The 283,056-nt window shown below is 41.6% G+C and overlaps 18 protein-coding genes, 6 long non-coding RNA genes and 2 other non-coding genes across 29 annotated transcripts in view; 13 read left to right on the top strand and 13 right to left on the bottom strand.

Annotated features, from left to right (window-relative positions):
* The window catches only part of LOC143412442 (uncharacterized), a 9,958-nt gene extending 3,226 nt beyond the window's left edge, over nucleotides 1-6,732 (bottom strand). Inside the window, exons 1-5 of the mRNA XM_076888031.1 lie at nucleotides 6,682-6,732; nucleotides 6,506-6,541; nucleotides 6,076-6,420; nucleotides 5,002-5,271; nucleotides 1,707-2,027 (exon numbers count right to left, since the gene is read on the bottom strand). Coding sequence (XP_076744146.1) covers nucleotides 1,707-2,027; nucleotides 5,002-5,271; nucleotides 6,076-6,420; nucleotides 6,506-6,541; nucleotides 6,682-6,724 — 1,015 coding nt within the window. The 5' untranslated portion in view covers nucleotides 6,725-6,732. The remainder of the gene's footprint in view (nucleotides 1-1,706; nucleotides 2,028-5,001; nucleotides 5,272-6,075; nucleotides 6,421-6,505; nucleotides 6,542-6,681) is intronic.
* An 18,651-nt stretch (nucleotides 6,733-25,383) lies between these two features.
* Nucleotides 25,384-30,132, top strand: LOC106676708 (leucine-rich repeat-containing protein 31). Its single transcript, XM_076888757.1, has 8 exons — nucleotides 25,384-25,561; nucleotides 25,811-25,960; nucleotides 27,116-27,259; nucleotides 28,019-28,201; nucleotides 28,311-28,478; nucleotides 28,557-28,721; nucleotides 28,854-29,021; nucleotides 29,295-30,132. Exons 1-8 carry the CDS (start codon nucleotides 25,384-25,386, stop codon nucleotides 29,681-29,683), a joined length of 1,545 nt encoding a protein of 514 aa, XP_076744872.1. The 3' UTR covers nucleotides 29,684-30,132.
* Nucleotides 30,133-36,939: 6,807 nt separating this feature from the next.
* LOC143420484 (uncharacterized) lies at nucleotides 36,940-40,511 on the bottom strand. The gene is made up of 3 exons (XR_013100313.1): nucleotides 40,458-40,511; nucleotides 37,454-37,613; nucleotides 36,940-37,234 (listed from the first exon to the last, which is right to left on the bottom strand). It is a non-coding gene; the product is annotated as an uncharacterized LOC143420484 (long non-coding RNA).
* Nucleotides 40,512-51,043: 10,532 nt separating this feature from the next.
* LOC143420267 (uncharacterized) lies at nucleotides 51,044-52,844 on the top strand. Its single transcript, XM_076888030.1, has 2 exons — nucleotides 51,044-51,496; nucleotides 52,380-52,844. The coding sequence occupies exons 1-2, from the start codon at nucleotides 51,237-51,239 to the stop codon at nucleotides 52,648-52,650; spliced, it is 531 nt and encodes a 176-aa protein (XP_076744145.1). The 5' UTR covers nucleotides 51,044-51,236; the 3' UTR covers nucleotides 52,651-52,844.
* A 13,768-nt stretch (nucleotides 52,845-66,612) lies between these two features.
* LOC143420483 (uncharacterized) lies at nucleotides 66,613-67,357 on the top strand. The gene is made up of 2 exons (XR_013100312.1): nucleotides 66,613-66,859; nucleotides 66,956-67,357. It is a non-coding gene; the product is annotated as an uncharacterized LOC143420483 (long non-coding RNA).
* Nucleotides 67,358-75,443: 8,086 nt separating this feature from the next.
* LOC143420266 (uncharacterized) lies at nucleotides 75,444-89,533 on the top strand. 2 transcript variants are annotated; one of them, XR_013100081.1, is made up of 3 exons: nucleotides 75,444-75,764; nucleotides 83,296-83,436; nucleotides 89,398-89,533. It is a non-coding gene; the product is annotated as an uncharacterized LOC143420266 (long non-coding RNA). The 2 variants fall into 2 exon arrangements; XR_013100080.1 differs by lacking the exons at nucleotides 83,296-83,436; nucleotides 89,398-89,533 and adding an exon at nucleotides 82,378-82,744.
* Nucleotides 84,839-92,379, bottom strand: LOC143420265 (uncharacterized). Its single transcript, XM_076888029.1, has 11 exons — nucleotides 92,117-92,379; nucleotides 91,743-91,895; nucleotides 90,678-90,754; nucleotides 90,139-90,469; nucleotides 89,676-89,915; nucleotides 89,395-89,518; nucleotides 89,173-89,278; nucleotides 88,835-89,073; nucleotides 88,584-88,739; nucleotides 86,631-88,486; nucleotides 84,839-86,537 (listed from the first exon to the last, which is right to left on the bottom strand). The coding sequence occupies exons 1-10, from the start codon at nucleotides 92,181-92,183 to the stop codon at nucleotides 88,318-88,320; spliced, it is 1,662 nt and encodes a 553-aa protein (XP_076744144.1). The 5' UTR covers nucleotides 92,184-92,379; the 3' UTR covers nucleotides 84,839-86,537; nucleotides 86,631-88,317.
* A 34-nt stretch (nucleotides 92,380-92,413) lies between these two features.
* LOC106674823 (leucine-rich repeat-containing protein 31-like) lies at nucleotides 92,414-96,941 on the top strand. The gene is made up of 5 exons (XM_076888028.1): nucleotides 92,414-93,123; nucleotides 93,509-93,611; nucleotides 93,937-94,101; nucleotides 94,252-94,407; nucleotides 94,681-96,941. The coding sequence occupies exons 2-5, from the start codon at nucleotides 93,557-93,559 to the stop codon at nucleotides 95,136-95,138; spliced, it is 834 nt and encodes a 277-aa protein (XP_076744143.1). The 5' UTR covers nucleotides 92,414-93,123; nucleotides 93,509-93,556; the 3' UTR covers nucleotides 95,139-96,941.
* Nucleotides 96,942-100,805: 3,864 nt separating this feature from the next.
* LOC112433491 (kinesin-like protein KIF1B) lies at nucleotides 100,806-104,258 on the top strand. Its single transcript, XM_076888756.1, has 11 exons — nucleotides 100,806-100,947; nucleotides 101,477-101,695; nucleotides 102,204-102,300; nucleotides 102,421-102,652; nucleotides 102,751-102,884; nucleotides 102,985-103,046; nucleotides 103,141-103,208; nucleotides 103,465-103,623; nucleotides 103,739-103,810; nucleotides 103,911-104,032; nucleotides 104,126-104,258. Exons 4-11 carry the CDS (start codon nucleotides 102,629-102,631, stop codon nucleotides 104,256-104,258), a joined length of 774 nt encoding a protein of 257 aa, XP_076744871.1. The 5' UTR covers nucleotides 100,806-100,947; nucleotides 101,477-101,695; nucleotides 102,204-102,300; nucleotides 102,421-102,628.
* Nucleotides 104,259-107,335: 3,077 nt separating this feature from the next.
* On the bottom strand, nucleotides 107,336-112,004 carry LOC143420481 (uncharacterized). Its single transcript, XM_076888689.1, has 4 exons — nucleotides 111,887-112,004; nucleotides 110,378-110,481; nucleotides 108,809-109,405; nucleotides 107,336-108,126 (listed from the first exon to the last, which is right to left on the bottom strand). The coding sequence occupies exons 1-4, from the start codon at nucleotides 111,933-111,935 to the stop codon at nucleotides 107,449-107,451; spliced, it is 1,428 nt and encodes a 475-aa protein (XP_076744804.1). The 5' UTR covers nucleotides 111,936-112,004; the 3' UTR covers nucleotides 107,336-107,448.
* Nucleotides 112,005-119,935: 7,931 nt separating this feature from the next.
* Nucleotides 119,936-123,702, bottom strand: LOC143420264 (transcription factor 7-like 1-B). The gene is made up of 4 exons (XM_076888027.1): nucleotides 123,565-123,702; nucleotides 120,996-121,092; nucleotides 120,670-120,826; nucleotides 119,936-120,534 (listed from the first exon to the last, which is right to left on the bottom strand). The coding sequence occupies exons 1-4, from the start codon at nucleotides 123,587-123,589 to the stop codon at nucleotides 120,400-120,402; spliced, it is 414 nt and encodes a 137-aa protein (XP_076744142.1). The 5' UTR covers nucleotides 123,590-123,702; the 3' UTR covers nucleotides 119,936-120,399.
* LOC112433910 (serine/threonine-protein kinase pim-1-like) lies at nucleotides 121,946-125,869 on the top strand. Its single transcript, XM_024801841.2, has 9 exons — nucleotides 121,946-122,174; nucleotides 122,578-122,820; nucleotides 122,955-123,107; nucleotides 123,229-123,323; nucleotides 123,461-123,508; nucleotides 123,612-123,830; nucleotides 124,847-125,027; nucleotides 125,114-125,284; nucleotides 125,374-125,869. The coding sequence occupies exons 1-9, from the start codon at nucleotides 122,114-122,116 to the stop codon at nucleotides 125,463-125,465; spliced, it is 1,263 nt and encodes a 420-aa protein (XP_024657609.1). The 5' UTR covers nucleotides 121,946-122,113; the 3' UTR covers nucleotides 125,466-125,869.
* Nucleotides 125,870-131,099: 5,230 nt separating this feature from the next.
* LOC112435304 (TIMELESS-interacting protein-like) lies at nucleotides 131,100-140,465 on the top strand. Its single transcript, XM_076888023.1, has 8 exons — nucleotides 131,100-131,340; nucleotides 132,506-132,653; nucleotides 133,112-133,202; nucleotides 134,400-134,475; nucleotides 134,784-134,906; nucleotides 134,993-135,056; nucleotides 135,839-136,051; nucleotides 139,871-140,465. Exons 2-8 carry the CDS (start codon nucleotides 132,518-132,520, stop codon nucleotides 140,113-140,115), a joined length of 948 nt encoding a protein of 315 aa, XP_076744138.1. The 5' UTR covers nucleotides 131,100-131,340; nucleotides 132,506-132,517; the 3' UTR covers nucleotides 140,116-140,465.
* A 140-nt stretch (nucleotides 140,466-140,605) lies between these two features.
* LOC143420559 (DIS3-like exonuclease 1) lies at nucleotides 140,606-167,709 on the bottom strand. Its single transcript, XM_076888755.1, has 17 exons — nucleotides 167,687-167,709; nucleotides 166,597-166,735; nucleotides 164,925-165,050; nucleotides 163,325-163,492; nucleotides 161,571-161,649; nucleotides 161,288-161,461; nucleotides 158,353-158,522; nucleotides 157,658-157,819; nucleotides 151,415-151,662; nucleotides 149,303-149,395; nucleotides 148,932-149,220; nucleotides 146,264-146,499; nucleotides 144,928-145,082; nucleotides 144,574-144,752; nucleotides 144,338-144,483; nucleotides 143,504-143,674; nucleotides 140,606-141,938 (listed from the first exon to the last, which is right to left on the bottom strand). Exons 1-17 carry the CDS (start codon nucleotides 167,707-167,709, stop codon nucleotides 141,620-141,622), a joined length of 2,877 nt encoding a protein of 958 aa, XP_076744870.1. The 3' UTR covers nucleotides 140,606-141,619.
* Nucleotides 167,710-168,082: 373 nt separating this feature from the next.
* On the top strand, nucleotides 168,083-170,809 carry LOC143420262 (serine/threonine-protein kinase pim-2-like). Of its 2 annotated transcripts, XM_076888025.1 has the most exons (6): nucleotides 168,083-168,264; nucleotides 168,402-168,449; nucleotides 168,553-168,771; nucleotides 169,787-169,967; nucleotides 170,054-170,224; nucleotides 170,314-170,809. In XM_076888025.1, the coding sequence occupies exons 3-6, from the start codon at nucleotides 168,592-168,594 to the stop codon at nucleotides 170,403-170,405; spliced, it is 624 nt and encodes a 207-aa protein (XP_076744140.1). In that variant the 5' UTR covers nucleotides 168,083-168,264; nucleotides 168,402-168,449; nucleotides 168,553-168,591; the 3' UTR covers nucleotides 170,406-170,809. The 2 variants fall into 2 exon arrangements, with proteins under 2 accessions (XP_076744140.1, XP_076744139.1); XM_076888024.1 differs by having other exon boundaries at nucleotides 168,402-168,771.
* A 5,171-nt stretch (nucleotides 170,810-175,980) lies between these two features.
* LOC143420263 (TIMELESS-interacting protein-like) lies at nucleotides 175,981-185,262 on the top strand. The gene is made up of 8 exons (XM_076888026.1): nucleotides 175,981-176,077; nucleotides 177,449-177,596; nucleotides 178,055-178,145; nucleotides 179,341-179,416; nucleotides 179,725-179,847; nucleotides 179,934-179,997; nucleotides 180,780-180,992; nucleotides 184,814-185,262. Exons 2-8 carry the CDS (start codon nucleotides 177,461-177,463, stop codon nucleotides 185,056-185,058), a joined length of 948 nt encoding a protein of 315 aa, XP_076744141.1. The 5' UTR covers nucleotides 175,981-176,077; nucleotides 177,449-177,460; the 3' UTR covers nucleotides 185,059-185,262.
* Nucleotides 185,263-185,546: 284 nt separating this feature from the next.
* Nucleotides 185,547-197,589, bottom strand: LOC143420261 (DIS3-like exonuclease 1). The gene is made up of 9 exons (XM_076888022.1): nucleotides 196,376-197,589; nucleotides 194,264-194,356; nucleotides 193,893-194,181; nucleotides 191,225-191,460; nucleotides 189,887-190,041; nucleotides 189,533-189,711; nucleotides 189,297-189,442; nucleotides 188,462-188,633; nucleotides 185,547-186,879 (listed from the first exon to the last, which is right to left on the bottom strand). Exons 1-9 carry the CDS (start codon nucleotides 196,612-196,614, stop codon nucleotides 186,562-186,564), a joined length of 1,827 nt encoding a protein of 608 aa, XP_076744137.1. The 5' UTR covers nucleotides 196,615-197,589; the 3' UTR covers nucleotides 185,547-186,561.
* Nucleotides 197,590-201,231: 3,642 nt separating this feature from the next.
* LOC112429906 (uncharacterized) lies at nucleotides 201,232-206,293 on the bottom strand. Of its 2 annotated transcripts, none has more exons than XM_076888020.1 (12): nucleotides 206,113-206,293; nucleotides 205,607-205,904; nucleotides 205,233-205,385; nucleotides 204,168-204,244; nucleotides 203,629-203,959; nucleotides 203,166-203,405; nucleotides 202,885-203,008; nucleotides 202,663-202,768; nucleotides 202,325-202,563; nucleotides 202,074-202,229; nucleotides 201,814-201,976; nucleotides 201,232-201,724 (listed from the first exon to the last, which is right to left on the bottom strand). In XM_076888020.1, the coding sequence occupies exons 1-11, from the start codon at nucleotides 206,185-206,187 to the stop codon at nucleotides 201,838-201,840; spliced, it is 1,938 nt and encodes a 645-aa protein (XP_076744135.1). In that variant the 5' UTR covers nucleotides 206,188-206,293; the 3' UTR covers nucleotides 201,232-201,724; nucleotides 201,814-201,837. The 2 variants fall into 2 exon arrangements, with proteins under 2 accessions (XP_076744135.1, XP_076744136.1); XM_076888021.1 differs by having other exon boundaries at nucleotides 203,641-203,959.
* A 204-nt stretch (nucleotides 206,294-206,497) lies between these two features.
* On the top strand, nucleotides 206,498-207,812 carry LOC112432481 (uncharacterized). Its single transcript, XR_013100078.1, has 4 exons — nucleotides 206,498-206,613; nucleotides 206,999-207,101; nucleotides 207,427-207,591; nucleotides 207,734-207,812. It is a non-coding gene; the product is annotated as an uncharacterized LOC112432481 (long non-coding RNA).
* A 9-nt stretch (nucleotides 207,813-207,821) lies between these two features.
* On the top strand, nucleotides 207,822-210,424 carry LOC143420260 (uncharacterized). The gene is made up of 2 exons (XR_013100079.1): nucleotides 207,822-207,889; nucleotides 208,163-210,424. It is a non-coding gene; the product is annotated as an uncharacterized LOC143420260 (long non-coding RNA).
* A 10,520-nt stretch (nucleotides 210,425-220,944) lies between these two features.
* LOC143420259 (uncharacterized) lies at nucleotides 220,945-226,443 on the bottom strand. The gene is made up of 4 exons (XM_076888019.1): nucleotides 225,658-226,443; nucleotides 224,139-224,242; nucleotides 222,564-223,160; nucleotides 220,945-222,212 (listed from the first exon to the last, which is right to left on the bottom strand). The coding sequence occupies exons 2-4, from the start codon at nucleotides 224,154-224,156 to the stop codon at nucleotides 221,535-221,537; spliced, it is 1,293 nt and encodes a 430-aa protein (XP_076744134.1). The 5' UTR covers nucleotides 224,157-224,242; nucleotides 225,658-226,443; the 3' UTR covers nucleotides 220,945-221,534.
* Nucleotides 226,444-232,888: 6,445 nt separating this feature from the next.
* Nucleotides 232,889-232,970, bottom strand: trnas-aga (transfer RNA serine (anticodon AGA)). The gene has a single exon. It is a non-coding gene; the product is annotated as a tRNA-Ser (tRNA).
* A 575-nt stretch (nucleotides 232,971-233,545) lies between these two features.
* Nucleotides 233,546-233,617, bottom strand: trnag-ucc (transfer RNA glycine (anticodon UCC)). Its single transcript has one exon. It is a non-coding gene; the product is annotated as a tRNA-Gly (tRNA).
* Nucleotides 233,618-243,328: 9,711 nt separating this feature from the next.
* Nucleotides 243,329-254,598, top strand: LOC112433817 (TIMELESS-interacting protein-like). Its single transcript, XM_076888016.1, has 9 exons — nucleotides 243,329-243,471; nucleotides 244,861-244,964; nucleotides 247,856-248,003; nucleotides 248,462-248,552; nucleotides 249,744-249,819; nucleotides 250,128-250,250; nucleotides 250,337-250,400; nucleotides 251,183-251,395; nucleotides 254,150-254,598. The coding sequence occupies exons 1-9, from the start codon at nucleotides 243,423-243,425 to the stop codon at nucleotides 254,392-254,394; spliced, it is 1,113 nt and encodes a 370-aa protein (XP_076744131.1). The 5' UTR covers nucleotides 243,329-243,422; the 3' UTR covers nucleotides 254,395-254,598.
* Nucleotides 254,599-254,882: 284 nt separating this feature from the next.
* Nucleotides 254,883-266,356, bottom strand: LOC143412441 (DIS3-like exonuclease 1). Its single transcript, XM_076888015.1, has 9 exons — nucleotides 265,712-266,356; nucleotides 263,600-263,692; nucleotides 263,229-263,517; nucleotides 260,561-260,796; nucleotides 259,223-259,377; nucleotides 258,869-259,047; nucleotides 258,633-258,778; nucleotides 257,798-257,969; nucleotides 254,883-256,215 (listed from the first exon to the last, which is right to left on the bottom strand). Exons 1-9 carry the CDS (start codon nucleotides 265,948-265,950, stop codon nucleotides 255,898-255,900), a joined length of 1,827 nt encoding a protein of 608 aa, XP_076744130.1. The 5' UTR covers nucleotides 265,951-266,356; the 3' UTR covers nucleotides 254,883-255,897.
* Nucleotides 266,357-276,889: 10,533 nt separating this feature from the next.
* Nucleotides 276,890-277,832, bottom strand: LOC143420257 (uncharacterized). The gene is made up of 3 exons (XR_013100077.1): nucleotides 277,648-277,832; nucleotides 277,451-277,562; nucleotides 276,890-277,370 (listed from the first exon to the last, which is right to left on the bottom strand). It is a non-coding gene; the product is annotated as an uncharacterized LOC143420257 (long non-coding RNA).
* Between the last annotated feature and the right edge of the window lie 5,224 nt (nucleotides 277,833-283,056).

Genomic DNA, 283,056 nt, shown 5'->3' with positions numbered 1-283,056 from the left:
CTGTTCAGTAAGTCCTCTAACAGACGCAGGACAGACGCAACAACATTGTCATCCCCTATGTAGCCGGTGTATCAGAAAAACTCAGGAGAGTTTTCTCCAAGCATGACATTCCGGTGCATTTCAGACCCAGCAACACACTCAGACAAAAACTGGCTCACTCGAAAGACAAAACTCCAAAACACAAACTTAACAATGTGGTGTATGCGGTACAGTGCAGTGAGGAATGCCCAGACCTCTACATTGGAGAGACCAAACAGCCACTTCACAAACGAATGGCACAACATAGAAGAGCCACCTCCACAGGACAAGACTCAGCAGTCCATCTGCATCTTAAGGATAAAGGACACTCTTTCGAGGATGCCAACGTTCACATTTTGGACAGAGAGGACAGATGGTTTGAAAGAGGAGTGAAAGAAGCCATCTATGTCCACTGTGAGCGACCATCTTTGAACAGAGGCGGGGGTTTACGACACCAACTCTCTGCCATCTATAATCCAGTTTTGAGATCCCTCCCCAGACGCCTTAACGCCCACTCACATCCTGGGCCATCCGACCTCAGGAATTCGCATGATAAGGTGGGGCCAGGTTTCACAATGAGCTCACCCGAAACTCTGGCTGATTGGGACCCACGCCCAGTTTCCCACCTTGGCTCAGGCGATTAGAGGATCATCAGGGGGTCCTTTTGTCCCTCTGTGGGGGGTTTCTCCCACTAGGTTTATATCTGGGACTCTCCACCATTTGACCTTAGAACTGAAGAAGCTTCTCGGATGAGAGGTGAAACGTCTTCAAGCAACTTAAAGAAATACTAGACTATCTCTTTACCCTCTCATTTCCCCTAAAGTTGTTATAGTTCACTTAAACTAACTAAATAATAAAACCTGATGTGAAAAATGAAAATTTCATTTCAAAAGACTACCTGACAGAAGCCTTTATAAGAGCTGTACCATCTAATTGCAATGTAATGCAGGCAAACAAAACTTTTCTTTTTACTTATTGTTATTGTTTCTTCAAAAAGCTCTATAGTTGACAGTTATTGTGTAGATTAATAATTACTTTTTTGAATTGTATACTACAGGTTTTTGACTGAGCTTCTTGGAAAGTAAAAGAGAGCTGCCTTGAGCTCTGAAAATGTGAACAGGCTAGTTTGTCTAAGTAACTGGCTGAAAGAGATGGACAGTAAATGAGCATGGCGGTACTGTGAGTCCAGAGGATTTGTTATTTTTGCACTAAAATGTTCGATGATCACACTATTTTAGCCTAATGTACAAAATAATTTTGGCTAAGGTTCCTCTGAGTTTAAAGGTGAAGCTGGTCAAATAACCAATACCATTTTGAAAATGTACTTGAAGCACTTTATTTTTAGGTCTGCCCAATTTTGTCCAGAGACTTTTTTTTTTCTGTGATTTAAATTGAAATGCAGTTTAAAGACTTTTTTCGGGAATTAAAAGAGCTCGAGTTTACAATGTTCATGCCCATGTCTAATATTTAATTCTGTCTCCCACTATTAAAAATAAAAAAACTAAGCTTTTGAAATAAATCAAAAATAACTGAAATTAAAAGACCCGATTTTTTTTTTTTTTTGGTATTGTTTGTTTGGTAAACTTTCAAACAGAGAAAATCCATAAGGGAAAAATAGGGAATAGAGTGGCCAGTGTGCACAACATGTTGTTCTAATTTTTAATACATAAATTCAATAGTATACTTACATTTAATGATGACAGTAATGGGTGCTGTTGCAGTAGAACTCAATGTCCGTGTGGACACTGTGACATACACACAGCTGTAGTTGCCTTGGTGTTCATACTCAGCTACAGGGAAACTAAAGGAGGCTGCGTTGTTGACTGCTGGCTTGCTGTCTGGGATGTTGGAGTCAGAGAAGATGAGGATGAAACGTCCACTGGAAAAACTGGAGTTAATGGAGCAGGTGAAGACAAAACTGTAACCCCTGGTGATCTCTGCACCTTCAGGACCCCAGACCAGACCTGCACCAGGAGAGGTCAGGGAGATGCTGGGTGTCTGCAGTCTCACTGGGGAATAAAAGGTACCAGGATTAAGAAGGAAGCAGAATCAAACACAACACTTAGTTTCTTGTTTACACATTTAGCAGTTATGGACCAGCATTAACATTTTTTGTTATGCTTCTTATGATTTAATGAATGAATATTCACTCTTTTAGGTCTTTGCAAACTCTAAATTTGATTCTTTCATTGCTAAACGCTCCACAGTCTCCAATAACTAACCTCTAATACTGTCCGATTGCTCCTTGCTACAGTGGGCTTTGAGAGCATTTTTGATAATGGCCAAAAATAAAGAAAGCAGTAAAAATATCAGATAAATAAAGTGACTAAAAACTATAAAGTAAACATTTTTGTCTTTAATACATTGTTTTTATATACAACAATTAACTAAGTTTAAAGCTACGATTGAAAAACTCTTTCAGTAACTTTGTTACAGTTTTTTTTTTAAAAAAATCAAAGGACCAATGATAAAAATGAAAATGCAGTAATCTCTTATTTTACGTCACTGTTATTCGTATCGGCTTTGTTCCAAGAGTTACTCCATACTTGTGTTATTTTTAACCAGCAACAGAGAGTCTGACCAAATCACTTAATGGGGAACTGAATTCACGACATGAGCCTCTTTTCTTATACTGACACTGCTACAATCCCTCGTTATCAAAATCCACGTTAGGAATATTAAAGGTAGCAGAGTTTGTGTTGGAGGTTTAATCCGATTACTTTTTTTAAGTAACGGGTAAAGTAAGGGATTACTATTGCAAAAACGGTAATTAGATTACCGTTACTTTCCCGTAGGAACGCTGCATTACTGCGTTACTAAAACCATGGTCGTGTCCAAATTCATGGGCTGCATCCTCCTGAGGACCCGGCCTTCGCGGTCTACGTGGGCCGGGTCCTCAGGAGGTCGGGTAGGCCGGAAGTAAACAGCCGTGGAATTGGACGGTCTAGCCTCGGTGTCTCGGTGGAGTTTAATAAACTCGGCCGTCTGCTCCTTGTTATCTAAAATATAACAGGACACTGGAGTAAATTCTCGACCATCTCACACTTCTGTTTAATCAGTTTTCTGTTTGATGTTTATTCAGCTGTGCGAAAACCAAGGAGGAACCCACCCGAGGGATTAATGAAGTTTTATTTTATCTAATTTAATCTAATAACTTTAATCTCAGCCAAACAGATTTACTCACGAACAAACAAAACACTGAAAAAAGCCAAACAAGAACATTTTTAGGTTGTCTAAGTGACTTATATATTACGTTTAACCTGAGTAGTGAAAGTCTGCGGTGATCTGAAAATGATGTGCTGGGAGTTGTGCCGTTCTCGGCCGCATCACTAACCCTCGAGTTCCCGGCTAGCTATCGAGCTGGTGGGTAAGAGACGTCTCCGAAAATGTTGAAGCACTTTTGCAAATATGCGATATCTTGATAAACCAAGCAGATATTTGAAGTTTACACAGCTACATTCTCGCCTGAAAATATGTTAAAAGTTTATTTTAGAATAGAATTAGAATAGAATTAAACTTTATTGTCATTGCACATGCACAGGTACAAGGCAACGAAATGCAGTTTGCATCCATCCAGAAGTGCTTTAGTGATATAGATATATTACAATATATATTAGCAATAATATAGATATGTAAGTATATTACAGAAATGGGTCTATTATGGTATGTTATAATGTACACGGTATGAAGTATGTTGTGAATATTCTTTTTGTGACCCAGAAAGATTAATAAGAGTAATTTTAAAACTTAGTAGCGGCCGCCATTGTTGGAAACTGGAATTGGCTGGGCCGCGCTATGAATTCTGGGATGTGGTGGGCCACGAAGGACACACCCGACCCATCCTTCAAATTCGGGGAAAAGGAGGACGCATTTGTCGGCTGCATTTGGATTTGGACAGCCTTCGGCGCATCGCTGTGACATAATCGGTCTACAAATGCGCCCTCAGGAGGATGCAGCCCATGAATTTGGACACTGTCGCTACCTGATCCGTACTGGAAACCCGATCGGTACCCCGCATGCGCAAATCTTACGTCACTTCCTCTCTTTGCCAACATTGCAACATTCAATATATTTGAATGATACGGTTAGCTTTCAGTTAGCTCCTAGCATTTCTCAACAGCTCTGCCTCCTTTTCGACTGCCCGGGACATTTAAACAATGGATAATCCGTATACAAAGAAATTCATGCTTTTCTCCTCAACAGAGAGCGTTCCCCGATTGAACAACAGCACCGTAAAATAAGAAGAATGGCAGGTGAAAATAGAGCAAAAGGACCGCTAGGTCTTTGATGTTATTTATTTTCTGCTGTGTTTTACTTGCATCTATTTGAAAGAGTGAGTGTAAACACAGAAAAAATATTTTATGTGCTGGAATGTGTAGAAAATAGGTTTAAATATTAAACAAATTTCTTCCAGTCAGTGAATGTTGCATATAATTACATTTTTGCTTGATGCATAAAGTTAAAAGATTAAAACTAATAAAACAAGTTTTAAAAAGAGACTTTTCCATTTGATTACATTTTGTATGATGGATTATGCAGAAAAAGTAGAATTGGGCTGAAAGATCTATCGCTTTATCACCTCTTCAGGTTGTAAATCGTGTTTTTAAAAAGTAACTAAGTAATTAATTACTTTTGAAAATAAGTAATCAGTAAAGTAACGGGATTACTTTTTGGGGGAAGTAATCAGTAATTAATTACTGATTACTTTTATTCAAGTAACTTGACCAATACTGCTCGTGAATGAACCCTGAATTTGACTCAGAGTGAACGATCCACCTAAAACCTGAGTTGAGACTGAACATGTGATTTCAACAGTCTGACCCCAGGTCACCTCACCAACAGGGCAAATGGAGATACGAGGTTTTGGAAACCTCACTGAAAAAATATCAACATATCAAAGCATTATCTCACCAGGTTACTGATTCTATTATTGAAAGAAGAGAATGAAACAAACAACTTGGCAAAGTGGATTTTTTTTCTTACCAGTGAGTCTGACAGGGGAAGAGCTGAACCTTCGACTTATTTTCATGTACTGACACTGGTACAGTCCATCATGATCAAAGTTCACATTTTGAAGATTGAATGTAACAGAGCTTGTAGAGGATGGTTTAGTCTGACTGAATGAGCCTGAAGTCTTCTGGAGGATAAAAGTTCCACCTGAGAACTTATCTGAGACTGAGCAATTGATTCTGACGTCCTGACCCCAGGTGACCTCATTACTGTACAAGGAGATGGTGGGCTCAGGGGGGGTTTCTAAAAAAAAAAAAAGATGTAGTATTAGATAAAACAGGACACAGTCGAGTTCAGATCAGATAATATTAGTGGCTACGATATTGGCTAATGGCTTAGCTGATACCGTTTTGTGTCTGCAAATGACAAATCTCTGCAGCTAAATACCAGACTACTGTTTTTTTTTTCATGCTGTATCTGATTTAGTGTCTGCTGGCAGTTATGTGCAGTACTGTCACTGCTGGTTATGGTTACACTATCTCCAGCCTCTCGTATACACACAGAAAAATGAGGCAGGTGTGCTCTCTCCTGAATACCACAATAATATGTACTGCCTCCTTCTCTTCTCCAATACACTGCGACCTCTTGGTTTCTCTCCCTGGACATCTTCGACATATGATCAATGACCATTAAGTCAAATTATAAAGAAAAAACATCAGATAAACACTCACTGAAACTGATCATGAGCTATAACAGTGTAGAGCAGGCTGGTAATGGTTTAAACTTCTCTGATTAGTTACTGGCACTAATTTTACAGACTTTAACTGCTCTTTTCATTCTCTCATCTCATATTTCCTTTTTCTCACAATATCTTGAGGGGGTTAGACAGAAACTTTTTTGACCTTGCTTCTATCTTATGAATGTTTCAGGTTATTGCTGCTAAAGGAGGTTTTTAAATTAGAGTGCACACATTGTAATGATGCTTTTTAAAAAAGTAAGATAAGCAAAATATGATGGAATGAGAACAAACTAGAATCTAAGTTTTAACTAATACATGAAAAAACCCAGTTGTGACACCACCGCAGACTTTGGAAACAGTTTTCTTACCTGAACAGACCACACCAGCGTCTTCACTATGGCTACAGTCGTGTGTCCTAAGTCCTCTGTGACGACAATCATTTAGAGAAGTTTCACTTCCTGAACAGTCCACATCATCAAGCATGATAGTCCCTGTACCTTGACCAAAGTAAGCAGACCCAAGAGCCTCCAGTGCTATCCCACAGTTCAGCTCTCTACAGACCACCTCAGCATCTTTTAAGTCCCAGCCATCATCACACACTGTTCCCCAGGAGGTGTAACGGTAAGAGTAAGAGTAGGAGTTATAGTAAGACTTATAGATTTCAACCCTTCCAGAGCACCGAGTGGACCCATTTCCAGCTAATCTGAGCCGACCTATGAGGAAAAAGAAAATATGAACTATATTGCAAAAATGGCTTTAAATTGAAAATGTAAGTATGACAGGTTAGAACAGACTGACCTGCAGAAGGTGAAGGTGAGACCACGAGATAAACAACTATGGGAAAATTAAACCATGGAATGTTATCAAGACATAAAGTTATTCAGTCTAAAAATAATTTAAGAAAAGTTGTAAAGTTATCCAGACTGTCTCTGTGATAAAGAAAAGTATTAAACATTATGGAAAATCTGTTTTACCGAAGATCAAGAAGTGCAGCGCTCTCTTCTCTCTGCCCTCCATGACTGAGAAGAAAGGCTGCTGCTTCGTGTCATTTATGAGAACAGATGACAGAAAACTGAACTAAAACCTGTGGTTTACAAAAACACTTTGCACTGGTTATCCTTCTGAAACACTTCTCCTTTTGATTTCTTTTTTTTTTCTTACATGAAGTAACAGAGCACTAATACTGAACAACTCTGAAATTTAGAGCACCAAAAGAAACTGCAGCACTCAAACAACACATTTAATAATAATAATAATGGATTGCATTTATATAGCGCTTTTCGGGGCCCTCAAAGCACTGTACAATTCCACTACATTTACCAGGTCTGGGCTTAAAAATAAATATAAAAATGTCCTTTTATATGGATCTGAGTGCTTAATTGTAAGTAACGGTCTAACATCCAAGAAAGCAGGCAGATAATGGATTACAGATCTTCCTTATAGAACCAACGCATAAGCTTATTTTGACGAGTCTCTTTTTCAGGCACCGTACAAAAAGCAAAATGAACAAAACAAAACAAGAAGGAAACAAGAATAGATTTAAAAAACAAGTAAAATACATAGTAGGTGCTAAACATACACATGACACAAACACATGAACAAATCAGACAGACTCAAATGCCAGCGGGAAATACGTTTTGAGTCTAGTTTTAAATGACTCAGTGGAGGGAGCACATTTGACTATGAGGGCAATGCTCTTCCACAGGTCAGGGACAACCACAAGAATGCAGGTCTCTTTGACTTTAAATACAGAGCAGAGAACAGTCAGAAGCATCTGCTCAGCTGATCAGAGGGACCTGGAAGCTGAACAGGGCTGCAAGTGGCCAAAGATGTAGAAAGCAGCCAAACCATGACGGGTTTTGTAGACAAACAGGAGAAACTTGAAAGTGATTGTAAAACTAACTGGCAACCACTGGAGAGAAGTTAAAACAGCTGTAATATGATCTCTTTTTGGGGTGTCTGTGAGGAGCAATATTTTGAACAAACTGGAGACGGGACAGGAAGGTCAAGTGAGAGGAAATGAGAGATGTAAAAATCACAGTTTTAATGTTGGAAAAAAAGAAAAAGGAAAATACAAAAACTAAGCAGGGCAGAAACAGACAAACAGACAGACACCACTTCCACAAAGGGGGAGAAAAGAACAGAGGGAGACGCAGACAATATATATGCAATAGGGAATTGGCACAGAGCGGATACACCTGGGAAACACAGTTAGGGAACATAACCTGGCTGACCAGACAAAGGAAGCAAAACTGAACATCTCACACACGACTATAGAGCTCTAATCATCTGCAGCAGTAACACTGATCCATAGAACACTGACGGGGAACATTTCTTTTTACACTTTTAAGTGTAGTGAAGTGTTTTCAAAATATTTTACTACTATTTCAGCTTGTCTTGTCAAAAACTAAAAGTCATAATCACTGCTTGCCTTGTCTAGCAATTATTCTGCATCAATAAATTGACACTAGTGAAAAAAAAAGCATCTTGAGATTTGGACCCTTTTTTTAATCATTAGGTAGGTAAAAACCCAAAATTTTATCTGCAAATGTCATCCTACCCACTTATAAGTAAAGCAAACAACATTTTCTAATTCTTAAAGAAATCAAAGATAGTTTTGATTTTCCACAGACATTTGACAGACAGGAGGTGGTTTGGTGGCAGGAAAGGAGAAGCTAGTGTGTTGCAAGTTCCACAGTGCAATTATGTGATTTTGCATGCGTGGATATGGGAACTGCAAAGTAAGTAAATTAGGTGGAAATGAACATTTTTTTTCTTGATATGACCTATGTGAACTATCACAAAAAGATAGCTGATAGCTATCTTTAAATGTATTCTGATGGGTTTAGATTTTGTTATTGTCATTTGTATTTAGAAATATTTAACCATATATGCTTAGAGGTGTATAATCATTTGTAGATTGAAAGAATGTCTCATCCTAGGAGGTCTGTAACAACTCTGTGTAGCATGAAGGGGGAGTGCGTAGATCACACCTCCTAGGAGAGGTCGTATCTTCTCTTGCTGATATATGGTTTAGCAAACACACGTATATCTGTTTAAGTATAAGAGCCTTTTGTTCAGATGGACCTGCTCCTGGCACCAGCGTTTGGGGAGTCTTCACAGGGTCACACCTTGACCTCACACACACACACACACACACACACACACACACACACACACACACACACACACACACACACACACACACACACAGTATTCTTTGTTCACATGTATACCTATGTAAGATGTTATATGTTAATGACCCTATGCATATTCATGTAACCACAATAAAAGGAGTGCTATGGGGAACCTGGCTGAGAGTCTGACAGAGGTCAAGTGGTGGAACGACACTTGGCCCCAGCCAGGTCTCCCTCATGCATGAGTAAACCAGAGAGCTTTGGTGCCTTGTGTCTTGCTTTTTGCTGCGTAGCAGATTGTCCTTAATGTTACAGCGAATAGGTTTATGCTACAAACCTATCATATTCCAGTCAGAAAATCCCATAAGTCCTCATCGTAAAATGCTGCTTAAGTGCTGCACCTGGTCAACCAGCCTGTTTTATGAGCACAGTCGGAGCTGCTATCCTCTCCTGCTAAACAGGTTAAAATAGATGTAAGAGCGACAGGACTTAGTGTCGCGGAACTGAAGAAGCTCGTCGTAGGCTATATCGTCGAGGACATGTTGCCGATTTCCACTGTAGACTCTGAGTCATTCTGGTGCATCGTAACTAAAAGTGGTGTCAAGCTGCCCCAGAGAAAGTCATTTGTAGGATACCTTGAGAGAGAATATAACAAAATGAACTCTATCTTGAAGGCTACACTCAAAGAGGTAGAGTTTGTTTCCACCACCGCTGACATCTGGACAGTAAATAATAAATGTTTTATGGGGGTAACAGTTCAGCCCTGTCATTTGGAGTCTGAATCTGAAAATGAAGAAGGTGATGACGAGGAACTGACCTTTACTGATGTCATAGAAGCTCTTTCAACCGCATCTGGTGATGCACAGTTTAGCCTCCCTCCACACTGCAGATGTGCATCACACACAATTAACTTGATTTCAGATTTCGATGTTGATAAACGTCTAAATTCCTGTGCAGACACCAAGGCTGTATATAGGAGTAGCATTGCAAAATGTTCTCCTCTTTGGACTAGAACAAGTCGATCAACATTAGCCTCTGAACAGGTGGAGGAAGTCAGCCGCAGCAAACTAATGGTACCAACATCCACAAGTTGGAATTCCCTGTATGAGGCCATTTCCAGAATCATCACAATTTCCTTGAATGAACTTAATGCCCTGTGTGTAAAACTGTTTTTCTGCCTTGTTTTTCTGTTGTGGTATTTAGCCTAACAAACGGCTCGCATTTTGTTAACCTTCAGTTTTTTCCTCCTGGCTGATCAGTCATGACAAAATGCAGATGTATTGACTAAACTAAAACAGTACATAAATATAGCAAACGGTAAATAAATTGGCCATTATTATTGCTACTCCCCCTGGTGAAAACATATGTACAGTTTGACTTTTTGTTCGCTTAAAAAATGAAAAGTGTCACGGACCCGGTTCCGGGGACTCGGGGTCCGTGAGCAGTGTGGACTATAACCTCTACTTTACTATAGTTAAGGTGTGTTACCTTAGTTTAGTTCCTTGAGTGTTTTAAAGTTTAGATGTCTTATTTTTCTTATATTCAGTTTGGCTCTGTGAATTTTTTCCTCGATTTTATTCTTTAAAATGCTGAGTCTACATTTTTTGCTAGTTTCCCTTACTGATGATTTGTGGAGTGCTTAGTTCCCTCTGCGTTCCCTCTCATTTCCTCCATCTGTCTCATCTTGCTGTTTGTCCTTGTCTTCCACTGTTTCCTTGTATCTATGTGCACACTTATGAGTCAGGCAGCTAATCAGTGGCTCCTGTGCGCTTGTCTTTGGAGGTTTTCTGGTTTTGATTACAGCCACTGCTCACTGGAGAAACTATAGTAATGCAACTCATGCATTTCAAAAACTATAGTATTGGAATGACTTGATTCACGGCATTATGCTTATTTCAATTTTACACAGCCTCCTAAATTGGAAATAAGGTTGCCTTACTTTCCTCTGATTAAAAAGATCACTTGTTTTATTTTAATTTTGATAAATTTCAGTGTTTTAAAAGTTTAAATGGATTTAGTCATGCACAGAAACACAACAAACTCTTTGTCACTAAATCATAATTAGTAAGCCTGACTATGACTCTTTTTAGCTGACAGTTTGCTGCCTATTACAGCCTGGTTTTAACAGATAGCAATCTTGTATTTAGCTCGCCCAGTTACAGTCAAAGCACCACAAACATGTTCAGCAGTTATATTACATAAAAAAACCCTGTGAATACTGTGTGTTTGAGATAATTTTAGAGGTTTGTTCTCCTTCCAGGCTTCTTGAGACTTGGAGACATGTTTTATTCATTTGATGGGTAAAAACTCTCAAAGCTCTAATATTTTATTTGTAAATGTAAATGTCATCTTACACACTCATGACTTAAACAACACCATGTTTAATTCTTAAAGGGTTAGATAACGTGTTGTCTCTGTCTCTGGGCAAAGAAGTTAAGACAAACAGTTTTGATTTCCCAGACAAAGTTAATAAAGAGAAGATGGTTTGGCTCCAGGAAAGTGGAAGCTAGTGGTTAAAAGTTACACAGTGAAACTACTTGGCTGTGTATTTGTAAATATGAGTGTGTGTATATACTGACGTTTGTGGCTAGTGATGTTGAGCAACATAACTGACTTAATTTCTGTTCTTTCTGTGTCCATCCTTTACATTACTGCAATCTTGTGACTGCAGAGGCTAGCAGCTTTTCCTGGTAGTTTGGGCATTCACATGATGGATAAACTGCTGGTCTTTCACAGTAAAGTCATGCTGCCCTTGCTCTGCTTTCACAGATCTGAGATCAGTTACGATCTGCGATGTGTGTGGAACTACAACTAGCATTAGTAAATAAACAAACTTCAGTGATTTATCATTATAACACAGTAGTTTTCTCTGGCTAACTAGCTTGGCCAACATGTGTGATGTACAGAAGAAACAAAGTTGTTAGCAAGTCCATAGCAAGGGCTATACTAAAACTTATGTAAAAGATGTTTTATGGTGTTTTTATCACAACATGCTAACGTCAGCATGCTTTTATTACTTTATGCTGACATTAGCCTGCTTTATAAAGCCAACATCTGACATGTGACCTATGACTGAAGTGCTATATATTAAAATGATGTCTTTTATCATTTTTACCCACAGGATTGGAGGAGGATTGGCTGAAATCTGTGACTTCTATAAGCTGTAGAAACTTGAGATTTTAAGATCATGAGGTGTGTTTTTGCAAAACCTATTGGCATCATTGTGATGTTGAACGGCATCATATTGAAAAAATAAATACTGTGTTGCACAGCTCTCTCAGTGCCCCTTATATATTACCGTATTTTCACGACCATAAGACGCACTGTACTAAAAGGCGCAGTCTCAGTTATGTGTGCCATTACAGTATTTAACACACACATAAGGCGCACTGGATCATAGGGCGTATACAAGTACCGTATGCGTATTTAAAAATAAAGCGGAAGCAAACCTGAGTTCGGTACTCACATTTTTATTACCAGTAATCGTCATCATCAACAACACACAAGCATACAAGTGTGCGTATTTAAAAATAAAGCAGGAGCAAAACAAAGTTTGGTACTCACATTTTTATCATCAATCAAACCCATCGAAGTCCTCATCCTCTGTCTGAATTGAACAGCTGCGCTAAATCTCCATCAAACATGCCAGGTTCACTTTCTTCACTGTCAGAGTCACTTTCCGTGCCGTGCGGCTCCTCGGAAATGATGCCGGCTTTTGCGAAAGCTCGAACAACAGTGCCAGCAGACATGTTAGCCCAAGCATCTACAATCCATTGGCAAATTGTGGCGTAACTCGCCCGGCGCTGCCTTCCACTCTTGGTGGAACTGTGGTCTCCATCGGTCATCCATCGTTCCCAGGCCGCTCGCAGCCTTACTTTGAACGGGCGGTTCACACCGATGTCCAGCGGTTGGAGTTCCTTTGTCAGGCCTCCCGGAATGACAGCAAGCTCACAGTTCATTTGTTTCACTAGTTTTTTCACATCGGCTGTGAGATGGGCACGCATAGAGTCACAGATTAAGAGCGATGGTGATGCGTGGAAAAAAACCACCTGGTCTCCTTACATACACCTCCCTCAGCCACTCTTTCATCATTTCCTCATCCATCCAGCCCTTTTCATTTGCCTTAATGATGATTCCTGCTGGAAACTTCTCTTTAGGCAAAGTCTTTCTCTTAAAAATCACCATAGGCGGCAGTTTCTGTCCATTAGCATGGCAGTCAAGCACAACAGTAAAAGAAGACTTTTCATACCCCGTTGTGCGTATCGCTACCGTGCTGGTCCCCTTCTTCTCCACAGTGTGACTCACCGGGATGTCAAAAGTGAGCGGGACCTCGTCCATGTTTGTGATGTGGCTGGGCTGGATGTGTTTGTCGCCGATGTGTTTGCTGCAGTAGGAGCGGAAGATGGCCAGCTTTTCCTTATAATCCGCTGGAAGTTGCTGCGCTACCGTAGTCCTGGTCCGGATGGAAAAATGGCACCGTTTCATAAAACGAAAGCACCAAGACGGACCTCCTTGGAAATGTTCAATGTTCATCTCTTCAGCTAGTGAAACTGCTTTTAGCCGAATGGTGACCGTCGAAACGCTTCTCCCGCTCGCTCTTTGCTCGATGATCCACCGCTCGAGTCTTTCCTCCAACTCGGGCCACCTCGCCTTATGTCCGCGGAAACTCAGCTGCGTTTTCTTGACCTGCCGGAGCTTGTTTTCTAGCTTCCTCCATTTGCGAACCATCGATTCGTTAATCTTAAATTCTCTCGCGGCTGCTCGATTTCCATGTTCCTCCGCATAGCTGATGGCCTTCAGTTTAAACTGTGCTTCATAAGCGTGTCTCTTTGCCATTTTCAGGGTTGTTAAAACAACGATGTTCCACATAATGCACATACCTGTCCTTTTAGACAGGTATGTGCGATTGTCCGGTATATACGATCAACGCCCACACTTCACCCTTTAGCGTTCTCATGGTGTTCTCTACTACGTCCTCCTTACAACACACAGGGCGCACTGCACTATAGGGCGCACCGTACTTTTTGAAGAAAATCTAAGACTTTTAAGTGCGCCTTATGGTCGTGAAAGTACGGTACTTGACATGGTTTCTTGAAATTTTTTTTCATTGTCAGCTTTAACCTTTGGCACTAACAATAAAGGTCACCTTGAACCTGACCTGAACCTGACACATAAATTAAATCATCTCAAGCTGTTATTAGTATTTACAATAACATAAAATTGGAACATGATATCTTTAAATCTGTGGAAGCTCAGGAATGATTGAAAAATTCCTCCACAAGGGGAAAGTGCCAATGGGTAAGTTGTGCCACCCCTTGTTTCTAGGGAACCATAGAAGAAATTGGTCTGTCACCCCACATTCTTGAAGAGTCAACGATTTTCAGTCTTTCTTGGCTCTTGATGGAGGCGGTCGCATTTTCTCCTTCTCCCTCTCCCTTATCTTTCCTGCTTGGCTTCTCATGTCTTTTGTATAGTCTCGCCTCTCTCTAACCCTCAGAGAGTCTCCCAGACTTGTTCTCTAAAAATTTAAAGAAGAATTATGGATTTGACCAACTGGTCCCTTAACGAAATTGACAACTTCTTCACGATGAGAAGCCGATGATAGACCCATCGTCTATCATGTCGGCCAGCCTTATGGGATTTTGAACAGCTTTAGCCGCTTCTTGTTCTTCAATAAGCCAGGTCTGAACCAGCTCCAATCAGCCAGAACTCTGTTATCGTGGTTCCGAATTGGTAAATGTCATGCAATGTCCTCCATCGAGAGTGTCGCCAGACACACGACGCAACCCACCATCGAGTATCCAGCAGCAAACATCTCAGCAGGACAATCGGGCTCTCCCAAGCCCAGGTTTCTCGTCAAGAAGAAGTTGTAAATTCTGTACTCAGACTGTGTTTATTTAACGCAATATGGATCTAAGATCTTGGAGAAGCTCATGGCTCTGAAATGGAAATTGAGAGTCCTGGTGACCAGTGACGGACATTAGACCAACTGTAAAATTGGATGCAGTTTGTTCGCACTAACCAAAACACCCCCCCCCCCCCCCCCCCCCCCCCGTATTGAGTATTATTCTGGGGGGAGCTCTTTTCTCTCCTCGTCTTTCCTCATGTTGTGCATTTTCCGTTGTTATACCTCTCTGACCTGTCTTCCCCATGTGATGTTTGCGTAATGTATGTATGGTCGGAAGGGTAAGATGGCGCTGGCATAAGGCAGGCAGCCTTAACCCAATTTCCTTCGGGGCCAACCTTCGGGATCAATGAAGTTTATAGAATTGATCTGAATTTTATTCATCCTGCAAAGAGGAGAGCCTCATTGCATGAGAATTAAGCATATTTACGTTCAAAAACATTTCACAAATGTTTGCTTTGGTGTCTAAACTATGAGTCTATACACCTAGCATGATGTTAGCTCAAAACTGCTGGATGATGCCTTTTTTGGTGGGGTTGGGGTAAATCGTGCCAAGGGACCTGGGTTGTTGTGCCACTGGCTTATAAATGAAACATTTTATTGTAATTTTCCATTGTACTTTTCTGTCATGGTTCTGGGTCATTTGACCCAGGGTTTTGTGTTTATTATTATTGTGATCTTGTGTTCCAGTTTATTTTGATTAAATGTTTGGGTTTAGACTTTTTAGTTCTTAGGGTTTTGGTTCTGTGCTCCCTCTGCTTAGTGTCTGCCCGTGCGTTCCCTCTTTTCTCTGTCTGTACCGTGTCTGAGTTCAGTCTGTGGGTTTCCTGTTTTACTTTGAAGGTCTGTGTCTTATGTCAGTGTTTTCAGTTTTGTGCTGTGTCTCCCAGCCTTTTGTTGTGGGCAGTCTGAGGTACACCTGTGCACTACTCATGATGTCAGATCAGCATCCTGATGTGGCACACCTGTGAGGTGGGATGGATTATCTCAATATAGCAGATGTGCCCACTACCACACATTTGGACTGATTTGTGACCACTGTTTGGGAGGGATGGTTATATTGTGTATCTGGAATGAATTTTAGGTCTCTACGTCCATCCCATGGGGAATGGGAGCAGTAACAAAGGTGTTGCGTTTATATTTTTGTTGAGTGTATATAAATATGCTCAAGAGTCTATTGTATGTTTGTCATGCAATTAAAAATTCAAAAATATAATTTTTAAATCAGTAACTTTGCAAATTTAGCGCGGACCCTGACCCCTCCCTCCGGCTCCCACGGCCCCGCTGTCACCGTAAGACTCATACTCTTCCCCCACGTATGCTGCTATTTCCCCGCGCCCCAATAATTCTTGTCCTTTTTCTGTTGCAGCCTCCCACAGTCCCGTTTTCGGCGTTCCTGCGCGACTCATCTCCCGGTCCCTTGGTTTCTCGAGTTTCACGCGTGTTTTCCTTCTACCCTCCCGGGACACCTTCAGTTAAAATAAAGTTTATTTTCTCGTACTCCTGTGTGTGTTGGCTCTGCTTCTGGGTCCAGCTTGTGCGCTGAACTTCGGTTCATGACACTAATAGTTTTAAATAGAGCACCACAAACAACAGGTATTCCTTTAGAAATAAACTTTTCTTGTGTTACTTCTAAAAACTACAGATTCTTAACTCTGCAACAGTTAGACAGAGTTGGTTACAGTTAGGCCCCCAACAGTCAGCAAAACAAGTCATAAAACAATAAAAGAGGCTGCCTTATCAAGAGCATCCCAGCACTGTAGTTCCATTACAAACAGTTTCCTTTATTTTATCTTATCATGTCAGAGGCCAACTGAAACCAAGTCCACCTATATAAAAACACCCCATCAGACACACAGTAGTTTCCTCAGCACTTCACAACTGCCACAAGGTATAGCGTTTTAACTTTTTATTTTTTCGGATCCCAGACACAGTGGTGTGAGGTAGTTAGCACACAGTTTGGACGTGTAGAAAACATCGTTTGTTTGGAACACATCAGCAGAGAGGTAGAGTTCATAGCTGTTCATAAGAGTTTAATTTAATCAAACCTCATTTTACGGATCTAAGTGGCTCCTCATCACTAGCCAATTCACCATTTTATTTAAATATCTGAATTTTTGGAATGAGGATCCAAGCGGGACACAGAGGCTGCTTTAACGCACCAGAATGCAAATATAAATAAAAGCCTGACTATCCTGAGAGCCTAGCTGCAGCGAGACCTTTCTTTCACACGGATTCCTGGATGTGCGTTGGATCCGACTTTGCTACCCGCACAGAGCGTTTCTGACAGTCGGGCGCTGCTTATACAATAGAGAAAAGCAACAATACACCGTGTTTCTCTGCTCCAAGGTAAGGACGTCTGTTATACCCAGCGCATAAATGTCTCTGTGTTAACGCTGATTATTCAAACCCTGTTGAAAATGTGACACATTTGTTATCCAAAAACATTTCCTCTAAATTTGCAAAGTTACTGATTTAAAAATTATATTTTTGAATTTTTAATTGCATGACAAACATACAATAGACTCTTGAGCATATTTATATAGCTAAATACACAATGGTATAACCGTGCTAAATAAAAGAGGCCCAAGTACCAAAGCACTCTAATGCAAGCCTCTAAACTGCATGTTGATAAGTACGTGAAGCGTACCTCTACAGCTGAAAACAGATTGTATCCATACTTTGAGGATCTGCTGAATTGTTTTTAATGGCACTTTTTTTTTTTTTTTGATGAACTGCAGATGATGATGAATTCCTCTTTATTGTAGAAACAGTCCCTAAGCTGTTGTTGCTCATACTTACTGAGTTCCCTAGCTACTTCCTTACTATGTCAGTAAACTTTTTGAAAAGGAAGCTGCTGTAGATTTAAAGAAACACCTTAATTGAAGCAAAGGCAAAAAAATTGGAATGAATTTTATGTGACTGTAAAGCCAACAATAAGTGAAAATCCAAAAACGCCTCCAATCCTAATGATCTCCCCCTCTCTCTCTCTGTGTGTGTGTGTGTGTCCTCACAGAAGGAAGGTCACGACAGGAGCTTTTTTCAATCAGTTTTTACAAGAAGTGTAGCTCATACAATGGTATAAATGTATTATTTGCGATACTTTATAAATATGAACCTCTAAAGATTTTGAGTTCGTGCACATTGTGAATCAAGAATCTAAATATTTGTATCACATTGATTTCTATAAAAGCATTTTGTTTATGGGGATAATGTGACAAATCTTTTGTGACCCTATTAACGATCAATGGTAATTAAAGAGGAACCCTGGCTCTGGACATTTTCATGACAAGTGACAGCGCAGACATCTACTAACGAGAGAACATGTTATATCAAATCAAATCAAATCAAATCACTTTTTATTGTCACATCACATGTGCAGGCACACTGGCACAGCACATGCGAGTGAAATTCTTGTGTGCGAGCCCCACAAGCAACAGAGATGTGCAAACACAACAACACAAACGAGCAAAATACAAGAATGTCATCATAAACACGGTGATAAGACGCATCGTTAAAGCGTCACTTCAGTAATGTTGACTCATGTTTTTTAATAGATGACTTAAAACACTAAACTCTAATTTCTGTGGTTTATTTTAAGTTTACAGAATATAACATGTGGTAAGACGACGAGTTTTACTTCTCATGTTATGTGTATCTATTTATCATGTATGCTACTTTGCTCTGTGGACTGTAAAATGTTTCATTGTGTTCATGAAATAAACCAGACTTTCACCGTCTGCATCTTTTACTGTTTTTCTGCTTTTGTTCACTCCAAGTTTGACAAAACCTACAGATATCCAGAGTTAACTCGCTAACAATGTGGAGCAGTCTCAGTGTATTTAGCTGCTTTTTCCCTAAACACAACCAACCGAGAGAAACGCCTGTGGTCCTCACTTTGGTCATTTTGAACGCTGAAGGAGATTTGTTCAATAGACACCTTATACTAGTGTTTCCTGCACTTAATCCATCACTACTATGTTCTATTTAAATCCAGATTCCTTTTATAGTTTGCAGTGAAATTTGTTAAACCGTTGCTTAATGGGACAGAAGTACAAGTCGCTCTTTACTAACACATTTGTAGATGAGTTTATTGCTGAACAACACAGCTAGCGGTCTCACACACTCTTTAGGTTATTCAAGTTTTCTGTGTAATGGTTTAAACCTTACCCTTTTCTCCCCAGTATCACAACAGTATGACTCCCAAAGTACGGCTCAGTAAACAACCTATGACTCTAAAGCCAGAACAGAAAGATACAGTTGGAAGATGAATGATTGCGTTTTTATGATGTGTAGTAAAACTACCCCCTCTTCTTCTTCTCTGTGTTGTTCTTGTGTGTGTGTGTGTGTGTGTGTGTGTGTGTGTGTGTGTGTGTGTGTGTGTGTGTGTGTGTGTGTGTGTGTGTGTGTGTGTGTGCCTTAGAAGTCAAATAATACATTAGCCATACTTAAAAAAACATCTGAATTTCATTTAGAACTGAGATTCTAAGTTGTAAGGAGGAATCTTATGCACAGCCAGAAACATGTTTCCCCACTTTCACAATGCTGAGGTGCCAAATCCACAACCCCCAACAAATGGTTTATTACACGCAGGTGTGAAGGGCAAGCTTTACTTACACAGCCTCACACACACTAGATTTTTACGGCTTATATTTCTAACATTTTGTGATGTAAAAGTGAACCATGTTTTTTTTTTTTATTATTTTCTGTTTGATGGAAGGACTTAAGACACGAGTTATTTAAACAATTCTAAATGACCGTGTGATGGCCATAGTACTTTATGTGGGCCAAATGTGTTAAGGATAATGTTTATCAATGTAAAATTGCAAAGAACCTTTGAATAGATTATAACATTTTGTAAACAGATACCTCAGAAGCTGTACTGGTAGATCTATGTATGTAAGGTAAAACTTTCCGCAGTACTTCCACTTAAGTAACTAAACACATAAAGTCACCCTTACCAATAATCCAGTGCTCCTTGAAAAAAAGTAGCACAAACAGACAACTGACTGAGCAATGATAAGTAGAGCTACCCGAGGCCGATACTCAAGCAGAAGAAAATTAAAAGTTGTTGTTTTTGTGGCTCGAAAAATTAAAGAAAGTATGTTTAATAATTCAACAAGACCCGCACCTTCAACACATGTACATTCAAATTTTGGAACAGGCTCAACATTGCTGCTGTTCAATAGTTTTTATCCGTTTGAAAAAGTCATTTTACGGCTTTAATGTTTCCAGCTGATAAGGAGAATGTGTGCGTTTCAAATGTGCGTCCGAAGGCTTTAAACATCTGCTTTGTCTGTAACGACAGTATCAAACTACAGAGCATTGTTTTTACTAAAATTCAACATTTTCAGATGAAAATTTGGCTACTTTTTTTTTTTTTACTGTAACACGCACCTCAATGCCATTTTTAGGATATTCTTGGTGATCACATTTTTTCATATTTATGCTTTTGGCACTGAGGGTATCTAATACGCACGTTGTCACTGTGTTTGTACTACCAGCTGTGAGGGCTCTGCTTTTGCTTTGAGCAGTCTGTTTTTATTTTGTCTCGTGAGTGTGTGTGTGTTTTTCAAACGAGATCCTCGTCAGTTTGATTTTGTTACCACAAACTTTGTGTGAAGTTCACAACAGAGGTAAAGAGATTTAAACACCCCAGTTTAAGGAGGCAGGCAGGGGTTGAACCAGCTGCACAGGGCTGGTGAAGCAGAGAGTGTCCGGGGAGATGTGCAACAGAAGCAGAGGGAACATTTTACAAGATGATAAATGGCAGATTTAGATGATTAAGGATTTGTTGACAAGATTAAAAGACACGTCCGTCAGAGTTCAACAACATTACAGTTTGATTAAATAAAAAAGTTTTTAGACTACACAAGGTTCATTTTCTCCTCTGATAGTAATCATATTAAACATGTCAAGAAAGAAAGAGTATAAAGAAAATAGTAAATGTGTGTCTAATTAAACTCTTCCTGTGAACCTTACATCATCCTTTAATATGTTTGGTGTTACAAACTTGAAGAAGCACAGAAAAGATCATCAGACATTAATCTAATCAGTTTTCAGCCTTCATTCATATTGAAAAGTTGAAATCTTCACTGCTAGACCCAAGTGCAGCGTTTAACACCGTCGGCCAGAACATTTTATTACAGCTATTATTAAATGGAGAGTCCTCTTCACACACTGAGGTTAATTATGAAGCTCCACAGGCTTCTGTGCAAAGACCAGTTCTGTTTACATTATACGTGCTTTAGAAGACATAGCATACCACAGGTCAGCTCAGCAACATTTCGACTTTGGCTTGTTTTTTCTGGTTAACGTTAATTACGTAATTTAGAATTAAAGTTTAGTGTTCTTAGCATTTAGGATGGCCGTGGCGAGTAACTCGAGTGCTGTAAACATTTCATGAAACCTCATCAAAAGTTATCTGAGTTGGAAGGGTGGCTGTTAATAAGCCATTCTTAAGGAAGGAGAACAGAGAAAAATAAGGCTGAGGTGTGCCAAATTACACAAGAAATTGACTGGAAAAAGAAATCAGCTGTAATATGTCTTATGGAGTAATGAATCCAAATTTGAAATATGCATGGAAGAGGTCCGAAGAGAGATACAACAGTGAATGTCTATAGCCGTCTTTAACACAGCGTGGATACTCTACCGTGCTTTGAGGTTGGATTTCAGCCAGTGTTGTTGGAGCTCTTATCCAAATTAATCAAATTATGAATGTAGAAAAGTTCCACCAGATTTTGATCGACCATGTATTACCACGTAGTGTCTGATTGGCAGCAACTTCATTTTTCAGTACGACAATGATCGCAAACATACTGCCAATGTAGTCAAAGTATGCCTGGATGAAACAACGCATCAGTCATGGATTGATCTCTCCAGGGTTCGAACCTCAAGATAATCGAAGCAGTGTGGGATCATCTTGACAGAAAACAAAACAAAAGGCAGCCAGCATCCAAAGAAGAGTCTCGGATGTCTTTCAAGAAGCCTGCAGAACTAAGAAATTACAAGAAAGCTTACCTATTAGAGTTTAAGCTGTGTTGAAGAATGAAAGGCAGCTTTAACTGAACAAAAGGGGAAAAAAATCCCACATTGACAGCTAGCTCAAGAGACAAAAAGCATTAGAACTCAAGTCATTACCTTACTTAAGGATAAATAAGTTAATTAATTACATTAATGCATAAGCAGAAAATAACCTACAGTAACTGCTTTGCGACATGGAAGTGCAAAAGACAACTGAAAGGGAGGATAGTTTCTATATATGTGGTTTCTATTAAGGGACAGAGGAACGATAAGAAACGATAAGAAATCAAGGACAAGGAGTGTGGTGTAGATAAGTGAGGAAATCCGATCATTACTACAAATTTAGTTGAAATTTAAATATTTTAACTATGGTGTGTGAGGTGGGCCCCTGGGTGCCTCCTGTGAGGGCTGTCTGTTTTCCACATTCTGCAACGGTAAAATACGACTTAGAGGCGGATATTTGTTTTACTTTATGGGCAACAGTTGTCTGCCCTTGTTCTTGCTGTTGACAAAACTCGCCTCATGGTCGACTCTGAGAAAAAAACTCTTTCCCACAGAGGGGGGGTGCTTTAATAATCTTATTCGAATATGAGCTTTTTTCCACTAAGGCTTATTTTATGGGGAGATGTACGAAATTATTTACTGGGTTACAAGCAATGATAATATCAGCTGTTGACTCCTCATTTTCATTTTCTGTCTATTGAGAAAACCCATTGTAAAAGTAATGAAGAAAAAAACTCTCTACTTTGGTCTGACAAGGAGCAGGCTGCGCAAAACCTACCTCATATAGATGTTTTAATAATAATAATATTTTTTTGGGGGGGCGCGTTATAAGCATTGAGAAAAAACTGATATCTGCTGTCTCACTCCTCCTTGACCCGCGGTGTGTGAACCAAGATCGCCTGTCACGGCAATTATGGTTTGTTTTTCAGTCCCTTGTAAAAGGGACTCTCAAAAGGAAAAGTAGTATTCACTAAGGGGTATTTATTCATTTTTACACATACGGGGTAGGCAGCCTGTAGGTTACAAGCGGATAGAAAGTTCTTCTTTTCATCACAAGCTATGGTGTAGCCTAAAAATGCAATTTGTTGCTAGGCTGATCATCTTAAAGGTTTTTTTTTTTCACTGAGTCTGTATTATAGGAAAATAAAATACTATTGAAAGAAACGGTTCTCTACAGGCAATAGGAAGTCACTCTTTTTTCCCATTACAAGCGCCGGTGCAGCTTGTGAAAGTAAAATTACATCCGCTATTGTAAAAAAAATAAAATTAAATAAATAAATACAGAGAAAATTGTCATAATATCGAAACAGAATTCAAACTATGAGTTTGCGGAAAACTAACCGCCGCTCTGTCTCTCTATACAGCACAAAATCAACTGCTGCATCACCGCTGTGCTTCAGGAACCCTCTCTGATCTCCCCCCAGCAACCATACCCCTCCCCTCATGCTTAGGGAACATGATGCATCAGGTCTGAAAATGACCAGACACTTCCGGAGTATTTCCGGTAGGGTCATAAGGTCCGGATCGAGGCCTTCCATAGTAAATATGCTGTATTTGAATATGTCATATTCAAAGCCTTCTTTAGGGGGGAGCAGATTTCTTCGCCGTCCAAGTACACAGGGGCGCTGCTGGGCTGCAGAATGAAAGGATCCATCTTGTGTCTGTGCCTTAGAAATTGTGACGGACTCCTCCTCTCTGCTTTTATTCTCCTCCCATGCCGCAGACCCTCCCTCCCTCTAAAAACTTTTTTCTTTTTTTTCCCAACAACAGGTGCCGCGCTTCCGGGGGTTTGCCCCTCCCTTCTCCGGATGCAATTCGTCACGCTTAGGGGATCAAATTACACACTTCCGGGGGGGAGGGGGGAGGTCAAAAGGTCATGATTAGGGCCATCAATCAAATCGGATCAAATTTTGTCATAAACCGTATGGGAGTATCTCTCTTGTGACGTCCAACAGTTGGGAATTGTAGCCTCAAAGGAGAGAGCCATGAGAGGAATGGACTGCAGGACAGAAGCCTTCAAACGGGACTGAAGTAATAATGAGAACTTGGAGAAAGAGTCTGCATACTGGAAGCGCATCATTTGTTCAGTAAAGTGTAGCACAGCTGTTTGCTTTGGAGCCAGTCTGATGCCCAGAATTACAGTTTTCCTGTTTGGGGTGAAGACTCTCCAAATATGGACTGCTGTTTTTTAAAATTCCCAGTCTGTAAACACTCGCTGACAAATAACAAGAAATGAAAATTGAGAAAATAATGTGTATATTTAATTTAAAAAAGAAAGAAATAATAGATCAAAGAGGGAAAAATAAATACAGTCGTACTGGTTACTGTGGTCGTTTTAAACTGTGTGGTCGTCCTCAACCTGCACACACACACACACACACACACACACACACACACACACACACACACATGAAGCCTACAACATGTGATGTACATCCTGTCCAGGTGAAATGAATTTATAAAATATACCATTCAATGCACAAACATATTACACATTTTAAGCAGCAGCCAAAGAATATTTCTGTGCATTTATTTTAAATATCTGTTGCATGTTTTAAAAACTTATTTATTTACTTACTGATTTATTTATTTAGAACTTATTTATAATAATAATAATGCATTTTATTTGAGGGCGCCTTTCAGAAACCCAAGGTCACCTTACAAAAACCAAAAATTTATAAAAGGAACAGTAGTCATAAAATACATAAAATAAGTTAAAATTACAAAACAGAGCTTGACAACAGATAAAATCAGCATTAAAGCGAATAAGCCAGTTTAAACAGATGTGTTTTGAGCTGTGACTTAAATACGGAGAGGGAGTCAACAGGAGGAAGGAGGAGGAAGAGAGCTCCAGAGCCGAGGAGCAGAGCGACTGAAAGCTCTGTTCCCCAGAGTACTAAGGTGTGAGGATGGAGCAGTAAGATGAATAGCAGATGATGATCTGAGAAGGTGATATGGAGCAGGTCACACAAATATGAAGGAGCAGATTTATGGATACACCTGTATGTAAGAAGTAAGATTTTAACATTTATTCTGGCCTCTATGGGCAACCAGTGAAGCTGCTGAAGAACTGGGGTAATATGAGCTCTTAACGGAGTGCGAGTTGTGACCCGAGCTGCAGAATTTTTGTATTTGCTTTGCATCTTTCTCTCACAATATTTTCCCAGCTTATTTTAATGCATTGCTGCTTATTGATGTGTATTCACTGATTCACACTGACAGTGCTGAGGCAGCACAGCTGAAAATAAAATAATAAAGTAAAATTAATTCAAAAGCAAAAATAGGAGAATCAATATCAAGGTACATAACTACAGAATTAAATACTACAAATATCTATTTATGGCGTATTTGAGCATTAATTCAATGACTACATTTTTTTAGAATATTTATGGCATTAAAATTCATTTGTTTATATTTGATTTACTTTTGTTTGTCCAATATATGCCAACTTGAAGTGTCAGCTTTCAGACACACTGCAGTGTAGTACTGTAATAGTGCCATACAGCAATAGTAATGTATTAAATATAAAACTTTCTGAGTTTTATTTAAATAAACACGTTTCTGTCCACGTCCAGTTTTTCCTCGAACGGTTGCCTCGGCTCTTGCTCATGTCCCACCCTGCGGAGGCAGAGCCAGCGTGGGATGGAGCGTTGCCGCGACAATCGAGTTCAGTGGGTTACATCGCCAAAGCGGACGAGTACTACACCGTCAAGTCTCGCAGCGAGCTGATGTTTGAGAAACAATCGGAGAGACACGGCTTCACCACTCGAGTCACCCATGCAGCATGTACGCACCGTCACCTGAGTGTGTTTATAAGATGCTGCGTTATTGTGACAGGAAATCAGAATCAGATGTAGTGATGTGGCCTTCGTCACCAGGCTTTAGCACATCAGTATTACACGTAGTTTTGCATCTTTGTGTTGGAGTCTGATGCTGCTGGGGCCAGCTGTTTGGTCGTATACGTGATCAGTGGACTCTGCAGTAAAACCTGCAGAGAGGATGTTTAAATCGAGGCGTGTGTTTGTGTGTGTGTAGTGGTGAAATCCCAGGATGATGGAGGTGTGACGGATCAGCTGTACTCTGAAATGAAGCCAGCTGTGGACGGAGCGAACTACATCATCAAACACATGCGCAACAAGAATGAATACGAGGTGAGCGCGAACAACCAGAACGTGCCGATGCTCTGCTTGATTCAAGATGCTTTGAATTGTGTAAAAAATGTTAGCACGTTTTCATTCAAGTTTGCATTTTGTTTCAGTATTTCCCACATGCACATGTTTCAAATCAACAAACAAATTCTAATATTTGTCAAAGTTAATCCAAGAAAATACAAAACACAGTTTTCAAATGATGGTTTCATTGATAAAGAGAAAAAGCTACCCAAACCGACCTGGCCCTGTGTGAAAGTCATCGCCCCTTAAGCCTCAAAACTGGTTGTGCCAACCTTGGGGGGGAAGGTTCATGCATCAATAATAAATAAAAACAAATGTTACACATCACTGGGGAGGAATTTTGGCCCCACTCCTTTTCGCAGAATTGTGTGAATTCTGTCACATTGGAGGGTTTTTCAGCATAAACAGCATCTCCATTGGACTTTAGTCTGGACTCCAAAGCCAGTCCAAAACTTTCATTCTGTTTTTTGAGAAATTCTCAGGTGGGCTCATCATCCAGCTGTATAACCCAAGTGATCTTGAGCTTCAGTGTATGAACTGATGGTCGGACATTCTCCTTCAGGATTTTCTGGTACAGATCAGAATTCATGGTTCATTTACATCAAGTCGTCCAGGACCTGAAGCAGCAACGCAGCCCCAACCCATCACACTACCTCCATGTTTGATTGAAAAGTTGTATTCGTTTTAAACCTGATGTAACTGGACTTAAACCTGTTACATCTGGTCAGTCTGGGGATCATCCAGATGTTTTGTTGGTCAGCAGTCACTTTCTTATTGTTGAATCGTGAACTCTGACCTTAAGTGATGCCTGCAGTTCTTTTGTGACATCCTAGATGAGTCCTTGATGTGCTCTTGGAGTAATTTCAGTAGTCTGGCCACTGCTGGGAAGATTCATGTCTCTTCCAACTCTTCCACTGTGGTTCACTGGAGTCCCCAAACCAGCAGTTTTTAACACTGCTGTGTTGACTTCATTATTCTTAGATCTGGGGCCAGACTGTAACAACATCTGATGAGAGGACTAGAAGCTTTATTTTATTTTTTTTTTAAAAAGGTGCGTAAAATCAGAGGTTCAGAAACAAAATACAGAGCTCAAGAAAATAGAGGTTACTGTGGAAAATCTGTTTACAGTGACATGCTAAGCCCTGTGGGTGTGTATCGTGTGTTTCAGGCTTTGCAGCGTCAGCAGAGAGTGAGCGGGACGTCGGCTGGGGTCGAGTGTGTGTTTTCCTGAAGAGACTCGGGAAGAAAGCCGACAGCAAGAGCCTCAGTTTGGCTCACTGTGATCTGACGGCTACAGAGCTGCTGGAGCTTGGTACAAAAACGCACATACCTGTCACACAAGACAGACATGGTATCTGTCAGATAACTGCATTAAAAATACTCCCAAAGGCACAAACACAACGGAGCCCAGCAGACAGTTAGTTGATGCAGCTTCATTTCAAGAGGCGGAGCATCTAAAATTAAGTCTGAATAAAGTAATGTGACTTCGTTGTAAGACGTCAGCTGGCAGAAAGGCAGACAGATGTTTTTCTTGCCGTTTCTTCTCAGCAACGTTGCTGCAGTTCCTCCCCCAGGTGGAAGAGATGGAAATCTCCTGGAATGAGTTGATGGGTGGATTGGTTCATCCACTGCGCATAAGCCCTCAGTTTTACAGCTTTGATCATTCATTTTGATTTACTGGCTCACAGAGAAATTTCAAACTAACTCACAGAAAAAAATTCTGTCTTGAGAGGATAGCTTTAGCTAATTTATCTGAACTCTGTTTACTTTATGAGGCAACGATGACCATATAAGGAATATCCTCTCTCTGTGAGATGATAAAGGCTCAAGGGTAAAAAGACTGAATCTGAGTGTCTAAAGCGGGCTGAAGATTAGTTTGCCTACACCGACCTCATTATTAGTTAGATGTATAGTATAGTTATATTATAGAAGAGAACATAAGGAGCAGCAGTTTGGATCCATTTTAACAGGGCTGTCAGTTGGTGTTTTATTATGTTCTTATCTGTTTTTTTGCTGTCTCTTCGTTGATACATGTGTATGGAAGAGGTTTTTCTGTTCATAAATCTCTCAGGGGGAATGGTGGCTACACTGCCCAGACTCTGTGTGCTGGACGTCTCTTGTAATGCTCAGCTCACACAGGAAGTGGACACTGGTGGCTTCAGGGAATTGGTCAGCTCTCTCTCTCACGCCACCTCCCTCACCACGCTTCGACTGCAGGCCTGCGGTCTAACGCCTGACAGCCTTGATGCTCTCGGTACAAAGATCTCTGGATTTTTCCTTTTTATTGCTACTTTTGTTTTATGTCCTATAAGAGTCTCGGAGGGGTAAATTAAAAAACACCCACACCTCTGGTTGTCCTGCAGGTGGTTCACTCCGTTGCCTCCCCTCTGTGGGAGAGCTGCACCTGTCCTGTAACAAACTTCTAGCTGGTGGACTGAGCCGCCTCACCTTTCACCTGGCTCACGTCACACACCTGGAGAGACTCGACCTCCACCTGTGTTGCCTCACGCGAGATGATCTAGAGGCTCTGAGTCAGTTGCTACCAATCTCACACGCCGGACACTAATCGCATGCTCGCTGCAGCAGTCATGTGACTCGTTGTTTTTCAGTCCAGGTGCTGCCCTCTCTCACTGCACTGACCGAGCTTGATGTGTCATCCAATAAGGAAGTGGGAGGTGTGGTCCACCTGCTGGTCTCCGCCCTCCCTGTGACACAAATGAGGCGGCTGCCATTCAACAGCTGCTACATGAGCAACAAGTCCTTCACTGCTCTGGGTAACACACACACACACACACACACACACACACACACACACACACACTTGTTTATTTATAGAAGTTTTCCTTCAAGTCATTCTCCCCGAATACCTCTTCCACCCTCTAGCCTGAAATGGTGAAAACTTTGTGTTTATGCATCAGCCCTGGCGGTGTCCTATCTGCGCACGGTGGATATTTCCTGGTGTAAAGTGGTTGGCGGTCACTTGGCGCTCCTGCTGGATGCTCTGCAGCCATCAGTCGTCAGCGAGCTCCGTCTTTGCAGCTGCGAGCTCACCACTGATGACATGCAACATCTGGGTAACTAACACACAATGACATTATACTTTTTCTTTTTTGGTCTGTAGTGGATCATTAGGCTGCATAAATGTATATTAAGACAAGTAAAGCCTGAAGGAAATTGATATTTCTTTCATTTATTTCATGCTGCCAGCATCTGTAGCTGTCGTATAAAACAAAACAATGAAACTATTCGGTGTTATTTTTGTCTCCATCAGAAACATTGTGAACAAAACAGTAAAGTGAACAGGCATAAAGTGATCAGTTATCAATGGGTCCTCTTCCTCTGTGCAGCTGCCGTGTGCAGACGGGGCTGTCTCTCCTCACTCCGTGCACTGGATCTGTCCTACAACAGCTTGGTGGGAGACAACGGTTGGTGCAGTCTGTTTGCAGCAGGAGGTCTGGGCTCTCTGGAAGACGTGGATGTCAGTTTGCGACCTTCAACCTCTGCTCCGTGCTCAGCCTGGCTGCCCGCTCTGCTCCGAGCTCTGCCTCAAATGCCGGCGCTGGCTCGACTGGCCATGCAGAGGTGGACAGCTGACTGTCAGGAGAGAGAGCAGCTGAGGTACTGTCTGAAAAAGAGGAGCGTCCTGCTGGAAAGGGATCCAGATTTACAAGACACATCATCAGCATGTAAAGGGAACAGTCAGGAGAGCCTAGAAGAGAGTCAGCCTGAGGAGTAGGGAGCAGAAAGCCTGAGTTATCTGATCTCAAATTACAAATCATCACAGAGAGATTTCAAAAGAGCACTAGGGAAGAAAAGCGCAATCAGGTCTTCAGTTTATGAAGGACAGTGGAATTAATTTGCTTTTTAATCTCATGAACTTTATCATTCTGCACTTGGACTTGTCGGGACCTGAGGTTGTTGTTGCGTGTGGGGTTGCAGCTGAAAAGCAACCGAGTATTGTACGAACGAGCAACCGGATAAAGAACTGTTAGAAAGAGCGAACTATGTGGTCGTGTAGGGGATTCGCTTGTCACAGTCTGAGACTTTCCACACTCGCCACAGCTGAGTGGTCTAACTCCAGCATGGATGAGCTGATGTGTTTTTAAGTGACTAATTTGATTAAAAGACTTCCCACACTGATCACAGCTAAAGGGTCTGTCCCCACTGTAACTTTGTTGTCGTCTTTTTGGCTGCTTCATGGTGGTAATTTTCTTTCCACAGGGATAAACTGTGTGGTTTCTCTGTTTACGGGGGCTGAGTGACTTCTGTTGGTGTCATCAGAGCACCGAGGTATCAGCTGGGTTACACCCCTTTGCTCCTGTAGTGACAAAAGCCGTGAGTTACGGAACAAGAGGAACCTAAGATTAATTTATTATAACATGGGAACATGCATGCAATATAGTATAAAGACTAAAAACCAAGCTTATACAATTTTAAAAAGCTTGAAAGTCAGTATTTGGTATGACTGCTTTTAATATGCTTCTGCTTAAAAGACTAGCACTACCACTTAAAATACATTCTGTGTTAGGAAAAGGTTTTGGTTTTAACATTACAATGTAAGATTTGATATACATGCATCTGTAGTTACATGCACCTCTAGTTACATGCACCTCTAGTTACATGTTACTCTAGTTACATGCATCTGTAGTTACATGCACGTCTAGTGGAAGGAACAGTTTAAATACACTTTCAAAGATGCTTTTTTTAAAATCCTTTTTAAAGAACGGATTTTATTCATGGCTCATTGAAATGTTTTTCTGCTTCTTTGTCAGACTCATCTCTGACTGCCAATCACCTGTGACACCAAACACACCTTTATTTTTCCATTATTACTGATAATAACCAATATAAATAAGTGATTCGTGTTGATTCAATGTTTTTTTGTCTGATATGTCATTTAACTGCACCGTACATTGGTCAAGTATGTTTAATAATAAACATACAACATACAATAAACAAAGAGGGATCAAATTTAAACCTCACTGACTAGGAAGCACACAGTGTTTGTCATTTTATATGAACTTTACTCTGAAATAATTTTAGCATTTTTTTCAAGTCCCCAGTGTTTCCTGATCCTTGGAGCACTCCTGGTTATCTGCTATGGTGGAGGTGGCCAATGTCTGGAGACAAATCGTTGTTCTGGGGAGCTGCTTTCCTCCAGTTACTTTACATCAGAATAGAAAGCATGAGAACGACCCTGATGAAAAACAGAAACAGCATCCAGGAAGTGAAATAAAGATTAAGCTGGGGGCGACCGTGGCTCAGGGGGTTGGAAATCGCATCTGCTAACCGGAAGGTCGCCAGTTCGATCCCTGGGCTCTCTGTCCTGGTCGTTGTGTCCTTGGGCAAGACACTTTACCCTACTTGCCTACTGGTGTTGGCCAGAGGGGCCGGATGGCGCGATATGGCAGCCTCGCCTCTGTCAGTCTGCCCCAGGGCAGCTGTGGCTACAACTGTAGCTGCCTCCACCAGTGTGTGAGAGTGAATGAATAGTGGTATTGTAAAGCGCTTTGGGTGCCTTGAAAAGCGCTATATAAATCCAATCCATTATTATTATTATTATTATTAAGCAGCCAAATTCTAGCTCTGGGGCCTGTTCTTCGTACCTCGCTAAGTACGTTAGCTGGATTAGATTGTTGGCGATTTCGGGAGCAGGTTTACTTTATGTAAACAGGATTAGATCGCGGCCACGCAGGTATGTCCGCTTCATGTATACGAAAGCAACAGCGATATTCCACCACTGTTTCAGCATAAATAAATAACACCAATGTAACTAAAGATAATGCAGCACTTGATCCATTTATTGATTTCACACAGATACATACAGGTCATTTCCTAAAAAAGGGAAATGTACCATTAATCATTCTATTACATGTATGTGATTATTACAGATGTAATTCATATTTCAGAGTAGTAATTGTAAATTACTTCGTGTAATCAAGATGGGAGACCACGGCTATAAAAGCGAAGGTGGATTTGGGAAGTCTGTCGCAGCCATGTCCTGTCCGTTTACGCGAGCAGCCCATTGCGGAAGGTGCAAGATTGATAAGGAGAGTCCTCAGAATCCAGCGTATATTGTGGGATAGACAGGATCCTTTAGCTCAGCGCGACAGTGTGCTCATAGAGAGATATCGATTTTCCCGTGAGGGTATTATTCACCTAACCAACTTGTTGACGAGGGGGTGCAGGACCACCACCTGTCTTTTTGTGCTCTGCCCTTTTCTTGGTTGCTGTTATGAACAAACAAACAGATTATTTCAGGGTCTCTTTCCAAGAGACGAAAAGCAATATACGTGATAAATATTACCATTCTGTAGAATATTCTTATATTTCACTTTTACTTGTTCCCATGTTCTAGTGGGTCCTGTTGTGGCTCTAATGTGAAAGGGGATATAATATAACATAATATAATATAATGTAATATAATATTGGATAATATAGTGTAATATAATAAATTTACCCTACCGCCTACTGGTGTTGGCCAGAGGGGCCGATGGCGCGATATGGCAGCCTGGCTTCTGTCAGTCTGCCCCAGGGCAGCTGTGGCTACAACCGTAGCTGCCTCCACCAGTGTGTGAATGTGAGAGTGACTGAATAGTGGCATTGTAAAGCGCTTTGGGTGCCTTGAAAAGCGCTATATAAATCCAATCCATTATTATTGTTATTATTAAATTACTTACGAGTTTAATTTGTCAGCAACTTTCTGCCAGCCCTCTCTCCTTGCTTTTGCAGCCTTTGCAGTGTTCCCTTGCGTTCTGATTAAACTCTGAAACTCCTGAAATCCCTCACTCAAGAGTTCTTGCTCTGCTGCCGAAAAATACCGAGCGCGCTCCTTCGACATTTTCGCTGACCAATCAGAGGGTTGCCGATCAATGTTTCTACTATCGATGCATAGCCCCTTTTACGACACCCAGTGATCTCACATTACTTCATCCAGCTGTACTGATCGTCAACAGCAGGTGTGTTCGGGGAACCGGATTAGCGAGCTCACGGTTAGCGCGATGGTTTGGTCTTGGATGTGTCATTTGATCTTGGATGTAGTAAGTGACATACGAAGAATGGGCCCCTGGTTTGATGCTTACATTTGGGGGACTCTCGACCACAAACTAAGAGAAACTCTGTCAAGATGCAGAAACACATCAAGTTTTGCAAACAAGCATACTATTTTTATAGTTAACTAAACTTATAGTTTATTAGAGTTGAGTTCCTACTCACAGACAACTGAAACATATTCACATTTGGAAAGCTGATTGTATAAATTTTCATTTGATTAATCTGAAATTGTTCTTCTGTGTCTGAAAACACCCACTCCCACTTACTCAACCAGTGTTGTCGTCTGCTGCTGTGGCAGAAGACAACACTGCAACTGTAACTAAACTGATTACAGCATTATTTTTAAAACCTTCAGTGAATTCAACGTTCTTCAACATTTTGTGTATGCTACTGTTGTACATACAGCCGATGTTTTACCTGATGGGTACAATGTTGCTGTTGAGGGGTTGCTGTGGATAGTGCTGGAGGGCAGGGCTGTGTTGATCTGAGACTTGCATTTCCACAACACTCTGTCCATAGTCACATACTGTGTATGCTACTGTTGTTTATAGTGTATTATCTTATTTATTTTGTAGTTGTTTATATTTTATTTCTATTTTTGGATTTTCTTCTGCTATCTCTACCTGAGCTGAGGTAACGCACAAATTTTCCTGCCGTCGATCAGTAAAGTCTAATCTCCTCATTGACTGCATTTCTGATGGAGATGAGACGTCATGCAGGACAGAGGTGAGAGGCGTGACATCACGGTGCCGTGACAACAACCTGGTGCTTAACATCAGCAAAACCAAGGAGCTCATCGTGGGTTACAGGAGAGCAGCAGTAGCAGAGGTGGACAGAGTCAGCTGCTTCAGATTCCTAGGCATCAACATCAGCGAGGGTGTCTGTTAAGTCTAATTGTTGAATGTTGCCATTGTGTTTCTTAAATTTGTATAGTCTTAGTTTAAGCAGTAGGATCAAAGCTATCCCTTTGATCCTGATCACCTCTCCAGCCACTCTGTGCTGGGGGAGGTTTTATTGTAGATACATCCTATCTGAAAGATCTGTTTCTTTTGATGTAAGCTTCCTGGGTTTATGACCCTTTGGTCAGCAGGTCTCACACACACACACACACACACACACACACACACACACACACACACACACACACACTCTTACAGAAGTTCACACATATACATTTACATACAGTGCCTTGTCTTTGTAACCAAAGGGGGTTGCAAGGGGAGGTGTTTTGTAAACTATTGTTTGAAGTTTGTCAATAAAAGGCAGCGAGAGGAGGCCATCATCGGGGTCATTGTCGTGCTGGACACAGACGAGGCCTCCCTTGCGCAAGTAATGGATCGATCGACTGTCTTGTTTTCTTCATGATGAATAAGTCTCTAGAATTAGCGGGGTTTGTGGAAACACAGACCCAACAGTGTCGTGCCATATTAAACCATTATACACCTCAATAGTAAAATAAAAAATGTGTGTAAATTGCATGAATTAATATTTATTAACGTCTCTTTGTGACGTTATACTATGATAATGACTGCCACAAACAGCGTCCTCCTGTAACCATGGTTACGGGAGTTTGTTGCAAGAAGTGTTGTGAATCTCGCTGAGACAGGGAACCACTGAGAGCCTCAGATGAACCAATCAGTCAGATCGCTGTCTCCACTTCTCCTCCTTCTTCGTCCCCTTTGTTTTTTAAGTACCTCATATTGTTAGGATTCTTTAGCTAGTTAGCCATCACATTAGCTAGTTAGCATCACATTAGCTAGTTAGCCATCACATTAGCTAGTTAGCATCACATTAGCAAACTGCTTCGGAGCACAGCTGTCGGAGTCGCGGGTTTTGTTGAATCAGGCGTTGGACCTGCTGGAGGAATGCTCTGCGATGATGGTGGAAAACAGCCGCCATTCAACCCATTTGAGAGCTTCAAAGAACTGGCTGCAGGTACGATTGAAAGTTTGACAACACCGACTTCCAACGCCGGCGCTGAAGCTAAAACACTGTTGATGCGTCTGTGATTTATTAGTGATCGCTCACTTGTGTGCACGTGCATGTAGGTGAACGCTCGCGGCATGACGTCACACAGCTCAGTTCCTTTCTGCTTTGATGTCACAGTACGTGCCTTTGATCTTGCAGCACGTGACCTCCACTCGAGTCCATAAATAAGGGTGAAACAGCGGGACCCTGAAACCTTTCTGAAAACGGATTTCCAAAGTAATTGTAGCAAAACTAAGTCGTTGACAAGGACAGAGTTCTTAAATATACCCCCTCTCTCTGTATCACTAAACAATTTTCAAAGCTATCTTTAACTAAGACAGAGCAAAGAGACGCATATTGAAAAACAATGACCAATCAAGCAGGTAGGAGTGATCCGGGAATCCTAATAGATGAGGAAGAAAACAGAAATGTACACAGAATTTGGTTCGAAATCTGTATGGAAAAACTGGTTAAGTGAGTGGTAAGAAAATCAGGCGAAATCATCAGTGGGGAAAAAATTGAAACCATCTACAAGAAACTTACCAATAGAATCTGGGCTAAAGTCAAGGATAAATGTGAGGAAATTCCCTTAAAAAACATCCAAAAATGCCACAAGATGATTTTCAAAGCCTTCTGCAAAGAGTTTGAAGATGCAGAATCAGTTCTGCAAGCCTTGGACTTAAATCAGCCAATTGTAGACCAAATGATCGCTCAAGTTTTCATAGAGGAAGCAGCCAAACTATCCAAGACACCATGTTGCATAAGTCGATTTTTCTCATTTGTAGGTTGACTTTTTTTGCTCCTTTCTGTGCTGCATGCAGAGTTCCAACACAGATGACTGCGACGTGGGAGAACAAACCATTGTGTTTCAGAGCCTGATAGTGCCTGAAAACAAGCCTGAAAACGAGAAAAGAAATAGCAGTCATGCGACTTTGTGTTCTTGCTGTAACTTTAAGAACTGTAACTGCTCTGTCAACATTAATATAAAGTTGAGGATCCCAAAACTATTCACTTTAACGTAATGCAGAGAAAGACAAATAGACTTATGTATAGACATATTTCCACTGATGACAATTTAGTCATCAGCTGCTGCTTTAAAGGCAGTACCCAGCCAACATTTATATGTGGGGCCCATATGATTTGGAAATGGGCTGAAAAATGGGCCCCATATAGGATTGTCCGCGGGTTCCGTAATGGCCCCATATTAAATGCACATATAGGTGTTATGTTAGGAAAATCTGGGAACTAAAACGCCCCAACTGGGAAAAGTACAGAGAAACCCACCCGGGCCCCATCTTTCAAGTTTTTGTGGGTACCATGTGGGTACCACATAGGCTACAAAGTGGGTTTTAAGTGGGATTGTCCGCGGGTTCCATAATGGCCCCATTTTATAAGCCCATCTCGGTGTTATATTGGTAAAATCTGGGAACTAAATGGATCCCAACTGGGCAAAGTACACAGAAACCAACCTAGGCCCCATCTTTCAAGTTTCTTGTGGGTACCATGTGGTTACCATATAGGCTACAAAGTGGGTTTTAAGTGGGATTGTCCACGGGTTCCATAATGGCCCCGTTTTATAAGCCCATTTTGGTGTTATATTGGTAAAATCTGGGAACTAAATGGACCCCAACTGGGCAAAGTACATTGAAACCCACCTAGGCCCCATTTTTCAAGTTCTTAGTGGGTACAACATGAGGAAAACATGAGCTAAAAAGTTGGAATGGCATTAGCAGGAGGTTCTGTATTTGCATCTTACTTCTAGTTTGAATTGACTAAGTTCTGGCACTGAGTGGGCCCCATGTAGTAAAACAGTCACAAAATCAGTTTTTCAGACGGCTAATACGGGTTCTGTGACACAAAGACACCAAATATATTCAAGCTGACCGCAAACAAAATCTAGTTTGTAAATAAAACCACTTCAAAAATCACGAAGGTACACAAAACAACATTTTTCACATTTATTTTGTCCAACAACACTGTATTCCAAAGTGCGTAAACGTTTAAAAACTAGAAATGTCAAACTACAGAAAAATTCCTTAGATATTTGGAACTGTAGCAACATGGGGAAAAAGTCAGATGGAAAACTCAAAAGCTTATCTTGAATCAGCAGGGTTTCTTTTTTTGGTTTTTTACAGAGCCGTAAGTCTATTTTGTACCCTTGCAGCCCCCGGTCCTCCTCTGTCTTTAGCTCCAGTGAACCACTTGGACAGAGCCTTCTCTGCTTCTTGCAAGTTGACTTTTGATGTTAAATAATTCTTCAGTGCCTCTGCAAATGAAGAAGAAGAAAAATGGGCAAGCCAAAGTAAAGTTAATCTTAGCTTACTTCATTTGGTGATGACTTGCAAAGAACAATGTTTATTTCACTTTATTGCCTCAAAAAATATATACAAATTGCATGATAACCAATCTCAGTTACACTTTCAAACACTTTATTAAAAAAGTTTAGTTTTCTAAAGTTCAAATGTCTCAAGTGAAACTAACTTACCATACACAACATTAAAAAGACGCAAATCTCTGAACTTTTTTTCCCCATGTCGGCCAAGCATGTTGTACTCCACAGCCAGCTCAGGTGATATGAGGAATTTCATCATCCTTCTTGTGGCATCGTCTACACTTGTTTCCCCTGTATCTGCTACCATGGGAACCTGAGGGGAACATACAAAAAGGACAGATTAGATACTGGCATCTGGTTAGGATGCCTCCCTGGTGAGGTGTTTTGGGCACGTCCCACCAGGAAGAGACCCAGAACACCCAGGACATGCTGGAGGGACTATGTTTTTTGGCTGGCCTGGGAATGCCTTGGGATTCCCCCGGAAGAGCTGGGCCAAGTGCCTGGAAAGAGCGAAGTCTGGGCCTCTCTACTTAGTACCGGATTGGGTCGAGGGGCAGCAGCCTAAGCTTAAGATAATGGACCGGAATGGAGGATAAATGGACGCTTTACATATTACTTAATGTTTACTGTGTGGCGATAAAAAAAAAAAAAAATGGTAGTAAACACAAGCTAAACTAAAAAAATTAATTGCGGTTCCTTAACCCTTTATCCCCAATAATTTTACCCAGTATAACTGGTAGGTCTGGTAGGTTTTTTCCTCTACTGTATACTATATGAATGTAATCAAGGATTAATAACAGAAAAAAAAAAGAAATTGAAATTTTGCCATTTTTACTAAAGGCAATCAAAATGTACATGAATAAAATTTTTAAATTAGTCAATTCAAATTAATAACTCTAAAACACTGAACAAAATCAAGTATTTGACCCTGTGGTTTATTTTCGGACATCTCTTTTCTTCTAAAAGTCCAGGCGTGTTGGGCCCCTGGCAGAGCTCAGGTTTGGAAAAACCTGTCGCTGGCGACTTTTTGGGGGCTAAAGGGTTAAAATAAATAGGAATTGGCCAAAATTTGTATAAACTATGAAATAGCAGAACAAAAGTAAAAAAAAATCTTTATCTGTTATCAGAATCAAATATTTGATTAGAATAAAAAATTTAACTTTCTGGAAGATTTCTCGTTACATCTGTCATAAAAGTAATAACATCTCAGAACAGAAACATGATAGCAACAGAAAAATATGATAGCAGTGTGATGTGATGGTCCCTGGCCAGATTTTTACACATATTATAAGCCCTGTGACACAAAAACCACTGAACTCTGACACGCACAGACTGTTTTCCTTCGTGCTAATGAAGAAAAATGCTGGTTGGTCTGGTATATAAAAGGGAATTTATTCTTCCAGGACCTGAAGCTCCGTAATGCAGCCCTCCAACAGCCAAACCTATCTCTGATTGTCTTGATGCATGCTCAATCATCCAGGTAAGTAAATCTCCAAAAGTTGATTCTGTTCATCTGCAGCATTTTCTCCCACTGAAAATGCTACGTCCAGATGAACAGAATCAGCTTCTGGAGATGTTCTCTGATTGGATTGTTTAATTGGTGATTGACATGAAATTGACCAATCAGCTGAAAGGAAGAAAAATAGGGTCAAAATTTGGATGTGTAAGTATAAATCCACACACAGCCTGGAAAGCCGAGTGCAGAGTTGTTTGCAGCACCAATTCAGCCAGAGTGTAGCCAGATGGATTTTCCATCCATCCACACTGTAAAGTCTATAGACCAGCAAGTGATAAATTAACAGTGTTGTTGATATTTTCTAAAACAGTTGTATGCAATAGGAATTGCTGTTTATAGTCCTCCTGTATATCTGCATGTTGCCTCCCAATTAAAACCTGTGATAATGGAGATTCAAATTCATGTCATACCTATACCAACAGTTATCAAGTATCCGGATCGACCTTTACTGATATGCTTAAAGGAAAATTGTTATTTCCATGTATTTTCCTGTTCTGCCTTCAATTTTGAGGACTTCCCCCCACATTTCTAGTTGTGACAGTGCACCTACAACAAAAAAAATCTGTTGAAAGAGCAATTTTGTAAAATAGTCTATTTTTGTATGCACAGTTTACAAATCTGTCCTGTACAGCATGGACTGATTGCATGCTAAAAAGTTGTTGCTTAAAAATAAAACAATAAATTTTTAATTAATAACATCAGCAGAAAACCTTGTTATTAATTAGATGTACAATTTCTATAGAATACGAAACAACTCAGTTCATTTTTGATCAGCATATTACACAACTAGTGATGGGATTTTCGTCTCTTTTTAGAAAGCCGGCTCTTTCGGCTCCCAACCGGCTCTTCAGCTTGTTTTGTTGCTTTAATTAATTTATTATTAACAACAATATAAAATTATGCACAAAAGGAATTACTAATGTAAAAAAAGAAACGTGGTTTTATTTATATATGTTTGTATATAAATATATATGGTGGCCCCTAGAGACAAAGCATGTACAAACTCCAAAACCCATTTCTAGCATTAACTGAACTTCCAAAACAGAGCTATCTAGATCACTTAATTTACACAATTGAAATCATATGTGTATTGTTTGTGTATTTATACACAAGCACTCATATATATTCATAAAAAATTCCAAAAATTGTTCATTTACCTGTTATTACCACACACCAAATCCGGTCGTTGGTACTTCCTGGCTTGTGTAGTCACTAGGTAACAAAAGCTCAGCACTGTGCCTAGCATCCTGGAGCACTTCTGTTGTGTTTTGTACGTGCTTTGGAGTTTGTACGTGCTATGGAGTTTTTACGTGTTTTGGGGTTTCTACGTGCTTTGTCTCTAGCGGGCACCATAAATATACTTTTATTTATTCACTCCACATAAAATGTAATAAATAAATCATATAATACAAAAAACAACTATTTACATTTCAACTTTTAACTATTTAAATTTTCAGATTTTTCCTTTTAAACAAATTTAAAGTGAAACAACACAAAACACTGCAAACCACAACACAAATATAAAGTAAAATATGAAAACAAAAAGAAGATGCATATTCTCTGTCATATGGGCCTGCATGAATAAACTTTCTGAATCCTTTATCATCCGCAATTGAAAATAGTTGTGGATGATTACTATACCTTTCTAATGTGACATTGTTGTCCCTGGCTCTCTTTCTCTCTCTCTCCCTCCTGATCTGTTCCTGTGCTACTACGAGTGTAACTACCGCCCCTCTCCCTCTTCCCAGTGCAAAGCACAAGGCTCGCCTGCGGAGTGAAGCGGAAAAAAGTGCGAGAGAGAGAGAGAGAGAGGGTGAGAAAAAAACAACCCACGTTTGTGTCATTCACTTCAAAATTGTCGGCGCTAAGAGCCATTTCGTTTTGACCAACACATCACTAACAACCATGATGAAAAACGCTCATCTGCTTCCATCACCATCAGCTGATTAACATTGAGCTGCTGCAGTCAACACCATCAAACTAATTTAGTGTTTAATGTTACGTTATTGACTGCTTTTATTTTTAGATCTTTACCAGTGCTTAAAGACTGTAGATGTTCACACCTGGTGTTAGAAAACTGAGTTCACAGCAGTATTATTTTTTACAGTTTTTGAATTTACACACTATAACGTTCACGGCAGTTTTTTTTTCTGTGCTTCTGCAACTGTTTCTTAGGTTTTCCTATAAGGTTTTTGTAATTAAAAAAATTTATATTATTTTTTTGGCTTTAGTGGATTCCTGCTCAGCTAACTCGGCCATTATGCACTACCCAGTAAACAAAATGGCTGAACGGTATCTTAAATGTCTGAACATGAGCTAGTCATACCATGTTACGAAATATTCATGTGCAGTGTAGCAAGCTCACCTTATAGGGGTGTAAAACATGAGGCGTATGAGGTGATTGTTTAAATTACAGGAGTAGATGCCTGCAGCTGAAACGGTTTTCTGATCTGAACGTGAACCTACTGGTCACGTTTACGGTAATGTTACCAGATATGCATTGTACTATAGGAAAACGGTGGTGGATCAGTGTGCAAAAAGCCCCCAAAAGAAACACACAGCGTCTTTAGCTCAAACACTGTCTGATCTCTTAGATACTGTGCTGTTCCATTAATTAATTAAGAGAGTGCAGCTGTTCAGATCAGATGGTGAAGTAGGAAAATGCAGAACATGTTACTATAGCTGAATGCTGTGTAAAATACTAATAAATGTAACTCCCATTTATGGCTTTTACTACTGTGGGGCTAAATAAAAAAATTACAGACATAATGAAATCTGCTACAATTACAAAGCTTAAGTTTAAAACAATTATTATATATGAAGCATTTTTTTGCTCTTTTTTATATTCTTTTTTACTAGTAATGGACTCAATTTTATTATCAACTTCAAAGACCTATTAAACTTTTAAACCATTAAATCCAGGAAATTACGGTAGATGCCCGTAAATGTACGAGACCCTCTTTATGGCTAGTATCCCCAAATATTTAATAATCCTTTCTAAAAGTACACAAATTTTGTTCTTTTCAATTAAATAGTGCATGTTTAATGCATTCTTGAGCAGGTAAAAATTCCACTAAATTAGTTTTTGCATATTTTTAAGTATAATCAAATTTTTATAGTTTGCGAGTACCAGCTTGACTTGCTGATCTTTATCTCAGGAGGCAGTGGGTTTTTACCCTCTCCCCCTTTGGTCCTGTGCGTTATCGTTTAAAACTCGCTATCTGCATCTTTTGGCTCCAGCACGTCTTTATTGTTAGAGTTGTTGCTTGCTGTGTTCTTCTGCGGGGTGCTGATGATTCATTGTTCTGCTTCTTCTGATGGTAAACGCCTCTGGAAAGCCTGAATATGTGAGCGCGTCTGATTCATACAGAGTTCTGCTCTGCCCCCCCCCCCCCCCCGGGCTCATATATGCAGCCAGTGTGGATGTGTGTTATGTATCACTCACATGTTAGGTTCATTAGACTGACACAAGGGTGATGCACGGATGTTGGTGTTTTTAGGGCCAAGTGTGAAAGTGGAAGAAAGACAAATTCTTTTGAAATGTTAAAAGAACGTTGGAAATTTGATCAGAATACGGTGAAAATGAGAGAAACAGATATTTTTCTCAGATCATTGTGTTAAATTGTCAAAATCCCCATGTTCTTTAAGACTATCAGCTCTACTCTAAACAACCCTGAAAGCCTCTGCTGACACATGTCATCAGTTCCTTTCTTTCTTTGTAAACAAGGTCGAGTCTGTCAGGTCAGCAATAGTACTTCCTACAGATGACCCATCAGTGTTTATTCCATGACTGTAAACATGTTTCCATTCGTCACTTCAGTCTTTACTCTGAAATACAGGAAATGACATCATGGCTCAAAATCTTTGTCGTTCAAACAATTCTTTATTTAACAATATTTTAACTTTATTTAACAAAATACATTCAATAAAAACTTGAACAACAGAAAACTGATTTTTAATCCAACCACTGAAAAAAAAGGTAACCACTGAACACAAACAGAAGAACAATTTATAAAGATTAAAATGGAACTACAGGAAGTTTGATTCACAGCCTCATTAGATCTTTAAGGAGAGCCGACCTGAACTCTGTGGAGCCTGATCTCCAGGGTTTAATATTTTAATTTATATTTAATTGTGTTGTGGTTTGCAGTGTTTTGTGTTGTTTCACTTTAAATTTGTAAAAGGAAAAAGCTGAAAATTTAAATAGTTAAAAGTTGAAATGTGAATAGTTGATTTTTGTATTATATGATTTATTTATTACATTTTATGTGGAGTGAATAAATAAAAGTATATTTACAGTGGCCCCTAGAGACAAAGCACATACAAACTTCAAATCACGTACTAACTCTGAAGCATGTACAAACTCCAAAACACGTAAAAACACGTACAAACTCCAAAACACGTAAAAACACGTACAAACTCCAAAACACGTACAAACTCCAAAACATGTAAAAACATGTACAAACTCCAAAACACGTAAAAACTCCAAAACACGTAAAAACTCAGAAGAACATAAAAACTCAAAAAGGATCATCCGGTCGCTGTTACCCACCCAACATTTTGGGAGCGGATACAAGAGCAACTGCGTCCAGAGAGAATCCGTAAGAAATCCCCAAAGATCTGTATGAAAGATTTCTCAATGTGAAGATATTTTCTATTTTATAATTATTTTTTTGTTTTTCTTTTGCTCTGCACTTCACAGGTTGTCTCAAGACAGTCAAACTTCCCAATTCAAAGGTAAGATTAATGAGACAGAAAAAAGCAAAGAAGATGCATTACTGGATTCTGATTGGCTTGCAGCACAATCGAAGTGAGAAAGGTTATAGCTGGTGTAAAGGTACTGCAGATAAAAGCAGTGTGGATGAATAGAGGTTCTTTAGATACTCGGCTGTTTTCACATAATGTCATAGTTCTGGACCCGTGTCCAATCAGTTAATCACTCTCCCCAGTGTAAATACTCCCCTGGTTCCTCTATTCAGGTTCCAGTTTTCAACCTCGCAAGCAATTTCTAGTCTTTCCAGGCTTTTTTAGTCTCAAGGATTGTTTTCTGTCATAGACTGGGCATTTCTCACATTTCTCTCGCTTACTCACAGACCGACCTCGACCAGAAATATTAAACTTACACATACCTGCTGTTTCCACGTGCCAATTTAAAAACATTCGACACATTATTCATCAGTCAGACGATGGCCTTTTCACCCTGATTTTATTAGTGCAAAGATTTTACGGTTTATTTTTTAAGTCTGTCTGTATTCTGGTCTTAGATATGAAGAAGGCCAAAGGCCACTTTTGGTTGCTTTAAGGCAGGGTTGTCAAACATAAGGCCTGGGGCCCAGAAATGCTTTGGCAAAGACTAATCTGGCCCATTCGATAGCTTTGGAATATGTGGACGGGATAGATTTGGGATTTTTAACTATGTTTTAATAAGTTTTACAGCTTTTTCTCCTGATTAAGACTTTTTCTGCTGCCATTCACAAAAGTAATTAAGTGACAGATAAATAATTAAATGACAGAAAAGTTCCTGTCTTGGGTCCAGATTGAAAAAGACAACAACTATTTCCTCTTTTTTATTTACTACAACATTTCTTCAACATGTAGAAAAACTGAAACTTCTTTTTCTTATATTAAGACATCTCATTAATTTTAAATGTGTAGTTTTACTTCTTTACAGTGACAGAAAGGAGCGTTTCACTAGTCTGGCCCATTCAAGATTAAATTGAGCTGCATGTGGCCCATGAAATAAAAAGAGTTTTACACCCCTGCTTTAGGGAATTATAAAATTTTCCATTTTTGGTGGGAAATTTTAAGTGACTCAGCTGGTCTAATAACATAATAGATGTATAAAATATGAAAATAACAGTCATTATAACAGTCATTTCATTGTTCTGTTCATAATAATCAGTGAAATAGATTTTTTTAAAATCTAGAACGTTAATGCGATGAATAAAAACTCGAGTGTGGTCTCTACTGATACGGCTGCTTGGCGATCCACACATGAGATTATGTCTTTAAACATGCTGATTAGCCATAAGTATCAAACCACTCACAGGGCAGGTGAATAACATTGATTACCTGATTACAGTGTAATAGGAACCCAACCTGTCAGCCTCAGCTACCCCCTCTCATTTCTGCAGTGTATCATAGTTATTAGGAGTTCAATAAATCCCAGCTCTGTTTACATATTTCCAAACCTTTTTAGAAGCATAACTACAGCAAAGTGGTGCATTGCTGTGTAACTGTTTGGTCAAAACTGTATGTTAGTCAATTACAAACATGAAACTTTAATATTTATAAGCTTGTTTTTGTATTATTATCCCACTGGGCTCGAGTCTCTGTGTTGCAGACATGTCCTGATCTCTTTCAGAGCTTGTCATCGCACTAAGAACTTTATAAACCTGCATCTTAACAGGGGAACTGATTGATTATCCTTCATACAGCTCGTTTGCTGTTTAACCATCTGCAGGATCCTCTCACAGGTATGATTCAGACTGAACTCTGATACTAATGGTGTGTTTTTTTTCTGTATCTCTCCCTCTCTTCCTTCTATGTCACCCCAGGAGCTTGTATCTATGAAGGAGCGCTGCATGCGGTAGGTACACCAACTCCTTTTGTACTCTCCTACCTCTTGCCTAGCACCGCTTTAAATCTCCGTCCCTACTGTTCACAGAATCTGTTGTGTTTATATGGCTTAATGGGTCTTAGCTCGTGCATTATTCACTGGAGACTTGAGCAGGTTGGTGTGACTGACGTTTGAAGCTCTTACCTGTGTGTGTGTATTCGAGGATAGGCGGTACGAGGTATTATCGGTAGGAGTTGCTGCGCATCCTCTGTTGTTTGAGAAGTAGCTAAGAAGATGTGTCTCATCAATAATGCATAGAAGATCCTGGCTTTGTGTTTGATAATGGTGATGAAAGAGCGCGATGCAGGGTCACTAGCAAAGATGAGCTGCTGTCTCCTGCTGTGCTGCCAATTGAAGGTTAGGCTGTTCTAAAAAAAAAGTTTAAAAGAAGTTTATGATGAGCTTTGCTCTTGTGGTTCTGCTGGGTATTGGCTAACATCCAGCGCTTCGCTCTGAGGTGTGCTTCTGCTTTATATTCTTTAAACCCGGCTGCTGGTTACTCATATCTTTGCTTGAGAGTTATTTTAATGTTTAAAGTTGTCGTGTTTGGCTAGAGGCATCGGCAGATGAGGAGTGGTTTTGTTCCTCTGTGCAGGCAGCCGGGGGTTGCCCACAGATGTAATTTATATGATTATAAACTCAGACCAGCCTATTAACTTTTCCCCTTACACCACACGGGTGCACTCTTCTGATTTCAGTCTGTCTGCTTTATTCTGGGACCAGGTATTGATGAGTTCTTCACACTGAGACGCAGTGGGAAAAGTGGGTGATGTTGGGTGATGACTTTTGCAAGAGAGAACCATGGCGGTAAATCTAATAGACTCCAAAGAGCCAATCAACAGCTAAATTCTGAAACATATGGGCCAATCATGTTGCTTTACTAGCATTTACTAGCTTATAGTTTGTTTTTTTTAAACGCAGAAACTAGTCAAGGTGGACCCAGGGCAGAGAAAGTCCGAACTCAGGATTACTACAGACTTCTGAATAGGAGGAGCCAGTGTTGTGCAAGCTGACCCTTTTCAAAAAGCTCAAAAATCTGCTTGTGTAGATTAAAAAGAACAATGTGGTGCCTGCAGTTTCTGATTATTGCCGGGGTCTTAAAAGCTTTCCCGTTTATGGAAGAACTTCAGAAACATAAGTTTCTGTTCAAAGTATCCAACTGTTGAAATTAGGTAAATTTATTCGTGTATAAAGTTTTGGGCTACTTTTATCTTTGGTAACAAGATTGAACGTTTGACCTTCTCGTTGCTTTTCTCCTTCACCTTCCTCCTATTAGCCATTGTTTTTGTGTAGGTTTATTCTTTTACTCTAATTTATTGGACTCCGTGTGGGAGTTTTCCAATATTTTGCAATAAACAAGCTCCCTGCATACAAAACAGTTGGAGATGAGTTCAGGGTATTCGTGTTGTGCTAGGGGGGGAGATGACCGTCTCACATTGATTTTCTCTGAGTCTGGAGGAGAGTTTTTGTGGCCTCAGTTGTAGGCTGCAAAGACCAGCATCGCTCTGACTCTTCTAACTCTGCCTGCCAATTGTTTACATATTTGACATAACTTCTGCTGTTGTGCCTCTAGGCACCTGCTGCGCAGCTCAAAATGCCTCGCCAGGGGCAGCTTATCCAATAGCTGCTCTGTCAGTCTGCATCTGCTTGATAACACAAGAAATTACAGCTTTCTGTCCGTCTGCCTTCCTGAGTGAGATTTCTGTGCTTTGACAGGCAGTGGACAGACTGCAGAGCTGTTTACTGTGTTTTCATGGCAAAAGAAGCTTGTCTCACCTTGTCCTGAACATCATCTGAATGTGGAGCTGACTTTTACTATTTTGAAAAGGCCATGCATCGCTGAGATAGCATGCTTTAACCAAGTTAATGAATTTATATGTATTACACTATTAAAATGACCCAGTAAGCATGCAGAATATACTGTAGAGGATTTCGTTTCCATGTTAAATCCTACATACTAGAGAAAAATCTAGAAAATAAGGTTAAAAATAAATAAAACTACAGTACTATTCGTTTTGCCCCCCCTTAAAAACAATCCTTAAACTTGTGCTATTGTTGTCAACGCATTGATTATTTTAAGTTTGAGTCCAACATGTAGCTTTTCTTACCACTCCAAACATTGTCCTGTTTACTCAGTCCTCATGCTGAGTGTTTAGAGCCACATATTCGTGCTCCCAAGTAACATTCGGAGATAAAATATCAGAATTTCAGGAGCTGGGCCACGCCTCCAAACTTGACCCTTCCAGTTCTTATCTATGTATCACCCCCGATTTCTACAAGCTGTTCTCGTTCTCATGCCCCACCCTCCCTTACATACAACAATCTTGTTTGTAAGGCATCTTAAACTGCACTGAATGTCACATGGTTGCTGATACGTCTCCAGGCCTGTGTAAGTGGGACCTACTGTGGGGAATAGAGTCCACCTACTAACTGCCCCCAAAATGAGAAACTTCAGTTTACAAAACAGACAAAAAGACAAACCAATTTACTCCTTTTTGAATAGATTTTTTTTATTCTTTTTTTTAATTTTTTTTAATTTTTTTAAAGAATCACAATCTTTTATTTCAGCTATAGAGAAATTCAATATAAGGATATGTTGTGTCGCTCACTGCTGTTACAATACAAATCAGTGGAATATATATGATAAACGAATGTGCAATGGTTACTCGTCGTGGTGTCGTCTGTTTCCTCCACAGAGCCTACAGATTTAACCATGTGATGATTAAAACCAGTGTGAACCACAATCAGGAAAACAATTTTGTGCTCATTGTCACTCATTTTTTGTTCCTGAACCCTGGAGCTGTCTTGACCTTTCTGCACGTTCACAGACAATTCTTGCTTTTACTCCTTTTTGCTCTCTATGTACTTGGACAAAACTTCCTCGAACTTGGATCACTGCTTCTCGCACATCTTGAGCTCCTTTTCAAAAGCACCAACTCTCTGCGGTAATTGAGAGGTTTGTTTCTTCTTTTCTTTTAGAGTGATTTCAAGTTCTTTCTGCACAGTAACGGCAGTCTGAGAGTATATCTCCCAGACGGCAGTCCTTTGAGCTCATCTACCCTCTGCAGGAGCTTGTCTCGGCGCTGCTCAGAGAGAGCTTCATGTTTAAACTTTGCTCCACTGTACTGATTTTCCATAGCCTTTAATTTAGCTGTGAGATTTGCGTTCTCCATCTTTAGTGTCTCCATGTCATAGAGAAGATGCTCTGCAGATTTAGAAGTGCTCTCCACTTTCATTTCTAACTTTTTATATTCTTTAGAAAACCGAGATTTGTCTTCCTTAACAGGTTCCTCAAGTTCTCTGCGAGCCGCTTTCTCTTCATCGAGATCGTTTTGCATAAGCTCCCTCTCATTTTTGAGAAACTCAACTTCGTCTCGCAGGGTCTGGTTTTCAGAAGACAGGTCCTGATTTTCGGAGGTCAGTCGATTCAGTTTTTGTGTTTTAGCGTGCTCCTGGGAGACAATGGAGTCGTAGCTCCTCTGGAGTGCAGAGTTCTTCTCTTGTTCTTTCTGCACAGTATCTCTCTCAGACTGCCGTCCTTTGAGCTCATCTACCACCTGCAGGAGCTTGTCTCGGCGCTGCTCAGAGAGAGCTTCATGTTTAAACTTTGCTCCACTGTACTGATTTTCCATAGCCTTTAATTTAGCTGTGAGATTTGCGTTCTCCATCTTTAGTGTCTCCATGTCATAGAGAAGATGCTGTGCAGATTTAGAAGTTCTTCTCCTGCAACGTGGAGGCAGTGGAGGCAGCGCTGTCACTTTCATTTCTAACTTTTTATATTCTTTAGAAAACCGAGATTTGTCTTCCTTAACAGGTTCCTCAAGTTCTCTGCGAGCCGCTTTCTCTTCATCGAGATCGTTTTGCATAAGCTCCCTCTCATTTTTGAGAAACTCAACTTCGTCTCGCAGGGTCTGGTTTTCAGAAGACAGGTCCTGATTTCCAGAGTTCTTCTCTTGTTCTTTCTGGACATCTGATGCCCACTTGTTAACGTTTTCCTGCAGCCTTAAAATCATGGTGTCCTTGGCCTCGATATCATCCTGGAGCTTTTGGACTTTGAGGCGCAGAAACTGTATTTCATTGTTTTTTTCTAGGTTTTGTTTCTGCTGCTCAGTGAGACGATCCTCTAGTGCCTTAATATCAGCGGCCTCTGCATTTTCATTTCCATGTTTAAGTGAGGAGATCATCAGATCTTTGTGGAGTTTCTTGATCGTCTTCTTGTCCTCATCACTGTTAGCCATCATTTGACTAATTCTGGTTTTAAGGTCCTCAGTGCTGCTCCGGTATTCTTTCTGTGACTTCTTTAGATCAGCCACTTTTGTCTTCATGCGTTTCAGTTCTTCACGCTCTTTTTTCACAGCTTTTTCAAGACGATCATTTTCCTCTTGCAGCTTTTTAAAGGCTTCATCCTGTTGAGATTTAGCCTCTTTTTCTATTTCTAACTCCTTTTGGAGAGCAAGCTTGTCTTCTTCCAGTTGTTTGAGACAAGTCTGAGTCTTCTTAGACTTTTCAGGACCATCGTACTGTGGAAAGCGAAAACAATTATCGTGTTGTTGAATATGTCAAACAATTTGTACAGAATAGAAATATGTAGCTTTGTTCATAGTTAAATATTTATATTTTTCTAGCATGTTTGTTCAGTTTAAAATAAATTTGCCAAAGCAGGCGGTGGCTGGATGTGAGTAAAAAATTCAAACATTCTCATCAGGGTGTTTTCATTTTCTTAAGACAAGAGAATTGCCTTTAAATAATAAAGCAAAACAACTATTTTCTTAGCATGTGTCTTCAGTTGGTCATTAATGTGTGTGTGTGTGTACGTTGGGTATTCATATCTTGTGGGGACATCTTATTGACGTAATGCTTTCCCTACCCCCTAAGCCTAACCATGAAACACACAAGGATATGTGCGCACATGCAGACACACACACACACAAACAAACCTCTCCAAAATCATATTCATATCCCATTTCAGAGTTGTCCACTGAAACAGGGTCTTCCTGAAAACCAGCAGCTCCCTCAGATTCCTCTTTGAATTCCTCTTCGAAGTGGTCGTGAGCACAACCAAACTTAACAGCAGCAGTGACGCTCAACTGATCCTCATACGGCTTTAATGCAGTTTTTTATATTAGTGGTTGTCTACCTCAGATTGCTCAATCAGTAACATTTTACTGTAGAGAGATCTGAACATTTTCAGATCAAAAAACACAAGACATCCCTTTGCTTTGCTTTCAAACAGCAGCTTTGAAATTAAACCCTCAGAGTGACACGAGGCTGTTATCCGTCGTGCAGAATCGATAGAAACTGAATGAAAGTGTGAAAGCTTATATTCTCTTTCATCGAGCAAAAGGTAAAAAAAAACTGTCAAATGACTGAATCTCTTTATAACTGTAAAGCAGTTTGTTATAAGGGCTTTCATTTTAATTTACTTATACTAACAAAAGCCAAACTGCAATGTAATCAAAACCTCTTAATGTAATTTTACTTTAATCGTTATGCTGAATGGTGATGGTACAATGCAAGTATTACTATCAGATAAATGTAGTATAGTAGCAAGTGGAACATTTCTTATTACGGTGTGTTCACACCGAACGCGAATAAAACGCCCCAAACGCCCCTAATTTGACGCGTGTACATTCGCGTCTCAACGCGTGTCCAAGAAAAATCCATCGCGCCTCAAAATATGATATTTTGACGCGCGTGAACCGGAAATGTGGGAGGAATGTGGGAGGGAGTTGTGCCAGACCGGTATCTTTGCAAGATGGCAGCTATCGAGCTAGCGCTTGAAGAGAGAGTCTCCCTTCTCTATGTACTGTGGAGAGCAGAGCAGCAGCGTAAAAGACGTCCTCGCCGTACCTGGGTCCATCAGGTCCTCCAGAGGCATGAGCAGTTTGGTGAGTTTCACCACTTGCTCCAGGAGCTGCGCCTGGATGACGGCCGATTCCAGCGCTATCACCGTCGGCCAGTTTGAGGACCTGCTTTCCCTCGTCGGTCCCAGCATCGCCCGCCTAGACACCAACTACAGACGCTCAATCCCACCTGCAGAGCGCCTGTCCGTCTGCCTGAGGTTAGTAAAACTATTTAATACAGTAGTCCTTTATTGATATCTGTGCTAATATGCTAATCCATCCAGTTATACACTGCTAACATGGATGTGCTATGCTAACAGTGAATGCTGTCGGTGTTTACTGAAAGCAAACTGTGGTACAGAGACGACTCTTTATAATATTTCTAGTGATACTCAGAAGGTCTCATCAAGTCCCGATTTAATTCGATTTATGCTGTTATCAGTGTTTGAATGATAGCATGGCTGTGGTGTCACATCAATGTATGCGCACAGTGTTTGCTGATATCAAACTGTAGCATTAGGACCACTGAGTTAACCTTTGTAGTGATACTCCTTTTTATTTAGACCTGGTTTAATTCTGGTATAGTTGAATATTTGTATATAATCCCTGCAGCTGTCAGACTCTATAGCAGGGGTCACAGCCTTTATTAAAACAGAGTTAGATAAAACTGTGAACAGTTTGGTTCATCTCTAGTTACATGGTTCTATCTTGATAAGCTGTCTTATCACAGATTAATTTTTCAAAAATATTAATGATTTAAGCAAGGAAAGGGCTACATGTCAACATACAACTCTTTATTTCTATTAATGTCTTACTTCATTCCTACCTGATTGACATGTTTAGGAATTGTGAGTGATTGGCCCATGTAGTTGTGAAAGTTGCTACCAATCAAATTATGATATGTTAAAGTTAAAACAAAACACAACTGTTTTAGATATTATCTAATATACATTTTGTAATTATCCTTATAATTACAAAAGGTTTTATGTAAGATTCATGTTTTGTGATTTAAATCTGACATCACAAAAGTATTTTGGAATTTGAATAATGTATTTTGTAACTGCAGTACACATAATACTGATTTTGAACAATTTTGTCCAGGTTCCTTGTCACCGGGGACTCCTTCAGGACCATCGCGTTCAGTTTCAGAGTCGGTGTGTCCACGGTGAGCCAGATCACCCCCCAGGCAGCGACGTCCATCTGGGACTGTCTAGTGGACAACTTCATGGCTGTGCCTTCACCTGGAGACTGGCGCTCCATCACAGAGGGATTCCAGGAGCGCTGGAACTTTCCTCTGTGCTGTGCAGCTCTGAATGGGAAGCACATCCAGACAAAGGCACCCCATATATCATATAGGAGACACACACATTGATATACACTAAATATTCATTTCATTTCTTTTTTGTGGTGCCCAAATTGATGCACCTGCTTGATTTTGTTTAAACAATTATTGCACACTTTCTGTAAATCCAGTAAACTTCTTTTCACTTCTCAAATATCACTGTGTGTGTCTCCTGTATGATATTTAACTGACATTTTTTATTGTAACAACCAATGATTTATACAGGAAAATAATGTCTATTAACAAGGTTGCCCAAACTTCTGCATCCCACTGTATCAGTATATTTTGTCATTAGTATAATATGAAATAAATTCTACATGTGTCAAGTTGTGTGCCAACATTTGCTGTGTAGTAGAACTGAGACATTAGTCATTATAAAAATTTATTTGAAATAATATTAAAATTCTCAAACAGAAAAACATTAAACATAAATATATAAAATATAAGAATTTACAGAGAGACAGGAATAAAAAGGACCAGCTGCTCTCCAGAGCAGGAACAAGGCTGAGGAGGAAATGCTCCATTGGAGACTGGTGTGGCCTCTTCAGGGACTCCAGGATGGCCAGCTCCACCGCCGATGGACCGTCCTGGGACCCGTCCCTCATCTGCCTCGGAGCCGTCCTCCTCTGTGGGCCTGTAAAACAGCACAAAACACAAAGAAATGAGAAGGCTGCTACTAGATTTTAATTTCAACATTGAAAAAAAAACAAAAACAGGATATAATCAGATTGGTTGTAGATATTTAGTAAAGGTGATCATAAGGGAATCCCACCGACTAAAAAGGTATCAGTGCTTGCTGTACATATCTGTGGGTGCAGCAGCAGGAGCTCAGGGACTGGGGATGCTCTGCTGCAGAATCAGTTGGTTCTATCAATACAGTATTAAATGTTAACAGGTTGGATATAATAATCGTAGAGTAGACAGTGGTCCCTCATTTATTGCAGGGGTTCTCAGAATAACTAGCCCCTGGTCACAGTTCTCACAATTGATTCTCAAAGTGCAAACCTTTGTAGATTGCAAAACGTAAAAGTATTATTATGCCGCGGTTTGTCTTCATCTGCCCGCCACTTTCGTGCGCCTTTTCCCCTCACGGTGCAGGTGTGTATTTCCGAATGAGGGTCATAGTTATGGGTGTTTTTGTGCTGTTTTTTCTATTGGACGCGATGGTTATCAAAACCAAACGTGATAAATTTGGCAAGCGCAGGAGATTTGTCAATCAGGCTGCAGAATGCAATGCTGTACTGTGCAATAAAAAATCAGCGAAAAAGCAAAGCAGTGACGGATGAACAGCGGGACCACTGTGTGCTGTTTATTATTAAACAATAAAATATATTCCTAAATGATAACATGCATAAAAGCAGAACGGTATTTGTACGTCAGTGGGAAAATAGCGGTGGCTTGCTAGCTTTTGTGCGGCTTCCCCGGGTCAGTGAAAACTTTCAAAAGAGAAATGAATGAACTTACCAGGTTGCCCGATCTTTTCACATATCTTCCTCCAAGCTCGGTCCTTTTTATTCCTGTCTCGGTACTGAAAGCAGCTGGTGTTGTACAGCTCCGAGTTGTTTGCTACCGCATTGATTAGCCTTCCCCTCCATTGAAGTATGAAAGGCTTTGGCTGGATCTGCCCCTTTGACCTAGGTAACAGCCACGTCACCAGGCTCCTGATTGGTTGTCGCGGCGCGATTTGACGCTGGAGTTCAGATTTTTCCAACTCGAGCGGTAGACGCGAAACGCGCGTATGCACAAAATGCAACACAAAAACTCACGCGCGTGGTTTTATTCGCGAGTCAAACGCGCCAGACGCGCTACACTGACGCGCGTTTCACGCGTTTTGGCGTTTTCGCGACGCAAATCTGCTTCCGAATTTTCGCGGGACCCGCAATCGCGCGTTATCGCGCCTTTCCATTGACTTTACATGTAAACCTGACGCTCTATTCGCGTCGGTGTGAACACACCGTTAGTGATTTATACGTCTACAAAACAGGTTCAGTTTGTAACTGAGAGAGCGGCTCAGTGGTGCTGAATTATATTTCCAATAGAAACACAATTTCATATGTTGTAGTAACAACACACTGCCACAAGATGTCAGCCTAGGCCTACTTTAACATGCTGTTCCAGTCAAAAAGAAAAAGTGACAGAGCCTTGAAAGAGTGACAGAGACACTTTTTATGAACTCATCTGTAATGTGTCACCTTTTCTGTAGGATGAAGAAGTGCTTCCCTTCTTTTAAAGTAAATACAGGCTTACAAAGATCCTCTAAACATGTTTCTGAAATAATCCTAAACACAATCACTAAATCAAAAATGCAAGAAACTATTTATTTAATCACTCTTCTTAACTTAATTCCTTAACTTAGTAAAAAAAAAAAAAAAATAGACAAGAACTTTTCTGCTGTCTCACCTCTGTCAGTTTTCATGCTGTTGCAAGAACAGGTGGAGGTGCAGGTGGAACTCTGACTTCAGTGTGGTTTGTATGTGCAGGCAGGAGTCTGACATCTCAGGACAGCAGAGGGTTGTCGAGCACGGTGACTCCTGCTGCGACGCCCCCGTCTGACTGTCCTGAGCTCTTGGTCCTCAGCAGACGGCCCACACACTCATTCATCACCATGTCTTTACCCTGCCTGTAAGAAAACCAAGACAAGGCTAACATTAGAAACAGCCACCAACCAATCCCTTTTACTCCACCACCCAAAAACCAGTGAGAAACACTAGCTAGTATTAACTTGGAATCAAAGTGCACTGTTGGGGGAAAACTCTGCAAAAGACCCAGGAGAAATAAAGACACAATGAGACAGAATTACTTTTGATGCTTTAACGTGCACACGGGTAAGCTGTTAAAAACAACTCACACCGTGAACAGAGGCTTGGCACCTTTTATAGGAAAGACAGTGAGAACAGGATAAGAAAATAATAAACAGATAAAATAAACAACTCCATATGTGGCGCTAGTCTCGTCAGCAGAGAGCTGGGAGAAAGCTGTGAGAGATAAAACAATCTAAAACAATATGTCCCAAAACAATATGTCTTCGCTGGGAAAGTCTAAAAGGATAATTCTAAACGAATCTAACCATAGACAAAGGGCAGAGAAAAGGCATCTTTGTACATTTAAAAGAAGGTAAAGAAACATAGAATCATTTTCCACTAACATTCCCTCCTGTTTTAACTTATTTTAAATGTATACAACAATTGTCTGTGAAGGTTATTTATTAAGTATCTTTAGCAATTTTTTAATGTTCAAAATGTCAACATAGCAGAAATGTAAATCATGTGGTCTAAAGAATAAAACAATAAAAGAATAAAATAATTAAGGAAGACACAGTAAAAGAAAATACAAAGGTGATAACGAAGGAAAATAATAAAACTAAAACTACAAAAAAATAAAAGAAAATAAAAGAATAAGAAAACCTTATGTTGTACCTGTATAAACTACTAATGTGTTAATCAGTGCATGATCACTTGACAAGTCATTTTTAATCACCACGTCATTTATTAGCAGCTATTACAAGTTCCTCTAACAGAATTGCAACGGGATGCTGTTCTTCTTGAGGCACGGCAACATAAGCAGTCATTGTAGTTGTTATCATCTTTGAAATCATTACTCTTAGACATGGCAACACACACAACACTAATATGAGCAGTGCTACCATGATGAAACCTAGAAAGACAAACGGCTTCGCTGCAGCAGCCAACCAAGAGCCGCCAAATAGCCAGTCCAGCCAGCCTTGTGGTGTGGCTGCTCCAGATGTGTGGTCAGTGACATATTTCTGCAGAACGGTCAAATTCTGCAAAGCTTCATAAATGTCTCCTCCAGCTTCGTATCCTTCAGGGATAAACGTGCAACATGTCTCCCCGATCAGCTTGCAAACTCCTCCTTGTGATGCTGTCAGCAGATCTAGAGTCAGTCTGTTCTGCAGCACCCAGGCCGTTCCCAGGGTCTTAGTCAAGTTGATGTGTCGTAACAGAGCATATCGGTTGGTCTCCACATGGTCCCGCACCTCAGCTACTCCAATGCCGGGGATCAAGCTCTGCAAGAACTTCACTCCTCCTCCCCAGATGCGAAACTCTCCCGGCACTCCAGTGTCCACTGTGATTCCAAAAGAATTGGGTGAGGCGATGTCCACCTCACGTCTCTGTCGGCTGCTGGGGTGGTGTTCAATACTTTGCATGAAGAAGACGTGATCTGATAATTGCACCAGGGCGCACAGACCCCCCCCAACCTTCAGGGAGTGACAGATAAGCCTTATTGCCACATAGGAAGTACCAGTCAGCCAAAACTCTGGTTCCTCTACTGCTGGGTGCCGTCCGTGCACATCCTGTCTGGTACTGAGTCTTTGTTTGTAGTGGCATTCGGTAGCTGTAGTCGGAGCGACAGTTGAGGCTCATCAGCGTCGCGTTACTGGCACAGGTTTCGTTGATTGAACAGGCCATACACTTCCTCTCGTTCCTCGGTGGGCAGAAAGTGTATATGTATTTACATAGGTGAGTAGGCAGCTCCCCCACTGCCCGCGATCCATTGTTCATCACACATACTGGCAGTTGTGATGCGTTCAGTTTGTTCAGTAGAATTACATCAGGCAGTGGGTCTGAGACTTGGGGCCAGGTCAGTAGGTAGGTCTGTCCGGAACAGTGCACATTCGTGAGTGACGATGACCTCCAGGTTGCTTTTGCTGGGATGCTGTAGTTGGCCTTGGACCAAAGAGTACTGTAGCCTGGATGTGTTGCCAGGCCCAACAGGCACCGACTGCGATCTTCAGGTATGCTGTACGGCCACAGACCAGACGTCTGTGAGGATAGGGGCATATGGGTACATGCATAGCAGTCAGTTTTATTATTCAAGTGAGCTGTAGTGTTCATAAACTGCCACCAGAAGTTAGTGGCGTAGCCATGGGGAAACTTGGTGTACTTTCCTTTGTCATACAGTGTCTGCCTTTTCTTCATATAGCGTGACTTGTTGTCCCTCACGGAAGCAAAGGTGAGGAGCCCGGCCAGGGTCAGGGCCGCTGCAGGTATTAGGAGCCACCACCTCATGACAACAGGACACACCCTCCTGTCGTGAGTAGACCCCCCGGCCAGAAAGGCTGTTCCCTCCACCGGGCGAGATCACAACAATTGGGCGAGCCTGTGTCGACTGAGTTTAGATGGCTTCACTTACTCGCCTGCAGTGACTCTGATGGATCCAAGATGGTCGTTCCGCTATTTTGCAAGCGGTGGGCGTGGTGAGGAGAACCTGCTGTGGTCCCTCCCACCTGGGTGCGCTCCAGTTTTTCCTTTGGAGCACCTTGATCAGAACCCAGTCACCGGGCTGTAATCTGCAAGACACTGGAGAAACATCATCAGGTTGTTGATTATGTACAATGATCTCCTTGTTTTCTAACAGCTTAGACATCCATTCTGCTAATGTGTTTTCTCTGATTGATTTGTCTATTGGTTGACTGGTGATGGGTAGTGGGAACGGCCTACCATGAATGATTTCAAATGGAGTTAGTTTATGGGAGCCTTGTGTTAAGCGCATCCACATTTTCACTAAACCCAAACATTCAGGCCACGGCCTTCCTGTTTCTGCCATGCATTTCCTGAGCCTTTGTTTTATAGTGCCGTTAGTTCTCTCTACAAGGCCTGCGCTCTGAGGGTGATACGCACAATGGTGTTTTATGCTGAAACCGAGTGCTTCAGAGACCTTAGTGATGACATTATTTACAAAATGAGTGCCGTTGTCTGATCGTATCAAAGCTGGGATGCCATATGTGGGTATGAAGTGATTGCACAGGCACTTTGCTACTGAAATTGTATCTGCCTTTTTCACTGGGTAAATTTCTGGCCACTTTGAGAACACGTCTATAACCACTAGGGCATATTTCGACCCTTGACATTCGCTTAGCTCAATAAAATCCATATGAATTGTGTGAAAAGGGTGAGGTGGAGTGGGAAAACGGCCTCTTTTTGGTCGCAGATTTCCCTGAGCATTATATTTTTGACACGTCATGCACGTTCTGACAAATTGTTTTGCTGAAGTTTCAAAATTTACAGTGTAGAAATGAGAGTTGACAATACAGGTCATTCCCCCCGATGACAAATGCGTACAGCCATGAGTCACTAATGCCGCCATCTTGTGGAGAGATTTTGGCAACACTGGCTTGCCATAACACATCATTAAGTCGTTTGTCAGAACTGCACCGTGTTTTAGCCATTTTGCCTGCTCGGCTGTGCTTGCTGCTTTTTGTTCATTTTTCAACACATCCAGTGGAATCTGATGTGTGTTTACTGCCATCAATGTAATGTTTGTCGTTTGTGCCGCCTGTTTTGCTGCTCTGTCAGCAAGTTATTGCCTGTAGTAATGAAAGAGCCATCAGTTTTGTGTCCTGCACATTTACACAATGCGATTTGTTGTGGTAAATGTATTACAGTCAGTAGGCGTTGTAGCAGGCTGGCATGCTGAACCGGTTTTCCGGTTGGTCTAATCATTCCTCTGTTTTGCCAAATTTTTTGCAAAATGATGCACAGCAGAGAAAACATACTGGCTGTCTGTATGTATATTTATTAGTTTGTCTTTGTGTATTTCACTTTCGCGTATCACAGCTATCAGCTCAGCGCTCTGTGCAGAATATGAAGAAGAAAGTAGTTTTGCTTCTATTATTTTACTATCTGTGGTTACTGCGTAACCTACACAATTTCGGCCTGTGCTGTAAGGTCAAATGCTGTTCTCCTAGCTTCCACACTTCCACACAGCTTCTATTTTGATATTATAGCTCCGGGTGGCTCAGTGTGCTTCACTATGAGCTGACGGTTAAAAGGACATTTGTCAAATTCATGTGGTTTTATAATTATTAAACTTCTCACACGCTCAAAGACATAAATGTCAGCCAACAAGGCATCGCTCATCAAGCTTAGCTCCATAGAAATGTATGTTATTGACACTTAATAACAGCAGGGTGAAGACAGTGGCAACACAGAGGATGGCCAACAGCTTCTGTGTCAGTGAGACATTTCAGCTGGTGTGGCCGTGCTTCTTTCCAGCACTCAGCAGCTTTCTGCTGCCAAAAGGACCGTGACACTGCCCTACTTCTTTGAGCCTCCGGAGAACGACATCAATCCAAAACAGCAGACAGCCTTTTCAAATACTTTTCTCTAAAGAATGCAAATATCAAGTATTCTTGCTCCCCTTTCTTTCTGATAATGTCACTTTTACAAATCCTGTCCCATCAGCTCTCATGGCTGGTTTGGCTTTGAGGGTCGGGGAGGACAAAAAGCTATTAAGGACCTTTTGATCTGCAGTCCAGTTCTCCTCTAAAGTATTAAGGATGAAGCAACAGTGCTCCTCTTTGCTATTCTGAAATGTGTGTTAAACACAGTGTAGAAGGTAAGTAGAAGCTTACACAGCACCATCAGCCATCATGCTAAATTTGCATCTTCAAAAGTCAATGCAGCCAGACTCACACCTGATTATAAATGTTCAGGAGACACTGTTGAATGTTTAGTGTTAACTTAAATCACTCATCATTTACAGTATTACAGAGTTCGGGGTTATGGGTTAGCACTATCATGTTACCCGTAACTGGATTAACTATGGTAGTAACTTAACTAGCAGTGTTGGTCAAGTTACTTACTTCCCCCAAAAGTAATCCCCTTACTTTACTGATTACTTATTTTCAAAAGTAATTAATTACTTAGTTACTTTTTAAAAACATGATTTATGACCTGAATAGGTAATAACGCAATAGATCTTTCAGCCCAATTCTACTTTTTCTGCATCATCCATCATACAAAATGTAATCAAATAGAAAAGTCTGTTTTTAAAACTTGTTTTATTAGTTTGAATCTTTTTACTTTATGCATCAAGCAAAAATTAAATTATATGCAACATTCTGACTAGAAGAAATTTGTGGAGGAATCCGCAAGTCTCTCTGTGAATTTCCAATCCCGTAGTAGCGTACTCGGTGCTTGCTCTGAAGTTAAGGGTTTTTTCGCTGTAAAAAGAAAGTTTCTAAAAGTTTTTGTCACTTTTTACGGAATCAAACTCAAAGTAAGCTCAGTACTTCCACGCTTTAAACGCTGCACGGTCATACTCTCTCTGCACTCCTCCATAGATTATCCATTCTTGATCTGCACACAGCTGTTATTGTCATGAGGCACTCTGGCAAAAAAATTACGGTTTTAGTAACGCAGTAACGCAGCGTGCTTATGGGAAAGTAACAGTAATCTAATTACCTTTTTGCAATAGTAATCCCTTACATTACTCGTTACTTGAAAAAGTAATCGTGTTACTGCCCATCTCTGGCTGTGAAACACTAATAAAAAATGATTAACTCAAGTTTTTGCTGCTAAAGTTGGTTCCATCAGCTGCTGAATCACAGGATGTACTTGGTTATAGTCATTTGTGCATTTTGGGTTGCTTTAAATAAATAATGATGTGTTGTAATCATCCAGATCTAGAAGCTTAAACTGCTTTTTCACGTGTCTGTAAATGAATTTCTTTCTTATCATTGGTGTGGGCTGACACTTGACACTCTGTGGCTCCTGATTTGTCTGTTGTCAAGGTCTCACCTCAGTGTGATTCCTCACGTTTTGTCATGATTAAAGGATGAATGGGAACACAGCTTCAGTCACTGTGTTCACTTCCTGATATGTCAGAACTGTGCTCACATCACTCACTTTTTTAACACAATGACACACTGCTGTAAACAGTGTGTCACGTTACTTGAAAAAAGTAATCGGATTACAGTAACGCGTGGGCAGTTAATGTCTCTGTTAACTAGTCATGATAGAAGCCAATATTTCTGTCCAAACATGGTCGGAATATGTTTCACTACAAGCTAACATTTACAGCATGACTTTAAGCTAGCACCATAAAGACGGTAAAAGACACTGTAATATGTAGAAATGCATGTGAAAAGTGTTATATTAGCAGTGGTTGTGCTACTCCACACAGCCACTTTAACATTACTGACACTGTGTTTCTTACCTGTAAACAGCGGGTCTTGTGTGATAAAAGCTTGTGCAGAAAGTAGCAGGTGTAGACTGGTCCATAGCACTGTATGAAGTGATAAGATGTGAAAGGACATATATAGGGTACCTTAAAGGGCGGCTTAAAAGTGTTTCCCTGAGCTTTTACTTGCAGCTTGATATCTAAATAAATGTAAATAAATATGAATGAAAAAAAAAAGCGGGAAAAAGGAGGAGCCCGGAGCTTCGTCTTTCGCTCGGCCTACCCCGCTATCCGGTTGTTCAGTCTGACGTCACTAGCCGTGTCTGGGTCTAAACTCCGCTGCAGGTCCATATATCCAACGATCACTATGGCATTACTGAGAGTTGGAAAAACAGTCTAAAGTCTTTCATCTTTAATAAAATGATCAGCGTTCTGCTCTACCAGGTGTAACAATTGAGTTTAACATCCAGGCATCCATGAAAATGGAATTTATGACATTTAACGGAGTTAGAAGTTAGCAGGAAGTTAGCTCGCTAGCTTCTATCTAAATACAATATAGCATGTCCTGACTGCGGGGTTTTGGAAACAAATTAAAACGTACATCTCTGTTATCACTTCCAACATAAATGAAGACAGAAAACGAAACAGCAGTGACGTTTGTAGGGTTACTGAAGTTTGGCTAGCTGGTATATAATGATGTGCTACGTGACCGCTAGCGACACAGCTATGCTAGCATAATATGAACAAGCTAACTTTTTTTCCACTCGATAAAAGTTAACGTGAGTGTTTTCGGTGGTCAGGAACAAATGTAATCGCATGGCAGGATGCTGTAAAAGGACCAAACTTCAGCCAGGAGAACAACTGAGATAATCCATCCACAATACGAGGTTAGTCATTCATATACTGCTGCATGGGCTGGGCTGTAGTTACATCCTAACGTTTTAAAAACTGAGCTTAAATAAATGATTAGTGGTAATAAAAGCCGAGGGAGGTCAGCAGTGATCACTGACTGTTTTAGGAGCTTTTTGAGATCAAATATAAGAAAATACATAACATTAAACATGTTAACAACACAAAATCCATATTAAACGCAGACTACTTTAGACCCGGAAGTAGGATTCGTCGCGTCATCACTGAACAACCGGATAGCAGACGGACCGTCAGAGACTCGAACTTGGCCGTTAAACTCTGGGGTCTGAATGCTGGCCTCTTAAGGCTGCGCACCACACAGCCGGCCAGTTGGAAATAGAAAAAAAGGACATTTATCTTCTGTTGTTCAACAATTTTTTTTTTCGTTTTTTTAAATCTATTTAGCTTGTTGTGCAGCATTGTTCCACACAAATGACACATGGAAACCTAGCTATTTTTTTATTGGCTTTCACAAAATGGGACTGCCAATGTTGGAGGTGTTACTGCAAAGTCTTCCTGCTAGCCGGAAACCTGCTGGCGGCGCCACTATGTTCTCAGCACACTCTTCAGCGTCAGCTTTGTTGCCTGTTTTCGGCACACCTACCTAGTCCCACTCATCCACTTTATCTGCTCATGGCAGATTTACCCACACTGAGCACTCCTTGGATTAAGGTAAATTGAAGCAGGTCATTATAAAAAAGACACACAGCTTATCATCTTATCCTTGTGCAACACCTAAAAGCACTCTGTTCATTTGTTTGCTAGATTAGCCGCTAGCATACACACACTGTGTTAGAGGCTTGTTGCTACCTAGTTAGCGATGCTACACACCTGTTACTGTGTATTTTTCAATGATTCAGCACTCCTTGGATTTTTAGACAGTAATGAGATCATGTGCACACTCCACAGAGGTCCAGAGTCCAAATGTGACCTCTAGCACCAAACGCTTGCTGCAGTTCTTGGTGTCAGAGGTGACACATAAGGTATCGGGTTTCTGTGTGATTACTTTTTCATATAGGACCAAGTATGTTTGGATAACGTTTTGCCCTTGAAAACTGCCGTTGAATATTAGACATTGTTGTCTAATGTTATAAATGTATTGATGTGAAAGGTGTAAGTGTGACAAATATGGAATAAGATAGGAAATCAGAAAGGAGGCAAATACTTGTTCACAGGGCTATAGTCTGTAAATGATCTTTTGGCTATAGTAGATCTTTTACTTGTTCATTTTTTAATTGTTTGTTTAAAATAGTTTTCTCTAGGTTAAGGCGTACGGTCCAGGCCTTCAGAGCAGTGGTCTGGCTGTTGGAAAACCCACTGAGTTCACAGTTGATGCCAAGCAAGGAGGAAAAGCTCCTCTGAAAATTATAGCCCATGAATATCTGGCTTTGTATATGATCACAAATATGTTAAATATATTGCATGTACCGTATTTTTCGGATTATGGGTCACACTTAAAATCCTTTTTCTCAATAATCGACAGTGCGCCTACTTAAATCTGATAGAACTAATCCCTTTTCTTCTGCACAGGATGTTGAAGGTAATTCTGTGGATGTCCAGGTTAAGGATAATGGCAACAGCACCTGCACCTACACCACACGCAAGCCTGTGAAGCACACTGTGATGGTCTCCTGGGGAGACGTTAACATCCCTGAGTAGGGATGGGTATCGTTTAGGTTTTATCCGATACCGGTGCCAAACCGGTACTTTTGAAACGGTGCCGGTGCTTAAACGGTACTCAAACCAGTGCTTAAAGAATGAAGAACACAAACTTTGTCCAAAAACCTCTCGTGTTCAGCATTGGTCTTACGCCTTTATTTATACCTTCATGGTACATGGTGAAACACACAGATAAAGCAGGAACTTAACTGCACGCCCTTCACTCGTGGGTGGAGAACATGCAGTTCCAGGAACTTAATCTAACAATAACAGCTGGTTTTCACAACTTATTGTGGTTAATGCTTTGTACGCTATCTATAAATTCAAATTCAAATTTTATTTGTCACATACACAGTCATACACAGTACGATATGTAGTGAAATGCTTGGATAACTGCTCGTGACCTAAAGAAAACAAAAAAGGAAAAGGCTATGAATAAGATAGGAAATAAATATGAAAAATTAAAAGGGTCAATTTAACTAGGAAGGAATAAAATATAAATTAAGGTTAAAAATGAAATAACTGTACAACACACTGGGAAAGAATAAGATAAAATATATAAATTAAATTGAAAAATGGCAAACCTTCTGTTGCTATGTGCTGATAACTAGAATATGCTTAAAGAAACTGACAGAAAAACAACTGCTTTATATGTGCTGGGAGTCAGGGAGTGTGCTCTCATGATAATTAAGTTTTGCACGTTCCTCTGACTGCTACAAGCATAAGGGAAATTTAAACATAATACACTCATATTTATTTCGCTGAAGGCATATATTCATAAAAGATAAAAATACTGTAACACAGATCGTTGAGCAGATCGTGTGTTGATCTGAGTCCTGTGATTTCCAGTAGTGATTTATTCCCATAACAAAATCAAATTGTCCTCTGCTGCTGTGTTGTTGCACAATGAAAATGATGGAGGTTTCAGAAACAGTCCGAACCTGGTTACTGTCTCAGATATGACGCTAGTCTTATCCTGCCTGCTTCTGTGTGTATATATGTAATATGCATATCCACATAATTATGGATTATTACAATTATGATATTTAATAAACACACACTGTGTTTTAAAGAACATACATTAAGAAACTGATTGTGTTAAATTTTTATTTCAAATAAATTTCATTATATTTATAGTCATCATTTTATTATAGATTAAGTGCAAGAGTTGTTAAGTGTGGATAAATAAATAATAGTTTATTGCAACAGCAAATTGCGCCTTGGAGTCCTGAGGCACTGTGCAGGGCAACTAGGAAGTGTGTTCTGGACTCACTGTTAGTATCCACTGATTTAGTCACTGATCAACCTTCAGTCACGTAGGAGGACAGAGCTTCATGTTTATGGGATTAATGTGCAGTTTCATTGAATCCGTATTTATCTGTAAACAGGGTTCACACGGGTGCTTGAAATATGTGATCTTCGGTGCAGTTTTCCTGTTTTGTGGGGAAGAAAGGCTTTTTAAGCCAACCTAAGATGATTCGTTTTCATTTTCACATGGTCTTAGTGAGGTGATGCAAAGTGAAACATGCTTTCTGTGGGTTCTTTTGGCCATGTGCTGGGAAAGCTTGAACATGGACCTTCAAAGTGCTTAAAAAGTGCTTGGATTAGAGCCAGAAAAAAGCGTATGAACCCTTGATTTGGAGGTGTTGGAGTCTGAAACCATGTGATGACTGTAAGCTCTGTGATTTATTACCTGATGGACCAGCAACACCTTCACTGTGTTTAAATGAGAATGAATCCAGCTTTACTTTAATATAGACGGCAGTGTGCAAAAGTCTTGTGCCCTCGTTTCTTTACATTTTGCAGGAGAATTGGAAACGGGTGCAGCAATTTTTGTAGATCGGACTGCGTAGTTGTGAACTGAGTTTTGTAACTTTGTAAACCGAAAGATCAGAAAATTTCTAGTCATTCACATTTATTTAATGGGCTAAATTAAGTTTTGTCTTCAGGTCCTGGGATAATGGAAGGCGGGAGGGATTTGCTCAGATTAAACGGTTCTTCTTTCTAAACAAAAAGCGTGCAGATTCTGGTTTCGTTGTGTAGAATAAAATAAAAAAAAATGTTTTGACCTGGTTTAAAAACGTAAACAAATGGAGAAATGTGCTTATGGACGTAGATCCATCGATTATTCACTTTATTCAGTAATATGTGGCCTCATTAGTAAAGAACTGACCTGCCTTATGTACTGTAAAGCACATGTACATATATTTCAGGATCACTGTAACCTCAGTGGCTTGAAATAAACTTTATTTTGGAGTTACATATTTTGATTTTGGGCAGTTTTCTTTACGAAACAACTGTTTCTGGTCATTCACATTTATTTAATATGCTAAATTAAGTTTTGGGCATGTGTGGCACCATGATATAGATGAATACATGAAAATTGCAGCCCCCCCCCCCCCCCCCCCCCCCATTTTATTTTTATGCTTCATGCTTCCTTTTGGGAAAAACTACTGTTAGTGTTTATTTTGCTGCAATATAAGTTCCGCCAGCAGAGGGCGGTCGAGTCTACGGTAGTGCAAAGTCTACGCTGACTGTAGACGGTTACGTCGTTTTCATTGGCCCGGAGTCTACGGTGAGCGTAGACACTGTAGACTCGGGCCAATGGGAGCGCCGAATCCCACTGTAGACGACCAATCGTCTGCTCGGCGGAAGTTGCGTCACCAAAACAACAACATACGGCGGTGCAGCGAAGAAGCCGGCAAGTCCGCTATTCTTTATGGAAACTAGCATTTCTTTTATGTTTACAGTAAGTTATCGACTCTAAGACGCTCCTGGATTTAGCTGGAAGTACACGACGCCACGCTGAATACATAATTTAACCTTTTTTAACTCCATTTTATAGTCTTGGTATGGCGACACCGACGATTCGGGTAGTTAATCCAGATGCCCCTGCACATCGTCAGCAGGCGCTACTTATGGCAACCAAAGAGGCACGTTACTCTCGGGTGAGAAGTACGGTCTTCCCCAAACCTCCACAGGAGCTGCTCAGCCAAGTCACTGTCTTGACTCACGCAGAGAAGCTTCTTCAAGCCGAGGGTATCCACGCGCCTTTAAGTCAACAGTGCCTGGGAAAGCTGGTGGTGCCATTTGATCTTTACAATTGATCTTTTAAAAAACATTACAGTCAGAATCAAGTTCACTGATTGATTGTAGTGCTGTCTTTGTGTTTTACTGATTGCTTGCAGTGTTGTCCTTGTGTTTCACCATTTCATTTATTTTAATAAAGTGTTTTGTATTACAGTAACAGTGAGTTGTGGAATAACTTAATGAATGAATGACTTGGACTTACTGACCTTCTTTGAATCAGCATCACTATAGTCCAAAAGGCACTGACAAAACATACAAGCATAAATAAATAAAATCTATAGAAAGACAAACATGTTGTATATTTTTTTATTAAGTTACACACAAATAGCATACTCTGCCAACAGGTTTAAAAGACACAAATATGAAGAAACATAACAGACCTGAACCAAAGAAGCAATGTGTACAAGCAGGTGGCAAAGTCAAGTTCATAAAGTATTTGTACAACACATGTCTCTGCAAGAGCTTCAGTGTTTACTGGAATTGATTCTGAAACACTAACAGAGCTATTATCTATCTGTTATGTCAGTCAAATTTCCCATGATGCTCTTGGTTGAGATCTGGTGACTGTGAAAGCCATGGTATATGATCACACCATTTTCATAATCAACTATTCACTGACACTTCTTCAAATACTTTGTCACAGGACAAACATAATCTGTCATAGCAAAAGTGCACCCTAACATGGCAGCAAAGTGCAATGTCTCCCCATCTGGGGGTCAAGAGTTCAGGGTATGCCTTTAATTTCTTGCCTGTCTGTAAATGACAGTACAATGGCATGAATAATTCTTCACATTTTACCAGTATAAAAGTAAAACAATTACATGGTCTCATGGGGGCAACATAAAAGACTCCTCTTATGGATAGTCATTGCACATCATAATAACACAGAAGAAAAGAGAGCTATTTGTTTTCAATTGCTGTTGATTTCAGGGGACTTTCCAAACTGTTTTGGTTCAAAAGAGCCAAAGGATAATCATCATCACTATTGGCATAACAACTAGATGCTTTAATTGTATGTGCACTGATAATGCTTACTGTCCTGTCATTGTAAACCAGTCAAAATACATAAATAACACATTGTGAACATGGTGAAGACCACAGACAGCAGTACAGGTGTCAGGTGGGATAAAGGAGATGGAAACATCACCTGATGAAGAAAAAACAGACAACAGACTGAATGAATGAAAGAACGCTTCTTCATTGCACATTTTCCACCAATCACAAGCCTCTCCTTTCACTCTAGACTTTTGACCAATCACCAATCAGGATGAATTGCACTACTGTACTGTGCATCCCCATTCGCGGTGTCTCGCTAGAAGAGTAGTGCAGAGCTGGCGCACCAGGTAGTTCCTGATACCTCCTGTTTCTCTGTTTTTACAGGTATGCTGGGTTCCAAATAATACATATGCGATAGACAACAGTAGCAATCGATCATAAACGTAAAAGCGAGAGAGCCAATTCACGAGCTTGAGGGTTGATAACGGTGAATTGCCACCAGGTGTTGCAAAATTCACCTTTGTTAGAGGGAAGTCACCTTTGTTAAATAGCAAAGTATTTAAAAATGAATTTCATTATGTATGATCTGAGCATGCGCAGAATGATCCACAGCGCTCTTTGATCCTTTTTAAAAAAATTATTATTAAACTTTATTGAGAAACAGTATACAGAACGTGTATACAACCAGAGCAAAATTAACATATGCCAGGGGGTGTAATACAAAGAATTCATTCAAATATTTTGTAATTACTACAAATGGTAATAGTTTTCATAGCATTTTGTTAAGTAATCCACAAACCAATTTTATGTAACATAAAACATCATTATAGTAATATTTAAAATTAGGTTTTTGGTTACTGTATTTGTGAAAATAAAATTTAGCTAAGATAAAAAGTTTATTATAAAGTAAACATCTTTTTTTTGTAGCAAAATCCAAAACATTGAGACCACCGTGTTCATAGTCATTCATCACTACACTCTTTCTGATGTAATGTCCCGTTTTTCCAGAGGAAGTTGAAGAGCATTCGGTCAATATCCTTACAAGTTTTGCCGTGCAGAGAAATCGCTGCATAAGTCAGTCGAGACAGACCTTCTGCTTTTGAGAGCAATACCCTTCCTCTTAAACTTAAATCTCTCTGCAACCATTGATTTAAATTGGTTTGAGATTTTTTAATAATTGGGGGAAAATTTAGTGAAATTCTGTCTTTTGGATCTTTGCAGAACTATTAGCATTGGAATACAGAGTTTTGATAGCTTTGCAGAAGATATCACCAAAACCAAATTTCTGAAGTGTAAGAAATATAAATTCATGCTCAATTGAGTCAAAGGCTTTAGAGAAGTCCAGGAGAAGGATAAATGAGTCATCAGATATTAATGCCGAGTAGTCCAGAATATCCAAGACGAGTCTAATATTATTGGAGATGTGTCTGTTTGTCATAAATCCATAAATCTTGAACGAACAAAAGCTTCTTCAGCTTTCTGGCAGTAGAGCTCATCCAGTTCAGATTGAAAGGACCTAAGATGTAATCTATCCTCCTCCGAGACCTCGTCTGGTGGGAGTTGATATATCGCGGAAGATTATATTCTGCTGCTGCTGCCCTTGACTTAGCTATTTTTGCCCCATACTGTCTTTACATTTTACTCGTTTCAAATTAAAAAAATTCCCAGTTTATGCCATAGGAATTGTCAATATTAGCCTTGTGTATAAAATGTTTTAACAGTCGTGTGATTTCTGAATTGTATGGCTCAAAAGCGAACTACTTAAGTTCCAATATGAGGATCTATTAACCTATCCCCACAAGCTGCATGTCTTTGGACGGTGGGAGGAAGCCGGAGTACCCGGAGGGAACCCACGCAAACACGGGGAGAACATGCAAACTCCACACAGAAAGACCCCGGCCTGATGGTGGAATTGAACACAGGACCTTCTTGCTGTGCGGCAACAGTGCTAACCACCGTGCCCCACTCTGAGAACTGCAATAAGAAAAAAAAAAATTCTTATTGCAGTTCTCAGAGTTACGAGATAATCTGAGAGAGCTACAGGAAGTCAATAAATCACTTTTTTTTCTAGATATATAATTACCTGAAAGAGTTGCTGAGACATGAACTCGTTTCCTGCTTAGTGGCTTCGCACACTGTTTCAGCTTAAGCCTGATAAGTTTTGTGAGGCTTTAAAACTCAAAATCATTTCTGTGAAAATTTTTTCAGTTTTTCCAAAACTCCAAAATGTGGGAAGCTGAATATGATAGAAGCTAATGTCCTACGGTTATGTGGAAAAGAAAGCTGTCACAGGACTGTGAAAAACTAAATACACTTCATTATTCAGTAGCCTGTAGAGCTACTTCTGCAGCAATAACTTGAACTAATCACCTTCTGTATTGCTTCATCACTGTCACATTGTTGTGGAGGGATTTTGGCTCATTCGTCTTTACAGCATTGCCTTGGTTCATTAACATTTGTGGACATTCGTGCATAGCTCTCAAGGTCACGCCACAGCATTTCAATCAGTTTGAGGTCTGGACTTTGATTGAGCCATTGTTGTACATTTTGGGGCTTATTTTGCTGTTGCATGACCCAGTTTCACTCAAGCCGTGGGACAGATTGGCCTTACATTTTATTCAAGAGTACTTTGGTGTACAGGTTAATGGTTGAGCTAATAACGGCAAGGTACCCATGTCATGTGGTTGGAAAATAAACCCAAATCATCACCCCTCCTCCAAATGCATGTTGGTATGAGGTTTTTGTTGTGATATACTGTGTTTGCTTTTTTCCAAATGTGGTGCTGTGCATTATAGCCAAACATCTCTTTAGTAATCTTTGGTCTCGTCTAGGGCTGGGCAAAACGATTATTTTCCTAATCGATGAATCTAGCGATTAATTCTTCGATGCATCGATTAATCTAACGATTCGTTTTTCAATCCGATTCGATTTCGATTCGATTAACGATTTTTTCCCCCCATTATTTGACTTGTATAGCAATTTCACATTTACTAATTTATGTATATAAATGAAAAACACAAATTTATTCATTTGAAGACCTTTTAATAAAAAAAATTGCAATCAATACAATAGAGATAGCATTTAACAAGAAATGAAATGTGCAAACATATATAAAATTAAGGAAAAGTTAACAAAACATTTCAAATAAATAGCAACAATGGTGTCTTTAAACAAACAAAATGTAACATTCACTTTGCTTTCTGCCAAAAAGTGCTCTTCATTCACAAAACAAAATCCACAATAACATTGTACTACAATCTTCTGTTTTTAACAAAAAATTTAATGTTTTGCAAAACAAATATAACAAAGGAAATCATAGCAAAAAATTAATAATATACAAACAGCAGCAATGGCGTCTTTGAACAAATAATGAAATGACAAGTTACCCCTAAGTAGGACTCTGTGACCAGACTTGTCCAAGCATCAGTGGTAAGGGAGATTTTGGATGTGGCCTTTTTTAGTTCTTTCCTTAGTTTCTCCACTGAAGTTTCATACTTTCTCTCCATCATGCTTGTAAAATGACGCTTAGACGGCAGAGTGTAACCTGGTTGGAAAGTGGTCAGCATTTCTTTGAATCCCTCACCCACAGCAAGTGGTCTCTTGTCTTTTAAAATCATAGATAAGTCGCTCTCAGTAAGTACAGCCACCTCCTGCGGGGTGCATGGCGTACTTCTTCTCTGAAAGTAGTCCTCCAGACTTTTCTGTTTATTCCTGAAATCATAAATCACACACAGCACACAGATGAATTCGAATAATTACAAAATAATTATATGGAAAGCATAATATCAAAATAATTTGATAAGGATCTGGTTGAGATAGATAGATATACACACACACATACTGTTATGCCATGTGCTTTCATAGCATAACAGTAAGAGGTTAATAATAATCCCCAATGTTGAACATATGATATGCAGTAATCATGATGGCTGGAAAAGATAACGTTTAAATAGCCATAGCTGATGGCACCTTTACTGGTGCACTGCTTTCTAGTCATTAGATGGCATAACTTTGACCTATAAGATCAAGCTGGAGAAGCATTATGTATTAAAACAGCATTCAAATAGGATTAAACACATTAAATTTGACAAATCAAGAGTTCATTGTCATTTTGCTTTTGCAAGCACTTTAACAATGTTGTAATAGTGTCCACGACGGCTACGTTTAGCAGGTGGTGCATTATCCTTGTTAACATTTCTCCTGCGGCCAATTCGCTGTCTCACATTTTTTGTCTTTCGCCGATTCTGATAATCAGCCTGCGTGCATTCCGACTCATTTTGCCAGCATGGGCCACAAACAAAACAACAACAACAACTAAACAGCAGCTGCTATATGTTACTGCTAAGCAGCTTAAATGAGTTTTGCATTTACGGAGGTTGGGTGTTTATCTCTGTGTCTATGAGTGAGTGTACGTCTACGTGGGGGGGGTCTGGATGAATTAACGGGTAAAAACTAGCGTTAGTAAAAAAGTTGAAAACTTACAGTGGTTTGTCCTTTGCAGAAGCTGCTCCTGGATGCAGTCGTTTGAGGTGCTGGTGCATAGCCGTCGTGCTTTTATGATAGGCCATTTCCACCTCACAAAGCCGGCAAACGACTGAATCACTTCCTTTTCTGTTAAAATATCCCATACTGTAGAACTGCGTGTTCGGGTGGAGTGATTTAAGTTGACTGCAACTACCTCATTCATGATACCGCTACTCGCTGCCGCCATGTCTTTTTTTGAAAGTGACGACGCATCGACGCAGATTTTTTTACGTCGACGTATTTTTTGCATCCACGTAATCGATTACGTCGACGCGTTGTCCCAGCCCTAGTCTCGTCTCTGCAAAGCATATTGTTCCAGAGGTCTTGTGGTTTGTTTAGATGCAGCTGTGAAAGCCTGAGCCATGCTGCAGACTTTGTTTTAGAGAGAAGAACTTTAACATGGTAATTGAGGCCTGTAGAGTCTGGGATGTAGCTTTTAGGGTTTTTCGCAGTTTCATTGAGCGTTGCACAATCTGACCTTGAGGTGAATTAGCTTGGACTGCCACTCTTGGCAAGACGGTTGAATGGTCTTAACAGATCCCTGAATGCTCCAGAAAAAAAAGAAACAAGGCTTAGTACGCATCACTGAAACAAAGATCTGATCGACAAGCTGGTACTCTACACATGCAGTTACCAGCATAAGGTATCAGTGTACAGGAAATGATGGAATGGGCACTGCATTGTGCTTAAGGTCAACTATCTGGCATCATTCAAATAAAACTGGGAGCAATGAGACCCAACAGAGTGTCAATCACAGAAGGCAAGCACAAGCTAGACTGAACAGCATCTGTCAAGATTGACTTGTGGGTCTGCTTTAGCAACAATCTCTCATATATTATTCCATTAACTAAGACGGTAGTCAATTAATGTTTCTTAGCACAATGCGTTAAAACGGATAGCTAGCTGGCTCTGACCAGAGACAAGAAATTCATCCCAATAACAAAAAGAGGAAGAGGTTGTGGTTTTGTTAGGCCTGTGCCAGTTTCATGACTTAAAGCAACAGCTTCCTCAAAGCATACTGTCAATGGGAGGTTACCAGGCAACCAGCTATCCACTTCACTTACATACCTACCAATTAAGGATGTTAAGAAACGCTGAAGAAGATGGCTATTAATGATTTAGCAGAACTGAAGAAACCTATAACTAGCAGTTACAATAATCAGTCCATCATTTCTCACTCCAGTTTCTCAAATGTGAAAACAAGTTGTCTTGTTCTTTATATTTTTTGATTGAAAATGGCTTTGTCAGGCAAAATGACCAGACATCGTGCAAATGTAAATGAGTTGCATTTACATTTGCACCATGTAGATGCAACTCAGTGACAAGTAGTGAGCAAGTAGGTGATTTGAAACAGTAATCCATGCTTTTATTTAATCTCGTTTGGATTACTGTAATGCTCTGTATTTTGGAGTTAGTCAGTGTCTTCTCTCTCGTCTGCAGCTGGTCCAAAATGTTGCTGCACGACTTTTAACCAGAACTCATAAAAGAGAGCACATAACTCCCATCCTCGCCTAACTCCATTGGCTGCGTGTATAATTTACAGAGTGGGTCATTTATATGGATACACCGTAATAACATGGGAATGGTTGGTGATATTAAAGTCCTGTTTGTGGCACATTAGTATATGTGAGGGGGCAAACTCCTCAAGATGGGTGGTGACCATGGTGGCCATTTAGAAGTCGGCCATCTTGGATACAACTTTTGTTTTTTCAATAGGAAGAGGGCCATGTGACACATCAAACTTATTGGTAATGTCAAAGAAAAACAATGGTGTGCTTGGTTTCAACGTAAATGTATTCTTTCATGAGTTATCTATAAGTGTCTCATTGTTCACAGCCATTGACAGGTCGAAGAGGTCAACACGTGAGGAGCGGTTCGAAATTGTGTTGATATCTGGTGAACGCAGTAATCGGGTCATTGCAGCAGATTTCAATGCAAGACACCCTACGAGACCACCCATCTCCCATGCTACAGTTAGCAAACTGTTTGCTAAGTTTTGTGAAACTGGTTCAGTGTTGGATTTGCCAAAATGTGGACACAAAAAAACTGTCACTAATGAGGAAACATCAGTGGCTGTCCTAGCTTCATTCAGCAAGAGCCCACAGCGTAGCACTTACCGCATGTCACTGGAGAGTGGCATTAGTCGAACATCCCTTCGGCGGATATTAGCTACTCACAAATGGCACCCTTACAAACTCCAGCTACTGCAGCATCTCAACGAGGATGACCCAGATCGGCGCACAAAATTTGCAGAATGGGCAAAACAAAAATTGAAACAGGACCCTCAGTTCACGCAGAAGATTTTGTTCAGTGATGAGGCAAACTTTTATGTGAATGGTGAAGTTAACCAACCAAACCACCGCTATTGGTCTGACACTGACCCACATTGGATGGATCCCTCCAAGACTGTTGGAACAACAAAAGTGATGGTTTGGTGTGGTATATGGGGTACAACGATAGTGGGTCCATTCTTCATCAATGGAAATGTAACCCAGTGAGTTTACACGGCTCAGTAATGCACAACAACATGTATTGTTAATTGGGATTTATCATTACTCTATTAATCACTGAGTTGAGCTAAAGTAAATCAATAGTAAAAGATAAATACTATAAATATAAGAATAAAACCCAAAGAGTATATTTACAGTAACACCCCTACTGGTTAGGAAGGAACAAGCCCCGCCTTCCCCTGCTCTGTACTGTCACGTGCTCAGACACAGAGAGAGACGGAGGCGCAAGAGACCATTGCTGATTTTCACCGCAAAGCTTTTCGCTGGAACATAACTATTAACTTGATAAATTGAGCAAATATCCATACCGGAGATCTGCATGGACCTTGGAGAAACGGACCTGATTTATTGTGAACATTTCGGACCTTGAAACCATCGCAGTGAGTCAGAAGCTGTTAAGCTAACCTTGAAGCTAAAAAGCTAACAAGAGGTTAACAGGGAATATAATGGCCCAATTTCAATGTTGTATATTTGCGCGGGAGCGGATGAAGTGGACAAGATCCTCTCTGAGAGTTGAACATTAGAAGTGTGCTGGTGAGTTAAACTGGGACTGGGCGAATCAGGCTAATTGAAAAGCTAACTAGCCTAATGCTCATAGCTGCAGCTGTAGCTGACCAGGTTTTCACTTTTTTTTTTTTTTTTTTTTTTTTTTTAAACATTAAACTTTATTAAGAAACAGTATACAGAACATGTATACAATCAGAACAAAATTAACATATGCCAGGGGGTGTAATACAAAGAATTACAAACATTCAAATAATTTGTAATTACTACAAATAGTAATAGTTTTCATAGCCTTTTTGTTAAGTGATCCACTAATCAATTTTATGTAACATAAAACATCATTATAGTAATGTTTAAAATTAGGTTTTTTGTTACTGTATTTGCATTTGTGAAAATAAAATTTAGCTAAGATAACTAATAAGTTTATTATAAAGTAAACATCTTCTTTTTTTTGCCTTCGAAAGAAACAAAATACAACATTTTCCCATTTCACAGTAAAGTCATTATAGAGATGTCCAGCAATGAATCTACTGAAGTCTTTCCAAAATGTTCTAGCGAATGAACAGATCCAGAAGAGGTGTTGCACAGTCTCAGGATGGCTTCCACAAAATCCACAGTTCACATTTATGTCCCTTTTGAACTTTGTCATGTAATGATTAGCAGGATAAAATTTATGCAATATTTTAAATGAGACTTCCTTCACTTTATTCGTTACCAGATACTTGTTAGGAATTGACCATACTCTTTTCCAGTTAATGTCACTGACAAAGGAATTCCAATAAGAGACCACATGTGGGATAGTTAGAGATTCTGTCTGGAACAAAGCACGAATATTCTTATTACTTTTACTGTGGTTTGTTAGACAGATTCTTCCTATGTGTGAATCTAAAGGGTTGGGGAGAGAAACAGATGATATGCAAGGTTGAATACCTTTAAAAAGCATTATAATACCCGTAGGTATTGCATCAAATAATATGGCATATTCTTTGGGTGTGGCTGGAAATTTATAGGTGTTTAAGAATTCTGAGTAGGACATGAGCTGCCCATTAGGATTAAACAGCTGATTCACTAAAACAATCCGTTTCTCAACCCACCTAGAAAAAAATAATGATTTATTTTTATACACTATGTTCCTATTATTCCAAATTGAATACGTATGGGGTGTAAAGTTGTGTTTATATATAAGGGACCAAGCTAATAGAACTTGCTTATGAAACATCGAGAGCTTTTCTGGAAGCTTATCTATATTATAATCACAACCTAAGATAAAACTTAGACCACCAAACTTAGAGAAAATGTAGTGAGGAATAAAATTCCAAATGGATACCGGATTTTTAAGAAAATGTTTAGCCCAATTAATCTTAAATGTATTGTTTAGAGTAGTAAAATCCAAAACATTGAGACCACCGTGTTCATAGTCATTCATCAATACACTTTTTCTGATGTAATGTGTCCGGTTTTTCCAAAGGAAGTTGAAGAGCATTCGGTCGATATCCTTACAAGTTTTGCCGTCCACATGCAGAGAAATTGCTGCATAAGTCAGTCGAGACAGACCTTCTGCTTTTGAGAGCAATACCCTTCCTCTTAAACTTAAATCTCTCTGCAACCATTGATTTAATTTGGTTTGAGATTTTTTAATAATTGGGGGAAAATTTAGTAAAATTCTGTCTTTTGTATCTTTGCAGATAATCAGACCTAAATATGTTGCTTCATTTTTAACTGTTATATTACAAATACTCTGAACATTACACTCTTTGACAGGTAATAACTGACATTTATTTAAGTTTAGGACCAATCCAGACCCTTTTGAGAAATCCTCTATTACACTTAAAGCAATTGGCACTTGGCTAGCATTTTTAAGAAAAATTGTGGTATCATCTGCCAATTGACTGATGACAATCTCTCTGTCTGCTATGTTTATACCCTTCACAGGGCTATTCGAAATATGAGAGGCAAGAATTTGGGTGCAAAGTAAAAAAAGATAAGGGCTAATCGGGCAACCTTGGCGTACACCTCAATTAAGACTAAAACGAGAAGTGGTGCCATTTTTCATTCTAATAGAACTATTAGCATTGGAATACAGAGTTTTGATAGCTCTGCAGAAGATATCACCAAAACCAAATTTCTGAAGTGTAAGAAATATAAATTCATGCTCAATTGAGTCAAAGGCTTTATAGAAGTCCAGGAGAAGGATAAATGAGTCATCAGATATTAATGCTGAGTAGTCCAGAATATCCAAGACGAGTCTAATAAGTCCCTGAGTAAGGCTGGGAGGAAGAGTGCCCCTTTCAATACTTTCATTATAAACCTGCAACAAAAAGGGTGCAAGCTGACAAGAAAATGATTTATAGAATTCAGCCACCAGCCCATCTGTGCCCGGAGATTTGTTGTTTTTAAGAAATTCAATAGATGTCAATATCTCTTTTTCAGTAATTGGACTGTCACAAAAAAGCCTATCAGCACTTTTAATCATTTTAACATTGTTTACAGAGTCAATAAATTGGGTAGCGACCTTTGCGTTATAATTGGATCCATACAACTTTGAGTAGAAATTACAACAAAATTGAGAGATAATTTTTGCATCATCACTGACCGTACCATTTATATTCAATTTATGAATAGTATTGGTTTTAGATCTATGTTTTTCTAAGCGGAAAAAATAAGCAGAATTCTGCTCTCCCTCCTCTATCCACCTTTTTCTTGAACGAACGAAAGCTCCTTCAGCTTTCTGGCGGTAAATCTCATCCAGTTTAGATTGAAAGGACCTAAGATGTAAACTATCCTCTTCCGAGACCTCGTCTGGTGGGAGTTGATATATTGCGGAAATTTGAACAATTAGATTTTCTTCTTCTGCTGCCCTTGACTTAGCTATTTTTGCCCCATACTGTCTCAACATTTTACTTGTCTCAAATTTAAAAATTTCCCAGTTTGTGCTATAGGAATTCTCAATATTAGCCTTGTGTATAAAGTGTTTTAACAGTCGTGTAATTTCAGATTTTACAATTGTATGGCTCAGAAGCGAGCTATTTAATTTCCAATAGGAGGATCTATTAATTGCAATAGTAGGAAAGAGTTGCAGATTAATATATATTGCTCTATGATCCGTAAGTGGAGTTGTAAGGATATTGACCGTAACACTGTCCTTTGATAGACTACTTGATATTAACCAGAAATCAATACGTGATTTCCTTGAACCAGAACGGTTACTCCAGGTAAAAGATATATCATCAGGAAATTTGTCTCTCCAAATATCAGTTACATTAAATTTATCCATAAATGTTTCCAATCTCAAATTATTCCTAAAATGTTGTGCTGGTGGCCATCTGTCTATAGTGTCATTTAGTGAAACATTAAAATCTCCTCCAATTATTAAGTTTGAACTGGGATATTTAGAGAGCCAAAAACTAATCCTTGTATCTAAAGAGTCAATTAAATTATCATTTTCAGGTTTGGTATTATAGCCATATAAATTGACAATTATGAAAATGGAGTGATTGTATTCTACTATCAGACAAATATAATGACCCAAAGAGTCACAATCTGAATGTAGAACAATACCTTCGAAGCTACCTTTGAGAGTTGTGACCCCAGCTGACCTCTCTGTGCCATGCGAATACCAAACATCGTTACCCCACTGAGACTTCCAGAAGTTCACATCAGCAGATACAGAATGGCTTTCTTGGAAAAAACAAAAATGACTTTTATATTTCTTAGCAAACAAAAATAAGGCTTTACGTTTACAGATCTGTCTCAACCCCCTGGCATTTAGGGAAACAATAGAAAATGACAATTAAGAAAACAAAAAATAAACAGCTAGAAATTTAAAGAACCAATATTGTGTGCTTAACAAAAAATAAACCTCACTAAGGGACCGAGCATTGCAAGGATGAAAACAACTCGGCAGAAATACACGAAATATTTTTTAGGATACAACTCTGGTGCTGAAACTTAAAGTGTCCTCACACTATAAATGAGGCATAGACTTAATGATCCAAAACGCCAGAAGGATCAATGAAAAACAGCCAACCAAGTCCAAGCAACTGTGCAACATTGTAGGGTCTTTTCCATTCCTTAGCTTCCCCCATATTCACCTCTCATTCTGAAGACGGGAAAACTTCTGTCCCATTAACAAAACCCCGGCATCCAACGTAATAGGCCTTTTTATTTTCTCTGCGAGCCTTCTCGATAATGGGCCACAACTTGCTCCGGCGCTCCCTCTCTTCTCTGGAAAGGTCCTCAGCAAACTTCAAGTCCCGGTTTTCCTTTAAGAATGGAGATGTCTTAGCTGCTTTCCACAGGCTATCTCTGGTTCTGCGGGAGATGAACTGGATGATAATAGGTCTGGGACTGGTGTTGTTTGGGCGTTTGGAGCCGACCCGATGTACGGTGTCAATGGTGTCATAAAGTTGGTTTTTACATTCAGGCAACGTAGCCTGACAAATCTCAACAGCAACCTTCCATGTATCCTCCTGTTGTTCTTCTTTGACACCAAACAGCCTGAGGTTCCACCGTCTGGAATATCGCTCGAGATCTGTGATTCTTTGCTGGTTTTTATCCATACGCTCTTCCTCTTTGGAGATTTTCTGCTCCAATGTGCCCACTCTGCATTTGACATCTTTTATCTCTTCGCATGCAAAGTCCACAGTTTTTCTGATCCCGTCAATCTGTAGTGCAAGGTTATCCATTCTTTCGTTTATTAGTTTTGATAGAGTTTCAACAATATCCACGCTATCTCCCTTTGAATGCATCGCTTTCTTTGGCGCCGGAGACTGGCTGGGTGAGACGGGTAGAGGTGGAAACTCGTCCATTACGTCCTCAGTTATTGGGAGAGGTAGTGAAAGAGCCGTATAGTCATGGCAGTTGTCAAGCAGTGGGTTCACTGACCCGGTTGTTTGGCTAGCATTAGCCTTTAGCAGTAGCTTCGTCTTGGAGCTAGACGAGGGTCTTTTATTGTCACGCTGTGACATTTTATCTCTTAATTGATCAAAATCAGTCCTTTTCTGGCTTAAATACCGTAAAAGCTTCTAAGGTCTGAGTTGACACAGTGTTGCTACCGTATTATAAGGTTACATTTGCTAAGCTCGGCAGTAAGCGTGTACTTACTCGGCCATCTTGGAACGCCCCCCCGACCAGGTTTTCACTGTGGGAGAACACACGGGGTGTCACTGTCACTACCCGATCCGTACCGGAAACCCGATCGGTACCCCGCATGCGCGAAAGGTTTCTACTTCCGGTCATAGCGTTTTACGATAGTTAAAGGTCAGAGTATCTGTTAAGATGTTAAGAATAACAAGTATATCTTAAAATGTTTGCAATGATGAAGCATTTCAGTACAATGTAGACAAAAACGAAAAATAAAAAGATAGTTACGGATCAGGACTCCCCGATCCTTACTGCGCATGTGTAAAGTCTGACCGTACAAATCGAGTCTACCCGATCCGTACCGCGCATGTGCAGATGTTTTCTTCTTCTTCTGTTCGTTTAATGGCAGTGTACTCCCCAGTGTACGAGGATACCGCCACCTGCTGACCGAGCGAATAAACCCTATTATAAACTGAATTAGCGTCATTACAAACGTGTGTTAAATTTGATTTAGCGATAGTCGAGTGTGTTTATGCTTGTCTGTGAGGAGAGGATTGTTGGAATAGTGATGATTATGATGTGCGCTATCACTGTCAATTGTCAGTAAACACTTCATCTGGCTGCTGAATCTACACGTGAGATATTACAAAGTCTGCATTATTAACTCTGTAATTAGGCGCCATTCTCCTTATTTTACGGTGCTGTTGCTCAATCGGGGGACACTCTCTGTTGAGGAGAAAAGCATGAATTTCTTTGTATACCGATTATTCATTGTTTAAATGTCCCGGGCAGTCGAAAAGGAGGCAGAGCTGTTGAGAAATGCTAGGAGCTAACTGGGCGCTAACCGTATCATTCAAATATATTGGATGTCGCAATGTTGGCAGAGAGGAAGTGACGTAAGATTCGCGCATGCGGGGTACCGATCGGGTTTCCGGTACGGATCGGGTAGTGACACGGGGTTTCTCACGGAGTTCAGCCATTTTGAGCACTCAGCTTGTGTGCTGATGATGTTCTAGTATTACTTGTTGAATATTAAATGCACTAAAATTAGATGATGGAATAAGTTAATGTTGATCTTAAAGGTCATGAATCTACTTTATTTTGTTACATTTGATGCTCGAGCGGCACTGGATAGATGTCTGTGTGTATTCTTACTGTGCTGATACGTTACCACATACTGTAAAACTACAGCCTGTGGGTTTTTGTATATTCTTTTCATAATTTTATTCTGTACATTGAGTGTAAATAATATATTGCTTCATTGCTATGCAGTGTAAAGCAATGCTCCTTTAATTCAGTTAAAGGGCAATACTGTAAAAAAAAATCTACCATAGTTTATGGTTTATTTCTGATTTCTGATAGAAATGTGCACATTGATGATAGAATAAGCTGATTGTGACTTAAAGATTGCATTCATGATTAAGATGCACTGTATAGACTATAGTTAGAAATTAGAATTAATGTTTTGTGCTTGTTTTGTTATAGCACTTACATTATTTACACATGGCCATGTATATCATTAGAGTGTGAACTGAATTAGTAATAGTCCTGTTGTTTACAGGCTAGGTTTTTTTATGGGATCGTGAGACCTGGATCTCTTCCTGACGAGGAAGATGGCGAACCTTTCCCTTTGAACCGAACCACAGCCATTCTGAGTTGGCCCAGAAGGGCAGGTTGCTCTTCTCTCACGAACAATTGCAACAGTGCGGTAGGACGAAATCGCACCAATCACAAACTTTTGACCTATTGGATTTGACTTGACTGAACACTGACTATTAAGCCGGCAAGACTGACATATCTGAGCTGAGATAGGATTCTGACTGTTATTATTATTGCTGTCACTGTATTTTATTTTATGTTTTCATTCCTGTTCATGAAATGCTGTTAAATTGTTGCTAAATAGTTTAATACAATTCATAGCAACTTTACCTGTGGCTCCAGTCATTCTTCTCCACGCAACTCACTTTATCCCTCCTACGAATCTAGCTATTGGCCCATTCTCTCCATCTTACTTTAATTTCCCCTACCCTATCCTGTACTTGGCTACAGAAACCTCAAGGCCACTGGATGTTTGAAATTGCTACATGATGATGTGTTTCCCTCTTTATGCACTGAAGCTGGCACGTTCCCTGAGTTTTTCCAGCAAGATGGTGCACCACCACATTATGGGTGCCAGGTCTGAGCATTCCTAGATGAACAGTTTCCTGGAAAGTGGATTGGTCATGTCATGGGCCAGTTGAATGGCCCCCAAGATCTCCCGATCTGACCCCCTTAGACTTTTATCTTTGGGGTCATCTGAAGGCAATTGTCTATGGTGTGAAGATACGAGATGTGCAGCACCTGAAACTATGGATACTGGATGCCTGTGCTGGCATTTCTCCTGCGGTGTTGCTATCAGTGTGTGAAGAGTGGGAGAAGAGGGTTGCATTGACAATCCAACACAATGGGCAGCACATTAACCACTAACCCTCCTATGCAGGGAAAGACACATACACCGGTGGCGAGGCGGCCGCCGATCGACCGGTGGTGGCTAACGTGGAGCTCAATCGTGGATAAGGGAAACCGAAGGCAGGAGAAGCAGGCTGCTGCCGGTCCGAGCGTGAGGTGAACTGAATTTCAGGTAAGAAGTTACGAACTGCACTCTATTTGGGTCAGATATAAACCGAGTTTAGGTGTAGTTTATTTTCGTTGTGCTGACAGTTACAATAACTCGTTCTGCGTGCTAGCTAGCACGACAGCTGTGTGCACCTAAGTTACTGATGTTGAACTTTATGACAGCCTCCCCTGTCATTCTCTCGCCTGTTGAAACTTCAATCATGAAACTGATCAATGATCGGCTTTTCTCTCGTTTGTTCATTGCGCTAAACAACAGCAGCACGGTTAAGCTTGATCAGCTGTTGTTAGAATTCATTTAATTTTAATTTCTAGTATCAGCTGATGTTTGCTGGAGCCACAGCTGTAAAAAAGGGCTGGTCGAAACCAGGAGATGTCCTTACTGAATCATCAGAGCTGAACTGGTGATGGAGAAACAGGTTTACCTTTTAGGTGACATGAATGAGTTGAAGGAAAGTTATCAACTGTTTCTGAGAGACAAATAACACCAAGCTCCTTTTTTTGTGTAGCTGACAGCTGGTAACTGTGCAGGGGCGGATCTAGCAAAGCTTTTGCCAGGGGGCCAGGTAGGGCATTAACAGGGAGAGGGGGACACAAAGATATACTTTTCTTTCTTGCTCTCATATAAAATATTTACCTTTTATTAAATAGTTATCTGAATCTTACAACCAAAGTTTGTATAATAATACACAAGATTGGCTGTAGACCATTGTTAATCATTCAGAACACTGTGTAAAAATAACAAAAAACAAAAAGTGAATGCAAAAGTGCATAAATATTTATTTTACGTGTTTGATGTGTGTGGCAGGGCGTGGTCTGCAGTGCCGCTGCAGGGGAGGTGGACCCACGGGCGTAAAGTCTGTGCTCTCTCGGCTGGTTTTTTTTTGGTGTGTGTTGGGCTGTGAGTTGAAAAGCTACAGCTGGCTGTGTGGGTACACCAACCATGTGTGAAAAGTGGTCCATAACGTAATGCTTCAAAGCGTGTTCATGCAAACATTGTTGGGTCTGCCGTGGTACAATGGGACTTCTGCTCATGAACCTCTGTGCACAGCGTCTGCAAATCGGGGCTGTACGAAGTCACCTCATCTTTACACAAAACTGTAAGCTGTCATCTGTGAGGCGCGAGCGGTGTTTGTTTTTACCATAGTTCATGGTGGAGAATGGCTGCTCTGCTGAGTTTTGCTCTCTGTAGCCGTATGAATGGCAAACTACACTGATTAGCAGCAGCATAGGCAGACTTAAAAATTTTTCTGAAATTTTCGCTTTCTAGTATTTATTTAATATTTCTTTATGTTATAAAAATGACTTTGAATCCTGATAAAAATTCAAAATCATGGGTTAAAAATGAAAACAAGAGAACTAAGAATGTATTAATATTTGTTGACAGAAAAACAGAAACTGTATATGTGCAACCAAAGTGCCGTTTTAATTCAGATGAAAAAAAAGGGATTTATTCATTCATTGTCCATTCAGGATCTTAAAAATGTGATAATAATAATGAAATAATACAAATAATGTAATAATAAGAATGATGTAATAATAATTAATGTAAATCTAAATAATATTGTCCTTCAGAGAAATAGTTTGTAGTCCTGAAGATGGAGAAGTTTACTCCCGCAGAGCGACTGGGACTGTCTGTGGTCATGATGGTTGAACCTCCAACGACTTTCCCAGCTTAGCCTCAGAGTGCTGCTGCTACTGTAGCAGCCACTCTTCTCCTCTGTACTCGTCAGGACTTGCATTGTCACATCTGGGGAACCCAGGCCCTGCTGGAGAGGAGAGCCTAGTCTGGATGCTGACCTGCTGCCTGTAATTATTAGCCTTTTTCAGGCTCTTGTTACGTTCTGGTCCCGGCAAGTAAATAAACGTAACAAATAGTTTGCCCCACTCACTTCCCACCCACGCACAAACCCCAACAACGACACCTTTTTCAAGTATTTAAGCAGCCATTTATTTTCATCGGCAGTGAGCAATGCCAAAACAATAAACAAAACTCCCTATAAAACAATCCCTACTCTTCCCTACACCAAAATAAAAAGAAGCCAAAACAAAAGACAAGTCACTTAACTAACTATCTAACGAAAAACAGGAGAAAACTTGTTCAACAAAAGAAAACGGCTTCTCACGGCTACTAGGCTGCGACAATGAAAGTTATACAGCAAAGGAACAAAAAGTGACCGCCACTTGTTAACTTATTTACAATTATTTACATGGCAAGGCTAGAGGTACACGTGAATACTCCAGCCTGCACTACAATGACACAACACACAACTCCCTGCTCATGGCAAAAAAAACACACGCGGTTCTCAATGGATGAGGGGATGGCACGGCGGGTGCCCCTTGGAGACCATCTGGGCGGGCTACCGGAAGACGGAAAACTGTGAGCAGGAACCGAAAACACCACTTTGTGTGTCAACACAAACTCATCAGCCCGTATAGCAGCAGCGGCGAGAGTCGTAACCTTCTGTTCATTTAAGTAGGTTACCACAGTGTCTGGTAGTTGGTTTTTAAACTCTTCCAACGTCACCAACTCACCCAGGTCATTCAAGGTTTTTACTGCTGTAGCATGACACCACTTATCAAACAGAGTTTTCTTTTCTCTGGCAAACTCCACATAGGTCTGGTTGGCGGATTTTTTCCCATTCCTAAATCTCTGCCTGTAAGCCTCTGGCACAAGCTCGTAAGCACGCAGGACAGCAGCCTTCACCATATCATAGTCAAAACTGTCCTCCAGAGAAAGAGCGGTGCACACCTCTTGAGCTTTCCCCACCAATCTACATTGGAGTAGAAGAGACCACACATCTTTTGGCCAGTGCAGCGCACCTGCGATACGCTCAAACACTGTGAAATACGAATCCACCTCAGTTTCCCGAAACGCCGGCACCATTTTGATGTGTTTACTCGCATCAAAGCCACCACCTGGCATCAAGGCCGGTGGCTGCGGAGATGGCGACTGCGGGGATAATGACTCCGGGGAGGGTGCCTGCGGGGATGGTGACTGGATGGTGAGCCCTGATCCTCAAGTGCATAGCTTCCACCTCCAACTGCTGTTTCTTTAGCTCCACCTCCTTAATGCGCAGCGTTACCCGCAGCTCCTCCGCAGAAGGGCTAGGTGGAGAAGGGAGATTTTTCAGTGGGGCAAAAACACCAGCAACAGACACACACACAGCCTGCACTACAATGACACAACACACAACTGACCGAGTCAACGGGGTTCCAAAAAGCACTCCCAGGTGACTGTCATCCGGACGTTAAGTACTGGAGGTGGTCCATCAATTATCCAGTCCGAAGATATGTAGAGACTCCACCCAGATACCTAGCAGCCACGCCCAGGTGTCCACCTCCTAGGAGAGAAAAAAGGGAAAATACCGCCAGTGGGAGGCACAACACCAACAAACACATCACTGGGTCATAACAGTTTCCCCCACCCAAAAAAAATCAAACATCCAACCCCACACAAAGATGTTTGATTTACGACCTAGAGAGGGCATCAGCCATAACATTCTCTAAGCTCTTATATATCGGATCTCAATGTTGAAATCCTGTAGGAGTAAGGACCAACGCATGAGGCGCTGGTTGCTGTTTTAGAAATTTTCTAGAAAAGAAACAGACTGGGTGGTCAATGCCATTTTCATCCTCCTGCACGAGCACTGCACCCGCCCCCAAAACACTGGCGTCCACCTCTGAATCCTTGGCCCCTCAGGAACCGCCCAGGGACACCAAAAGTCTCCAGATTGCGCTTTCGCTCCTCTGCCCACGTCAGTCTGAGCCCATTATCAGATGAGATGTTGTCAAAGAAAGACTTTGCTTTGTCATAGTAGCACTTTGGACCAAAATGATCCTCCCCCGAACTCAGCTGCAACCCCACCTTTTCTCTTCCCTCAGAATTCCCATCTTTTAGATTCAGCCCCTCCTGTAACTTCTTCTCAAGCGCCTCCTTAATGAATTGCGCGTTGGAGGAATCAAAATCAAAGTCTGTGTCAAATTTAAGGGGTGGGAGATGGAGCATTAGCCACCATCAGCTGGCCTCTTCTGCGGTTCCTGTGCCGTCGAGGTCCTTGTCTTTTTCTAGCAGGTGGCCTGGTTTCAGCATTTTGCTGCTGACTGTCCTGAAAAGTGACTCTACTTGGGTCTGATTGCATGGTGGCTTCAATGACCCTTGTGGTTTGAATATTTGTTCTTCTCGTCCCCTTGGGCTGCCTCCTATTCTGCTGCTGCTGTTGCTGGGATCCACTCGCACCTCTCCTCTGCCTAAATGTCTTTACACTGACGGTTTGAACAGCCTTTGATGTGGCACGATCGAAACCACTGTTATTTGTAAGTGGTATATCAACTACTTCTGGCGACGGAAAAACTGTGCCGCCAGCTAGATCGTTTCCCAAGATGATGTCAATACCTGCAACCGGTAACTGGGGTCGCACCCCAAGCTTAACCTCACCAGACAAAAACTGAGATGAAAGCTGCACCAAGTGTAAAGGAACCCGTATTACACACATCCTAACTCCCCAGGCTAACACATCCGCCCCACAACAGGATTGAGCTGAAAACGGTAAGACCCCCTCACGAATGAGCGACTGTTTCGCACCAGTGTCTCGCAAAATACTGACAGGAGTCCGCCGATCTTCTCCTATCAAGGAAACAAAGCCGTTTGACACAAACGGCTTAAACTCCTTATCTACTTTATCATTTTCGGGTGCCATCACCTCCCCCCAGGTAGGAGAGTTTGTCTGTAGAAGGATTATTGGGGAAGGAGATGTACCCTCCCTGGTCATTTCTTTTCTCTTCAGAGCAGGGCAAACCGCAATAAGGTGTAAGGCAGAAACACTAGCAACAGCCCCCAGCTCAACCTCCCCCGCAGGACCCGGCTCACCAAACAACCCCTTGTCCGTCAACTGGACACACAGGAACTCCCTAAGCTCTTTCTTCTTCGCAGGACGCCTGTCTTTTTCAGGCTCTTCTCCACAGGACGCCTGTCTTTTTCAGGGACAATCTTCACCCACAAATTCATAAAGTCCTTGTGAAGGGTCAGTTTCTCAATGATTGTTCGCCCATGGTACCTGTGGAAGATTACAGTTGTCATTAATTTTCATTAATTGTGTAAACTCACAGAAAATAAAACATTGATGCACTTCAAACCCATTTAAAAGTACCCACCTGGCTTCAGGTGCAGCATCCCCTGCCATTCTAGAGGCAGCAATTAGAAATCTTTCAGTGAAGGTTCCTGTTTTCAGGGTGACGGCTGCTCCAAGTTTGTCAGCCAGCTGGTGCAGGTGTTGAGCCGTGCTATTCCTCACTGCAACACAGCGATGGCTGAGCAAGGACAATATTAGACACACAACTCAGTGAACATGATCTCTCTTTCATGTCTTCTAATAAAATCACTACAGCTTCTTCTCTCCTCTTACGTCAGTCCTGTGTTAAACAGAGCGCTCAGAATCCGTCCATGGCTGCAATTTTCCACCATGGCATCAAGCGCCAGATTGACCTCCTGATGTAGAAAGTTGTTGTTGGTCATTGCAAGCTTCAGCAATAGAGCTCGGCCTGTTGTTTCAACTTCTGGGTCCATTGTTCTCTGGAGCTGAATGTAGAGCTCATTGATGGCATGTATGGCCTCAAAGGCTATTGCTGAGCGTTGGTTTTTCACCTAAAATGTGAGTGAAAATCATCAGTTGAGGCTGTAGTATGCACTTGAAGGGAAACTAGCTGCATGAAACGCATATAAGAAACATAAAGTGTGCAATACCTCCTCAATGAGGACCAGACACACTTCATGTAGTTTAGTCTTCAGGATGTCCGAGTGGTGCTTTGCCAGAGACTGAATAGTTTGCAAGCCGTGTCTTTTCTTAATCCTGTATTTACACAACACAACATTGAACACGACTTCAGGAACACCACAAATAACACAGCCACATTATGCAGCACTGTTTCTGTGCAGTATTTAATGTCTCCTTACTACGTTTCTTACCAGTCGTCTGAAGACAGCAGACTAAAGCTGTGGGACAGGCTCTCTACAGGTGTAGCTACAGGCGGGAGTTTGACCCTGCTCTCTCTTGGATTATTCTGACTGCACTGACTGTCTGCTTTCTTGTCTGATAATCAACGAGGTTAGTAAAAAGAAACTTTCATTTCTTCTAATTCGAAGCATGATGCAGTGATTAATTGTTCATTAAAATCTTTTTAAAAAATCTCTTAATTTAAAGTTTGATTATTCAGCATCTTCTACAGTTACTGAGGAAAACCACTTACCGTCTATAGGGACGACTTTTGCACGGCGCAGCAGCGTCCCAGGCCGAGGTCCTCGTTTTTGCGGTATGGGAACTGTTGGAGGTTTTGGAGTCAAAGGCTTTACTGCAGTAAATGTTTTGGTTGGTACTGTGTGTCCAGGTGAGGTTACAATCCCATCCTGGAAATGCTGCAGTTTTTCCAAAATAGGCCCAAATTTGTCTTTTGCTGTCAAGACTCTTATTCCACGAATGACCTTCGTGTCTGTTTAGACAAAAAAATAACTAAATAACTACAAATTGACATCTTACAAAAACAACAATAAACATTTTTCTTCCTGATTTTTTTTTTCTTCAAAAAAGCATATAAAATGAATGGACAGCAAGAATGTGTAATTTAGCATTAAAATAGATAATCTACAGTGTCAAATTTTAAAATCTAAACTAACTGATTAACAGCAGGTGTAACCACTAAAGAAAAGCATCACCTTTGAACCGACCTGCTCCTGAATGTTTAGCAGAGAAAACAGGCAATTGCGATGGACAAGCTGCTCGAGGAGGTGGAGGAACTGGAGTGAGCGGTGTCATCTCAACAGGACTAACAATGAAAGGAATGGCCCTCAGATCACTTGGTGTGTGTGTGTCTGCAGAGCTGAGGCTACTCAGACTTCTTTCAGGGTCCTCCTGATTCCAAAAGGGGTCATCCAAACAGTTCCAGCTTCCCTGGACTATCTCTGGAGAGCCTGCGCATTGCTCAGGTAAAGGTGGGAGTTGCACAGCATAATCTCTGGGTCTCTGTGCGATATGCAATGTGTCTGCCTGTTGAAAGAACACATTTGTCTTACTGCTCTGAGCTTTGTGAAAGTCCAGGATCCTGGACTCTGTGGTGAAGCGCTGACAGTTGCTCTGTCTACAGTGACTTACACAAAAATTACACTGTGCAAAGCAGCAAAATATAACACATCTCTCAGAAACATTTACATTTGATCAGCAGAGAAGTCAAGAATGAGTATGTTTAGTTACTTACATCTCCACCTGTGCGCTTTCTCTGAATCAAATCTTCAAAGCGATGGAAAAAGTTATCTGATGTCTTTTCAGACATGCCTGAGATAAAAAGTGAACAAATTGTTTAGAAATAGAAAGTTAGTGAGTGCTGCTCAGTGTGTGAGTGGCAAGTTCTAACTGAGCTGCTCAGTAAATAACTGTTATGATGTGGAACTCACAGAGCATTTTTTGAAAATATTCATATATATACACTATTTTGTGTTTACAAAAATATCAGACATGTCTAAATCAAAGGCAGGTTATGATCTCTAATTATGATCTTTAATCAACAAATTTAAATAGACGTCCTAATCACAGCTTCTAAAACTAGACAACACTATACTGATAAATTCATATAAAACAGCAAAAAGGAGATAAAAGCACTGTCATAAATAGAGAAATAAGTACAGTAAATAAATAAATACAGTTTTTAAAAAATATAGAAAAAAAACATGTGTCATTTGTTACAACGACAACAAAATAGCAGCTTGGACAAAGCTGTTTCTTCAAGCTTCGCCTGCATTTAGGGTCTGCAAACCTCTGTCCCACAGGAAGAAGCTGAAATCCTCCAATAAGGGGTGGGAGTCATTTAAAGTAGAGTAACTCATCCTCTACAACTGCCTAGTATTCAAGGACTCTATGTTAAGATGCTCTAACATGGTACAGTACCTTCAGAAACGCCTCAAATTTCTTAGATACTGAAAATTAAATCTCTTCTCAGGAACCTTTTCTCCATTCAGTAGAAGTAGATCTAGTATTCATTTTAAAGTTCTAATGAAGACAGCAGACTAAAGCTGTGGGACAGGCTCTCTACAGGTGTAGCTACAGGCGGGAGTTTGACCCTGCTCTCTCTTGGATTATTCTGACTGCACTGACTGTCTGCTTTCTTGTCTGATAATCAACGAGGTTAGTAAAAAGAAACTGTCATTTCTTCTAATTCGAAGCATGATGCAGTGATTAATTGTTCATTAAAATCTTTTTAAAAAATCTCTTAATTTAAAGTTTGATTATTCAGCATCTTCTACAGTTACTGAGGAAAACCACTTACTGTCTATAGGGACGACTTTTGCACGGGGCAGCAGCGTCCCAGGCCGAGGTCCTCGTTTTTGCGGTATGGGAACTGTTGGAGGTTTTGGAGTCAAAATAGGCCCAAATTTGTCTTTTGCTGTCAAGACTCTTATTCCACGAATGAACTTCGTGTCTGTTTAGACAAAAAATAACTAAATAACTACAAATTGACATCTTACAAAAACAACAATAAACATTTTTCTTCCTGATTTTTTTTTCTTCAAAAAAGCATATAAAATGAATGGACAGCAAGAATGTGTAATTTAGCATTAAAATAGATAATCTACAGTGTCAAATTTTAAAATCTAAACTAACTGATTAACAGCAGGTGTAACCACTAAAGAAAAGCATCACCTTTGAACCGCAATTGCGATGGACAAGCTGCTCGAGGAGGTGGAGGAACTGGAGTGAGCGGTGTCATCTCAACAGGACTAACAATGAAAGGAATGGCCCTCAGATCACTTGGTGTGTGTGTGTCTGCAGAGCTGAGGCTACTCAGACTTCTTTCAGGGTCCTCCTGATTCCAAAAGGGGTCATCCAAACAGTTCCAGCTTCTCTGGACTCTCTGTGGAGAGCCTGCGCATTGCTCAGGTAAAGGTGGGAGTTGCACAGCATAATCTCTGGATCTCTGTGCGATATGCAATGTGTCTGCCTGTTGAAAGAACACATTTGTCTTACTGCTCTGAGCTTTGTGAAAGTCCAGGATCCTGGACTCTGTGGTGAAGCGCTGACAGTTGCTCTGTCTACAGTGACTTACACAAAAATTACACTGTGCAAAGCAGCAAAATATAACACATCTCTCAGAAACATTTACATTTGATCAGCAGAGAAGTCAAGAATGAGTATGTTTAGTTACTTACATCTCCACCTGTGCGCTTTCTCTGAATCAAATCTTCAAAGCGATGGAAAAAGTTATCTGATGTCTTTTCAGACATGCCTGAGATAAAAAGTGAACAAATTGTTTAGAAATAGAAAGTTAGTGAGTGCTGCTCAGTGTGTGAGTGGCAAGTTCTAACTGAGCTGCTCAGTAAATAACTGTTATGATGTGGAACTCACAGAGCATTTTTTGAAAATATTCATATATATACACTATTTTGTGTTTACATGGCAACGGGAGGAAACAACCCGGCAAAATAACACATGACAGCGAGATAAATTTATTGGATTGCCAGTCAGAGAAGTGTGATTCGTCACTCCAGTAAACACATCTCCACTGCTTTAGAGTCCAGTGTTGAGATGCTTAAATCACTCCATCTGACGCTTTGCATTGTGTTTGTCAGTGTAAGGCTGGGATGCAGCTGCTCAGCCATGGAAACCAATGAAGTTTGGACATCTGTAACAACAGCAGACTGCAGATATTGGTGACTTAAGTGCACTATGAGCCTTAGCATCAGCTGACTCGCTGTCATTTCCAATTACTTCCACTTTGTTATAATATCACTAACAGCTGACTATGGAATATTTAATAGCGAGGAAATTTCATGACTGGACTTGTTGCACTGGTGCATCCTATCACATTACCATGCTGGAATTCATTCAGTTCCTGAGAGCGACTCGTCCTTTCACACATGTTTGTAGAAGTAGTCTGCATGCCTAGGTGCTTGATTTAATACACCTGTGTCCATGGAAGTGATTGGAACACATTAATTGAATGATTTGGATGGGTTAGGGAATACTTTTGGCAACATAGTGTATGCCTGACCTTACAAACTCTATGATTATAACAGTCATTTTCACTGTTTTCAGAACACAAGTTATGGTTGGAGATATCATGACCGCCACCCCACCATACAGATGTTTTGGGAGGTATTTGATGAACTAACTGAAGAGCAGAGGAAAGATTTCCTTCGTAAGTACTTGCTGAAGCCTCCATTATGATATGTTACTGAAATCACACTGTATCATATAAAACATTAGATTTTTCTGCGCTTTACCAAGATACATTAGAGAGCAGCATTGTTCTGATTAATATACTGTAAAGCTGCTTCTAGCTGGTGGACTGAGCCGCCTCACCTTTCACCTGGCTCACGTCACACACCTGGAGAGACTCGACCTCCACCTGTGTTGCCTCACGCGAGATGATCTAGAGGCTCTGAGTCAGTTGCTACCAATCTCACACGCCGGACACTAATCGCATGCTCGCTGCAGCAGTCATGTGACTCGTTGTTTTTCAGTCCAGGTGCTGCCCTCTCTCACTGCACTGACCGAGCTTGATGTGTCATCCAATAAGGAAGTGGGAGGTGTGGTCCACCTGCTGGTCTCCGCCCTCCCTGCGACACAAATGAGGAGGCTGCCATTCAACAGCTGCTACATGAGCAACGAGTCCTTCACTGCTCTGGGTAACACACACACACACACACACACACACACACACACACACACACACACACACTTGTTTATTTATAGAAGTTTTCCTTCAAGTCATTCTCCCTGAATACCTCTTCCACCCTCTAGCCTGAAATGGTGAAAACTTTGTGTTTATGCATCAGCCCTGGCGGTGTCCTATCTGCGCACGGTGGATATTTCCTGGTGTAAAGTGGTTGGCGGTCACTTGGCGCTCCTGCTGGATGCTCTGCAGCCATCAGTCGTCAGCGAGCTCCGTCTTTGCAGCTGCGAGCTCACCACTGATGACATGCAACATCTGGGTAACTAACACACAATGACATTATACTTTTTCTTTTTTGGTCTGTAGTGGATCATTAGGCTGCATAAATGTATATTAAGACAAGTAAAGCCTGAAGGAAATTGATATTTCTTTCATTTATTTCATGCTGCCAGCATCTGTAGCTGTCGTATAAAACAAAACAATGAAACTATTCGGTGTTATTTTTGTCTCCATCAGAAACATTGTGAACAAAACAGTAAAGTGAACAGGCATAAAGTGATCAGTTATCAATGGGTCCTCTTCCTCTGTGCAGCTGCCGTGTGCAGACGGGGCTGTCTCTCCTCACTCCGTGCACTGGATCTGTCCTACAACAGCTTGGTGGGAGACAACGGTTGGTGCAGTCTGTTTGCAGCAGGAGGTCTGGGCTCTCTGGAAGACGTGGATGTCAGTTTGCGACCTTCAACCTCTGCTCCGTGCTCAGCCTGGCTGCCCGCTCTGCTCCGAGCTCTGCCTCAAATTTCGGCGCTGGCTCGACTGGCCATGCAGAGGTGGACAGCTGACTGTCAGGAGAGAGAGCAGCTCAGGTACTGTCTGAAAAAGAGGAGCGTCCTGCTGGAAAGGGATCCAGATTTACAAGACACATCATCAGCATGTAAAGGGAACAGTCAGGAGAGCCTAGAAGAGAGTCAGCCTGAGGAGATTGGAGCGGACCGCACTGGAATTTACTGTCAAAGAGCGACCCACTTTGTTGCTTTATTATTATTTTTTTAAGTCTCTGTTACCACAAGAAGGTCAGTGTTGAGGTCAGCTGCATCACGTCTGATGTAAACTGTGTCACACGTGATGGTTTCAGGGAATACTGGGAACTTACAGAGTTAAGCACAGCTGGTGTGGGTTATCATATTTGTCGTCTCTCACCTTGGCTGCAGGGTCTGGGTCTTTCCAATGCAGCAGTCCTAACACTTGAGACACACATGCCGAGAAGTGGGGATACCTGGAAATGGACAAAGGCTTTCAGCAGAGTTTTAAAGCAGCTATTCAGGAAAAGAGCTGTGAATTATCTGCATACCTTGTTAGGTAATCAGCTATTTTGGGGTTCTTTAACAAATCAACCAAAAGGTCGACTGAGTATTTTCTCGTCAGAGTACCTTCACCGTTCACGATGATGTTGAGCACAAGCTGGAGCGTTTGATGGATGTTCTTTGCATCAAAGAGCTACGAGGAAATCCCAGAGATTAGAGACAGGATATTATGTGAATCAGCATGAATGTTGTTTGTTGTTCAACAGATAAAAACAAGAAGAGAAAATAGAAACAAAGTAAAAAAGGAACAATTGTTTCTGCCGTTAAGAAAAAAAAATGAGTCATGGCAGAGACCTGCAGAAGTCTTGAGTCTCATTTGATGACATTTTGTCAGATTGCCTTGTAATTTAAAAAAAACAAAACTGTTTTTTGAGCAAAAGTTCTCCAGGTTTTTTTGGAGTTCTTTCAAAGTTTTCTTATTTTTGGACGTTAGCTGCTTTTTCACTCTTTTTCAGTCCAGTCTGTGCATCTGAACATTTACAGAAAGATTTCTTTGTTTCGTCTTTAGACACTTTGTTAAACGCAGATCCCAGCAGAGTTCGCCTACCTTCTCTCCAACCTTCTCAGGTTTTGTGGATATTATACATGGTTATGCTGAGGATATGTCGGCTACTTTCCACTGGAAATGCCTTTTGGTTAAACTGTCAGCGAGGAATTTGCACTGTTACATTTTTATATAACTTTAATGCAAAAAAAACAGCTGCTTGTTTAAGTGAAAATACACTGATGGGGTTTTTTTCTATTCATGAACAGGAGTGTGATCAGTTTAATAAAAGAAAAAATAACCATAACCAAGATATGAGGGGAAATCTTGGACAAATACAAGCAGACTGGAGCAGCCAGCGTTCAAAACACCGACGTTCAAGGTAACAGAAGGTTCCCGAGCCACATCCACCCAGCTGGTTTCTGTGTTTCTTGTGTATTTGTGTACACTGTGACTTCATGGCTGTCTTGGGCTCCAGCTCTTGTTTTGGTGTCTCATTAATTTGATTTAATGTCCTGCTTAGTGATAACATCACTCTTGGCCTCCCTGCACTGGCTTCCAATTGAATTTAGGATTCATTTTCAAGTTCTTTTATTGGTTTTTAAATCTTTAAATGGTCTGGCACCTGCTGAAGCCCTATGTCCCCACTCGTTCGCTCCGGTCAGCTGAGCAGCTGTTGCTCTCAGTCCCCAAATCACGGCTGAAACTGAGAGGAGACCGAGCGTTCTCTATCGTGGCTCCTAAGCTTTGGAATAATCTTCCTCTTCACATTAGGCAATCGACATCAGTGCTGGTTTTTAAATCCAGATTGAAAAAGCATTTTTATTCACTGGCTTTTGACTCAGTGGTTGACTGACTTGTATTTTATTGTTTTTCGCTATGTTTATTATTGTATCGTATTTATTATTCTTATGGTATCTATTATGTTTCTATTGTTCAGCAGTTTGGTCAGCCTTGTGTGTTTTTAAAGTGCTATATAAATAAACAATGATGATGATGATGAACATAGTAACGTGTGTTGGGTTGCTCTGTCTTCAGACTCACTGTCAGACTGATTAGACAGTGAGTCTGAAGGTGAGAGTCCTCACTGCCCACGCCTGTCTTTGGGTCTGACCAACACCGTTTCCTGTGTGTCATTCCCCCCTCGCCTTCCCCCCATCCGTCCTGTCTGCACTGACCTCTCCAATAAAGACAAAAGGCCTCATTTTCTGAAACTCTTCCTATCCCATCACCTTGCGAAGAATCACTTCACCATGTTGATTAATAAGGACGGTGGGAATGGTTTGAAGTCTCGTCACAGAAAATGTGCCAAAGGCAAAGAATCTGAGCTTGAAATAAAATGAAATGAAAGATCAGCCCCACACAGGGGTTAAATTCAGATGGAAACTCTTATCACACAAAGAGAACAAGCGAATAAATATATCTGAGTGTGGCCCCTCGACTGTCACAGTGTAGCTGACATTTGATCTTATCATGTGTTAAAGCTATTTTAATTACTGAAGAGAACCAGTGTCAAACTCAGCCCAAGTATGGTTGTACGTTAATCCTTAAAGCAACAACGTTTTTAAAGTTGCAGCGTCATTTTTACACCACACCTAAAATCCCACTAATCGTCCGGGCTCTTCACCCTATGACCACACGCTGGGGTATCTAACACCACATGACCCAAATGGAAACTATGTCAGCTGAAAGAAACCCATCGAAATGTGCAACACTTAAAACTTTGCCTGATTGGAGCATGGCTTCAAATACAGCCCTGAAAACAGACAGGCGGTCGTTGGCATTTCGCCCTCGTTCCTGAGAGACTACATCGATGTATCAGTCAACAAATGAACTACTGTGGCGTCACAGCTGGGGCCTTCTCTGTGTCGTTTATAACACAGAGAAGGACCCAGCTGTGACGCTGAAGTGGTATCTTTAAATTAGCTGTAGGTGTGAATGCTTGTCTGTCTCTCTGTTAGCTTTGCAACAGACTGGTGATATTCAGAGTGCACCATATGTCTGGTATTATTTCCCTTCCAAATTAGTGCTTCCTCTTAGTTGCTGGTCTAAATTTGTTTCCTTTCATGTTCAGGCCGTGTTAGTGTTGTCTCTGTGTGTAGCAGGTTTTGTCTCCATGTTTGTTTCACTGTCTGCCTGTCTGTCTCTGTATTCTGTACTTCTGATAGACGTCTAATTTTGCCAGTCCCTCTTTTTGTGCGCCTTGTACCTTGTCACTCTCTGTGACCGCGTCTCACTTTGCCAGTTCCCATGTATTTAGTCAGTTAATGGTGGTCTGAGTAACCCTCACCACTTTGTTCTCCAGTGTCTTTGTTCCTGTTCATCCTACATATTTTCCCCCATTTGTTATTTATTTCTGCTGTTTGCTATTTATATTTTATTCCTGCACAGTTTGCTTGAAGCACTCATATTTTGTCTATTCTATTCATGTGGATCTTATCTTTCTATTTCCTTGCTTCCTTTTCTGTTTACTTTGCTTCTTGCCCGTGTTTCGTCCTTTTGCGGTGTCTGTGTTTTTTTAATCCTATGGTCTCTTTTAAGTTTGTTTGTCTCTTTACTTCTTCAAACTGAATTCAAAGTGGAGCAAATGCTATATAACATTCTCATAGTCTCATTCACACTAACGTTGGTTCTGTATCTTGTAACCAAAGGAAGCTTCAGCATGCAGACTGGAGCCAGCGATCAAAACACGTGCTTCCTATTTTATTTTGTTGGTTATGTTGAGTTTTGCTGTAACTGTCTCATTACTCCTGATTTGTCCCTGCCGTCTCCTCTTCCCTAATGACCGTCCTGTGTGTTTATTGTTTAATCTTCTCCTTTCGTCACCCAGCTTCACTGGTCATGTTTCCTAGTGTTATCCCCCAGTATAGGTTTCTGAGTTTCTCAGTTCCCTGTCAGATATTTCATATCATTCTCTCCGTCCAAAATAAACAGGCTGCCTTTAGTTTATCCTTGCCAGCCTGTGAGTCTGCATTTGGGTCTTCTTTTTTCATAACAAATGATCATACTCCCCGCAGATTGTGATAGTGACACCTCCAGGCCATGCTGCAACTCTCTGGAGCTTTCCGCTCTTCAGGAACTCTCTCTGCAGGAGGGGGAGATACAGGAGAGGTGGAGGAAGATCTCAGCCTGGGCGTCTATTGTCTTATGTAGTCTGGAAGATGAGTGGATGGTGGGGTGGGTGCAGTTTTCTCTGTGGTGGGGTTGGGTGGACTGTCCCGGGCTCTGTGGGGCCGGGAGGCGCTGCTGCACTGGGCCCCGGTCTGGATGGGCCTGGGACCCCTTTCCCTGGCGGGGCGCGGAGTATGGGGGTGTCACCAGGGTGCAGAGGAGGCTACCCCCCCTCTGTCCCCTTCTGGCTGCCTCTGCCTCAATTTTATCCCACAACTTAGACATTCACATTACTCACACTCTCATTACACATACATATAGGATCTTGGGGGTGGGCACAATACATGGATACATGGATACATGGATACACGATACATGTACACCCCACCCCTGGTGTCGTTGCCCACCTCTCAATTTTAAATACACGTAGACATTGAGGGCTATCAGGAGGGACTATGCGCTTACCTGCTGCTCTCTGGCAGGTAGCTCCATGCCCTCCTGGGTTTTAAATGCACCTTAGAACACACATGCATCAACACTACAATGAGCGGGTGGAGGGAGGTTTGGAGTCTTCTCTCACCCCCATTCTCTGCGGCCTGCTGGAGCGGGGGGGCTAGGAGGAGGAGTTGGCCGTCCGACTGCGGTCTGGAGTGTGGGGCCTCCCTGCTGCTGCGGAGTTGGGGTGGTCTGCCTCTCCCCACCGCAGGGAAAAGGGTAACACCACCTGGGTCTGGGTGCAGTTCCCCCTCCAGGGGCAAGGGTACCTAGACCCGGTTCGTAGAGTACGCTTGGGGAGTGTGATCGTGTGTACAGCGTCTCTTTATGTCTGTCTCCACGTTGGTTGAGTGTGGAGTAAGTACATATGAGAGCATGAGGGTGGGAATGGATGTTTGTGTCTGTGTGTGCCTGTATGTCTGTGTCTATATGTCAGGTTGGGTATCAGACACCACCTCTCTGGGGACATCTCAGGCCCTCCAAGGTTTGGAGGCCTATCTCCCCCTACCACCACTTCCCCTGCCAGTGGCGGACTCCCTCAGACATCGGTGCGTTGGTGGTTCTTTGTGTCCGGGGATGCGCGTCCAGGTACACACCGGCTCACTCCTTGGCGGCCGCTTATCGGGGCCTGGAGCCTGGGGCTCGCTCGGGCCACTTCGGAGGTGGGGGTGCCCCCGGCCTCTCGGCCTGGGGCTCGGTCACTCAGGCACGGCTGGCTGCCGGCGGAGCTCACGGGCGCGTCACTGCAACTCCCCCTGGCTTCTGCTCCGTGGCTGCTGAGTGAGCCCTCATCTGGGACTCTCCTCAGCTCTTTCTGGGACAGTGGCGCGGCTGCCCCTCTGTTGGTCTTCCTTGGTCTGTTGTGTTCTGGGGGCCTCTGGATGTCTGGAGTTTTGATCTCCTCCATACCTGCTTCATGCCCTGGAGGACGGGGCTGTGGCCCCCCCACACCCTCTAGCAGATCATTACATGAAGGAACCTTTTTAAAAAACAAGCGCGTCCATGCTCACAGGTGCTCACACACACAAACTTCACCCTTTTTGGCTCCTACCTCAAAGCACACTGTGTTCTGTTGATCTTATGTGCTGCACAATAATGTTTAATATTTAGTATTTACTGTCATATTCCCATATATCATTGTGATGTTGTTTATTCTATTACTCTTGTTCTCTTCTGCTTGTTTTCTTTTTTCTTTCTCAACAGGTGATCCAGGTGATTAATAGATGCATTTTTTTTCTTTTTTTTTTCTATGGTTTTGTGTCCAGATATCAGCGCTCACCTGGCTGGTACCAAGAAGGTTCAGCAAGTGCTCCCCAGACCTGGAGTCCTGGACAGATTCTTCCCAGACCAGCCTCAAGCTGTGCAGCAGATCCGAGCGACATTGGCTGACCTCTACACTCTAGACATGGTGAGAAAAAGGGCACGGTTTTTTCATTGTTTGGAAAATTTGGCATTAGATAATCCTCACCTGGGTGTTGCTGTTCAGTGTAAGCAATATCATTTGCATTTTATTCCTCTGATTTATTTCTCTGTGGCGTTTATGAACTCGTATTTCTTAGGCTGGCTTTTAAGGAAGGAGAAAAGGTATGTATCAGTTGGCTGGGAAGAAAGATGGAGGTGGAAAGGATGTGCAAGCTATGGGACAAAGTTGCTGAGACTAGGTTAAAAAGAGGTGAGGATCAGTGAGCAGGAGTGTGGCTTTGTGCTGAAAAGAGCACAACAGATTGTTTGGAGAGAAGGTGAAGGAAAGTCAGCTGAAGCAAGACAGTTTGTGGAGTTTGTGTTGGACTGTATGTTATGCTGGGAGCCTGGGGATTAGTGCACTTTGATTCCAAGTTAATACTAACTAGTGTTTCTCACTGGTTTTTGGGTGGTGGAGTAAAAGGGATTGGTTGGTGGCTGTTTCTAATGTTAGCCTTTTCTTGGTTTTCTTACAGGCAGGGTAAAGACATGGTGATGAATGAGTGTGTGGGCAGACGCTGAGGACCAAGAGCTCAGGACAGTCAGACGGGGGCGTCGCAGCAGGAGTCACCGTGCTCGACAACCCTCTGCTGTCCTGAGATGTCAGACTCCTGCCTGCACATACAAACCACACTGAAGTCAAAGTTCCACCTGCACCTCCACCTGTTCTTGCAACAGCATGAAAACTGACAGAGGTGAGACAGAAGAAAAGTTCTTGTCTATTTTATTTATTTTTTTACTAAGTTAAGGAATTAAGTTAAGAAGAGTGATTAAATAAATAGTTTCTTGCATTTTTGATTTAATGATTGTGTTTAGGATTATTTCAGAAACATGTTTAGAGGATCTTTGTAAGCCTGTATTTACTTTAAAAGAAGGGAAGCACTTCTTCATCCTACAGAAAAGGTGACACATTACAGATGAGTTCATAAAAAGTGTCTCTGTCACTCTTTCAAGGCTCTGTCACCTTTTCTTTTGTACTGGAACAGCATGGTAGAGTAGGCCTAGGCTGACATCTTGTGGCAGTGTGTTGTTACTACAACATATGAAATTGTGTTTCTATTGGAAATATAATTCAGCGCCACTGAGCCGCTCTCTCAGTTACAAACTGAACCTGTTTTGTAGACGTATAAATCACTAAGTACAGTGAAGCTTTTGGTTTTGTAAAAGTGTTTCTTATTCTAAATGCATGTTGATTTTTATCAGGGTGAAGAGCAGTTAGCAGTGCATTCATGGACATCTTTAAACTATTAATTGAAGAATCTTTGGTCATGATGGCATGAACTAGAAGCGTGAGCTCCAGGTGAGACTGCACAGAACAACAAGTGTCCTTAAACTGCATCAACTGATGACGTCTTACAATTTTATTCCACTGTGTGTTTTTATCATTGAATGTTTCTGTCTTTGTGTACATGTAACGCAGACACTAAAGCTGAGCCAGAACTTCATGCTGAAGAGAAGGATTCTTTTAAAATGCATGGGGGAGCAAGCGAGTCAGATACCAAGGGCACAAAGATGAAGCAGGTCTGATCGGAAACCGTTTATTTCCAGGCCAGGGAGCACAAATAAAAACACCCTTAAAAGGTTCCCTCCTGCTCAACCGCGTCACTCCCTACGGAGAGAAGATCTACATGACCTTATCTGCGTATCTGGAGGTCAGCCGCTGCTCCGCCGTGTTGTACCTGTTTGTACGTGTTTTTAAGTCTCTTGATGTCATCGTGTCTAACACACACCCTTTATCTCCTCTCTGCAGCTGGACCATTGCATCCAGCCTGCCATTATCACCAAAGACATCTGCACGGTCTTTTACTCCCGAGATGCCAAGATTTCCCCACCCCGTTCTCTCAAGAACCTCTTTGGGACTGGATACTCCAAAACTCCTGACTGGTAAATCTGGGCTGCTGCACTGTGGCCATCTCTGTTTCACAATCAAAGATATCTGCCCTGTTACAAAGTTTCCTTGTTCAAAACTTCTGCTTCATTATAGCAACCGAGTGACTGGGATCTACGAGCTGAGCTTGTGTAAGATGTCTGACACTGGAAGCCCAGGTGAGCGGCCATGAAACATGTTTAAAGAACGGCAGCTGTTTTATCATAATTCTGTGGAGAGCTTCATCCTAATGAGGGCTCATGTCCTGAGCAGGGATGCAGAGGAGGAGGAGGAAGGTCCTGGACACATCAGTGGCTTATGTGCGTGGAGAGGAGAACCTGGCCGGCTGGAGGCCCAGAGGAGATAGCCTCATCCTAGAGCACCAGTGGGAGCTGGAGAAGATGGAGCAGCTGCAGGAGGTGGGGCCTTAAAAGATTCATAAAGAAATAAATCTGTTTAATATCGTAGAGGGAAAAATGACTTTTCAACTCAAAGACCAAAGTGCTATTCTAAAAAGTTTTTTCTTAGAGTACAGACGTTACATGACTAACCTCCCCTCTTCTCCCCACCTCACATTCGCCCCCATCTTTCGTCCAGGTGGAAAAGACCCGTCACCTTCTGGGAGAGGCGGCTCCCGTGGGAACAGCTCCCACCACCAAGTCCCTGAGTGAGTCTCTGTCCCCCAGCGTGAGCTCCGGCACTCTGTCCACATCCACCTCCGTCTCCTCGCAGATCTCCAGCACCACCTTTGAAAGCGTGAGAAGGAGCTGGCCACCAAGGTGAGAAAAACGTGGGCTTAGTGGGCGTTCTTGTTGCTGCCTTCTTCCTTCTCTGCTCGGAGCTGATCGGTCTTGTTCCTGTTGTGTTGTAGTGCCTGCGCCTTCTGACACACACCTTCAATACTGAATACAAGCAGCTGGTGAACAGCATCAGTGACTGCAAGGTGAGAAATAATACAAAGAAATAAAAAAATAGCCTTTCTGTGTCACATCAGGGAGTTCCTATATTGACGTCTACCTCATCCTGCTGTTGTTTCACTTCAGCTTTCTCTCATCTCACCGATCGGACGTGATCCATCCGTGACGAGCTTCAGCAGTGCCACCCTCACCCCTTCCTCTACCTGCCCCTCTCTCTCGGACTCGCGCTGTGGCTCCATGGGCCAGAAGTAAACATATTTTTAGGAACATTGACCTCGATCTGCAAACGGTTATTGACAGGTTATCTATTTGATTCTAACTTGGTGTGATTTGTGTTAAAGGACCCCTGAGAACAGCTCACGTGCCTCCAGTCCCTCCTGCTCAGACTGTGAAAACTTCCCGATGGTTCCCACTCTGGAGACCTCCTACCTTGCGCGGGCTGCAAGAGAACGAGTTCCTGAACTTGGTGCCTGATATTGAAGAAATGCGACCAGGGTGAGTAATGCCATATTAACCCAAATACTGTCACTATGACATGTGTCTCACAGACCAAATGTAAGTCGACACTCATGTTCTCTAGTTCAAGCAGAAATGATGTGGATCGATTCAAATTCCTGAGCCTGGATGATTTCAGCTGGAAACAAACCAACTCTGCTTCTTCCTCAGATAATTCAATTCAATTCAATTTTATTTATATAGCGCCAAATCACAACAAAAGTCACCTCAAGGCGCTTCATAGATACAGAGAAAAACCCAACAATCATATGACCCCCTATGAGCAAGCACTTTGGCGACAGTGGGAAGGAAAAACTCCCTTTTAACAGGAAGAAACCTCCAGCAGAACCAGGCTCAGGGAGGGGCGGGGCCATCTTCTGTGACCGGTTGGGGTGAGAGAAGGAAGACAGGATAAAAGACCTGCTGTGGAAGAGAGACAGAGGTTAATAACAGATATGATTCAATGCAGAGAGGTCTATTAACTCATACTGAGTGAGAAAGGAGACTGGAAAGGAAAAACTCAATGCATCATGGGAATCCCCGGCAGGCTACATCTATTGCAGCATAACTAAGGGAGGATTCAGGGTCACCTGGTCCAGCCCTAAATATATACTTTACCAAAGAGGAAAGTTTTAAGCCTAATCTTGAAATCTTGTCTTCTGAATCCAAACTGGAAGCTGGTTCCACAGAAGAGGGGCCTGAAAACTGAATGTGTTCACTGACCGGTGTTGCCAGCTTTGGTGGCTCGTCTCCCGCTCGAAGAGGACCAAAAAGAGAACCATACAGTGTTCAGCTGCCTGGCTGTGCTCTACACACACAGCCCTGCTCTGGTACAGTAAAAACCACATTTACATTTGTTTACATTTCCAATGTAGAGGATGAGTTTAGATCACTGTGGTTCAAGCTTGTCGTCAGTTATAGAAACTGGATGTTGCACAGGAAAGTGTGTTTCCTTACATTTATTTTGTGTTGACAGAAGTCTTTGATTCATATTGATTATTAAAGCGGGCTTTAACCTGTGGAGAAACACGTGTGTTCTTGCTCCTTCAAACGGTTTTCTTCAGAGATTTCTCACTGTTTGTACACATGCTGAGTGGCTAGTTTTGAAAACACTTACTTTACCTTTACTACTCTGCTCAGAAATGCAACCTGTGACCTTACACAGCCCAAAAACTTATCCTAAAACATAAATTAACAAGGACAGAAGCTTTTTACAAATGCTTCAACAGTGTAATTCTAACAAGGTATGCAATACATCTAATGTCAGTTCAGAGGTATGAAGTGATGACACTTTGACATCACTGAATAAAAGCAGTCTTGTCATAATAAGCTTTGCTGTGGACAGTTGGCGCGTTCATGTTAAACTTTTTCTTACAAATAAAAAAGGTAATCAGATGTTAAGTTTGTTCAGTTTTAGTTGTTCTCATCGTGTTGCTCCTCAGATCTCCCGTTGTCCCTGAGCCTGACTAAAGCCCGGCAGCTTGTTTTCAGGGCATGGCAATGCAGATATGAGCTAAATGTGACACAGCAAAGAAAAATCAGAATCAAGAAACCCTGAGCTGACTTTCATGGCTGCAGACGTGACATTAAGAGCCTCACAGATCAAAAAAGTATGGGATTTAAACTGCTTCTAGACCTGCACACGTCTGTTTCCAGGGCAGGATATCCATTCCAGTGCAGCAGAAGGAGCGGTCAGTGTGGACCTCGGTGCTGTACAGGACCTCCTGGAGCTGCTTGTCTCCTGGCATCTGGGCTTTCACTCGTATCTGAAGGACAAAATAGGAAAATCAAGTTGCTCTCACTGTCACCTGATTTCCACAGACTGCCATCTGACCACATCCCTGCAGTTGGATCCCACCGCCGTACCTCTAGGATGGGTCTTCTTGGTGTCAACCCAAACCACCCTCTCCTTCAGCTCTGAGCTGAATATATACACATGATTGCTTCTTAAAAAACAAACAAAAACAAAAAAACGTCCCCACACGGAGTGAGACTCAGTCTTGGATGCCCAGATCAGCCAGTGTGGTGTCCAAGAAAGGGAAGGGTTGGTTTGCCAAGTTGGGCTGTACCTCGATGGGCAGTGTCACCAACATGGGGATATCCTGCTCCAGTCTGACGCGCAACATCTTGTTGTGGGACCCCGGGAGCTTCCTGTCTGCCGATCCGCCTCTCCGTTGGCCTGCTCCACAGTCGCCGCCTCCTCCAGAGAGCGTTTTGTGTCGTCTGCTGCCAGCTTGACTTGCTGATCTTTATCTCAGGAGGCAGTGGGTTTTTACCCTCTCCCCCTTTGGTCCTGTGCGTTATCGTTTAAAACTCGCTATCTGCATCTTTTGGCTCCAGCACGTCTTTATTGTTAGAGTTGTTGCTTGCTGTGTTCTTCTGCAGGGTGCTGATGATTCATTGTTCTGCTTCTTCTGATGGTAAACGCCTCTGGAAAGCCTGAATATGTGAGCGCGTCTGATTCATACAGAGTTCTGCTCTGCCCCCCCGGACTGATATATGCAGCCAGTGTGAATGTGTGTTATGTATCACTCACATGTTAGGTTCATTAGACTGACACAAGGGTGATGCACGGATGTTGGTGTTTTTAGGGCCAAGTGTGAAAGTGGAAGAAAGACAATTTCTTTTGAAATGTTAAAAGAATGTTGGAAATTTGATCAGAATACAGTAAAAATGAGAGAAACAGATATTTTTCTCAGATCATTGTGTTAAATTGTCATAATCCCCGTGTTCTCTTTAAGACTATCAGCTCTACTCTAAACAACCCTGAAAGCCTCTGCTGACACGTGTCATCAGTTCCTTTCTTTCTTTGTAAACAAGGTCGAGTCTGTCAGGTCAGCAATAGAACTTCCTACAGATGACCCATCAGTGTTTATTCCATGACTGTAAACATGTTTCCATTTGTCACTTCAGTCTTTACTCTGAAATACAGGAAATGACATCATGGCTCAAAATCTTTGTCGTTCAAACAATTCTTTATTTAACAATATTTTAACTTTATTTAACAAAATACATTCAATAAAAACTTGAACAACAGAAAACTGATTTTTAATCCAACCACTGAAAAAAAAAGGTAACGACTGAACACAAACAGAAGAACAATTTATAAAGATTAAAATGGAACTACAGGAAGTTTGATTCATAGCCTCATTTGAACTTTAACTTAAACTTAAGGAGAGCCGACCTGAACTCTGTGGAGCCTGATCTCCAGGGTTTTAAGTTGGACTCTGAAACCAGAGGATGTTTCTCTCTCTTCAGATTCACTCTGATCCTGTGATGGGAACGATTTCAGCCCTGCGTGATCGCGCTGATGTTTGCACAGAGCAGATGATGAAGTGAATGTTTTGGCACAGTGGTAACAGTGAAACAGTTTAGTAGTAACGTGGGATCGTTTGTGTGCAGAGTATGAACTGAGATTACTGAAGCTCTTGTCACACTGCTCACAGCTGTAGTTTCCTTCCATGTGTGTACGTTCATGCTCGTTACAATTACCTGACTGTGAGAAGCTTTTGTCACAGTGTCTGCACTTGTATGGTTTCGCTCCTGTGTGGACTCGTTTGTGTGTTTTAAGGTGACCTGCAGTGGTGAAGGATGACCCACACTGATCACAGAGGTGCTTCTTGACCCCACTGTGAAAGAGTTCATGTTGTTTTAAGTCACTTGATGTGGGGAAGCTTCTCCCACATTCTTTGCAGTATTTCAGTTTGTCTCCAGTGTGTTTACGTTGATGTATTTTTAGGCCGGCTTGCTGACTGAAAGTTTTTCCACAGATGTCACAACGAAAGTCTTTCCCACCACCACAGCGATGACAGGGTTGAGAAATGGATCCATCTGTGTCGCTCTGCTTCTAAACAAAGACACAAAGACAGTGTAAGTCAGTCCTTCAACACTTTTATCCTGAAAGTCGCCTGAAATAAAGAGCATCTCTGCAGACGTCCAATTACATTTTACTGTTTCAATTAACACACTCAGTTTACTGGGCTACAATAACTACAGGGGCGATCGTGGCTCAAGAGTTGGGCGTTCGCCTTGTAATCGGAAGGTTGCCGGTTCGAGCCCCGACTTGGACAGTCTCGGTCGTTGTGTCCTTGGGCAAGACACTTCACCCGTTGCCTACTGGTGGTGGTCAGAGGGCCCGGTGGCGCCAGTGTCCGGCAGCCTCGCCTCTGTCAGTGTGCCCCAGGGTGGCTGTGGCTACAATGTAGCTTACCATCACCAGTGTGTGAATGTGTGCGTGAATGGGTGGATGACTGGATATGTAAAGTGCTTTGGGGTCCTTAGGGACTAGAAAAGCGCTATATAAATACAGGCCATTTACCATTTACAATACTACCACCATAATACTACAGCAATACTTATTTAATATTACAGTAACATCTGACTTACACTTAAATGAAATGAAAACCTGAATAATGGCTCAGAGCTACTCTTCGGTGCAGTAGAAGTGCTAACATGCTAACACAATTTAATGAGCAGACTTGTTCCAAACAGTCAGACTGAACTTACAAGAATAAAATAAAAATACAAACCTCACAGTAACTGCACTTGTAGAGTCTCTTTCTGGTGTGGATCTGTTGGTGTTTTCTCAGGTACTGTGGAGTTTTAAAAGTCTTCTCACACAGGTCACATTGATAAGGTCTCTCCTCAGTGTGGGTAAACATGTGGTGTTGTAACTGTGCGTCTGTTGTAAAGTATTTACCACACTGATCACACCAGTACACATCTTCTCCGGAGTGAATGCGTACGTGTATATTTTGGCTCCATAGCTGGCTGAAGGTTTTTCCACAGATGTCACAGCTGTATGCCTTAACTCCAGAGTGGGTAACTAGATGTCTCTGTAAGTGGCTACTGTGAATAAAAGCTCTGCCACACTGATCACAGCTGTAAGCTTTAACTCCACTGTGGACGACTTGGTGTCTTTTCAGGGAATTCTTCCAGGAAAACGACTTTCCACACAAGTCACAGCTGAACGGTCTCTCTCCAGTGTGGATGAGCTGATGTTGTTTTAGTTTAAACTTCCAGGTAAAATCCTTCCCACACTCGTCACAGGTGTATTTTTTCTCTCTCTTGCTTCTGTGAGGTTTGTCGGCCTCCTGAGAGTGCTGACTTCTCGGTCCATGTTGGTCCTGCAGTGACAGAGATACAGAGTCAGTGAGTGAAATGCAGTCATTGAACAAACTGAAGCTTCAAACTCCCTCCATTAACACTAGTTTTAAACCTGAAGGTGGAGTGTGGCACCAAACACCACCAGAACCTGAACGACTGCAGGTGCTGATAAGTTGCGGTCGCGGTATTTCAACATCTAGTTAGCAATACAGAAGACGAGCGAGAATAAATGGAGTAATATTTTTTATGTGGCAGGTAATTTCAAATGCAGCGATTCTATCAGCCCAACAAACATCAGTAAACACACAAACTGTTTGTGTGCAGTTTGTCTCACAATGTGATGTAAAGACTGCAGTAAAATCCTCTGCAGGTTAGTGCAGGATAAGCAGGCAAGTTTACTGTAATGTGATGGATTTAAGTAAAGAACAGTGTGTGACTGGTGCACAGTGACTGTGGTGCTCATGTCAGAGTTAGATTACATCAAGTGTAGCAGAGATTAACTTAAACTTAAGCTCATGATGCTGACATTCATTCACTGAGCTCCACCCACATACCAACAGTTTAGTGTCTAATATAAAGACAGTGTACTGTCAGTGTAGAGAAAGGAAATCAGCCAGGACAACTCGTGAAACATCTGCTGACATCTGGTTGAATTCACAGAGAGCAGCAGGTCAGCTGATCACAGCCTGCACATTAAAAAAATCTACTGGAGCTCTCAATAGAAATGATTGTGAGCTGTGACCCTTTTCCCCACACTGAGCCACTACAGCTGATGTTAGGGTTGAATCCTGCTGAATCCCACTTTAACATCTTCCTGCTCATTTTGATGTTTAGAGGCAACGTCACCGTCTAAGATGTAGGCATTGTATACATTGTATACATTATTTCTACATTACATTAATATTGCACAAGGTTCATTTAGTTTAGCATAAAATATATATATCAGTACTTCAGCTTTTAATGGAGTATTTCTTAACACTAGTATCTGTCACCTTCTGTGTTGAGCTCATTGTTTTCTCTGCAGTGGCTGAGCTGAGTCCAAGTAGCTGAAATTTCCTCTGCTGCTCCGTCAGACTCTTCTCCTCCTCCTGATCAGCTGGGACAGAAAACAGAACTTTGTTAAGCTCCACACTGCACTGAAGAGTCAAAGTGTCTCATATGTTCATCTGAGAACACACAGAACACATTTTAGCTTCCCTGGGTGGACAACTTGTTTGAAACAAACACAAAAGGTTTGAGCACCGATACCAAATTCAGCAGTATGGCACACCAGTACCAGGAGAGCAATTCCTCTTTAAAATATGCCCTGGCCAAGAAAAAACCCGACAATATACGTGTGCCGTGAGAAATGATAGATAGATAGATAGATAGATAGATAGATAGATAGATAGATAAATTTTATCTATCTATCTATTTCAAACATGCAAATATAATTGAAATAACAACAGAAAAAAATAAAAATAACAAAACTTAAAAATCATCAAGTTTTCATGTAAATATCTATGTCTACAGAATGTGTGTGCTCGAAAAGGAGTAGGATGAAGTTTTCTTGTTCCTACCCCCTTATTTCAAATTTCATTGCTTACAAATCCATATCCAGGATTCAACATTATTTGATCATATATTTAACTATGTACAAGTCTAACACATTGAACATACACAAATAAAACCATTTTCAGCACATAAACCAGAACAACAACAAACTACATTTTTTACATAAACTAATCACTCTGTTTATAACAGCCGCTTAATCTCTGAGTTTATTTTCTATCTATGTGACAAAAACCTTAATGAACACTTAAGGTTGGGTTACTCCGGCCTTGATTTATAAAAAATGAGGACACAATGAGACAACTCAGTCACTGAGAGGAAGATTTCCTATATTCATGCAATTTATTATTTTTGAATAATCCTGTGAATTTTTGTATTGATGTACTTGTCTTGATTTCATCTGTATATCCGAGTGGGTGTAGAAATCTGAGCCATCATCTGAGTAAGCCTCATCACAACTTTGCGCTGATAAAGGCAGCTGTGTTTTAGCCTGGAACACATTTATTTTTACATTTCTCATAAATGTATTTCATTATAGCACTTTTACCGCCAACATGTTGGGTCTTTTGGAGCCGGAAGTGACCTTATATGGAAGAAGGGTGGCGCTAGCTAGCTTAGTTAGCGAGCTGCATTCATAAGCTGTGCAGGTGCCACAGAGATGCTAAGTAGCCTTAATAACAGGCTAATAAAACAACAGAAACTCTGATTACAATGAGCTCATTTAAAAGCTTTCTTCTAATAAATTCTTTTCTTCTCTGTGTTTCACAACCTTTTGCTGATATCTTTCTGTAAATTAGTTTAAAGCAGCTTGAGTCAATTTAGTCAGATTTTTTTTTCCAACTTGTTCACAAAAACTTGAGAAGAGACACCGAGGAGAGCAACAGAAAGCCTCATTCAGGAGCTAAACTCAAGATTAACTAGACTCGGATTAATATTAGCTCGGTGCTTACCTTTAAGTGTTAAATCAGTCTTGACAATAATCGGAGGGAAAAACGCCATAAAGCGGGAACTCGGCTTCTTCTTCTTCTGCTCTTGTATTTTTTGGCGGTTAAAGCTTTAAGGCGCATTACCGCCACCTGCTGGACTGGACTTTTCATGTCCCAAACATTATCAATTGGGCACAAATTTGTTGGAGTTTCTGTTAATAAAAAAGATGGAATTCAAGGATCTTGTTATTTGGTTTGTTTGTTTTCACCATTTACTCTACAATTTTCTGCCAGTGTATAGCAAACCCCACAGCTCAAATCAATGAAGAATTTAGTATTTTTAACATATTGCTTAAACTGGAACCAGCAGCTATATAGGCCTAATTTTTAATCCAAACATGTGATAGAGGTTTACCACCAGGAGAAGCAGACTGTAAATAAAAGACTGTGCTACTGAAAACTGTTAGTCTGACTTTGGATTGTAAATATGTTTCCATTTGTCACTTCTGTATTTGTATATGGCTCAAACTATTTGTTATGAAAGCAAAACAAACAAACTGATGTTGTATAAATTGATTCAGGATTATTTACTTCGAGTCCAGAAATCATAGCTGTCTCATCAGATCCAGTTGTGACATTAGCTATAGTTTCCGCGGAGGGTACTTGGTTCTGTATGACAGCACAGCTTTTAGGTTGAATTCAAGCGCTTGAGTACAGCCTGATAATTAGAGGCCTGCAAACTGTTTGCTGATCAACTTTGGAAGTAAAAGTACAGACAGCTATAGAAGACACAGGACACGAGATGGGTTCATTATTTCTTTTGAGTTCCATGTAACAATCCGTAACTCTGTAATTAATGAATGTGCCATTTAATCTTGGCTGCAGCCAAGATTAAATGGCACATTCATTAAATGGCTAAAATGGGTTGGCTGCCGTTCAGCATTTAGCACAAGTCAGCTTTTGATCAGAAAGTTTTCTGGTTTGATCCCTGGCTGCTCCGGTCTGCAGGCGAAATATCCTTGGACAAGATTGTAATCCCAAGCTGCTTTCTGATGCATCCATTGGAGTGTGAATGCTTTATAGAGTTTGTGAAACAGTTGTACGTGTGGTCAGATTGTTTTGTATTTGTGTGTGGATTGAAGCACATGTCTGAGAGCACATCAATCACTGCACATATTTTTTAAAATCTTAGTTTAAATAAAGTTTTTGATTATTTATTATAAAAAAGAGATGATATATATATAATGCAGTGGGCACTCTACCAGCTAACATGTCAGTTAATTTGACACATTGATTTATTTATCATTTCTTTTTCTCTCTCAGCTTTTCAGCTCCATATTTTTTGCCATTTCTTCCACACTCAACTCTGTTCTACAAGGTGAGCCCACAGTTAATGTAGGAGAGGGCAGGTGGCATTAAGAGATTTGATTGGGCAATCTAGGGCCCAGTTAGTTCTTCCTTTTGGTGAAAGCTGGGCTCTTCAGTTCAGCATGGTACAGCTCCAAAGATTCTGCAACATCAAACCCTCTGTCTGCTAATGTTACATCACCTGGGCTGAGGCAGTCCAGGTAATTGCAACAGTTTCTTGAAATTAGTTAATTCAGATATAAACAGAGTGACAGTTTACAGATTCAAACATGTCTCAGAGAAAACAGAAAAAAAACAGTAAAGCCCAACTCTCCTCTTTGTGATCAGGAAGACAAAATTCAACTTCCTGATCAAGTAGACAAATCATTCAACCAGCTTCTAGAAAAGGAAGATATTCAAAAGTTGAAAGAAATGGAACTCCTAGACAGGGAAGAAACTTTGAGCTCCAAGCAAAGCTTGATAAAGCACTAGAAAAACTAGTGCTGAAGGACAAAAAGAATCAGGAGCTGCAAGTAAAGCTTGATGAAAGACCGCACACAAATGAAGAGTTTCTTCAAGAAAAAAGGCTACAGGAGATAAAACAGAAGGAAATGGATTTCAAGCTCCAGGACATGGAGAAACACAACAAAGGCTTGCAAATCAAGCTTAATGAAGCTCTGCAAAAAATGAAAGAACTCCTCCAAGAAAAACAACAACAGGACATGAAGCAGTGCAAACTCCAAGGCATGGAGGAAAAATACAAAGCGCTTCAGGTAAAGCTTGATAAAACACTGAACAAAAATAAAGAGTTGCTTCAAGAACAAAAGCAACAAGAAATTAAACAGAAACAAACGGACTGCAAGCTTGAAGACGTGCAGGAAAAATACACAGCGCTGAAAATGAAACTTGATAAAGCACTGCAAAGAAATAAAGATTTCCTTCAAGAGAAAGAACAGCAAGACATGAAACAGAAACATCTGGATTGCAAACTTCAGAACATCGAGAAACACAACGAAGGCTCGCAAGTAATGCTTGATGAAGCTCTGCAAAAGAATAAAGAAATCCTTGAAGAGAAAGAAAAACTGGACCAGAGAGACACGCAGTGCCAACTCCAAGGTGTGCAGGAACAATACGGAGCGCTGCAGGTAAAGCTTGATGAAACACTGCACAAATATCAAGAGCTGCTTCAAGACCAAGAACAACAGGAAATAAAGCAGAAAGAAGACAAAGAAATTCTCCAGGACTTTGAGAGGAAAAACCAAAACCTGCAAGAACTTTATAACAAACTGAACTACAAAACACCTGAACTGGAAGAGGAAAAGGAAAAACTGCAAAACCAATGCTCAGAGATGCAGAGTAAGCTCAATGACATGCTGAGAAAAAACACAGAAGTCGAGGAACTTTCAGACAACGTGAAGTGCAAAAACACTGAGATACAGGTGCTAAAGCAACAACTAGAGAAAACAAACGAAGACCTGCAGTGTTCACTTCAAGAAATCGAGAGCAGAAGTCAGCAGTTGGAAGACACACACAACAAATTACAACAGAGTTATACAGAGCTGCACGAGGCAAAGCTAATGCAGGAGGCAACATCTAAAGAAATGAAAGAAAGGCTCGAAGACAAACAAGCCAAATTAGAAGAAGTGGAGAAAACATGCAAGAGACTTGAGCAGGAGAATGCAGAAACAATCGATCAGTTGAGAACCCTCATCCTAGAGAAAAAAGTGCTCGTGGAAAAGCTCATGGAAAAGAAGAAAAAACGCTTCTGCTTCTTCTGGAGGAGGGACACTCCTGCTTTTTCTACTTTTTCTACTTTTTCTACTGCTAATGTCACCTCGTCTGTTCCATCTTAATTTTCACCTCTCCTCTCCCTTTCTCTCCCTTTCTCTCCTGACACCTCTCCCTCCCCTGTCTCCCTTTAACTGCTATCACCTGTCCCATCTCCCTCCCTCCCCCCCCTCTCTCTCTTTTCACCCTCACCCCCCAACCAGTCCCGACAGTTGACTGCCTCCTCTAGAGCCTGGTTCTGTCATAGGTTTCTTCCTTTAAAGGGAGTTTTTCCTATCCACTGTCGCACCTAGTGCTTGCTCAGAGGGGATTGTTGGGGTTTTCTCTCCTCTATCTCTTTCCTCCTTTCTATCCCTTTCCTTTACCTTCTTCTTTACAACCCCTCCCCCCCTTTCTATTTCCTCAATAATTTAATAATAAACACAATTGGCAAAATTTTAAAAAGTCAGATCAATGTCTTCATTCAAGAATGAATTGTCTTTGTCACCGGGTCATGTGTATTTTGTGTTTTCCTCGGGCTGGTGATCCTTACAGTTGTTGAGCCCAAGAGTCCAGATTTTTAGTGTTTTAATCACATTTAGTGTTACATTTTAGATCACAACAAAAGGATATCCACAATTTAGGATTCAGGCATTTGTCTTTTTCAATATCATAATCATTCTATGATTGAGTCGGTTACAGAAGCAGCAGTTAGCAGCAATAACTTCAATTCATCAACATTTGCAAGCATTTCTTTATACACAGCATTTCTGTCAGGTTGAGGTCTGGACTTCCATGCAGTAGATTTGCTGCTGTGCTTGGGCTCATTATCCTGTTGCATGGCCTAATTTAGGAGAAGCTTCAGCTGTTGGACAGACGGCCTCACATTTGACTCTAGAAAACTTTGGCATACAGAGGAGTTCGTGGACTGCAAGGTGCTTATTGCTTGTGTCTGCAGAACAAGCTCAAATCACCACAATTGAACCAGCGTACTTGACAGTGGATTTGAGGTGTTTGTGCTGTGTTTGATTTTTGCTGAAGTTACTGCTGTGCATTATGACCAAACCTCCACTTTAGTCTCATCTTTTAAAAATATGTTGCTCCAGAAGCTTTCAAGGGCAAATTTGCAAACCTCAACTGAGTTGTTGTGTTCTCTTTAGAGACAAGAAGCTTTCTCCTGGCGGCCCTTCCAGACCAACCATACTTGTTTTGTCTTTTTCTAATTAAACTGTCTTGAACATTAACATGCTGTTTAAGGCCTGTAGAGGCTCAGATGCAGCTCTTGGGTATTGTGCAGTTTCTGTGAGCACTGAACAGTCTTTGTGGTGGATCTGAATGCTCCAGACTAGCAAACTTGCTCATGGTCAGTTAATCAAGTGCATAGAGCCCTGTGATGAATTTTCACATTTACTCTGTGAATCTTCATTCTTCTAGCTAGTCTTTACTCTTCTAGAAGCTTTCTTTGCTCAGACGTCTGCAGCATTGAATCTATGTCTTCTCCACTGCTATTCCAAACAAGGTGCTGATGCAGGGGTCATTAGCACAGTAAGATTTAAGTGCACAAAATGTTCACATCATAATAGTAATAATAATTAGAGGAGAGTATTATGTAGTCCAAGAAGTGTGTGAAGAAGTTTTCAGTGCGGAGGAGGGAACCATGGTGTTCAGGAGCCAAACTGCTTTGGGGGAAAATGCTATTGCACAATCTTGCCGACCTGCTCCTGATGACGCAGTCGTCTTCTGGAGGGAAGTGTGGTAAACAGTTGATGGGAAGGGTGATGCGGGTCAGCCATGATGCTAGTGGCTTTCCCAGTGAGGTGTAAATATCCTGTAGACTGGGTAGAGAGCTGCCAATAACACGCTGTGCGGTCCACACAATCCTCTGGAGGGCTCTGCGATTGGACGCATGACAGTTTTCATACCAGACTGTGATGCAGCGGGTTAGGATGCTCTGCATGGTACCTCTGTAGAAAGTATTAAAGATGGGTTTGGGGATGTGCACCTTCTTCAGTCGTCTCTTAAAATGCAGTCGCTGCTGAGCTCTTTTAGTCACTGATTTGGTGTTGCTGGTCCAGGACAGGTCCAGGGGCGGATCTAGAGAAATTTTTCCAGGCTGGCATGGAAATCAAATGGGGTGGCAAAATCAAAGCCTTGTTTTAAAGACATATGCAGGTGTTACATATGATTAATATACATTAAGCATATGTTTCATATAAATATGGTCTATAACTTAATTATTTTCTATAGCCCACATAATTAAACATTTCAGTTACATAAAATGTGTGTACTGTATAGCCTGTATAATAAATAAATATGTAACCAATAAGTATAAAATCCAGAAAGCTACACAACACTGGGCGGGGGCTCATTTCCAAACACAAGTCTAACTTAAGTTTCATACTGTTTTTGTTAGAAAAAAATCAAATTGTACTGACTACTACTACTGCCAGAAAGCTGCACTGTCACAAACAATTATTGAAACCTAATTTTTCATGATTTGTTGGGTCAATATTCTGAGGTCCAAAATATAATTGGCCATTTTTGGCTGCTTTTGATTGTTGTTGTTTTTTTACCTTGTCTTTCTTGGTATCATTCTTTTCAGCACAACCTCACACGTCCAAATTTACAGTTATTAAAACAACTGGTCTGAAATCACACAAACACATAAAACCCTAGTAGTAGTTATATTTTCTCTTTACTATAAAAACCACAGACATGTTTAGTAAATTATTTTCATAACTTGAAATGCAAATATAAGTGGTAATTTTTTTTTAAAATTAATATTAAACAAAAATTTTGTAAATAATAATGTTATATACAACTATTCATCTAAAAATGCAGGCAATGCATCTGGGGTTCTTATTTTTATTTTTTTGCACAGCCATTTTAAAAATACTACAACAATCAGGTGTCACAATAAGACGCCCCACAAATTATTTGTGCCAGTAAAAAAAAAAAATGTCAACCACAAGACAGAGAAGAACATCACAGGGAGAAACCCTGCAGGCCTGACAGCAGGTGTATCGCTCATTCTGTTTTCCACCTGGAGACAGTGTTCACACGGCATTCTGCCTGTGTAACTTGTGTAACTACACAAGTTAACACAATTCAATTCAATTCAATTTTATTTATATAGCGCCAAATCACAACAAAAGTCGCCTCAAGGCGCTTCATAGATACAGAGAAAAACCCAACAATCATATGACCCCCTATGAGCAAGCACTTGGGCGACAGTGGGAAGGAAAAACTCCCTTTTAACAGGAAGAAACCTCCAGCTGAACCAGGCTCAGGGAGGGGCGGGGCCATCTGCTGCGACCGGTTGGGGTGAGAGAAGGAAAACAGGATAAAAGACATGCTGTGGAAGAGAGACAGAGGTTAATAACAGATATGATTCAATGCAGAGAGGTCTATTAACTCATACTGAGTGAGAAAGGTGACTGGAAAGGAAAAACTCAATGCATCATGGGAATCCCCGGCAGCCTACGTCTATTGCAGCATAACTAAGGGAGGATTCAAGGTCACCTGGTCCAGCCCTAACTATATGCTTTAGCAAAGAGGAAAGTTTTAAGCCTAATCTTGAAAGTAGAGATAGTGTCTGTCTCCCGAATCCAAACTGGAAGCTGGTTCCACAGAAGAGGGGCTGTAGTCGCAAATTTTGAAGCCATCCTGATAATCTTCTTCCACCAACGATGTGGAGATCCAACCCTTTTAGATCCAATTAAAATCAAGACAGTCAAAAAGATGCTCTGTAAAAGAGTAGAAAAAATAGATACAGACATGTGCTGCATGAAAGACGTTAGGGAAGGTTAGTTAGCTGGAGAGCGAGTTAGGCAGGAGAACTCTCAGCAGCATTAACTGCCCTGTTACTGCACCACCTTAATAAACCATGGTGAAGCAAAATGTCTTGTGCTTAAGACTCTACATGAAAGTTAAAATATATATGTTCAGTGCACATAGATATATAGTGTATAGTTATACATATCACACAAAAATCCACCACATTTCCCCTTGTGGTACCTGGAGGTACCACCTAAAAAGACCCAATGACTAAAGAAGAACAAAAATCGTGAAAACGAATGCGTGCGCTGTTTTTTTGCTAACATACTTTAAAGCAAGCTCTAAATAGAATATAAGAATTTGTATAAAGATCCCACACAGTTGTTGCTCTATTGAATAAACCCCAGAAACCTCATAGTCATCAACATAACATTCTTCCAACGCTTCATTTCTCTTAGTCAATTAATTTAAGACTAATTGATTCCTCTTCATTTGCAAATCATACTACACAGTATCCTTATCAGAATACTCAAGAAACTTAAAACTAGCCTAATTACAGTAAAATGAAAGTGAGGCATGAAACACATCAGCAGAGACACATAATACATACACGGATTACACAACACCATATGTGACATTAAAAATAATACAATAAAACAATTAATTCCCAATTTTGGATTTCATCTTGGTCAGGTTCAACTTCTTTTTCTGAACAACTTCTCAGTGTGGGCTTTGAAATGTTCTTTGACCATCACTTCATCTTCTTCATCTGACATAAACCCACCAAGAGCATTCTCTTTGTGGGCCGGTACTGCTCACCCGAGTAAACACGAGCTGACATTGACATGAATTAAACATAAAACATTATATACAGTATAAGATTTTGTAAGGTAAACCTAGTTCATACAAATGAAGTAAAGAAAAGTTATTAAAACAAAACGTGCCTTGCTGTTTATTCTTTCAGTGTCCCACAGTAGCACATTTCCTGCTAGGAAAATGTCAGAAGTCACATCATTTCTGTAAATTGGGAAGTAACTGTAATACATCAAGTCACCTCTGTCTCTTGTTACCAGGACTTTTTAAAATGAATGGTACAACATGGAAAGAGGCCCTACACAAGAGTTTAGCTTTGAGCTCAATATGCGATGATCCTATCAGCCATGACATCTCTGACATGGGAAACCAGGGAATTTGATTAGAAAATGGTGAAGGATTTTCTTTTCAGTTAGAAACTGGATTTGTGTAACATGGTGGTGAAAAGCCCCCAAAGAAAGCAGCATATGATCAGTCGCTATATTGCATTTAATACAAACGTCCTTCGTGTATCCTTTGAATACAGAACAGATCATTTCTGATATCTATGAGTAAACCCAACGAGCACGTGTCCCAAAAGACCCCACAGTGTTTTTATCTGGCTTTTCCCTGACAGTTAGTGGACACTGACAGATGTGTGCTGAATATGAAAGGAAACAAAAGAACTAAAGAAGGTTTGCAGTGTTAAAAACAAGAACTACATGAAGGTTGTTTCATCCTGCTGTAACTTATGACAGAAGCATCTTTTGTTTGTTTTTTCATTTATTTACACAAAGACAGATGTTGAAATAACAGGAGTAACAGTTTAATTCAATTGAAATCGGTCCAATCGTCTATAATGAAATTATTGTTGGACATACATAGTTTTCTTTGGTCGACCAGGCTGGATGCTCTTTGGCATGATTCTGTCTTTCTGTTTCAGCCTGCTTGAAATATCTGGCTTTCTGGTCGTTTGAAAGCGACTTCCACTGTGGACAGAAGATCATAAGAACACACTGTGAGCACTGCTACTACACATAACTACAGGACAGCTGGGACACATGCAAAAACATGAGCAGACAACATTAACAGATGCATAAATGTATGCAGAGTTACACACTTACTCTCTGTCCCACCACTGCATTTACGGCTGCATTTCCAGGGATGTTGAGTTCAGCAATGACCTTTGGCCTCTGCTCTTTGAGATAGAGCATGAAGGCATTTGGAGGCTTCTTGACGTATGGCCCATCTTCATCCTGCTGGGCTGGGCACTTTCTTTTTCTTCAGGAATAAAACACAGAGTAAGAGCACATGTTAGCACTGTGTACAACTGTGAGGGAAGCAGTTCAAAAACACGAGACAAGCTGTAAAACTGAATGAAATCAGGCACCATTAATGGATCATTACAATAATTCCTGCAGACATCTGCAAACAAATGACAGATACTTGCAGATCAGTGAACCAAAGCAGCAGAGCAAACTTAGTTTGGAGTGGAGGTGTTAGGTGGAGGAGCAGGAGTGACATACTCATACATCTGTACACCGTTCCTACACAGATGAAGGGAGACAGATATGAGATAACAGGAAGAAGTTATGAATATAGAGATGTTCAGCAGCTGTGTTCACTCCAGTGTTTGTGTGTTTTACGTACAGTACTCCAACAGGACGCAGGTTCTGGAGCACACAAAACACACAACAGGTGACGAGACAAGCTGCAATACTATCATCTATCCACTAGGTGGAAGAATTGATCAGTAGAAAGAGGAGATGTGCTCAAAACGACATTCATACATAGATTTATTCTTCTTAGTTAGTCTTAAGAATTAGGATTCACTGACAGTGAAGAAGTTTCAGACGTGCACTCGCGTTTCCCCTTTTGCCTTTTCCTGCTCCAGCCAAGTCCTCCGCCTGCTCGACATCTCTCCTATTACCTTTTATTACGCTTGCACTCATGCCTTTGCCTTTCACCACTTCAAAACTGCGCCTTCTTCAATATTACCTTCATATGCTCTCTTTGCTTTTCGCCTTCCTCACTACACTAAGTACCATTTTTTAACGCTGTGTACTCACTCTTGCTAAGTACATGTGAACAGATCTTGAAGAAAAAAAACAAAACAAAACATACTTTTCTTTTCTCTTCTGATACTATTGAATGATCCTAACAGAAAAAAACAGAGTTAACACTGACTTAATAAAAAAGTGTTATATTTTATCTCAGATAAACTAGTCAGTGTTTATTAGTGTTTGCTCAACTAGAAGTCTTCATAGTAGCATCCACACATCAAGTCTTTAAACAAATAATGAAAGGATAATGAAAGAAAGTTTAATGTGAAATTACTGAATTATATGAAATGCCAGAGTGTTTTTCTTTAAACTACTTGGGACACTGCCTTTTAGTGATGTCACTAAAAGGCAAGGTTCTAATGTTGTGTTGCCATAGACTCCGGAGTTTACTTTTAAAGCTCACTTACAGAACTGACTTATACAGCTTAGTTAGAAAAGTCAAGCATCCAGACATTTGAAGGACTATTCACTCATTAAGGTGACATTTTCTATTTTAAAAATTAAGATGAAAAAGGAAACAAGAAAAGTTACGACTGAGGCAGATAAGAAAGATCCAGGAGATCAAAGTAAGTAAAAAATAAAATCCCCTAAATAACAGAATGTACATTTCTAACAATGTTGAGGCTCTGTGTATAAAATGATTCATTTTTAGAGGATTTAAATCCTGGTTTTGATTGAAACTAACCTGAGTGCAACATGTCTAATCAAAGAAAGGTTACTGGGGCACTTTGTCTTTTGGTAAAATAATGTGACAAGTTTATTCTTGGACTGAGCAGTGAAAACAGAGCAACAAGTGTCATCAGTATCTAGACTTAGTAGACCTAGTATGGTGTTGGTGTGTTTTTTATCAAAAGGATAAACTTGTTATTATATTGTAAGCAATACTAATTTAAAATTCAATGACATCAAAATCCTTCTAGTCCTGATGTCGAGCGCTCTTTTTCACTAATGTGTTGTTGTTGTTTATAGATTGTAAGAGCAGGATGGCTAAAAGAAAGGCCAGTCCTGAAAAAACGACCCCCATAAAAAGAAGGAGGGTCACTGAGCAGGCTGGTCCTTCCACCAGCTCAGATGCTCATGTGGTCGGGGGAGTCAAGCGAAAGGTCCAACAAGATGAAGCGGGGACAACCAATACAGCAAAAAAGCGTAAACTTCTTGAGCATGTGAGCGGTGACAAGGGGCAGGCATCTTCCTGGTTGGACACTGGTAAAGGTAGGCTAATTAGTTGAGTGAGGGGTAGATTAAGTGTACATCTGGTTGCTAGTTTGAAGATATTAGTGTTTGGGAGATATTTGTGTCTATTATCTAATAAGCTGATGTGCTTTTGGTGTTTTCCACATCTGCAGACTGCAGCATAGAGATTTCAGAGAGCTGCAGTAAAAACAAAAAGGCTGGCAAAAGGAAAGCTGCGGGAGACACCAGGGACCCACCTAAGAAAAAGAACGTGGACCAGGACAAAACCAAAACCGTTGCCAAAAAGTCAGTGGCTGAACAGAAACGTAAGTAGCAAGCAGCTTAGCTTTTATATTCAGGTGAAGAGCAAAATGAACATTTAGGGTACAGCAGAGAGTAATTTGTGTGACAGCTGTAGTAAAACCCAATTTGTGTTTGTCTGTTTAGGTGACTTCCAAGCAAGATACGTGGAGGAGCACCGGCTTGGAGAAGGAGGCTGTGGAGCAGTGTTTGCTGGCTACCGCATAAAGGATCATTTACCAGTAAGTGTTCAGATGGTGGTAGTAAGACAGGCAGTAATGCAGATAAGGGATAATATCGTAAGCTGAGATGTATGCTGTTTTACACCTTTAATGATGTCATACTGAGGAAATGCTCATCAATGCCCTGTGTCTTTTAGGTGGCCATCAAACACATCCCAAAGGGGAAAGTGTACTGCAAAGTGAAGGTAAATGTGCAAGACTTGAATTGTTTTTACATTAGTGGATTGCATGCAGCGTTCACCTGTGGAACGTCTGTGCCTCATCATCCACTTTGTTGAAATATTTCAGGATGATAACGGGAAGAATGTGTCAGTGGAAGTTGCCATCATGCTGAAGCTTGCAGCTGAAGCAGATGGATCAGTGGAAACATCAGCCCCAGTGTCTCTGTTGGAGTGGTTTGACTTTGGCAGAGAGCTGATCCTGGTGATGGAGAGACCTGTCCCCGCTGTGGACCTGGATAAATACATAGAAGAAAATGGAGGATTTTTGCCAGAGGACAAGGCCAAGGCAAGTTGACTTGCCTTAGAAGAGTCTTAGACTGTACATCATTCAATCAAAGCACAGAGTATTAGAGAAACATTAACCCATTGATTGATTATTGTCTTTTTCATCGTTTCCAGGTAGGGCTGGGCTATATCATACCATTCACGGTAATACCGGTGTAATTTTGGGCAACGATAGGAAAATGAAATATCGCGCTAGAATAGGTAAAACGCGCATGCGCAGTGCCTATGTTTACATACGCAGATGGCGGTGACGCAGAAAGAGAAGAGCAAAAGTGGATCGTTGAATGAAACGGATGAACCAGAACTGGTTTGTAAAAATGCTGCAACTTTAGTGGTGTGGAACTGGTTTAGCTTTCGTCCGTCAGATACACAACAAAGCACGATTTTTGGTAGCGCATGCTAGCGGGCCGCCGTTATTACCGTGTTGTTTGGAAAATACGGCACACTTAAAATCAATCCTTTGATTTTTCTGAAACTCGACAGTGCCCCTTATAATCCCGTGTGCCTTATGTATGAATTCTGGTTGTGTTTACTGACCTCAAAACGATTTTATGTACACGGCGACTTTGCTAAGCTACAAAGCCGCACCGCTCGATGGATTGTCGGAGCATTACGGCTATCGTAGGCAGGCGCCTCGCGGAGTGATACGTACTGCACCTCAACGTGATATTACCGTATTGTGTGTGTATAACCTCTTTTTAAGCTTTGTGGATATTTTACATGGTTATGCTGAGGATATGTCGGCCAATTTCCACTGGAAATGCCTTTTGGTTAAACTGTCAGCGAGGAATTTGCATTTGCACTGTTACATTTTTATATAACTTTAATGCACATAAAAAAAACAGCTGCTTGTTTAAGTGAAAATACATTTATGGGGTTTTTTGCACTAATAAAGTTGTGGCGTTGTAAAGTATTTTGTCTAGTGTCAGTTATATCGTCAGTTATATCGTTATCACAACTTTTCAAATGTATATCGTGATAAATATTTTTGGTCATATCGCCCTGCTCTATTTCCAGGTCATTCTGAAGCAGCTGGTTGATGCTGCGAAGCACCTGGAGGATAAACACATCTTTCACCGGGACATCAAGAGTGAGAACATTCTAATTGAGACCGGCTCAGATGTACCGCGTGTTCGTATCATCGACTTTGGACTGAGCTGCTTTGTTAAGGAGCAGTCGCAGTACCGCGTCTTCTATGGTAACATATTCTGCTCTTGCTCTTCACAGATGTCACAATTTTCGCCTTTTGTTTTAGAAGAAATTGCAATTGTGTCTGTTTATTAGGTACAGAAATTTACTCCCCTCCCGAGTGGTACGGGCGCAGTTGCTACAGGTGTGGACCCACCACGGTATGGCAAATGGGAGTGGTTCTGTACGAAGCGCTTCATGCCGGGGACTTTAACACCACGAGCTTCCTCAAAAAGCGCCTGAAATTCAAAAGACATCTGTCCAAAAGTAAGAAAACGTCACACTTCAAGACTGACTGATGGCTTGGACCACTGGAACTATCATCTTCATGTTTTTTCTCTTTCCTTTCTTTCCAGACTGCCGGGATTTCTTGGACGCGTGTTTAACCAAAGTCCCGGAGACGCGGCCGACGCTGGAGGAGCTACAGCATCACACTTGGCTGAGATAAGCCTATCACACACACACACACAAACACACACAATTCAGACGTTATCATTTATGTGTGATGTATGAATTACCTTTCTTTTTTTCAGGAAATAATTTTTTTTAATTGGCCCACTTTAAATTTCAGTGTTTTGGAATTCCTGTAACCCCCCCCCAGCCATCCCAGGAAAGGGGATCTCTCTTTGAATGGGCTTTCCCGAGGTTTCTTCCCGTCAGTCTGGCCCCCCCAGGGGAGTTTTTCCTCGTCTTCATAGAGAGCTTGGGCTGGCTCAGGAGCTCCATCAAAACTGTCTTTATTTAATTACTCTAATGTAATCATATACTTTAAAGTAATCAAATAAAAGACAGTAAAAATCTGAAGACTTGAAGTAAACTTCCATTAAAATAAAACTTGTTTAATTCATCTTTGCTGAGGATACTGTGTTATTACTATTTCAAGGATTATGTCAGAACACCGGATACTGGTACCCATCCCTACCCATCACTAGGGAACAGAACAAACCAGACATCAATTACAACAAAAATGACACTGACCCAGCCAGCATGACTCGTCTGCCTTAAGAAATGTTTAGCAATATTACAAATTGGGTGATATGCCTTAAAGTAGCTTCTCATGTGTTCAGCATTGTCAAAGGCTACATTTTAATTAAAACCACAATCTAGTAATGTTCTGTCTTTAACCTTCCTAATTTGTTTTTTGTCCTAACCTAATACTAAATTGCCAGTGAAAACAAAAGTTACATAAATAAAGAAGAGTAAAGAAAATTACGGTCTTTTTTTATTGTAACAGTTTACCAGTGTACAGTTTGGTTTGTGACATATCTATCTAATAGACTCCAATTTGTGCATGTAAATGGAGAGTCCTCTTCACACACTGAGGTTAATTATGGAGTTCCACAGGGTTCAGTGCTAGGACCAATTCTGTTTACATTATACATGTTTCCCCTAGGCAGCATCATTAGAAGACATAGCATAAATTTTCACTGCTATGCAGATGACACCCAGCTCTATCTGTCCATGAAGCCAGATAACACACACCAATGAGTTACACTGCAGGAATGTCTTAAAGACTTAAAGACCTGGATGGCCGCTAACTTTCTGCTTCTTAATTCAGATCAAACTGAGGTTATTGTACTCGTCCCTGAAAAGTTTAGAAATATGGTATCTAAGCAGATTCTTACTCTGGATGGCATTACCTTGGCCTCCAGTAACGCTGTGAGGAACCTTGGAGTCATTTTTGACCAGGACATGTCCTTCAACGCACATATTAAACAAATATGTAAGACTGCGTTCTTCCATTTGCGCAACATCTCTAAAATTAGAAATATCCTGTCTCAGAGTGACGCTGAAAAACTAGTTCATGCATTTATTGTGTGAATGTGTGTGTGAATGGGTGGATGACTGGATATGTAAAGCGCTTTGGGGTCCTTAGGGACTAGTAAAGCGCTATATAAATACAGGGCATTTACCATTTATTACTTCCAGGCTGGACGACTGTAATTCATTATTATCAGGATGTCCAAAAAACTCACTGAAAAGCCTTCAGCTGATCCAAAATGCTGCAGCAAGAGTCCTGACAGGGACTAGAAAGAGAGAGCAGATTTCTCCTGTTAAATCCAGAATTGAATTCAAAATCCTGCTCCTCACATACAAGGTCTTAAATAATCAGGCCCCATCTTATCTTAATGACCTTGTAGTACCATATCACCCTATTAGAGCACTTCGCTCTCGCTCTGCAGGCCTACTTGTTGTTCCTAGAGTATTTAAAAGTAGAATGGGAGGGAGAGCCTTCAGTTTTCAGGCCCCTCTTCTGTGGAACCAGCTTCCAGTTTGGATTCAGGAGACAGACACTATCTCTACTTTTAAGATTAGGCTTAAAACTTTCCTCTTTGGTAAAGCATATATTTAGGGCTGGACCAGGTGACCCTGAATCCTCCCTTAGTTATGCTGCAATAGACGTAGGCTGCCGGGGATTCCCATGATGCATTGAGTTTTTCCTTTCCAGTCACCTTTCTCACTCACTATGTATTAATAGACCTCTCTGCATTGAATCATATCTGTTATTAACCTCTGTCTCTCTTCCACAGCATGTCTTTATCCCATCTTCCTTCTCTCACCCCAACCGGTCGCAGAAGATGGTCCCGCCCCTCCCTGAGCCTGGTTCTGCTGGAGGTTTCTTCCTGTTAAAAGGGAGTTTTTCCTTCCCACTGTCGCCAAAGTGCTTGCTCATAGGGGGTCATATGATTGTTGGGTTTTTCTCTGTATCTATGAAGCGCCTTGAGGCGACTTTTGTTGTGATTTGGCGCTATATAAATAAAATTGAATTGAATTATCTGAGGAAGAAGCAGAGTTGGTTTGTTTCCAGCTGAAATCATCCAGGCTCAGGAATTTGAATCGATCCACATCATTTCCGCTTGAACTAGAGAACATGAGTGTCGACTTACATTTGGTCTGTGAGACACATGTCATAGTGACAGTATTTGGGTTAATATGGCATTACTCACCCTGGTCGCATTTCTTCAATATCAGGCACCAAGTTCAGGAACTCGTTCTTTGCAGCCCGCGCAAGGTAGGAGGTCTCCAGAGTGGGAACCATCGGGAAGTTTTCACAGTCTGAGCAGGAGGGACTGGAGGCACGTGAGCTGTTCTCAGGGGTCCTTTAACACAAATCACACCAAGTTAGAATCAAATGGATAACCTGTCAATAACCGTTTGCAGATCGAGGTCAATGTTCCTAAAAATATGTTTACTTCTGGCCCATGGAGCCACAGCGCGAGTCCGAGAGAGAGGGGCAGGTAGAGGAAGGGGTGAGGGTGGCACTGCTGAAGCTCGTCACGGATGGATCACGTCCGATCGGTGAGATGAGAGAAAGCTGAAGTGAAACAACAGCAGGATGAGGTAGACGTCAATATAGGAACTCCCTGATGTGACACAGAAAGGCTATTTTTTTATTTCTTTGTATTATTTCTCACCTTGCAGTCACTGATGCTGTTCACCAGCTGGTTGTATTCAGTATTGAAGGTGTGTGTCAGAAGGCGCAGGCACTACAACACAACAGGAACAAGACCGAGCAGAGAAGGAAGAAGGCAGCAACAAGAACGCCCACTAAGCCCACGTTTTTCTCACCTTGGTGGCCAGCTCCTTCTCACGCTTTCAAAGGTGGTGCTGGAGATCTGCGAGGAGGCGGAGGTGGACGTGGACAGAGTGCTGGAGCTCACGCTGGGGGACAGAGACTCACTCAGGGACTTGGTGGTGGGAGCTGTTCCCACGGGAGCCGCCACTCCCAGAAGGTGACGGGTCTTTTCCACCTGGAAGAAAGATGGGGGCTAATGTGAGGTAGGGAGAAGAGGGGACGTTAGTCATGTAAAGGCCATAGGTGAGGGTAGGGACGTAGATCGACCGGTAAATTGAGAGCTTCGCTTTTACACTCAGCTCCCTCTTCACCACGACGGACCGGTGCAGCGTCCGCATTACTGCAGCTGCAGCCCCAATCCGTCTGTCGATCTCCGGCTCCCTTCTCCCATCACTCGCGAACAAGACCCCGAGATACTTGAACTCCTCCACTTGGGGCAGGAACTCATCCCCGACTCATCCTATATTTCCGTTTTTATATTTCTAATGTTTGCCTTGTTTTCTTCACTGTCTGGTCTGCCTCTGTCTTGCCTGTATGGATGCATTTACACCGAAATGTCCCCAACAAAGGATGTTTTAATTCACCACTATTCCAGTGAAACACGAGTCTCCCATCTTCCTGCTACCAGTCTGGAGTTTTTGTTCACCAAAGCACACACCAACTTCATACTGACGGACAGATCACTGCCCTTTTGCCGCCTTGTCTGACCGTGTTTTGTGGCTGTGGTTCACTTCACCTCACTCTTCCCCATTCTTGTCATTAAATCAGGCTGTTCTGCAACCATGGCAGCCATTCACTCTATGGCTTTATTCATGGTGTATTTTACCCCTTCACTAAAGGCCGTTCTCGTTTCCAACATTATATTTGCAGTGTTCGTCTATCTATCAATCAATATCTGCGGAGTATTTTTTTTAACGAGTATCCTATTTTCTAAAGCACAGCATGTAAAGGGTAGCTCGGTTAGCAGGATGCTAGCATGTAGCGCTTAGTGAGACACGCCTCAGACGAGTTGAGCAAAGACCCCGTCTGTGTACTTTATACGTGAGCAACGGATTTAAATAAAATTAAGGTTTCAAAAGACAAACTTGAAGATAAAAAAATATATATATATATACTCACCGGAGAGCCGCCAGGGTTTGCCGCTGCCATCTTGGCGCTCCTAAATTCAAAACTGCCTCTGCAGTCAGGCAGGGGAGGCGTGGAAATTGTCTTTGAGTTAGTCAAACGTTTTCCTTAGTTCGAGTAGATGATAAAAAAAATAATAATAATAAATGGGATTTTAAGTAGGACTAGGCGTTCTGTAATGATCTCTATTTAGGAGAAAAACTTAATCACTCACCTTTAAACAGCTCTCTTTTAGGAGACACACTGCTGGCTAACGGTGTCGTGTGATCAAACAGCGTAATTTAATTGGCTGAGAGCCACTCGACTCGATCTGGTGCTGATTGCTCTGGCTTGGGTCATTAAAGTTCATCACTTTTGCAGTTGAATTTTTTCAGGTGAATTTTTTTCAGGTGAATTTTTGCAGGTGAATTTTTTTCAGGTGAATTTTTGCAGGTGAATTTTTGCAGGTGAATATTTTTGCAGGGAAATTTGGAGGATAAAAATTCAGTGTCATAAATTCAATGTCTAAAAATACTTGAATTCTGATGATACTATATTTCTTCCATAGATATCCGTGCTCTCTGTTTATTAATAAAAGCCAAACTTCATTAATGGTAAGTGACAGAGATCTGATGAGTTCTTGCTGGTTTGTATCCACAGGAGGATACAAGCAGCTGCTTCTGTTTGCAGTCACCGTGCACCAGTGTTGTGTTTAATTGTGTCAGTGTTCATTTTTAAACACGTTTTTTAAATCAAATGTTTATGTATACATCAAGATTAATGTTCCAAACAAATGACACTGTACAGCAAATACATACATAGACATGTGCAGCAAAAGGAATCCGAGAAGATGTTTAACTTCTAAATGTTTAAATTGTTTGTTTTATATCCAAAGTCTGTCAGTTTGAGTGATTAGTCAGCAGCAATAACAGGGAATGACAAAGTGACACAACATGACCGTGGGTCTGATTTTTCTGGTAAACTTGTTTAGCAGCCCACTGGAGACGGATACCCTGTTCTTTGAACTTTAATACTGGACAGAAAATCGTCTCCTTCCAGAAACAAAGGGTAGCATTAGAACTTGTGTGAACAGCAAAACAATGTAGAAGATTTCCTTTTGTGTCTGTGTTGTGTCTAGGGCTGCCACGATTTGTCGACTAGTCACGATTACGTCGACTATCAAAATCGTCGATGACTGATTTAATAGTCGACGCGTCGTTTGAAGCTTTGTAAGATCCCAAAAGACGCAGGAATAAGTAGCAGGATTTAAGAGTGTAATAACGGACTGAAACAGAAGATGGCAGCACTGCATGTACAAGGATGCCAGCTGCCGTTAAACCCCGAAGAAGAAGAAGAAGAAGAAGAAGAAGAAGAAGCAGCTGTGTCCCAGAATTCATAGCGCGGCCCAGCTCAGTTTACAACAATGGCGGCAGCTAGTTAGTTTTAATATTACTCTTATTATTCTTTCTGGGTCACAAAATAAACGTTTAACATATTTTCAGCTGAGAATGTAGCTGTGTAAACCTCAAATATCGGCTCAGTTTATCAGGACACCACATATTTTCAAAAGCGCTCCGACGTTTTCAGAGTCGTCTGTTACCCACTAGCTCAATAGCTAGCCGGGGGCTAGGTCACTAGCACGGTGAGAACACCGGACTCCAGGCAAATTGTTTTCAAACCCACCGCCGTCTTTCGCTACTCAGGTTAAATATATATGAGTCACTTAGATAAATTAAAAATGTTGTTGTTTGGCTTTTTTTTTTTTTAGTATTTTATTTGTTCCTGAGTAAATCGGTTTGTCTGAGATTAAAGTTATAGTTTTTACACAGCTGAATAAACGTCAAGCAGACAGCTGATTATCAGAAGTGTGAGATGCTGGAGAATATACTCTGGTGTCCTGTTATATTTTAGATAGCAAGGAGTTTATTAAACTTTACCGAAACAATCTGCAAATTTCATTAAAATTGAATAAACTATCATCTTGTCTTTATTTTTAGTTAGCACCTTAAAAGCTTAAAGCTGTAAGCTAATGATAGTTATATAAGAGCATATGCTGCATGGTGCAATAAGCTGTAGTTTTACGTCCAGTGGATGATGATCTGATTAGTCGACTAATCGCATAAATAATCGGTGACTAGTCGACTATCAAAATAATCGTTTGTGGCAGCCCTAGTTGTGTCACATCATTTTGGCTCAAGAGTTTACTTTATTGCTATGTTTGTTTTTTGCTATTTTATTACTACATTTGTATTGTGCAGCACTTCGGTCTGCCAGGTGTGTTTTTAAAGTGCTATATAAATGATGATGACGATGATGCTTACGGAACAGCTGAAAGACTTTAAAACAAACCTGTTACTTTAATGATATTTCTGTGGTACTACAGAGTCCAAAAGAAGTATCGCAGTAATAATTCATCCAAATTGTAACTTTTAAATGTCATTATCAGCCCAAAGGTTCACAACCAGTTCATCCCTGATAGAATGTAAATATATACAAATCTATAAATTGTATTATGTATATAACTGTGAAACAAACATAATGGACCATTAATGTATCATAATAGTACATTTCTGAATTTGGGGTATAATTCCAGGTGGGATGAGTGTCTGTACAGCTCCTCCTGTTGATGTAAAAAAAGAAAAAAGTAAATGCCAGTTTTTTTAGGTTTTCATGTTGATGTTGTAACACAGTAAAGAATTACTCTTACAGAAATAAATGTCATTTTTTCAACTTGCAGTTAAATTCATGTAACTTAATGCTGATGCTGTTGACGACTGGGGCTCACACGTCTTTTACTTTGTCTCCAGGACCGACTCACCATGGTTGACCCACAGGAAAATAGCCTGCAGGACATTCCTGACTATGACGGCATAGAGGATGAAGCTTTCCCCCCACTCCCACCACCACACTCCCCAGGCCGGGGAGGCCAGGAGGAAGGAGACCCTTTTGCAGATGGTAGATGCTGCTGTGCTCTTACAGGATTACTATGAGGTCTTTAAGATGTGATGATTCAGAACTTTGTATTTTAAATTCATGATTTAATGAAGAATCATAGAAAAATAAGATTCAGGAAAAAAGGCTAATGTGGGAGAAATACAACCTCTCATAGTCCTTCCACAAAGCTTTTTGGAACAGCTTGATAATAATGAATTTGTTAGTTCAGCCTAGAATTAACAAATGCATGAACTGGTTTTTCAGCATCTCTCTGAGACTGGATGTTTCTAACAATAACAACACACATGTTTTTGTTTGCGTGAGCAAATGAAACCTATCAGATACTGTTCAAACCAGCACATTTCTTCTGTAACCTCCAGTCTATAATTTGTCTGGATTTAAAGATAAGCTTGAAGTTTGCCACGCTGCCAACAGAATGAGTTAGAAACACATCCTGTTGTCATGTGTTTTCAATGCAGGAGATGAAGGTGAGGTATCACAGCTGGCTGATGTCCCTACTGCTAAAAGGAGAGGCGTGAAGAGACCCCAACCCAAGCTGGACTCCCACAGGTAGCAAAGACATTTATATCACGACAGAGGGTTGAAATGCATTAAAATGCGCATTTAAATAGGAATTTGATGTCATCTTGTGTGAGCTGGGACACAAGGAGGCCAAAATCATTGATTGACGTGTGCAGACTGTCAGTGTTGCAGCCAGGTTGAACACGAGTCTGCGACTGCACTGGTTTTTATCACCGTTTCACTAATAATCGTGCACAGAGGCTCAGAGACACACTGACACACAGAGTTGTTGCAAATGTTTGAAAACGTAAGTTTGTGGAAAGAACTTTGCACAAAAAAAGTGATGTGATATTATCTGAGTGGCGACACCTGTCGTTTCGCAGAGTACTGCAGCGTCTTCTTACGCTTTAGCGGCGGGTACAAATGACTGCATCTGTGTGATGATGGTGCAGCTTCACTCTGCCAGTCATTTAAAGAAGAAAGACTCTAATACCATTGTTGTTTTCATCATTTGGATGGGCAAAATTCCCAGACTGAAAATTGTCAGAGCGTTGGAGACATCCCTGGATGTGTGTGAGAAAGATGTTTCCAGTCTCTGTACACCTATAGTGTGAACCTGGTTAGTATTGCCAACCATAAGTCAGGCTCGTTCCCAGTAGTCTCCCAGTGGGTGTTCCAGTGGCACTCCTCTGTTACTGTTCTGTTCACAATGTTCCTGGACAGAACTAAGTTATACTAAATCAAAGGATGTTAAATAAGCTTTTAAGTAAGAACGTCGATTATACTTAGGATAAAACTTGCAAGCTGTATTAAAGAAAAACATAGATTTTCATTTGATAAAATATTCAAATTAATTGCAACTTTGCTATATATATATATATATATATATATATATATATATAGCAATTTTTTATTTTTAGATGGAGAAATTTGACTATTTCTCATTATACTGCCTTATGTACAAACAGGTAGGAAAAGAAAGGTTGTGGGCACCCTGAAAACCAAACACCCTACCCCCCCCCCAACAAGCTACTGCCTTCTGAACATGGTACATCTGAAGGCACTGACATTTCCATTCAGAGGGTCTGTCTGTGTTGGCCCTGTGACAGGCTGGCGACCTGGCTGCTGGGATGGGCTTCAGCCATCCACGATCCTGAATTGGATAAGCCAAATACGCCTGGATGTGCTGCTAACCCTGCTTGTAATCCATTAATGGTTTAACTTAGTCTTAATATTTTTTCCCAGGCTGATATCAGATCGAGGGCTTCCAGCTCTGGGCACTCTCTTTGACAATATCCAGTTCAAAGGCAAAGGACACGAGGTAGGATATGATAACATCTGTCCCACCAATTACCAGATGTGAATGAACATTGGTTTTTGAGCTAAATCTGTTTGGCCTGTCAGCTTTTAATTAGATGTCCTAAATTTGGTTTGAGACTAAAAGGTCAAAAGTTGCCCTTTCTGTCGTGGTCAAAAATGAGTGAGGGGAACCAGAGGTTGGTTTACCAAATTAAGATGTCTTTTGTTCCAATGACTGGAAGTCATTTTTTAGTGGGAAGAAGAAGCGTCCTATCACACACAGCCCTCTTTCATATCACTACTCGCTGTTTTTGATGTTTGCCCCATTAGGCTGCAGACCTGCGGCTGCTGATGCAGAAGATGGAGAACTGGGCCCACAGGTTGTACCCCAAATTGCAATTTGAAGATTTTATTGACAAAGTGGAAAGGCTCGGCAGCAAAAAGGAAGTGCAGGTGAGAGGAAGCAGTAGAATATTTCCTGCAAGCGTGTGGGATTCCTAATGTTCAGAATTTGTAATTTTTTACTCATTCTTCTATAGACATGTCTTAAACGAATACGACTGGACATGCCCCTGACACATGAAGATTTTACAAGTACAGATGGTAAGAAGAAAAATCATTACTGATGGGGATACGGTGGACTAGGGCTGTGAGATATGACCAAAGTCTCATCTCCCGATATAAGAATTCTATCGTCCGATAACGATATAAATCACAGAAATGTAACATTTTCTGTCAATTCTGTGAATCTCGACTTGCGTGAAGTGTTTCCAGCTGCGCGTCATGTAGCTGGAGTCGAGTGTTTTAACCGATGCATGAAACGACACATTTTTAGACAGAAGTTGTAACGGCGCCGTTTTCTTTGTGAGTATTTATTACACGGCGTGCTGCGGGGGAAAGCCTGTTCTAACGTTTGAGTCTAAGGTTTATTTTTTAGCACCTGGCGGCTCTGTTTTACTTCTCATCCGTAAACACTCTGCTCTTTCACGTGATTCCGTTTATTTTGAAAAGCCTCAACAGGATCTTGAGCTTTATTCTGAAAGGTTTATGTGGAACATAAACAAGCGGACACGCGATGGTTTTACCGTCGTTGTTGCTAACGACAACGCATAAAAACAGGCGCTTGTCCGTCCGTAGTGTGGTTATATATAAGAGAAAGAGAGAACTTTACTACAGTGACATCAGAACCATGAAGAAATATTGCCGTAAACAGTTTATTTTGCGACACCACGAAACAAACGATAGCGTAAAATGAAATAGACGTTTTTGTATATATCGTTGTATCGAACAGCCCTACGGTGGATTCACACCTGCAGGTGCACATAGGAAATACTTGCCATATTCCACAGGACTTAATTATCAGCACTGCTTGAAATTGTGTTCAGGTGCTGGTGACGAAGAGGTACAACGTGAACTGGAAACATTTGGGGATCCTGATCTGTTCAGCAGAGAGAGTTTTATTAATGCTCCCCAAGGGCAGATTGCCGAAGCCCTCGCTCCCCCACCTACTCCCTCTCTGACCGAAGAGCAGCAGAAACGTATTGAGCTGAACAGACAGCGGGCCCTGGAAAAGAGGCGCGCACGCCAGCAGCAAATTGGTAAGAATGGCAAAAATGTATCATACAGCTGGGACACAATATAACAGAAATAATTAATGATTCTGCTACAAAACATCCAGCGAAGGTTCATAAGGATCATCTAGCTTCATTGGTGTATTAACTTTATATGAAAATACAAAAAGCAAAACATTGAATGTACAGTATATTGCCAAAAGTGTTTGCTCATCTGCCCCCACACTCATATGAACTCGAGTGACATCCCATTCACGACGTCCGCCTGTGCAGCTATATCAGCTTCAACTCTTCTGGGAGTGTTTATGGGAGTTTATGACCATTTGTAAGGTCAGACACTGATGTTGAAGGCCTGGCTCCAAATCTCTGCTCTCATTCATCCCAGTGGTGTTCTGGTCAGGACTCCCATGCCAGAGTTCATGTCTTTGTGGACCTTGCTTTGTGCACTGGTGCCCAGTCATGCTGGAACAGGAAGAAGCCATCCCCAAACTGTTCCCTTAAAGTCGGGAGCCAAAATGTCTTTGCATGCTGAAGCATTAAGAGTTCCTTTCACTGGAACGAAGAGACTGAGCCCAACTTCTGAAAAACAACCCCGCACCGAAATCCCCCTGCCACCAAACCTGGAGCTCTGTTGTCCTGGCAACTGCTAAGTTGACTTGTCTATCGGCTTTCCAGATTGAGAACTGTGATCCGTCGCTCCATAGACTGCATCTCTCCTGTTCTAGAGTCCAGTGGCGGCGTGCTTTACACCGCTGTGTCCCATTGCTTTGCGTTGCACTCTGTGATGTAAGGCTTGGACTACAGCTGCTCGGCCATGGAAATGGATTCCACGAAGCTTTCTGTGCACTGTTCTTTAGCTAATCTGGAGACCACGTGAAGTTTGGAGCGATGGACTCCACAGAAAATTAGCAACCTCTGTGCGCCTCAGTATCCACTGACCCCCACTCTGGGATTTTACGTGATCCACCACTTGATGGCTGAGTTGCTGTCGTTCCCAAACACTTCCACTTAGTAGCAGCAGTCTGCATGCCTAGGTGCTTGATTCTATACAGCTGTGGAAGTTACTGGATCACCTGAATTCAATGATTTGGATGATGGGTGGTGAGTGAATACTCCTTACAATATAGTGAAGTGGATCTAGTGTATATATCCACCAGAAACCCTGAAGGTCGAGTGACGAGTTCCCGTATTGCACAGTTCGTCCAAACCACCAGAGATTCCTCACATTAGTGTGGAGTTTGGTAATAAGAGGCAAAGCATGTAGAAAACATTGATTTCTTTACTGCCTGTCTGATGTCAGCTTCAATTAGGCGTAGTATTTTTGTTTTTGCCTTACACTTGTGATCCAAACTGTTTTTACTTCCTCTTTAGTTAAAGCGGAGCCAGCTGTCTGCGATCTATTGTCTACAAATCTTTAACAGTGACATTAAATCGTTCTTCAGGGTCCTCATTTACCGCAGAAATGATGTAATGTGATTTAAATGAGACCCATAGAAAAGAAAATGACCTGTTGATCGGTCTCTATTATGAGCCTTCACCCATAAAAATGTGTTTACAGTTTATAACACTAGATGGTGATATGAGACCGTTTCCATTGTATTACCCGAGCATGATTTACTCATCGACTTTAAACTTTCACATTTTAGTCATTAGTCCTCCTTAAGAGGAGCCAATCCACCCCCCCCCCCCCCCTTTTTTTTTTTCTGTCCAGTATAGAAACTAAACAGCTGACATCATTCGGGTAGTGTAGCTTCCAGAGATCTGAAGTTAACGTGAACTCTGGAGGGCAGTCAAAAGCTTAATTTTTTATAATGCAACATACTATTATTTACATACATATTATTTTAATAAGCAGTTTCAGGGTTCGTGCTGTTTTAATGAGTGTTCGATGGAAAACGACACTGAAGGAATTTGTACTCTTGAGTCACATGACAGTAAATAATTTCGAGTATGTGTACATAACACAGGCTAATGTTTAAAACTATGATTATTATTTTGCTAGCTATCAAACTTCCTAGAGACATGATTGAAATGCACTGAGTGTGATAGAGTACGGCAGTGCTAGCACAGCAGTTAGTTATGGCATGGTGATTTATGCAGTGTGCTTTAAACTTGGCTAACATTACTTAGCAGTAGCAGTAATATTAGTGACTTCACTCAAGTGAAAGCTTTAATCGTTAGTCCGACACTTAACTAGCCAACTTAAGCCTTAAAGAAAAACTGGTAAAAAGAGGGACTGATGCATGTGGGCACAAAGAAGCCATTTCTTGTGCTGCTGAAGTTCCCTGGCTTTCATTCAAAATGTGTTTATCGTGAGCACCGACACATTAAACCATTTAAAAATTATAAATGGCTTTAAGCTCACATTGATGCCTGTGGGGCTCTATCAGCCACGGAGACGACAGACACATTTTAGTGTTTTAATGAATGAATGTTTCATACTTTAAGGCTGCCTGTTTATTTAAGGGAGATGAACAATACATTATTATTTGACATAATTCTATGACAGGTGATGGACTGAATAAATAGATTTTAGGTCGATGTTTGTGCGTTTTTAAAGTCTTATATGTTGAATTGAACTGAGTGTGTCATCTGTTCAAAGCCTCCCGTCAGTGCTGTTCTCCATGCCTGTCTTACTGTACATGGTGTTATTAGCACAAACACTTTAAAGCTGATCATTTAGGACTGTAACAATAATCCAGAGAGCAATGTAGTCAAACATCTCACAGTTAGTTTTATTGGGAATGAACTTTGACCTGTTAGGCCCCCAGGGCTTTTCTGAGCTTCCTGCTCGAAAATGAAGAGGCCAAAATAAATGGAGTATTTCTCTGCAATTACAAACTCTGTGTAAACAGTCTTGGTATCAAAATAAAGCTAACGCTTGTGAGCTGTCATCAGAGGGGTAAATATTACTGCAGATGTTACTATGTCAAAGTTACTGGGACTCAAACATAGAAAAAAATGATTATTTCCCTCACCTAATTTTTAAAAGTATTTTATAGCTTATATGCTATAAAATACTTTGGGTCACATTTAACTCCAGAAAATCATAAATCAAAATATGGATGTTACCTGTCCACAGATTCATGGTGATGTAACTGCTCTTTTAACTGTTTGGTGTTTGTAGAAATGGTTTACAGCTGAGATTCAGAGGCTTCTGTGGACACTCATGTCTGCACTTATATTTCTGACCTCGTGTTATAACCGATTAAATGTGATCTCCTCTCTTTTCCCCCATTTTTGGTGGTGTGGGTGCTTAACTAGTTAAAGTACCAAACATCTGTCTCCTGTTGTTGTGTCACGTAGGAAAGAAGCATCAATATCTGATGAGCAGACTTGTTCATTTGTGCAGATTTCTTCTTTTGTGTGGTTGTTTTTTCCAAGTGGAGATGAGCATCTCTAACAAGTTGATTTGTTCACATTTGCACATCTGCATTTTTGAGAGAAATGAGTTTTTTGAGTTTGTGCACTATATGCATATAAGACAACCATTTCCTTTTTCAGTATTTTTGTGTGGTGCATTTTTCTCTGTTTTAACAAAAGAGGAACAAAGAACATTTAAGTCAACCTAAGACGATTTGTTTTAATTTTTACATGGTCTTACTGAGGTGATGCAAAGTGGAACATGCAAACTGTTTTTTTGGTAATGTGCTGGAAAAGCTTGATAATGGACCTTGAAAGTGCTTAAAGTGCTTAAATTTGACCCTGAACAATGAGTTTGAACCCTGCAGTTTACAGTTTCATTTTTCATTATCTCAGCTTTGCCTGTCTTTTATAAATCGTAGTAGACTGAGTGTGTCTGTGTTGACTGAAACCATCACTGTTTCTAATTCTCAACCCTTTCAGGCCCTTCAGCCTCTCAGACTGCTGACATGTTAGGAGACAAACCTCCAGCTGCATCCTCACCAAATGTCATCAAAGGTTCTACTGATGGAGATGAAACTGTAGAAGATCCTGACCTCGAGCCTTCCAACAACACCTCCACGCAACAAACCAGCCCGCTTCCCCCCAAAGACTCTGAGCCCGCTGAGGCTGAGACCGGCCTCAGCCCTGAGCAACAGCTCAGCAACGACTGTGTAGAGGGGGATTAAAGTTCACGTGCAGCAGTTTCTGCTGAAAAGCTTTGGCAGTGAGCAGATTTAAAGGTTTCCCAATGTTCGTGCCTGCTCATTCGAGTAATGTTGTGCATTTCTGGTGGTTTATATCTTGAGCACATGTTCCTACTGTGATGTCAGCTTTGGGTTAGCAAAGACATTTATAATCAATGGAAATAAATGTTTTTCTTATTTTTAAAAGTCCAAATCCTAAACGTATTTACCATGTGTTGGTATCTGTTACAGAAAAATATTTGAACTGATCCACAGTTCCTGCTCTGATGCATCTTCTTTCTCCAGTTTCACTATTGGCAGAATTTTGGTTGCAAACATGTTTCTATAAAAGGCCTCTGTGTGTGTGTAGTATGTGAGCTGTCAACTGACCATCACCCTCTTCCAAGCATTAAGTGCTCGTTCAATTATGAACAGTTCTTTTTCTTAAGCTACTGCAGGGACATGAAACGCAACACGATGAAGTGGCTCCATCTGCGCTAATGAAAACACCATTTTTAATTACAGGCCACTGCACACATATTGAAATAGTTATGTACAGTTCATATTTCTGTTGGTAGTTCTAGAAAACAATCTTAAAATCCACAAACCAAAAAACGCTTCTGATTATTTACCAGTTCAAACAATAAAAATGTCCTTGGTGTTGGTGTCTTCTATACAGGCTCTTGATATACAAACTATAAGATAAATACATCCTAGTTTTATACATCACTTCCAACACAACCAACCTCAGGTGTGTTCATTACTCTACGGGTTTATTTTAAAGTCTGCTAATGAGTGACATGAAGTTTTATCAGTCCGGTGACCTGTCCAGGGCGTATCCTGCCTCTCACCCTATGACAGCTGGGACAGATTCCAGGACGTGCAGAAGAAAATGGACGAGTGGACGTTTTATCATCTCCAGAACAATACTCGTGCTGGGTTTTGTATGAAGTGGTCACAGGTAGTACAATATGTGTGAACTCACCAAAAATGGTTCTATAACACAAGACATTTAATTTACACAAGACATTGATCCCACCAGTGAGATATTGAGATCACTGGTGCTGAGAGAAAAGCCTTTTGTTACCAGACTTCTTTAACCTGCTGCAGTTGACTAGTTTCCTGCAGGATTGAACCACATTTGCAGTGAGTACTAGGTCTTGTCAAAGTAACTGCTGACACTTCACTGGCATTAACACGTTCCCTATCCTCCTTACAACTAAGTTTAACTTGATGTGATTTTAAAAACTAACTTTTACAAAACGTATCCACTGATTCGGTTTGACTCTGGTTTCTAAAAAGATGGCGGGACATGTTTTTACTTAATATTGTGTTTGCTTTCCTGTGACTTCACACACTCGTGTGGTTTGTCCACACACAATCTGGAGCTACAAGAATGACCTGGATGACTCAGCACGAGTGATCTTCAATGATCACCGTTCTGTTAGCGCACAGCGTGCAGTTCTCACAAGTGTCTGCTTGGAGGTAAAGCTGGGCTACAGCGTTTCTATGCTGTTGTTGCCGGGAGGCGTGAAGCCCTTTCCAGATCCATCAGAGCCAACTCTCTGATTTCTTCCAGAATAGAGTACAGACTGGGAGTTTTGCTCTGACGAAACTCTCTTTCCTCTTTGGAGAGTTTGGGGCGCCGGGCTGTCTTCTCCTGAGCCAGCGCCTCTTCATTCTGACGCACCACCTCTTTGACCAGCTGACTGCGGCCCTGAGGGCTGGGCTGCTGGGACTTGGCACTGTGGTGAGGCTTGTTGCTGATGACCTCGAGGTTTAGACGGTCAGCGTGGCAAGTTGAAGAGTGGACAGAAATACGAACCTGAAGAGAGCAGAGAACGTAAGTCACAGTATTCCTCAGTTCGATCACTACACAGTAATGGCACCTACTGAAAATAGTCTAATGGAATGCTATGCAAAGACAGGCCCACTTAAGGTTTGTGACGTAATATATAACAGCAGTCCTCTCAGCACTGTGCGCAGCGTCACAGCTAAGTAGACAGTGGTGTAGAGTGGAGAAGTTTCCGACTGTGCCACAATTTTGTTCATAAATAGGATAAATTGGATACGTATGTTACACACACGTATCCAATGTAACAAACGTTCATCCATCCGTACACGAACTTTCTTTACTGTGCTTTCTAACATTCACACGACGTGGAGACTGGAGCAGAGGGGGAGAAAAACATTCATTAACACTGTGACCTCGGTCAAGTGTCACAGTGAGGTTGTTGTTTTGTTGATTTGTTTGTTGAATATCATCATCATCTCTTTGTTTGATATGATCATAGCTTGACAGCAGTCAATGCTGTGGTGGACAACTTGTGTTTGGGCTAATGTTTCTTTCTATCTTGTTTTGGCCACATGTGTCATCCATCATCATCCATCAGTAAGCTATGTTGTTAGCATTGCCTTTGCCCTTTGACATTTATGACCCCAGGATAAGTCCATGAAAGAAAGAAAAGATGTTGATAACAGTGGAAGCAGCAGTACTCTGTCACTTTTTCATGTCTTAAAGCCAAAGATGTGAGAATAACACACCGTTACTTCAGTTTCTTTTTGTTAGCTAACCTTAGGGTAATGTTTCCTGCTCTTTTTGCTTAAATCACATGCACTTATTCCTCACAATCATCGTGTGTAACATGCCTGAACTTAATATAACTTGACGCCAGTGATGGGCAGCAACGCATAATTAGATTACTTTTTTCAAGTAACGAGTAAAGTAAGGGATTACTGTTGCAAAAAAGGTAATTAGATTACTGTTACTGTCCCGTAAACACGCTGCTCTACTGTGTTACTAAACCGTGAGTTTGTTTGCAAGAGTGTCTCATGACAATGACATAAGTGCATGCGACGTTTGTGGTAACAAACGTGTGCAGAGCAACAATGGATCATTTATCGAGTGCGAGAGAGAGAGTGCGACCGTGCAGCGTTTAAAGGCGTTTATGTGAAAACAATTACCGCCCACTGTCATTTTTTATCTCCCTTTACAAAAAGGTTTGTGTAGAAACGCCACAAACTGGAAGCATTACATTTCTTGTCTTGGAGGAGAGCCCCCCCCCCACACTTATGTTTTTGTTTTCATATAATATTTAAAAACAATAAACTGAATAACTTTAAATGATTTATTTTCAGGAATCATTTTCGTCTCATTCATCTTACTGACGTTTTGTTACCTTGAGATTAGCTAACAAAGCAGCAACCACACAACACTTTATCACAACAAGATCATAAAACGTCTCTTAATGTTGGACCACAAAAGATCCAGTAGTCGTATGAACCTGTGATTCATATACACTCATGCATATATATTTGGAATCGTCGCCTTTAGGCGCTGCATTGCTGGAAACCTTCTAAAATGATTGATTAGCGTTTTCTGTGACTTAGGGTGATGTGGTCAAACAGTTTGAAGGTGGAGGTGCCACAGCTGGAGGTGGTGGTAATGCGGTCCGGGTATTTTCGCACAGTGCCACCCTGCCAATCACAGCTGCCGTCCTGTCCCGCTACCACCACCAGGCCCTCTTTGTTCTTCAGATACACAGGCCCCCTCACACCATACCTGTGAACAACATGGCTGTGGTCAGAGGCAGCCTTACTTACTCAGTGATATTACTCAACCTGCTTTGCGCCCTGTGATTTTAATCATTACATGGATTCTACAGCCTTCTCAAAATGACCACAGGTTACATTTTAATAAACTGTTAATATTGCAAATCCCTGTAACACCACAAGCATGGAGAACACTGATGTTATTAAATTACACTTTCCTTGCAATAAACAAGCAGCAACCTCCAGAGGTTAGCTAAGCTAACGTAGAAGTGCCACAAACACAAGGCTGGCTCCAAAGCACCGTCCCTCCCCACAGACTCAACTTCAGCAATGCAATTAACTTATTTAAAGCCTGGTAGAGAAAAGATTCGGGGTTTTAGCCGATTTTCCCTGCTCACAATAAATGTTTAAGGAATTAGTTTAGTAAATTTATACAATTTAAAACTCATTTTGAGGTTTTTTAAGAGAAAATAAAACTAGCGTGTATACTGTTAAATATACATTGATTAGCGTGCAATTACATCTTCCAACAAATTCATTCATTGTCATAAACTTTGAATTCGTCTATTAAAAATACACGAGTGGTTGGCCGTCTGTGAGCTGCTGTACAGCTCCATTAAACAAAGGAAAAGAAGAAGACTGCAGAACAAAACACAGGACTGAAGGTTCTTACTCTGGGATAAACACCAAGACACCGTTGTCTCGAATGGAGTAGACAACAGCGTCAGCCACACAGCACGGGTCTGTCTGAGGGTCTCGTTCTCTGAAAAACAGACACTGAAACAGTGCTGTGGATCGCATTTGGGCTGCCTGTGCTGCCTGCAAATGAAACACAGACGTCAGCACAGCTTCTGTTAATAGAGTAAGAGGTGAATCATTGAAAAACACAAACAATAAAACACCCCTGACCCTGTTCTTGCTGTTGACATGGTGAGCCATTTCCTCCACTTCTTTGTTACTGGCTGGTGCTTTACCAGATACAACGCCCCTCTGCATGTGCAGGGCTGCGGTAAGAAGGCGGTGCACGACAATGTCTGCGTACCGACGGATGGGTGAGGTAAAGTGTGTGTAGCGATCCAGAGCCAGACCTACGACAACGAAGCAAATATCAGCACGTTAGCCTTCTTTCTAGTTCTCAGTCGAATAATTCTTCACAAACAACAGACGTTGGACAAGTGTGTGCAGACGTGTGATGGATGGACTGACCCACAGTCACACTGAAACTCTAGTGCAGCCAATAAAAGCTGTGCAGCGGTATCGTACCATAATGGTAGTATTGGTCTTGAGGATGAGCACCAGTGGAGAAGTACAGAGCCTGTGACATAGCAGTGGTGGCCATCATTCTGAACAACCTGTTCACCAAGGGGTCCTGTGGGTCCACAGCTCGGTCCAGTGAGGCAGCTAAAGCCTTGTTGGACCTGAAGGAACAGAGCCAGAAACCAGGGATGAGTGAGGCCTCTCATCTCAGCAGTCAGTGACACAAAGCTACTTGCATCACCATGTCTCTTGTCCTGGGACCGGTTCTGCTGTTGGTTTAACCCCCCCCCCACAATCCTCCAACCGCACATTCATATTTTGTTTTCAAACTCCATTGCAGTTCATTCCACGCCTCAGATCCTCAGACCTTTTGTAAACAGTTAAACAAATAAAAGTTAACTGTAATAGATTACAGGTTGTAATTAAATAAATCACTGCCTCTTTTAAAAAACAGAAAAACAAACCATCTTTAATTATTTGAGTTGTTTGTTTTGTTCCCGTGTGAGAATATTCAACACTGCTCTCTGTGCAAAACGGGTTTAAAAGCATAAACAGCTGTGGGATCCTGTTTGTCCGGGATTTGAACCGGGGAACAAACTGCGGCAGGATCAGCGTTGTGCCGAGGTCGGCATCGCCGACAGCATGTGTTCCCCCTGCGTGGCGAGCGTTCGCTGGGCACGGAGTGTGGATCCAGGTTACGCCGCCTCCATTACAAACAGTCAGACGTGGAAGTAGTGATGTTTTAGTTTTGTAAAAAAGTGAAACCTGAGTGTCGTTACATTACCATTCAGTTTAAGGGTTACAACAGAAAATGAAATATTTATTGTCCTCTCGTGGTATCAGACGGGATTATTTTAACAAACGAAGGACATTTTGCCTGATAATTATATTTATCCTGTAACTTTACTGTGTAAAGAGCTAAAACCTCCAAAGTTTCAGGAGTAGTTAGTCGTTATAAGAAGTGTTTGTGAACTGAAAATCAAGAATGTGGGATCCTGTTTGTCCGTGATTTGGACAGCCCAGCGTGTGCTCCCGACGCAGGGGAAACTAATTCTGTCGGGGAGACCGACCTTGCCACGACAGCTGTTGTGAAGCTGAAGCCAAAGGCAAGATATGCTTCATCATATGTTCTAGTCTTTGGTTTGGAAGCATATTTGGCTTCAACCTCAACCTGAGCTGAAGGAACATGTCTTCTTCTTGTCTGACTGCTCATGTGACACCTGAGTGTGTCCCCGTGTTATCAAACATTTCAGGTTCACACACTTGTGTGTCTGAACATGATGTGCGTTGGACTACAATATGCATTTCCTCAGTTTCTATACTGAACAGTCAAAAACATTACCTGGTGTCAATGGTGAAACCTTTGGCCTTTGCAGTGTCCACCAGCTGGTTGAATAGCTCCTGTTGTGGTGGTGGGTGACACCTTAGAAGGGCCTGGTTGGGGAAAGCTTCCTGGATCTTGCGGGCCACCCAGTGGTTGGCGTAAATCATGCACTCTGCCACGGTCTCATGGACCTCCAGGGGCTGACGAGGGACCAGGGCCGTAATGTTCCTCTCCTCATCCAGCTGGGCACCCACCTGAAAAGGGAAAATGCTTCTAACGTGACTTCAATGAAAAAGAATATGAAAATGCATCAGTGGGCCACATTTTACTACAGTTTACTTTAACTCAGTTGAACATGCACCATTCCACCGGAACAAATGCTGCACGGAGAACCAAATGTGAATGAATCTCAACCTGAAAACAGTCTACTGTCTTTCCTACGTTCAGCTCTCTATCATACCAGTAAGAACACATATCCCTAACAGGCACACAGCTCTGCTCATGGGCACAGAAACTCCACCGATCTGCTGTTCATGCTTTTTGTTTATAGTGGACAGCCAATCAGAGTTTAAGTTAGCTCAAAGGAAATGTGCCTTAAAGAGAGAACAAAACTTTTCTCAGACTAAGGATGAACTGAGGGGACCCAAAGCACTTCAGCAGGAACCAAAAGAAGCCAGAAAGTTTGGATTTGAACACAGTTTTGGCTGTTTTATATAATAGATCAAGATGAAACATCTGTTGTCCTTATCCTTCAGGACAACAGATGTTTCACCAGCGGTCAATAATCCAGCTTTGTCAAGATAAGAACTTGATTTTTGGGTGGCAGCTCAATCATTAAACACACTTTTAGAAATATATTGGTTTTTCCACTATCCCAGAAGCAACCCGAGAGAATCATTTTTACTTCATATCAATATTCTGTGTGCGTACAGCCATAACAGGAATGCAATAACTGAATAATAAATAAATCCAAGACATCCTATTAGAGAGCATCTTATAGAACAACAGGAATTGTCCATATGAGGTTTTAACAGATGGCCGACCAGCCGCTGTAGATAAATGGCTGTGATCTAATGTGAAAACTGTCAGTGGTTTCACAGTGGAGTGCTTGGTTTCTTTATTCCAATATTCTCACTGAAATGACTTTCTGATAAAATGTTTTCTGCTGAGGAACGTGTTCTGCTTAGACGCCTGATTTTAAAAATAACGTCTCTATTAGACCGTACTATAATTTATTATCGATGAAAAGAAATATATGGTATCCATCTGTAATTCTGTAAATAACACAGCAAAAAACCAAACTAAACATAAAGACCTGGAAGACTCCTGCGTCTAAATTCATTCAGTTATTGTACTGAGTCCTGAACATGTTAGAAATATGGTATCTAAGCAGATTCTTACTCTGGATGGCATTACCTTGGCCTCCAGTAACGCTGTGAGGAACCTTGGAGTCATGTTTGACCAGGACATGTCCTTCAATGCACATATTAAACAAATATGTAAGACTGCGTTCTTCCATTTGTGCAACATCTCTAAAGTTAGAAATATCCTGTCTCAGAGTGACGCTGAAAAACTAGTTCATGCATTTATTACTTCCAGGCTGGACGACTGTAATTCATTATTATCAGGATGTCCAAAAAACTCGCTGAAAAGCCTTCAGCTGATCCAAAATGCTGCAGCAAGAGTCCTGACAGGGACTAGAAAGAGAGAGCAGATTCCCTTCATTGGCTTCCTGTTAAATCCAGAATTCAAAATCCTGCTCCTCACATACAAGGTCTTAAATAATCAGGCCCCATCTTATCTTAATGACCTTGTAGTACCATATCACCCTATTAGAGCGCTCCGCTCTCGCTCTGCAGGCCTACTTGTTGTTCCTAGAGTATTTAAAAGTAGAATGGGAGGCAGAGCCTTCAGTTTTCAGGCCCCTCTTCTGTGGAACCAGCTTCCAGTTTGGATTCAGGAGACAGACACTATCTCTACTTTTAAGATTAGGCTTCAAACTTTCCTTTTTGCTAAAGCATATAGTTAGGGCTGGACCAGGTGACCCTGAATCCTCCCTTAGTTATGCTGCAATAGACCGTGGCAGCTGGGGGATTCTCATGATGACGCCGAACATCATCATCACCTCTTTGTCATCATTATCACTGACTACATGTTTATAGACCAATCTCCATTTAATCATTAGTTATCATTAATCCCTGGCCCTTTTCCACAGGTGTCTTTTGACCTGATTTCCTCCCCTCGGCTGTATGAAGTGTTTCGGGGTGACTGATACTGAATTTTCTAACCATGATGTCATCTGACAAAATGACCAAACACAGAGGTTAAGTCAAACTTTCACTTAGACAGAAGCTTAGAAGGGAGAATCTTCTGCAGCTGAAATGTGCGAGAAAGATAGTGGTTCCAGTTTTTAATGTGCAGAATGGATTTCTCTCCACTGAAGCTATGTGCACGGTTTACTTTGTTTGATTCACTTCAGATTCATTGAATCATTTTGTGTCGTATGTTAGACGTCAGTAGTGACGATGTGTTAGGGTTAGACACTCAGCTATAACATGCTTACGCTTTCAATTAAGAACATGAACCTTAAATGTTTGCAGTCTTTATTTATATAGTCTTACTGTTAAGTACACACATTACCAAAACACACAAAATACTCTATGAAGATACAAGAAACCAATCATACCTCCACTCCTTCCAGCTCCAGCGCTCCTCCTCTGTCCCTCTTTGCCCGAAGATGTCTGGCTACATGTGTGAGCATCTCAAGTGCCTCAGTGAGTTGAGCTAGCTTAGAACCCTTTTCCTGAGGACCCAGGTTGGCCAGTTCCGCTACCTCAACCTGTTCTCCGTTGAGGAGCGCCTGAGCCAGCTCGTAGTGGAGCTGATAGGAGGAGCGGATGAGTGTACGACCATACCAGACCTCTTGGACTTCAAGGGATTCTGCGTCAAGCTCCCAAAGCACGCTCATTGCATACCTGAATTTGAAAGTGTCAGTTACACAACTAGCATGCATTTTAAGCATATGAAAATGAAACGTGTGATGGGAAGTCTACTAACCTGTCAGCACCTCCCAGCAGTGAGCAAAGGTCTGCGCTGAGAATAGCAGGCAGCATGTCGTACCTGCGGTCTGCCAGGTAGTAGGTTGTAGCCCTTAAGAAGTGACATAATAAATATAAAAAGGCAATGAGATCAAAGCAGCAGCTTTATCATCTTCTTTCTAATCAAAAGTGAGACATAATTTGAAAATAAGTACTAAATATTCAGAGTTTGTTCCACCTTTGTCATTTTCATCCTTCTGTTTATTAATAAGTCAGGAAGGATGAAATAAATAAGCAAAATGTTTTTCTTATGATTTAATAAATATTCCCCATTTTCTGAAATAGAATTTAAGGCTTCAAACCACAATCATGAGATTTTAATTTACTTCTTTAAAGTGTGGAGGCGAGCTGGACAGGTGGGTGATCTGCACGCTGCTTTGTGGACAGCTATGAAATGTAAAATGGAATTTTAGAGTAAGTCAGAGAGAAAGCAGAGGACCAAAACTACATTAAAAATCACAACATAAAAAATATATAGTAAGATTTCAGTATTATTTTATAAGTGCACGTTGTTAACAGTCTACACGGAGTTTCTCTCCTCACTCGGCTCTCAATCATCTTCTGTACATGCTGCTGCTGCTGCTGCTGCTGCCTTTAAAAAACGACATGCACTTCATGGACCTTCTTACTAATTTATCTGCAGACTACACTTTATCAGATACATTTTATTAGCACTGGGTTAGACACTTCTGCCTTCTGAACACTCCTTTCTTCACTTCCAAGACTCAACAAGGTGCTGAAAGAATTCCGTAGAGATTTTGGATTATAGCGAGATTACACCGAGATGACAGCAGAATGCATTTGCTGCAGATTTGTCGGCCGTTCAGCTGTGACACAAATTTTTTTGGGCTGCTTCCCTGTCACATGGTGTCATCGCTGCATGTTCCCAGGAAGGAAAATTTGTGGAGATCAAGTGCAAGCATTACTTTTGCAGCCCCGACCTTCACTTCATTTACTGCAGATATTTTAAACTCAGTTTTATTCATTTGTACAATACAGCACAAAATAAATAAATAAATCAGAACATGTGCATATATCTGGACATAAACACAGATGAATATCTTCTTGTTCTATTACTGTGGTTCAACTGTCTTGTATCATCATCCTCTTTATTAATAAGATGCACTGAAAGCCAATTATAGACAAACCATTAACATCAGGTACTCAAGGTCACATGCCATCATGTGACCTCCGGTGTTTTCCTGACACCCGTAACTGTACAAAGGGGATCTGAAAACAAATGATGTGTGACACACTGTTCTTTACTTCTACCACTCAGTAGAATAAAACTAATTTAGTTGGAAGCGGACTCATTTTTCCTTTTTTTGCTGCATGACCTTCTGGTTGAATGTTGTGTACAAGTATGGCTGCCATGTCCCGTAGTAATATATGTTTATGAAGGCCACAGTGAAAATCACTCAGGCTTTCCCACAGCGGAAACATTCCCCTGTCCTGTTAATGGCATCGTACTCAAAATGAGCACAAGTTCTTCGTAACAACATGGACCACTGTGTTCTGTGTGTAGCAGTTCTCTACTGTGAGAACCCCAACCACCTTTTAGCACGACCAGCATTCGTCCATTCGCACACATATTCATACAGCGCGTTAGTCTATACCTTTAAGCATTTTCTCTCACATGCACACTCACACTAACGGATGCATCCAGGGAAATTTGGGGGTTAAGTATTTTGTGCAAGGTGACTTTAACATGAAGCCCGAAGGCATCAGGGATTGAACCAACAACGTGCTGACCATTGGTTCAATTCCTGGTGCCAGTGATACTTTCAAAGCCATCATGGACCCTGTGAAGTCCTTCTACATGTGATTAAATGATAGACATTTAAGGCTTAATGCTTCACATCAGACACGAGCCTTATTTAAGGTGGCCCTCTGTGTTATTTATAATTGCGCTACAAGGCATGCTGCTGATGCAACATTAATTCAGGCAACAACTTTCTTGCCTCTTTGTACTTCTGAAAGTTCCTCTGAACACTTATGCAAGATGCTGTAATTTTCTTTTATCCTTTTATATCCCACCTACTCTACCCAACCACTCCAACCAGTTCCTCACCTTGAACGTGCCTCCAAGTCTGTGAGCGAACCCTCTTTGACAAAGTGAGTGACATCAGCAATGTGAACTCCCAGCTCCAGCCTTCTGTTGGGGAGCTTGTGTACAGACAGCGTGTCGTCTACATCTTCACAGCCGCGTGGATCGATGCTGAACACCAGGCGACTGTCCCTAAGATCCCGCCGCTCTGCCACCTCAGAGGGGTCTACCGTCCACGGCTTCTCCAGAGAGTTGACCGGCATCTCTCTCAGCTGATGGCAGACGGACAGGCACAGCTAAACAGCCGCATAGTCTTTTGAACTTTTCACATTTTGTTATGATTCTATACAAAACATTAATAATAATAATAATACATTTTATTAAGCGCCTTTCAAAACACTCAAGGACACTTTACACAAAGACAAAGCAAAACAGTGTTTCACTTTCAGTTGCTCCCTTGTCACAAGGGGTCACCACACCTGATAGCTCAGCATCTTTTGATACGGCAGAGTTTTATACCAGATGCCCTTCCAGGCACAACCCTGATTTGTATCTCCGGTTGCAATCGAACCAGTGACATTTTGCCTGCAAGCCAGTGTGTAAACCACTGATGAAAAAAGGAAAGAATGAACTATTCCACATATTTAATGATTCTTTAATATTTTGTTGATTTGATAATAATAATAATAATAATAATGGATTGGATTTATATAGCGCTTTCCAAGGCACCCAAAGCGCTTTACAATGCCACTATTCATTCACTCTCACATTCACACACTGGTGGAGGCAGCTACAGTTGTAGCCACAGCTGCCCTGGGGCAGACTGACAGAAGCGAGGCTGCCATATCGCACCATCGGCCCCTCTGGACAACAATAGCTATATTGCAATCTTTAAAACCTTTGGTTACTATGGTAACTCTCTGATAACCAAGCACTCTCTGATGTGACCAATCACAGAAGCTCTACTGCCACCCCCTTTATAACATAAAAAGTTATGAATGATGTTCCAGTCTATGATAGTGGACTCATCTGTGCTTGTCCTTTGTTACAGCCCATTGCAACCCTTACACTCCTTACAGTGGAAATGCAGTTGTCTTCAGGTGTTGCCTAGGTTTAACTGCCGATTGTCTACACCTGGTGAGGTGTGGCTAAAGGCGTTCCTGAAGTGGTCTAGTCCAATCACCTTCTCCAGGCCAATCAGCATTCATGCTGTGTCCTCGGTTATTCTTCCTTGTACACGCCTCATCTCATCACTCATGCTCCATTCAACCATTCCACCACCAGCTTCCAGGCTCTCGGGGCTCCTGCTCTAATCCTTTTCACAGACGGGGTTCTGTTCCGCTGAGATAGGCCATCTGAGTCTAACGGCAAATCACCTGTTTAAATTCTGTTCATCAGTAAATCAATTTCATTCTTTCAAATAACCTCTCCTTATTAAAATATCTGTACTGTATTTAGTGATGAACAATTGTTAAACTCTGGTGTTTGCTCCCATAATTTCCCTTTTATTTTGACGCTCTCTGCTCTTTCCTCTTTCACCTGATCTCTGACTGCGATTGTTTGGAGGTGAAAACCAAACATCACCTGGGTTTCAGAAAACCAGAGTTACCCTGGTAAGCAACCATTCTCTGTATCTCACTATGGGAGATATAATCTACTTCCAGGTTGTAAGTTCTTTATCCTTAACAAGGTATGGAGCAGGGTAAGCCCACACTAAGGACTGAGTGTGCCAGTGAGGATGCAATAATATCAAAAACGCATAACCTAACAAATGTAATAGATGGTCCTCTGGTGAACTGTGAAGGTCACACTCTCAGTAGCCTTCAACAGCCACACAGACAGATACACTCAACAAAACAGGAACACACAGATGCTTCAATCTATGCAAAGGAGTGCAAGACACAGAAAAGCGCTATATATGGCTACATTTTCAGCAATTTACCGTTTAAAAGTGGGCCCTGCATAAACAGGATGTGGACCAATTGGTGCATTCCCAAAGTAAATGTGATACGAAAGAGTAGCTAAATGCAGTTTAATAAATGGAAAATAATCCTCTCTTATTTAGCTAATCCTGAAGGAAACATAACACATGTGGAACAGAGTTAGGAATGGGTACCGGCAATGTTCCCTCGAAGCTGTGTGTGTGCACAATTGCGCACTGCTGGCACGGTCTCTGCGCACAGAAAATCTGCGTTGCGCACAAAAAAAAAAAAAATCTAACCTGAATTGAAATTAAAATCAATACTTTAACAAGTCTGTTTTGCAGTGTTAGTCAGTGACTGGCTGCTCCCGTATGGGATCCAGCCAGTAATGCGATTCACATTCGTATATACGCAGCTAATCAATGTCGTTGACAGGCTCTGACAGCGTCCTTATGTGCCGACACCGGTGTTTTAGCGAGCAAAGCGGCGTGGCGACGTTTAGTGTGTGTCAGAACAATGAGGCGACTGCTGAGTGTTACAGGTGTTACAGCAGTGACACATCTGCTGCTGTCAGGCCTGCAGGTATCAGGCTGTTGTTCTCCTTCATCTCATAGTTGACAGAAATTATTTTTGGAGTGGCACAAATAATTTGTGTGGCATCAGATTTGATGCAATTTGATGATTGTTCTCTAAATAATTTAAAATGTTTATTTAAAAAAACGCCTTGGCTGCATTTTTAGGTAAACAGCTGCAAAAAACTTTGTTGTTTGCATAACTCAGTTACTTTTTTGAAGAAGTAACTATATAATTAATTACTCAACATTGGTCATTATTTACTGTATTTTGCAGACAGAGTTACAGACTCTCTCCCAGACCACAGACTCATAATACAAGTCAGAGCTTTATGAAAAAAACAACCAAAGAAACTTGTGTTTTCAAAATTGGAGTTCAAGTTATTTTTACTTCCAATAGTGTTAACATGCTACACAGGTCATGAACAAGATTTTTTTGTTTTGTTTTTTTAAATTTTCATTGTAAGTGGGCTAAAATAGTTAATTAAAAGTAGTCTAACATAAATGTAAATGCTGTAATTTTATTATTTTAATAAACCATGTAACTTGCATGGATTCAATGCTGGCGTCACCACAGTGCACACGTCTGCTGTTGCTCACAGTGGTCCAAGGGATCGCTCAGGGAGTTTCTGTGTTCGCTCAGACACATGAAAAATTAGAGGGAACATTGGGTGCGGGTATACCGGATACGGGTGGCTTTTTTTTTTCTTGAGATGTCATACACTTTGGATTCTAGCCAATCATTTTACGTTTCCGAGGATAGTAGGCGGGTCCAGGTACGTATGTTCTTTGAGAGCAGAGCTACAGATTAAATGTCCAAGGCAAAGCGGTCAAAAGTCTGGCTGTACTTCACAGCAAAATATGCAAACTCAGCAGCAACAAGTGCTTTAAGGTGATACTGTGATACTGTGCAAAGGAAGTAACACCTCGAATCCAATGAAACACCTGGCAACGCAATAGCGTTTTTTTAAAAGCAGAGAAATGCGCCGTATTTGATAGCTTGCTGCGAGACTTCACACCGAGCACATCTGCTGCGGGTGGGTTGCCTGTTATTGGACCTGGAGTTAGCAACATCCCCCAAAAACCCGAAGAGGAGAGTCCTGGCCCCTAGCCCTGCCAGTGTAGCAGACGGATGATGATGCAGCAGCAACCGTTCTTCTCTGCGTGAGGAGCTTAATGTTGTTCGTGTGTAATTTACGTTGAGTAGGCTAACCACGTTATTACATTAATGCATGTAAGGTGAACTAGCAAACACCGTCGTAGTTACATGCGACTGTCTTCTTGTTTGATAGAGTGATACCATACATGCCCTGTAGCTGCAGAAAAAGCTAACACCGTTATCTTTTTACAAAAAAAACAAACAGCTAAACATGTTTTCCATTATTCACCGGTTCCAAACAAAGTAGGTATGTTGTATCAAAAGAAAAGGCTAACTTGGTTATCATTTTGCAGAAAAAAGAGACTGCTAAAAATAAAAACATAAGAGGTTTTTGGACAAAGTTTGTGTTCTCCATTCTTTAAGCAATTCAATTCAATTTTATTTATATAGCACCAAATCACAACAAAAGTCGCCTCAAGGCGCTTCATAGATACAGAGAAAAACCCAACAATCATATGACCCCCTATGAGCAGCACTTTGGCAACAGTGGGAAGGAAAAACTCCTGTTTAACAGGAAGAAACCTCCAGCAGAACCAGGCTCAGGGAGGGGCGGGGCCATCTGCTGCGACCGGTTGGGGTGAGAGAAGGAAGCAACGGTTAGAGCACCATTTAAGCACCCGCACAGTTTCAAAAGTACCGGTATCGGATAAAACCTAAACGATACCCATCCCTAAACAGAGTATAGATAAGGAATCTCTCAAATACTTCATAAAATGAGCATGTAGAAAGTGATCTAGCATTCTGAATGTTCACAATGACTCTCAGAGAGAGACCTGCTTCATTTTAAATCAGCCACTCGTGTGCCACGCCCAGAGTGCTGACCATTTGGGATGTGGAAGAAAAAAATCACGCCAAGTCAATGTTCAAAGGCAATGGTCATGGCCAGTAGTGGAACAGAAAAGCTAGTTCTGCCATCAATGGCCTGATGGGCCAGTATGGGATCTATAAAAATGAGAGACAGCTACTCCTCCCTCACCCCACTCAGTATCACTGGTATGAGGTTGAGAAGGGGAAAATGCATACAGGTGCCCTTATCAAGCAGGTGGCCAATGTCCTGAAAGAGCTTAGCCAAGTAAGCTGACAGTAGGGTGACCACATTAAGGGTTATTATGGACCGAGCTGTCAACTTGCAAACCTTTTGGTCATATAAGTCTGTGAAGGTTCTCAGTCATCCAGGTCATCGTAGTCTAAGGAGCTTGGAAAGAAAAGCGTCCAAACTTCTATAAGTTCCTTGAAGACGTTTCACCTGTCAGAAGCTTCTTCAGGTCTAGGAGTAACTGGTGGAAAGAAAGGCTGTTGGCTCTTTTAAAGGGACAGTACCTAACCACTGGTACAGATATGTTGATGACACATGGGTCAAAATCAAAACCCAGGAAGTAGAATCCTTCACTGTTTACATCAACGCTGTGGATAAAAACAAAGTTCACCAGGGAAGACACAAAGGATAACAGTATGCCATTCCTGGACTTTGCCGTGCGCATTAAAGAGAACGGAAACCTCAACATGAAGTTTACTGGAAGCCCACACACATGGACCAGTACCTCCTGTTTGACTCCCATCACCCTCTGGAACACAAACTTTGAGTAATCAGGACCCTACACCACCGGGCAGAACATGTTCCCTCTAAGCCTGAAGGAAAAAAGAGGGAACACACACATGTAAAGGAAGCTCTTAAAATGAGACAAGACTCAGCTGTCAGAAGACATAGTTTGAAAGAGAAGTAAAAGAGGCATCTATGTCCACTGTGAGCGACCATCTTTGAACAGAGGCAGCGGCTTACGACACCAACTGTCTGCCATCTATAATCCAGTTTTGAGATCCCTTCCCAGACGCTTCCACTCACATCCTGGGCCATCTGACCTCAGGAAATCACATGATAGGCTGGGGCTAGGATTCACAGTGGGTTCACCCGAATACTTGGCTGATTGTGACCCACACCCATTTTCACACCTTGGCTCGTGTGATTAGGTAGAGGATCATTAGGGGGTCCATCTCTCCTGGGGGACACTCCCATAGGGCTTAAAATCTGGGACTCTGCACCAGTTTCTCCTAGAACTGAAGAAACCTCTCAGATGAGAGGTGAAACATCTTCAAGAAAAAGTCCAGACTCTTTTTTTCCCCAAGCTTTTGGTATATGGAGCTGCTAGGGTTCTTTCACTGCTTGGTGATTTGGTAATAATGTTTTAATAATGTCCAGCTGTTTTTGGACAATTCTGAAGCTTATTAATCCTTAACAATCAAAAACCTACATCCAAAGTACAACCAGAGCTGGGAATTAGTAACAAAAACATATTTTCTGAAATTACTTAACTTACTAGAATCCTGCAAGTTTTATCACACAGGATGAAGCAAATTACTCACCAAAGTATTTCCAAACTGTGTAGATGGGTATTTGCCACCATTTGCGTCAATTATGGTTGAATTTAACTGTTTAATTGCAATTTATAGACATCAAAAAAAAAATCACATTTTATCATAATATTTATATTCACAATAATTGCTGATGGGTTCACAACAGCTAAATACGAAAGGTGAAACATACTATATAGGCTTGTGGAATTTGCCTTTTAGAGATGTAAAAACTTGAATTTATCTCTAACGTAGGTGCTCTCACCTGTGCGTCTGAGAAAGGAAGAATATGGATGCAGTTCTCTAGGAGGATGGTCTGGACCTCAGTCTCAAGCTCTCCAGCTCGACCCAAAACCCGTACACTATGGCCGTTGGGATAGAATGACGTGCTTTCCCATGAATCAATGCGCACCACAACTCTGTGGTCCTAGGTGAGGATGAGAAGACAGGGATAGAAATGAGACAGCACTTAGTAAACACTGGTCACACTATGAGACAAAAGCATAATGCTATAGTAACACTAGAGACTGGAGCGCAAACAAGATCGGTGTTGCTATGTGCAATGAATTTGCAATATTGTTGGCTTTGAAATGCTTCTTTGGAAGACGGGGACTAATTCTGCAACTACTCTCAGTCAGTTACTTTTATTTAAAGGGTGCAAAACACCAATCAAATGGTGATAAGATGGTCTGGAGATAGAGTCCTGCTTTTCAAGGCAATCACCTTGAAAGCGTTCATCCAGAGGTTGACAGTGTTGTATTCTCAACCTTTGATCGACCAGTTGGTTGCCGTAACTACTTGTAATTGAACGCTGAATGCAAAATATTCACTGCAATCACTGGAAAAGCAGCGTTTTTTCTTTGTTACAAGGCAGGTGCCGTCCTATTTTTACTCATGTGACTAAGCCATAATGTACATCATGAAAATAAAATCAACCTATAGATGTAAGTCAAGTCAGACCTGCAGAGCTTCAGCCTGTTGAGTACTGATGCGGATTTTAGGAATACGCTGGTCCCAAGGTATGGTCAGTATCCGCTGGGAATTCCTGCTCTGGGACTGAATCCCATCCCTAGTGGGGAAAGTTACCACGTAGTCTCTCCAGTTCCTCTGCAGGATCCCTACAATACGACCTGTGGGGTTAAATGTCAGACATCAGTACAGAGAGACATTTATGGAGTAAGTGAGGATGGACTCGATGATTGCGGTGTAGAATTGCATCATCGTCCGTGTTGGCAGGTTGAATTTCTTCAGCTGCCTCAGGAAGCACATCCTCTGCTGAGCCTTCTTTATGACGGAGGTGACGGAGGCTCCCACTTCAGGTCCTGGGTGATGGTGGTACCCAGGAAGCGGAATGAGTCCACAGAGGTGATGGGGGTGTCAGTCAGGATGATGGGGGGGAGTGGGGCTGTGTGCTTCCTGAAGCCCACAATAATCTCCACTGTCTTCTGGGCATTCAGCACCAGGTTGTTGTGGCTGCACCAGGACACCAGACGTTCAACCTCCCTCCTGTAGGCAGACTCGTCCCCGTCCGAGATGAGTCCAATAGCGGTGGTGTCATCTGCAAACTTGATTAGCTTGACAGACTGGTGGGTGGAGGTGCAGCAGTTGGTGTACAGGGAGAAGAGCAGAGGAGAAAGAACGCAGCACTGGGGGGGAGCCGGTATATACATATGTACTACATAATTACATATGTGTTCATTCATAGTTTTGATGCCTTCAGTGAGAATCTACTATGTAGAAGTACCAGGCCATGACAGAAAAACCACTAAAAAAAAGGCGTGTCCACACTTTTGACTGGTAGGGGCTTCAGGTGTGCTTAGTGAATACCTCAGGCACCAGAAACCCAAGAAAGAGGAGCAAGAAGAGGAACCATCATGGAAGGACAGGATCCTGCACAGTACCACCAACAGATAAAAGAACTAGCTCACATCCAGAAATCCTACCAGTGGCTGGACTGGACTGAAATAGAGCACAGAGGCACTAATAATGGCAGCACATGAAGCCATAAGTACAAGATCCATAGAGGCTGGGGTCTACCAGACCAGTCAGTCAAGACCCCAGATACAAGCGTAAAGATGCCCCTGAGACAATCCAGCACATAACAACAGGGTGCAAGATGCTAGCAGACATACATGGAACGCCATAACCAAGTGGCCGGCATAGTATAAAGGGAATATCTGTGCCGAGTATGGCCTGGAAGTCCCGAGGTCAAAACGGGAGACGCCCCTTAGTGTGATGGAGAATGACCGAGCTAAGATGCTTCGGGGCTTCCAGATACAGACGGACAAAATGGTGATGGCTAATCGGACATAGTGGTGGTGAACAAGCAGAGGAAGACGGCTGTAGTGACAGATTTAGCAATCATCAGGAACATCAGGACGAAGGAACATGAGAAGCTAGAGTACCAAGGGCTCAGAGAAGAGCTTGAGAAGATGTGGAGGTGACGGTAACAGTGGTCCCCGTGGTAACCTGAGCACTCGGTGCGGTGACTCCCAAGCTAGGCGAGTGGTTCCAGCAGATCCCGGGAACAACATCTGAGATCTCTGTCCAGAAGAGCGCAGTCCTGGGAACAGCAGAGATGCTGCGCAGGACCCTCAAGCTCCCAGGCCTCTGGTAGAGGACCTGAGCTTGAAGGATTGACCGCCCGCAGGGGGGGGAAGTTTTTTGTCCTTAGGACCTCGTGTGTAAAAATAATAACAATAAGAAGGGTTAACAATGGTCAATTGCCTCCAGTTAGATTAAAATGTATTTTATGTGTTGCATATTTTTTATGTAAAAACACAGGGTGTTCCCATTAGCCAAATTAAAAGTGTGACAAGCTAAAACAGTATTTTTGCACCTGAACTATCCCTCCCTGTTCTAGGTCTGCCACAGCTGAAAAGATTATTGATTATTTGTGCGAGTCCACGTGTATAGTTGCAGGAGTGTTCCTCGCCTTTTGAATACTGGGCCCTGAGTTGTGTGCTTAATTAATTAGTGTTTTTCTTTCTTTCTCTCTTTTGTCATTTGCGAGGTTACACTGGCAAACTTATGGGGCCCCGTCTGTCTCTGTTCTGTTGTGTTTGGTAAAGGGAACTGTATGTTAGTGGAAGCTCAGGATGCGTTCCCTGCCATTTGTGTCTCCTAGACTTAAAACTTTCTTTTGTATTGGACGAAAGAAAAGGTGTCAGACGTAAAAAAAATTCTACAGAAGATGAACAATATCTGCCATGTCATTAAAAAGCAGGAAAAACCAGCAAAGACGTGACACAGAACCTGAGAGATGCATTTGGCCCTTGAGTTGTTCGACGAAACTTCATCGTTATTTGAATCTCTGGAAATGTGGCTGTCAAGAAGCTATTCCCTGACGAATGGAACCATGGAGAAGAGGTTCAGTTGTGCCAAATTACACCAGAACTGTAATAAAAATCAGTAGCAACTTTAAAAAAAGTTTAATTGTGAATGCCTGTCCAGAAAATAGCTTCCAAATGTTATTTCACCCAAATATGTTCTTATAATGTTGCTTCATGCAGGTGATATAAACAAGAATGGTGAATGGACTAATTCTTATACAGCTCTTTTCTACTCTCACCCAATCACCCCATTCACACAAGCACTTCCTTCTATGCGTTTAAGTGCTTACTAAGCAACATTCACACTCACTATACTCCAATGGATGCATCGGAGAGCAACTTGGGGTTAGTATCTTTCCCAAAGATACTCGGCTTGCAGACTCGGGGAGCCACGGATCGAACCATTCATGTGGTTCGATCAAGATGCTTCATTGTTTTCATTACTTATTTGTGAGATATCCTGAACATATTTTAGGCAAATCAGACAGAAAATATAATACACAAAATATCATTAAATACAAAAATAAATCAAATGTGAATGAATGGAGTACAAACATTCCCACCTGTTGGCAGAGGTGTACTCTCATTGTCCTCTCCAGTTTTTTCATCCCCATCAGTCAGGGCTGTGTCCCTCCCTCTCCACTCGTTCTTGGGCAACAACTCCACCACAACCTCGTCCCCATGCACCGCTCTGTTTCGATTTTTTCGACCATACACAAGCACATCCCAAGTCAGATCTAAGATGGATAGGGGGGGTCAAAGTCGGGAGAAGAGATCAGAAACGTCTAGCAAATATAAGTTTAATGTGTCTGTTCCACCTGTTTTGAAAATGTAAGGCATTTTCACCTGTGCTCTTGGTTGAGAAGTTCTTCGGCCTGACGAAAGCCTCGTTCTGTGCCCGATGCTTGTTAACATTCAGTGTACCCTAGTAAAAAGGAATGAAACAAGACATTTACTCTTCTGCCACTGAGGTTGTGTTAAACAATCTGGTGAAAAACTCCACTGCCTTCTCTTTGTGACATCTCCATACCTGCTCAGGTACAGTTGGGGAAATAATTATCACTGCTGAATTTGTAGGTTTCCTCAGTTACAAAGAAAGAACAATTATTCATGTTATTTCTTTAATGTTAGTTTCATTTAATGGAGAGCGATAGAATATCAACCAAAAACTGTCTGTGAAGGTTCTCAGTCATCCAGGTCATCGTAGTCAAAGGAGCTTGCAAAGAAAAGCGTCTGGACTTCTTTAAGTTGCTTGAAGACGTTTCACCTCTCATCCGAGAAGCTTCTTCAGTTCTAAGGTCAAATGGTGGAGAGTCCCAGATATAAACCTAGAGGGAGTATCCCCCCACAGAGGGACAAAAGGACCCCCTGATGATCCTCTAATCGCCTGAGCCAAGGTGTGAAACTGGGTGTGGGTCCCAATCAGCCAGAGTTTCGGGTGTGTTCATTGTGAAACCTGGCCCCACCTTATCATGCGAATTCCTGAGGTCAGATGGCCCAGGATGTGAGTGGGCGTTAAGGCGTCTGGGAAGGATCTCAAAACTGGATTATAGATGGCAGAGAGTTGGTGTCGTAAGCCCCGCCTCTGTTCAAAGATGGTCGCTCACAGTGGACATAGATGGCTTCTTTCACTCCTCTTTCAAACCATCTGTCCTCTCTGTCCAAAATGTGAACATTGGCATCCTCGAAAGAGTGACCTTTGACCTTTAGACGCAGATGTCCATCTGCCTCAGGAAACTCTTTCTCCCCATCGTCACCCTCTGACTACTCCACTTGATACCAAGAAAAGTCTTACCACTGGCAACAAAGGTCTCTACCCCAAATACTAAGCCATGTTTTGCTTGGGGACTCACTGAAAGTAACTTGCCAATCCCTTTATGACTTTTTAAAATAATAATAATAATAATAATGATGTGTTTTTTCTGTCTCTCTCCTTTAAAATTAAACTGCAAGAAAACTTAGAGACAGTTCATATCTTCTTCATTCAATAACAGTCCTGCTCTTCATCTCATTTTCTTTATTCGTCAGCCCCTCAAATACTCCTACCTCCTCAGCACACTCCCTACACTCATCAGTGTATTTCGTTAGTATAGATTAGTATATGTATTAAAGGTACCTGCAGTTTCTCTGAAAAATGAACAGGCTTAAAGCTACTAAAATATTTAAACGTTGTTCCTGCAGTTGTTTTAAACTCGTGTTTTAAAGAGAGATCCGGTATACTTAAAACAGGAGTTAGAGAATTGTGGATCAATATGTTTGTCATTGCACAAGATGATCAGATCTTTAGCATGAATGCTCACCTCTGTTTTCTACACACACACATCACTGATCACATCACATGCTCACAGAGACACATTCACATACACACACATCACATGTTCACTCTTGCAGAGACACACGTTCACATGTGCGTGTCTTATCTGTCGCATCATTAATGTTGATGTTTGTGTGACCACTGAAGTTAATAAAAGGGCTTTGAGGGAAGGCTGGAGTTGGGCTAAGATCAGATGAAGACCTTCTCCCCTTGCAGCAAGTAAAAGAAAGCGCTGAGTCAGCGGGGTTTGAGCGTTAGACCCAACAACAGGTTGGTACATTTTTACCTGAATGTAACGTTCAGACTTTATACCAGCCTCCAGGACTTCAGCGGGAAGATGTTCGGGAAACTCTTTCTCCCCATCGTCGCCCTCTGTCTCTTGTTGTGCCTGAGAAATGGAGCTAAACAGTTCATGGGCTGCCTGCAGATCTGACCAGAAGCTTTGCAAATAATCCTGGCAAAGGAAAAACACACAGGTCAAGAAATAAATTACTTCAGTTGGCCTTCTTAGCTCCAGTAACATCCCTTCAAGGGCCTAAGTTTTGGATCCTCTTCCACTTAACCTTATCAGGTTCGAGAAAGAGAAATAGAGTAAAATCTTTCAAATTCACCTCAAATCAACAGCCAGATGCTTAAACCTTTTGATACAGTTAGACGTCCTCAGTATTAGTATTACAATAATAGTTAAATAGATATAAGAACTGGTTTCAGAATAAATAAAGCGAGTTTTTGGAATGGGCTTCCCAAAGCAACAACCTCAACCCTGTTGTTAATTGTTGGACCGTGCTTAAACGCCACGACCGTTTTAGGAAACCAACCAATTTAAATGAATTCTACCAATTCTGGTTGAAAATCTCTGTTTTCAGTGACCGAAAACGCCGTTTACGTGTGGACGAAAGGCGCAAACACATAGAAAAATCTGCGTTTTCAAAAATACCCGGGTACGTATGTTTGGATAAAAATATACAAATCTGGCAGCAATGTATCAAAAATGTATCACAATAGAAAGCGATGTAATATTAATTTCACGGCTACTAGCATGTACTGCTCTTTTTCCTTTAAATAAACATCAGACTTGATATCAGTCCTTATTGAGCAATGAGTTTACTCTCTGACCGACTCGTGTTTGCGGCGTTCCAAACACGTTGCCAAGAGGGAAGATGCAGAGTACCTGTGAAGCCAAACATATAATATCAATACCCATAACATGGCTAAAGGCTGTTTCTAACCTCTCTTCTTTACTTTAACTGTCATTTATTGACCATTTTAAATGGCGATACCAGTGTATCGACAAATAGGTAAAAAGTGTAACTGTTTTTTTCTGACAGAGCTCGGATCAATCAGTGCAATTACAAACAAGGCTGTGACCTTCACCTTTAGCGAAATTCTCATTTACATACTAGTTTAATAGTTTTCTGACTCATTGTCACTGTGTTTTATACAACCACAGCATGCTTGCTAGGCTGACATGAATTGAAAAACAAAGTGCAGCTCTCCGTATGTAAACAGACTAAATGCCACATATATTTACATTTTGTCACTTAACCAAGAAATCATGTGTAATGACCGAAAGTTTGACAACAACCACCAATTTCACTTCTAAGTGAGACTGTTCTAATACTGCTGCCAAAAATGTAAGTGTTTCAAAAACCCATGCCTGCTACATGCTACAATAGTCCCACTGAAGATTAGTGAAATAATACAGACCAACCAACTGTTCCATCATATAGGCTCCAACACAACGACTTTAACACAAAGAGCTGACTTTCAGTTTTAGGTGTTCAAACCACGTGTTTCTCTAAATGCATGATGATAAATCCCTGTAAGGTGGCTACATATAAGAAGCCGATATAGAGTAGATGGTATTATAAAGGTATTTCATATACCTGGACGGAGATGACGTACACTCCAGACGTCAGGCTGCTGAACTGAGCTACGGCCTCAGGATCCTCAGTGATCATCACTATATTCATCATTCCTGCCAGGTGGTTGTAGTACCACACTGCAGCTGAGTACACACACACACACACACACACACACACACACACACACACACACACACACACACACACACACACACACACACACACACATATTAAATGAACTCACAAGTTTAGCATAAGATGCATGAAAGCAAATTGCCCGCTAAAGCAATAATCTTTAACATATCCCACTAAGTTTTTGCTGTTTTGTAGGTGGAAGTTATGATTTCACACTACTTGTAATTCAAATGGTGCTTCCACAGAAAGAATATAAAAAATAAATAATTGAGTGCCTTATCTATATAATAAACACATTTCATGAGAACACACTGCACTTCTAGCTTCATTTGTTGGCACAACATAAAAGTTTGTCAGATCGTGATTAACATTACAACCAAGTCTCTATTATTAAAAACACTCATTAAATCCTTTTGGTGCTTTTCTCTATTAAACTGGTATAAATATTAATCACTTTTAAGCTGCCATTCACAAGTCCTCCTGACTTCTTTGTTCCTGCACTTGTTTTCTACCTGAAGTGGAGGAAAAACATTTTTGAAAATGTTAAAATGACCCCTTTACCCATTGAACCCCTATTGGGACAAAACACTATGAATGCTCGATTGACATCTTAGCCAGTACGTGTGCTCTAAGTGCCATATGCATCTGCACCGCTGGCCTGTTGCACAATTTGAAAGAAAGTTCAAATGTAATGTTTACATTTTTAAATCTCCCAGATGAATTTTGCACACGTGTGAACTATACATTTATGTCACTTTCACAAAATATTTTTTAAACCCAGAGACTTAACATTTTTAGAAACACAATTTCCTTTCAAGAGTTGCTGAGCAGAAGTAGTCAGCAGGTGCAGTCAAAGACATTTTGTGTGATTGGATGATTATCAGGATGTCCTAAAAGCATCATTTGAAAAACCTTCAGTTAATCCAGTCCAAGAACAAAAGAACATATTTCTCCCATACTGGCTTCCCTGTTAAATCCAGAATTTAATTTAAAATCTTCTTACACAGAAAAGTCTTGAATAATCAAACCCCTTTTACACACCCACTTTACTCTCAGGCTGCGGGCTTATTTGTGGGGTTTACAAAAGTAGAATGGGAGGCAGAGCATCAGCCTTCATGCCCTTTTTTGTAGAACCAGCTTCCTATTTGCACACGGGAGACTGACGCCCTCTCACTATTAAGATTAGGATTAAAACTTTCCTTTTTGATTTATAGTTAGGGCTGGATTGAGTGACCCTGAATCCTCCCTTAGTTACGCTGCAATAGGCAAGATTGGGGACTTCCCATGGTGCAAGTATTTCATCTTTACTGAAGAACTGAATATGTTTTATTAGCATAATCTCCATTATAATTAATGAGATTTACAAATTTCACCTAGTGAAACATGTAACGTCACACTTTGACCCAGAAAAACAAAATGAAGTCAAAGAAGTATAAGTAGAAGAAAAAACATGACAAAGAGGAAAAAATGAGAAAGGAAAAGACTCTATAGACTCTATTTCTATGCTACATGTGCTGCAGCAACTTGACTGTACACTTCAGTGAGTGTGGTAAATAATGAGCACTGACCTGGTCTGCCATTTTTCCTGGCTCTCGCCCTTCTCTCGTGGACAGTAAGAGTACTTCTGAAATTCATTGGCAAACAGCACGCAGTCGTGTCGAGGGTCTTTGACAAGGGTTTGCAGCCGCTTGTAATATCTGCACAAACGCACATTACAAAAACAAGTACATTCAATAAAATCATAAATTACACTCAAGAAAGCCTCTCATTAGTTTGGGAGAATGGTGGGGATGTTAGGAGAACGTTAACCCTGAAGCACGAGGGAGAAAAAATAGACCAACGTATGTTGACTTTTCCTAACATAATTTATGTTCCTTTGTTCATTTTGGCTCATTTTTTAAATTCACTCTTGTTTGTAAAAATCAAAATAAAACAAAGACTTGTCTGTCAGATAATATGCATTAGACCTAAACATAAGATCCTGATCTGAAATTATTGAAAGAGGATGACACCTGGCTTTGTTATCCTTTGAGTTTCACAATAAAAGCCCAGTTGGTGAACTAAAGCAGCAGATTGCTTTTTTCTGAAACATGTTGACTATGTGTGAACACTATACTGCACTAACTTTAACGTGGCACATTTCAGAGTACATGTAGTAGCTGTTTCACACTAAAAATGAACACTTGTACTGATCAAACAGATGAAATAAGAAATAAAGGCCTACAAATGCCCCGATCACTAGTTGAGTTAATATAGATGATGTATAGAAAATTCAGCGATTCTGCAAAGTGAAACTGCAAAGAGAGTCCACGATGAAGCTTTTTTCTCTTTGCTGTGTACGTTAAATTCAATGGAAAACAGTAAGTAGTGATTCAGTATGACAACTCTGTATGTTTCACCAGATGTCCACCTAACGCTATCAAAGTGAAGCCTCATCACATTAATGATGCAACACTCTAAAATGGCTGTGTGAGCACAAATCAGGAATAAACTGGACTGAAACCCGAGTTCACGTGGGACTTCTTATTTACAGTGCTCATCAAGTTTGTCCAAAGCGCTCCTGCATGTTTATGCTGGACACATATTTCAAGTCACAGGCTGCGTCTCTTTCAGCTTTGTCAGCAGAGCTCTGATATAATGAGGCTGACCCCTGGTCAATGTCTACAGACATGTGTAGCTAGGTTAAGCTGGGCACACAGCTAACAGCTTGATTATGAATGCAACTCAACATTTCAAACAGAGCATCAGAATGGGGAGGAAAGTCGTTTAAAAGACTTTGAGCACGGCTGGTTACTGGTTGCAGATGAGCTACTCTGAGCATTTCAGGAAGCAGGTGCCGTGTTTGGGGATAGTTAACAACGCAGACAAGTTGCATTCATTTTAATGACATCACCACTAACTGCATTTTAAGACATGCAGTTAGTGGTGACAGGTTAATTGGAAACACTAAATTGCCCATAGGTGTGAATGCAGAAATGCGAGTGTGAATGGTTGTGTTAGTCCTGTAAGACTGGCTGACACATACCCAGGTACTTATATTCAGGTGAAGAGCAAAATGAACATTTAGGGTACAGCAGAGAGTAATTTGTGTGACAGCTGTAGTAAAACCCAATTTGTGTTTGTCTGTTTAGGTGACTTCCAAGCAAGATACGTGGAGGAGCACCGGCTTGGAGAAGGAGGCTGTGGAGCAGTGTTTGCTGGCTACCGCATAAAGGATCATTTACCAGTAAGTGTTCAGATGGTGGTAGTAAGACAGGCAGTAATGCAGATAAGGGATAATATCGTAAGCTGAGATGTATGCTGTTTTACACCTTTAATGATGTCATACTGAGGAAATGCTCATCAATGCCCTGTGTCTTTTAGGTGGCCATCAAACACATCCCAAAGGGGAAAGTGTACTGCAAAGTGAAGGTAAATGTGCAAGACTTGAATTGTTTTTACATTAGTGGATTGCATGCAGCGTTCACCTGTGGAACGTCTGTGCCTCATCATCCACTTTGTTGAAATATTTCAGGATGATAACGGGAAGAATGTGTCAGTGGAAGTTGCCATCATGCTGAAGCTTGCAGCTGAAGCAGATGGATCAGTGGAAACATCAGCCCCAGTGTCTCTGTTGGAGTGGTTTGACTTTGGCAGAGAGCTGATCCTGGTGATGGAGAGACCTGTCCCCGCTGTGGACCTGGATAAATACATAGAAGAAAATGGAGGATTTTTGCCAGAGGACAAGGCCAAGGCAAGTTGACTTGCCTTAGAAGAGTCTTAGACTGTACATCATTCAATCAAAGCACAGAGTATTAGAGAAACATTAACCCATTGATTGATTATTGTCTTTTTCATCGTTTCCAGGTAGGGCTGGGCTATATCATACCATTCACGGTAATACCGGTGTAATTTTGGGCAACGATAGGAAAATGAAATATCGCGCTAGAATAGGTAAAACGCGCATGCGCAGTGCCTATGTTTACATACGCAGATGGCGGTGACGCAGAAAGAGAAGAGCAAAAGTGGATCGTTGAATGAAACGGATGAACCAGAACTGGTTTGTAAAAATGCTGCAACTTTAGTGGTGTGGAACTGGTTTAGCTTTCGTCCGTCAGATACACAACAAAGCACGATTTTTGGTAGCGCATGCTAGCGGGCCGCCGTTATTACCGTGTTGTTTGGAAAATACGGCACACTTAAAATCAATCCTTTGATTTTTCTGAAACTCGACAGTGCCCCTTATAATCCCGTGTGCCTTATGTATGAATTCTGGTTGTGTTTACTGACCTCAAAACGATTTTATGTACACGGCGACTTTGCTAAGCTACAAAGCCGCACCGCTCGATGGATTGTCGGAGCATTACGGCTATCGTAGGCAGGCGCCTCGCGGAGTGATACGTACTGCACCTCAACGTGATATTACCGTATTGTGTGTGTATAACCTCTTTTTAAGCTTTGTGGATATTTTACATGGTTATGCTGAGGATATGTCGGCCAATTTCCACTGGAAATGCCTTTTGGTTAAACTGTCAGCGAGGAATTTGCATTTGCACTGTTACATTTTTATATAACTTTAATGCACATAAAAAAACAGCTGCTTGTTTAAGTGAAAATACATTTATGGGGTTTTTTGCACTAATAAAGTTGTGGCGTTGTAAAGTATTTTGTCTAGTGTCAGTTATATCGTCAGTTATATCGTTATCACAACTTTTCAAATGTATATCGTGATAAATATTTTTGGTCATATCGCCCTGCTCTATTTCCAGGTCATTCTGAAGCAGCTGGTTGATGCTGCGAAGCACCTGGAGGATAAACACATCTTTCACCGGGACATCAAGAGTGAGAACATTCTAATTGAGACCGGCTCAGATGTACCGCGTGTTCGTATCATCGACTTTGGACTGAGCTGCTTTGTTAAGGAGCAGTCGCAGTACCGCGTCTTCTATGGTAACATATTCTGCTCTTGCTCTTCACAGATGTCACAATTTTCGCCTTTTGTTTTAGAAGAAATTGCAATTGTGTCTGTTTATTAGGTACAGAAATTTACTCCCCTCCCGAGTGGTACGGGCGCAGTTGCTACAGGTGTGGACCCACCACGGTATGGCAAATGGGAGTGGTTCTGTACGAAGCGCTTCATGCCGGGGACTTTAACACCACGAGCTTCCTCAAAAAGCGCCTGAAATTCAAAAGACATCTGTCCAAAAGTAAGAAAACGTCACACTTCAAGACTGACTGATGGCTTGGACCACTGGAACTATCATCTTCATGTTTTTTCTCTTTCCTTTCTTTCCAGACTGCCGGGATTTCTTGGACGCGTGTTTAACCAAAGTCCCGGAGACGCGGCCGACGCTGGAGGAGCTACAGCATCACACTTGGCTGAGATAAGCCTATCACACACACACACACAAACACACACAATTCAGACGTTATCATTTATGTGTGATGTATGAATTACCTTTCTTTTTTTCAGGAAATAATTTTTTTTAATTGGCCCACTTTAAATTTCAGTGTTTTGGAATTCCTGTAACCCCCCCCCAGCCATCCCAGGAAAGGGGATCTCTCTTTGAATGGGCTTTCCCGAGGTTTCTTCCCGTCAGTCTGGCCCCCCCAGGGGAGTTTTTCCTCGTCTTCATAGAGAGCTTGGGCTGGCTCAGGAGCTCCATCAAAACTGTCTTTATTTAATTACTCTAATGTAATCATATACTTTAAAGTAATCAAATAAAAGACAGTAAAAATCTGAAGACTTGAAGTAAACTTCCATTAAAATAAAACTTGTTTAATTCATCTTTGCTGAGGATACTGTGTTATTACTATTTCAAGGATTATGTCAGAACACCGGATACTGGTACCCATCCCTACCCATCACTAGGGAACAGAACAAACCAGACATCAATTACAACAAAAATGACACTGACCCAGCCAGCATGACTCGTCTGCCTTAAGAAATGTTTAGCAATATTACAAATTGGGTGATATGCCTTAAAGTAGCTTCTCATGTGTTCAGCATTGTCAAAGGCTACATTTTAATTAAAACCACAATCTAGTAATGTTCTGTCTTTAACCTTCCTAATTTGTTTTTTGTCCTAACCTAATACTAAATTGCCAGTGAAAACAAAAGTTACATAAATAAAGAAGAGTAAAGAAAATTACGGTCTTTTTTTATTGTAACAGTTTACCAGTGTACAGTTTGGTTTGTGACATATCTATCTAATAGACTCCAATTTGTGCATGTAAATGGAGAGTCCTCTTCACACACTGAGGTTAATTATGGAGTTCCACAGGGTTCAGTGCTAGGACCAATTCTGTTTACATTATACATGTTTCCCCTAGGCAGCATCATTAGAAGACATAGCATAAATTTTCACTGCTATGCAGATGACACCCAGCTCTATCTGTCCATGAAGCCAGATAACACACACCAATGAGTTACACTGCAGGAATGTCTTAAAGACTTAAAGACCTGGATGGCCGCTAACTTTCTGCTTCTTAATTCAGATCAAACTGAGGTTATTGTACTCGTCCCTGAAAAGTTTAGAAATATGGTATCTAACCAGATTCTTACTCTGGATGGCATTACCTTGGCCTCCAGTAACGCTGTGAGGAACCTTGGAGTCATTTTTGACCAGGACATGTCCTTCAACGCACATATTAAACAAATATGTAAGACTGCGTTCTTCCATTTGCGCAACATCTCTAAAATTAGAAATATCCTGTCTCAGAGTGACGCTGAAAAACTAGTTCATGCATTTATTGTGTGAATGTGTGTGTGAATGGGTGGATGACTGGATATGTAAAGCGCTTTGGGGTCCTTAGGGACTAGTAAAGCGCTATATAAATACAGGGCATTTACCATTTATTACTTCCAGGCTGGACGACTGTAATTCATTATTATCAGGATGTCCAAAAACCTCACTGAAAAGCCTTCAGCTGATCCAAAATGCTGCAGCAAGAGTCCTGACAGGGACTAGAAAGAGAGAGCAGATTTCTCCTGTTAAATCCAGAATTGAATTCAAAATCCTGCTCCTCACATACAAGGTCTTAAATAATCAGGCCCCATCTTATCTTAATGACCTTGTAGTACCATATCACCCTATTAGAGCACTTCGCTCTCGCTCTGCAGGCCTACTTGTTGTTCCTAGAGTATTTAAAAGTAGAATGGGAGGGAGAGCCTTCAGTTTTCAGGCCCCTCTTCTGTGGAACCAGCTTCCAGTTTGGATTCAGGAGACAGACACTATCTCTACTTTTAAGATTAGGCTTAAAACTTTCCTCTTTGGTAAAGCATATATTTAGGGCTGGACCAGGTGACCCTGAATCCTCCCTTAGTTATGCTGCAATAGACGTAGGCTGCCGGGGATTCCCATGATGCATTGAGTTTTTCCTTTCCAGTCACCTTTCTCACTCACTATGTATTAATAGACCTCTCTGCATTGAATCATATCTGTTATTAACCTCTGTCTCTCTTCCACAGCATGTCTTTATCCCATCTTCCTTCTCTCACCCCAACCGGTCGCAGAAGATGGTCCCGCCCCTCCCTGAGCCTGGTTCTGCTGGAGGTTTCTTCCTGTTAAAAGGGAGTTTTTCCTTCCCACTGTCGCCAAAGTGCTTGCTCATAGGGGGTCATATGATTGTTGGGTTTTTCTCTGTATCTATGAAGCGCCTTGAGGCGACTTTTGTTGTGATTTGGCGCTATATAAATAAAATTGAATTGAATTATCTGAGGAAGAAGCAGAGTTGGTTTGTTTCCAGCTGAAATCATCCAGGCTCAGGAATTTGAATCGATCCACATCATTTCCGCTTGAACTAGAGAACATGAGTGTCGACTTACATTTGGTCTGTGAGACACATGTCATAGTGACAGTATTTGGGTTAATATGGCATTACTCACCCTGGTCGCATTTCTTCAATATCAGGCACCAAGTTCAGGAACTCGTTCTTTGCAGCCCGCGCAAGGTAGGAATGTCTCCAGAGTGGGAACCATCGGGAAGTTTTCACAGTCTGAGCAGGAGGGACTGGAGGCACGTGAGCTGTTCTCAGGGGTCCTTTAACACAAATCACACCAAGTTAGAATCAAATGGATAACCTGTCAATAACCGTTTGCAGATCGAGGTCAATGTTCCTAAAAATATGTTTACTTCTGGCCCATGGAGCCACAGCGCGAGTCCGAGAGAGAAGGGCAGGTAGAGGAAGGGGTGAGGGTGGCACTGCTGAAGCTCGTCACGGATGGATCACGTCCGATCGGTGAGATGAGAGAAAGCTGAAGTGAAACAACAGCAGGATGAGGTAGACGTCAATATAGGAACTCCCTGATGTGACACAGAAAGGCTATTTTTTTATTTCTTTGTATTATTTCTCACCTTGCAGTCACTGATGCTGTTCACCAGCTGGTTGTATTCAGTATTGAAGGTGTGTGTCAGAAGGCGCAGGCACTACAACACAACAGGAACAAGACCGAGCAGAGAAGGAAGAAGGCAGCAACAAGAACGCCCACTAAGCCCACGTTTTTCTCACCTTGGTGGCCAGCTCCTTCTCACGCTTTCAAAGGTGGTGCTGGAGATCTGCGAGGAGGCGGAGGTGGACGTGGACAGAGTGCTGGAGCTCACGCTGGGGGACAGAGACTCACTCAGGGACTTGGTGGTGGGAGCTGTTCCCACGGGAGCCGCCACTCCCAGAAGGTGACGGGTCTTTTCCACCTGGAAGAAAGATGGGGGCTAATGTGAGGTAGGGAGAAGAGGGGACGTTAGTCATGTAAAGGCCATAGGTGAGGGTAGGGACGTAGATCGACCGGTAAATTGAGAGCTTCGCTTTTACACTCAGCTCCCTCTTCACCACGACGGACCGGTGCAGCGTCCGCATTACTGCAGCTGCAGCCCCAATCCGTCTGTCGATCTCCGGCTCCCTTCTCCCATCACTCGCGAACAAGACCCCGAGATACTTGAACTCCTCCACTTGGGGCAGGAACTCATCCCCGACTCATCCTATATTTCCGTTTTTATATTTCTAATGTTTGCCTTGTTTTCTTCACTGTCTGGTCTGCCTCTGTCTTGCCTGTATGGATGCATTTACACCGAAATGTCCCCAACAAAGGATGTTTTAATTCACCACTATTCCAGTGAAACACGAGTCTCCCATCTTCCTGTTACCAGTCTGGAGTTTTTGTTCACCAAAGCACACACCAACTTCATACTGACGGACAGATCACTGCCCTTTTGCCGCCTTGTCTGACCGTGTTTTGTGGCTGTGGTTCACTTCACCTCACTCTTCCCCATTCTTGTCATTAAATCAGGCTGTTCTGCAACCATGGCAGCCATTCACTCTATGGCTTTATTCATGGTGTATTTTACCCCTTCACTAAAGGCCGTTCTCGTTTCCAACATTATATTTGCAGTGTTCGTCTATCTATCAATCAATATCTGCGGAGTATTTTTTTTAACGAGTATCCTATTTTCTAAAGCACAGCATGTAAAGGGTAGCTCGGTTAGCAGGATGCTAGCATGTAGCGCTTAGTGAGACACGCCTCAGACGAGTTGAGCAAAGACCCCGTCTGTGTACTTTATACGTGAGCAACGGATTTAAATAAAATTAAGGTTTCAAAAGACAAACTTGAAGATAAAAAAAAATATATATATATATACTCACCGGAGAGCCGCCAGGGTTTGCCGCTGCCATCTTGGCGCTCCTAAATTCAAAACTGCCTCTGCAGTCAGGCAGGGGAGGCGTGGAAATTGTCTTTGAGTTAGTCAAACGTTTTCCTTAGTTCGAGTAGATGATAAAAAAAATAATAATAATAAATGGGATTTTAAGTAGGACTAGGCGTTCTGTAATGATCTCTATTTAGGAGAAAAACTTAATCACTCACCTTTAAACAGCTCTCTTTTAGGAGACACACTGCTGGCTAACGGTGTCGTGTGATCAAACAGCGTAATTTAATTGGCTGAGAGCCACTCGACTCGATCTGGTGCTGATTGCTCTGGCTTGGGTCATTAAAGTTCATCACTTTTGCAGTTGAATTTTTTCAGGTGAATTTTTTTCAGGTGAATTTTTGCAGGTGAATTTTTTTCAGGTGAATTTTTGCAGGTGAATTTTTGCAGGTGAATATTTTTGCAGGGAAATTTGGAGGATAAAAATTCAGTGTCATAAATTCAATGTCTAAAAATACTTGAATTCTGATGATACTATATTTCTTCCATAGATATCCGTGCTCTCTGTTTATTAATAAAAGCCAAACTTCATTAATGGTAAGTGACAGAGATCTGATGAGTTCTTGCTGGTTTGTATCCACAGGAGGATACAAGCAGCTGCTTCTGTTTGCAGTCACCGTGCACCAGTGTTGTGTTTAATTGTGTCAGTGTTCATTTTTAAACACGTTTTTTAAATCAAATGTTTATGTATACATCAAGATTAATGTTCCAAACAAATGACACTGTACAGCAAATACATACATAGACATGTGCAGCAAAAGGAATCCGAGAAGATGTTTAACTTCTAAATGTTTAAATTGTTTGTTTTATATCCAAAGTCTGTCAGTTTGAGTGATTAGTCAGCAGCAATAACAGGGAATGACAAAGTGACACAACATGACCGTGGGTCTGATTTTTCTGGTAAACTTGTTTAGCAGCCCACTGGAGACGGATACCCTGTTCTTTGAACTTTAATACTGGACAGAAAATCGTCTCCTTCCAGAAACAAAGGGTAGCATTAGAACTTGTGTGAACAGCAAAACAATGTAGAAGATTTCCTTTTGTGTCTGTGTTGTGTCTAGGGCTGCCACGATTTGTCGACTAGTCACGATTACGTCGACTATCAAAATCGTCGATGACTGATTTAATAGTCGACGCGTCGTTTGAAGCTTTGTAAGATCCCAAAAGACGCAGGAATAAGTAGCAGGATTTAAGAGTGTAATAACGGACTGAAACAGAAGATGGCAGCACTGCATGTACAAGGATGCCAGCTGCCGTTAAACCCCGAAGAAGAAGAAGAAGAAGAAGAAGAAGAAGAAGCAGCTGTGTCCCAGAATTCATAGCGCGGCCCAGCTCAGTTTACAACAATGGCGGCAGCTAGTTAGTTTTAATATTACTCTTATTATTCTTTCTGGGTCACAAAATAAACGTTTAACATATTTTCAGCCGAGAATGTAGCTGTGTAAACCTCAAATATCGGCTCAGTTTATCAGGACACCACATATTTTCAAAAGCGCTCCGACGTTTTCAGAGTCGTCTGTTACCCACTAGCTCAATAGCTAGCCGGGGGCTAGGTCACTAGCATGGTGAGAACACCGGACTCCAGGCAAATTGTTTTCAAACCCACCGCCGTCTTTCGCTACTCAGGTTAAATATATATGAGTCACTTAGATAAATTAAAAATGTTGTTGTTTGGCTTTTTTTTTTTTTAGTATTTTATTTGTTCCTGAGTAAATCGGTTTGTCTGAGATTAAAGTTATAGTTTTTACACAGCTGAATAAACGTCAAGCAGACAGCTGATTATCAGAAGTGTGAGATGCTGGAGAATATACTCTGGTGTCCTGTTATATTTTAGATAGCAAGGAGTTTATTAAACTTTACCGAAACAATCTGCAAATTTCATTAAAATTGAATAAACTATCATCTTGTCTTTATTTTTAGTTAGCACCTTAAAAGCTTAAAGCTGTAAGCTAATGATAGTTATATAAGAGCATATGCTGCATGGTGCAATAAGCTGTAGTTTTACGTCCAGTGGATGATGATCTGATTAGTCGACTAATCGCATAAATAATCGGTGACTAGTCGACTATCAAAATAATCGTTTGTGGCAGCCCTAGTTGTGTCACATCATTTTGGCTCAAGAGTTTACTTTATTGCTATGTTTGTTTTTTGCTATTTTATTACTACATTTGTATTGTGCAGCACTTCGGTCTGCCAGGTGTGTTTTTAAAGTGCTATATAAATGATGATGACGATGATGCTTACGGAACAGCTGAAAGACTTTAAAACAAACCTGTTACTTTAATGATATTTCTGTGGTACTACAGAGTCCAAAAGAAGTATTGCAGTAATAATTCATCCAAATTGTAACTTTTAAATGTCATTATCAGCCCAAAGGTTCACAACCAGTTCATCCCTGATAGAATGTAAATATATACAAATCTATAAATTGTATTATGTATATAACTGTGAAACAAACATAATGGACCATTAATGTATCATAATAGTACATTTCTGAATTTGGGGTATAATTCCAGGTGGGATGAGTGTCTGTACAGCTCCTCCTGTTGATGTAAAAAAAGAAAAAAGTAAATGCCAGTTTTTTTAGGTTTTCATGTTGATGTTGTAACACAGTAAAGAATTACTCTTACAGAAATAAATGTCATTTTTTCAACTTGCAGTTAAATTCATGTAACTTAATGCTGATGCTGTTGACGACTGGGGCTCACACGTCTTTTACTTTGTCTCCAGGACCGACTCACCATGGTTGACCCACAGGAAAATAGCCCGCAGGACATTCCTGACTATGACGGCATAGAGGATGAAGCTTTCCCCCCACTCCCACCACCACACTCCCCAGGCCGGGGAGGCCAGGAGGAAGGAGACCCTTTTGCAGATGGTAGATGCTGCTGTGCTCTTACAGGATTACTATGAGGTCTTTAAGATGTGATGATTCAGAACTTTGTATTTTAAATTCATGATTTAATGAAGAATCATAGAAAAATAAGATTCAGGAAAAAAGGCTAATGTGGGAGAAATACAACCTCTCATAGTCCTTCCACAAAGCTTTTTGGAACAGCTTGATAATAATGAATTTGTTAGTTCAGCCTAGAATTAACAAATGCATGAACTGGTTTTTCAGCATCTCTCTGAGACTGGATGTTTCTAACAATAACAACACACATGTTTTTGTTTGCGTGAGCAAATGAAACCTATCAGATACTGTTCAAACCAGCACATTTCTTCTGTAACCTCCAGTCTATAATTTGTCTGGATTTAAAGATAAGCTTGAAGTTTGCCACGCTGCCAACAGAATGAGTTAGAAACACATCCTGTTGTCATGTGTTTTCAATGCAGGAGATGAAGGTGAGGTATCACAGCTGGCTGATGTCCCTACTGCTAAAAGGAGAGGCGTGAAGAGACCCCAACCCAAGCTGGACTCCCACAGGTAGCAAAGACATTTATATCACGACAGAGGGTTGAAATGCATTAAAATGCGCATTTAAATAGGAATTTGATGTCATCTTGTGTGAGCTGGGACACAAGGAGGCCAAAATCATTGATTGACGTGTGCAGACTGTCAGTGTTGCAGCCAGGTTGAACACGAGTCTGTGACTGCACTGGTTTTTATCACCGTTTCACTAATAATCGTGCACAGAGGCTCAGAGACACACTGACACACAGAGTTGTTGCAAATGTTTGAAAACGTAAGTTTGTGGAAAGAACTTTGCACAAAAAAAGTGATGTGATATTATCTGAGTGGCGACACCTGTCGTTTCGCAGAGTACTGCAGCGTCTTCTTACGCTTTAGCGGCGGGTACAAATGACTGCATCTGTGTGATGATGGTGCAGCTTCACTCTGCCAGTCATTTAAAGAAGAAAGACTCTAACACCATTGTTGTTTTCATCATTTGGATGGGCAAAATTCCCAGACTGAAAATTGTCAGAGCGTTGGAGACATCCCTGGATGTGTGTGAGAAAGATGTTTCCAGTCTCTGTACACCTATAGTGTGAACCTGGTTAGTATTGCCAACCATAAGTCAGGCTCGTTCCCAGTAGTCTCCCAGTGGGTGTTCCAGTGGCACTCCTCTGTTACTGTTCTGTTCACAATGTTCCTGGACAGAACTAAGTTATACTAAATCAAAGGATGTTAAATAAGCTTTTAAGTAAGAACGTCGATTATACTTAGGATAAAACTTGCAAGCTGTATTAAAGAAAAACATAGATTTTCATTTGATAAAATATTCAAATTAATTGCAACTTTGCTATATATATATATATATATATATATATATATATAGCAATTTTTTATTTTTAGATGGAGAAATTTGACTATTTCTCATTATACTGCCTTATGTACAAACAGGTAGGAAAAGAAAGGTTGTGGGCACCCTGAAAACCAAACACCCTACCCCCCCCCCAACAAGCTACTGCCTTCTGAACATGGTACATCTGAAGGCACTGACATTTCCATTCAGAGGGTCTGTCTGTGTTGGCCCTGTGACAGGCTGGCGACCTGGCTGCTGGGATGGGCTTCAGCCATCCACGATCCTGAATTGGATAAGCCAAATACGCCTGGATGTGCTGCTAACCCTGCTTGTAATCCATTAATGGTTTAACTTAGTCTTAATATTTTTTCCCAGGCTGATATCAGATCGAGGGCTTCCAGCTCTGGGCACTCTCTTTGACAATATCCAGTTCAAAGGCAAAGGACACGAGGTAGGATATGATAACATCTGTCCCACCAATTACCAGATGTGAATGAACATTGGTTTTTGAGCTAAATCTGTTTGGCCTGTCAGCTTTTAATTAGATGTCCTAAATTTGGTTTGAGACTAAAAGGTCAAAAGTTGCCCTTTCTGTCGTGGTCAAAAATGAGTGAGGGGAACCAGAGGTTGGTTTACCAAATTAAGATGTCTTTTGTTCCAATGACTGGAAGTCATTTTTTAGTGGGAAGAAGAAGCGTCCTATCACACACAGCCCTCTTTCATATCACTACTCGCTGTTTTTGATGTTTGCCCCATTAGGCTGCAGACCTGCGGCTGCTGATGCAGAAGATGGAGAACTGGGCCCACAGGTTGTACCCCAAATTGCAATTTGAAGATTTTATTGACAAAGTGGAAAGGCTCGGCAGCAAAAAGGAAGTGCAGGTGAGAGGAAGCAGTAGAATATTTCCTGCAAGCGTGTGGGATTCCTAATGTTCAGAATTTGTAATTTTTTACTCATTCTTCTATAGACATGTCTTAAACGAATACGACTGGACATGCCCCTGACACATGAAGATTTTACAAGTACAGATGGTAAGAAGAAAAATCATTACTGATGGGGATACGGTGGACTAGGGCTGTGCGATATGACCAAAGTCTCATCTCCCGATATAAGAATTCTATCGTCCGATAACGATATAAATCACAGAAATGTAACATTTTCTGTCAATTCTGTGAATCTCGACTTGCGTGAAGTGTTTCCAGCTGCGCGTCATGTAGCTGGAGTCGAGTGTTTTAACCGATGCATGAAACGACACATTTTTAGACAGAAGTTGTAACGGCGCCGTTTTCTTTGTGAGTATTTATTACACGGCGTGCTGCGGGGGAAAGCCTGTTCTAACGTTTGAGTCTAAGGTTTATTTTTTAGCACCTGGCGGCTCTGTTTTACTTCTCATCCGTAAACACTCTGCTCTTTCACGTGATTCCGTTTATTTTGAAAAGCCTCAACAGGATCTTGAGCTTTATTCTGAAAGGTTTATGTGGAACATAAACAAGCGGACACGCGATGGTTTTACCGTCGTTGTTGCTAACGACAACGCATAAAAACAGGCGCTTGTCCGTCCGTAGTGTGGTTATATATAAGAGAAAGAGAGAACTTTACTACAGTGACATCAGAACCATGAAGAAATATTGCCGTAAACAGTTTATTTTGCGACACCACGAAACAAACGATAGCGTAAAATGAAATAGACGTTTTTGTATATATCGTTGTATCGAACAGCCCTACGGTGGATTCACACCTGCAGGTGCACATAGGAAATACTTGCCATATTCCACAGGACTTAATTATCAGCACTGCTTGAAATTGTGTTCAGGTGCTGGTGACGAAGAGGTACAACGTGAACTGGAAACATTTGGGGATCCTGATCTGTTCAGCAGAGAGAGTTTTATTAATGCTCCCCAAGGGCAGATTGCCGAAGCCCTCGCTCCCCCACCTACTCCCTCTCTGACCGAAGAGCAGCAGAAACGTATTGAGCTGAACAGACAGCGGGCCCTGGAAAAGAGGCGCGCACGCCAGCAGCAAATTGGTAAGAATGGCAAAAATGTATCATACAGCTGGGACACAATATAACAGAAATAATTAATGATTCTGCTACAAAACATCCAGCGAAGGTTCATAAGGATCATCTAGCTTCATTGGTGTATTAACTTTATATGAAAATACAAAAAGCAAAACATTGAATGTACAGTATATTGCCAAAAGTGTTTGCTCATCTGCCCCCACACTCATATGAACTCGAGTGACATCCCATTCACGACGTCCGCCTGTGCAGCTATATCAGCTTCAACTCTTCTGGGAGTGTTTATGGGAGTTTATGACCATTTGTAAGGTCAGACACTGATGTTGAAGGCCTGGCTCCAAATCTCTGCTCTCATTCATCCCAGTGGTGTTCTGGTCAGGACTCCCATGCCAGAGTTCATGTCTTTGTGGACCTTGCTTTGTGCACTGGTGCCCAGTCATGCTGGAACAGGAAGAAGCCATCCCCAAACTGTTCCCTTAAAGTCGGGAGCCAAAATGTCTTTGCATGCTGAAGCATTAAGAGTTCCTTTCACTGGAACGAAGAGACTGAGCCCAACTTCTGAAAAACAACCCCGCACCGAAATCCCCCTGCCACCAAACCTGGAGCTCTGTTGTCCTGGCAACTGCTAAGTTGACTTGTCTATCGGCTTTCCAGATTGAGAACTGTGATCCGTCGCTCCATAGACTGCATCTCTCCTGTTCTAGAGTCCAGTGGCGGCGTGCTTTACACCGCTGTGTCCCATTGCTTTGCGTTGCACTCTGTGATGTAAGGCTTGGACTACAGCTGCTCGGCCATGGAAATGGATTCCACGAAGCTCTCTGTGCACTGTTCTTTAGCTAATCTGGAGACCACGTGAAGTTTGGAGCGATGGACTCCACAGAAAATTAGCAACCTCTGTGCGCCTCAGTATCCACTGACCCCCACTCTGGGATTTTACGTGATCCACCACTTGATGGCTGAGTTGCTGTCGTTCCCAAACACTTCCACTTAGTAGCAGCAGTCTGCATGCCTAGGTGCTTGATTCTATACAGCTGTGGAAGTTACTGGATCACCTGAATTCAATGATTTGGATGATGGGTGGTGAGTGAATACTCCTTACAATATAGTGAAGTGGATCTAGTGTATATATCCACCAGAAACCCTGAAGGTCGAGTGACGAGTTCCCGTATTGCACAGTTCGTCCAAACCACCAGAGATTCCTCACATTAGTGTGGAGTTTGGTAATAAGAGGCAAAGCATGTAGAAAACATTGATTTCTTTACTGCCTGTCTGATGTCAGCTTCAATTAGGCGTAGTATTTTTGTTTTTGCCTTACACTTGTGATCCAAACTGTTTTTACTTCCTCTTTAGTTAAAGCGGAGCCAGCTGTCTGCGATCTATTGTCTACAAATCTTTAACAGTGACATTAAATCGTTCTTCAGGGTCCTCATTTACCGCAGAAATGATGTAATGTGATTTAAATGAGACCCATAGAAAAGAAAATGACCTGTTGATCGGTCTCTATTATGAGCCTTCACCCATAAAAATGTGTTTACAGTTTATAACACTAGATGGTGATATGAGACCGTTTCCATTGTATTACCCGAGCATGATTTACTCATCGACTTTAAACTTTCACATTTTAGTCATTAGTCCTCCTTAAGAGGAGCCAATCCACCCCCCCCCCCCCCCTTTTTTTTTTTCTGTCCAGTATAGAAACTAAACAGCTGACATCATTCGGGTAGTGTAGCTTCCAGAGATCTGAAGTTAACGTGAACTCTGGAGGGCAGTCAAAAGCTTAATTTTTTATAATGCAACATACTATTATTTACATACATATTATTTTAATAAGCAGTTTCAGGGTTCGTGCTGTTTTAATGAGTGTTCGATGGAAAACGACACTGAAGGAATTTGTACTCTTGAGTCACATGACAGTAAATAATTTCGAGTATGTGTACATAACACAGGCTAATGTTTAAAACTATGATTATTATTTTGCTAGCTATCAAACTTCCTAGAGACATGATTGAAATGCACTGAGTGTGATAGAGTACGGCAGTGCTAGCACAGCAGTTAGTTATGGCATGGTGATTTATGCAGTGTGCTTTAAACTTGGCTAACATTACTTAGCAGTAGCAGTAATATTAGTGACTTCACTCAAGTGAAAGCTTTAATCGTTAGTCCGACACTTAACTAGCCAACTTAAGCCTTAAAGAAAAACTGGTAAAAAGAGGGACTGATGCATGTGGGCACAAAGAAGCCATTTCTTGTGCTGCTGAAGTTCCCTGGCTTTCATTCAAAATGTGTTTATCGTGAGCACCGACACATTAAACCATTTAAAAATTATAAATGGCTTTAAGCTCACATTGATGCCTGTGGGGCTCTATCAGCCACGGAGACGACAGACACATTTTAGTGTTTTAATGAATGAATGTTTCATACTTTAAGGCTGCCTGTTTATTTAAGGGAGATGAACAATACATTATTATTTGACATAATTCTATGACAGGTGATGGACTGAATAAATAGATTTTAGGTCGATGTTTGTGCGTTTTTAAAGTCTTATATGTTGAATTGAACTGAGTGTGTCATCTGTTCAAAGCCTCCCGTCAGTGCTGTTCTCCATGCCTGTCTTACTGTACATGGTGTTATTAGCACAAACACTTTAAAGCTGATCATTTAGGACTGTAACAATAATCCAGAGAGCAATGTAGTCAAACATCTCACAGTTAGTTTTATTGGGAATGAACTTTGACCTGTTAGGCCCCCAGGGCTTTTCTGAGCTTCCTGCTCGAAAATGAAGAGGCCAAAATAAATGGAGTATTTCTCTGCAATTACAAACTCTGTGTAAACAGTCTTGGTATCAAAATAAAGCTAACGCTTGTGAGCTGTCATCAGAGGGGTAAATATTACTGCAGATGTTACTATGTCAAAGTTACTGGGACTCAAACATAGAAAAAAATGATTATTTCCCTCACCTAATTTTTAAAAGTATTTTATAGCTTATATGCTATAAAATATACTTTGGGTCACATTTAACTCCAGAAAATCATAAATCAAAATATGGATGTTACCTGTCCACAGATTCATGGTGATGTAACTGCTCTTTTAACTGTTTGGTGTTTGTAGAAATGGTTTACAGCTGAGATTCAGAGGCTTCTGTGGACACTCATGTCTGCACTTATATTTCTGACCTCGTGTTATAACCGATTAAATGTGATCTCCTCTCTTTTCCCCCATTTTTGGTGGTGTGGGTGCTTAACTAGTTAAAGTACCAAACATCTGTCTCCTGTTGTTGTGTCACGTAGGAAAGAAGCATCAATATCTGATGAGCAGACTTGTTCATTTGTGCAGATTTCTTCTTTTGTGTGGTTGTTTTTTCCAAGTGGAGATGAGCATCTCTAACAAGTTGATTTGTTCACATTTGCACATCTGCATTTTTGAGAGAAATGAGTTTTTTGAGTTTGTGCACTATATGCATATAAGACAACCATTTCCTTTTTCAGTATTTTTGTGTGGTGCATTTTTCTCTGTTTTAACAAAAGAGGAACAAAGAACATTTAAGTCAACCTAAGACGATTTGTTTTAATTTTTACATGGTCTTACTGAGGTGATGCAAAGTGGAACATGCAAACTGTTTTTTTGGTAATGTGCTGGAAAAGCTTGATAATGGACCTTGAAAGTGCTTAAAGTGCTTAAATTTGACCCTGAACAATGAGTTTGAACCCTGCAGTTTACAGTTTCATTTTTCATTATCTCAGCTTTGCCTGTCTTTTATAAATCGTAGTAGACTGAGTGTGTCTGTGTTGACTGAAACCATCACTGTTTCTAATTCTCAACCCTTTCAGGCCCTTCAGCCTCTCAGACTGCTGACATGTTAGGAGACAAACCTCCAGCTGCATCCTCACCAAATGTCATCAAAGGTTCTACTGATGGAGATGAAACTGTAGAAGATCCTGACCTCGAGCCTTCCAACAACACCTCCACGCAACAAACCAGCCCGCTTCCCCCCAAAGACTCTGAGCCCGCTGAGGCTGAGACCGGCCTCAGCCCTGAGCAACAGCTCAGCAACGACTGTGTAGAGGGGGATTAAAGTTCACGTGCAGCAGTTTCTGCTGAAAAGCTTTGGCAGTGAGCAGATTTAAAGGTTTCCCAATGTTCGTGCCTGCTCATTCGAGTAATGTTGTGCATTTCTGGTGGTTTATATCTTGAGCACATGTTCCTACTGTGACGTCAGCTTTGGGTTAGCAAAGACATTTATAATCAATGGAAATAAATGTTTTTCTTATTTTTAAAAGTCCAAATCCTAAACGTATTTACCATGTGTTGGTATCTGTTACAGAAAAATATTTGAACTGATCCACAGTTCCTGCTCTGATGCATCTTCTTTCTCCAGTTTCACTATTGGCAGAATTTTGGTTGCAAACATGTTTCTATAAAAGGCCTCTGTGTGTGTGTAGTATGTGAGCTGTCAACTGACCATCACCCTCTTCCAAGCATTAAGTGCTCGTTCAATTATGAACAGTTCTTTCTTAAGCTACTGCAGGGACATGAAACGCAACACGATGAAGTGGCTCCATCTGCGCTAATGAAAACACCATTTTTAATTACAGGCCACTGCACACATATTGAAATAGTTATGTACAGTTCATATTTCTGTTGGTAGTTCTAGAAAACAATCTTAAAATCCACAAACCAAAAAACGCTTCTGATTATTTACCAGTTCAAACAATAAAAATGTCCTTGGTGTTGGTGTCTTCTATACAGGCTCTTGATATACAAACTATAAGATAAATACATCCTAGTTTTATACATCACTTCCAACACAACCAACCTCAGGTGTATTTCATTACTCTACGGGTTTATTTTAAAGTCTGCTAATGAGTGACATGAAGTTTTATCAGTCCGGTGACCTGTCCAGGGCGTATCCTGCCTCTCACCCTATGACAGCTGGGACAGATTCCAGGACGTGCAGAAGAAAATGGACGAGTGGACGTTTTATCATCTCCAGAACAATACTCGTGCTGGGTTTTGTATGAAGTGGTCACAGGTAGTACAATATGTGTGAACTCACCAAAAATGGTTCTATAACACAAGACATTTAATTTACACAAGACATTGATCCCACCAGTGAGATATTGAGATCACTGGTGCTGAGAGAAAAGCCTTTTGTTACCAGACTTCTTTAACCTGCTGCAGTTGACTAGTTTCCTGCAGGATTGAACCACATTTGCAGTGAGTACTAGGTCTTGTCAAAGTAACTGCTGACACTTCACTGGCATTAACACGTTCCCTATCCTCCTTACAACTAAGTTTAACTTGATGTGATTTTAAAAACTAACTTTTACAAAACGTATCCACTGATTCGGTTTGACTCTGGTTTCTAAAAAGATGGCGGGACATGTTTTTACTTAATATTGTGTTTGCTTTCCTGTGACTTCACACACTCGTGTGGTTTGTCCACACACAATCTGGAGCTACAAGAATGACCTGGATGACTCAGCACGAGTGATCTTCAATGATCACCGTTCTGTTAGCGCACAGCGTGCAGTTCTCACAAGTGTCTGCTTGGAGGTAAAGCTGGGCTACAGCGTTTCTATGCTGTTGTTGCCGGGAGGCGTGAAGCCCTTTCCAGATCCATCAGAGCCAACTCTCTGATTTCTTCCAGAATAGAGTACAGACTGGGAGTTTTGCTCTGACGAAACTCTCTTTCCTCTTTGGAGAGTTTGGGGCGCCGGGCTGTCTTCTCCTGAGCCAGCGCCTCTTCATTCTGACGCACCACCTCTTTGACCAGCTGACTGCGGCCCTGAGGGCTGGGCTGCTGGGACTTGGCACTGTGGTGAGGCTTGTTGCTGATGACCTCGAGGTTTAGACGGTCAGCGTGGCAAGTTGAAGAGTGGACAGAAATACGAACCTGAAGAGAGCAGAGAACGTAAGTCACAGTATTCCTCAGTTCGATCACTACACAGTAATGGCACCTACTGAAAATAGTCTAATGGAATGCTATGCAAAGACAGGCCCACTTAAGGTTTGTGACGTAATATATAACAGCAGTCCTCTCAGCACTGTGCGCAGCGTCACAGCTAAGTAGACAGTGGTGTAGAGTGGAGAAGTTTCCGACTGTGCCACAATTTTGTTCATAAATAGGATAAATTGGATACGTATGTTACACACACGTATCCAATGTAACAAACGTTCATCCATCCGTACACGAACTTTCTTTACTGTGCTTTCTAACATTCACACGACGTGGAGACTGGAGCAGAGGGGGAGAAAAACATTCATTAACACTGTGACCTCGGTCAAGTGTCACAGTGAGGTTGTTGTTTTGTTGATTTGTTTGTTGAATATCATCATCATCTCTTTGTTTGATATGATCATAGCTTGACAGCAGTCAATGCTGTGGTGGACAACTTGTGTTTGGGCTAATGTTTCTTTCTATCTTGTTTTGGCCACATGTGTCATCCATCATCATCCATCAGTAAGCTATGTTGTTAGCATTGCCTTTGCCCTTTGACATTTATGACCCCAGGATAAGTCCATGAAAGAAAGAAAAGATGTTGATAACAGTGGAAGCAGCAGTACTCTGTCACTTTTTCATGTCTTAAAGCCAAAGATGTGAGAATAACACACCGTTACTTCAGTTTCTTTTTGTTAGCTAACCTTAGGGTAATGTTTCCTGCTCTTTTTGCTTAAATCACATGCACTTATTCCTCACAATCATCGTGTGTAACATGCCTGAACTTAATATAACTTGACGCCAGTGATGGGCAGCAACGCATAATTAGATTACTTTTTTCAAGTAACGAGTAAAGTAAGGGATTACTGTTGCAAAAAAGGTAATTAGATTACTGTTACTGTCCCGTAAACACGCTGCTCTACTGTGTTACTAAACCGTGAGTTTGTTTGCAAGAGTGTCTCATGACAATGACATAAGTGCATGCGACGTTTGTGGTAACAAACGTGTGCAGAGCAACAATGGATCATTTATCGAGTGCGAGAGAGAGAGTGCGACCGTGCAGCGTTTAAAGGCGTTTATGTGAAAACAATTACCGCCCACTGTCATTTTTTATCTCCCTTTACAAAAAGGTTTGTGTAGAAACGCCACAAACTGGAAGCATTACATTTCTTGTCTTGGAGGAGAGCCTCCCCCCCCCCCCCCCCCCCCCCCCACACTTATGTTTTTGTTTTCATATAATATTTAAAAACAATAAACTGAATAACTTTAAATGATTTATTTTCAGGAATCATTTTCGTCTCATTCATCTTACTGACGTTTTGTTACCTTGAGATTAGCTAACAAAGCAGCAACCACACAACACTTTATCACAACAAGATCATAAAACGTCTCTTAATGTTGGACCACAAAAGATCCAGTAGTCGTATGAACCTGTGATTCATATACACTCATGCATATATATTTGGAATCGTCGCCTTTAGGCGCTGCATTGCTGGAAACCTTCTAAAATGATTGATTAGCGTTTTCTGTGACTTACGGTGATGTGGTCAAACAGTTTGAAGGTGGAGGTGCCACAGCTGGAGGTGGTGGTAATGCGGTCCGGGTATTTTCGCACAGTGCCACCCTGCCAATCACAGCTGCCGTCCTGTCCCGCTACCACCACCAGGCCCTCTTTGTTCTTCAGATACACAGGCCCCCTCACACCATACCTGTGAACAACATGGCTGTGGTCAGAGGCAGCCTTACTTACTCAGTGATATTACTCAACCTGCTTTGCGCCCTGTGATTTTAATCATTACATGGATTCTACAGCCTTCTCAAAATGACCACAGGTTACATTTTAATAAACTGTTAATATTGCAAATCCCTGTAACACCACAAGCATGGAGAACACTGATGTTATTAAATTACACTTTCCTTGCAATAAACAAGCAGCAACCTCCAGAGGTTAGCTAAGCTAACGTAGAAGTGCCACACACACAAGGCTGGCTCCAAAGCACCGTCCCTCCCCACAGACTCAACTTCAGCAATGCAATTAACTTATTTAAAGCCTGGTAGAGAAAAGATTCGGGGTTTTAGCCGATTTTCCCTGCTCACAATAAATGTTTAAGGAATTAGTTTAGTAAATTTATACAATTTAAAACTCATTTTGAGGTTTTTTAAGAGAAAATAAAACTAGCGTGTATACTGTTAAATATACATTGATTAGCGTGCAATTACATCTTCCAACAAATTCATTCATTGTCATAAACTTTGAATTCGTCTATTAAAAATACACGAGTGGTTGGCCGTCTGTGAGCTGCTGTACAGCTCCATTAAACAAAGGAAAAGAAGAAGACTGCAGAACAAAACACAGGACTGAAGGTTCTTACTCTGGGATAAACACCAAGACACCGTTGTCTCGAATGGAGTAGACAACAGCGTCAGCCACACAGCACGGGTCTGTCTGAGGGTCTCGTTCTCTGAAAAACAGACACTGAAACAGTGCTGTGGATCGCATTTGGGCTGCCTGTGCTGCCTGCAAATGAAACACAGACGTCAGCACAGCTTCTGTTAATAGAGTAAGAGGTGAATCATTGAAAAACACAAACAATAAAACACCCCTGACCCTGTTCTTGCTGTTGACATGGTGAGCCATTTCCTCCACTTCTTTGTTACTGGCTGGTGCTTTACCAGATACAACGCCCCTCTGCATGTGCAGGGCTGCGGTAAGAAGGCGGTGCACGACAATGTCTGCGTACCGACGGATGGGTGAGGTAAAGTGTGTGTAGCGATCCAGAGCCAGACCTACGACAACGAAGCAAATATCAGCACGTTAGCCTTCTTTCTAGTTCTCAGTCGAATAATTCTTCACAAACAACAGACGTTGGACAAGTGTGTGCAGACGTGTGATGGATGGACTGACCCACAGTCACACTGAAACTCTAGTGCAGCCAATAAAAGCTGTGCAGCGGTATCGTACCATAATGGTAGTATTGGTCTTGAGGATGAGCACCAGTGGAGAAGTACAGAGCCTGTGACATAGCAGTGGTGGCCATCATTCTGAACAACCTGTTCACCAAGGGGTCCTGTGGGTCCACAGCTCGGTCCAGTGAGGCAGCTAAAGCCTTGTTGGACCTGAAGGAACAGAGCCAGAAACCAGGGATGAGTGAGGCCTCTCATCTCAGCAGTCAGTGACACAAAGCTACTTGCATCACCATGTCTCTTGTCCTGGGACCGGTTCTGCTGTTGGTTTAACCCCCCCCCCCCACAATCCTCCAACCGCACATTCATATTTTGTTTTCAAACTCCATTGCAGTTCATTCCACGCCTCAGATCCTCAGACCTTTTGTAAACAGTTAAACAAATAAAAGTTAACTGTAATAGATTACAGGTTGTAATTAAATAAATCACTGCCTCTTTTAAAAAACAGAAAAACAAACCATCTTTAATTATTTGAGTTGTTTGTTTTGTTCCCGTGTGAGAATATTCAACACTGCTCTCTGTGCAAAACGGGTTTAAAAGCATAAACAGCTGTGGGATCCTGTTTGTCCGGGATTTGAACCGGGGAACAAACTGCGGCAGGATCAGCGTTGTGCCGAGGTCGGCATCGCCGACAGCATGTGTTCCCCCTGCGTGGCGAGCGTTCGCTGGGCACGGAGTGTGGATCCAGGTTACGCCGCCTCCATTACAAACAGTCAGACGTGGAAGTAGTGATGTTTTAGTTTTGTAAAAAAGTGAAACCTGAGTGTCGTTACATTACCATTCAGTTTAAGGGTTACAACAGAAAATGAAATATTTATTGTCCTCTCGTGGTATCAGACGGGATTATTTTAACAAACGAAGGACATTTTGCCTGATAATTATATTTATCCTGTAACTTTACTGTGTAAAGAGCTAAAACCTCCAAAGTTTCAGGAGTAGTTAGTCGTTATAAGAAGTGTTTGTGAACTGAAAATCAAGAATGTGGGATCCTGTTTGTCCGTGATTTGGACAGCCCAGCGTGTGCTCCCGACGCAGGGGAAACTAATTCTGTCGGGGAGACCGACCTTGCCACGACAGCTGTTGTGAAGCTGAAGCCAAAGGCAAGATATGCTTCATCATATGTTCTAGTCTTTGGTTTGGAAGCATATTTGGCTTCAACCTCAACCTGAGCTGAAGGAACATGTCTTCTTCTTGTCTGACTGCTCATGTGACACCTGAGTGTGTCCCCGTGTTATCAAACATTTCAGGTTCACACACTTGTGTGTCTGAACATGATGTGCGTTGGACTACAATATGCATTTCCTCAGTTTCTATACTGAACAGTCAAAAACATTACCTGGTGTCAATGGTGAAACCTTTGGCCTTTGCAGTGTCCACCAGCTGGTTGAATAGCTCCTGTTGTGGTGGTGGGTGACACCTTAGAAGGGCCTGGTTGGGGAAAGCTTCCTGGATCTTGCGGGCCACCCAGTGGTTGGCGTAAATCATGCACTCTGCCACGGTCTCATGGACCTCCAGGGGCTGACGAGGGACCAGGGCCGTAATGTTCCTCTCCTCATCCAGCTGGGCACCCACCTGAAAAGGGAAAATGCTTCTAACGTGACTTCAATGAAAAAGAATATGAAAATGCATCAGTGGGCCACATTTTACTACAGTTTACTTTAACTCAGTTGAACATGCACCATTCCACCGGAACAAATGCTGCACGGAGAACCAAATGTGAATGAATCTCAACCTGAAAACAGTCTACTGTCTTTCCTACGTTCAGCTCTCTATCATACCAGTAAGAACACATATCCCTAACAGGCACACAGCTCTGCTCATGGGCACAGAAACTCCACCGATCTGCTGTTCATGCTTTTTGTTTATAGTGGACAGCCAATCAGAGTTTAAGTTAGCTCAAAGGAAATGTGCCTTAAAGAGAGAACAAAACTTTTCTCAGACTAAGGATGAACTGAGGGGACCCAAAGCACTTCAGCAGGAACCAAAAGAAGCCAGAAAGTTTGGATTTGAACACAGTTTTGGCTGTTTTATATAATAGATCAAGATGAAACATCTGTTGTCCTTATCCTTCAGGACAACAGATGTTTCACCAGCGGTCAATAATCCAGCTTTGTCAAGATAAGAACTTGATTTTTGGGTGGCAGCTCAATCATTAAACACACTTTTAGAAATATATTGGTTTTTCCACTATCCCAGAAGCAACCCGAGAGAATCATTTTTACTTCATATCAATATTCTGTGTGCGTACAGCCATAACAGGAATGCAATAACTGAATAATAAATAAATCCAAGACATCCTATTAGAGAGCATCTTATAGAACAACAGGAATTGTCCATATGAGGTTTTAACAGATGGCCGACCAGCCGCTGTAGATAAATGGCTGTGATCTAATGTGAAAACTGTCAGTGGTTTCACAGTGGAGTGCTTGGTTTCTTTATTCCAATATTCTCACTGAAATGACTTTCTGATAAAATGTTTTCTGCTGAGGAACGTGTTCTGCTTAGACGCCTGATTTTAAAAATAACGTCTCTATTAGACCGTACTATAATTTATTATCGATGAAAAGAAATATATGGTATCCATCTGTAATTCTGTAAATAACACAGCAAAAAACCAAACTAAACATAAAGACCTGGAAGACTCCTGCGTCTAAATTCATTCAGTTATTGTACTGAGTCCTGAACATGTTAGAAATATGGTATCTAAGCAGATTCTTACTCTGGATGGCATTACCTTGGCCTCCAGTAACGCTGTGAGGAACCTTGGAGTCATGTTTGACCAGGACATGTCCTTCAATGCACATATTAAACAAATATGTAAGACTGCGTTCTTCCATTTGTGCAACATCTCTAAAGTTAGAAATATCCTGTCTCAGAGTGACGCTGAAAAACTAGTTCATGCATTTATTACTTCCAGGCTGGACGACTGTAATTCATTATTATCAGGATGTCCAAAAAACTCGCTGAAAAGCCTTCAGCTGATCCAAAATGCTGCAGCAAGAGTCCTGACAGGGACTAGAAAGAGAGAGCAGATTCCCTTCATTGGCTTCCTGTTAAATCCAGAATTCAAAATCCTGCTCCTCACATACAAGGTCTTAAATAATCAGGCCCCATCTTATCTTAATGACCTTGTAGTACCATATCACCCTATTAGAGCGCTTCGCTCTCGCTCTGCAGGCCTACTTGTTGTTCCTAGAGTATTTAAAAGTAGAATGGGAGGCAGAGCCTTCAGTTTTCAGGCCCCTCTTCTGTGGAACCAGCTTCCAGTTTGGATTCAGGAGACAGACACTATCTCTACTTTTAAGATTAGGCTTCAAACTTTCCTTTTTGCTAAAGCATATAGTTAGGGCTGGACCAGGTGACCCTGAATCCTCCCTTAGTTATGCTGCAATAGACCGTGGCAGCTGGGGGATTCTCATGATGACGCCGAACATCATCATCACCTCTTTGTCATCATTATCACTGACTACATGTTTATAGACCAATCTCCATTTAATCATTAGTTATCATTAATCCCTGGCCCTTTTCCACAGGTGTCTTTTGACCTGATTTCCTCCCCTCGGCTGTATGAAGTGTTTCGGGGTGACTGATACTGAATTTTCTAACCATGATGTCATCTGACAAAATGACCAAACACAGAGGTTAAGTCAAACTTTCACTTAGACAGAAGCTTAGAAGGGAGAATCTTCTGCAGCTGAAATGTGCGAGAAAGATAGTGGTTCCAGTTTTTAATGTGCAGAATGGATTTCTCTCCACTGAAGCTATGTGCACGGTTTACTTTGTTTGATTCACTTCAGATTCATTGAATCATTTTGTGTCGTATGTTAGACGTCAGTAATGACGATGTGTTAGGGTTAGACACTCAGCTATAACATGCTTACGCTTTCAATTAAGAACATGAACCTTAAATGTTTGCAGTCTTTATTTATATAGTCTTACTGTTAAGTACACACATTACCAAAACACACAAAATACTCTATGAAGATACAAGAAACCAATCATACCTCCACTCCTTCCAGCTCCAGCGCTCCTCCTCTGTCCCTCTTTGCCCGAAGATGTCTGGCTACATGTGTGAGCATCTCAAGTGCCTCAGTGAGTTGAGCTAGCTTAGAACCCTTTTCCTGAGGACCCAGGTTGGCCAGTTCCGCTACCTCAACCTGTTCTCCGTTGAGGAGCGCCTGAGCCAGCTCGTAGTGGAGCTGATAGGAGGAGCGGATGAGTGTACGACCATACCAGACCTCTTGGACTTCAAGGGATTCTGCGTCAAGCTCCCAAAGCACGCTCATTGCATACCTGAATTTGAAAGTGTCAGTTACACAACTAGCATGCATTTTAAGCATATGAAAATGAAACGTGTGATGGGAAGTCTACTAACCTGTCAGCACCTCCCAGCAGTGAGCAAAGGTCTGCGCTGAGAATAGCAGGCAGCATGTCGTACCTGCGGTCTGCCAGGTAGTAGGTTGTAGCCCTTAAGAAGTGACATAATAAATATAAAAAGGCAATGAGATCAAAGCAGCAGCTTTATCATCTTCTTTCTAATCAAAAGTGAGACATAATTTGAAAATAAGTACTAAATATTCAGAGTTTGTTCCACCTTTGTCATTTTCATCCTTCTGTTTATTAATAAGTCAGGAAGGATGAAATAAATAAGCAAAATGTTTTTCTTATGATTTAATAAATATTCCCCATTTTCTGAAATAGAATTTAAGGCTTCAAACCACAATCATGAGATTTTAATTTACTTCTTTAAAGTGTGGAGGCGAGCTGGACAGGTGGGTGATCTGCACGCTGCTTTGTGGACAGCTATGAAATGTAAAATGGAATTTTAGAGTAAGTCAGAGAGAAAGCAGAGGACCAAAACTACATTAAAAATCACAACATAAAAAATATATAGTAAGATTTCAGTATTATTTTATAAGTGCACGTTGTTAACAGTCTACACGGAGTTTCTCTCCTCACTCGGCTCTCAATCATCTTCTGTACATGCTGCTGCTGCTGCTGCTGCTGCCTTTAAAAAACGACATGCACTTCATGGACCTTCTTACTAATTTATCTGCAGACTACACTTTATCAGATACATTTTATTAGCACTGGGTTAGACACTTCTGCCTTCTGAACACTCCTTTCTTCACTTCCAAGACTCAACAAGGTGCTGAAAGAATTCCGTAGAGATTTTGGATTATAGCGAGATTACACCGAGATGACAGCAGAATGCATTTGCTGCAGATTTGTCGGCCGTTCAGCTGTGACACAAATTTTTTTGGGCTGCTTCCCTGTCACATGGTGTCATCGCTGCATGTTCCCAGGAAGGAAAATTTGTGGAGATCAAGTGCAAGCATTACTTTTGCAGCCCCGACCTTCACTTCATTTACTGCAGATATTTTAAACTCAGTTTTATTCATTTGTACAATACAGCACAAAATAAATAAATAAATCAGAACATGTGCATATATCTGGACATAAACACAGATGAATATCTTCTTGTTCTATTACTGTGGTTCAACTGTCTTGTATCATCATCCTCTTTATTAATAAGATGCACTGAAAGCCAATTATAGACAAACCATTAACATCAGGTACTCAAGGTCACATGCCATCATGTGACCTCCGGTGTTTTCCTGACACCCGTAACTGTACAAAGGGGATCTGAAAACAAATGATGTGTGACACACTGTTCTTTACTTCTACCACTCAGTAGAATAAAACTAATTTAGTTGGAAGCGGACTCATTTTTCCTTTTTTTGCTGCATGACCTTCTGGTTGAATGTTGTGTACAAGTATGGCTGCCATGTCCCGTAGTAATATATGTTTATGAAGGCCACAGTGAAAATCACTCAGGCTTTCCCACAGCGGAAACATTCCCCTGTCCTGTTAATGGCATCGTACTCAAAATGAGCACAAGTTCTTCGTAACAACATGGACCACTGTGTTCTGTGTGTAGCAGTTCTCTACTGTGAGAACCCCAACCACCTTTTAGCACGACCAGCATTCGTCCATTCGCACACATATTCATACAGCGCGTTAGTCTATACCTTTAAGCATTTTCTCTCACATGCACACTCACACTAACGGATGCATCCAGGGAAATTTGGGGGTTAAGTATTTTGTGCAAGGTGACTTTAACATGAAGCCCGAAGGCATCAGGGATTGAACCAACAACGTGCTGACCATTGGTTCAATTCCTGGTGCCAGTGATACTTTCAAAGCCATCATGGACCCTGTGAAGTCCTTCTACATGTGATTAAATGATAGACATTTAAGGCTTAATGCTTCACATCAGACACGAGCCTTATTTAAGGTGGCCCTCTGTGTTATTTATAATTGCGCTACAAGGCATGCTGCTGATGCAACATTAATTCAGGCAACAACTTTCTTGCCTCTTTGTACTTCTGAAAGTTCCTCTGAACACTTATGCAAGATGCTGTAATTTTCTTTTATCCTTTTATATCCCACCTACTCTACCCAACCACTCCAACCAGTTCCTCACCTTGAACGTGCCTCCAAGTCTGTGAGCGAACCCTCTTTGACAAAGTGAGTGACATCAGCAATGTGAACTCCCAGCTCCAGCCTTCTGTTGGGGAGCTTGTGTACAGACAGCGTGTCGTCTACATCTTCACAGCCGCGTGGATCGATGCTGAACACCAGGCGACTGTCCCTAAGATCCCGCCGCTCTGCCACCTCAGAGGGGTCTACCGTCCACGGCTTCTCCAGAGAGTTGACCGGCATCTCTCTCAGCTGATGGCAGACGGACAGGCACAGCTAAACAGCCGCATAGTCTTTTGAACTTTTCACATTTTGTTATGATTCTATACAAAACATTAATAATAATAATAATAATAATACATTTTATTAAGCGCCTTTCAAAACACTCAAGGACACTTTACACAAAGACAAAGCAAAACAGTGTTTCACTTTCAGTTGCTCCCTTGTCACAAGGGGTCACCACACCTGATAGCTCAGCATCTTTTGATACGGCAGAGTTTTATACCAGATGCCCTTCCAGGCACAACCCTGATTTGTATCTCCGGTTGCAATCGAACCAGTGACATTTTGCCTGCAAGCCAGTGTGTAAACCACTGATGAAAAAAGGAAAGAATGAACTATTCCACATATTTAATGATTCTTTAATATTTTGTTGATTTGATAATAATAATAATAATAATAATGGATTGGATTTATATAGCGCTTTCCAAGGCACCCAAAGCGCTTTACAATGCCACTATTCATTCACTCTCACATTCACACACTGGTGGAGGCAGCTACAGTTGTAGCCACAGCTGCCCTGGGGCAGACTGACAGAAGCGAGGCTGCCATATCGCACCATCGGCCCCTCTGGACAACAATAGCTATATTGCAATCTTTAAAACCTTTGGTTACTATGGTAACTCTCTGATAACCAAGCACTCTCTGATGTGACCAATCACAGAAGCTCTACTGCCACCCCCTTTATAACATAAAAAGTTATGAATGATGTTCCAGTCTATGATAGTGGACTCATCTGTGCTTGTCCTTTGTTACAGCCCATTGCAACCCTTACACTCCTTACAGTGGAAATGCAGTTGTCTTCAGGTGTTGCCTAGGTTTAACTGCCGATTGTCTACACCTGGTGAGGTGTGGCTAAAGGCGTTCCTGAAGTGGTCTAGTCCAATCACCTTCTCCAGGCCAATCAGCATTCATGCTGTGTCCTCGGTTATTCTTCCTTGTACACGCCTCATCTCATCACTCATGCTCCATTCAACCATTCCACCACCAGCTTCCAGGCTCTTGGGGCTCCTGCTCTAATCCTTTTCACAGACGGGGTTCTGTTCCGCTGAGATAGGCCATCTGAGTCTAACGGCAAATCACCTGTTTAAATTCTGTTCATCAGTAAATCAATTTCATTCTTTCAAATAACCTCTCCTTATTAAAATATCTGTACTGTATTTAGTGATGAACAATTGTTAAACTCTGGTGTTTGCTCCCATAATTTCCCTTTTATTTTGACGCTCTCTGCTCTTTCCTCTTTCACCTGATCTCTGACTGCGATTGTTTGGAGGTGAAAACCAAACATCACCTGGGTTTCAGAAAACCAGAGTTACCCTGGTAAGCAACCATTCTCTGTATCTCACTATGGGAGATATAATCTACTTCCAGGTTGTAAGTTCTTTATCCTTAACAAGGTATGGAGCAGGGTAAGCCCACACTAAGGACTGAGTGTGCCAGTGAGGATGCAATAATATCAAAAACGCATAACCTAACAAATGTAATAGATGGTCCTCTGGTGAACTGTGAAGGTCACACTCTCAGTAGCCTTCAACAGCCACACAGACAGATACACTCAACAAAACAGGAACACACAGATGCTTCAATCTATGCAAAGGAGTGCAAGACACAGAAAAGCGCTATATATGGCTACATTTTCAGCAATTTACCGTTTAAAAGTGGGCCCTGCATAAACAGGATGTGGACCAATTGGTGCATTCCCAAAGTAAATGTGATACGAAAGAGTAGCTAAATGCAGTTTAATAAATGGAAAATAATCCTCTCTTATTTAGCTAATCCTGAAGGAAACATAACACATGTGGAACAGAGTTAGGAATGGGTACCGGCAATGTTCCCTCGAAGCTGTGTGTGTGCACAATTGCGCACTGCTGGCACGGTCTCTGCGCACAGAAAATCTGCGTTGCGCACAAAAAAAAAAATCTAACCTGAATTGAAATTAAAATCAATACTTTAACAAGTCTGTTTTGCAGTGTTAGTCAGTGACTGGCTGCTCCCGTATGGGATCCAGCCAGTAATGCGATTCACATTCGTATATACGCAGCTAATCAATGTCGTTGACAGGCTCTGACAGCGTCCTTATGTGCCGACACCGGTGTTTTAGCGAGCAAAGCGGCGTGGCGACGTTTAGTGTGTGTCAGAACAATGAGGCGACTGCTGAGTGTTACAGGTGTTACAGCAGTGACACATCTGCTGCTGTCAGGCCTGCAGGTATCAGGCTGTTGTTCTCCTTCATCTCATAGTTGACAGAAATTATTTTTGGAGTGGCACAAATAATTTGTGTGGCATCAGATTTGATGCAATTTGATGATTGTTCTCTAAATAATTTAAAATGTTTATTTAAAAAAACGCCTTGGCTGCATTTTTAGGTAAACAGCTGCAAAAAACTTTGTTGTTTGCATAACTCAGTTACTTTTTTGAAGAAGTAACTATATAATTAATTACCCAACATTGGTCATTATTTACTGTATTTTGCAGACAGAGTTACAGACTCTCTCCCAGACCACAGACTCATAATACAAGTCAGAGCTTTATGAAAAAAAAACAAAAGAAACTTGTGTTTTCAAAATTGGAGTTCAAGTTATTTTTACTTCCAATAGTGTTAACATGCTACACAGGTCATGAACAAGATTTTTTTGTTTTGTTTTTTTAAATTTTCATTGTAAGTGGGCTAAAATAGTTAATTAAAAGTAGTCTAACATAAATGTAAATGCTGTAATTTTATTATTTTAATAAACCATGTAACTTGCATGGATTCAATGCTGGCGTCACCACAGTGCACACGTCTGCTGTTGCTCACAGTGGTCCAAGGGATCGCTCAGGGAGTTTCTGTGTTCGCTCAGACACATGAAAAATTAGAGGGAACATTGGGTGCGGGTATACCGGATACGGGTGGCTTTTTTTTTTCTTGAGATGTCATACACTTTGGATTCTAGCCAATCATTTTACGTTTCCGAGGATAGTAGGCGGGTCCAGGTACGTATGTTCTTTGAGAGCAGAGCTACAGATTAAATGTCCAAGGCAAAGCGGTCAAAAGTCTGGCTGTACTTCACAGCAAAATATGCAAACTCAGCAGCAACAAGTGCTTTAAGGTGATACTGTGATACTGTGCAAAGGAAGTAACACCTCGAATCCAATGAAACACCTGGCAACGCAATAGCGTTTTTTTAAAAGCAGAGAAATGCGCCGTATTTGATAGCTTGCTGCGAGACTTCACACCGAGCACATCTGCTGCGGGTGGGTTGCCTGTTATTGGACCTGGAGTTAGCAACATCCCCCAAAAACCCGAAGAGGAGAGTCCTGGCCCCTAGCCCTGCCAGTGTAGCAGACGGATGATGATGCAGCAGCAACCGTTCTTCTCTGCGTGAGGAGCTTAATGTTGTTCGTGTGTAATTTACGTTGAGTAGGCTAACCACGTTATTACATTAATGCATGTAAGGTGAACTAGCAAACACCGTCGTAGTTACATGCGACTGTCTTCTTGTTTGATAGGGCTGCAGAAAAAGCTAACACCGTTATCTTTTTACAAAAAAAACAAACAGCTAAACATGTTTTCCATTATTCACCGGTTCCAAACAAAGTAGGTATGTTGTATCAAAAGAAAAGGCTAACTTGGTTATCATTTTGCAGAAAAAAGAGACTGCTAAAAATAAAAACATAAGAGGTTTTTGGACAAAGTTTGTGTTCTCCATTCTTTAAGCAATTCAATTCAATTTTATTTATATAGCACCAAATCACAACAAAAGTCGCCTCAAGGCGCTTCATAGATACAGAGAAAAACCCAACAATCATATGACCCCCTATGAGCAGCACTTTGGCAACAGTGGGAAGGAAAAACTCCTGTTTAACAGGAAGAAACCTCCAGCAGAACCAGGCTCAGGGAGGGGCGGGGCCATCTGCTGCGACCGGTTGGGGTGAGAGAAGGAAGCAACGGTTAGAGCACCATTTAAGCACCCGCACAGTTTCAAAAGTACCGGTATCGGATAAAACCTAAACGATACCCATCCCTAAACAGAGTATAGATAAGGAATCTCTCAAATACTTCATAAAATGAGCATGTAGAAAGTGATCTAGCATTCTGAATGTTCACAATGACTCTCAGAGAGAGACCTGCTTCATTTTAAATCAGCCACTCGTGTGCCACGCCCAGAGTGCTGACCATTTGGGATGTGGAAGAAAAAAATCACGCCAAGTCAATGTTCAAAGGCAATGGTCATGGCCAGTAGTGGAACAGAAAAGCTAGTTCTGCCATCAATGGCCTGATGGGCCAGTATGGGATCTATAAAAATGAGAGACAGCTACTCCTCCCTCACCCCACTCAGTATCACTGGTATGAGGTTGAGAAGGGGAAAATGCATACAGGTCAATGCTGAACACATGAGAAGCTACTTTAAGGCATATCACCCAATTTGTAATATTGCTAAACATTTCTTAAGGCAGACGAGTCATGCTGGCTGGGTCAGTGTCATTTTTGTTGTAATTGATGTCTGGTTTGTTCTGTTCCCTAGTGATGGGTAGGGATGGGTACCAGTATCCGGTGTTCTGACATAATCCTTGAAATAGTAATAACACAGTATCCTCAGCAAAGATGAATTAAACAAGTTTTATTTTAATGGAAGTTTACTTCAAGTCTTCAGATTTTTACTGTCTTTTATTTGATTACTTTAAAGTATATGATTACATTAGAGTAATTAAATAAAGACAGTTTTGATGGAGCTCCTGAGCCAGCCCAAGCTCTCTATGAAGACGAGGAAAAACTCCCCTGGGGGGGCCAGACTGACGGGAAGAAACCTCGGGAAAGCCCATTCAAAGAGAGATCCCCTTTCCTGGGATGGCTGGGGGGGGTTACAGGAATTCCAAAACACTGAAATTTAAAGTGGGCCAATTAAAAAAAATTATTTCCTGAAAAAAAGAAAGGTAATTCATACATCACACATAAATGATAACGTCTGAATTGTGTGTGTTTGTGTGTGTGTGTGATAGGCTTATCTCAGCCAAGTGTGATGCTGTAGCTCCTCCAGCGTCGGCCGCGTCTCCGGGACTTTGGTTAAACACGCGTCCAAGAAATCCCGGCAGTCTGGAAAGAAAGGAAAGAGAAAAAACATGAAGATGATAGTTCCAGTGGTCCAAGCCATCAGTCAGTCTTGAAGTGTGACGTTTTCTTACTTTTGGACAGATGTCTTTTGAATTTCAGGCGCTCCACAGGACGCCTGTCTTTTTCAGGCTCTTCTCCACAGGACGCCTGTCTTTTTCAGGGACAATCTTCACCCACAAATTCATAAAGTCCTTGTGAAGGGTCAGTTTCTCAATGATTGTTCGCCCATGGTACCTGTGGAAGATTACAGTTGTCATTAATTTTCATTAATTGTGTAAACTCACAGAAAATAAAACATTGATGCACTTCAAACCCATTTAAAAGTACCCACCTGGCTTCAGGTGCAGCATCCCCTGCCATTCTAGAGGCAGCAATTAGAAATCTTTCAGTGAAGGTTCCTGTTTTCAGGGTGACGGCTGCTCCAAGTTTGTCAGCCAGCTGGTGCAGGTGTTGAGCCGTGCTATTCCTCACTGCAACACAGCGATGGCTGAGCAAGGACAATATTAGACACACAACTCAGTGAACATGATCTCTCTTTCATGTCTTCTAATAAAATCACTACAGCTTCTTCTCTCCTCTTACGTCAGTCCTGTGTTAAACAGAGCGCTCAGAATCCGTCCATGGCTGCAATTTTCCACCATGGCATCAAGCGCCAGATTGACCTCCTGATGTAGAAAGTTGTTGTTGGTCATTGCAAGCTTCAGCAATAGAGCTCGGCCTGTTGTTTCAACTTCTGGGTCCATTGTTCTCTGGAGCTGAATGTAGAGCTCATTGATGGCATGTATGGCCTCAAAGGCTATTGCTGAGCGTTGGTTTTTCACCTAAAATGTGAGTGAAAATCATCAGTTGAGGCTGTAGTATGCACTTGAAGGGAAACTAGCTGCATGAAACGCATATAAGAAACATAAAGTGTGCAATACCTCCTCAATGAGGACCAGACACACTTCATGTAGTTTAGTCTTCAGGATGTCCGAGTGGTGCTTTGCCAGAGACTGAATAGTTTGCAAGCCGTGTCTTTTCTTAATCCTGTATTTACACAACACAACATTGAACACGACTTCAGGAACACCACAAATAACACAGCCACATTATGCAGCACTGTTTCTGTGCAGTATTTAATGTCTCCTTACTACGTTTCTTACCAGTCGTCTGAAGACAGCAGACTAAAGCTGTGGGACAGGCTCTCTACAGGTGTAGCTACAGGCGGGAGTTTGACCCTGCTCTCTCTTGGATTATTCTGACTGCACTGACTGTCTGCTTTCTTGTCTGATAATCAACGAGGTTAGTAAAAAGAAACTGTCATTTCTTCTAATTCGAAGCATGATGCAGTGATTAATTGTTCATTAAAATCTTTTTAAAAAATCTCTTAATTTAAAGTTTGATTATTCAGCATCTTCTACAGTTACTGAGGAAAACCACTTACCGTCTATAGGGACGACTTTTGCACGGCGCAGCAGCGTCCCAGGCCGAGGTCCTCGTTTTTGCGGTATGGGAACTGTTGGAGGTTTTGGAGTCAAAGGCTTTACTGCAGTAAATGTTTTGGTTGGTACTGTGTGTCCAGGTGAGGTTACAATCCCATCCTGGAAATGCTGCAGTTTTTCCAAAATAGGCCCAAATTTGTCTTTTGCTGTCAAGACTCTTATTCCACGAATGACCTTCGTGTCTGTTTAGACAAAAAAATAACTAAATAACTACAAATTGACATCTTACAAAAACAACAATAAACATTTTTCTTCCTGATTTTTTTTTTCTTCAAAAAAGCATATAAAATGAATGGACAGCAAGAATGTGTAATTTAGCATTAAAATAGATAATCTACAGTGTCAAATTTTAAAATCTAAACTAACTGATTAACAGCAGGTGTAACCACTAAAGAAAAGCATCACCTTTGAACCGACCTGCTCCTGAATGTTTAGCAGAGAAAACAGGCAATTGCGATGGACAAGCTGCTCGAGGAGGTGGAGGAACTGGAGTGAGCGGTGTCATCTCAACAGGACTAACAATGAAAGGAATGGCCCTCAGATCACTTGGTGTGTGTGTGTCTGCAGAGCTGAGGCTACTCAGACTTCTTTCAGGGTCCTCCTGATTCCAAAAGGGGTCATCCAAACAGTTCCAGCTTCCCTGGACTATCTCTGGAGAGCCTGCGCATTGCTCAGGTAAAGGTGGGAGTTGCACAGCATAATCTCTGGGTCTCTGTGCGATATGCAATGTGTCTGCCTGTTGAAAGAACACATTTGTCTTACTGCTCTGAGCTTTGTGAAAGTCCAGGATCCTGGACTCTGTGGTGAAGCGCTGACAGTTGCTCTGTCTACAGTGACTTACACAAAAATTACACTGTGCAAAGCAGCAAAATATAACACATCTCTCAGAAACATTTACATTTGATCAGCAGAGAAGTCAAGAATGAGTATGTTTAGTTACTTACATCTCCACCTGTGCGCTTTCTCTGAATCAAATCTTCAAAGCGATGGAAAAAGTTATCTGATGTCTTTTCAGACATGCCTGAGATAAAAAGTGAACAAATTGTTTAGAAATAGAAAGTTAGTGAGTGCTGCTCAGTGTGTGAGTGGCAAGTTCTAACTGAGCTGCTCAGTAAATAACTGTTATGATGTGGAACTCACAGAGCATTTTTTGAAAATATTCATATATATACACTATTTTGTGTTTACAAAAATATCAGACATGTCTAAATCAAAGGCAGGTTATGATCTCTAATTATGATCTTTAATCAACAAATTTAAATAGACGTCCTAATCACAGCTTCTAAAACTAGACAACACTATACTGATAAATTCATATAAAACAGCAAAAAGGAGATAAAAGCACTGTCATAAATAGAGAAATAAGTACAGTAAATAAATAAATACAGTTTTTAAAAAATATAGAAAAAAAACATGTGTCATTTGTTACAACGACAACAAAATAGCAGCTTGGACAAAGCTGTTTCTTCAAGCTTCGCCTGCATTTAGGGTCTGCAAACCTCTGTCCCACAGGAAGAAGCTGAAATCCTCCAATAAGGGGTGGGAGTCATTTAAAGTAGAGTAACTCATCCTCTACAACTGCCTAGTATTCAAGGACTCTATGTTAAGATGCTCTAACATGGTACAGTACCTTCAGAAACGCCTCAAATTTCTTAGATACTGAAAATTAAATCTCTTCTCAGGAACCTTTTCTCCATTCAGTAGAAGTAGATCTAGTATTCATTTTAAAGTTCTAATGAAGACAGCAGACTAAAGCTGTGGGACAGGCTCTCTACAGGTGTAGCTACAGGCGGGAGTTTGACCCTGCTCTCTCTTGGATTATTCTGACTGCACTGACTGTCTGCTTTCTTGTCTGATAATCAACGAGGTTAGTAAAAAGAAACTGTCATTTCTTCTAATTCGAAGCATGATGCAGTGATTAATTGTTCATTAAAATCTTTTTAAAAAATCTCTTAATTTAAAGTTTGATTATTCAGCATCTTCTACAGTTACTGAGGAAAACCACTTACTGTCTATAGGGACGACTTTTGCACGGGGCAGCAGCGTCCCAGGCCGAGGTCCTCGTTTTTGCGGTATGGGAACTGTTGGAGGTTTTGGAGTCAAAATAGGCCCAAATTTGTCTTTTGCTGTCAAGACTCTTATTCCACGAATGAACTTCGTGTCTGTTTAGACAAAAAATAACTAAATAACTACAAATTGACATCTTACAAAAACAACAATAAACATTTTTCTTCCTGATTTTTTTTTCTTCAAAAAAGCATATAAAATGAATGGACAGCAAGAATGTGTAATTTAGCATTAAAATAGATAATCTACAGTGTCAAATTTTAAAATCTAAACTAACTGATTAACAGCAGGTGTAACCACTAAAGAAAAGCATCACCTTTGAACCGCAATTGCGATGGACAAGCTGCTCGAGGAGGTGGAGGAACTGGAGTGAGCGGTGTCATCTCAACAGGACTAACAATGAAAGGAATGGCCCTCAGATCACTTGGTGTGTGTGTGTCTGCAGAGCTGAGGCTACTCAGACTTCTTTCAGGGTCCTCCTGATTCCAAAAGGGGTCATCCAAACAGTTCCAGCTTCTCTGGACTCTCTGTGGAGAGCCTGCGCATTGCTCAGGTAAAGGTGGGAGTTGCACAGCATAATCTCTGGGTCTCTGTGCGATATGCAATGTGTCTGCCTGTTGAAAGAACACATTTGTCTTACTGCTCTGAGCTTTGTGAAAGTCCAGGATCCTGGACTCTGTGGTGAAGCGCTGACAGTTGCTCTGTCTACAGTGACTTACACAAAAATTACACTGTGCAAAGCAGCAAAATATAACACATCTCTCAGAAACATTTACATTTGATCAGCAGAGAAGTCAAGAATGAGTATGTTTAGTTACTTACATCTCCACCTGTGCGCTTTCTCTGAATCAAATCTTCAAAGCGATGGAAAAAGTTATCTGATGTCTTTTCAGACATGCCTGAGATAAAAAGTGAACAAATTGTTTAGAAATAGAAAGTTAGTGAGTGCTGCTCAGTGTGTGAGTGGCAAGTTCTAACTGAGCTGCTCAGTAAATAACTGTTATGATGTGGAACTCACAGAGCATTTTTTGAAAATATTCATATATATACACTATTTTGTGTTTACATGGCAACGGGAGGAAACAACCCGGCAAAATAACACATGACAGCGAGATAAATTTATTGGATTGCCAGTCAGAGAAGTGTGATTCGTCACTCCAGTAAACACATCTCCACTGCTTTAGAGTCCAGTGTTGAGATGCTTAAATCACTCCATCTGACGCTTTGCATTGTGTTTGTCAGTGTAAGGCTGGGATGCAGCTGCTCAGCCATGGAAACCAATGAAGTTTGGACATCTGTAACAACAGCAGACTGCAGATATTGGTGACTTAAGTGCACTATGAGCCTTAGCATCAGCTGACTCGCTGTCATTTCCAATTACTTCCACTTTGTTATAATATCACTAACAGCTGACTATGGAATATTTAATAGCGAGGAAATTTCATGACTGGACTTGTTGCACTGGTGCATCCTATCACATTACCATGCTGGAATTCATTCAGTTCCTGAGAGCGACTCGTCCTTTCACACATGTTTGTAGAAGTAGTCTGCATGCCTAGGTGCTTGATTTAATACACCTGTGTCCATGGAAGTGATTGGAACACATTAATTGAATGATTTGGATGGGTTAGGGAATACTTTTGGCAACATAGTGTATGCCTGACCTTACAAACTCTATGATTATAACAGTCATTTTCACTGTTTTCAGAACACAAGTTATGGTTGGAGATATCATGACCGCCACCCCACCATACAGATGTTTTGGGAGGTATTTGATGAACTAACTGAAGAGCAGAGGAAAGATTTCCTTCGTAAGTACTTGCTGAAGCCTCCATTATGATATGTTACTGAAATCACACTGTATCATATAAAACATTAGATTTTTCTGCGCTTTACCAAGATACATTAGAGAGCAGCATTGTTCTGATTAATATACTGTAAAGCTGCTTCTAGCTGGTGGACTGAGCCGCCTCACCTTTCACCTGGCTCACGTCACACACCTGGAGAGACTCGACCTCCACCTGTGTTGCCTCACGCGAGATGATCTAGAGGCTCTGAGTCAGTTGCTACCAATCTCACACGCCGGACACTAATCGCATGCTCGCTGCAGCAGTCATGTGACTCGTTGTTTTTCAGTCCAGGTGCTGCCCTCTCTCACTGCACTGACCGAGCTTGATGTGTCATCCAATAAGGAAGTGGGAGGTGTGGTCCACCTGCTGGTCTCCGCCCTCCCTGCGACACAAATGAGGAGGCTGCCATTCAACAGCTGCTACATGAGCAACGAGTCCTTCACTGCTCTGGGTAACACACACACACACACACACACACACACACACACACACACACTTGTTTATTTATAGAAGTTTTCCTTCAAGTCATTCTCCCTGAATACCTCTTCCACCCTCTAGCCTGAAATGGTGAAAACTTTGTGTTTATGCATCAGCCCTGGCGGTGTCCTATCTGCGCACGGTGGATATTTCCTGGTGTAAAGTGGTTGGCGGTCACTTGGCGCTCCTGCTGGATGCTCTGCAGCCATCAGTCGTCAGCGAGCTCTGTCTTTGCAGCTGCGAGCTCACCACTGATGACATGCAACATCTGGGTAACTAACACACAATGACATTATACTTTTTCTTTTTTGGTCTGTAGTGGATCATTAGGCTGCATAAATGTATATTAAGACAAGTAAAGCCTGAAGGAAATTGATATTTCTTTCATTTATTTCATGCTGCCAGCATCTGTAGCTGTCGTATAAAACAAAACAATGAAACTATTCGGTGTTATTTTTGTCTCCATCAGAAACATTGTGAACAAAACAGTAAAGTGAACAGGCATAAAGTGATCAGTTATCAATGGGTCCTCTTCCTCTGTGCAGCTGCCGTGTGCAGACGGGGCTGTCTCTCCTCACTCCGTGCACTGGATCTGTCCTACAACAGCTTGGTGGGAGACAACGGTTGGTGCAGTCTGTTTGCAGCAGGAGGTCTGGGCTCTCTGGAAGACGTGGATGTCAGTTTGCGACCTTCAACCTCTGCTCCGTGCTCAGCCTGGCTGCCCGCTCTGCTCCGAGCTCTGCCTCAAATTTCGGCGCTGGCTCGACTGGCCATGCAGAGGTGGACAGCTGACTGTCAGGAGAGAGAGCAGCTCAGGTACTGTCTGAAAAAGAGGAGCGTCCTGCTGGAAAGGGATCCAGATTTACAAGACACATCATCAGCATGTAAAGGGAACAGTCAGGAGAGCCTAGAAGAGAGTCAGCCTGAGGAGATTGGAGCGGACCGCACTGGAATTTACTGTCAAAGAGCGACCCACTTTGTTGCTTTATTATTATTTTTTTAAGTCTCTGTTACCACAAGAAGGTCAGTGTTGACGTCAGCTGCATCACGTCTGATGTAAACTGTGTCACACGTGATGGTTTCAGGGAATACTGGGAACTTACAGAGTTAAGCACAGCTGGTGTGGGTTATCATATTTGTCGTCTCTCACCTTGGCTGCAGGGTCTGGGTCTTTCCAATGCAGCAGTCCTAACACTTGAGACACACATGCCGAGAAGTGGGGATACCTGGAAATGGACAAAGGCTTTCAGCAGAGTTTTAAAGCAGCTATTCAGGAAAAGAGCTGTGAATTATCTGCATACCTTGTTAGGTAATCAGCTATTTTGGGGTTCTTTAACAAATCAACCAAAAGGTCGACTGAGTATTTTCTCGTCAGAGTACCTTCACCGTTCACGATGATGTTGAGCACAAGCTGGAGCGTTTGATGGATGTTCTTTGCATCAAAGAGCTACGAGGAAATCCCAGAGATTAGAGACAGGATATTATGTGAATCAGCATGAATGTTGTTTGTTGTTCAACAGATAAAAACAAGAAGAGAAAATAGAAACAAAGTAAAAAAGGAACAATTGTTTCTGCCGTTAAGAAAAAAAAATTGAGTCATGGCAGAGACCTGCAGAAGTCTTGAGTCTCATTTGATGACATTTTGTCAGATTGCCTTGTAATTTAAAAAAAACAAAACTGTTTTTTGAGCAAAAGTTCTCCAGGTTTTTTTGGAGTTCTTTCAAAGTTTTCTTATTTTTGGACGTTAGCTGCTTTTTCACTCTTTTTCAGTCCAGTCTGTGCATCTGAACATTTACAGAAAGATTTCTTTGTTTCGTCTTTAGACACTTTGTTAAACGCAGATCCCAGCAGAGTTCGCCTACCTTCTCTCCAACCTTCTCAGGTTTTGTGGATATTATACATGGTTATGCTGAGGATATGTCGGCTACTTTCCACTGGAAATGCCTTTTGGTTAAACTGTCAGCGAGGAATTTGCACTGTTACATTTTTATATAACTTTAATGCAAAAAAAACAGCTGCTTGTTTAAGTGAAAATACACTGATGGGTTTTTTTTCTATTCATGAACAGGAGTGTGATCAGTTTAATAAAAGAAAAAATAACCATAACCAAGATATGAGGGGAAATCTTGGACAAATACAAGCAGACTGGAGCAGCCAGCGTTCAAAACACCGACGTTCAAGGTAACAGAAGGTTCCCGAGCCACATCCACCCAGCTGGTTTCTGTGTTTCTTGTGTATTTGTGTACACTGTGACTTCATGGCTGTCTTGGGCTCCAGCTCTTGTTTTGGTGTCTCATTAATTTGATTTAATGTCCTGCTTAGTGATAACATCACTCTTGGCCTCCCTGCACTGGCTTCCAATTGAATTTAGGATTCATTTTCAAGTTCTTTTATTGGTTTTTAAATCTTTAAATGGTCTGGCACCTGCTGAAGCCCTATGTCCCCACTCGTTCGCTCCGGTCAGCTGAGCAGCTGTTGCTCTCAGTCCCCAAATCACGGCTGAAACTGAGAGGAGACCGAGCGTTCTCTATCGTGGCTCCTAAGCTTTGGAATAATCTTCCTCTTCACATTAGGCAATCGACATCAGTGCTGGTTTTTAAATCCAGATTGAAAAAGCATTTTTATTCACTGGCTTTTGACTCAGTGGTTGACTGACTTGTATTTTATTGTTTTTCGCTATGTTTATTATTGTATCGTATTTATTATTCTTATGGTATCTATTATGTTTCTATTGTTCAGCAGTTTGGTCAGCCTTGTGTGTTTTTAAAGTGCTATATAAATAAACAATGATGATGATGATGAACATAGTAACGTGTGTTGGGTTGCTCTGTCTTCAGACTCACTGTCAGACTGATTAGACAGTGAGTCTGAAGGTGAGAGTCCTCACTGCCCACGCCTGTCTTTGGGTCTGACCAACACCGTTTCCTGTGTGTCATTCCCCCCTCGCCTTCCCCCCATCCGTCCTGTCTGCACTGACCTCTCCAATAAAGACAAAAGGCCTCATTTTCTGAAACTCTTCCTATCCCATCACCTTGCGAAGAATCACTTCACCAGGTTGATTAATAAGGACGGTGGGAATGGTTTGAAGTCTCGTCACAGAAAATGTGCCAAAGGCAAAGAATCTGAGCTTGAAATAAAATGAAATGAAAGATCAGCCCCACACAGGGGTTAAATTCAGATGGAAACTCTTATCACACAAAGAGAACAAGCGAATAAATATATCTGAGTGTGGCCCCTCGACTGTCACAGTGTAGCTGACATTTGATCTTATCATGTGTTAAAGCTATTTTAATTACTGAAGAGAACCAGTGTCAAACTCAGCCCAAGTATGGTTGTACGTTAATCCTTAAAGCAACAACGTTTTTAAAGTTGCAGCGTCATTTTTACACCACACCTAAAATCCCACTAATCGTCCGGGCTCTTCACCCTATGACCACACGCTGGGGTATCTAACACCACATGACCCAAATGGAAACTATGTCAGCTGAAAGAAACCCATCGAAATGTGCAACACTTAAAACTTTGCCTGATTGGAGCATGGCTTCAAATACAGCCCTGAAAACAGACAGGCGGTCGTTGGCATTTCGCCCTCGTTCCTGAGAGACTACATCGATGTATCAGTCAACAAATGAACTACTGTGGCGTCACAGCTGGGGCCTTCTCTGTGTCGTTTATAACACAGAGAAGGACCCAGCTGTGACGCTGAAGTGGTATCTTTAAATTAGCTGTAGGTGTGAATGCTTGTCTGTCTCTCTGTTAGCTTTGCAACAGACTGGTGATATTCAGAGTGCACCATATGTCTGGTATTATTTCCCTTCCAAATTAGTGCTTCCTCTTAGTTGCTGGTCTAAATTTGTTTCCTTTCATGTTCAGGCCGTGTTAGTGTTGTCTCTGTGTGTAGCAGGTTTTGTCTCCATGTTTGTTTCACTGTCTGCCTGTCTGTCTCTGTATTCTGTACTTCTGATAGACGTCTAATTTTGCCAGTCCCTCTTTTTGTGCGCCTTGTACCTTGTCACTCTCTGTGACCGCGTCTCACTTTGCCAGTTCCCATGTATTTAGTCAGTTAATGGTGGTCTGAGTAACCCTCACCACTTTGTTCTCCAGTGTCTTTGTTCCTGTTCATCCTACATATTTTCCCCCATTTGTTATTTATTTCTGCTGTTTGCTATTTATATTTTATTCCTGCACAGTTTGCTTGAAGCACTCATATTTTGTCTATTCTATTCATGTGGATCTTATCTTTCTATTTCCTTGCTTCCTTTTCTGTTTACTTTGCTTCTTGCCCGTGTTTCGTCCTTTTGCGGTGTCTGTGTTTTTTTAATCCTATGGTCTCTTTTAAGTTTGTTTGTCTCTTTACTTCTTCAAACTGAATTCAAAGTGGAGCAAATGCTATATAACATTCTCATAGTCTCATTCACACTAACGTTGGTTCTGTATCTTGTAACCAAAGGAAGCTTCAGCATGCAGACTGGAGCCAGCGATCAAAACACGTGCTTCCTATTTTATTTTGTTGGTTATGTTGAGTTTTGCTGTAACTGTCTCGTTACTCCTGATTTGTCCCTGCCGTCTCCTCTTCCCTAATGACCGTCCTGTGTGTTTATTGTTTAATCTTCTCCTTTCGTCACCCAGCTTCACTGGTCATGTTTCCTAGTGTTATCCCCCAGTATAGGTTTCTGAGTTTCTCAGTTCCCTGTCAGATATTTCATATCATTCTCTCCGTCCAAAATAAACAGGCTGCCTTTAGTTTATCCTTGCCAGCCTGTGAGTCTGCATTTGGGTCTTCTTTTTTCATAACAAATGATCATACTCCCCGCAGATTGTGATAGTGACACCTCCAGGCCATGCTGCAACTCTCTGGAGCTTTCCGCTCTTCAGGAACTCTCTCTGCAGGAGGGGGAGATACAGGAGAGGTGGAGGAAGATCTCAGCCTGGGCGTCTATTGTCTTATGTAGTCTGGAAGATGAGTGGATGGTGGGGTGGGTGCAGTTTTCTCTGTGGTGGGGTTGGGTGGACTGTCCCGGGCTCTGTGGGGCCGGGAGGCGCTGCTGCACTGGGCCCCGGTCTGGATGGGCCTGGGCCCCCTTTCCCTGGCGGGGCGCGGAGTATGGGGGTGTCACCAGGGTGCAGAGGAGGCTACCCCCCCTCTGTCCCCTTCTGGCTGCCTCTGCCTCAATTTTATCCCACAACTTAGACATTCACATTACTCACACTCTCATTACACATACATATTGTCACAACGGGACTGAACGGACTCACGCGCAGGCTCTGAGTAGGGAACAATAAAGGTTTTTATTTACAGAAGCACCAGGTGATCTATTTACACAGTGGGGAAAAGACGGGTTCCAGGAATCCACACACGAACAGGGGGGGGGGAAAGACACTTGCAGTCCACACACGCTCCAAAGTCCTCACTCCATCCACGCTCCACGCTCGTCTTCACACTCCACAAGAAACACAAAAGCTCGCTCCAATCCTCACACACTTGATCGCTCAGGTAACACAGGGGTAGGTCCAGGGAAATCTATTCACAGAGAAGCAAAAGGTTACTGTAAGAAGATCGCTAGGGAAACACGAGAACGAACTGAGCTGGGGTTAACACTAACGAGAGTCGGCAACGGTCCAGCGACGAGAAACACAGGGCTGCCGTCTTATGAAGGAGCTGGATCACTCGTAATGAGCCACAGGTGCGTGGGCCAAGGGCAGGAGCCCGCAGGTAAGCTCCGCCCAGGCAGAGGGAGGAGGGAAAGAGGGGAGAGGAGAGAGCAGGGAAAAAATAAAAAAGGAATACAAAACATATGTAGCCGTACTGAGCCGACCGGGTAGGCACAGGGACCCTGACACATATAGGATCTTGGGGGTGGGCACAATACATGGATACATGGATACACGATACATGTACACCCCACCCCTGGTGTCGTTGCCCACCTCTCAATTTTAAATACACGTAGACATTGAGGGCTATCAGGAGGGACTATGCGCTTACCTGCTGCTCTCTGGCAGGTAGCTCCATGCCCTCCTGGGTTTTAAATGCACCTTAGAACACACATGCATCAACACTACAATGAGCGGGTTGAGGGAGGTTTGGAGTCTTCTCTCACCCCCATTCTCTGCGGCCTGCTGGAGCGGGGGGGCTAGGAGGAGGAGTTGGCCGTCCGACTGCGGTCTGGAGTGTGGGGCCTCCCTGCTGCTGCGGAGTTGGGGTGGTCTGCCTCTCCCCACCGCAGGGAAAAGGGTAACACCACCTGGGTCTGGGTGCAGTTCCCCCTCCAGGGGCAAGGGTACCTAGACCCGGTTTGTAGAGTACGCTTGGGGAGTGTGATCGTGTGTACAGCGTCTCTTTATGTCTGTCTCCACGTTGGTTGAGTGTGGAGTAAGTACATATGAGAGCATGAGGGTGGGAATGGATGTTTGTGTCTGTGTGTGCCTGTATGTCTGTGTCTATATGTCAGGTTGGGTATCAGGCGCCACCTCTCTGGGGACATCTCAGGCCCTCCAAGGTTTGGAGGCCTATCTCCCCCTACCACCACTTCCCCTGCCAGTGGCGGACTCCCTCAGACATCGGTGCGTTGGTGGTTCTTTGTGTCCGGGGATGCGCGTCCAGGTACACACCGGTTCACTCCTTGGCGGCCGCTTATCGGGGCCTGGAGCCTGGGGCTCGCTCGGGCCACTTCGGAGGTGGGGGTGCCCCCGGCCTCTCGGCCTGGGGCTCGGTCACTCAGGCACGGCTGGCTGCCGGCGGAGCTCACGGGCGCGTCACTGCAACTCCCCCTGGCTTCTGCTCCGCGGCTGCTGAGTGAGCCCTCATCTGGGACTCTCCTCAGCTCTTTCTGGGACAGTGGCGCGGCTGCCCCTCTGTTGGTCTTCCTTGGTCTGTTGTGTTCTGGGGGCCTCTGGATGTCTGGAGTTTTGATCTCCTCCATACCTGCTTCATGCCCTGGAGGACGGGGCTGTGGCCCCCCCACACCCTCTAGCAGATCATTACATGAAGGAACCTTTTTAAAAAACAAGCGCGTCCATGCTCACAGGTGCTCACACACACAAACTTCACCCTTTTTGGCTCCTACCTCAAAGCACACTGTGTTCTGTTGATCTTATGTGCTGCACAATAATGTTTAATATTTAGTATTTACTGTCATATTCCCATATATCATTGTGATGTTGTTTATTCTATTACTCTTGTTCTCTTCTGCTTGTTTTCTTTTTTCTTTCTCAACAGGTGATCCAGGTGATTAATAGATGCATTTTTTTTCTTTTTTTTTTCTATGGCTTTGTGTCCAGATATCAGCGCTCACCTGGCTGGTACCAAGAAGGTTCAGCAAGTGCTCCCCAGACCTGGAGTCCTGGACAGATTCTTCCCAGACCAGCCTCAAGCTGTGCAGCAGATCCGAGCGACATTGGCTGACCTCTACACTCTAGACATGGTGAGAAAAAGGGCACGGTTTGTTCATTGTTTGGAAAATTTGGCATTAGATAATCCTCACCTGGGTGTTGCTGTTCAGTGTAAGCAATATCATTTGCATTTTATTCCTCTGATTTATTTCTCTGTGGCGTTTATGAACTCGTATTTCTTAGGCTGGCTTTTAAGGAAGGAGAAAAGGTATGTATCAGTTGGCTGGGAAGAAAGATGGAGGTGGAAAGGATGTGCAAGCTATGGGACAAAGTTGCTGAGACTAGGTTAAAAAGAGGTGAGGATCAGTGAGCAGGAGTGTGGCTTTGTGCTGAAAAGAGCACAACAGATTGTTTGGAGAGAAGGTGAAGGAAAGTCAGCTGAAGCAAGACAGTTTGTGGAGTTTGTGTTGGACTGTATGTTATGCTGGGAGCCTGGGGATTAGTGCACTTTGATTCCAAGTTAATACTAACTAGTGTTTCTCACTGGTTTTTGGGTGGTGGAGTAAAAGGGATTGGTTGGTGGCTGTTTCTAATGTTAGCCTTTTCTTGGTTTTCTTACAGGCAGGGTAAAGACATGGTGATGAATGAGTGTGTGGGCCGTCTGCTGAGGACCAAGAGCTCAGGACAGTCAGACGGGGGTGTCGCAGCAGGAGTCACCGTGCTCGACAATCCTCTGCTGTCCTGAGATGTCAGACTCCTGCCTGCACATACAAACCACACTGAAGTCAAAGTTCCACCTGCACCTCCACCTGTTCTTGCAACAGCATGAAAACTGACAGAGGTGAGACAGAAGAAAATTTCTTGTCTATTTTTTTTTTTTTTTTACTAAGTTAAGGAATTAAGTTAAGAAGAGTGATTAAATAAATAGTTTCTTGCATTTTTGATTTAATGATTGTGTTTAGGATTATTTCAGAAACATGTTTAGAGGATCTTTGTAAGCCTGTATTTACTTTAAAAGAAGGGAAGCACTTCTTCATCCTACAGAAAAGGTGACACATTACAGATGAGTTCATAAAAAGTGTCTCTGTCACTCTTTCAAGGCTCTGTCACTTTTTCTTTTGTACTGGAACAGCATGTTAAAGTAGGCCTAGGCTGACATCTTGTGGCAGTGTGTTGTTACTACAACATATGAAATTGTGTTTCTATTGGAAATATAATTCAGCGCCACTGAGCCGCTCTCTCAGTTACAAACTGAACCTGTTTTGTAGACGTATAAATCACTAAGTACAGTGAAGCTTTTGGTTTTGTAAAAGTGTTTCTTATTCTAAATGCATGTTGATTTTTATCAGGGTGAAGAGCAGTTAGCAGTGCATTCATGGACATCTTTAAACTATTAATTGAAGAATCTTTGGTCATGATGGCATGAACTAGAAGCGTGAGCTCCAGGTGAGACTGCACAGAACAACAAGTGTCCTTAAACTGCATCAACTGATGACGTCTTACAATTTTATTCCACTGTGTGTTTTTATCATTGAATGTTTCTGTCTTTGTGTACATGTAATGCAGACACTAAAGCTGAGCCAGAACTTCATGCTGAAGAGAAGGATTCTTTTAAAATGCATGGGGGAGCAAGCGAGTCAGATACCAAGGGCACAAAGATGAAGCAGGTCTGATCGGAAACCGTTTATTTCCAGGCCAGGGAGCACAAATAAAAACACCCTTAAAAGGTTCCCTCCTGCTCAACCGCGTCACTCCCTACGGAGAGAAGATCTACATGACCTTATCTGCGTATCTGGAGGTCAGCCGCTGCTCCGCCGTGTTGTACCTGTTTGTACGTGTTTTTAAGTCTCTTGATGTCATCGTGTCTAACACACACCCTTTATCTCCTCTCTGCAGCTGGACCATTGCATCCAGCCTGCCATTATCACCAAAGACATCTGCACGGTCTTTTACTCCCGAGACGCCAAGATTTCCCCACCCCGTTCTCTCAAGAACCTCTTTGGGACTGGATACTCCAAAACTCCTGACTGGTAAATCTGGGCTGCTGCACTGTGGCCATCTCTGTTTCACAATCAAAGATATCTGCCCTGTTACAAAGTTTCCTTGTTCAAAACTTCTGCTTCATTATAGCAACCGAGTGACTGGGATCTACGAGCTGAGCTTGTGTAAGATGTCTGACACTGGAAGCCCAGGTGAGCGGCCATGAAACATGTTTAAAGAACGGCAGCTGTTTTATCATAATTCTGTGGAGAGCTTCATCCTAATGAGGGCTCATGTCCTGAGCAGGGATGCAGAGGAGGAGGAGGAAGGTCCTGGACACATCAGTGGCTTATGTGCGTGGAGAGGAGAACCTGGCCGGCTGGAGGCCCAGAGGAGATAGCCTCATCCTAGAGCACCAGTGGAAGCTGGAGAAGATGGAGCAGCTGCAGGAGGTGGGGCCTTAAAAGATTCATAAAGAAATAAATCTGTTTAATATCGTAGAGGGAAAAATGACTTTTCAACTCAAAGACCAAAGTGCTATTCTAAAAAGTTTTTTCTTAGAGTACAGACTTTACATGACTAACCTCCCCTCTTCTCCCCACCTCACATTCGCCCCCATCTTTCGTCCAGGTGGAAAAGACCCGTCACCTTCTGGGAGAGGCGGCTCCCGTGGGAACAGCTCCCACCACCAAGTCCCTGAGTGAGTCTCTGTCCCCCAGCGTGAGCTCCGGCACTCTGTCCACGTCCACCTCCGCCTCCTCGCAGATCTCCAGCACCACCTTTGAAAGCGTGAGAAGGAGCTGGCCACCAAGGTGAGAAAAACGTGGGCTTAGTGGGCGTTCTTGTTGCTGCCTTCTTCCTTCTCTGCTCGGAGCTGATCGGTCTTGTTCCTGTTGTGTTGTAGTGCCTGCGCCTTCTGACACACACCTTCAATACTGAATACAACCAGCTGGTGAACAGCATCAGTGACTGCAAGTTGAGAAATAATACAAAGAAATAAAAAAATAGCCTTTCTGTGTCACATCAGGGAGTTCCTATATTGACGTCTACCTCATCCTGCTGTTGTTTCACTTCAGCTTTCTCTCATCTCACCGATCGGACGTGATCCATCCGTGACGAGCTTCAGCAGTGCCACCCTCACCCCTTCCTCTACCTGCCCCTCTCTCTCGGACTCGCGCTGTGGCTCCATGGGCCAGAAGTAAACATATTTTTAGGAACATTGACCTCGATCTGCAAACGGTTATTGACAGGTTATCTATTTGATTCTAACTTGGTGTGATTTGTGTTAAAGGACCCCTGAGAACAGCTCACGTGCCTCCAGTCCCTCCTGCTCAGACTGTGAAAACTTCCCGATGGTTCCCACTCTGGAGACCTCCTACCTTGCGCGGGCTGCAAAGAACGAGTTCCTGAACTTGGTGCCTGATATTGAAGAAATGCGACCAGGGTGAGTAATGCCATATTAACCCAAATACTGTCACTATGACATGTGTCTCACAGACCAAATGTAAGTCGACACTCATGTTCTCTAGTTCAAGCAGAAATGATGTGGATCAATTCAAATTCCTGAGCCTGGATGATTTCAGCTGGAAACAAACCAACTCTGCTTCTTCCTCAGATAATTCAATTCAATTCAATTTTATTTATATAGCGCCAAATCACAACAAAAGTCGCCTCAAGGCGCTTCATAGATACAGAGAAAAACCCAACAATCATATGACCCCCTATGAGCAAGCACTTTGGCGACAGTGGGAAGGAAAAACTCCCCTTTAACAGGAAGAAACCTCCAGCAGAACCAGGCTCAGGGAGGGGCGGGGCCATCTTCTGTGACCGGTTGGGGTGAGAGAAGGAAGACAGGATAAAAGACCTGCTGTGGAAGAGAGACAGAGGTTAATAACAGATATGATTCAATGCAGAGACGTCTATTAACTCATACTGAGTGAGAAAGGAGACTGGAAAGGAAAAACTCAATGCATCATGGGAATCCCCGGCAGGCTACATCTATTGCAGCATAACTAAGGGAGGATTCAGGGTCACCTGGTCCAGCCCTAAATATATGCTTTACCAAAGAGGAAAGTTTTAAGCCTAATCTTGAAATCTTGTCTTCTGAATCCAAACTGGAAGCTGGTTCCACAGAAGAGGGGCCTGAAAACTGAATGTGTTCACTGACCGGTGTTGCCAGCTTTGGTGGCTCGTCTCCCGCTCGAAGAGGACCAAAAAGAGAACAATACAGTGTTCAGCTGCCTGGCTGTGCTCTACACACACAGCCCTGCTCTGGTACAGTAAAAACCACATTTACATTTGTTTACATTTCCAATGTAGAGGATGAGTTTAGATCACTGTGGTCCAAGCTTGTCGTCAGTTATAGAAACTGGATGTGTTTCCTTACATTTATTTTGTGTTGACAGAAGTCTTTGATTCATATTGATTATTAAAGCGGGCTTTAACCTGTGGAGAAACGCGTGTGTTCTTGCTCCTTCAAACGGTTTTCTTCAGAGATTTCTCACTGTTTGTACACATGCTGAGTGGCTAGTTTTGAAAACACTTACTTTACCTTTACTACTCTGCTCAGAAATGCAACCTGTGACCTTACACAGCCCAAAAACTTATCCTAAAACATAAATTAACAAGGACAGAAGCTTTTTACAAATGCTTCAACAGTGTAATTCTAACAAGGTATGCAATACATCTAATGTCAGTTCAGAGGTATGAAGTGATGACACTTTGACATCACTGAATAAAAGCAGTCTTGTCATAATAAGCTTTGCTGTGGACAGTTGGCGCGTTCATGTTAAACTTTTTCTTACAAATAAAAAAGGTAATCAGATGTTAAGTTTGTTCAGTTTTAGTTGTTCTCATCGTGTTGCTCCTCAGATCTCCCGTTGTCCCTGAGCCTGACTAAAGCTCGGCAGCTTGTTTTCAGGGCATGGCAATGCAGATATGAGCTAAATGTGACACAGCAAAGAAAAATCAGAATCAAGAAACCCTGAGCTGACTTTCATGGCTGCAGACGTGACATTAAGAGCCTCACAGATCAAAAAAGTATGGGATTTAAACTGCTTCTAGACCTGCACACGTCTGTTTCCAGGGCAGGATATCCATTCCAGTGCAGCAGAAGGAGCGGTCAGTGTGGACCTCGGTGCTGTACAGGACCTCCTGGAGCTGCTTGTCTCCTGGCATCTGGGCTTTCACTCGTATCTGAAGGACAAAATAGGAAAATCAAGTTGCTCTCACTGTCACCTGATTTCCACAGACTGCCATCTGACCACATCCCTGCAGTTGGATCCCACCGCCGTACCTCTAGGATGGGTCTTCTTGGTGTCAACCCAAACCACCCTCTCCTTCAGCTCTGAGCTGAATATATACACATGATTGCTTCTTAAAAAACAAACAAAAACAAAAAAACGTCCCCACACGGAGTGAGACTCAGTCTTGGATGCCCAGATCAGCCAGTGTGGTGTCCAAGAAAGGGAAGGGTTGGTTTGCCAAGTTGGGCTGTACCTCGATGGGCAGTGTCACCAACATGGGGATATCCTGCTCCAGTCTGACGCGCAACATCTTGTTGTGGGACCCCGGGAGCTTCCTGTCTGCCGATCCGCCTCTCCGTTGGCCTGCTCCACAGTCGCCGCCTCCTCCAGAGAGCGTTTTGTGTCGTCTGCTGCCAGCTTGACTTGCTGATCTTTATCTCAGGAGGCAGTGGGTTTTTACCCTCTCCCCCTTTGATCCTGTGCGTTATCGTTTAAAACTCGCTATCTGCATCTTTTGGCTCCAGCACGTCTTTATTGTTAGAGTTGTTGCTTGCTGTGTTCTTCTGCAGGGTGCTGATGATTCATTGTTCTGCTTCTTCTGATGGTAAACGCCTCTGGAAAGCCTGAATATGTGAGCGCGTCTGATTCATACAGAGTTCTGCTCTGCCCCCCCGGACTGATATATGCAGCCAGTGTGAATGTGTGTTATGTATCAATCACATGTTAGGTTCATTAGACTGACACAAGGGTGATGCACGGATGTTGGTGTTTTTAGGGCCAAGTGTGAAAGTGGAAGAAAGACAATTTGCAGGTTTCTTTTGAAATGTTAAAAGAATGTTGGAAATTTGATCAGAATACAGTAAAAATGAGAGAAACAGATATTTTTCTCAGATCATTGTGTTAAATTGTCATAATCGCCATGTTCTCTTTAAGACTATCAGCTCTACTCTAAACAACCCTGAAAGCCTCTGCTGACACATGTCATCAGTTCCTTTCTTTCTTTGTAAACAAGGTCGAGTCTGTCAGGTCAGCAATAGAACTTCCTACAGATGACCCATCAGTGTTTATTCCATGACTGTAAACATGTTTCCATTTGTCACTTCAGTCTTTACTCTGAAATACAGGAAATGACATCATGGCTCAAAATCTTTGTCGTTCAAACAATTCTTTATTTAACAATATTTTAACTTTATTTAACAAAATACATTCAATAAAAACTTAAACAACAGAAAACTGATTTTTAATCCAACCACTGAAAAAAAAAGGTAACGACTGAACACAAACAGAAGAACAATTTATAAAGATTAACATTGAACTATAGGAACAGTTTGATTCACAGCCTCATTTGAACTTTAACTTAAACTTAAGGAGAGCCGACCTGAACTCTGTGGAGCCTGATCTCCAGGGTTTTAAGTTGGACTCTGAAACCAGAGGATGTCTCTCTCTCTTCAGATTCACTCTGATCCTGTGATGGGAATGATTTCAGCCCTGCGTGATCGCGCTGATGTTTGCACAGAGCAGATAATGAAGTGAATGTTTTGGCACATTGGTAACAGTGAAACAGTTTATTAGTAACGTGGGATCGTTTGTGTGCAGAGTATGAACTGAGATTACTGAAGCTCTTGTCACACTGCTCACAGCTGTAGTTTCCTTCCATGTGTGTACGTTCATGCTCGTTACGACTACCTGACTGTGAGAAGCTTTTGTCACAGTGTCTGCACTTGTATGGTTTCGCTCCTGTGTGGACTCGTTTGTGTCTTTTAAGCTGACTTGCAGTGGTGAAGGATGACCCACACTGATCACAGAGGTGCTTCTTGACCCCACTGTGAAAGAGTTCATGTCGTTTTAAGTCAGCTGATGTGGGGAAGCTTCTCCCACATTCTTTGCAGTATTTCAGTTTGTCTCCAGTGTGTTTACGTTGATGTATTTTTAGGCTGGCTTGGTGACTGAAAGTTTTTCCACAGATGTCACAACGAAAGTCTTTCCCACCACCACAGCGATGACAGGGTTGAGAAGTGGATCCATCTGTGTCGCTCTGCTTCTAAACAAAGACACAAAGACAGTGTAAGTCAGTCCTTCAACACTTTTATCCTGGAAGTCGCCTGAAATAAAGAGCATCTCGGCAGACGTCCAATTACATTTTACTGTTTCAATTAACACACTCAGTTTACTGGGCTACAATAACTACAATACTACCACCATAATACTACAGCAATACTTATTTAATATTACAGTAACATCTGACTTACACTTAAATGAAATGAAAACCTGAATAATGGCTCAGAGCTACTCTTCGGTGCAGTAGAAGTGCTAACATGCTAACACGATTTAATGAGCACACTTGTTCCAAACAGTCAGACTGAACTTACAAGAATAAAATAAAAATACAAACCTCACAGTAACTGCACTTGTAGAGTCTCTTTCTGGTGTGGATCTGTTGGTGTTCTCTCAGGTACTGTGGAGTTTTAAAAGTCTTCTCACACAGGTCACATTGATAAGGTCTCTCCTCAGTGTGGGTAAACATGTGGTGTTGTAACTGTGCGTCTGTTGTAAAGTATTTACCACACTGATCACACCAGTACACATCTTCTCCGGAGTGAATGCGTAGGTGTATATTTCGGTACCCTAGCTGGCTGAAGGTTTTTCCACAGATGTCACAGCTGTATGCCTTAACTCCAGAGTGGGTAACTAGATGACTCTGTAAGTGGCTACTTCGAGTAAAAGCTCTGCCACACTGATCACAGCTGTAAGCTTTAACTCCACTGTGGACGACTTGGTGTCTTTTCAGGGAATTCTTCCAGGAAAACGACTTTCCACACAAGTCACAGCTGAACGGTCTCTCTCCAGTGTGGATGAGCTGATGTTGTTTTAGTTTAAACTTCCAGGTAAAATCCTTCCCACACTCGTCACAGGTGTTTTTTTTCTCTCTCTTTCTTCTGTGAGGTTTGTCGGCCTCCTGAGAGCGCTGACTTCTCGGTCCATGTTGGTCCTGCAGTGACAGAGATACAGAGTCAGTGAGTGAAATGCAGTCATTGAACAAACTGAAGCTTCAAACTCCCTCCATTAACACTAGTTTTAAACCTGAAGGTGGAGTGTGGCACCAAACACCACCAGAACCTGAACGACTGCAGGTGCTGATAAGTTGCGGTCGCGGTATTTCAACATCTAGTTAGCAATACAGAAGACGAGCGAGAATAAATGGAGTAATATTTTTTATGTGGCAGGTAATTTCAAATGCAGCGATTCTATCAGCCCAACAAACATCAGTAAACACACAAACTGTTTGTGTGCAGTTTGTCTCACAATGTGATGTAAAGACTGCAGTAAAATCCTCTGCAGGTTAGTGCAGGATAAGCAGGCAAGTTTACTGTAATGTGATGGATTTAAGTAAAGAACAGTGTGTGACTGGTGCACAGTGACTGTGGTGCTCATGTCAGAGTTAGATTACATCAAGTGTAGCAGAGATTAACTTAAACTTAAGCTCATGATGCTGACATTCATTCACTGAGCTCCACCCACATATCAACAGTATAGTGTCTAATATAAAGACAGTGTACTGTCAGTGTAGAGAAAGGAAATCAGCCAGGACAACTCGTGAAACATCTGCTGACATCTGGTTGAATTCACAGAGAGCAGCAGGTCAGCTGATCACAGCCTGCACATTAAAAAAAATCTACTGGAGCTCTCAATAGAAATGATTGTGAGCTGTGACCCTTTTCCCCACACTGAGCCACTACAGCTGATTTTAGGGTTGAATCCTGCTGAATCCCACTTTAACATCTTCCTGCTCATTTTGATGTTTAGAGGCAACGTCACCGTCTAAGATGTAGGCATTGTATACATTGTATACATTATTTCTACATTACATTAATATTGCACAAGGTTCACTTAGTTTAGCATAAAATATACATACTGTATCAGTACTTCAGCTTTTAATGGAGTATTTCTTAACACTAGTATCTGTCACCTTCTGTGTTGAGCTCATTGTTTTCTCTGCAGTGGCTGAGCTGAGTCCAAGTAGCTGAAATTTCCTCTGCTGCTCCGTCAGACTCTTCTCCTCCTCCTGATCAGCTGGGACACAAAACAGAACTTTGTTAAGCTCCACACTGCACTGAAGAGTCAAAGTGTCTTATATGTTCATCTGAGAACACACAGAACACATTTTAGCTTCCTTGGGTGGACAACTTGTTTGAAACAAACACAAAAGGTTTGAACACCGATACCAAATTCAGCAGTATGGCACACCAGTACCAGGAGAGCAATTCCTCTTTAAAATATGCCCTGGCCAAGAAAAAACCCGACAATATACGTGTGCCGTGAGAAATGATAGATAGATAGATAGATAGATAGATAGATAGATAGATAGATAGATAGATAGATAGATAGATAAAATTTATTTCAAACATGCAAATATAATTGAAATAACAACAGAAAAAAATAAAAATAACAAAACTTAAAAATCATCAAGTTTTCATGTAAATATCTATGTCTACAGAATGTGTGTGCTCGAAAAGGAGTAGGATGAAGTTTTCTTGTTCCTACCCCCTTATTTCAAATTTCATTGCTTACAAATCCATATCCAGGATTCAACATTATTTGATCATATATTTAACTATGTACAAGTCTAACACATTGAACATACACAAATAAAACCATTTTCAGCACGTAAACCAGAACAACAACAAACTACATTTTTTACATAAACTAATCACTCTGTTTATAACAGCCGCTTAATCTCTGAGTTTATTTTCTATCTATGTGACAAAAACCTTAATGAACACTTAAGGTTGGGTTACTCAGGCCTTGATTTATAAAAAATGAGGACACAATGAGACAACTCAGTCACTGAGAGGAAGATTTCCTATATTCATGCAATTTATTATATTTTGAACAATCGTGTGAATTTTTGTATTGATGTACTTGTCTTGATTTCATCTGTATATCCGAGTGGGTGTAGAAATCTGAGCCATCATCTGAGTAAGCCTCATCACAACTTTGCGCTGATAAAGGCAGCTGTGTTTTAGCCTGGAACACATTTATTTTTACATTTCTCATAAATGTATTTCATTATAGCACTTTTACCGCCAACATGTTGGGTCTTTTGGAGCCGGAAGTGACCTTATATGGAAGAAGGGTGGCGCTAGCTAGCTTAGTTAGCAAGCTGCATTCATAAGCTGTGCAGGTGCCACAGAGATGCTAAGTAGCCTTAATAACAGACTAATAAAACAACACAAACTCTGATTACAATGAGCTCATTTAAAAGCTTTCTTCTAATAAAATTCTTTTCTTCTCTGTGTTTCACAACCTTTTGCTGATATCTTTCTGTAAATTAGTTTAAAGCAGCTTGAGTCAATTTAGTCAGATTTTTTTTTCCAACTTGTTCACAAAAACTTGAGAAGAGACACCGAGGAGAGCAACAGAAAGACTCATTCAGGAGCTAAACTCAAGATTAACTAGACTCGGATTAATATTAGCTCGGTGCTTACCTTTAAATCAGTCTTGACAATAATCGGAGAGAAAAACGCCATAAAGCGGGAACTCGGCTTCTTCTTCTTCTGCTCTTGTATTTTTTGGCGGTTAAAGCTTTAAGGCGCATTACCGCCACCTGCTGGACTGGACTTTTCATGTCCCAAACATCATCAATTGGGCACAAATTTGTTGGAGTTTCTGTTAATAAAAAAGATGGAATTCAAGGATCTTGTTATTTGGTTTGTTTGTTTTCACCATTTACTCTACAATTTTCTGCCAGTGTATAGCAAACCCCACAGCTCAAATCAATGAAGAATTTAGTATTTTTAACATATTGCTTAAGCTGGAACCAGCAGCTATATAGGCCTAATTTTTAATCCAAACATGTGATAGAGGTTTACCACCAGGAGAAGCAGACTGTAAATAAAAGACTGTGCTACTGAAAACTGTTAGTCTGACTTTGGATTGTAAATATGTTTCCATTTGTCACTTCTGTATTTGTATATGGCTCAAACTATTTGTTATGAAAGCAAAACAAACAAACTGATGTTGTATAAATTGATTCAGGATTATTTACTTCGAGTCCAGAAATCATAGCTGTCTCATCAGATCCAGTTGTGACATTAGCTATAGTTTCCGCGGAGGGTACTTGGTTCTGTATGACAGCACAGCTTTTAGGTTGAATTCAAGCGCTTGAGTACAGCCTGATAATTAGAGGCCTGCAAACATGTTTGCTGATGAACTTTGGAGGTAAAAGTACAGACAGCTATAGAAGACACAGGACACGAGATGGGTTCATTATTTCTTTTGAGTTCCATGTAACAATCCGTAACTCTGTAATTAATGAATGTGCCATTTAATCTTGGCTGCAGCCAAGATTAAATGGCACATTCATTAAATGGCTAAAATGGGTTGGCTGCCGTTCAGCATTTAGCACAAGTCAGCTTTTGATCAGAAAGTTTTCTGGTTTGATCCCTGGCTGCTCCGGTCTGCAGGCGAAATATCCTTGGACAAGATTGTAATCCCAAGCTGCTTTCTGATGCATCCATTGGAGTGTGAATGCTTTATAGAGTTTGTGAAACAGTTGTACGTGTGGTCAGATTGTTTTGTATTTGTGTGTGGATTGAAGCACATGTCTGAGAGCACATCAATCACTGCACATATTTTTTAAAATCTTAGTTTAAATAAAGTTTTTGATTATTTATTATAAAAAAGAGATGATATATATATAATGCAGTGGGCACTCTACCAGCTAACATGTCAGTTAATTTGACACATTGATTTATTTATCATTTCTTTTTCTCTCTCAGCTTTTCAGCTCCATATTTTTGCCATTTCTTCCACACTCAACTCTGTTCTACAAGGTGAGCCCACAGTTAATGTAGGAGAGGGCAGGTGGCATTAAGAGATTTGATTGGGCAATCTAGGGCCCAGTTAGTTCTTCCTTTTGGTGAAAGCTGGGCTCTTCAGTTCAGCATGGTACAGCTCCAAAGATTCTGCAACATCAAACCCTCTGTCTGCTAATGTTACATCACCTGGGCTGAGGCAGTCCAGGTAATTGCAACAGTTTCTTGAAATTAGTTAATTCAGATATAAACAGAGTGACAGTTTACAGATTCAAACATGTCTCAGAGAAAACAGAAAAAAACAGTAAAGCCCAACTCTCCTCTTTGTGATCAGGAAGACAAAATTCAACTTCCTGATCAAGTAGACAAATCATTCAACCAGCTTCTAGAAAAGGAAGATATTCAAAAGTTGAAAGAAATGGAACTCCTAGAAATGCAGGGAAGAAACTTTGAGCTCCAAGCAAAGCTTGATAGAGCACTAGAAAAACTAGTGCTGAAGGACAAAAAGAATCAGGAGCTGCAAGTAAAGCTTGATGAAAGACCGCACACAAATGAAGAGTTTCTTCAAGAAAAAAGGCTACAGGAGATAAAACAGAAGGAAATGGATTTCAAGCTCCAGGACATGGAGAAACACAACAAAGGCTTGCAAATCAAGCTTAATGAAGCTCTGCAAAAAAAATTAAGAACTCCTCCAAGAAAAACAACAACAGGACATGAAGCAGTGCAAACTCCAAGGCATGGAGGAAAAATACAAAGCGCTTCAGGTAAAGCTTGATAAAACACTGAACAAAAATAAAGAGTTGCTTCAAGAACAAAAGCAACAAGAAATTAAACAGAAACAAACGGACTGCAAGCTTGAAGACGTGCAGGAAAAATACACAGCGCTGAAAATAAAACTTGATAAAGCCAGAGGTGGGACCAAGTCATTGTTTTGCAAGTCTCAAGTAAGTCTCAAGTCTTTATCCTCAAGTCTCAAGTCAAGTCTCAAGTAATGTCAGGCAAGTCAGAGTCGAGTCTCAAGTCACTGGTGTAAAAGTCCGAGTAAAGTCACAAGTCTGAAATTTTGAATTTCAAGTCCTTTCGAGTCTTTAAAAAGAAAAAAACAAAAAAATAATGTTGCAGTTATGCTAAATGTAAATATTAGACCATGTAATTTTTAAATCTGTGTTTTTCTCAACACATGACAAAATAGTGAACTTAGAAAATATACACAAATTGTGAAATTGCACCTCTTTAAAATGCAGCTAAATTAAACCTAGCTCCAAGGATAATTTTCACCGACAGTTCTGAGATAAGCTGCATGTTATTCTTGGATGCGGTTGTAGGACCGGTGTCGTGCCAAAGTAGGTATCCCCGACAGAATTTGTTTCCCCTGTGCTGGGAGCATGCAGGAAGTACTGATGTTTTCATTTTGTGAAAAATTAGTATCGTTACATTACCATTCAGTTTGAGGGTTACAACAGAAAATTATATATTTATTGCTCACGGGGTATCAGATGGGATTATTTTAATAAACCATAAACATTTTGGCTAATAACTATTTTTATTCTCCTGTAACTTTATTATATAAAGAGCTAAATCCTCCAAAGTTTCAGGAGAAATGCGTCATAATAAGAAGTGTTTGTGAACGAAAAATCAGCAATGTGGGATACTGTTTGTCCGTGATTTACACAGGGGGAACAAATTGTGGCAGGACCAGCCTGATATTATTTGTATCCCACTATAACTTCGTTGTATAAAGAGCTAAGATCTCAAAAATGTCAGGAGTAGTCAGTCATTATAAGAAGTGTTTGTAAACTAAAAATCAACAATGTGGGATACTGTTTGTCCGTGATTTGGACAGTCCAGCGTGTGCTCCCGACGCAGGGGAAACAAATTCTGTCGGGGATACCTAGTTTGGCACGATAGTAACTTCAGGTCACTGCAACAAGCCCAGGTACAGTTTACCGACGGATGGGTGCAGGACCTTGAAATGCACCGTGTAGAACGAAAGACCATCGTACGTATCATAAGTTTACCAGTCTCACAAATTGTCGTCATAAATACACATTCCTTAACCGTTTATTAATAGGACCTTTGAGCTCAACGGTAATTAATTAGCAGTGGAAATAATTTCTGGTACGCGTTACAGAAATGTAGCAGTGACAATAATACTGTATGCTGTAATCGTACTGGACAATTAGTGATACAAAAAACCTGTTTTATCCTGTCAATAAAAGTATATGTTTTTGTCAATGTACCAAAATAACAGAAGCGAAACGCAATATTGTGTCAGGACAATTCACTATTTATGCACAACAAACAAAGGAGCGACAATTTCTGTTCAGCGCCAGACTTGCTTGTAACCTATATCACCAATTATGTTATGAAAATGACGCATTAACTACAACAGCAGACTGACCTTTGTGGGAATGCTTGGAGCAGACTAACCTGTGAGCTGGAGTGTTCTGGGACGTTATATTTGGTCTTTGAATGGCTGCAATCCAGGCCACCCGTCGCCTCTTTGTTACTTCGGAAACATGGCTCGAACAATTTCTCTTCAACAACGTAATCCGATAACAACCGATCTCTTTACCCGTCGGCTTCCCGTGGCTGTCATGCGACCGGCTATTGCAGTTAATAATACAACAGCTTCTTGCCATTTTTGTGTTTCTTTTTTATCGCTGTGATTTCAATTGAAAGCCTGCGTGCGCTAGTACCTCTTGCCACGAGTTCCCAGAATCCTTTGCGGTTTTACCCCTGAATGACGTCACATTTTCAATCTCTATATAATATGTATGTTAAATTTTATATTTGGGGTGAAATATCAAGTCTTTTCAAGTAAACCGGTTCAAGTCCAATTCAAGTCCCAAGTCATTGGTGTAAAAGTCCAAGTCAAGTCACAAGTCTTAGAACATTTTTTCAAGTCAAGTCTAAAGTCATAAAATTAATGACTCGAGTCTGACTCGAGTCCAAGTCATGTGACTCGAGTCCACACCTCTGGTTGTTTATGATCAGTAAAAAATAAAACAAACAGTGGGACACAGAGTTTTCTTAAAAATAAACACATGAAAAAAGTCTTTGGTATATTATCTTAATTGCCTCTAGATGCTCCCAGGGCTAGGACTCAGCTATCTCCAGCATGGACTGCAGGATGGAAGCAACAACAATAAAGAGGATGATAGAGAGGAGGAAGGCTCTGTGGATGACCTGCAGCTCAATGAGGCCAGTTTGGACAGCAAGGATTAGCAAGGTGATCCCTTCAGTCATCCCCCTGCACAGAGAGGAAGCAACCTATTATGCTACAATATAGTCTTTGTGCCAGCGAGGCTTGTACTTGACGCGTGGCAGTCTTCTGGCAGTAGGTGAGCCAGTCTGAGTGTGGTGCAGCCTAGCAGTGTCAGCGTTCTTTTCAGTCACTGGGCGACAGCGTGCTAGATGAGTGGCATTCCAACTCTTTCCATCACTCAGCAAGAAGGCATTCAAGCCTTTGGCTTTTGTTACTGTTACAGGAGGGGTAAATCTGGGATGTCCTTTGGGAACATGGTGGGGTTTCCTTATCCTCACACTCTCTCCTGGTAGAAAAGAAGGTTTCCGTGCGTGACGCCTACCATCAGTGTAACGTTGCATTTTCAACTGATATTTCTGAACTGAGTGACGTGCAACGTATCCAGTGGAGACACAGCAGGAGGCAAAGGGAGTACATCCAGTATAGTACGCATCTTCCTGCCACACAGGAGTTCTTAGGGAGAGGGAAGTAGAGGGAAGTAGTTGCATGCGGTGTTGCACAGTAAACTTGAAGCCAATCCAGCACAGTCGCCTTCCATGGTTTCGACTGCTGGATTGATGTCTGGATACAGGTGCGGAGGGCACGATGAAACCGTTCGATTGCTCCGTTTGCAGCTGGGTAGTAGACAGATGTTCTGCTGTGGGAGATGCCTCTATTCTGGAGGAATGAGGTGAACATTACAGAGGTGAACTGTGCACCATTGTCAGTTATGATGTTCTCTGGGTTGCCATGACGACTAAAGACAGATGAGAGGAACTGAATGACATCATCAGTAGTAGCATAAGGTGAAAAGGCAAGCTCAGGCCATTTGGAGTAGTAGTCAGTCAATGTTATGACGTATCTACAAGCAGGTATTGCAGTATCAAAAGGCCCAACAATGTCAAGACCAAGTTTTTTCCACGGTCCATCAGGCAGTGGGACGGGTTGGAGAGGAGCAGGATTAGTATGTGCAGTTTTGTCATTGGACTGGCAAAGGAGGCATGAGGTTATGGCAGACTGAACTTGTGAGTCCATTTTTGGCCACCAGTAGAGATCTCTTAATCTTTGTTTTGTGCGCACAATGGTGACTTTCATGTGCCAGTGCAATCAGTTTAGGTCTCACTGAAAGTGGTGCAATGAGCCTTGAGCCTCTGAGAACATAATCACTTAGGGTTGAGAGTTCATTACGGATTTTGTAGTAAGGTGCAAGCGTGACATCAAGTGCTTTGATTGAGGCAGGCCAGCCACTTTGTATTTGTGAACGCAAAGCAACCAGTTCAGGGCAAGTTGAACAGGCAGAGTCAAAGTCCGCAACTGGAAGTGAGGACATGGCAGCAGAAACTTGGGCTACCATTTCATGATCTGAATCTGATGTGGAATGGGAAGAAACGGGCAGGGGCAGGCGAGAGAGACAGTCAGCTGTATAGTTCTGAGAACCTGGGCGGTAAATAACATCATAGTCAAAACACAGGAGGCGGGCAGACCAGCGGGCGATGCGCATGCCAACCCTATTAAACCCTTTGGTGCTCAGCAGCGTTGTCAGAGCTTGGTGGTCTGTCCGCAGAGTGAAACGTCGGCCCCACAAATACGTTCTCCATTTCTCTGCAGCCCACACACAAGCATAAGCTTCTTTTTCAACAGTTGAGTACTTTTGATCTGTTGCAGGCAGTGTGCAGGTAGCAAACGCCACAGGTTTTTCTGTGCCATCAGGTTGCACTTGAGCAAATACAGCACCAAGCCCATAGTCACTTGCATCAGTAGAGATCACAACACGCAAGGCAGGGTCAAACAGTGCCAGTGCAGGACTATTCACCAGGAGTTTTTTTACTTCTTCAAAGCTCGCTTGTGCACCTGAAGTCCATGTGAAAGTGTTCTTGTCGTTAGCACAGGCACACATAGGGGCTACAACAGTTGCAAAGTTTGGCAAAACTTGGAGTACCATGACACCAAGTCCAAGAAGGATCTCAAACTGAGGGAACTGGGGAGGATTAAAGGGGCAGCACAGCAGCGTTTTGGAAAATAGTGTAAAGGCTTTTCAGGAAGCTTTTAGGACGCTGTGAAAATACTGAATTTGAATAGTGGAGGCTAGAAGTAGTGAATGTATCCTTCCTCTCTATCATTAGATGGAGAGAGTGTACAAAGGCCGGCATAGTGGGTCTGTGGCCACTCTTGCTTGCACTTTTGCGTGTCCGTCAGCCAGCTGTGGAGAAGAGCAAAGTTTTTACATGCAAAGAGCTGAAGTGAAAAGCAGTGTTCCAAACAATGAAATGTGTCCACTCTTTGTGCTTTTCATGCAGTAATGTTTGATGTTTGAAGCTATTTCTGCTGTTGTCCCATTCCCGGTGAAATCCGCTGTCCCTCCAATCCCGATCCTCTTGCAAAGCAATCAGCATTTGTCAGACGCATCAGTCATTGGCGGTACTCAGACAGGATCCTGGATGACTACACGTCTGGGGTGGCTAAGAGAGCAATTGAAGGATGCCATGTTTACTGAATATGTGCCTAATTTTGTCAGGACATAGCTGGGTCCATTGCTTCTGCGTGCTCTATTTTCACAAGCAAAGGCCTGGCTCTTTCTCCTGGCACCTTCTCAGGTGAACTCCATGCCGTGGCTTCTTCTCAAATCAACGTCTGGACTGCCGCAAAACAGCTGACCGTTGTCGACAGGATTCGAACTTGTGCGGGGAGACCCCAATGGATTTCGAGTCCATCGCCTTGACCGCTCGGCCACAACAACCACATTTGGTTTTGGAGCTACATACTTGAAAGACATACGTCTTCCAAGTCCTACGCCACACGTCTTTCAAGTAGGATGTGCACAACAACGGCCACGCTGGATTGTAAATGCGGTAGCTGCATGACTTTGGTGAGAAAGCTTGTGGTTTTGCAGTTCCGTGAGATCGGTGCAGCACAGCTGCGGTTGAAGCTAGCTGGCTGACATTAGCTTGCTTGTTTGCATGAACAGTAACACACACAGCTGATGATTTTGCCACCGCAAAGAGCTGATCAGTACATGGTTAGTAAAATGTTATCTTCATTCCAAACATTCAGCACAATATTTAAAGTGGGACTGGGTGTCTTTATGAAGAAGTAGCGTGTCCAATCACAGTTTCATGTAAGAAGGTATATGTATGAAGTGATGAGAACTCAAAGCCTGTGTGAACAGTGTCTTTCCACAGCAAACGGTAGCAGCGAGGCCGATGAAGAATGCACCTGGCCTGACATTGTAAGCCTTTGCAGAAAGAGCGGAGAACGTTTTTACTGTAAAACAGTACGCAGCCCACATGCTTGAACAGCACTGCGAGAAGCAACTGCGATGGCCGGGAATCGAACCCGGGTCAACTGCTTGGAAGGCAGCTATGCTCGCCACTATACCACCATCACTGTGAAAAACTGCAACATCACTGAGTCATTGTCCGGCTTATGAAGCTTTCAGGACAATTAACAAGGTGGGCATTGTGATTACTCGCTTGTCAGGTTCTAAACTGGTCAAAAGGTAGATCACTAAAAAGACTAGTGCTCTCATGCAACTGCACATTTAATCTCATCAGCTAAGCTTCTTTGCTACTCAAGTGTGGCCTCTCACGCATTTAAACTCTTGTGTGATTTTTAGCACCTTGAGAGTCGCAATGGTCACGCGAGTTCTTCAGGTCACAGCAGACAAGGTGCGAATAGGTGTGAATCTGTCTTGGGACGAATCTGGGACGAGGACGTCTTTGGCTCCTCTCTCAAGTTATTGGACTTTGGCAAAAAGGTTTCACGCTTAATTAAAAAATGAGAGCAAGTGTCTGTGTCCCGAATACAAAGTGGGAGCTGGTTCCACAGAGAGGGGCCTGAAAAGTGATGGCTCTGCCTTCCATTGTACTTTTAAATCCCCTCGGAAGACAGCAGTCTGAGAGCAAAGCACTCTGTTGGGATGATATGGCACTGTGAGATCTTGTAGACAAAATTGGGGGTGATTATTCAAGACCTTGTGTGTGTGAGGGCAAGTATTTGGATTTTTATTTGGGATTTAATTGGGAGCCAATGAAGAGAGAAGTCCATATGGGGGAAATATACTCTCTCCTTCCAGTCCCTGACTGTGCTCTGGATGCAGCGTTTTGGAAAATAGTGTAAAGGCTTTTCAGGAAGCTTTTAGGACACTGTGAAAATACTCAATTTGAATAGTGGAGGCTAGAAGTAGTGAATGTATCCTTCCTCTCTATCATTAGATGGAGAGAGTGTACAAAGGCCGGCATAGTGGGTGTACCAGAGCAGGGCTGTGTGTAAAGCACAGCCAGGCAGCTGAACACTGTATTGTTCTCTATTTTGTCCTCTTTGAGCGCGAGACAAGCCACCACAGCTGGCAACACCTGTCAGTGAACACATTCAGGATGAAGATGGGAAGTGAGGAAGAACTGCTGTCAGTGCTGGAAGAGCTCGACCCCCTCCCCATCACTGCGCAGTCTCAGCAGCCCTCACCCACCCCTGCCTCTCCTGTAGATGCCTCTCAAACTGCATCAGTTCAACCCCGAGTTGAATTATTCCAAGACCGAGATGAGCCCATCTGTTTTGCTGAAATCCAAGAAGACATGTGGTCAGTGCTTGACTACCTCCCCGTCTCTCAGCAGTCTAATGTGCTCTCCTCTCCTCATTCACACAACTACTCGACTCCTAAACAAAATCTCATCTGTCCTGCTGATTCCCCTCCATCCAAACTGGCGTCCTCCCCTGTTGCATTCACTGAATTGCCGTCAACAACCCCCATCTTTTGCCAACTAATGAAAAACAATAATTTCACTATAGACGATTGGACCGATTTCAATTGAATTAAACTGTTACTCCTGTTATTTCAACATCTGTCTTTGTGTAAATAAATGAAAAAACAAACAAAAGATGCTTCTGTCATAAGTTACAGCAGGATGAAACAACCTTCATGTAGTTCTTGTTTTTAACACTGCAAACCTTCTTTAGTTCTTTTGTTTCCTTTCATATTCAGCACACATCTGTCAGTGTCCACTAACTGTCAGGGAAAAGCCAGATAAAAACACTGTGGGGTCTTTTGGGACACGTGCTCGTTGGGTTTACTCATAGATATCAGAAATGATCTGTTCTGTATTCAAAGGATACACGAAGGACGTTTGTATTAAATGCAATATAGCGACTGATCATATGCTGCTTTCTTTGGGGGCTTTTCACCACCATGTTACACAAATCCAGTTTCTAACTGAAAAGAAAATCCTTCACCATTTTCTAATCAAATTCCCTGGTTTCCCATGTCAGAGATGTCATGGCTGAAAGGATCATCGCCTATTGAGCTCAAAGCTAAACTCTTGTGTAGGGCCTCTTTCCATGTTGCACCATTCATTTTAAAAAGTCCTGGTAACAAGAGACAGAGGTGACTTGATGTATTACAGTTACTTCCCAATTTACAGAAATGATGTGACTTCTGACATTTTCCTAGCAGGAAATGTGCTACTGTGGGACACTGAAAGAATAAACAGCAAGGCACGTTTTGTTTTAATAACTTTTCTTTACTTCATTTGTATGAACTAGGTTTACCTTACAAAATCTTATACTGTATATAATGTTTTATGTTTAATTCATGTCAATGTCAGCTCGTGTTTACTCGGGTGAGCAGTACCGGCCCACAAAGAGAATGCTCTTGGTGGGTTTATGTCGGATGAAGAAGATGAAGTGATGATCAAAGAACATTTCAAAGCCCACACTGAGAAGTTGTTCAGAAAAAGAAGTTGAACCTGACCAAGATGAAATCCAAAATTGGGAATTAATTGTTTTATTGTATTATTTTTAATGTCACATATGGTGCTGTGTAATCCGTGTATGTATTATGTGTCTCTGCTGATGTGTTTCATGCCTCACTTTCATTTTACTGTAATTAGGCTAGTTTTAAGTTTCTTGAGTATTCTGATAAGGATACTGTGTAGTATGATTTGCAAATGAAGAGGAATCAATTAGTCTTAAATTAATTGACTAAGAGAAATGAAGCGTTGGAAGAATGTTATGTTGATGACTATGAGGTTTCTGGGGTTTATTCAATAGAGCAACAACTGTGTGGGATCTTTATACAAATTCTTATATTCTATTTAGAGCTTGCTTTAAAGTATGTTAGCAAAAAAACAGCGCACGCATTCGTTTTCACGATTTTTGTTCTTCTTTAGTCATTGGGTCTTTTTAGGTGGTACCTCCAGGTACCACAAGGGGGGATGTGGTGGATTTTTGTGTGATATGTATAACTATACACTATATATCTATGTGCACTGAACATATATATTTTAACTTTCATGTAGAGTCTTAAGCACAAGACATTTTGCTTCACCATGGTTTATTAAGGTGGTGCAGTAACAGGGCAGTTAATGCTGCTGAGAGTTCTCCTGCCTAACTCGCTCTCCAGCTAACTAACCTTCCCTAACGTCTTTCATGCAGCACATGTCTGTATCTATTTTTTCTACTCTTTTACAGAGCATCTTTTTGAGTGTCTTGATTTTAATTGGATCTAAAAGGGTTGGATCTCCACATCGTTGGTGGAAGAAGATTATCAGGATGGCTTCAAAATTTGCGACTACAGCCCCTCTTCTGTGGAACCAGCTTCCAGTTTGGATTCGGGAGACAGACACTATCTCTACTTTCAAGATTAGGCTTAAAACTTTCCTCTTTGGTAAAGTATATATTTAGGGCTGGACCAGGTGACCTTGAATCCTCCCTTAGTTATGCTGCAATAGATGTAGGCTGCCGGGGATTCCCATGATGCATTGAGTTTTTCCTTTCCAGTCACCTTTCTCACTCAGTATGAGTTAACTGCATTGAATCATATCTGTTATTAACCTCTGTCTCTCTTCCACAGCATGTCTTTTATCCTGTTTTCCTTCTCTTACCCCAACCGGTTGCAGCAGATGGCCCCGCCCCTCCCTGAGCCTGGTTCTGCTGGAGGTTTCTTCCTGTTAAAAGGGAGTTTTTCCTTCCCACTGTCGCCCAAGTGCTTGCTCATAGGGGGTCATATGATTGTTGGGTTGTTCTCTGTATCTATGAAGCACCTTGAGGCGACTTTTGTTGTGATTTGGCGCTATATAAATAAAATTGAATTGAATTGAATTGTGTTAACTTGTGTAGTTACACAAGTTACACAGGCAGAATGCCATGTGAACACTGTCTCCAGGTGGAAAACAGAATGAGCGATACACCTGCTGTCAGGCCTGCAGGGTTTCTCCCTGTGATGTTCTTCTCTGTCTTGTGGTTGACATTTTTTTTTTTTTACTGGCACAAATAATTTGTGGGGCGTCTTATTGTGACACCTGATTGTTGTAGTATTTTTAAAATGGCTGTGCAAAAAAATAAAAATAAGAACCCCAGATGCATTGCCTGCATTTTTAGATGAATAGTTGTATATAACTTTATTATTTACAAAATTTTTGTTTAATTTTAATTTAAAATAATTACCACTTATATTTGCATTTCAAGTTATGAAAATAATTTACTAAACATGTCTGTGGTTTTTATAGTAAAGAGAAAATATAACTACTACTAGGGTTTTATGTGTTTGTGTGATTTCAGACCAGTTGTTTTAATAACTGTAAATTTGGACGTGTGAGGTTGTGCTGAAAAGAATGATACCAAGAAAGACAAGGTAAAAAAACAACAACAATCAAAAGCAGCCAAAAATGGCCAATTATATTTTGGACCTCAGAATATTGACCCAACAAATCATGAAAAATGAGGTTTCAATAATTGTTTGTGACAGTGCAGCTTTCTGGCAGTAGTAGTAGTCAGTACAATTTGATTTTTTTCTAACAAAAACAGTATGAAACTTAAGTTAGACTTGTGTTTGGAAATGAGCCCCCGCCCAGTGTTGTGTAGCTTTCTGGATTTTATACTTATTGGTTACATATTTATTTATTATACAGGCTATACAGTACACACATTTTATGTAACTGAAATGTTTAATTATGTGGGCTATAGAAAATAATTAAGTTATAGACCATATTTATATGAAACATATGCTTAATGTATATTAATCATATGTAACACCTGCATATGTGTTTAAAACAAGGCTTTGATTTTGCCACCCCATTTGATTTCCATGCCAGCCTGGAAAAATTTCTCTAGATCCGCCCCTGGACCTGTCCTGGACCAGCAACACCAAATCAGTGACTAAAAGAGCTCAGCAGCGACTGCATTTTAAGAGACGACTGAAGAAGGTGCACATCCCCAAACCCATCTTTAATACTTTCTACAGAGGTACCATGCAGAGCATCCTAACCCGCTGCATCACAGTCTGGTATGAAAACTGTCATGCGTCCAATCGCAGAGCCCTCCAGAGGATTGTGTGGACCGCACAGCGTGTTATTGGCAGCTCTCTACCCAGTCTACAGGATATTTACACCTCACTGGGAAAGCCACTAGCATCATGGCTGACCCGCATCACCCTTCCCATCAACTGTTTACCACACTTCCCTCCAGAAGACGACTGCGTCATCAGGAGCAGGTCGGCAAGATTGTGCAATAGCATTTTCCCCCAAAGCAGTTTGGCTCCTGAACACCATGGTTCCCTCCTCCGCACTGAAAACTTCTCCACACACTTCTTGGACTACATAATACTCTCCTCTAATTATTATTACTATTATGATGTGAACATTTTGTGCACTTAAATCTTACTGTGCTAATGACCCCTGCATCAGCACCTTGTTTGGAATAGCAGTGGAGAAGACATAGATTCAATGCTGCAGACGTCTGAGCAAAGAAAGCTTCTAGAAGAGTAAAGACTAGCTAGAAGAATGAAGATTCACAGAGTAAATGTGAAAATTCATCACAGGGCTCTATGCACTTGATTAACTGACCATGAGCAAGTTTGCTAGTCTGGAGCATTCAGATCCACCACAAAGACTGTTCAGTGCTCACAGAAACTGCACAATACCCAAGAGCTGCATCTGAGCCTCTACAGGCCTTAAACAGCATGTTAATGTTCAAGACAGTTTAATTAGAAAAAGACAAAACAAGTATGGTTGGTCTGGAAGGGCCGCCAGGAGAAAGCTTCTTGTCTCTAAAGAGAACACAACAACTCAGTTGAGGTTTGCAAATTTGCCCTTGAAAGCTTCTGGAGCAACATATTTTTAAAAGATGAGACTAAAGTGGAGGTTTGGTCATAATGCACAGCAGTAACTTCAGCAAAAATCAAACACAGCACAAACACCTCAAATCCACTGTCAAGTACGCTGGTTCAATTGTGGTGATTTGAGCTTGTTCTGCAGACACAAGCAATAAGCACCTTGCAGTCCACGAACTCCTCTGTATGCCAAAGTTTTCTAGAGTCAAATGTGAGGCCGTCTGTCCAACAGCTAAAGCTTCTCCTAAATTAGGCCATGCAACAGGATAATGAGCCCAAGCACAGCAGCAAATCTACTGCATGGAAGTCCAGACCTCAACCTGACAGAAATGCTGTGTATAAAGAAATGCTTGCAAATGTTGATGAATTGAAGTTATTGCTGCTAACTGCTGCTTCTGTAACCGACTCAATCATAGAATGATTATGATATTGAAAAAGACAAATGCCTGAATCCTAAATTGTGGATATCCTTTTGTTGTGATCTAAAATGTAACACTAAATGTGATTAAAACACTAAAAATCTGGACTCTTGGGCTCAACAACTGCAAGGATCACCAGCCCGAGGAAAACACAAAATACACATGACCCCGTGACAAAGACAATTCATTCTTCAATGAAGACATTGATCTGACTTTTTAAAATTTTGCCAATTGTGTTTATTATTAAATTATTGAGGAAATAGAAAGGGGGGAGGGGTTTTAAAGAAGAAGGTAAAGGAAAGGGATAGAAAGGAGGAAAGAGATAGAGGAGAGAAAACCCCAACAATCCCCTCTGAGCAAGCACTAGGTGCGACAGTGGATAGGAAAAACTCCCTTTAAAGGAAGAAACCTATGACAGAACCAGGCTCTAGAGGGGGCAGTCAACTGTCGGGACTGGTTGGGGGGTGAGGGTGAAAAGAGAGAGGGGGGGGGAGGGGGAGGAGATGGGACAGGTGATAGGAGTTAAAGGGAGACAGGGGAGGGAGAGGTGTCAGGAGAGAAAGGGAGAGAAAGAGAGAGGAGAGGTGAAAATTAAGATGGAACAGACGAGGTGACATTAGCAGTAGAAAAAGTAGAAAAAGTAGAAAAAGCAGGAGTGTCCCTCCTCCAGAAGAAGCAGAAGCGTTTTTTCTTCTTTTCCATGAGCTTTTCCACGAGCACTTTTTTCTCTAGGATGAGGGTTCTCAACTGATCGATTGTTTCTGCATTCTCCTGCTCAAGTCTCTTGCATGTTTTCTCCACTTCTTCTAATTTGGCTTGTTTGTCTTCGAGCCTTTCTTTCATTTCTTTAGATGTTGCCTCCTGCATTAGCTTTGCCTCGTGCAGCTCTGTATAACTCTGTTGTAATTTGTTGTGCGTGTCTTCCAACTGCTGACTTCTGCTCTCGATTTCTTGAAGTGAACACTGCAGGTCTTCGTTTGTTTTCTCTAGTTGTTGCTTTAGCACCTGCATCTCAGTGTTTTTGCACTTCACGTTGTCTGAAAGTTCCTCGACTTCTGTGTTTTTTCTCAGCATGTCATTGAGCTTACTCTGCATCTCTGAGCATTGGTTTTGCAGTTTTTCCTTTTCCTCTTCCAGTTCAGTTGTTTTGTAGTTCAGTTTGTTATAAAGTTCTTGCAGGTTTTGGTTTTTCCTCTCAAAGTCCTGGAGAATTTCTTTGTCTTCTTTCTGCTTTATTTCCTGTTGTTCTTGGTCTTGAAGCAGCTCTTGATATTTGTGCAGTGTTTCATCAAGCTTTACCTGCAGCGCTCCGTATTGTTCCTGCACACCTTGGAGTTGGCACTGCGTGTCTCTCTGGTCCAGTTTTTCTTTCTCTTCAAGGATTTCTTTATTCTTTTGCAGAGCTTCATCAAGCATTACTTGCGAGCCTTCGTTGTGTTTCTCGATGTTCTGAAGTTTGCAATCCAGATGTTTCTGTTTCATGTCTTGCTGTTCTTTCTCTTGAAGGAAATCTTTATTTCTTTGCAGTGCTTTATCAAGTTTCATTTTCAGCGCTGTGTATTTTTCCTGCACGTCTTCAAGCTTGCAGTCCGTTTGTTTCTGTTTAATTTCTTGTTGCTTTTGTTCTTGAAGCAACTCTTTATTTTTGTTCAGTGTTTTATCAAGCTTTACCTGAAGCGCTTTGTATTTTTCCTCCATGCCTTGGAGTTTGCACTGCTTCATGTCCTGTTGTTATTTTTCTTGGAGGAGTTCTTTAATTTTTTTGCAGAGCTTCATTAAGCTTGATTTGCAAGCCTTTGTTGTGTTTCTCCATGTCCTGGAGCTTGAAATCCATTTCCTTCTGTTTTATCTCCTGTAGCCTTTTTTCTTGAAGAAACTCTTCATTTGTGTGCGGTCTTTCATCAAGCTTTACTTGCAGCTCCTGATTCTTTTTGTCCTTCAGCACTAGTTTTTCTAGTGCTTTATCAAGCTTTGCTTGGAGCTCAAAGTTTCTTCCCTGTCTAGGAGTTCCATTTCTTTCAACTTTTGAATATCTTCCTTTTCTAGAAGCTGGTTGAATGATTTGTCTACTTGATCAGGAAGTTGAATTTTGTCTTCCTGATCACAAAGAGGAGAGTTGGGCTTTACTGTTTTTTTCTGTTTTCTCTGAGACATGTTTGAATCTGTAAACTGTCACTCTGTTTATATCTGAATTAACTAATTTCAAGAAAGTGTTGAAATTACCTGGACTGCCTCAGCCCAGGTGATGTAACATTAGCAGACAGAGGGTTTGATGTTGCAGAATCTTTGGAGCTGTGCCATGCTGAACTGAAGAGCCCAGCTTTCACCAAAAGGAAGAACTAACTGGGCCCTAGATTGCCCAATCAAACCTCTTAATGCCACCTGCCCTCTCCTACATTAACTGTGGGCTCACCTTGTAGAACAGAGTTGAGTGTGGAAGAAATGGCAAAAATATGGAGCTGAAAAGCTGAGAGAGAAAAAGAAATGATAAATAAATCAATGTGTCAAATTAACTGACATGTTAGCTGGTGGAGTGCCCACTGCATTATATATATATCATCTCTTTTTTATAATAAATAATCAAAAACTTTATTTAAACTAAGATTTTAAAAAATATGTGCCGTGATTGATGTGCTCTCAGACATGTGCTTCAATCCACACACAAATACAAAACAATCTGACCACACGTACAACTGTTTCACAAACTCTATAAAGCATTCACACTCCAATGGATGCATCAGAAAGCAGCTTGGGATTACAATCTTGTCCAAGGATATTTCGCCTGCAGACTGGAGCAGCCAGGGATCAAACCAGAAAACTTTCTGATCAAAAGCTGACTTGTACTAAATGCTGAACGGCAGCCAACCCATTTTAGCCATTTAATGAATGTGCCATTTAATCTTGGCTGCAGCCAAGATTAAATGGCACATTCATTAATTACAGAGTTACGGATTGTTACATGGAACTCAAAAGAAATAATGAACCCATCTCGTGTCCTGTGTCTTCTATAGCTGTCTGTACTTTTACTTCCAAAGTTCATCAGCAAACATGTTTGCAGGCCTCTAATTATCAGGCTGTACTCAAGCGCTTGAATTCAACCTAAAAGCCGTGCTGTCATACAGAACCAAGTACCCTCCGCGGAAACTATAGCTAATGTCACAACTGGATCTGATGAGACAACATCAGTTTGTTTGTTTTGCTTTCATAACAAATAGTTTGAGCCATATACAAATACAGAAGTGACAAAAGGAAACATATTTACAATCCAAAGTCAGACTAACAGTTTTCAGTAGCACAGTCTTTTATTTACAGTCTGCTTCTCCTGGTGGTAAACCTCTATCACATGTTTGGATTAAAAATTAGGCCTATATAGCTGCTGGTTCCAGTTTAAGCAATATGTTAAAAATACTAAATTCTTCATTGATTTGAGCTGTGGGGTTTGCTATACACTGGCAGAAAATTGTAGAGTAAATGGTGAAAACGAACAAACCAAATAACAAGATCCTTGAATTCCATCTTTTTTATTAACAGAAACTCCAACAAATTTGTGCCCAATCGATGATGTTTGGGACATGAAAAGTCCAGTCCAGCAGGTGGCGGTAATGCGCCTTAAAGCTTTAACCGCCAAAAAATACAAGAGCAGAAGAAGAAGAAGCCGAGTTCCCGCTTTATGGCGTTTTTCTCTCCGATTATTGTCAAGACTGATTTAACACTTAAAGGTAAGTATCGAGCTAATATTAATCCGAGTCTAGTTAATCTTGAGTTTAGCTCCTGAATGAGGCTTTCTGTTGCTCTCCTCGGTGTCTCTTCTCAAGTTTTTGTGAACAAGTTGGAAAAAAAAATCTGACTAAATTGACTCAAGCTGCTTTAAACTAATTCACAGAAAGATATCACCAAAAGGTTGTGAAACACAGAGAAGAAAAGAATTTATTAGAAGAAAGCTTTTAAATGAGCTCATTGTAATCAGAGTTTGTGTTGTTTTATTAGTCTGTTATTAAGGCTACTTAGCATCTCTGTGGCACCTGCACAGCTTATGAATGCAGCTTGCTAACTAAGCTAGCTAGCGCCACCCTTCTTCCATATAAGGTCACTTCCGGCTCCAAAAGACCCAACATGTTGGCGGTAAAAGTGCTATAATGAAATACATTTATGAGAAATGTAAAAATAAATGTGTTCCAGGCTAAAACACAGCTGCCTTTATCAGCGCAAAGTTGTGATGAGGCTTACTCAGATGATGGCTCAGATTTCTACACCCACTCGGATATACAGATGAAATCAAGACAAGTACATCAATACAAAAATTCACAGGATTGTTCAAAAAATAATAAATTGCATGAATATAGGAAATCTTCCTCTCAGTGACTGAGTTGTCTCATTGTGTCCTCATTTTTTATAAATCAAGGCCTGAGTAACCCAACCTTAAGTCTTCATTAAGGTTTTTGTCACATAGATAGAAAATAAACTCAGAGATTAAGCGGCTGTTATAAACAGAGTGATTAGTTGTTCTGGTTTACGTGCTGAAAATGGTTTTATTTGTGTATGTTCAATGTGTTAGACTTGTACATAGTTAAATATATGATCAAATAATGTTGAATCCTGGATATGGATTTGTAAGCAATGAAATTTGAAATAAGGGGGTAGGAACAAGAAAACTTCATCCTACTCCTTTTCGAGCACACACATTCTGTAGACATAGATATTTACATGAAAACTTGATGATTTTTAAGTTTTGTTATTTTTATTTTTTTCTGTTGTTATTTCAATTATATTTGCATGTTTGAAATAAATTTTATCTATCTATCTATCTATCTATCTATCTATCTATCTATCTATCTATCTATCTATCTATCTATCATTTCTCACGGCACACGTATATTGTCGGGTTTTTTCTTGGCCAAGGCATATTTTAAAGAGGAATTGCTCTCCTGGTACTGGTGTGCCATACTGCTGAATTTGGTATCGGTGCTCAAACCTTTTGTGTTTGTTTCAAACAAGTTGTCCACCCAAGGAAGCTAAAATGTGTTCTGTGTGTTCTCAGATGAACATATGAGACACTTTGACTCTTCAGTGCAGTGTGGAGCTTAACAAAGTTCTGTTTTGTGTCCCAGCTGATCAGGAGGAGGAGAAGAGTCTGACGGAGCAGCAGAGGAAATTTCAGCTACTTGGACTCAGCTCAGCCACTGCAGAGAAAACAATGAGCTCAACACAGAAGGTGACAGATACTAGTGTTAAGAAATACTCCATTAAAAGCTGAAGTACTGATACAGTATGTATATTTTATGCTAAACTAAGTGAACCTTGTGCAATATTAATGTAATGTAGAAATAATGTATACAATGTATACAATGCCTACATCTTAGACGGTGACGTTGCCTCTAAACATCAAAATGAGCAGGAAGATGTTAAAGTGGGATTCAGCAGGATTCAACCCTAACATCAGCTGTAGTGGCTCAGTGTGGGGAAAAGGGTCACAGCTCACAATCATTTCTATTGAGAGCTCCAGTAGATTTTTTTTAATGTACAGGCTGTGATCAGCTGACCTGCTGCTCTCTGTGAATTCATCCAGATGTCTGCAGATGTTTCATGAGTTGTCCTGGCTGATTTCCTTTCTCTACACTGACAGTACACTGTCTTTATATTAGACACTAAACTGTTGGTATGTGGGTGGAGCTCAGTGAATGAATGTCAGCATCATGAGCTTAAGTTTAAGTTAATCTCTGCTACACTTGATGTAATCTAACTCTGACATGAGCACCACAGTCACTGTGCACCAGTCACACACTGTTCTTTACTTAAATCCATCACATTACAGTAAACTTGCCTGCTTATCCTGCACTAACCTGCAGAGGATTTTACTTGTATCCTCCTGTGGATACAAACCAGCAAGAACTCATCAGATCTCTGTCACTTACCATTAATGAAGTTTGGCTTTTATTAATAAACAGAGAGCACGGATCCATGCACAGGAGGATACAAGCAGCTGCTTCTGTTTGCAGTCACCGTGCACCAGTGTTGTGTTTAATTGTGTCAGTGTTCATTTTTAAACACGTTTTTTAAATCAAATGTTTATGTATACATCAAGATTAATGTTCCAAACAAATGACACTGTACAGCAAATACATACATAGACATGTGCAGCAAAAGGAATCCGAGAAGATGTTTAACTTCTAAATGTTTAAATTGTTTGTTTTATATCCAAAGTCTGTCAGTTTGTCATTCCCTGTTATTGCTGCTGACTAATCACTCAAAGTGACACAACATGACCGTGGGTCTGATTTTTCTGGTAAACTTGTTTAGCAGCCCACTGGAGACGGATACCCTGTTCTTTGAACTTTAATACTGGACAGAAAATCGTCTCCTTCCAGAAACAAAGGGTAGCATTAGAACTTGTGTGAACAGCAAAACAATGTAGAAGATTTCCTTTTGTGTCTGTGTTGTGTCTAGGGCTGCCACGATTTGTCGACTAGTCACGATTACGTCGACTATCAAAATCGTCGACGACTGATTTAATAGTCGACGCGTCGTTTGAAGCTTTGTAAGATCCCAAAAGACGCAGGAATAAGTAGCAGGATTTAAGAGTGTAATAACGGACTGAAACAGAAGATGGCAGCACTGCATGTACAAGGATGCCAGCTGCCGTTAAACCCCGAAGAAGAAGAAGAAGAAGAAGAAGAAGCAGCTGTGTCCCAGAATTCATAGCGCGGCCCAGCTCAGTTTCCAACAATGGCGGCAGCTAGTTAGTTTTAATATTACTCTTATTATTCTTTCTGGGTCACAAAATAAACGTTTAACATATTTTCAGCCGAGAATGTAGCTGTGTAAACCTCAAATATCGGCTCAGTTTATCAGGACACCACATATTTTCAAAAGCGCTCCGACGTTTTCAGAGACGTCTGTTACCCACTAGCTCGATAGCTAGCCGGGGGCTAGGTCACTAGCACGGTGAGAACACCGGACTCCAGGCAAATTGTTTTCAAACCCACCGCCGTCTTTCGCTACTCAGGTTAAATATATGAGTCACTTAGATAAATTAAAAATGTTGTTGTTTGGCTTTTTTTTTTTAGTATTTTATTTGTTCCTGAGTAAATCGGTTTGTCTGAGATTAAAGTTATAGTTTTTACACAGCTGAATAAACGTCAAGCAGACAGCTGATTATCAGAAGTGTGAGATGCTGGAGAATATACTCCGTTGTCCTGTTATATTTTAGATAGCAAGGAGTTTATTAAACTTCACCGAAACAATCTGCAAATTTCATTAAAATTGAATAAACTATCATCTTGTCTTTATTTTTAGTTAGCACCTTAAAAGCTTAAAGCTATAAGCTAATGATAGTTATATAAGAGCATATGCTGCATGGTGCAATAAGCTGTAGTTTTACGTCCAGTGGATGATGATCTGATTAGTCGACTAATCGCATAAATAATCGGTGACTAGTCGACTATCAAAATAATCGTTTGTGGCAGCCCTAGTTGTGTCACATCATTTTGGCTCAAGAGTTTACTTTATTGCTATGTTTGTTTTTTGCTATTTTATTACTACATTTGTATTGTGCAGCACTTCGGTCTGCCAGGTGTGTTTTTAAAGTGCTATATAAATGATGATGACGATGATGCTTACGGAACAGCTGAAAGACTTTAAAACAAACCTGTTACTTTAATGATATTTCTGTGGTACTACAGAGTCCAAAAGAAGTATCGCAGTAATAATTCATCCAAATTGTAACTTTTAAATGTCATTATCAGCCCAAAGGTTCACAACCAGTTCATCCCTGATAGAATGTAAATATATACAAATCTATAAATTGTATTATGTATATAACTGTGAAACAAACATAATGGACCATTAATGTATCATAATAGTACATTTCTGAATTTGGGGTATAATTCCAGGTGGGATGAGTGTCTGTACAGCTCCTCCTGTTGATGTAAAAAAAGAAAAAAGTAAATGCCAGTTTTTTTAGGTTTTCATGTTGATGTTGTAACACAGTAAAGAATTACTCTTACAGAAATAAATGTCATTTTTTCAACTTGCAGTTAAATTCATGTAACTTAATGCTGATGCTGTTGACGACTGGGGCTCACACGTCTTTTACTTTGTCTCCAGGACCGACTCACCATGGTTGACCCACAGGAAAATAGCCCGCAGGACATTCCTGACTATGACGGCATAGAGGATGAAGCTTTCCCCCCACTCCCACCACCACACTCCCCAGGCCGGGGAGGCCAGGAGGAAGGAGACCCTTTTGCAGATGGTAGATGCTGCTGTGCTCTTACAGGATTACTATGAGGTCTTTAAGATGTGATGATTCAGAACTTTGTATTTTAAATTCATGGTTTAATGAAGAATCATAGAAAAATAAGATTCAGGAAAAAAGGCTAATGTGGGAGAAATACAACCTCTCATAGTCCTTCCACAAAGCTTTTTGGAACAGCTTGATAATAATGAATTTGTTAGTTCAGCCTAGAATTAACAAATGCATGAACTGGTTTTTCAGCATCTCTCTGAGACTGGATGTTTCTAACAATAACAACACACATGTTTTTGTTTGCGTGAGCAAATGAAACCTATCAGATACTGTTCAAACCAGCACATTTCTTCTGTAACCTCCAGTCTATAATTTGTCTGGATTTAAAGATAAGCTTGAAGTTTGCCACGCTGCCAACAGAATGAGTTAGAAACACATCCTGTTGTCATGTGTTTTCAATGCAGGAGATGAAGGTGAGGTATCACAGCTGGCTGATGTCCCTACTGCTAAAAGGAGAGGCGTGAAGAGACCCCAACCCAAGCTGGACTCCCACAGGTAGCAAAGACATTTATATCACGACAGAGGGTTGAAATGCATTAAAATGCGCATTTAAATAGGAATTTGATGTCATCTTGTGTGAGCTGGGACACAAGGAGGCCAAAATCATTGATTGACGTGTGCAGACTGTCAGTGTTGCAGCCAGGTTGAACACGAGTCTGTGACTGCACTGGTTTTTATCACCGTTTCACTAATAATCGTGCACAGAGGCTCAGAGACACACTGACACACAGAGTTGTTGCAAATGTTTGAAAACGTAAGTTTGTGGAAAGAACTTTGCACAAAAAAAGTGATGTGATATTATCTGAGTGGCGACACCTGTCGTTTCGCAGAGTACTGCAGCGTCTTCTTACGCTTTAGCGGCGGGTACAAATGACTGCATCTGTGTGATGATGGTGCAGCTTCACTCTGCCAGTCATTTAAAGAAGAAAGACTCTAATACCATTGTTGTTTTCATCATTTGGATGGGCAAAATTCCCAGACTGAAAATTGTCAGAGCGTTGGAGACATCCCTGGATGTGTGTGAGAAAGATGTTTCCAGTCTCTGTACACCTATAGTGTGAACCTGGTTAGTATTGCCAACCATAAGTCAGGCTCGTTCCCAGTAGTCTCCCAGTGGGTGTTCCAGTGGCACTCCTCTGTTACTGTTCTGTTCACAATGTTCCTGGACAGAACTAAGTTATACTAAATCAAAGGATGTTAAATAAGCTTTTAAGTAAGAACGTCGATTATACTTAGGATAAAACTTGCAAGCTGTATTAAAGAAAAACATAGATTTTCATTTGATAAAATATTCAAATTAATTGCAACTTTGCTATAAATATATATATATATATAGCAATTTTTTATTTTTTATTTTTAGATGGAGAAATTTGACTATTTCTCATTATACTGCCTTATGTACAAACAGGTAGGAAAAGAAAGGTTGTGGGCACCCTGAAAACCAAACACCCTACCCCCCCCCCCAACAAGCTACTGCCTTCTGAACATGGTACATCTGAAGGCACTGACATTTCCATTCAGAGGGTCTGTCTGTGTTGGCCCTGTGACAGGCTGGCGACCTGGCTGCTGGGATGGGCTTCAGCCATCCACGATCCTGAATTGGATAAGCCAAATACGCCTGGATGTGCTGCTAACCCTGCTTGTAATCCATTAATGGTTTAACTTAGTCTTAATATTTTTTCCCAGGCTGATATCAGATCGAGGGCTTCCAGCTCTGGGCACTCTCTTTGACAATATCCAGTTCAAAGGCAAAGGACACGAGGTAGGATATGATAACATCTGTCCCACCAATTACCAGATGTGAATGAACATTGGTTTTTGAGCTAAATCTGTTTGGCCTGTCAGCTTTTAATTAGATGTCCTAAATTTGGTTTGAGACTAAAAGGTCAAAAGTTGCCCTTTCTGTCGTGGTCAAAAATGAGTGAGGGGAACCAGAGGTTGGTTTACCAAATTAAGATGTCTTTTGTTCCAATGACTGGAAGTCATTTTTTAGTGGGAAGAAGAAGCGTCCTATCACACACAGCCCTCTTTCATATCACTACTCGCTGTTTTTGATGTTTGCCCCATTAGGCTGCAGACCTGCGGCTGCTGATGCAGAAGATGGAGAACTGGGCCCACAGGTTGTACCCCAAATTGCAATTTGAAGATTTTATTGACAAAGTGGAAAGGCTCGGCAGCAAAAAGGAAGTGCAGGTGAGAGGAAGCAGTAGAATATTTCCTGCAAGCGTGTGGGATTCCTAATGTTCAGAATTTGTAATTTTTTACTCATTCTTCTATAGACATGTCTTAAACGAATACGACTGGACATGCCCCTGACACATGAAGATTTTACAAGTACAGATGGTAAGAAGAAAAATCATTACTGATGGGGATACGGTGGACTAGGGCTGTGCGATATGACCAAAGTCTCATCTCCCGATATAAGAATTCTATCGTCCGATAACGATATAAATCACAGAAATGTAACATTTTCTGTCAATTCTGTGAATCTCGACTTGCGTGAAGTGTTTCCAGCTGCGCGTCATGTAGCTGGAGTCGAGTGTTTTAACCGATGCATGAAACGACACATTTTTAGACAGAAGTTGTAACGGCGCCGTTTTCTTTGTGAGTATTTATTACACGGCGTGCTGCGGGGGAAAGCCTGTTCTAACGTTTGAGTCTAAGGTTTATTTTTTAGCACCTGGCGGCTCTGTTTTACTTCTCATCCGTAAACACTCTGCTCTTTCACGTGATTCCGTTTATTTTGAAAAGCCTCAACAGGATCTTGAGCTTTATTCTGAAAGGTTTATGTGGAACATAAACAAGCGGACACGCGATGGTTTTACCGTCGTTGTTGCTAACGACAACGCGTAAAAACAGGCGCTTGTCCGTCCGTAGTGTGGTTATATATAAGAGAAAGAGAGAACTTTACTACAGTGACATCAGAACCATGAAGAAATATTGCCGTAAACAGTTTATTTTGCGACACCACGAAACAAACGATAGCGTAAAATGAAATAGACGTTTTTGTATATATCGTTGTATCGAACAGCCCTACGGTGGATTCACACCTGCAGGTGCACATAGGAAATACTTGCCATATTCCACAGGACTTAATTATCAGCACTGCTTGAAATTGTGTTCAGGTGCTGGTGACGAAGAGGTACAACGTGAACTGGAAACATTTGGGGATCCTGATCTGTTCAGCAGAGAGAGTTTTATTAATGCTCCCCAAGGGCAGATTGCCGAAGCCCTCGCTCCCCCACCTACTCCCTCTCTGACCGAAGAGCAGCAGAAACGTATTGAGCTGAACAGACAGCGGGCCCTGGAAAAGAGGCGCGCACGCCAGCAGCAAATTGGTAAGAATGGCAAAAATGTATCATACAGCTGGGACACAATATAACAGAAATAATTAATGATTCTGCTACAAAACATCCAGCGAAGGTTCATAAGGATCATCTAGCTTCATTGGTGTATTAACTTTATATGAAAATACAAAAAGCAAAACATTGAATGTACAGTATATTGCCAAAAGTGTTTGCTCATCTGCCCCCACACTCATATGAACTCGAGTGACATCCCATTCACGACGTCCGCCTGTGCAGCTATATCAGCTTCAACTCTTCTGGGAGTGTTTATGGGAGTTTATGACCATTTGTAAGGTCAGACACTGATGTTGAAGGCCTGGCTCCAAATCTCTGCTCTCATTCATCCCAGTGGTGTTCTGGTCAGGACTCCCATGCCAGAGTTCATGTCTTTGTGGACCTTGCTTTGTGCACTGGTGCCCAGTCATGCTGGAACAGGAAGAAGCCATCCCCAAACTGTTCCCTTAAAGTCGGGAGCCAAAATGTCTTTGCATGCTGAAGCATTAAGAGTTCCTTTCACTGGAACGAAGAGACTGAGCCCAACTTCTGAAAAACAACCCCGCACCGAAATCCCCCTGCCACCAAACCTGGAGCTCTGTTGTCCTGGCAACTGCTAAATTGACTTGTCTATCGGCTTTCCAGATTGAGAACTGTGATCCGTCGCTCCATAGACTGCATCTCTCCTGTTCTAGAGTCCAGTGGCGGCGTGCTTTACACCGCTGTGTCCCATTGCTTTGCGTTGCACTCTGTGATGTAAGGCTTGGACTACAGCTGCTCGGCCATGGAAATGGATTCCACGAAGCTCTCTGTGCACTGTTCTTTAGCTAATCTGGAGACCACGTGAAGTTTGGAGCGATGGACTCCACAGAAAATTAGCAACCTCTGTGCGCCTCAGTATCCACTGACCCCCACTCTGGGATTTTACGTGATCCACCACTTGATGGCTGAGTTGCTGTCGTTACCAAACACTTCCACTTAGTAGCAGCAGTCTGCATGCCTAGGTGCTTGATTCTATACAGCTGTGGAAGTTACTGGATCACCTGAATTCAATGATTTGGATGATGGGTGGTGAGTGAATACTCCTTACAATATAGTGAAGTGGATCTAGTGTATATATCCACCAGAAACCCTGAAGGTCGAGTGACGAGTTCCCGTATTGCACAGTTCGTCCAAACCACCAGAGATTCCTCACATTAGTGTGGAGTTTGGTAATAAGAGGCAAAGCATGTAGAAAACATTGATTTCTTTACTGCCTGTCTGATGTCAGCTTCAATTAGGCGTAGTATTTTTGTTTTTGCCTTACACTTGTGATCCAAACTGTTTTTACTTCCTCTTTAGTTAAAGCGGAGCCAGCTGTCTGCGATCTATTGTCTACAAATCTTTAACAGTGACATTAAATCGTTCTTCAGGGTCCTCATTTACCGCAGAAATGATGTAATGTGATTTAAATGAGACCCATAGAAAAGAAAATGACCTGTTGATCGGTCTCTATTATGAGCCTTCACCCATAAAAATGTGTTTACAGTTTATAACTTACTGTACATGGTGTTATTAGCACAAACACTTTAAAGCTGATCATTTAGGACTGTAACAATAATCCAGAGAGCAATGTAGTCAAACATCTCACAGTTAGTTTTATTGGGAATGAACTTTGACCTGTTAGGCCCCCAGGGCTTTTCTGAGCTTCCTGCTCGAAAATGAAGAGGCCAAAATAAATGGAGTATTTCTCTGCAATTACAAACTCTGTGTAAACAGTCTTGGTATCAAAATAAAGCTAACGCTTGTGAGCTGTCATCAGAGGGGTAAATATTACTGCAGATGTTACTATGTCAAAGTTACTGGGACTCAAACATAGAAAAAAATGATTATTTCCCTCACCTAATTTTTAAAAGTATTTTATAGCTTATATGCTATAAAATATACTTTGGGTCACATTTAACTCCAGAAAATCATAAATCAAAATATGGATGTTACCTGTCCACAGATTCATGGTGATGTAACTGCTCTTTTAACTGTTTGGTGTTTGTAGAAATGGTTTACAGCTGAGATTCAGAGGCTTCTGTGGACACTCATGTCTGCACTTATATTTCTGACCTCGTGTTATAACCGATTAAATGTGATCTCCTCTCTTTTCCCCCATTTTTGGTGGTGTGGGTGCTTAACTAGTTAAAGTACCAAACATCTGTCTCCTGTTGTTGTGTCACGTAGGAAAGAAGCATCAATATCTGATGAGCAGACTTGTTCATTTGTGCAGATTTCTTCTTTTGTGTGGTTGTTTTTTCCAAGTGGAGATGAGCATCTCTAACAAGTTGATTTGTTCACATTTGCACATCTGCATTTTTGAGAGAAATGAGTTTTTTGAGTTTGTGCACTATATGCATATAAGACAACCATTTCCTTTTTCAGTATTTTTGTGTGGTGCATTTTTCTCTGTTTTAACAAAAGAGGAACAAAGAACATTTAAGTCAACCTAAGACGATTTGTTTTAATTTTTACATGGTCTTACTGAGGTGATGCAAAGTGGAACATGCAAACTGTTTTTTTGGTAATGTGCTGGAAAAGCTTGATAATGGACCTTGAAAGTGCTTAAAGTGCTTAAATTTGACCCTGAACAATGAGTTTGAACCCTGCAGTTTACAGTTTCATTTTTCATTATCTCAGCTTTGCCTGTCTTTTATAAATCGTAGTAGACTGAGTGTGTCTGTGTTGACTGAAACCATCACTGTTTCTAATTCTCAACCCTTTCAGGCCCTTCAGCCTCTCAGACTGCTGACATGTTAGGAGACAAACCTCCAGCTGCATCCTCACCAAATGTCATCAAAGGTTCTACTGATGGAGATGAAACTGTAGAAGATCCTGACCTCGAGCCTTCCAACAACACCTCCACGCAACAAACCAGCCCGCTTCCCCCCAAAGACTCTGAGCCCGCTGAGGCTGAGACCGGCCTCAGCCCTGAGCAACAGCTCAGCAACGACTGTGTAGAGGGGGATTAAAGTTCACGTGCAGCAGTTTCTGCTGAAAAGCTTTGGCAGTGAGCAGATTTAAAGGTTTCCCAATGTTCGTGCCTGCTCATTCGAGTAATGTTGTGCATTTCTGGTGGTTTATATCTTGAGCACATGTTCCTACTGTGACGTCAGCTTTGGGTTAGCAAAGACATTTATAATCAATGGAAATAAATGTTTTTCTTATTTTTAAAAGTCCAAATCCTAAACGTATTTACCATGTGTTGGTATCTGTTACAGAAAAATATTTGAACTGATCCACAGTTCCTGCTCTGATGCATCTTCTTTCTCCAGTTTCACTATTGGCAGAATTTTGGTTGCAAACATGTTTCTATAAAAGGCCTCTGTGTGTGTGTAGTATGTGAGCTGTCAACTGACCATCACCCTCTTCCAAGCATTAAGTGCTCGTTCAATTATGAACAGTTCTTTCTTAAGCTACTGCAGGGACATGAAACGCAACACGATGAAGTGGCTCCATCTGCGCTAATGAAAACACCATTTTTAATTACAGGCCACTGCACACATATTGAAATAGTTATGTACAGTTCATATTTCTGTTGGTAGTTCTAGAAAACGATCTTAAAATCCACAAACCAAAAAACGCTTCTGATTATTTACCAGTTCAAACAATAAAAATGTCCTTGGTGTTGGTGTCTTCTATACAGGCTCTTGATATACAAACTATAAGATAAATACATCCTAGTTTTATACATCACTTCCAACACAACCAACCTCAGGTGTATTTCATTACTCTACGGGTTTATTTTAAAGTCTGCTAATGAGTGACATGAAGTTTTATCAGTCCGGTGACCTGTCCAGGGCGTATCCTGCCTCTCACCCTATGACAGCTGGGACAGATTCCAGGACGTGCAGAAGAAAATGGACGAGTGGACGTTTTATCATCTCCAGAACAATACTCGTGCTGGGTTTTGTATGAAGTGGTCACAGGTAGTACAATATGTGTGAACTCACCAAAAATGGTTCTATAACACAAGACATTTAATTTACACAAGACATTGATCCCACCAGTGAGATATTGAGATCACTGGTGCTGAGAGAAAAGCCTTTTGTTACCAGACTTCTTTAACCTGCTGCAGTTGACTAGTTTCCTGCAGGATTGAACCACATTTGCAGTGAGTACTAGGTCTTGTCAAAGTAACTGCTGACACTTCACTGGCATTAACACGTTCCCTATCCTCCTTACAACTAAGTTTAACTTGATGTGATTTTAAAAACTAACTTTTACAAAACGTATCCACTGATTCGGTTTGACTCTGGTTTCTAAAAAGATGGCGGGACATGTTTTTACTTAATATTGTGTTTGCTTTCCTGTGACTTCACACACTCGTGTGGTTTGTCCACACACAATCTGGAGCTACAAGAATGACCTGGATGACTCAGCACGAGTGATCTTCAATGATCACCGTTCTGTTAGCGCACAGCGTGCAGTTCTCACAAGTGTCTGCTTGGAGGTAAAGCTGGGCTACAGCGTTTCTATGCTGTTGTTGCCGGGAGGCGTGAAGCCCTTTCCAGATCCATCAGAGCCAACTCTCTGATTTCTTCCAGAATAGAGTACAGACTGGGAGTTTTGCTCTGACGAAACTCTCTTTCCTCTTTGGAGAGTTTGGGGCGCCGGGCTGTCTTCTCCTGAGCCAGCGCCTCTTCATTCTGACGCACCACCTCTTTGACCAGCTGACTGCGGCCCTGAGGGCTGGGCTGCTGGGACTTGGCACTGTGGTGAGGCTTGTTGCTGATGACCTCGAGGTTTAGACGGTCAGCGTGGCAAGTTGAAGAGTGGACAGAAATACGAACCTGAAGAGAGCAGAGAACGTAAGTCACAGTATTCCTCAGTTCGATCACTACACAGTAATGGCACCTACTGAAAATAGTCTAATGGAATGCTATGCAAAGACAGGCCCACTTAAGGTTTGTGACGTAATATATAACAGCAGTCCTCTCAGCACTGTGCGCAGCGTCACAGCTAAGTAGACAGTGGTGTAGAGTGGAGAAGTTTCCGACTGTGCCACAATTTTGTTCATAAATAGGATAAATTGGATACGTATGTTACACACACGTATCCAATGTAACAAACGTTCATCCATCCGTACACGAACTTTCTTTACTGTGCTTTCTAACATTCACACGACGTGGAGACTGGAGCAGAGGGGGAGAAAAACATTCATTAACACTGTGACCTCGGTCAAGTGTCACAGTGAGGTTGTTGTTTTGTTGATTTGTTTGTTGAATATCATCATCATCTCTTTGTTTGATATGATCATAGCTTGACAGCAGTCAATGCTGTGGTGGACAACTTGTGTTTGGGCTAATGTTTCTTTCTATCTTGTTTTGGCCACATGTGTCATCCATCATCATCCATCAGTAAGCTATGTTGTTAGCATTGCCTTTGCCCTTTGACATTTATGACCCCAGGATAAGTCCATGAAAGAAAGAAAAGATGTTGATAACAGTGGAAGCAGCAGTACTCTGTCACTTTTTCATGTCTTAAAGCCAAAGATGTGAGAATAACACACCGTTACTTCAGTTTCTTTTTGTTAGCTAACCTTAGGGTAATGTTTCCTGCTCTTTTTGCTTAAATCACATGCACTTATTCCTCACAATCATCGTGTGTAACATGCCTGAACTTAATATAACTTGACGCCAGTGATGGGCAGCAACGCATAATTAGATTACTTTTTTCAAGTAACGAGTAAAGTAAGGGATTACTGTTGCAAAAAAGGTAATTAGATTACTGTTACTGTCCCGTAAACACGCTGCTCTACTGTGTTACTAAACCGTGAGTTTGTTTGCAAGAGTGTCTCATGACAATGACATAAGTGCATGCGACGTTTGTGGTAACAAACGTGTGCAGAGCAACAATGGATCATTTATCGAGTGCGAGAGAGAGAGTGCGACCGTGCAGCGTTTAAAGGCGTTTATGTGAAAACAATTACCGCCCACTGTCATTTTTTATCTCCCTTTACAAAAAGGTTTGTGTAGAAACGCCACAAACTGGAAGCATTACATTTCTTGTCTTGGAGGAGAGCCTCCCCCCCCCCCCCCCCCCCCCCCCACACTTATGTTTTTGTTTTCATATAATATTTAAAAACAATAAACTGAATAACTTTAAATGATTTATTTTCAGGAATCATTTTCGTCTCATTCATCTTACTGACGTTTTGTTACCTTGAGATTAGCTAACAAAGCAGCAACCACACAACACTTTATCACAACAAGATCATAAAACGTCTCTTAATGTTGGACCACAAAAGATCCAGTAGTCGTATGAACCTGTGATTCATATACACTCATGCATATATATTTGGAATCGTCGCCTTTAGGCGCTGCATTGCTGGAAACCTTCTAAAATGATTGATTAGCGTTTTCTGTGACTTACGGTGATGTGGTCAAACAGTTTGAAGGTGGAGGTGCCACAGCTGGAGGTGGTGGTAATGCGGTCCGGGTATTTTCGCACAGTGCCACCCTGCCAATCACAGCTGCCGTCCTGTCCCGCTACCACCACCAGGCCCTCTTTGTTCTTCAGATACACAGGCCCCCTCACACCATACCTGTGAACAACATGGCTGTGGTCAGAGGCAGCCTTACTTACTCAGTGATATTACTCAACCTGCTTTGCGCCCTGTGATTTTAATCATTACATGGATTCTACAGCCTTCTCAAAATGACCACAGGTTACATTTTAATAAACTGTTAATATTGCATATCCCTGTAACACCACAAGCATGGAGAACACTGATGTTATTAAATTACACTTTCCTTGCAATAAACAAGCAGCAACCTCCAGAGGTTAGCTAAGCTAACGTAGAAGTGCCACAAACACAAGGCTGGCTCCAAAGCACCGTCCCTCCCCACAGACTCAACTTCAGCAATGCAATTAACTTATTTAAAGCCTGGTAGAGAAAAGATTCGGGGTTTTAGCCGATTTTCCCTGCTCACAATAAATGTTTAAGGAATTAGTTTAGTAAATTTATACAATTTAAAACTCATTTTGAGGTTTTTTAAGAGAAAATAAAACTAGCGTGTATACTGTTAAATATACATTGATTAGCGTGCAATTACATCTTCCAACAAATTCATTCATTGTCATAAACTTTGAATTCGTCTATTAAAAATACACGAGTGGTTGGCCGTCTGTGAGCTGCTGTACAGCTCCATTAAACAAAGGAAAAGAAGAAGACTGCAGAACAAAACACAGGACTGAAGGTTCTTACTCTGGGATAAACACCAAGACACCGTTGTCTCGAATGGAGTAGACAACAGCGTCAGCCACACAGCACGGGTCTGTCTGAGGGTCTCGTTCTCTGAAAAACAGACACTGAAACAGTGCTGTGGATCGCATTTGGGCTGCCTGTGCTGCCTGCAAATGAAACACAGACGTCAGCACAGCTTCTGTTAATAGAGTAAGAGGTGAATCATTGAAAAACACAAACAATAAAACACCCCTGACCCTGTTCTTGCTGTTGACATGGTGAGCCATTTCCTCCACTTCTTTGTTACTGGCTGGTGCTTTACCAGATACAACGCCCCTCTGCATGTGCAGGGCTGCGGTAAGAAGGCGGTGCACGACAATGTCTGCGTACCGACGGATGGGTGAGGTAAAGTGTGTGTAGCGATCCAGAGCCAGACCTACGACAACGAAGCAAATATCAGCACGTTAGCCTTCTTTCTAGTTCTCAGTCGAATAATTCTTCACAAACAACAGACGTTGGACAAGTGTGTGCAGACGTGTGATGGATGGACTGACCCACAGTCACACTGAAACTCTAGTGCAGCCAATAAAAGCTGTGCAGCGGTATCGTACCATAATGGTAGTATTGGTCTTGAGGATGAGCACCAGTGGAGAAGTACAGAGCCTGTGACATAGCAGTGGTGGCCATCATTCTGAACAACCTGTTCACCAAGGGGTCCTGTGGGTCCACAGCTCGGTCCAGTGAGGCAGCTAAAGCCTTGTTGGACCTGAAGGAACAGAGCCAGAAACCAGGGATGAGTGAGGCCTCTCATCTCAGCAGTCAGTGACACAAAGCTACTTGCATCACCATGTCTCTTGTCCTGGGACCGGTTCTGCTGTTGGTTTAACCCCCCCCCCCCACAATCCTCCAACCGCACATTCATATTTTGTTTTCAAACTCCATTGCAGTTCATTCCACGCCTCAGATCCTCAGACCTTTTGTAAACAGTTAAACAAATAAAAGTTAACTGTAATAGATTACAGGTTGTAATTAAATAAATCACTGCCTCTTTTAAAAAACAGAAAAACAAACCATCTTTAATTATTTGAGTTGTTTGTTTTGTTCCCGTGTGAGAATATTCAACACTGCTCTCTGTGCAAAACGGGTTTAAAAGCATAAACAGCTGTGGGATCCTGTTTGTCCGGGATTTGAACCGGGGAACAAACTGCGGCAGGATCAGCGTTGTGCCGAGGTCGGCATCGCCGACAGCATGTGTTCCCCCTGCGTGGCGAGCGTTCGCTGGGCACGGAGTGTGGATCCAGGTTACGCCGCCTCCATTACAAACAGTCAGACGTGGAAGTAGTGATGTTTTAGTTTTGTAAAAAAGTGAAACCTGAATGTCGTTACATTACCATTCAGTTTAAGGGTTACAACAGAAAATGAAATATTTATTGTCCTCTCGTGGTATCAGACGGGATTATTTTAACAAACGAAGGACATTTTGCCTGATAATTATATTTATCCTGTAACTTTACTGTGTAAAGAGCTAAAACCTCCAAAGTTTCAGGAGTAGTTAGTCGTTATAAGAAGTGTTTGTGAACTGAAAATCAAGAATGTGGGATCCTGTTTGTCCGTGATTTGGACAGCCCAGCGTGTGCTCCCGACGCAGGGGAAACTAATTCTGTCGGGGAGACCGACCTTGCCACGACAGCTGTTGTGAAGCTGAAGCCAAAGGCAAGATATGCTTCATCATATGTTCTAGTCTTTGGTTTGGAAGCATATTTGGCTTCAACCTCAACCTGAGCTGAAGGAACATGTCTTCTTCTTGTCTGACTGCTCATGTGACACCTGAGTGTGTCCCCGTGTTATCAAACATTTCAGGTTCACACACTTGTGTGTCTGAACATGATGTGCGTTGGACTACAATATGCATTTCCTCAGTTTCTATACTGAACAGTCAAAAACATTACCTGGTGTCAATGGTGAAACCTTTGGCCTTTGCAGTGTCCACCAGCTGGTTGAATAGCTCCTGTTGTGGTGGTGGGTGACACCTTAGAAGGGCCTGGTTGGGGAAAGCTTCCTGGATCTTGCGGGCCACCCAGTGGTTGGCGTAAATCATGCACTCTGCCACGGTCTCATGGACCTCCAGGGGCTGACGAGGGACCAGGGCCGTAATGTTCCTCTCCTCATCCAGCTGGGCACCCACCTGAAAAGGGAAAATGCTTCTAACGTGACTTCAATGAAAAAGAATATGAAAATGCATCAGTGGGCCACATTTTACTACAGTTTACTTTAACTCAGTTGAACATGCACCATTCCACCGGAACAAATGCTGCACGGAGAACCAAATGTGAATGAATCTCAACCTGAAAACAGTCTACTGTCTTTCCTACGTTCAGCTCTCTATCATACCAGTAAGAACACATATCCCTAACAGGCACACAGCTCTGCTCATGGGCACAGAAACTCCACCGATCTGCTGTTCATGCTTTTTGTTTATAGTGGACAGCCAATCAGAGTTTAAGTTAGCTCAAAGGAAATGTGCCTTAAAGAGAGAACAAAACTTTTCTCAGACTAAGGATGAACTGAGGGGACCCAAAGCACTTCAGCAGGAACCAAAAGAAGCCAGAAAGTTTGGATTTGAACACAGTTTTGGCCGTTTTATATAATAGATCAAGATGAAACATCTGTTGTCCTTATCCTTCAGGACAACTGATGTTTCACCAGCGGTCAATAATCCAGCTTTGTCAAGATAAGAACTTGATTTTTGGGTGGCAGCTCAATCATTAAACACACTTTTAGAAATATATTGGTTTTTCCACTATCCCAGAAGCAACCCGAGAGAATCATTTTTACTTCATATCAATATTCTGTGTGCGTACAGCCATAACAGGAATGCAATAACTGAATAATAAATAAATCCAAGACATCCTATTAGAGAGCATCTTATAGAACAACAGGAATTGTCCATATGAGGTTTTAACAGATGGCCGACCAGCCGCTGTAGATAAATGGCTGTGATCTAATGTGAAAACTGTCAGTGGTTTCACAGTGGAGTGCTTGGTTTCTTTATTCCAATATTCTCACTGAAATGACTTTCTGATAAAATGTTTTCTGCTGAGGAACGTGTTCTGCTTAGACGCCTGATTTTAAAAATAACGTCTCTATTAGACCGTACTATAATTTATTATCGATGAAAAGAAATATATGGTATCCATCTGTAATTCTGTAAATAACACAGCAAAAAACCAAACTAAACATAAAGACCTGGAAGACTCCTGCGTCTAAATTCATTCAGTTATTGTACTGAGTCCTGAACATGTTAGAAATATGGTATCTAAGCAGATTCTTACTCTGGATGGCATTACCTTGGCCTCCAGTAACGCTGTGAGGAACCTTGGAGTCATGTTTGACCAGGACATGTCCTTCAATGCACATATTAAACAAATATGTAAGACTGCGTTCTTCCATTTGTGCAACATCTCTAAAGTTAGAAATATCCTGTCTCAGAGTGACGCTGAAAAACTAGTTCATGCATTTATTACTTCCAGGCTGGACGACTGTAATTCATTATTATCAGGATGTCCAAAAAACTCGCTGAAAAGCCTTCAGCTGATCCAAAATGCTGCAGCAAGAGTCCTGACAGGGACTAGAAAGAGAGAGCAGATTCCCTTCATTGGCTTCCTGTTAAATCCAGAATTCAAAATCCTGCTCCTCACATACAAGGTCTTAAATAATCAGGCCCCATCTTATCTTAATGACCTTGTAGTACCATATCACCCTATTAGAGCACTTCGCTCTCGCTCTGCAGGCCTACTTGTTGTTCCTAGAGTATTTAAAAGTAGAATGGGAGGCAGAGCCTTCAGTTTTCAGGCCCCTCTTCTGTGGAACCAGCTTCCAGTTTGGATTCAGGAGACAGACACTATCTCTACTTTTAAGATTAGGCTTCAAACTTTCCTTTTTGCTAAAGCATATAGTTAGGGCTGGACCAGGTGACCCTGAATCCTCCCTTAGTTATGCTGCAATAGACCGTGGCAGCTGGGGGATTCTCATGATGACGCCGAACATCATCATCACCTCTTTGTCATCATTATCACTGACTACATGTTTATAGACCAATCTCCATTTAATCATTAGTTATCATTAATCCCTGGCCCTTTTCCACAGGTGTCTTTTGACCTGATTTCCTCCCCTCGGCTGTATGAAGTGTTTCGGGGTGACTGATACTGAATTTTCTAACCATGATGTCATCTGACAAAATGACCAAACACAGAGGTTAAGTCAAACTTTCACTTAGACAGAAGCTTAGAAGGGAGAATCTTCTGCAGCTGAAATGTGCGAGAAAGATAGTGGTTCCAGTTTTTAATGTGCAGAATGGATTTCTCTCCACTGAAGCTATGTGCACGGTTTACTTTGTTTGATTCACTTCAGATTCATTGAATCATTTTGTGTCGTATGTTAGACGTCAGTAGTGACGATGTGTTAGGGTTAGACACTCAGCTATAACATGCTTACGCTTTCAATTAAGAACATGAACCTTAAATGTTTGCAGTCTTTATTTATATAGTCTTACTGTTAAGTACACACATTACCAAAACACACAAAATACTCTATGAAGATACAAGAAACCAATCATACCTCCACTCCTTCCAGCTCCAGCGCTCCTCCTCTGTCCCTCTTTGCCCGAAGATGTCTGGCTACATGTGTGAGCATCTCAAGTGCCTCAGTGAGTTGAGCTAGCTTAGAACCCTTTTCCTGAGGACCCAGGTTGGCCAGTTCCGCTACCTCAACCTGTTCTCCGTTGAGGAGCGCCTGAGCCAGCTCGTAGTGGAGCTGATAGGAGGAGCGGATGAGTGTACGACCATACCAGACCTCTTGGACTTCAAGGGATTCTGCGTCAAGCTCCCAAAGCACGCTCATTGCATACCTGAATTTGAAAGTGTCAGTTACACAACTAGCATGCATTTTAAGCATATGAAAATGAAACGTGTGATGGGAAGTCTACTAACCTGTCAGCACCTCCCAGCAGTGAGCAAAGGTCTGCGCTGAGAATAGCAGGCAGCATGTCGTACCTGCGGTCTGCCAGGTAGTAGGTTGTAGCCCTTAAGAAGTGACATAATAAATATAAAAAGGCAATGAGATCAAAGCAGCAGCTTTATCATCTTCTTTCTAATCAAAAGTGAGACATAATTTGAAAATAAGTACTAAATATTCAGAGTTTGTTCCACCTTTGTCATTTTCATCCTTCTGTTTATTAATAAGTCAGGAAGGATGAAATAAATAAGCAAAATGTTTTTCTTATGATTTAATAAATATTCCCCATTTTCTGAAATAGAATTTAAGGCTTCAAACCACAATCATGAGATTTTAATTTACTTCTTTAAAGTGTGGAGGCGAGCTGGACAGGTGGGTGATCTGCACGCTGCTTTGTGGACAGCTATGAAATGTAAAATGGAATTTTAGAGTAAGTCAGAGAGAAAGCAGAGGACCAAAACTACATTAAAAATCACAACATAAAAAATATATAGTAAGATTTCAGTATTATTTTATAAGTGCACGTTGTTAACAGTCTACACGGAGTTTCTCTCCTCACTCGGCTCTCAATCATCTTCTGTACATGCTGCTGCTGCTGCTGCTGCTGCCTTTAAAAAACGACATGCACTTCATGGACCTTCTTACTAATTTATCTGCAGACTACACTTTATCAGATACATTTTATTAGCACTGGGTTAGACACTTCTGCCTTCTGAACACTCCTTTCTTCACTTCCAAGACTCAACAAGGTGCTGAAAGAATTCCGTAGAGATTTTGGATTATAGCGAGATTACACCGAGATGACAGCAGAATGCATTTGCTGCAGATTTGTCGGCCGTTCAGCTGTGACACAAATTTTTTTGGGCTGCTTCCCTGTCACATGGTGTCATCGCTGCATGTTCCCAGGAAGGAAAATTTGTGGAGATCAAGTGCAAGCATTACTTTTGCAGCCCCGACCTTCACTTCATTTACTGCAGATATTTTAAACTCAGTTTTATTCATTTGTACAATACAGCACAAAATAAATAAATAAATCAGAACATGTGCATATATCTGGACATAAACACAGATGAATATCTTCTTGTTCTATTACTGTGGTTCAACTGTCTTGTATCATCATCCTCTTTATTAATAAGATGCACTGAAAGCCAATTATAGACAAACCATTAACATCAGGTACTCAAGGTCACATGCCATCATGTGACCTCCGGTGTTTTCCTGACACCCGTAACTGTACAAAGGGGATCTGAAAACAAATGATGTGTGACACACTGTTCTTTACTTCTACCACTCAGTAGAATAAAACGAATTTAGTTGGAAGCGGACTCATTTTTCCTTTTTTTGCTGCATGACCTTCTGGTTGAATGTTGTGTACAAGTATGGCTGCCATGTCCCGTAGTAATATATGTTTATGAAGGCCACAGTGAAAATCACTCAGGCTTTCCCACAGCGGAAACATTCCCCTGTCCTGTTAATGGCATCGTACTCAAAATGAGCACAAGTTCTTTGTAACAACATGGACCACTGTGTTCTGTGTGTAGCAGTTCTCTACTGTGAGAACCCCAACCACCTTTTAGCACGACCAGCATTCGTCCATTCGCACACATATTCATACAGCGCGTTAGTCTATACCTTTAAGCATTTTCTCTCACATGCACACTCACACTAACGGATGCATCCAGGGAAATTTGGGGGTTAAGTATTTTGTGCAAGGTGACTTTAACATGAAGCCCGAAGGCATCAGGGATTGAACCAACAACGTGCTGACCATTGGTTCAATTCCTGGTGCCAGTGATACTTTCAAAGCCATCATGGACCCTGTGAAGTCCTTCTACATGTGATTAAATGATAGACATTTAAGGCTTAATGCTTCACATCAGACACGAGCCTTATTTAAGGTGGCCCTCTGTGTTATTTATAATTGCGCTACAAGGCATGCTGCTGATGCAACATTAATTCAGGCAACAACTTTCTTGCCTCTTTGTACTTCTGAAAGTTCCTCTGAACACTTATGCAAGATGCTGTAATTTTCTTTTATCCTTTTATATCCCACCTACTCTACCCAACCACTCCAACCAGTTCCTCACCTTGAACGTGCCTCCAAGTCTGTGAGCGAACCCTCTTTGACAAAGTGAGTGACATCAGCAATGTGAACTCCCAGCTCCAGCCTTCTGTTGGGGAGCTTGTGTACAGACAGCGTGTCGTCTACATCTTCACAGCCGCGTGGATCGATGCTGAACACCAGGCGACTGTCCCTAAGATCCCGCCGCTCTGCCACCTCAGAGGGGTCTACCGTCCACGGCTTCTCCAGAGAGTTGACCGGCATCTCTCTCAGCTGATGGCAGACGGACAGGCACAGCTAAACAGCCGCATAGTCTTTTGAACTTTTCACATTTTGTTATGATTCTATACAAAACATTAATAATAATAATAATACATTTTATTAAGCGCCTTTCAAAACACTCAAGGACACTTTACACAAAGACAAAGCAAAACAGTGTTTCACTTTCAGTTGCTCCCTTGTCACAAGGGGTCACCACACCTGATAGCTCAGCATCTTTTGATACGGCAGAGTTTTATACCAGATGCCCTTCCAGGCACAACCCTGATTTGTATCTCCGGTTGCAATCGAACCAGTGACATTTTGCCTGCAAGCCAGTGTGTAAACCACTGATGAAAAAAGGAAAGAATGAACTATTCCACATATTTAATGATTCTTTAATATTTTGTTGATTTGATAATAATAATAATAATAATAATAATGGATTGGATTTATATAGCGCTTTCCAAGGCACCCAAAGCGCTTTACAATGCCACTATTCATTCACTCTCACATTCACACACTGGTGGAGGCAGCTACAGTTGTAGCCACAGCTGCCCTGGGGCAGACTGACAGAAGCGAGGCTGCCATATCGCACCATCGGCCCCTCTGGACAACAATAGCTATATTGCAATCTTTAAAACCTTTGGTTACTATGGTAACTCTCTGATAACCAAGCACTCTCTGATGTGACCAATCACAGAAGCTCTACTGCCACCCCCTTTATAACATAAAAAGTTATGAATGATGTTCCAGTCTATGATAGTGGACTCATCTGTGCTTGTCCTTTGTTACAGCCCATTGCAACCCTTACACTCCTTACAGTGGAAATGCAGTTGTCTTCAGGTGTTGCCTAGGTTTAACTGCCGATTGTCTACACCTGGTGAGGTGTGGCTAAAGGCGTTCCTGAAGTGGTCTAGTCCAATCACCTTCTCCAGGCCAATCAGCATTCATGCTGTGTCCTCGGTTATTCTTCCTTGTACACGCCTCATCTCATCACTCATGCTCCATTCAACCATTCCACCACCAGCTTCCAGGCTCTCGGGGCTCCTGCTCTAATCCTTTTCACAGACGGGGTTCTGTTCCGCTGAGATAGGCCATCTGAGTCTAACGGCAAATCACCTGTTTAAATTCTGTTCATCAGTAAATCAATTTCATTCTTTCAAATAACCTCTCCTTATTAAAATATCTGTACTGTATTTAGTGATGAACAATTGTTAAACTCTGGTGTTTGCTCCCATAATTTCCCTTTTATTTTGACGCTCTCTGCTCTTTCCTCTTTCACCTGATCTCTGACTGCGATTGTTTGGAGGTGAAAACCAAACATCACCTGGGTTTCAGAAAACCAGAGTTACCCTGGTAAGCAACCATTCTCTGTATCTCACTATGGGAGATATAATCTACTTCCAGGTTGTAAGTTCTTTATCCTTAACAAGGTATGGAGCAGGGTAAGCCCACACTAAGGACTGAGTGTGCCAGTGAGGATGCAATAATATCAAAAACGCATAACCTAACAAATGTAATAGATGGTCCTCTGGTGAACTGTGAAGGTCACACTCTCAGTAGCCTTCAACAGCCACACAGACAGATACACTCAACAAAACAGGAACACACAGATGCTTCAATCTATGCAAAGGAGTGCAAGACACAGAAAAGCGCTATATATGGCTACATTTTCAGCAATTTACCGTTTAAAAGTGGGCCCTGCATAAACAGGATGTGGACCAATTGGTGCATTCCCAAAGTAAATGTGATACGAAAGAGTAGCTAAATGCAGTTTAATAAATGGAAAATAATCCTCTCTTATTTAGCTAATCCTGAAGGAAACATAACACATGTGGAACAGAGTTAGGAATGGGTACCGGCAATGTTCCCTCGAAGCTGTGTGTGTGCACAATTGCGCACTGCTGGCACGGTCTCTGCGCACAGAAAATCTGCGTTGCGCACAAAAAAAAAAATCTAACCTGAATTGAAATTAAAATCAATACTTTAACAAGTCTGTTTTGCAGTGTTAGTCAGTGACTGGCTGCTCCCGTATGGGATCCAGCCAGTAATGCGATTCACATTCGTATATACGCAGCTAATCAATGTCGTTGACAGGCTCTGACAGCGTCCTTATGTGCCGACACCGGTGTTTTAGCGAGCAAAGCGGCGTGGCGACGTTTAGTGTGTGTCAGAACAATGAGGCGACTGCTGAGTGTTACAGGTGTTACAGCAGTGACACATCTGCTGCTGTCAGGCCTGCAGGTATCAGGCTGTTGTTCTCCTTCATCTCATAGTTGACAGAAATTATTTTTGGAGTGGCACAAATAATTTGTGTGGCATCAGATTTGATGCAATTTGATGATTGTTCTCTAAATAATTTAAAATGTTTATTTAAAAAAACGCCTTGGCTGCATTTTTAGGTAAACAGCTGCAAAAAACTTTGTTGTTTGCATAACTCAGTTACTTTTTTGAAGAAGTAACTATATAATTAATTACTCAACATTGGTCATTATTTACTGTATTTTGCAGACAGAGTTACAGACTCTCTCCCAGACCACAGACTCATAATACAAGTCAGAGCTTTATGAAAAAAACAACCAAAGAAACTTGTGTTTTCAAAATTGGAGTTCAAGTTATTTTTACTTCCAATAGTGTTAACATGCTACACAGGTCATGAACAAGATTTTTTTGTTTTGTTTTTTTAAATTTTCATTGTAAGTGGGCTAAAATAGTTAATTAAAAGTAGTCTAACATAAATGTAAATGCTGTAATTTTATTATTTTAATAAACCATGTAACTTGCATGGATTCAATGCTGGCGTCACCACAGTGCACACGTCTGCTGTTGCTCACAGTGGTCCAAGGGATCGCTCAGGGAGTTTCTGTGTTCGCTCAGACACATGAAAAATTAGAGGGAACATTGGGTGCGGGTATACCGGATACGGGTGGCTTTTTTTTTTCTTGAGATGTCATACACTTTGGATTCTAGCCAATCATTTTACGTTTCCGAGGATAGTAGGCGGGTCCAGGTACGTATGTTCTTTGAGAGCAGAGCTACAGATTAAATGTCCAAGGCAAAGCGGTCAAAAGTCTGGCTGTACTTCACAGCAAAATATGCAAACTCAGCAGCAACAAGTGCTTTAAGGTGATACTGTGATACTGTGCAAAGGAAGTAACACCTCGAATCCAATGAAAGACCTGGCAACGCAATAGCGTTTTTTTAAAAGCAGAGAAATGCATCGTATTTGATAGCTTGCTGCCAGACTTCACACCGAGCACATCTGCTGCGGGTGGGTTGCCTGTTATTGGACCTGGAGTTAGCAACATCCCCCAAAAACCCGAAGAGGAGAGTCCTGGCCCCTAGCCCTGCCAGTGTAGCAGACGGATGATGATGCAGCAGCAACCGTTCTTCTCTGTGTGAGGAGCTTAATGTTGTTCATGTGTAATTTACGTTGAGTAGGCTAACCACGTTATTACATTAATGCATGTAAGGTGAACTAGCAAACACCGTCGTAGTTACATGCGACTGTCTTCTTGTTTGATAGAGTGATACCATACATGCCCTGTAGCTGCAGAAAAAGCTAACACCGTTATCTTTTTACAAAAAAAACAAACAGCTAAACATGTTTTCCATTATTCACCGGTTCCAAACAAAGTAGGTATGTTGTATCAAAAGAAAAGGCTAACTTGGTTATCATTTTGCAGAAAAAAGAGACTGCTAAAAATAAAAACATAAGAGGTTTTTGGACAAAGTTTGTGTTCTCCATTCTTTAAGCAATTCAATTCAATTCAATTTTATTTATATAGCACCAAATCACAACAAAAGTCGCCTCAAGGCGCTTCATAGATACAGAGAAAAACCCAACAATCATATGACCCCCTATGAGCAGCACTTTGGCAACAGTGGGAAGGAAAAACTCCTGTTTAACAGGAAGAAACCTCCAGCAGAACCAGGCTCAGGGAGGGGCGGGGCCATCTGCTGCGACCGGTTGGGGTGAGAGAAGGAAGCAACGGTTAGAGCACCATTTAAGCACCCGCACAGTTTCAAAAGTACCGGTATCGGATAAAACCTAAACGATACCCATCCCTAAACAGAGTATAGATAAGGAATCTCTCAAATACAGTGGGGCAAAAAAGTATTTAGTCAGCCACCGATTGTGCAAGTTCCCCCAACTAAAATGATGACAGAGGTCAGTAATTTGCACCAGAGGTACACTTCAACTGTGAGAGACAGAATGTGAAAAAAAAATCCATGAATCCACATGGTAGGATTTGTAAAGAATTTATTCGTAAATCAGGGTGGAAAATAAGTATTTGGTCACCTCAAACATGGAAAATCTCTGGCTCTCACAGACCTGTAACGTCTTCTGTAAGAAGCTTTTCTGTCCCCCACTCGTTACCTGTATGAATGGCACCTGTTTGAACTCATCATCTGTATAAAAGACACCTGTCCACAGCCTCAAACAGTCAGACTCCAAACTCCGCCATGGCCAAGACCAAAGAGCTTTCGAAGGACACCAGGAAAAGTATTGTAGACCTGCACCAGACTGGGAAGAGTGAATCTACAATAGGCAAGCAGCTTGGTGTGAAAAAATCAACTGTGGGAGCAATCATCAGAAAATGGAAGACATACAAGACCACTGATAATCTCCCTCGATCTGGGGCTCCACGCAAGATCTCATCCCGTGGGGTCAAAATGATCATGAGAACGGTGAGCAAAGATCCCAGAACCACACGGGGGGACCTGGTGAATGACCTGCAGAGAGCTGGGACCAAAGTAACAAAGGTCACCATCAGTAACACACTACAACGGCAGGGAATCAAATCCCGCAGTGCCAGACGTGTTCCGCTGCTGAAGCCAGTGCATGTCCAGGCCCGTCTGAAGTTTGCCAGAGAGCACATGGATGATACAGCAGAGGATTGGGAGAATGTCATGTGGTCAGATGAAACCAAAGTAGAACTTTTTGGTATAAACTCAACTCGTCGTGTTTGGAGGAAGAAGAATACTGAGTTGCATCCCAAGAACACCATACCTACTGTGAAGCATGGGGGTGGAAACATCATGCTATGGGGCTGTTTTTCTGCCAAGGGGACAGGACGACTGATCCGTGTTAAGGACAGAATGAATGGGGCCATGTATCGTGAGATTTTGAGCCAAAACCTCCTTCCATCAGTGAGAACTTTGAAGATGAAACGAGGCTGGGTCTTCCAACATGACAATGATCCAAAACACACCGCACGGGCAACAAAGGAGTGGCTCCGTAAGAAGCATTTGAAAGTCCTGGAGTGGCCTAGCCAGTCTCCAGACCTCAACCCCATAGAAAATCTGTGGCGGGAGTTGAAAGTCCGTGTTGCTCGGCGACAGCCCCAAAACATCACTGCTCTCGAGAAGATCTGCATGGAGGAATGGGCCAAAATACCAGCTACTGTGTGTGCAAACCTGGTAAAGACCTATAGTAAACGTTTGACCTCTGTTATTGCCAACAAAGGTTATGTTACAAAGTATTGAGTTGTATTTTTGTTATTGACCAAATACTTATTTTCCACCCTGATTTACGAATAAATTCTTTACAAATCCTACCATGTGGATTCATGGATTTTTTTTTCACATTCTGTCTCTCACAGTTGAAGTGTACCTCTGGTGCAAATTACTGACCTCTGTCATCATTTTAGGTGGGGGAACTTGCACAATCGGTGGCTGACTAAATACTTTTTTGCCCCACTGTAGGTGTCTCACTCTCCATATGTTTCCTGTCGACTTATTCATGGCATGAATATCTTTAACACCTTCTGCATCACTACTTGCTAAGCAAAGACAAAGCAAAATGTTTCACCTCTACCCTAGAAATAAATCTACGTAATATCTGTGACCATAAGCGTGCATGCATTGACCTTTTACTGCACTCTAAGTCACCTTTCACAACAGATCATCTCTTCATGAGCACTTTTTCAGTATGTGTAAGAAAGTGTGCATTATAACCGCTTATTCTACTAAAAGATCAAAGAGAAAACAAACATTTTCAACGTCACTTCCTCTGCCTCCGATATCGGTCATCCTACCTTTTCGACAGATTTAAAAGCCTCTAAGCCCAGGTTTGCCCACCTTGCTGTTCAATTGACCGTTCTCTGTCCAGGACAGCGGCCCGATTTCTAAGTCTTATGTTAATTTATAAGCGCTTCCCGCAGCTTAACAGGAAGCTCCACTTAACCGGCATCTAAGTATCCCACTTTTTTTTTAAACAATGTCTTTTTTATTAAGAGGTTTCCTTTTGTACACATAAACATCAACATATATATTATACATATAGACAGAAAGAAAAGAGAAGGATTACAGATGATCTGTACATTAAGGGTTTTTTTTTTTTTTGTGTCCCGTTTGGATCTATAGCCATCAGAATTGTTGTCTTAAGGCCAAGAAAGATGCCAAGCGGATTTATTTTACCAAGTGGATCATCATGGCCTTGCGATATTGGTCCATTTGATTGACCTTTATTATAATTATGAATTTATTTTATTTACAGTTGCTACAAATGGGACAGACATGACTGGGGGATAGGACAGGGAGAAAGAATGAAAGAAAGAGAGGGAGAGAAAGAAAACCAAAGGGGAGAAGAGACGGTGAGAAGGGGGGGAAGAAAGAAAAAAAACAAACAAAAAAAAACAAAAAAACACCTGGGTCACCTGTATGGAGAAAAAAACCAGAAGAGAAAGCAAACAACAAAGAGCAACAAAAATAAAAAAAGGCACCATCACAATAAACTAGCTAGCAGTAGATACTAAATAATAAACGATATTGTGCAGCACGCAAGATAGACAGCGCACAATGTGCTTTGAGGCAGCAGCCAAGAAAGCTGTAGTCCGCGTCTGTGAATATCCGTTTGTACACCTGTGTGCATACCTGTGTGGATCAGCATGCTTGCATTCCAAAGGTTTCTCCATGTAATGATCTGCTAGAGGGTGTGGGGGGGCCACAGCCCCGTCCACCAGGGCATGAAGCAGGTATGGAGGAGAACAAAACTCCAGACATCCAGAGGCCCCCAGAACACAACAGACCAAGGAAGACCAACAGAGGGGCAGCCGCGCCACTGTCCCAGTAAGAGCTGAGGAGAGTCCCAGATGAGGGCTCACTCAGCAGCCACGGAGCAGAAGCCAGGGGGAGTTGCAGTGACGCGCCCGTGAGCTCCGCCGGCAGCCAGCTGTGCCTGAGTGACCGAGCCCCAGGCCGAGAGGCCGGGGGCACCCCACCTCCGAAGTGGCCCGAGCGAGCCCCAGGCTCCAGGCCCCGATAAGCGGCCGCCAAGGAGTGAGCCGGTGTGTACCCGGACGCCCACCCCCAGACACAAAGAACCACCAACGCACCGACACCTGAGAGAGTCCGCCACTGGCAGGGGAAGTGGTGGTGGGTGGAGATAGGCCTCCAAACCTTGGAGGGCCTGAGATGTCCCCAGAGAGGTGGCGTCTGATACCCAACCTGACATATAGACACAAACATCCATTCCCACCCTCATGCTCTCATATGCACTTACTCCACACTCAACCAACGTGGAGACAGACATAAAGAGACGCTGTACACACGATCACACTCCCCAAGCGTACTCTACGAACCGGGTCTAGGTACCCTTGCCCCTGGAGGGGGGAACTGCACCCAGACCCAGGTGGTCTGTACATTAAGGTTAAGTAGTACATTTAAGCTGTGAAATGAGTCCAAAAATGTATCTTCGGCTGTGAAATAAAAGAAAAAAAAAGAAAAAAGGGAAAGAAAGAGAAAAAAAAAGAATATAAACAAATGTATAATATATCCCAAAGTAACATAATCCCTGCAAAACAATCCCATTCATTCCCACCCAGGTCACTGCCTGCACCCGCACACTGTATTTCCACACCTGACTTAAGAGAGTTCGCTGAAAAATTCTTATAGATTTTGAAAAGCATCAAGGAAGGGTCCCCACATGTCTTGAAATTTCCCAGTGGAGTTCTGAAGTGAGTGTCTTATCTTTTCCAGTTTTAGACAGGCCATGAGGTCATATAACCACTGTTTGTGAGTGGGAGGGGCAGCGTCCCGCCACCTCAGTAGGATTGCCCTTCTGGCCAACAGGGAACAGAATGATAATGCCTGTTTTTTAGAGGCCGGTAGAAGCACCTCATTCCCACTGATGCCAAACAGAGCAAGAAGGGGGCCGGGGGCCAGCGTCACACTGAGAATTCTGGACAGGGTACGAAAAACCTCTGACCAGAACTGAGTGAGATTGGGACAAGACCAGTACATGTGGACCAGTGAGGCTTCAGCAGTTTTGCATCTGTCACAGTATGGAGTGATTTCAGGGTAGATACGGGATAATCTGGATTTTGAGAAATGGGCTCTATGCACCACTTTGAACTGGATTAAACAATGGCGGGCACATAGTGATGTAGTGTTGACATGTTTGAGTATAGAGGCCCATGTTTCATCAGAGGTTGTCATGTTTAAGTCTTCTTCCCACAGTGTCTTGAGCTTGGATGAAGAGGTATGTGTCAAATTTAACATTTTATTGTAAAGCAAGGAAATCAGCCCTCTATTGGTTGGATTGAGTTGTAGAATAGTTTCTAGTAGTGTAGGCTCTGGTGGAGGGCTTGAGCCTGAAATCTGGGAACAAATAAAGTGCCTGACTTGCAAGTATCTGAAAAAGTGTGATGGTGGAAGAATATATTTATTAGCAAGTTGTTCAAATGATGCTAGTTTGTTGGCTATGAATAGGTCCTTAAAGCAAGTTATTCCACTTCTGTGCCACTCCGCAAACCCACCGTCCTGGGTAGAAGGTTTAAAGAAATGGTTAGATGCAATGGGACTGAGGAGGGAGAAGTCACAAAGTTTAAAATATTTCCTAAACTGGCCCCATATTTTTAATGAGTGCACCACTACAGGGTTGGGAATGAAGTTGAATGAAGAGGATGGGAGTGGAGAACAAAGTGCAGCTAGTAAGGATATACTGTTGTCACTATGCAATTCCATAGTGACCCAGTCAGGACAACCACTCCGATTATGGTAAAAATACCAAAACACCAAACATCGTATGTTAGCAGCCCAATAATAAAAACGAAAGTTGGGAAGTGCAAACCCACCCTCAATTTTAGATTTTTGAAGATGCATCTTATTGAGCCTTGGGCGTTTACCCTGCCATAGATAAGATGAGATGACAGAGTCCAGCTTATTGAAAAAAGTGTTGGGAATGAAAATGGGTATGGCCTGGAAAAGGTATAGAAATTTGGGTAGAATGGTCATTTTAATTGAATTGATATGTCCTACCAGAGACATAGAGAGTGGTGTCCAGTGGGTAAGGGACCACTTCACTTGGTTCAGCAATGCACTCACATTTTCTGTGAAAAGGTTTTTATGTTTTTTTGTCACTGTGATTCCCAAATATGTAATTTTTGTCCTTTCAACTCTGAAGGGCAAGCAGGTGAAGTCTAACATACTGGCTTTGCTACTTAGCGGGAAGAGCTCACTTTTATTAAGGTTCAGTTTATACCCTGAAATCTGACCAAATTGACTAAGCAGATTCAATGCAGATGGTAGTGAGGCTAAGGGCTTAGAAATAAAGAGCAGGGCCCTGTTTCAGGAAGCCGGTTTAGAAAACTCAGAGTGAAAAACGATACGCAGGGTTGAGTAACCCCGAACTGTCCAACTCGGAATATTCGGTTTCAGAAAGGCTGATAACAATTAGTTCAGTCAACGCGGAGTTGCTTTAACCCCAAGTGAAGCGCGCGGACGAGGATACATAAAGCCCTGATAAGCGGAGCACAGATTAAGCGAGTCACCATGGAGACGGAGGGAAAGAAGGCACGGTCAATGTATTTCACAGCGCTTGAGGCCGAAATTCTGATGGCAGCATATGCCGATAACATGCAAATTCCGCGGAAAAAAGTAACACAGCCACAGCTGCAAAAGCATGCATGGCAAAACATAGCCGACAGAGTCAATGCGTGAGTGTTAATTTAAACATTGATCTAGGGATTTCCACCCATTTAACACGTTATTTTATCATATGTTATTTTATTTGTTATTTTATACATTTTATTTTGTGATGTGATGTGAGCGCAGGTGCAACCCAACAGGCCCCAAACGTTCCTGGCAGCAAGTAAAAATGAAATATAAAAATATAGTCCAAACAGGTAAGGTGTAATTGTATTATGAGCCATAGTGCTTGGTCTGTTTGTCCGATGTAAATCAATTGCAGTTAGAGGCTACATTAATTTTCTTTCTGTAAGCACTTATTGAAATTATCTGAGCACATTACAAGTACATATTTGCTTACTCTGTATGCTCAAATGTGGCCCGTTATAGCCAACAGAAAAAAAGCGGAGGCCCGAAAAACAGGTGGGGGTCCTCCACCACCACCACTCACAGAGGCTGAGCAGTTGGCCCTCAGCCAAAACAGTGGGCGCCCTGTGGCCGAAGGCATCTCTGCGGGGACATCCTCTGAGTCAATAACCCCGCAAGACACAAGTGCCTACATAAGGGGTAAATTCAAAATAATACATGATGGGCATACATCCTTTCTTCACAGTCACCTTTGCAGTGCGACACATTCATTTGATAAACTCTTTACCATAATGGATTATTTTGTAGTGAAGTTATTTTCCGACTGATTTTGCCTTCCCTCAGTCTTGGTTGTCTTTGAGAGCATAATGACAATGAAGTGTAAGGTGATTGGTATGTTTGTTAATTGCCATTTGGTCCCTTGTAAGTTATAAGTGACCTGTATAAACCTCATATTCTATCAGTTGATGGTGATGGTGTACTGCATCTGGTGCAGCCTCCTGTTGAGCCAGACCAACATGCAGTTGTGAGTAATACTCCACAGATTATATGAGTGTACAGTAGAACTGCAATGTTGTTTATTTCTTTACTACAGGAAAATAATGAAGAAACATTGACAGCTGTTACAGAGGAGGAAGCAACAGAGACACTTTATGAGGTGTACATCTTTTAATACTTTGTGTACAGGAAATACAGGCGACCAATAAAGCCAGTTGAACAAAACATCTGTTTATTCTTCTATCAACATGTTGAGGTGATGGGTCAAAAGAAATGATTGTGACATATGGTGTCTCTGACTGCACTTCCATCTTGTATGTCCGTGGGAGGGTCAGGATGTTCATGGTTTGGATCACTGCTGATGTTTGGTTCAGAAGGACAGTGTTCTCCTCTAATTGTGGCAATGTTGTGAAGAATCACACATGCCACAATAATGTCACATGCCCTTTCTGGGGTGACCCTGAGTCTTTGCAGGCACTGGAACCGGGCCTTAAGCATTCCGATAGTCATTTCAATTCTGGCTCTTGTCCTGCAATGAGCCAGATTATATCGCTGCTGTGGGCCCGGTTCAGGGTCAGGGTAAGGGGTAAGCAAATAGGGTAAACATGGATACCCCCTATCACCAAGCAAGTAGCCAGTGAACTCTCCTAAGACAGAAGGGTACACTTCAGTTCAAATGTCCCTGAAGCAATTGGTCTTTATATATTTTAAAGTATTCTCAACTCACCATGTCCAAATTTTGTGCTCAGTGTACATTCACGGAATATTTGTGAGTCATGGACAGAGCCTGGCCACTTGGCTTCCACATTTGTGATAATGTTGGCAGCATCATATATGATCTTCACAGTGCAGAGAACACAAATTAGCATCCATTACTATGATGAAATAATTTGTTAGTTTGAAATGCTACAGGGAACTATGTACCTGTACATTAATGCTGTGGAAAGACTTCCTGTTCACATAGTCTCCTTCATTTACTGAAGGAGCAATGATTGGAATGTGAGTGCCATCTATACAGCCAATCACGCCTGGGAACCCTGAAAATAAATGTAAAATTTAAGTAGTAGTTCAAGTATCACCACATCATAAATTAAGTTTTGGTCATCCTGATACCTACAACTTTGTGGCATCCCTCTTTGATAAATCTTGTGGGTCTATGACCGGGGAACACCACAAACGAGTACAGGAGACGTTTCAGTGCAACTGTAACATTCCTGACTGCCCGACAGACGGTAGCCTTGGAAACGTGCTCAGCGTCACCAATATTATACAGAAAGCTCCTGTTTGCAAAAAAACGAAGTGCAATACAAATAATATGTACAGAACTGAGAGGATGTCCGCGATGTGTCACATGCGTAATATATGGCCTGAGGATGTTATTCAAATAACTTATAGATTGTGCTGAGAAACGGCAACGTTCGCACAGACAATCATCAGGAAATGATAAAATGTCCAAACGCGCTCTAATCACTCTCTCCCGGCGGAGAGCTCTGCGGAGAATTTGGGCTTCACGATCTACTGGCTCTTCAAGGAAGGAGCACGCCATGTCCGACACTTCCTACTGTCAGGTTTCCGACAAAGGGGCGGAGACAGTCAGGGTTAGTTGTAGTAAACCTGCTAGGGGGCAGGTTAGCTTCACGGCGTGTGTCGTCATAGTGACTCACTCAGGCTTCAGCTGAACTCGCTTTGTGAAACCGAAAACCCAGAGTTTTCGTTAACTCAGGGTATACTTACTCAGTTTTTCCACTAAACCGGCTTCCTGAAACAGGGCCCAGGAGATCATCTGCATAGAGCGAGACCTTATGTTCTGTATTGTTTCTCCAAATGCCGTGTACCTCTTTGCAACTGCGGAACGCAATGGCAAGGGGTTCTATGGCCAGATCAAAAAGCAGGGGCCTGAGAGGACATCCCTGGCGTGTGCCTCTGTGAAGTTTGAAGGGTTTTGACAATTGGAGGTTAGTTCATATTGTAGCAGATGGTTGAGAATAGAGTAATTTGATCCATGAAGTAAATTTCGCTCCAAAGCCAAATCTATCAAGGACTGCAAAGAGATAATCAAACTCAACTCGATCAAAGGCCTTTTCAGCGTCAAGCGAGACCACACATTCATCAGAGTCTGTAGAGCTGGAGTAGACTATGTTAAATAGCCTCCTTATGTTAAAATATGAATGACGACCTTTAATGAAGCCTGTCTGGTCTTTCGAAATAATTTTTGGAAGAACTATTTCTAGTCTACGGGCAAGTATCTTGGCTAATATTTTAGCGTCTGTGTTCAGTAGAGAAATGGGTCTATAGGAGGCACATTCCAACGGATCTTTTCCTTTCTTTTTAATAAGTGTAATACAGGCTTCATAGAATGATTGAGGAAGAGATCCTTGTTCCTTGCAGTCCGTGAGGGTTGCACTAAGCTGCGTGGACAGTAATGAAGAGAAGTGTTTGAAAAATTCTGACGGAAAGCCATCCGGACCTGGACACTTACCAGAATGCATCGAAGCTATAGCCAAGGAAACTTCTAACTGGGAGATGGGTTCATCCAGCCTTGTTTTAAGTTCTGTTGGAATTTCAGGAATGTTAAGTTTAGCTAAAAACTCATTAATTGCATTACAGTCAGTTTGGGACTCTGAGGTGTAAAGCTGTGAGTAAAAATCCCTGAACACTTCATTGATTTTTTCATGATCTGTGACTATGTTGCCATCTTGTGCTCAAGAACTTCTACTCCTGCACCATCGAGAGCGTCCTGACGTCAAACATCTGCACCTGGTTTGGGAACAGCACCAAGCAGGACAGACGAGATCTGCAAAGGGTGGTGCGCTCGGCAGAACGCATCATTCAATCAGAGCTCCCTGACCTGCTGTCCATCTACACCAAGCGGTGCAAGTCCAAAGCTAGGAAGATTATGATGGACCTCTCCCATCCCAACAATGGACTCTTCTCACTGTTGAGGTCTGGGAAGCGCTTCCGCTCCCTTAAGGCCAAAACAGAGAGAATGAGGAGGAGCTTCTTCCCCCAGGCTATTCGGGCCCTGAACCAGGTGTAGGACTGGACTCTCCCAAACACGTCACTATAAGACTGGACTCTCACACACGTCACCACACGCACCACCACACATTTCCTATAATCCTATAATTCCTATAATTTACAATCCTTATCTTTATAATCTCTTCTGCTATTTGCACATTTTTACTGTAAATTCCTAAGTTAATTTGTAAATTTTTGTAGTAAATTGTAAATATTGTAAAACTTTTCTTCTGTCATTTAATGGTCGGGCATTGTACAGCTACAAGCATTTCACCCCCATGTCATACTGTGTATGGTTGTGTGTGTGTGACAAATAAAATTTGAATTTGAATTTGTTGTCGAATTTTAAGAATACTTTGCCTTGCCCGAGAACCTTTTAGAAGGCTCGCCAGTAATTTATCAGGTTTGTCACCATGCATATAAAATTTGGATTTGTCATGTAAGAGTAAACGTTCAGTCGAGTACGTTGTGAGTAGGTCAAGTCTTGTTTTAAGTTCTACACGCTTTTTAAATATTTCATGACTCTGTTTGAGAGCATACTGTTCATCAGTCTCCTTAATCTGTTGCATTAACTTGTTCCTTTCATGGGTGGACTGTTTTTTAATTCTTGCCGAATAAGCAATAATCTGGCCTCTGATATACGCCTTAAAGGCATCCCATACGACAAGGCTGGAAGTCTCTGGGGAAGAGTTGGTGGCAAAGTAAAAGCGTATCTCATCCTGGATAAACTTTACAAAATTTTCATCCGACAGGAGGGTCGAGTTGAAACGCCATTGTGCAGCTTTAACAGGAGGATGTGGAAGAGACAGAGACAAAGTAAGAGGGGCGTGATCTGAAATAACTATGCTATGGTAGGCACAGGAGTGGACCTGCTGCAGACAATTAGTGTCAATGATAAAGTAATCAATTCTTGAATATGTATGGTGCACATGTGAAAAATAGGAGTAATCTCTTTTATGAGGATTTAGAGTACGCCAAACATCACACATTCCATATTCTGATAGAAAGGCATGAATGACAGATGCAGATTTGCTTAAAACATTGCTCTTAGTGGATGAGCGATCCAGGGCTGGGTCTAACCAGCAGTTAAAATCACCCCCCAGAAAAAGAGAGTAGACATTTAAGTCGGGCAAAGAGGAGAATAGTTGTTTAAAGAAATTCTCGTCATCTGTATTAGGAGCATACACATTTACTAGAGCAACAAGACTGTTATACAGTTTCCCACTGACAAGATAAGATAAGATAAGATAGAACTTTATTAATCCCTCGGGTGGGTTCCTCTGGGAAATTCGACTTCCAAAAAAAGCACAGCAACGACCGAAGTTACAGTTACAGAATTGTTATATATATATATACACACACACACACACACACACACACACACACACACACACACACACACACACACACACACACACACACACACACACACACATATATAAATACAGAGACAAATATAAATAAAATATACAAAGGGGATAAATAGAATAAATAGGAGTAAAAAATAAAAATACAAGTGAATTGCACATTTCAAGTATTGAGTCTATTGCACTGTTGACTATTTACAAAAAGTATTGCACAAGGTATTGTACAGTGAGGTGAAGAGGCACTACAGCTTAGTTGTTCCCCCCTCCTTTGTCCTCCTGTTTCCCCTCCCTCTCCCCTCCAGAGAGGAGTTAAACAGTCTGATGGCGTGTGGGACAAAGGAGTTTTTAAGTCTGTTAGTTCTTGTCTTGGGGAGAAGCAACCTGTCACTGAACAGACTCTTCTGATTGTTTATGGCCGTGTGCAGAGGATGCCCAGCATTGTTCATAATGTCCATCAGTTTCTTTAATGTCCTTTTCTCTGCCACTGTCACCAGAGTGTCCAGCTTCATGCCGACCACAGAGCTAGCCTTCCTGATCAGTTTCTCCAGCCTGGATGAGTCCCTCTTTGCTGTGTTGCTCCCCCAGCACACCACAGCATAGAAAAGTACTCCAGAAACCACCGACTGGTAAAACATCCTCAGGAGCTTCCTGCAGATGTTAAAAGACCTCAGCCTCCTGAGGAAGTACAGTCGGCTTTGGGCTTTTTTATACAGGTGCTCTGTGTTGCATGACCAGTCCAGTTTATTGTCCACCCACAGCCCGAGGTACTTGTACTTGTTGACCACCTCCACCTCCTCCCCCTCTATCTGAACTGGCAGTGGACCTTCTCTGGACCTCCCGAAGTCCACAACCAGTTCCTTAGTCTTTGAGGTGTTGAGTTGCAGGTGGTTTGTGTGACTCCATGCGACAAAGTTCCTCACCAGACTTCTGTACTCCTCTTCCTGATCATCCCAGATACACCCCATGATGGCTGTGTCGTCTGCAAACTTCTGAATGTGGCATAATTCAGAGTTGTAGCAGAAGTCAGAGGTGTACAGGGTGAAGAGAAGAGGGGACAGCACAGTTCCCTGTGGTGCTCCTGTGCTGCTGACCACAGTGTCAGACGTGATGTCCTTCAGCCTGACGTACTGTGGTCTGTCGGTGAGGTAGTCGGAGATCCAAGCCACCAGGCAGGGGTCCACCTCCATCCTGTTCAGTTTTTCCTGAAGCATACAGGGCCGGATGGTATTAAAGGCACTGGAAAAGTCAAGAAACAGGATCCTGACCATGCCTTTTCCCCCATCCAGGTGTGAGTGGGCTCTGTGTAGGAGGTACAGGATGGCATCCTCCACTCCGACACCCGCCTTGTATGCAAACTGTAGTGGGTCCTGGGCATGTTGTACCTGTGGTCGGAGGAGGTTGAGGAAGAGCCGCTCTAGAGTCTTCATAAGATGTGACGTCAGTGCCACCGGTCGGAAGTCATTCAGCTCATTGGGCCGGTTCTTTTTGGGGACCGGGACGATGCAGGATGTCTTCCATAGGGCGGGCACTCTCCCCAGTCGCAGACTGAGGTTGAAGACTCGTTGTAGCGGCTCCCCAAGTTCAGCAGCACACGCCTTAAGCATCCTAGGACACACCTTGTCTGGGCCTGCTGCCTTTCTGGGGCGAAGCTTCCTCAGTTGCCTCCTGACCTGATCCACTGTGACACTGGGAGGTGTTTGGGAGGAGGGGAGGGGGGGAGATGTCTTGCTGCTGAGAGAGGGATTGGAGGAAGGGTGTCATGGTGTCAGGAAGGGGGGGAAGCGAGGGAGGCAGGAGAGTGGGGAGAGGACTCTGTAGTGAAGGTGAGGGTGAGGGTGGGGGGTTGTGGGCTGGTCAAACCTGTTGAAGAAGTTGTTGAGTTCGTTTGCCTTCTCCACAGTCCCCCCCACTGTGCTTTTCTTGGTGTTGTGGCCTGTGATGGTTTTCA

This window comes from Maylandia zebra, linkage group LG9 (assembly GCF_041146795.1).
Source record: "Maylandia zebra isolate NMK-2024a linkage group LG9, Mzebra_GT3a, whole genome shotgun sequence".
NCBI classification, from domain to species: domain Eukaryota; kingdom Metazoa; phylum Chordata; class Actinopteri; order Cichliformes; family Cichlidae; genus Maylandia; species Maylandia zebra.
The sequence above is the reverse complement of the archived record's forward strand: the minus strand, read 5'-3'. Positions and strand labels throughout refer to the sequence as shown.

Coding starts and splice junctions, on each gene's coding strand:
- LOC106676708 (XM_076888757.1), top strand. CDS start 25,384: ATGTCCCACCCTGCGGAGGCAGAGCCAGCGTGGGATGGAGCGTTGCCG. Junction 28,479..28,556: donor AGATGATCTAGAGGCTCTGA/GTCAGTTGCTAC, acceptor GTTGTTTTTCAG/TCCAGGTGCTGCCCTCTCTC. Junction 28,722..28,853: donor CAAGTCCTTCACTGCTCTGG/GTAACACACACA, acceptor GAAAACTTTGTG/TTTATGCATCAGCCCTGGCG.
- LOC143420267 (XM_076888030.1), top strand. CDS start 51,237: ATGTACTGTGGAGAGCAGAGCAGCAGCGTAAAAGACGTCCTCGCCGTA. Junction 51,497..52,379: donor CGCCTGTCCGTCTGCCTGAG/GTTAGTAAAACT, acceptor AATTTTGTCCAG/GTTCCTTGTCACCGGGGACT.
- LOC143420265 (XM_076888029.1), bottom strand. CDS start 92,183: ATGACACCGCTCACTCCAGTTCCTCCACCTCCTCGAGCAGCTTGTCCA. Junction 91,896..92,116: donor ATCGCAATTGCGGTTCAAAG/GTGATGCTTTTC, acceptor TTGTCTAAACAG/ACACGAAGTTCATTCGTGGA. Junction 89,916..90,138: donor AGGAGCAGGTCGGTTCAAAG/GTGATGCTTTTC, acceptor TTGTCTAAACAG/ACACGAAGGTCATTCGTGGA.
- LOC106674823 (XM_076888028.1), top strand. CDS start 93,557: ATGTTTTGGGAGGTATTTGATGAACTAACTGAAGAGCAGAGGAAAGAT. Junction 93,612..93,936: donor GCAGAGGAAAGATTTCCTTC/GTAAGTACTTGC, acceptor GTTGTTTTTCAG/TCCAGGTGCTGCCCTCTCTC. Junction 94,408..94,680: donor TGATGACATGCAACATCTGG/GTAACTAACACA, acceptor TCCTCTGTGCAG/CTGCCGTGTGCAGACGGGGC.
- LOC112433491 (XM_076888756.1), top strand. CDS start 102,629: ATGACCTTATCTGCGTATCTGGAG. Junction 102,885..102,984: donor TACTCCAAAACTCCTGACTG/GTAAATCTGGGC, acceptor GCTTCATTATAG/CAACCGAGTGACTGGGATCT. Junction 103,209..103,464: donor TGCGTGGAGAGGAGAACCTG/GCCGGCTGGAGG, acceptor TCTTTCGTCCAG/GTGGAAAAGACCCGTCACCT.
- LOC143420481 (XM_076888689.1), bottom strand. CDS start 111,935: ATGGCGTTTTTCCCTCCGATTATTGTCAAGACTGATTTAACACTTAAA. Junction 109,406..110,377: donor CAATGAGCTCAACACAGAAG/GTGACAGATACT, acceptor CTGTCACTGCAG/GACCAACATGGACCGAGAAG. Junction 108,127..108,808: donor ACAAGTGCAGTTACTGTGAG/GTTTGTATTTTT, acceptor GTCTTTGTTTAG/AAGCAGAGCGACACAGATGG.
- LOC112433910 (XM_024801841.2), top strand. CDS start 122,114: ATGAAAAAGGAAACAAGAAAAGTTACGACTGAGGCAGATAAGAAAGAT. Junction 122,175..122,577: donor GAAAGATCCAGGAGATCAAA/GTAAGTAAAAAA, acceptor TGTTGTTTATAG/ATTGTAAGAGCAGGATGGCT. Junction 123,324..123,460: donor GCATAAAGGATCATTTACCA/GTAAGTGTTCAG, acceptor TGTGTCTTTTAG/GTGGCCATCAAACACATCCC.
- LOC143420264 (XM_076888027.1), bottom strand. CDS start 123,589: ATGATGAGGCACAGACGTTCCACAG. Junction 120,827..120,995: donor CTGCTTTGGTTCACTGATCT/GCAAGTATCTGT, acceptor TTATTCCTGAAG/AAAAAGAAAGTGCCCAGCCC. Junction 120,535..120,669: donor ATGCAGTGGTGGGACAGAGA/GTAAGTGTGTAA, acceptor TTCTGTCCACAG/TGGAAGTCGCTTTCAAACGA.
- LOC112435304 (XM_076888023.1), top strand. CDS start 132,518: ATGGTTGACCCACAGGAAAATAGCCTGCAGGACATTCCTGACTATGAC. Junction 134,476..134,783: donor TCAAAGGCAAAGGACACGAG/GTAGGATATGAT, acceptor TTGCCCCATTAG/GCTGCAGACCTGCGGCTGCT. Junction 135,057..135,838: donor AGATTTTACAAGTACAGATG/GTAAGAAGAAAA, acceptor AATTGTGTTCAG/GTGCTGGTGACGAAGAGGTA.
- LOC143420559 (XM_076888755.1), bottom strand. CDS start 167,709: ATGTCTGTAGACATTGACCAGGG. Junction 158,523..161,287: donor GAGTACACCTCTGCCAACAG/GTGGGAATGTTT, acceptor TTAACCCCACAG/GTCGTATTGTAGGGATCCTG. Junction 145,083..146,263: donor GGTTTCACCATTGACACCAG/GTAATGTTTTTG, acceptor CTGTTCCTTCAG/GTCCAACAAGGCTTTAGCTG.
- LOC143420262 (XM_076888024.1), top strand. CDS start 168,493: ATGCAGCGTTCACCTGTGGAACGTCTGTGCCTCATCATCCACTTTGTT. Junction 168,772..169,786: donor TGCCAGAGGACAAGGCCAAG/GCAAGTTGACTT, acceptor CTCTATTTCCAG/GTCATTCTGAAGCAGCTGGT. Junction 169,968..170,053: donor GCAGTACCGCGTCTTCTATG/GTAACATATTCT, acceptor TCTGTTTATTAG/GTACAGAAATTTACTCCCCT.
- LOC143420263 (XM_076888026.1), top strand. CDS start 177,461: ATGGTTGACCCACAGGAAAATAGCCCGCAGGACATTCCTGACTATGAC. Junction 179,417..179,724: donor TCAAAGGCAAAGGACACGAG/GTAGGATATGAT, acceptor TTGCCCCATTAG/GCTGCAGACCTGCGGCTGCT. Junction 179,848..179,933: donor GCAGCAAAAAGGAAGTGCAG/GTGAGAGGAAGC, acceptor ATTCTTCTATAG/ACATGTCTTAAACGAATACG.
- LOC143420261 (XM_076888022.1), bottom strand. CDS start 196,614: ATGCCGGTCAACTCTCTGGAGAAGCCGTGGACGGTAGACCCCTCTGAG. Junction 191,461..193,892: donor TGGAGCTGGAAGGAGTGGAG/GTATGATTGGTT, acceptor TTCCCTTTTCAG/GTGGGTGCCCAGCTGGATGA. Junction 188,634..189,296: donor GTCTTGGTGTTTATCCCAGA/GTAAGAACCTTC, acceptor TGTTGTTCACAG/GTATGGTGTGAGGGGGCCTG.
- LOC112429906 (XM_076888020.1), bottom strand. CDS start 206,187: ATGTCTGAAAAGACATCAGATAACTTTTTCCATCGCTTTGAAGATTTG. Junction 204,245..205,232: donor AAAAGTCGTCCCTATAGACA/GTAAGTGGTTTT, acceptor TTTTTATCTCAG/GCATGTCTGAAAAGACATCA. Junction 202,230..202,324: donor CTGTTTAACACAGGACTGAC/GTAAGAGGAGAG, acceptor GTCCTTGCTCAG/CCATCGCTGTGTTGCAGTGA.
- LOC143420259 (XM_076888019.1), bottom strand. Junction 222,213..222,563: donor ACAAGTGCAGTTACTGTGAG/GTTTGTATTTTT, acceptor GTCTTTGTTTAG/AAGCAGAGCGACACAGATGG.
- LOC112433817 (XM_076888016.1), top strand. CDS start 243,423: ATGGCGTTTTTCTCTCCGATTATTGTCAAGACTGATTTAACACTTAAA. Junction 248,004..248,461: donor AGGAGACCCTTTTGCAGATG/GTAGATGCTGCT, acceptor TTTTCAATGCAG/GAGATGAAGGTGAGGTATCA. Junction 250,401..251,182: donor AGATTTTACAAGTACAGATG/GTAAGAAGAAAA, acceptor AATTGTGTTCAG/GTGCTGGTGACGAAGAGGTA.
- LOC143412441 (XM_076888015.1), bottom strand. CDS start 265,950: ATGCCGGTCAACTCTCTGGAGAAGCCGTGGACGGTAGACCCCTCTGAG. Junction 259,378..260,560: donor GGTTTCACCATTGACACCAG/GTAATGTTTTTG, acceptor CTGTTCCTTCAG/GTCCAACAAGGCTTTAGCTG. Junction 259,048..259,222: donor AGACCAATACTACCATTATG/GTACGATACCGC, acceptor TCGTTGTCGTAG/GTCTGGCTCTGGATCGCTAC.